Source organism: Acartia tonsa, chromosome 5 (assembly GCF_053477335.1).
Source record: "Acartia tonsa isolate MP-2025a chromosome 5, ASM5347733v1, whole genome shotgun sequence".
Taxonomy (NCBI): domain Eukaryota; kingdom Metazoa; phylum Arthropoda; class Copepoda; order Calanoida; family Acartiidae; genus Acartia; species Acartia tonsa.
The window spans coordinates 52,078,128-52,365,665 of NC_137264.1; the positions used below are offsets into that span (position 1 = coordinate 52,078,128).

Genomic DNA, 287,538 nt, shown 5'->3' on the forward strand with positions numbered 1-287,538 from the left:
GGCTCGTTGCGGGGTCGGGGGGGCTCGTTGCGGGGGTGGGGGGGCTCGTTGCGGGGGTGGGGGGGCTCGTTGCGGGGGCGGGGGGGCTCGTTGCGGGGGTGTTGGGGGTGATGAGGGGGCACAGCATGGTCCAGTCCAGTGTGTAAAGTTTCTCCTTTCTTTAGATGTTTTAAAACCGGAGCATTTGACGTGGAGCCAATTTTCACAGGTGGAGCACTGAACCGAGATGGTTGATACTCTTTTGGAGCAGAGTGGACATAACCATATGTCACTGGGACCAGGATTTTGTTCGATTCCAGCAATAAGTAGAAGTAGCCGAATTAGACAGGCTGGAGTTGTCTTATTCTTTGTCGACCAGTTTAAAAACACAGTTTAGCTGAGGTGGAGTCCTCATTGTCAGAGATGATGAAAAACCTCTGGGAGTTGATGATGTATCTCTCGGAAGGACGGGAGATTGTAGTTGTTGGTTCTTGGCTCTGCTCCTGCTGCTGATGGTGTTGCTGCTGTAGTAGAGGTGGGTGGGGGGTAATTTTTGTCTATGGACGATTTCTTTTGGGAGGGTGGTGGTACCCTCCCCTAAAATAATTATAAACCTTTTCGGGACCTATGAGAAGCTACCCTGTAAAGAAGAACCCAATCGGTTCAGAGCGGTTAGCGAGATCCTTTGGTACAGACAGACATCCTGTTACTTATAATTATAAGGATTGACATCCCTAGCTCCCTGCTATAACATAAATTCATTTTCTACAGACAGACAGATTTCCTGCTACTTTGTTTAAAAGGATATTATTATTAAAGGATTTGTTTGTTAATATATTACCTAGATAATTAGAAATCTGAAGTTTCCGTGGACAATGTCATTAAGCGACGAAGAAGAAAACTTTGTTATGGAGCTAGCTCCTGATGAAGGTTAGTATTGGCGTATTAGTTATTTCTCGCATCTTATTATAAATGGCTTTCCGCGGATATAGAATGTACAACTATTAGATTAAATCTAGTTTTTTAGCCCCGGGGTGCCGAAGTCACCGGCTAAAAAAACTGGTTTCAATCTTATGATTGTACATTTTTATATTCGTAGAAAGCTGGATATAATACGATGCTAGACATAGTTTTATCCGTATTGATGAGAACCGGTTCCTATCCACCGGATTCGAATGAATACGAGAAATTATATAAAAATACTTCAATTATGTCAGACGCGTGACATTCGGTGTTATTCTTCACCAAACTGCACATATCCCACAAGACAAGATCTTGTAAAGTATTTGAAAGTAGTAGTTTCACGAAATGCAAACTTCCATTATTTTTTCCCTTTTTATTACACAGAATATAATTGAAAGAATTTAAATCTTACATCTTGAAGTTTTTAAAATATCAAAACATTAGGTAAACTTTTGTTAATATAGACTGTGTCAGATTTTCATCAAATCAACATAGCAACAATCGCAGTACGTGCTGCATATCTCTTTTTATGATTGTCGTATTATAAATTATAAATTTATGTTTTATGGTATTCTTGTATTTTATGCATAAAAAAGGTTTCTCATTGTTTATCAAGAAAAGCAATATTAAATTCCTATAAATTAATATGATTGATTAATACTTGTTTAAAAAATTAGAATTAGATTACGAGGATGAAAGCTACGAGTATCCCTCCCCAGAACCAGATCCTGCACCTGTCAAAGTAGCAGCAGCAGCCGCCAAACAAAGAATATCTTTCAGAGAAAATTTATATCAATCGTCTTCAAGAGGGACTGGTAATTTGAAGCCTGTTATGAAAACCAGTCAAACTACTCCTAGTGGTCTACCAGTTAATTCTATAAGAAATACTGATATTCCAACTAGAAAGGTATTGAAATATTTTATTTACTAGCGGTTTCGCCCCTAGCCTCTAGGGGCTTTGCCCCAAGAGGTTTGATCAACCTAATTTTTCGTATTTTAGATTTAAAAAGGAAAAAGTAAAAAAAAAATTTTTTTTTTGGGGGGGGGTATTTTTCATTTTTTGGGGGGAGTTGGGGGTGTCCCACCCCACAAGAAAATAACTTAAAACCATTACAGGACCAGTAGGTATATTCCCTGAAGAGTAGAGCCCAATCGGTCCAGTGGTTACTGAGATCTTAAGCTTCAGACGGACAGACATCGTTCTACTTTGTTTTATAGATAACAGATGCAACTACGTTACGTATCAATCAGATTAAATTTTGTTATTAAAAACTTAACTTTTCTACTTTTAAACATTTGGAAAAATATCGTTAATTTTGCGGTGTCAGAATTGATTTCAAACCTGGCATGAGAGTTAGTGTAACCAGTTAATTATAGTTTACCTACGTAGGATTATTTCTTATCTACGACATTCCCCCCCCCCCCCCCCCCCCCCGATTCATGTCGGTTTTTCTTTCAAGGATGCTTTAAGAACTCTAGCTGCCCCTAACAAGGAGATTGTTAAGAAAATCAGTGATAATATTACGAAGGAAGGTAAAGGAATAACAGGGGTGTATATACTGCACGGAATCCCCGGCTAAGAGGGGGTGGGGGGGTGTATTAAAAATAAAATGTATGTAAAACATCAGCTGATTCTATTATCCCTAAAAATTAGACTAAAACTACTTACCGAAAATCTGGGAAAATATTTTTTGCAGCAGGGTAAGAAAATTAATCTTTTACAGAATATACACCCCTAAGTAAAAAAATAGTGGTCGGTCTGTCAATCCGTGACGTTAATCTAGGCTTGTTAGAATCTTCCTATCCATTTCAAACTTAACAGCACGATGTTTTCAGTTATAGATTGAGAGCGTAGCAGCTCTATACTCATAACCAGGAGATAACAAATTTTTATGCACTGATGACACTATTTTTGTTAATGTTCGTTTGTTTGACTGCTGTCTAATTTGTTTAACTTTGCTTTTATGGATTTTGTCATCCTCAATGTATTAAATTTAGAAAAGCGCAGACTCGAGATTCAAAAGATGTTGGAAATTAAAAAGGAGTTTGACAAAAATACCAAGGTAAGTGATCTATAATACGAAGTAGAACGATGTTTGTCTGTTTGTTTGTCTGTACCGAAGTATCTCGCTAACCGCTGAACCAATACGGTTCTCCTTAACAGGGTATCTTCTTATAGGTCCCGGAAGGTTTATAACTCTGTTGGGGGAGGGTACTACCACCCTCCCGTCCCAAGAGAAATCATAAAAAATCAAAATTTTTATTATATTTTTAGAGACTTCAACGCAACATAGTAAAAATCTGTCAAAATTTGTAAACATGTATAATTATATAATATCATTTGAAATAAAAAAAAACATTTAAAGTGCCACTATCTTGGGGCATAGCTCCTAGAGGCTAGGGGCGAAGTCGCTAGTAAGATACAAAGGAATGATTTTTTATAAAGATACCTTTAGTATTTCAACTTGTTGCAAACTGCGTAAATACAGGATTCTGTTTAAAGAAATACTTATAGTTTTATGACTTGATTATAGATGCACTTCGCTTAAAATATTGTACCTTGTTGTCCAAGACAAGCGCCAAGACAATTCTTACATGCCTAGTTTAAGAGGAAAAGCGGACGGACGTAAAGACCCTAACTACAGAAAAGCTTCGCCTTCAGAAATTTAACATCTTATTTACGAAATCTTTATTTATGAGGGTTTTTTATTTGTAGGAGATAACGTCGATAAACTCACTAAGAGGTAAGAATAACGAGACTAAAAGGAATAGTTAAATTTTTTCTCCATTGTTCTATCTTTTATCAAGAAATCGTTGAATAACATTGTAAACTAGCAACTTCGCCCGAAAAATAGCCTAAAACAATACCGAAACTCGATATTTCTAAGATTCAAAGTAGCTTTCAAAACTTATTAATATCTTCCGTATTAAAGCCTGTTCTGCGTCATTCTGAAAAATTATAAAACCAGTTTTGTTAATTTTTCATTTTACTATCCGGGGAAATGCAGTCGGTAATACGATGCGATACATAACTATTCAACTATATAATAGATTTTTTTAAATAGAAAAGATAAAAAAGAATGAGACGATTATTGAACTAAAAGACAAGATTATCATTCAACTAAAGGCGCAAATCGAAAAGCAGGTAAGGCAACCTTGTATATCCTTATACTAAAGTAACAGGATGGTTGTCTGTCTGTCTGTCTGTCTGTGTGTACCGAAGGATCTCGCTAACCGCTGAACCGATTGGGTTCTCCTTAACAGGGTAGATTCTCATATGTCCCGGGAAGGTTTATAACTATTTTGGGGGAGGGTACCACCAACCTCCCTAGAGAAATTAAATTTTTTAAAAATTTACCAATTTTAGAAAGAGAGTTCAACGAAAAATAAGCGTCAAACGTAAATTTTTTTTTAACTTTTTCTTTTAAAATCTAAAATAAGAAATTGAATTATCAAATTCGACTCTCTCCTCCTCAAGTGCCCCTAGAGGCCTCTAGGGGCGTAGCCGCTAGTAACCACTATTGTAATAAACAACTTACAAAAACTAGAAAGAAAGTATTAGTGATTACGACAGGGGTGTATATTCTGCACACGATTCATTTTTTTCTTTTATTTTTTTCCTCCTGGTTTTTTTTCAACAAGGATGACAACATCCATAAGTAGCGAAGCTCAAAAATTATGAATATATATCGGGAAAAGTGACTATAAAGCAGTGTCATACGCTAAACATTAATCTTGATAATATAGGAAAATCAGAAAACCTAAAAAATCACGCAACCTTAAAATTTAAAATCTAGGAATCGATCTAGCACCGCAATTTATAGACAAATCTTACTGAAGCTTGATAAAGATGTGTAGAATATGAGCATATTCAATCCCTGATAATTTCAGCCGTAAAACCTGAATAGGAATCGAGAAAACCTAAAAATCTAGGAATCGATCTAGCACCCCAATTAATGGAAAAATCGTAATAAAACTTAAGGAAAATATGTAGAATGTAAAGTTAAGCAATCCCTGAAAATTTCAGGCCATTATTTTAGAAAGGAATTGAGAAAATCACGATAACATGAAAATGTAGGAATCGATCTAGCACCTCAAATAATAGACAGATGGACAAAACAATGTATAGATTAGATGGGCATAAGTTACAAGAATCTTCACTAAAAATTTCAGCTGTCTATCTTTTATAGGAGCCGAAAAAATCACGTTTCCCCCACTTTGTCACGGACGGACATTTCGAATTATAGAGCAGTTTCGCTACTAAAAATATTTATAAAACCCCCCTCTTTCATATTCTTTTAGTTTTTTACACCAAGGAGGAGATAAAAATCGAAAACATGTTTTCAGTTCTAATAATTTTTACATTTTTCCCCCGACCACATATATTTTATTTTTTTACCCCCCCCCCCCCCCCCCCTCCCCCCTTTAGCAAGTCAATTTTGCAGAATATACACCCCTGGATTACGATGAAGATTAGGTTTTAAGCAATGTTAGAACAAAAAAGTTCTTGGGGTTTATTACTTAATTCTGAGACACATTGAAATGCACCGAACTGCATTATTTAACAATGCTTTAAATATTATTATTCATTTTGCTATTTTAGAATGGGACAATTAAACAACTAGAAACGGAAAATAAGGTTAGTTGGAACTAAGCAAAGTATTTGATAATATTTTAATAATAAATCTAAATTTATTTTAAATAAATTCTGGATAAAATAAAACCTATTGTCATACATGCAGTACTTCAGACCTTTAGTTGCGCTATCCTCATTTTTAGTGGGTGGCCTCAAAAACCCAACTAATGCATGTATGCCTATTTCTTAATCGTGTTAGTCTGAAATAGAATAACTATTAACAAAACTGTAAGGCCATTTGCATTTAATACACAAAATTTATGTATGCTACTTTAGAATGCTAGATTATTTAACAAAAAGATATTTGCTTTTGAGTTCATTTAAATTCACAGCCAAAAACTATGTTATTTTTGAAAAAGCAATAAATTATTGTACTTTTAAAGTACTTTAGGGACATGAATTTTATTGGTTGTTTCATTAAGTTGACTATCCAAACGTTTCAACCACTAATTGTAATCTACAGAAGGGTTAATTTTGTACATCATGAAATACATCAATTTTTCGGAAATTGTCTGAAGAAAATTGTTCAAACTTTCTAATAGATTATTTTTGTTTTTAGATAATCCCTGATCTGAGAAAGCAGATTGAAATTCTAGAATCTCACGTAGATTCACTAAAAGAAATCCAAAAGCTGCAGAACCTCAGTAGTTCCAAAGAACAGGTCGGTAAATACTAAATAGGTATTTTAGAAATTTTTCGCTCTCTTGCCTTAATTGTTCTTGTCATTTGGCAGATATAAAGATCGTGTAAGAGGGGACTAATCCCAGGACCTATGACAAGATACATGATAAAGGAGAACCATATCGGTCCAGCGGTTAGCAACCAAATGGGTAATAAATTGGTATACATTCATAATGATGGTGAACTAAATTACCCCTTCTGCTGATTTAAGTTATTGGTTGAAATTTTGAACACTACATATTTGGAACAAATTAATCAAACCTACATAAAAGTGCCTAAAGTTTTTTACCCGAGGAGTAAAACAATGTGTGATACCAGTGATAATTTACAGACCTGCTTAAGATTTAACTAATAAGGTTTCTGCCAAGATGAGGCTTCAGACAACATCAGCTGTTCTCTCAGTGAGAACATCGTCAGCAGAGTCAAGAATCATGTCACCACCGTCGGTCAACACACAGAGGAACAGGTACAAGTCATTTGGAGATAAAAAGTTTTTGAAGAAAAGGATGCTTTTTATATTTTGTTTGATATTTGTAGGGAGGGAGGGAACAAAAACTTACAGGAAAGCATAATAATCTGATCAGGCATCTATAATACAAAGTAGCTTAATGTTTGTCCGTCTGTCTGTCCGTCCGTCCGTCCGTCCCTCCCTTAAGATCTCAGTAACCACAAAACCGATCGGATTCAACTCTTTAGGGGTTACCCCCCCCCCCCCCACAAAAAAAAAATTTAAAAAAAATGTTTTCTGGGGAAACTAGGTACTTCACAAAAAAATGGCAGCACCAGAAATACTTAATCTTTTTTAATTACCTCTTGGGGCAAAGCCCCTAGAGGCTAGGGGTGAAGCCGCTAGTTATTATATAAGACATTTGATTTCTTGAGTTTTAATGTTTAATCAGTTTTTTAGTAACTTGTAGATTTTAGTTTCAGGGAAGGTAAAACATCTTTCAAAAGATAAAACCTAAACTTGTCTCTGTTATATCTTAGGACAGAAAAATCAACGGGCATAACTGGACTAAAAATATCTGCAAAATCAAGAATTGGATTTGGACGGGGAGGTGGAAGCAAATCATCCATTTCTTCAAGGTTTGTTAGTTCCATCCTATAGGCGAAGCCAAAATTATGCTAACATTAAATAGGGGAGAGAGGAGTGAGAAAAAAATAGTCGAAAATAGGAACAGAATTGGGGTGGGGGGGGGGGGGGGGTGGAACAAAAGAGACAGGAAAGGTGAGATGACAGTGTTACAGGAGAGAGAACTAAATAGAGAGCAGCATCACCTAAGGGATGGACTGACACTGTCTTTGTAAAGTAACTTTGTCTCTAAAAATTAAATTATGTTTTTTTTAAGGCTCGGAAAGAGTGGTTCAACCAGGTCATTGACAATGAAGGAGAGAACTCAGACAACATGGGATGATGACTGTGAAGATGAGAACAATTTCGACTTTGACACCATGGAGGAAGGAGAGGTGCTTATAATATAGTTTAATACATTAAATGTTTTTTTAAGGAGTTCAGCTGAGTAGAATATTGATTTCTTGTAATGGGGGAGGTGGATGAGATTTGAGAGAAAAAGCACAAACAAAATTAGTCGGGAAACAGCAGTTTCAACATAGGTCTTTGAACTATGGCAAAAAAAGATTTCCGTGGGTTTTAAAGGATTTTTGTTGGATTGCGGCCCTGTTTAGAGGGGGGAGGGGAATAAATAAATTGTATAAAGATTAAAGGTTCTCTAATAAAAAGTAATCAAACCAGTGTGGTTTCCAACATGTTGTGTTTAGGAATTGGACGAGGTAGAGTTGGAGAGAGAGTATCTTGGTCTCAGATGCAGTGATGCTGAACAAGATGATCAGGAAGAGTTTCAACCACTTCCTCGTGGTAAACAAAGGGGGGGCCGGGGTAATGAAACCATCTCGTAATCAAAGAAAAAAAAGGGGGGGGGGGTAAGTTGTGCTAAAATTCCGTAAAGTTGTGAGTTTTAAGGATTAAAAACAGTAGTAGAACGATAATATTCACTAAATATGTGTATTCCTTATTGAAAAGAACTAGGTATACCTAGACAAAAATTCTACTACTGTTTTAAGCCTTAAAACTCACACCATTACGGAATTTTAGCACAACCTAGCTCCCCCTTTGTCTTAGTAATATGATAGAATACAAAACAACATCTTTTTACGAGTTTAAAAATTGGTTTTATTGTTTGTTTAATTATGACAAAAGCCCATAAACTCTTTTTCTTATATTTCTTATTTAAAATGTCCATTTATATGGTAAAGTATTCTTAACTCCTATTTAAGACGACACATAAAGTTTTTTTGTGAAGGTTTCTCTGACTAATGGGTATATTCCAATCTATAATTTTATATCAGTCAGTCTGATGGTAATGCTGTTTAGGATAACTATAAAATTTCAGTAGGAAAAATTTTATTTCATTGCCTGTTATCTTAGATTTTTTTGTGATATTTCTGCTACTGAAGACAATAATTTTTAATGAAATTGTGTTTATCTCAGTAGTTACTAAAGAAAAATAGCCTGTTTTTTTTGTCTGCAAGCATCTGCTCCACTACTCTCTTAGGCCGTCAGTTTGTCTGTTATGTTCAGGTTTTCCATGAACACCAACCTTATCTACATAAAACTAACTTTCAATGTTTGTCTGTCTTATTGTTAGTAGCGAAGCTACTCTATAATTCTAAATGTCTGTCCGTCTGTCAAATACAGAATGGGAAAATGTGATTTTCTTAGCTACTATCAACTTTTCAACGTCAATTCGTCAATTTATTAAGTTTTCTTGATTTTCTCAACTCCTATTCAAGATAAACGGCTGAAATTTTCAAGGGTTGATTACTTTCATATTCTGCATACTCTTATTAAGTTTTATTGAGATTCGCTTATTGGTTGGGGTGCTCGTACGATTCCTAGATTTTAAGTTTTTATGATTTTCTTTACTCCTATTCGAGATAAACAGCTGATATTTTTAGGGATTAAATAAGTTTGCAATTTACATATCCCCACAAAGTTTCATTAAGATTTGCTTATTGGTTGAGGTGCTAGATCGATTCCTAGATGTTCACATTATCAATCTTGCAAGGTTTCGTGATTTTTTAGTTGATTGTTATTTTTATGAAACTGCTCTATAGTTTATTTTTTCCGAATACCCAACCCATCCATAATTTTTGGGCTTCGCTACTTACGGATGATGTCATCCTTGTTTTTTGCTACACTTCCTATGGTTGGTAACTTATCATTCAACCTTTCGCATTTATGTATTATTTTTAGATCTGGTGTTGACTGAATTGACTGAAGATGGTCCCAGACCAGTGAAGAGGAAGAGAATCAGTGCTCCATAAATCAAATTTACCTGATCTGCAGGGGTGTAATATTCTGTTTGGGAGCCCCGGCTCAGGGGGGGGGGGATGAAAAATAAGAATGTGGGGGGGAAAATGAAAAATAAAGTGTAGTGAAACCAGATAAAATTTAGGTTACAGGAAAATTTTTAAAAATCAAAAAAAAGTTACTTGTCCTTTCATCTACAATCACTAAAGTCCCTTAGAATGATGGGATATTTGATTTAAAAAGGGGGGGAGGGAATAAAATTTTTTCAGCTTGGGGGAAAAATTAAATTTGCAGAATATACACCCCTGCTGACCTGTTCTTTTATTAAACCTATATTATCAACAGTTCCCATAGTTTGTGTACATAAAAAGTTTCAGTTATATTAAGATAATCCTTGTATTCATCAGAATATAAAAGAATTACCCTCTTGATAACTGATATTGTAAAGGAGGGAAAAGTATCCTTTTAGTGTTTCTACGCTTTAAAAAAAAATGGGGTATAGTCCCTATTGTAACATCGCACCTTACGGGGCGATTCTTCGTATTCTTCACAGTAGCTTTTCTCCTATTTCTAGCCCCTGCGGGGGGGCTCTAACCCTGCGGGGCCAATTACCTAACCCTGTGGGGCAATCACCTAACCCAATATAACCTAAAATACCCTATAAAAGCCATTTTAAAAATACGACGAATCGCCCCTTATGGGGCGATGTTATGAAAGGGACTATTCCCAAAAAATGTTAATTTCATTTAGCATGTTTTGTGGCTTGCGACATGCATTGAAAGGAGCTTAAAACAAATAGTGGAACTAGTTATAGGATCTATTACGTTAGACCCATAAATGTAACGTAGTAAATGCTCTTCAATCAAAATGACCTTTTTTGTGTTAACAACTTTCGCCATTAAATCCACGAACATTTGCAAATTATTTTGCTTCTAGTTTTTTTTACTACCTAATGATATTAAGGGAGGGTTGGGTTTTAATGCAACCATCTCGTAATCCTTGGTAGGTCTTTTATTCCTAAATCGAACAAAGTTGGAAAAGTTACGGCTAACGGCTGGCGGCTCAGCCGTTTTGCCATTTTTTTGATATCTATTTTGCAAATTAGTCACGAAACCTATCTCCACATAATATTCTTTTTCACTCCAAAACGCTTTCAAACGGTTCTAGACGGTAGCTGTTGGTACTAGAAGTTTTAAAAATGGGTATTGCTATCATTTAACATGAATTAAACCAAAAATATGTTTTAAAAAGTTGATTATTACGTAATTGATGATGGATTTACCCTGAAAATAGGCAAAAAAACGGCTAAACGGCTGAGCCGCCAGCCGTTACTTTTCCAACTATTTGTTTGATTTAGGGAAAATAGACCTACCAAGGATTACTCATGCAAAAGTCCAGATTGAAATTCGAATTCTAACTGCCATTTGCTCACTGATTACGAGATGGTTGCATTAACCCCCCCCCCCCCCCCCCTTTTAAAAATGTATTATTTTGTCACAATGTTAACGTCAACTTTATAAAGAAAGATATTATATTTGACTTGTTTTCTTATGATAACCTTTATTTATGATTTTTAATTTAAAGAATAGTTTCATGATGTGCATTTGAAATGTAAAGATAGTTACTACTCAAATAAGTGATGATTAAAATTTTCTTTTAGATTATATAAGGATAATCATAAAATATAAAAAGAAAAGTTGAGTTTGTGAGTTTTATAAAAATGCAAAATTTGTTAAGGTAATAAGAAAATTGATTTTTAGTTTAAATTTGATGCCATTTTATTGTTGCCCAGTTGAAAATAAGAAACACTTTTTATTTGCACACATTACAAGAGAATGCTTTTAAACTTAAAAAGTCATGATATTTTGTATATAATAGTGTGTTTTTTATTAATTTAAGTTGTAGATTAACTAGACTAGGAAAATTACTTGGATCACTAATTTTCATTTTGAAATGCATTTCGTGGAACTTCCCCTTTCTACACTGTAATTCCTTTTATTTGGTATTGAGAAATTATACCTACCTAATAGCTTTGGCAATTTATTAAAAAATTTGTTTTTTACTTGTGAAAATTATAAATATGTATAGGCGATAGGTAATACGATTAATTTATGTAAATATGAAAACTTTCCAGTGTTATTTTTTTTGTGTTTTTTTTTCAATAAAAATAAAAAGACATTAAATAGACTAGAATGTTGTACGGTAATAAGTAATGTGCTACAGTTTTTTTGTATGTTCGTTATGATCTCGATAACCACTCAGCCTATTGAGTTTCATTTTATATGTATATTAGTATAACAAGGATGACAACATCCATAAAGTGTTAATGTTGGACAAACCAACATTAACACTTGTAGAATGTCAGAACTGAACAATCAGTGTACAATTATAAGTAATATAACATAAAAATTTGCTGTTGTATTATAAATGGACGTACGGACATTCTGGTTACAATTATTTACAGTAAAAATTCAGTTTGTCATAAATACATCCATTGCACTGGCGAAAACACATCCACTGTAAATTTGCTGGATGTGTAAATGACAGTCCCCCGTATAGATGTATAACTAAGAGACAACCATATGGATCCAGTGGTGTGGACCTTTTTCGTCTGCTAACAAATTTGTTTCCGCTCTTGCAGCGACTTGGTTGCGTTAATATTTGCGACGCTATTATTATTACGTAGAATATTCAAAGACTTAATTAAAAGACGGCACAGGAACGAGTTGGGGACATAAAGTTTTTTGGACCTACTGCAGTTCACGGTAAAATATTGCTGGTAACGAATATTGCCAAAAATCTACGAATTTTATAGGCAGCTAGCTGCCAAACGGCTGAACGTACAGATCATGCCCGCACACTGTTTTAGGCGGCATTAGAAGGCCTACAAATAATCTGGAATAGCCATAAATCAATAATGCATAATTATCTCGCAGTGTAGAGAAATGCGCGGAAAATGCCTATTTTACGCGTTTTTTCTTAAGTGAAGCTTTCCCTGTGCATCATTGGATCTTGGCTATTCCAGATTATTTGTAGGCCTTCTTATACCGCTTAAATTGGTGTGCGGGTATGATCTGTACGTTCAGCCGTTTGGCAGCTAGCTGCCTTTAAAATTCGTAGATTTTTGGCAATATTCGTTACCAGCAATATTTTACCGTGAACTGCAGTAGATCCGTTTTTTTTTTAATACTTTCCCCCTTAATGCTTTACTTTAATGTGATATTGTTTTAAATGAGAAAGGTATTTTGAAAGACCTTATTTTATATTTATTAAATGGTTGAAAGAAAAAAATCATTAAAAGCGTCTTAAAATAATTCTGCTATACAAGCGATTACAAGAATATTTTATACTATTTAATTAACAAGGATTGAAACTGCCATGCACAGCAGATTGCTGAAACATTGTAAGGTAAGTCTAGGACTTACGTACATCATGAGTTGTAGAGTAGCTGTGCTAGTAAATCCTTTACATTTTTTTTCAGTGAAATACCTTTTTAAAAAATTCCTAAATTAATAGCAAAAATGAAATTTCTTTTCAAGTTTAGTTTACATAATTTGTAAATTACAAAAACATGTTTTAAATGAAAAAGGTAAATTACAGGCTAAATTTTTAACAGATTATAAAAACTAAGCTTTTCTACATTTTAGGTAGATTTATAAATATTTATATATGAAAAAGCTTCGCTTTTAAAAACGTTTATATAAATCTGTTTTTACTTTAATCTACAGGTGGCGACCCTAGTTTCAACGGGATGGCAACGTATGTATCTTTTGAATCCACCATAAGATATTTTCTCGTATTCATTCGAATCCGGTGGATAGGAACCGGTTCTCATCTATACGAAAAAACTATGTCTTTGATCGAATTATATCCAGCTTTCTACGAATATAAAAATGCACAATCATAAGACTAATACCACTTTTTTAGCCTGTGCCTTCGGCCCCTCGGGGCTAAAAAAACTTTTAATCTTATAATTGTACATTCTATATCCGCGGAAAGCTGTTTATAATACGATGCGAGCAATAACTATTCTAAAGCAATTTCTGTGATCTTAAGCTTCAGACAAAAAACTAAAAGCCTGAAACCACCCAAAAACTAATTAAAAATTAACTGGCGGCTACGCCCCCAGAAGCCTCTAGTCCACATCCCCATTTTCAATTTTAGTTTAAAAAAGAAAGAGTTGAAGAAAAAAAACCTGGACCTATAAGAAGCTTCACTGTAAAGAAGTACCATAACGGTTCAGCAGTTAGCAAGATCTTTTGCTACAGAAAATAACGCTTACTACTTTATATAACAGGAAAGAGTTTCTTCGCCCCTAGCCTCTAGGGAAGTACAGAAAATAACCTAGAATTACCCCAATATATTTTTTTATCAACCAAAACATACCAGCAATTTCCGAGATCTACAGCTTCAGACAAAAAACAAAAAACCTTACTACCTTATATAATACTAGCGGCTACGCCCCTAGAGGCCTCTAGTGGCACTTTCAATGTTTTTTTTTTTTTAAATATCTAATTACAGAAATAATTGGTTTATGTTTCGTTGGAGTCTCTTTTTCGGGAGGGGTAATTTTTTTCTAGGGGCGATTTTTCCTGGTAGGGTGGTGGTACCCTCCCCCAAAATAGTTATAAACCTTCCCGGGACATATGAGAAGCTACCCTGTTAAGGAGAACCCGATCGGTTCAGCGGTTAGCGAGATCCTTCGGTACAGACACACACACAGACATCCTGTTACTTTAGTATAAGGATGATATTCAGGAAAAAAGTTTTTCTTTAGGTGCAATATCACTGATAATCATTAAAACTCTTTAATTATTAGAGCATAGCAAAATGAAATAATCCAAACGACAGACAGATAATTAAAATTAGAAAGCTTGTCATAAAACTTGTTTTAGAAACTAGATGCAAAACTCTATTAAAAATATCCGTCTGTCTTTCGCAAGACCTTATTATTAGCGAAGACCTTATTATTAGCGAAGCTACTCTATAATTTGAAATGTCCGTCGGTCCGAAACGTTTCGGGGGAAACTTGATTTTCTTGGCTCCTATAAAAGATAGAAGTCTTAAACTTTTTGACAACATTTCCATCATTAAGGAGCATAATTAATTATAAAACATCCAATTCGATTGGACTCATTTTTAGCGGGTTTTTGGCTATTTTTATATTTTTCACATTTTCCCCATGTCTTTGGTGTCTATGGTCAGATTTTAAAAATTTTGTAGTTAAGAATATTAAAATTAAATTTCGTTTTAAGAAAACATCAATAACGGTCGGACTGCCTTTCAGCAGGTTCTTGGCTATATTTTTTACTTTTTTCCCCATATCTTTGGTGTATTTGGTCTGATTTCAAAAAAATTTCCTATTGTTCTGAGCATCCAGTGTGTAATTTACTTTGACCGTCGGTCTATCGGTCATCATAGAAGTAAAAATGAGGTTTTTTGTTTGTTTTCTCCAATAAATTTATTCTAGATTTTAACAAATAATCTTATCTACTTATACGTATTTTCAAACACGATTTTTTTTTGCTTCGCTACATATGGATAATTATTCATAACTTAATAAAAGCGAAGCTTTTCTATAATTAGGGTCGGTCCGTCCATCCGTAACGGATAGTCTTTTTCGTTAATTTAGGCATGTTAGAATTGTCTTATCGATAACAAACTTTGTATGATGAATACTACAGTAGTTAGTTACGATTTAGAAAGCGTAGCAACTCTATAATTGTTGCCAGAATTTTATTACGTCAATTTTAAACATGTTGGTTTTAACTTTTTTTATGTTATATAATCATCCGAGTAATCTGATTTTTGGATTACTGATTCCTATTATAATAAGGTACAATATTATAAGCGAAGCATCTCTATATTCAAGTCCTAAAAGTGCCAGTATGTCCTAAATAGTATTCTGTATTTAAGAAGTTTTGCAACAAATTTACTTACAATTTTGTCAAAACTTATTGAAATATATTTTGTATATTCAGTTCTGACACTCTTCTATAGTTAATGTTTGTCTGTCAAACCGTTTCAGAGCTTCGCTTTTATGGATGTTGTCATCCTTGTTATACAGAGGCTTTGCTCTTTACATTTTACATACTGGTTACAGGGATCCATATTCCAAGAATCAAACATGAAATACCATGTATATAATGTACTTGACTGTTAAAGGAACCACAATGCAAAGTTTCAAGTGATTGAACTATTCTATCATACATTTTACTTAGATTAGCAATAAGAGCTATCTGTAACGGACAGACGCACGCACAAACGGACTGATCCTAACTGTAGAAAAAACTTGCCTTAGTTAACAGACACACATCCAGTTACTTTTATAAAAGGATTCCATTAAAAAACAGCAAACTATGATAAAAATGACAATTTAAATTTTTAATCTTATTTTATTTTAACACAACAAACATAACATTAATTAATATACATAGAATTTTATATAGGTATAAATTTGATGAAAACATTACATAAAAGAATATAATTTATGCTTCTGAAAATCTGACAATAACACACAAACGTGAAAAGCTACCATATTTTTATCCCTATAAAAAATAGGGATATAGTTGCTTAATCTAATTCAGGATAGATGTGCTGGAAGCAATCTTCAGCTTCCTGGTTCATATTCTCCAACCAGATCTCTTCAAGCAGCTTCTCAGCTGTTGGTGTCATTATCAGGTCATCTTCCAGGCTGTTCTTGTCATCAGTAAGCTCGTTAAGTTGTTGTTGTGCTACAATAAGAAGATTATTGTTCTTGTCATCTACTGCTGTTGAATCAAGGGCAACGGTTGAAGGGGCGATCTTAAGTTCCGCTTCTTCAGTGGCACCAACAGGTTGTTGTTTGCTGTTGGCGGCGGCTTCCCAGGTTGGGTTGTTGATGAGGTCTTCGGTGAACACATTGATTCCTTGCAGATACTGGAACTCTGGGTCTTCTTGGCCTTCTCCAAGGAAGGAAAGGTTTGCTTGGTAAGAGGAGGAGGAGGAGGTAGGAGTAAACAGCTGATTGCTGCCGTCAGCAGCAGCAACAGCTTTGGTTGTGTTGTTGATATGATTGTGGGTGATGCTTCCACATCCATCTCCTTCTTGACACAGTTCGGCGACAAGGTCGTCAAGTCGTGGGACGACAACGCTGTGCACGCCGGTGGCAATGTCTTGAAGGTCGAGGTCACAGGCAACATCTTCTGGTTGGCATGACAGGACGGTGGATCCCTTCTGGTCTCCTGCGGCAGAGGAGTCATGAGCGCGGCAGGCTCAGGTAGGTCAGAAGAGTCCTCCAGACTGTCATCCATCATAATGATGTTGTTGGACATGTTGGATGTGAAGGTTGTGGCGGTTGGGGATAGCAACTGCTGGTCAGCTGTGGAACAGCTTGACAGGTAGCTGCCAGCAGGGGAAGGACTGCGGGCTGGTAGGGATTCTGGTGACATGGGTAGGACATAACTACTATCAATGTTGGGCAAAATATGGCTGGGAGTTTTGGAGGTTAAGGTGTCAAGACCGAGTCTTTTCTCTAATGCAAGATTACGTTCAATAAGCTGGGTGTTGTCAGCCTTCAGACGATCACGTTCTTGTTCAACTTTGCGCAGCATCTCCTTGATGTTAGCAAGATCGAGCTCTAGTTCATCGATGTATGCTTTCTTCTTATCTCTAAAATAAAAAACAAAGAAAATTAGTAAAATTAAATACAAAAAAACTATTTTACAAAGAAATCTAGGTAGATCTTTAGGAATTTCTTATAAAATATTTTGTCTAATGTATTACCTTGCTGTTTGTGCAGCAACTCTGTTCTTCAATTTTCTTCTCTGTAGCTTCTCTTCTGCGGATAAGTGATCCAGATTGGCGCGTTTTCTGGCGGGTGTGTAGTTCTCCTCATTTTCTTCCGAGTCATTACTGGTCACAGAACAGGTGGGGGATAGGGATCTCTTTATCTTCAGCTGGTGCTGTGGGGAGCTGAAAATCAACTGTTGTTGTTGAACAGTTTGTGTTGTGATTGGGCTGGTAGTTGCGGTTGTAAAGGTGGTCATCACTGGGGACACGCTCATGACCGGGGCAACTGTGGCCATAGGCCTGTATTGGGTGCTTTGAGGCAATATTAGTTTGGAGGCATTGCTGGGCAATACCTGCCTCTGTTTTAAAATGTTTATGCTCTGCTTTGACAGCAGATTTTGGGGTATCACTATAATCTGTGCTGGTTTTGACATTTTGTTGCTTGTTAATTTATATATTTTCACAGATAAATAGTATTTTAGACTTTATGTTCTTTTAATTATCAGTTTAGGATATCTTAGTTCATTTCTTCTTGGGGTCTAATGTAATATTGAGCCTTTACAGCTTGTTTGACGGCTTTTAATCGTTTCTAGGGTTTTCTGTGACTGATGAAATTTGCCCTGTTGGCTCAGTAATATTCTATTCTGTGTGGCGTCCTCTGATTGGTTGGGCTAAGACACTAGACGCGCTCTCATTGGTCAGACTTTCCCTTCTCTGACGTCACACTCTCACTAACAGGAATGAGTGTGTGTGTGTGTTGGTGTGTGTGAGAGGGACAGTGAAGGCTTAAAACAAGGGAGGCCTACTTTCAACAAAGTGTAAACACACACACACACAGAATACACAACTATACACACACACACACAAAACACTCCTCTAAATCTGTTTAGACAATACGGTAAAATACGGTAAAAGAAATTAAATGAAAATTTTTTAATCAGACAATAAAACCTCATCATCTATAAAACAAAGTTATGTCTGTCTGTCTGTTTGTACCAAAGGATCTCGCTAACCGCTGAGCCGATCGGGTTCTCCTTTACAGGGTAGTTTCTCATAGGTCCTGGGAAGTTATCACTATTTTCTTGGGAGAAATAAAAATACAAAAAATAAAAATACCTACCCCAAAAACTTATTTTTTCTTTTTAAAACTAAAATTAAAATAGAAGGGTCGACTAACTTTTAATTTTTGTTCTAAAATTAGTTTGATCAAACCTCTTGAGGTAAAGCCCCTAGAGGCTAGGGGCGAATCCGCTAGCTATATATAAAGAAATAGTGTATTTACCCCCAGCAACTATAGGGACTTCAATTGAGGGAAGAGCTACCAGAAAAACAGCCAAAACCATCCCAAGACTTCAAAAAGTTTGAAATAAAATAGCCTAAAACCATCTTAGGAACTTTGCAAAGGTGAATTAAAAGAAAGAACTCAATCGGTTCAGTGGTTGGTTAGCCAGATCTAAACGGACAATTAAAGCAAATTAATACTTTACATAATAGGATAACCATGAAATTAAACCAAATTATCTTTTTAGTATCTAGGTGTTATTAATTTGCTAAATTTTATCCTTAATTTTTACTTGTAGTATTGTCTAAACACCCTAGAAGGTTCCTCCTTCAACAATTGTCAATATTGCCTGGATAAAAAATTTAAGGATCGGTTAAATGCAAAATAAAACATCTTTTAAAAATTGACATCAAAGCTTTCCTACATTTAGGATCGGTCCGTCCGTAATGAATGGCTATGATATCGATAATTTTGGCATGTTTGAATGGTCCTATCAATTTTAAGCCATTTTAATTCTTACGATGATATTAATTTTAAAGTAGTTGAAGAAGTTATTTTTGTATGGAATGCATTTTCCGTATGGCTTCGAAATTGATTTTAATATCCGAGGGATTAGAACCAGTTCTCAGCCAGACTGAAAAATTATGAATACCATCGTATTACAGACAATTTTGCACGAACACTAAAATAAAAATAATAAAATTTAAACCAGTTTTGTTAGACCGGACTTTCGGCCCTTCGGGGCTCACAAAACTGGTTTTAATGTTACAATTTTTCATTTAAGTATCCGCGAAAAGCTGTCGGTAATATGATGCCATAAGAAACTTTTCTACACTTTGGGAGTTGTGTCCTTATACATCCGTCCATTAGAAACAACGCAACCTTGGATCATAAATTTTGGCAAGGCAAGTTAGAATAGTTCTATCGATTCTAAACCATAGAGCATGGTATGGTAAACATCGTATATTGTATATGTTATATTTAATCTATGATTTTCCATATAAATGTTATACTAAACACATTTGAAACTATTCTAGTTTCATAAAGCTGGAAATTTCATCATGAACAGAAAGTTAAGAAGTAAAGGCTACATTGACCTTATTAAAAGCGAAGCTTTTCTATAATTAGGGTCGGTCCGTACGTACGTCCGTCACAAACGGATAGCTTTTTTCGTTAATTTAGGCATGTTAGAGTTGTCCTATCGATTTCAAACTTTGCATGGCGATTCCTTTAGTAGTTAGGTACGATTTAGAAAGCGTAGCAACTCTATAATCATAATAAGAATTCCGTACGTCCATTTTAAACATGTTGATTTTTTTACTTCTTTAACAACAAATTTTTATGTGATCTAATCATCTGATTTTTGGTATGTTGATACCTGGGACAACAAAGTATAATGTTATAAGCAAAGCCACTCTATAATCAAGTCCTAAAAATGTAAGTATGTCCATAAACATTATCCTGTATCAAGCAGTTTTTCAACAAATTTACTTACAATTTTGCTCCGATTCAAATACACTTATATTCTGATTATTCAGTTCTGACACTATACAAGTGTTAGTGTCCGTTTGTCCTACCGTTTCAGTGCTTCGCTTTTATGGATGTTGTAATCCTTGTTAGAGGTTGTATTGTACCATGTAGAATATCATCATAATATTCTGATACTTTAATTATACAATAAAAAAGCCCACATATTAGCGGCATCTCTTCTATCTAGTCTAACTTGGGGTTAACACAGACCTCCAATGTTTTTGTGATTTGGTTATTGCGCCAGTATTTAACCTCCCCTACCAATGGATTTATTAATACTTGGATCTTACACCAAATTTTCGTGTTCTATGAAAAAGTGACCCCTCTGTAGCGGGCTAAATAACTATCTTCTCCATCCCCCTCCTTTACCCGATCCCCTCACCTCCTAATGGATAAACGACCCGACCAATAAATGTGAGGGGATATTGCAACCTAAAGTGACAACAATTTCGTATACATATATATATGTATAATATCAACGTATATTCTACATCTATATCCTGCCCCCTTTCTCGCACAAAACAAGGATGGCAACATCCATAAAAGCGAAGCAATGAAGCGGTAGGACAAAAGGACATTAACACTTGTACTGTGTCAGAACTTTTGTTGAAAAACTGCTTGATACAGGATAATGTTTATGGACATACTTACATTTTTATGACTTGATTATAGAGTTGCTTCGCTTATAATATTGTACTTTGTTGTCTCAGGAATCAATATACCAAAAACCAGATAAATCGGAAAATTAGATCACATAAAAATTTGTTGTTAAAAAAGTAGGAAAATCAACATATTTAAAATGGACGTACGGACATTCTGGTAATGATTATAGAGTTGCTACGCTTTCTAAATTGTACCTAACTACTACAGGAATCATCATGCAAAGTTTGAAATCGATAGGACAATTCTAACATGCCTTTTAACGAAAAAAGCTATCTGTCTCGGACGGACGGAATTTTGACAAGATTTATACTGTTTATTCTAGACAACCTAACAAATACAAGGCAAAGCATTCCCGTCACTTAAGACCTATACATTAAGATATATAAGTTGGAAAGAGTTTTAATGTTAGAGGGAGATTTGAAATCTGCATCAAATTTTAAGGATTTTTTTTATAAAATATCTCAAAGCGGAAATACAATATAAGTTAATAAATTTTGACCAATAATTAATTTTGACATCTGTGATTGGTGGATTGAAAATCATCTGCGCTCTGATTGGAGAAGCTTAAGTGTCACACATTATTCAACAAATTAGAGCGCAGGTAGTTTCCAATCCACCTATCCTATTGGTCAAAATTTATTAACTTAAATTGTATTTCCGCTTTTAGATAAGAATTATACAAAAAACGAATTTTATAAAAAAAATCCTTAAAATTTGATGCAGATTTCAAATCTCCCTCTAACATTAAAATTCCTTCCAAAACTTATATAATATATCCTACTATACATTGGTTATTTAATTGTGGATTCCAAGATATTACAAAATGCGACATCCAGCGATTTACGAAAAATGAAATACTGATGATAATCGCCTGAATACCATTTACTCTCTTATTTTGAAAATATCTGGTTTCTCGAAACTCCCTCCTAATTACTATTTCAAAATTGGGATTTTGATTGCATCCAAAAAGCGAGACTCCATAAATCATAATATTGTAAAAGCAACAAGGTTTTTTTAAGCAGCGTTGTGGACAGTGGCGTGCGAAGCACTTTGTCTAGGGGGGGGGGCATTTTGAAGATTTTGTAAAATTTTGCCCCCCCCCCTTAATCAAAGTGCCCCGGGGGGGCACTTTGCTTTAGGGGGGGGCATTTTGATTATATATACTAATTTTAAATAAGGGTGTTTTAGGGGTGGGATTATTTGATTATGGGCCTTCTAGTCCTTATCCCTTCTTCCCCATCCCTATTTCCCGTTTATGGTTGTTGACAAAGGAGTGCCAAACTAACCCACGCGGTAGGGGCGTGATTTAAATATATATAGTACACAATTTATCTAAACTTAATTTAGGGGGTTACATATTATTACAACGTAGTTATAAGACTTGGGTAGCAATAAAATGAGACGTTGGGTATCCCTCTAACTGAACCGATTTTTGATTAGTCAACGGATCTAAATTTATCTCATCCAGGATATAATTAAAAGCCTAAATCAGCCAAGGATTAGCTGAGTACAATAGTTTTAAACTAAAAAAATTAAAAATAAACAGCTAAATGAGGAATTGCGTCTTTCTCTTTTTATCGACAGACGCACTTGGATATATTATTTTCATAATTAATTATATGTATTTCCCATGTTAACGTCACCTTATGTGTAAATTTGGTGAGCTACATTTTTGAGTAGCGTTGTTAAGTTAGGATGGAAGAATTTTGTAATGAAAATGAAAGTGGGGTAGAGAATAAGGGATGGGTAAAACGGGTTATCAAAAAACCAAAATTTCTTGCCAGTGGAACAAATTCAACCCCGTTTATATCCCCTATCTCTCCCCCACCCACCCCCCCATCTCTTCTCCCCCATCCCTTCTCCCCACCCTGCAATGACTGAAGGGAAGGGAGCTAGAAAGCATCTTCGAAAAAAAAGTACAGAATATAATTTAACCTCCCCCCCCCCCCCACCACAAAACATTTTTTATGGGTGGAAAAGGATGTTATAAAATCTCAGCAGGAAGGATGAATAACCCCATTAAAAAAAATTTTGAGGGGGGAGGAGATAAAAACACTCATTTTGGAAATAATTTACCAAAAATTAACCTAAAATGTAAAACTGATTTTAAATATTTCTTTATTGTATGACAACAAGAATGACAACATCTTTAAGTAGCAAAGCACAAAAACTCATTAAGAAGAATACAGACAAGTAGAGTTAAAGAGCATCTGTTGAAATAAATATATATTTTAGGTAGAAAAAGTCACAAATCCTTTTTCCTGCAAATCCTGTAAATTACATACTGTATGCTCGAAACAGCAAGAAATTTTATTTTTTTTAATATTATAATCCACAAAAAAATTTATCGTACCATAAAAACCAAAGATATAAAGAACTATGTAAAAAATAAAAAAAATTACTTGTCCTTTCATCTACAGATATAAAAATCTCTTAGAAATATGGAAAACTTTGGGTTATAGTCTCTTTTGTGGCAACGCCTCTTAAGGGGCATTTTGTCGTATTTTCATAGTAGCTTTTAATAGGTTATTCTAGGTTAAATTAGGTCAGGTGATTTCCCTGCAGGGTTAGGCAATTGGCCCCGCAGGAGCTATAAATATGGGAATAGCTACTGTGAAAATACGACGAAATGCACCTTAAGAGGCAATGTCACAAAAGGGACTATACCCGAAATTTAAAAGATACAAAAATAGCCAAAAACGTCCTGAAAAGCAGTCCGACATCCATGAATTTTTGATAGTTAATTATACTCCATAATGATGGGAATGTTAACATTAAGTTTTAGCCTTCTATCTTTAATTGCAGTTGAAAAAATCACATTCCCCCCTTAGCATTACATACTGACAGCCATAGTGAATTATAGAGAAGCTAAAAAGTTATATCAACATATCCTACCCTCTTTAAATGGCACTTTAAAACTCTGTTAATTTTTCATTAAGTGGTGTTTCCAAGGATTTATAAGGGCGGTGTGTGAAGCGCACCTAAAAATATTTTCTCCCCCTTTGAACTAAAATCAATTAAAGACAACAAGAGTGGCGTATTTTATCAAGTTAGGCATATAGAGTGTAGTTAGTTTTAAGGGTTTTTAATGAAAATTGCCATAAAAAACATGTCTTTTTGTAAGGGTATGTAAACAAAAAAATGATAAACTTATCCTGAAAATAATATGACATCATATATAGTTATTCATTTAGACAGACATACAGTGTTGAGAAAAAGGCTTAGATAAATATCAATGCTGTTTCTTTTTTTATACATATAAAATAATTTTTGATTAAATATTTGTTGTTTACAAATGTTTTTATAGAAATAAAAACAAAATATACAATGCATGTGATAAAAAGCAGAAACTATTTGGAAGTGGGCGAAGCACAATTTTTTTTCTTCAAATATGCAGGGAAGGAGGGGTTTTTGGGCTATTTATTACACTAATCCCAAATAATTCATATAAAATTTTCTTATTCGTTGGCTCAATAACTTTGGGTACTTTAATGGAATTTTGATTGGTTGGTTAATTAAGTCGAGTTTCCATACATTTCATCCACTAATTGTAATCTATGTATGGGGTAATTTTGTGTATCATCATTGGGTATGTACAAAATTTCTTTGGTAAAAAGTTTATATTATACCAAATAAAATACTTCCTATTACCTACCTGGTTTGTTATGTTCAGTGAAAAAAGATTATAACCTAATTTCTACACTAATTTAAAAATTTGGTAAGGTTAAATGAATAGTAACTGTCTGTTTGGCGCCAAATTTTTTTTTTCGAGTATTTCTTGATCTTTTTTTTGGAAACTAGGATAGTTTTGCTTTTTGTAGGGTAGGGGGCAAAAAGGGGCATTTTTGTTGACCAGGGGGGGGCAAAATGGGGCATTTTTCAACATTTAGGGGGGGGCAGGGGGGGGGGCGTTTTGGTCGCTAGGGGGGGGGGGGGCGATTACCCCAAATGCCCCCTTCGGTTCGCACGCCACTGGTTGTGAAGCCGTTTGATTTTGGTGCGGCTCCGGCTCCGACCTAAAATCAAGAAAAACTTATCATATTTTTTTTGCCAGTTCTATTTTTGACCTTTGAAGGTTTTAAAAATTAAATTTTTTATAAAAATGGACTTGAAAAACTTAAAAGTTGCTCACGACACAACAGAGTTGCCAAATTATAATTAATAATAATAAAAAAATCTCTTATTTCAGCTAACCCGGAGCCGTTTTTTTTTACGAAAATAACGGCTCCAGCTTCGGCAAAAATATGGCGGCTCCAGGACTCCAATTCCACAACGCTGTTTTTAAGATATCGCTTATATTTTTTTTCGTTTCAAAAAGGTACATAGCGTCAATTCAAGTTTTCGGCTATTTTTTTCCTAAAATTTATAGACTGGCCCTAGTAGAGGATATGGACGCAACCGATAGAAATGCTATACTTTTGATATTTAATCAAACTAAGAATCACCAAATTAGACCGAATTATCCCATGCATTAATCAACATGCCTACTTGATACAGAAATCTCCAAGCTAGGTTTATAATCGATGGGACGATTCTAACATTATTTACATACACAAGGTTAAAACTTTGGAACCCAACCTAGATAAAGAAAGCCTTGTCCAATGAATTGGGAATTTACATGCTTACATTTTATGCCGTCAATTCTGCATAACGCCCACTTTTAATAATTGGTTTCATAAAACACTCCCAGAAAATACAGAAAAGAATTTATGAACAATTTTAATTGTCCCTTTTATATAAAAGGCATGTTAAATTAACCTATTTTTAAGAGCGAAGCTTTTCTATAATTAGGGTCGGTCCGTCCGTCCGTCCGTAACGGATTGCTTTTTTAGGCATGTTAGAATTGTCCTATTGATTTCAAACTTTGCATGGCGATTCCTTTAGTAGTTAGGTACGATTTAGAAAGCGTAGCAACTCTATAATCATTACCAGAATGTCCGTACGTCCATTTTAAACATGTTGATTTTTTTACTTTTTTAACAACAAATTTTTATGTGATCTAATAATCCGATGGATCTGTATTTTGGTATACTGATTCCTGGGACAACAAAGTACAATATTATAAGCGAAGCAACTTTATAATAAAGTCCTAAAAATGTAAGTATGTCCATAAACATTATTCTGTATCAAGCAGTTTTTCAACAATTTTACTTACAATTTTGCTTCGACATTTATACATTTATATTCTGATTATTCAGTTCTGACACTATACAAATGTTAGTGTCCGTTTGTCCTACCGTTTCAGTGCTTCGCTTTTATGGATGTTGTCATCCTTGTTATAATAAAATAGCATTTTCTAAAAAATACAAGGATGACAACTTTTAAAAAATATAGAAATTAGGGTTGGCAATCCGTCTAATTTTTTGACCGGATTCGGATTCTTACAAGAACCCGTCCAAAAATAAAACGGATTCTCCACAAATTTCAGAAATTCAGATTCTTACCTATTTTTTGACGGATTCCGGATACTGACAATATTTAAAAGGCTTTTTAAAAAATAAATTAAGTAATTACATATTACCGGGTACTGGGAAGAATCTAAAAGCTGCTTTTTTTAAAATTTTCACAATAACTTTTCTCCTATTTCTAGACCCTACAGCGGCCAAAATGACTTTATATATTCGAAACAAAAAAACTCAAGACGCTAATTTCAGCCAAAGAATTAAGAATCCGAATCCGCTAATAAAAAACGGATTCCGGATTCCAAAATTGGGCGGATACCAGCGGATTGCCAACCCTAATAGAAAAACAAGAGCAAGGTGCATTTAACCGATCCTTTAACCTTTTAGACGCTTATCAATTGTATAATATGCCACAGCTCAATATATTAATCTGAAAAAAATAGATTACTATTAATAATATAATTAGGCAAGGCTTGTCACCAAAATTTTATAGGTTTCGTGATTAATATGCATTTGTCAAGGCTTGGTTGGTCCATTAGAGTAAAACACTAGAGGGGGGAAGGATTAAATAACTGTATCTTCCCATCGCACTTTCCTAGGTGCCGATTCTTAATTGGACCATTGAAAATCAACGTGGCCAAGAAACAGAAAACAATTTGGTAGCAGATGGAAAAGGTCATTGAAAACGGGAGGAAGGTAGTTATCTGTATATACATCATATCATAGATCTGTTGTTAGTCCCATTTATTAATTAAGAACATTTTTATCTGAAAATATAATATTGAATCAAATAATGTATCAGAATATATAGGCATTTTAAAAAAACAAACTTAACAATTTGATTTTATTATTTATTACCTAAATATAAAAATTTGTTGAACAATATTAATGGTAGACATACAAAGACATCTGATCACAAACAAGTAAAACATTCATCCTCAGTAGCGAAGCAAATCTAACCAAAATAATTTACTTGTTAGGTTATTTTGTTCATTTGAATATATTCAGTGTGGCCACAACCAAAAAAATACTGATACTGAAGAAAAAAAGGGAAATACTGAAAATACTGAATCCCAAAACAAGAAAAAATACTGAAAATACTGGAGAAAAAAAAGGAAATACTGAAAATACTGAATCCTAAAATAAGAAAAAATACTGAAATACTGAACAAAAAATACAAATACTGAATAAGTATTTTTTTTATATGATTCCTCATTTCAAAATTTCATATCATCATAGCTTTATTATTAGGGGGATATTTTAAAGATCTTTTAATTTTGCCTCTTAGATTTTCTTGCACCAATTAAGCAGAAAATGACTGATAAATATTTTAAATGATTACAAAACTTAAATACTTTTTAGTTGAGTTAAGAGCCTAGACGTCCAACCTTTTTTTTTTTGGGGGGTGGGGGGTAAAATATTTTTAAAGGGGGGGGTAAAATGGCGCGCGAAGCGCGCCGCAAATTTTTTTCCCCCCCCAAAAAAATTTTTTTTTACCCCGGGGGTAAAATTTGTTTGGGGGGGGGGGGTAAATCCCCCCCATGAAATCTGTTGGCAGGGGTAAATTTTTTTTACCCCCCCCCAAAATTTACCCCCGGGGAAAATTTTTGGGGGGGGTAATTAAAATTTTTTAGTATTAAAAATTCGCGCGAAGCGCGCAAAATTTTTTTTAGTTAGAGATTTTTTATTTTAGGGGGGGGGTATTTAACCCCCCAAAATTGTTCATATAAATACCCCCTCCTAAACGGTTGGGGGTGCCTACGGCACCCCCAGGGTAGGGTAAAATTTTGAATGGGGGGGATAAAATTTTTAAAAAATTTGGGGGTGCCTACGGCACCCAAAATTCGTTTGGGGGGGAGTAATCGCCACTTTAACCCCCCCCCCCTTGGACGTCTATGGTTAAGAGCATGCTAAAAAACTTATATTTGAGATGAAATTGAAAAAAAATGTATATTACCTTAAAAAAAGCAAAATTAATGTACAAAGTTATAGGGTAATTTATAGGAAAGTAAAGTGAGGCGCGAAGCGCCGAAAAAAATCTGACATTAACTACTTGAAAAAACATCTTATTTATGCAATTTTTTTTTGAATTTAAGAAATAATGAAAATACTGAATCATGAAAATTTCCAAAAACTGAAAAATACTGAATAAAATTTTCAAATACTGAATATTCAGTATTTACTGAAAATACTGAAGCCCCAATTTCCAAATACTGAAGAATACTGAAGATTTTCAGTATACTGAAGAATGTGGCCACGCTGTATATTTTAACAAAATTATTATTTTAATTAACAAATAAAAAATTTAGCTTCCAAGATTCAATTAATCTTGAGCTGGATCTTTAAATCATTTTAGTGGTGAGCCAGATCGGGGTGCGCCGAATTTCAGCCAATCACGGCGCGGGATTTCATGAAATGCTGTGCTCTCATTGGTGAAAAGTTGGCTCACCCCGATCTGGCTCACCACTAAAATGATTTAAAGATCCAGCTTTGGAATCAATAACTGTGAAATATGGACGAAGTTAGTATAAGAGTAGCAGTGCCTTTATTGGAGACACATATACATAGCAAGAACTATAAGATCACAAAGTCATGAAAATAATATAATGAATGAAATACGCTAGACATGAGAAAATCAAGCAAAATACATTCATACATATAATACATTCATCATTTAGGAGGTGTCTTGATAAAAACTAAAGTAAGGACGGTTTTATTACAACCCTCCTTACTTTGGTTTTGAGTACTATAAAGGACCTTAGGATTTGGCCATGATGCAAAACCTTTTCAAATGTAATGGTCTGGTTTCTGTACTGTATCATGATTCAATCCTAAGATCCTCAAATGTAAACACCCCTAAAAGTCACTAGAACAAAATATTTGGTAAAAGAGCAATAAGCCAAAGTCGATCACTGGTATAATGTTGATTGATCGATTGCAATGTAAAAATGTTTAACGCTGCATGTTAAATCAATTTGCGCAATTAGTAGCTTAAAAATCGATCAAATTTAGACTTAATTAATATCTTAAATTTACAATTATATGTAATTTTCAAACATACAATTTATCATATTTCTATAAATTAAATGATTAAAAACATAATAAAATATTGCCTTTTAAAATCTTATTAAAAATTAATTTTAAAAAATGCATAAAAAAACTATTCTAAAACAATCTCCAGTTAAAAAAAAGATTAAAATTATTAACAAAATGATTAAATAAATAAGGCATTTAATATGTAGATAATGTATGTGTATTTTAAAGGTAAAAATATTATTTAAAAAGGTTATTGCTCATTATGTGATACAATAGGTAATGTTGGTAACAAAAAAATAGTAAATCTAAATAATCTTAAATCATTGAAATTAGAGTATTTATATATTTATTGTAAAGAAATGCTTTTTAGTAAGAATGGACAAAGTGTAAATTAATTCAGAGCTGGATCTTTAAATCATTTTAGTGGTGAGCCAGATCGGGGTGAGCCGAATTTCAGCCAATCACAGCGCGGCATTTTATAAAATGCTATGCTCTCATTGGTGGAAAGTTGGCTCACCACTAAAATGATTTAAAGATCCAGCTCAGATAAAAAAAATAAAATATAAATTATCTTTTTTAATAGTATTAAATGTTTATAAAAACCCGTTGTTTAAAAAATTACACCTATGCTTAATACATTACTGTAGAATAATTGGATCATGAAAAGAAAACAAAGTAGCAGGTTTCGTCGTTTTATCACAGTAGCTTTTAAAAGGTTATTTTAGGTTAGGAAAATGTTAATGATTGCCCCGCAGGGTTAGGATATAGGCCACACAGTGTTAGAGCCACAAGGGCTTGAAATAGGAAAAAAGCGAAAAAGTGAAAAAACGACGATATCCGCTACTTCGTTTTCTTTCCATGATCCCAATAATTTGAGCCGTAAGGACGTTATACTTAGGCAGAACACTAACAGTAGTAGCATTATATTAATCTTATTTTTTTGTGAAATTTTTATCATCAGAAAATGTCTCTGGGGCTTAGACGACACAGCAATCATTGAAACACTTGATAAGTTCAGAAACACGGTTGTCAAATCACAATTATTTGATAATCTAAAGGTTTAGCTTGTGGAATTGTATTGTTCTTGTTCTCTAATTTGGCATGCCGCCGCGGCGCTTCATGTAGCCAAGTATCCGCCCAATCGCCTCCAGCCGCCGTTTCAACTTGGTTTGACTCAAAATTTGTTGCTGAAATTAAAAAAAAAAATTTAAGCTAAGCTTTTTTACCTACATGCATATAAAACTTTATGGACACATAATTCTTTCTATTTACGATTCCTCCAAAATCTCGGAGCTGAGTATTGAAAGGCTTTTCTTATCAATCGATTAACTTTTAAAGAACTTAAAAAGCCATATAAATTGTTACATTTAAACACGTCGTATTAAGTAAAATTGACCTATTACAAAATTAAGATCTTGAAGCAATCATACAAGTTTCAATAATAAAGTTAAGTAGGAGAATTAAAGTTTATACATATTTCTTACTGGAAGTAATGTTCATGTTTATAAAATGGGCTTTTAATGAACGGTTGCTACCTCGAAGGGCTTCAAAAATATTATTTTTTGAAGGTAGCTACATCCATCAAAGAGAAATAGCTTCTAGAAAAACAAGGATGACCACATCCATAAGTAGCGAAGCGCAAATCTATAATGAAATAGACCAACTGACTGAGTGAGTTATAGAGCAGATTAACTGTTATCATAACAAATAAATGAATGAGAAATATAATATATGCAAAGACTTAAAATCACGAAACCTTAAAAAATTAATGATTATATCTGAAAGTTTTAAAAAGAAAAGCAGCTTAAAAGCATTCAAACTACCATAGATTTTTCATACCTAATTATGGAAAAAAGTTGCAAAAAGTAGAAGCGACTGAAAAGCTGTTTAAAAGCAGTCCGGCTGCTATTGATGCTTCATCATGCTCTATATTTCAGCTTTCTATCTTTTATAGGAACTGAGTAAAAAATAACATTTTAAAAAAAGCCTTTTTAACGCCCAAGTGCCTTCCGATCCAATAAGAAGTAACGAATTCCGTATATATTAGCTTTTACTTTATTTTTAATACAAAGAATAATATACATATATATGAAAAATAAAGATTTTTTAAGTATCATAATCCTTATAATAAAGTAACATAATGTGTGTCTGTATATCTGTCTGTTTGTACCGAATAATCTCGGTGACCGCTGAACCGATCGGGTTCTCCTTAACAGGGTAGTTTCTCATAGGTCCTGGGATGGTTTAAAACTATTTTGGGGGAGGGTACAACTACCCTCCTAAGAGAAATCACAACAAAAAAAAATTTTCGCGCAAGAGAGATTTAAACGCAACAAAGCAAGGTATCTTAAGAGACTTGAAAGTAGATAGGTATCGTAGAGACTTAAACAAAAAAAAAACATTTAAAGTGCCACTAGATGCCTCTAGGGGCGTAGCCGCTAGTATTCCTACAGAAAGCGGATGCTAATCTCTCTTTTCTCTCTCTGTCTGAGATAAAAATATTATACAAGGTCTCGTGTTCATATTATTACATATCAAAAATTTATCTTAGGAAATAAAATAATAGTTAATTAAGTTAATTAAGAATAATCAACTTTCGGAAGAAAACAGTTTGGTAATTTGTGTTTTAGTAGCGAAGCTACTATTTAGCTAAAAGAGACGTCATATTTCCATTATGCACTTTATGTAAAAGTAGCGGCTACGCCCCAAGAGGCCTCTAGGGGTATTTGAGGAGGGGAGAGTCGAATTTGATAACTCAATATATTATTTTTTGGGGGGGAGGGGTGAGGTTGCCCCCCCCCCCTCCCATTTTGATTTTTAATTTATGTAATATGTTATTTATATTTAGACTAATGTAGCTTGTTGTTACTGCGCTAAAATGGGCAATATTGTCTTTGTTAAAATATCAAAAATCGATAAAAAAAATGTGATCTAGTTAAGTCAAACTAAATGTAAAAAACTTAAGCACACCTGTTATATAAACAAAATTACTCAAGTTTCTTTTGTAAAGTATGAAAGTGAAATAGTACATCACTTACAAATGTTTTTAAAGCCTTAAAAGGACTCTCCACAGAAAAATCAACTTTAGATTTTTGAAAATCTAACCTGAAATTATTATTCTCTGTTCAATTTTAGGCATTTTTTGTTTTTGTGGCATCGCGATCGAAGCCCTTTGAAATTTTTTACCTCCTTTAAGTGAATCCTCCCGCCATTTAATTTGTGCTGCTTTAGTGATTTTTAGCTTCTATTTTTGCCGCCGTTGCCGCATTCATCGCCCTTCTCCGCCGCTACTCCGCTGTACGTCGCTTTTTAATACATGCTCCCCTCTCCCTTGTTCAGAAATTTAATGGAGGCTGGGGGTGTTGTGTATAGCTACGTACGCAATGTATAGCGGAGTAGCGGCGGAGAAGGGCGATGAATGCGGCAACTGCGGCAAAATATGGTTATATTTGGCGGAGGCGAACACAAAATGGAGGCGGCAGGATTGTCCAGTCAAGGAAGAGGATAAATCGTAGAGCGGCCGGTTGCAATGGAGCAAATGTTCTTTAGCGGCGAACACATATTGAGTGGAGGAAAGTGTAGTATATATTGTTATAGCGGCAGTACAAATAGGCGGCGGACAAAATTTTCAAAGGGCTTCGATCGCGATGCCACAAAAACAAAAAATGCCTAAAATTGAACAGAGAATAATAGTTTCAGGTTAGATTTTCAAAAATCCAAAGTTGATTTTTCTGTGGAGAGTCCTTTTAATTATAAAAGTAAATGCAATAGGTAAAGTGATTGCGCGAAGGTGCTTGTATTGTATTGGGCTGCACCTTTCCTTATATTGAATTATTGATATTAGGGGTGTAGTTTCAGAAAATAGGATTAAATAAATTCTATTATCTTAAAGATAAACGCCTGTTTTGCGCTACGGCTTTCCCTCTACGGCCTTAAAACCATAAGCGTAATGGCGGGAGGGGGGTGAATCACTGTACACGCAATTGCTTAGAATAATCATTTATGTCTGCTGAGAGCTAAGTGTGAACCGGCATCGAACTTAACACCTCAGGGCAATACGTAGTTCTCTACAAATACAAAAAAGCCGCTTGACTAACACCATCATTTTTTGGACTGATATAGCACACAAAATTAAATAATAAATACACTTGTGTATACATTTGTATAGTACTATTTGAAAACTAAGTATTTATGTAAGTTAATATTCTTATCTAAGGAATTTAGTCAAAGCAATTATTTACATTTTTGATAAATAAATTTATGAAATTGTTTCACAAAATCTCGTTTAATTTTTAATAGCGTAGCCACTACTTTTTAATGCAAATTCTTTAGTTGGAAAAGTAAAGGGTTCTTTTTAGGTGTTAACTTTTTCAATATTTTTTTTCTCTCAAAATATAAACGTTTTTTTAATATAGGAACCATAAGATAAATGTTATGGAAGCAAAACTCCCACTCAATCAATAAACCAATATCCTCCCCACAGGCTTTTGTTACAATTTCAGTTGAAAACGTTTGAGTATTAAAGTGAATGTATGTGTAGAGAATGTTGGTAATTGTGTTGTTATCATGCTTTCACTCACTGTTGGCTAAGGCATAACAAATTCACGTGCCACGCAGAAAACGTGAGAATGAGAGAGAGAGTGGGAGAGGTTGCGAGTTTTCGTTACAAGTCATTTACAAACAAAAGTTAGTGTACACTGTACACTTCATATTTTATGGGGAACAATATTATGACATATAAAAGATAAAGGACATGAAAAGTTTTAATAATTTTGAAGTGAAGCTTCTTTAATGCATATATTATACTCTATATCCAGCGAACCCAAAAAACGGACTTATTTAGCAAATAAATAAAAAATATGTGGTTGGGGGGGGAAAATATGTAAAAATTAAGAGAACTGAAAGCATTTTTTTCTCCATTTTTCTCACCTTTTTGGTGAAAAAAAAACTAAAATATGTGGGAGGGGGGATAATATGAATAAAATAAAGAGTTTTGAAAATATTTTTCCATTTTATTTACTTCCTTGCTGGAAAAAACTAGGTGGGGAAAAAAATTAAAAATTTTGCAGCAAGGGAAAAAAATGAATCTTGTGCAGAATATACACCCCTGAATATATATGAGAATATAATACACCCCTGAATGTATATGAGAAAGAAAACTTAGCAACCAGGATGTCTAATTCACTTTTTTGTAGTTTCCCAATATTGTATCTGGACCATAAACAAACTTTAAAAAAATATATTTTTAATGTTAAAGTAATGGTAAAGTAGAGTAAGGCCCCGCAAGGTGATGACTTCCAGAGTGGATAGAAATTACTATTTAATTCAAAATAAAAACTTGTGAAAGGGTAATTTGACGGGGAGTAAAACGTGTGAAAGTTGTAAAATAAATCTTTACACAATTTTTCAAACTTACAACATTCTGTCTTAAATATGTTGAAAGCGGGGGGGGGGGAAGAGGGGGGTGGAGAATAACAGAAAAAATACGTAGAGAAAAATAAAGAAAGAGATAGATCAAGTTAATTAGAATAAGAAAGAAAGAGAGAAATGAGTAATATATCTTAGAAAATTGTATTTTATTATAAAATTCTTGATTAATTAAATTTCTTTATAAAAGTTTTCTATAACTTATACGTAAGAATTCTTATTAACTTTTGTTTGATAATTTTTTATCCAAAGAAGTTCAATACGTCAGTATTTCAAGCCCATCTACTCTTTAATTAGGGTATGAAAGAAAAAGTGGTAGTTTTTATGCCTATCTCATGCAGCGGGACACTAACCCTATCCTGATCTGACTTAAAACAAAACACAAATATAAGAACAACTACACCCTCCCACCATGTGATATTTTCAATTTATTTAAAACAAGAGGGAGGGTTTTGGCTCAACCATACTTCCGAGATCCCATATTGTTTATGAAGCTGCTGTGCTCCAAGAAGACAAAAATCCCTACCTGTGCAAGGGTATCTAGGGGTAGGATGGCCAGGACCCACCAGGCCCAGGCCGGACCAGAGGCAAGCTTCCAGTATTCTGTCTCCACCCGGGGCATGGGGCCGTAGTGGGACGTCACGTTGATCTGCACGGCCCGGTCCATGTCGCCGAACCAGCCAACGGCCAACGTCCTTGTGCGGTCATGGATTGCTCGTAGGTCTGAAATGGAAAATAAATTTTAAAATATTAGTGATTGAGGCATATGCAGCATTTCAGAAAGGGTATAAACTCAAACAATTTCAATTAATTGTGGTCAATGGTCTTGGAGATAGGACAAGCAATTGCTGTCCACACCACTTATGATAAACAAAAATCCCTTTGTGTTGATCAATTGTCCAATTTGAATTCCTCGCAGTCGAAAGCGAGCATGTTTCGAAAGTTAGGCAAAATTAAAAGGTTTCATTTAAATCTTCTTTGGCAAAATCAATTAAAATTCACAGAAACTTAATAGTAGGAAAATATTTGAAATATTCATTGTTAGTTAATTATTATTCAAATTTAAGTTCTTTGTGTACAAAATTATCAGTAGGTAAATAATTTGCATTTTTGGATTATTTATTAGATAAATAGTTTTAATATATCGAAAAATATGAAAATAATGCCTTTGAAAGGAAAAAGTGTCATGAGTGGTTGTTTAAAAAGTCTTTTTTGAGTTTTAGGTAGACCACTATCCCTGAAAGTTTAATTAGTACATATTTACGTAAATTTTCCCGGTACTTAATCCAAATTATATAATGTTATCAGAAAACATGTTTTATATTATCAAAATAAATTGTATAATGCATATAATTTGAAGAAAATACAAAAGATTTTTTGCTTAGACAAACGGTAAAATAACATTTTTAGATAAAAGTAACAAAATGTCTGTAGCTTAAAATCTCGCTAACCACTCGACCGATATGATTCTGTTTTGCAGTGAAGCTTCTAAAGGTTTATAACTATTTTGTGAGAAATGACACCTGGAAAAAAATAATTCTATCAACCACAAAATAGTTTTTACTTTTCATTTAAAAACTAGAAAGATAAATCTTTTTAAAATTACTTAAATTTACTAAGAGTTTTTTTTTAGAGAGCATTTAATAAGATTGTATTTTATTATCAAATTCGCTTCTTTGAATATTAACCATTGTTTTAGGCAAGAAAACATACTTTTTAAACTAAATGCATTATAAATTTTATGTATTATATAACTTGCAAAATTTTAATACGCAGGTATTTTTGCACGCAATTGCAAATATAAAATTAAAGAGGCCATTTTATACTAAGCCTTTTCCTTATAGTTTTTGCATTATTAAGAATTGCTTATTATAAATATTCTATTGTTTATACACATCACATGGTTATTTGTTAATTTATCATAAATTACAATAGCTATAGAGTGATTAGAAAAATAGCCTTAAACCACCCCAGAATAATTGTAAAGCTTCATTAAAAAGTACAAACCATTTCCGAGATCTTTAGCGTCAGACAAAAAAAACAACTCACATCTTTATATAATAGAAAGTCTTTTTCTTATCAATTGTTTATTTCCCGATTAAAGTTGTAAAACAGATACAATCTAAATGTTAATTTAACTTTTTATCCTCTTAAAGTTCCGCTTATTATAAATGTTATCATCCTTGCTTATTTACATATGAATAAAGAGAAAATTTCAGATTATATATTAAGAATTTATACAACGAAATATCTTGTTTACTATATTTTATCTTACATATATTATGTTTGTTGAATAATATTCTATATTATAAAGTGGTAAGGTTTTTTGTATGAAACTTAAGATCTCGGAATTAAAACGTTCGAATAAGCTGTGCTTTTCTGGAAAGCCTTCTAAATATCTTGAGGTGGTTTTAGGCTTTTATTTCTGACATCCAACGCCCTCCTCTAGAGGCTAAGGGCGAAGTAACTAGTTGTCAAGAAAGGGACAAAAAAATAATTAACTTTAAAACTTTAATGATAAAACCATCAAATAAGAAAGATTTAATCTATTATAACTGTATTAATGGACTGTCCTCTTAGCAGTTTTCAGTGTATTATGGACAAACTATAATTCTTTATTTATAGAGTAGGTTCATTAAGGGATCTAAAGGGATAAGACAATGTCAGATAAATTTATATACATCCCCAATGATGATACATAAAATTACCCTTTTCTGTAGATTGTTTGAAATATTTGAACACTTAACTTAATGAATCAACCAATCATAAATTACTATAGTTCCAAAAGTTGTTAAGCAAACGAATGAGAAAACTTTATTATAAACCTTTGGGGACTAGTGTAATAAACAGCCAAGCAAATATTACAAGTTTAAACGGGTGAAAATGTTATCGTGTAACTCTAATGAAAGTGTACTCTAAAATATATTTATGAAACAAGATAATTGCGTAAATAAAACCACAGACACACACACACACACACACACAAAAGCAATCCAAACGAATGAGAAAACTTTATTATAAACCTTTGGGGACTAGTGTAATAAACAGCCAAGCAAATATTACAAGTTTAAACGGGTGAAAATGTTATCGTGTAACTCTAATGAAAGTGTACTCTAAAATATATTTATGAAACAAGATAATTGCGTAAATAAAACCACAGACACACACACACACACACACACACACACACACAAAAGCAATACATACAAAATACTCTAAGTTGTTTTCTTTTTGAATAAGACCTCTAATGTAGAGTTTTTAGATTATCTATAACTATTTTGCCCGATATAACTAGGGAATGAAGGGATTTTTTGGTTTTAACTATTAGTGCCTGAACTTTTAAATAATAATCTTAATCCTCTGAAGGGATATTTTTGTTTATCATTAGGGATTTACATTCTTCAATAGGCAATTGTCTTATCCCTAAATATACCTGGATTTAAATTAAAAACAAAATTAAACTTTAATTTTAATTGTTTTTAATTTTGCAATATTTTAGTCTACTCATTTTTCTTTGCAAATAAGCACACTTTTAGCAACATACCCATATAGTTCTCATATTGTAGAGAAGCTTCACATAGGTGCCAGGATCAAGGATGTCCAAGCTTTTTTGTGGGGGGTTATGTTAGGGGTTTCAAAAGGGTTATTCTAATTTATCGAGGAGGGTAAATGGAGGGTTTCCAAGTTTGAGGGGGGTATTAAATACCCCATTGCCATTACCCCTGGACGTCTAGGCCAAGATTCTTGTTCACATGTGATTATCCTACCTGTTAGTTCCTCTCCCTCGATGGTATCATCCTTGAGAAACTCTACCACGGCAGTGTTGTACCCGTCTCGAGTACCACGCTCGATTACATGGAAGCGTCTAAATATAAACAAAATATCAAAATCATATTTTCGCCAATAAAAAGGAACTTTTGCATGTGTTCAAAGCCTTGGTTTATTGTAATATATTATCAGCTTACCTTGAGCCCATAGTATCAACCACACTCCTTCCATCAGCAAAATACTGAATATCTCGGATTTCTAACATTGTTCCGTACTCAGCAAACCTAGATAGAAGGATAGCTAGACACAAACAATCAACTAGATAGCTAGCTAGTTAGAGATTAAGATAGTTAATTAGACAGCTAGGTAGAAAAAAAAAAAAAAAATATATGAAAAGTAAGTAATCTATTATATAAAGTAGAAAGTTTTTTTGTCTGTAGCGAAGGTTCTCCATTAAATTAAAACTCTTACTATTTTTATCACTACCCTCCCAACTGACTTACCCCTTAACCATATCCCTAAAATGTCACTAGAGGCCTCTAGTGACGTGGCTGCTAGTAAACATACAATGAAATGCACAATTATCTATGTAGAAAACATTTAGCTTTGATAACAGATGGATGAATGTACAGAAAACTTTTCAAATAAACTTACACTTTGGAAGAATCATTAACCGACATTCCAAACTCTCTTGCCCCACTTTCCATGGCTCTAAAACAAGACATATTCAAGTAAACTGTAAATATTAAATAGAATTTGTTTTCTATTGTGTCTTTTCCTGTGTTACTTCGAAACCGATTAATATCCGCAGGATTAGAACCGGTTCTCAGACGTACTCAAAAATCATATATAGGTATTAGACAATTTACTTCGAATACTAAAATAAAAATCATATTATTAATGCCAGTTTTGTTAAGCCCGGACTTCGGCCCATCATGGATAAATCACTGGTTTTAAGTGTTCATTTTAATATCCGCGGAAAGCTGTCTATAATACGATGCGATAAATAAATATGGTCCCTCGAGCAAGTTTAGGGGGAACACAACTAGATATTTGAACTCGATAACTTGGTATATGAATAATTGCAGTTACCAGAAATGTACCAAAATAATACAAAATATTTTTTAAAAAGTGTAACGGACAAAGACAAACTTTTAGGAGACCCAATGTTTTCAAGATCCTTGAGGCCACAAAAAAATAACGAAAACGATTTTTCTCGTATTCATTCGAATCCGGTGGATAGGAACCGGTTCTCATCCATACGAAAAAACTATGTCTAGCATCGTATTATATCCAGCTTTCTACGAATATAAAAATGTATAATCATAAGATTAAAACCAGTTTTTTTAGTTCGTGCCTTCGGCACCTCAGGCCAAAAAAACTGGTTTTAATCTTAAAATTGAACATTCTATATCCGCGGAAAGCTGTTTATAATACGATGAAAGAAATAACTTTTCCTCCTTCAAAAATAAAACTAACAAAAAGTATTATTTTTGGTTATAAAAAGGCAAATTAAACTTGTGACAACTAACCTTCTAATCATAAGCCTGTATCTTGGTTCAAAGACGTGTAGCGGACACGGAATATTTGGAAAGCTCATCGTACACACAAATACTGGTATCTGAAATAGGAAAGTAGTAAGCTTTTTTCTCGTATTCATTCGAATCCGGTGGATAGGAACCGGTTCTCATCCATACGACAAAAACTATGTCTAGCATCGAATTATATCCAGCTTTCTACAAATATACATAAAAATGTACAATCATAAGATTAAAACCAGTTTTTTTAGCCGGTGCCTTTGGCACCTCGGGGCTAAAAAAAAACTGGTTTTAATCTCATAATTGTACATTCTATATCCGCGGAAAGCCGTTTATAATACGATGCGATAAATAACTATTTTATCCGTGGCGAAGGATCTCACTATCCGCTGAACTGATAAAACAGGAAAAATCGCCCAAGAATAAAAAATACAATAAAATTAAAAATGGGTGGGTTGACTTCCCCACACCTAAGTGCCCCTAGAGGCTTCCAGGGGGCGCAGCCGCTAGTCTGAAAAATTCAATCAGGGTTAATCTATCTTAACAAATTTTGATCTGATCAATGCCTTTATTGGACCAAAGTAGCTCAGTGTATTTTTCATTTCCATAAATAATTCTGCGGTAAACAGTTGAATTTCTTATTTTTAATTGAATCAAATGTGACTAATTCCAAACAAAAAATCTTTGTCTGATAGAAATTCCTTTTCAGTTAAATGAATATTTTTTTCTGATTGACTATCTATGGTAATATTTATATCATTATCTACTTAAAAATCAAAATATAAATTTGTAAAGATTTTACTTTCACAACATAAAAGCCTTATCAAGAGTAATAAATTTCAACATATTTAGAAAACTAAATATCTTACAAAAATTAAAATTTTATAATCCAAAATTATTTATAAGTTAGGATCAAAATGCGTGTTAAGTTCAAAGCCGCCCACTACAATTTTTAGTAGCAAAACTACTCTTGTAATTAGGTCTGTCAGTAAGTCTGCCCAACGGTTATTCGTAAAGAATCTACCTACGCAGTTTCTGTCTCCTGTAAGATTTCTTTATTTAAATTGAAATTCTTAATTATAATATTTTGAAATTGCTGCGCAACTTTTGGATATAATTGTTTTTGCTTATTGCAAAAAACATAGTATTTTTAAAAGCGAAGCTTTTCTATAATTAGGGTCGGTCCGTCCGTCCGTCCGTCCGTCCGTCCGTCCGTCCGAGATAGATAGCTTTTATTCGTTAATTTAGGCATGTTAGAATTGTCCTATCGATTTCAAACTTTGCATGATGATTCCTGTAGTAGTTGGGTACGATTTAGAAAGCGTAGCAACTCTATAATCATTACCAGAATGTCCGTACGTCCATTTTAAACATGTTGATTTTTCTACTTTTTTAACAACAAATTTTCAAGTGTTTTAATTATCCGTTTGATCTGATTTTTTGTATATTGATTCCTGGGACAACAAAGAACAATATTATAAGCGAAGCAACTCTATAATCAAGTCCAAAAATGTAAGTATGTCCATAAACATTATCCTGTTTTTAAGCAGTTTTTCAACAAATTTACCTACAATTTTGATTCGACATTATACATTTATGTTCCGATTTTTCAGTTCAGATACTATACAAGTGTTAATGTCCGTTTGTCCTACCGTTTCAGTGCTTCGCTTTTATGGATGTTGTCATCCTTGTTCTTTATAAACTTTGTCATGGGATTTATCATGAAAAAATAGAGAATTAGAGAGAACGGCTGGCGGCTCAGCCGTTTAGCCGTTTTTTGCCTATTTTCAGGGCAAATTAATCATTAATTACGTAGGAATCAACTTTTAAAAACATATTTTTGGTTTAATTCATGTTAAATGATAGCAATAACCATTTTTGAAATCTATAGTACCAACAGCAACCGGCTAGAACCGTTTGATAGGGTTTTTGAGCGAAAAAAAGTATTTGGTGGAGATAGGTTTCGTGACTAATTTGCTCTTAAGATAGCCCAAAAATGGCAAAACGGCTGTTCGATTTAGGGAAAATAGACCTACCAAGGATTATTCATGCAAAATTTCAGATCAAAATTCGAATTCTAAGTGCCATTTTATCATGGATTACGAGATGGTTGCATTAAAAAAAAACCTTAATCAAAATGATATTAAAAAAACAACGTTAATATTTATATTAGATCACGTCTAGAAGTGTGGCAACTATAAATTACAGGCGGCTTACCTCAACTCTGCCGTCTTTTCTGGCACCGCCAAGGTCGGCGATTTCCTCCTCATACAGCCGTTGCCGTTCCAGGTACTCTTTGGGCAGCATTCGGCGGATAGTCTGGTCCACAAAATCATTGACACCCTAGATTAGAGTTCTGTCATTACCATGCTACTCGTTACAACATGACAATAACTTAACCAATCAACTTTAAAGCTAGCTATCTTATGATTGATTTAATTATCCGAATTACCCCCATAAAGAATAATATAAGCTTGTTTTTTTATTTTTATAATCTAAATTAACATTTTTCGATATCTCCTTTTAACTTAGTAGCTAAACTAATTAAAATGGAAGAATAATCTCAAAATTAATTTAAACTTTCTTTAAGTGTTATACTTAAGTTCATGAACTCTTGTAGATTTATATTTATTTAAGTAAATTAAATAAAAAACTTATTGACTAGTACTACTCTAAATGCTTCACTAATGAACTCACCAGCTGTTCATTAAGAGTCTCAATTTTGGTCTTGCAGAGCGGGCACTCGTTCCTGTGGTCCAGTGACCGATCAAGGCAGGCTTTGCAGTATGTGTGACCGCAGCCAGTGGTCACAGGTTGCCATAACAACCTAGAAATAAAATATACCGGTCACATAATTATTCATTTTTTACAGAGAGGAAATAGAAATTAAGACATATTTCATTATATGGCCATTTTAACCGGTCAAAAATTTGAGCAAGAGGTACCTTTTAAAATAATTACTCTTGACAGCATCTAACTGTGGCCGTTTCATAACTTGTTATAGCCACTTGTTATTTTCATGGATCTAAGGAACTAGGGTCTGTATTAATACTGGTTTATCCCAGGGATGCAGGGGTATCACATTTGATGAATAATCATTCCAGTTCCTTACAATATGTCTTAAGATCAGTGTTTAGGATTGTATGCGGATCCGGATCCTCCAAATTTGGTCAGTGCGGATCCGGATTCGGATCCTTGACAATAAAAATAAAATCACCAAATTTTTCAAAAAATATTTATTCTTTAATTCGAAGTCTGAACCTAAACCTTAAAGATTGGCTCTCATCAAGAGAATGTCTGAGATTTTATATAAATTTAGGTAGATTTTTCCATTTTTTCCGAATTTTTTTCCGGATCCGGATCCTTATACTCAAAATAATGCGGATCCGGATCCGAAACTCTGCTTAAGATATATGCAAGTAAATTGATAATCCCCCCCCATAGAATTTTTAAAAAAATTTAAAAGGAGGGAAACACATTCAAGTACCTAACCTTTTTAAAAAGGCAGAGATATATCACAAGGAAAAATTCTATTACCTGAAGCAGAGAGAGCAATCAAAATCGTTGGGATCAACAGACTTTGGATCAATGTCTCGGTTAGCAGGCTTAAACTTCATGTTGATAAGCTTCTCCATGTGCACTTCGATGTCGTCTAACAACCTGATAGAATTAACATACAGTCCTTTGGGATTCAATATAAAGTTACTTCAAATATAATTGGCTTATCCTATTATAATAAGTAGTAAGCTTTTTTTGTCTGAAGCGAAGGATCTCGCTAACCGCTGAACCAAAATGGTCCTCCTTTAAATGGAAGCTTCTTATAGGTCCTAGGATGGTTTCAGGCTATTACATTTTTATAAAAAGTCTGGGTAGGATGGTTTTAGGCTATATTTGTGCCTTTCCATATTCTTTCGCATACATAGTACCTAGCTAGCCAGGGGTGCAGCTGATAGTATCAATACAAGATGGAAGAATATGTTTTTGTATTTAATTTATATTTAACTAGCGGCTACGCCCCTAGAGGCCTCTAGTGGCATTTAAATGTTTTTTTTTATATTTTAATATCTGATTTGAGAAATAATTTGTCTATGTTATCAGCTGTTAAATTCATGCTTCTATGCAGCGCGACTACGCTGGTGAGACTACGCTAGCGACACTATGCGGCGGAAATATTTAAATTTTTTTCGATTTTATTGTGATTTCTCTTGGGAGGGTGGTGGTACCCTCCCCCAAAATAGTTAAAAACCTTCCCGGGACATATGAGAATCTACCCTGTTAAGGAGAACCCAATCGGTTCAGCGGTTAGCGAGATCCTTCGGTACAGACACACAGATACACAGACACACAGACATCCTGTTACTTTAGTTTAAGGATATCAATAGAATGATTTTAACATGAAATCTGCTAATAATTACCTGGATACCGATTTGTTTCTAGGTACAAGTAGCTTTTCCCTCCCGTCTGAGCCACGCCGTTTTCTGATGACCTGCTCTCCCGCCGCCATTGCCTTCTTACTGCTTTCAGCGGATGCAGTAATAACGGATGGCGACTCGCAGCCGTCTGGCGGGCATCTTCCAGAAACGTTATACCTAAAAAAGTAATAATGTTCTAAAATTGAGAATTTAATTATTTAGGTATTCCATTTTAGTATTGCACTTAAATATATATCTAGTAACTACACTTTTATTCTAGATAATTAAAATTACTCTACCTTTGATCAAAAACGGATGGAATGACGGGTCTAATAACACCAGATCCGCAGTGCTCTACACTGCTGGCCCGACTGCTAGCTGCCGAAGAAGCCGCCGTTACAGCCGGCTGCATATTTAAACCGTCTTCAGCCAGTGATGTTGTAATGATGTTACTCAACATTGTCTGCAAATTGCTGCCGGATATCGACAACGGGGCCTCGATCTTGCCACCCGATGGGACCAAATCGGCTGTCACTAGTGATTCTTCCTCGATGATGTGATTGATGTAGCTGGCCAGCGTGGCGTAGATGTCAGATTTCAACGGCTTGGAAATGGTTTCCTCGAACAGAAGGCACTCGAAAAACGCAATCAGTGCTTGCCCGTATTTCCCTGAGAAAAGTTTAATTTCATTGCAATTGTGAAACTTTTAGACATTAGGGGGTAATGAAGGATTTTGGTTTATAGAACTGCTAAATAATTTTGAAAATTGGGGGTTGTACTAGTTTCAAAGCCAGAAAAAAAAGAACACTTACCCATAGCTTTAAGTGCCATGCCTTTCCGGAAATATCCCTTGCCCCAGTCCGGCCGCAATTCAATAGTTTTTTGCGCATCCTCCAAAGCCGCCACAAAATCGCCTTTCTTGAAATATGCATGTGACCGATTACTGGTCAACAGATGGTCGTTCTCCGCCATTTTGTATGCCTCTGAGTAGCGCTGAATCGAGGCTTCAACCTCACCGCGCTGGAACAGTTTGTTTCCCTCGTTTCTTAGCTCAACCGCGGCCAGTTCTTTGCTCCAGAATTTTCGCACCAGTTCGCTAACGATTATGGATTGCTGAAAAGGTAAAAAGGTAAAATTATTAACATTGAGGTTACATACACTATGACTTATTATTAGGTTCAAGATTAATTTAATTAGGACATTTAACATACTCAACAGAGTGTTAGCTAAGTGAGCTCCGGATAATTATACGGGTCTCACATCTAACGATGAATTAATATTTAATAATGCAATAACAAAACATTGTAGTTTGAAAAATAATACAATTATATGACTCCCTAGGTAGATTAAGAATAAAGAATTCCTAAGCAATTTTTAATTGTCTAATATGTAGCTAAATATTGTATGTGGACAAAAAATTAGCGTAGCAACTTATCAATTGAAAAATCTGTACGTTAGACAGTTGCTCACCTTAATATATTCTGTATCATTGACTGGATCGTCTTCTCTTGCCCGGTATTTTACTCCACATTTCTTGCATAACTCTTTCAAATCCTTAAAAATTATTTAGTGTTATTGACAAATACTAGGGGCGCAGCTGCTCTTATACAACAAGATAATCCTTCTTGATTATTGGTGTAGTTTTAGAATGTAGTGAATTGCTTAAATTAAGGGAGGGGGGCCCGGGGGGGGGGGGGCTCAGTTTTAATGAATAAAAACAAACGGCAAACTTATATAAACAAATTACCTATTACTTTTTAATTGTATGTATATATTTAATACCTATCTAAAATGTTTACTTTAGGTATTTTTAAAAATTGCCCAAATGGCAACCAACCTTTTTATTTCACAATATATGCCTAAAAAATCGTAGTAACGTAATTTGAATAAGAAGAACACATTTATTAAGATACAAGGCATTCTCCTTAATAAAAAAAAAACTACTAATGTCAAACACAGAAGTGAGTAATAGAACAAAGGTTCAATTTTAAACGTCTCTAATTTGACACAGTGTTATCTAGACTCGAAACTGACACCTCTCGATGCCAGAAAGCCTCCACTATATCGCATTTTATAAAGTAGTAAGCTTTATAGTTTGTAGCAAAGGTTCTCGCTAACTGCTGAACCGATATGGTTCTATTTAACAGTGAAGCTTCTTATAGGTCCAATGAAGGTTTTTCACTATTTTGGGAAAGAGTATCTCCACCCTCCTAATAAAAAAATTATCTGCCCCCACAAAAAAAATCAAACTAAAATGTTGGGGGGGGGGGGGGGGTGTCAAACACTCTCCCCCACCCAGTGTGCCCCTAGAGACTAATATTGGCGTAACCGCTAGTATCATAATAAAATATAGGTTATAATGTTCATCATTATAATAAAACACAAAGAGAAAATACAAGTGTACATTCAAACCTACCTTTAAAATACACTTTTTACAAGAGGAATGACCACAGTTGAGGGTGATAGGTTCTACAAGGATGCCAGCACAGGCAGCGCAGGACCACGGGTCTGTAGACATTCCCCGGCGGTGCTTCCGCAGGCTCGACAAATACTGATTGATCATTATCTCTCCAACGTCACTGAAAAAGTTTAGTTTAGATAATTTCAATAATTAGTTTGGTATGCAGTTAATATACCATTGTCTTTTCTTTGTATGATATCACACTACTTGAATAAAAGAAAAGACTACCTAGTACAAAATTGAATAATTTACAATGAAAAAGTTTTAATATGTGTGTGTTACTGATAAACTATCCTAAACTTGGGAAAGTTCAAAATTTCTATCTTTGTATGTAAGTAGATAATATTTCTTACACTAAAATATCAACTAAACAAGGATGACAACATCCATAAAAGCGAAGCTCTGAAACGGTAAGACAAACAGACATTAACACTTGTAAAATGTCAGAACTGAAAAATCAGAATGTAATGTAAGAGTCAAAGCAAAATTGTAAGTAAATTTGTTGAAAAACTGCTTGATACAGGATAATGTTTATGGACATACTTACATTTTTAGGACTTGATTATAGAGTTGCTTGACTTACAATATTGTACTTTGTTGTCCCAGGAATCAATATACCAAAAATCAGACAATTCGGATAATTTAGGTCACATACAAAACAAACAAAACATAGCTTAAGAATGATAGTGTATCAAAGAATAGAGATTAACCTATCTACCATTTTCAATTATACCTACATTTACATATTCTTGTATAAAAGTAACAGGATCTCTGTATGTCTCTATATCTGTACCAAAGAATCATACTAACCGCCGAACCGATATGGTTCTCATTTAAAGGGGTGCTTCTCATAGATCCTGGCAAGAACTATTGCAATTTTAGAGGAGGGTACTACCACCCTCCACAGAGAAATAGCAAAACAATATAATATATAATCCAATCTAGCGGCCAAAATTTGTTTTGGTAATCATTTGATCTTAAATTAAATTGAAAAAAGGATTATTTTACGTGACACTAGAGGCCTCTAGGGGCATAGCCGCTAGTGATGAAAATGTTCTCACCTTAGTATCTGTTTATTCGGACCATGTTGCTTGGCACTCAGTGTGTACAGGCTCAGGGCTTCTGCAAATTTTCCCTCAGCTGCCAAATTACGGGCATGGTCTAAATAATAATTTGAATTATTGATTTATTTTTCACTAAAAGCTAAATGGATTTAATGGGTTTGTATGGGAGGGGGGGGGGGGGCGTGTTCTGACACTTTTTCGTTAACAGGGAGTTACGCTTTGTTTTAGGAGGATCGAGAGAGGGTAGGTTTAATTTTAGGCAAAAAATTTTCTAATCAGGTGTAGGTTTCTTTAATTTAAAAATATTTGGATAAGGCCTCCAAGTTCAGGTGCTTAAGGCCTTAAATCTTGTTTTTGAAGAGATATGAGATCAACTTATTAGGGTTGGCAATCCGCCCAATTTTTGGCCAATTTGGAATCCGGATCCGAAATCCGTTTTTTAATAGCGGATTCCGGATTCTTATTTGGTAGGCTAAAATTAGCGTCTTGAGTTTTTTCTTTCAACTCCTCCTCTTTGAAGGCAAAGATTTTCATTATTATATATAATATCTTTTAAAATCTGTTCGATTCTCGAAAGTGAATTATAGAGAACACCAAGAACATTGATTTTTGGGACATATGCAGCACTTTACTTTTTAATTTTTTTTAAATGCTTTTAAAATATTGCTAGAATCCGGAATCCGAATCCGGAATCCGCCAAAAGTAAGAATCCGGAATCCGCGGAAATCCGCCACTTCTTTTGACGGATTCTTTAAGAATCCGAATCCGGCCCAAAAATTCGACGGATTGCCATCACCTACTTATAATACAAATTATGCATCTTTTATCTCTAAATAAGTGAATAACATTAAAAAAATTGCATATTTATATTAATAAGATGACCTCCAACTCAAAATTTTATTTATTTATACCAGTTATAGACCATCTGGAGGCCTGCAGCACCTGAACCTGGAAGCCAGATTCAAATCTAAATTAAATATAATAATAATATCCATACCTTGAAAAATTTTGGCAGTATCGAGCTTGATGTAATTAGATTCTTCATCTGTTGTAGAAACTCGCGTTGAATCCATTGTAAAAATTTTAGAAATTTATCACCAGTCTTTTAACTCTTTTTAGCACTAATAATATACCACTAATCAAAAGAATAACTATAATTATTATTTGCTATGATAACTTAAAGTTAACATGATAATAAGTGGTATGAAACACTACTAACTTTATAACTAATATTATTTTACCAGCTGAAGATATATTATTCTGGCTTCACGTTTTTCAGCAGCGGACTTTATTATGGTAATATTATGACTATGTTTCTTTTGCTTACAGATTTTTCAATGTTATGAAAGATATTTCTTAGCCCCGCCCCCCTTTTTTCTCTTCTCCATCGCCCCCACTCCCCCCAAAAAAGAGAAAGAGAAAAGGGAGAAGAGCAGAAAGAAAGGAGAGGTGGGTAGGAGAGGGATCCTCTCATTGGTCCTTTCTCATTTCTCTGTCTGCTAAATCTAAGCAAAATTTATTACAACCGTCAAAATAAAAACTTTTTGTCAAAAAACCATAAAAATAAAAATTCATTATTGACATAACATGTATTTTTTATTTTATCATATAATAAATTTAAATGCATGTTAAGTAAATGTGATATGATTTATAAATTGTCTTTTTGCCGTCAGCCACACAGAATATAAATTTGATTAGCTGAAGTAATCAATTCTTCGTTCCTATTGGCCAAATTTATTATTTTTGTTATTACGAAAATGTAAACATTATATGTAAGTCAAGGTTTTATCATAATTTTGTTACAAAATTTTATAGAACATTTAAAAATTTATCAAATAGAGATTTTTTCTTTTTAAAATCTCATGTAATATTAATTATTTTTATGTAAAAATGGCGTTTTTGACAAATTACTTTTTTTTGAGAGAGGAGGTTGCGTGATAAAACGTACTAGGCCGCTATAAAAGTTTACGTAAGTTTTGTGACTTACGTAATTTTCATACATTACATAATTACACATGAGCGGTTTATAACCGAAGCGTGTTGATGATATTTTTGTAGCGAAGCTCTGAAACGGTTGGACAAACGACAAATTAACACTTGTATAGTGTCAGAACTGGAACCCAGCTAGAAACGTCGTAAGGAAACTCGCATCCGATATGTAGTATATTATCGCCAAAATCTTATTTAAGATTTTATAGCAAAAATCGAAAAAAATCGCTAGGGATTAATTCGATTTTGTAGTAAAAATCGCGGCAACCACGATTTCCCCAAGAAATCGTAAACAATAGCATTTTATGTGTGTCAACACACACTTACAAACAGACACACAACCAACATATAATCAACATCATTCTGTGAGAAATATAGTTTATAAATTGGCCGCTAGAATTTCACATTATTTTTAAAAAAATATTGCATTTTTTCTGTTGTCAAACAAAATAAATATAAAACTGATAACTAAAATTGTGTTTAATTGTGTTTATGTTTAATATTACAAATAAAAGTATTTTTAAAAAGTTTTTTTTTCTAAATGGCAACATTTTTAAATGTGTGTCTTAATATTCCTTAAATCATTGCCATACAGTATTATAAACATTAAAATACTCTATCAAAATTCATTGAAAAATATTGAGAGAATACATTATGTAGTAGGGCACAGATAATGGTTTCTCTTTACACCATGTCTCTCTCTGTCTCTCACTCTCTTTCTCTGTCTGCATGCACAGTGTGAAATGGATTCTTTATGCAACCTCATACTTACATACAATTTTTACAAACAAAACTACATGATGTTAAATATTTTTTAAATGTACTTTTTATTCACGATTTTGGCACGATATCGCTTACGAGCCTTACGATTTCATGCGGTGTATCGCGCAGCTCTAAGTACCTTTTCGACCATTTATCGTAACATATCGTCGATGTGCATTGGACGACTTTTAGCGATATCGTAAGAACTCGTGCTCGATTGCTACACGATATCGTGCGCTATAGTAGCGCGATAGTGACGCTACTTTCTGGCTGGGAATAATCAGAATATTAATATTAATAAATCAGAGAAAGGGCAAAATTTGTAAGTAAATTTGTTAAAAAACTTCTTGATACAGACCCTAAATATAGAAAAGCTTCGCTTTAAAAAAAAAAGGATTGGTATGATAAAAAGGGTGAAACTTCTATAAATCAAAAATAAAATTGCAATGTCAATTTAAGTCAGATCAACGAAAATTTTAAAAAGTAAGCTTTATTAGGTCTTTATCGCATCGATCGGTAATATAAACAGCTTTCCGAGGATTAGAATTTACAATTTCAAGATTAAATCCTCATGTCCATCCTTAGCACCTTAAAAGGTACTAGCGGCTTCGCCCCTAGCCTCTAGGGGCTTTGTCCCAAGAGGTTTGATCAAACCAATTTTTCGTATTTTATATTTAAAAGAAAATTTTTTTTTGGGGGGGGGGGGCGGAAGTCGACCCCACTATTTTAATTTTAGTTTTAAAAAGAAAAAGAAATTTTTTTTTTTGGGGGGGGGGGTTGGGGGTGTCCTTCCCGGGACTTATGAGAAGCTACCCTGTAAAGGAGAACCCGATCGGTTCAGCGGTTAGCGAGATCCTTCGCTACAAACAGACAGACAGATTAGCGGCTACACCCCCTAGAGGCCTCTAGGGGCACTTAAGGTAGGAGGGGGGAAAGTCGATCTCATTCCATTTTTATTCTCGTGGGTTTTTAAAAAATCGATTTTTTCAATAATTACTCAACAGAATTAAAAAAGTAAGGTGACAAATTAAAGATCTTGTTTTTGTTCATAATGGCAATTTTCTTTTTTTTGTTGCATTCTAGTACCTTAAAACCCACTTAATTACTTTTTTTTTTAAATCTTAAATTTCTTAAAAAATAAGAGGTCTACAAAAAAAAAACGATTGCATATCTAAATTCTATGGAAAATTTTACATCTACTACTTACTAAAAACACCGACTAGCTATTTAAAATAAAAGTTTAAAAAGTTCAGACGCCTTCTTTTCTTAGAAAACTGAATATAATATGATGCTGAATTTTCAAGTATTGCTGAAAACAGGTTGTTATCCGCTGGATATTAATCGGTTTCGAAGCCATTCACTCATGAGTAGCTGCACTATTTGAATATTCTTGGACAAAGTGTCTGGGAAATAAGCATTTCTTACTCCCGATAACTTTCGAAAGGTTTTCACTCTTAACAAATCTTCAAATTTACATAAACACACAAGCTTATGAATGTCTAGCATGTCTTTATATTCTTAATAATAGAGTATCCAGCCCAGGGCAGGTTTAAGCCTATTCGACTAAGGGGGGGCCCCTACTAGGAAACGGACTACAGCACTATTTTATGTACTAGCGGCTTCACCCCTAGCCTCTAGGGACTGTGCCCCACGAGGTAATTTTAAACAAGGATGACAACATCCATAAAAGCGAAGCACTGAAACGGTAGGACAAACGGACATTAATACTTGTATAGTGTCTGAACTGAATAATCAGAATATATAAGTATAAGATTCGAAGCAAAATTGTAAGTAAATTTGTTGAAAAACTGCCTCATACAGGATAATGTTTATGGACATACTTACATCTTTAGGGCTTGATTATAGAGTTGCTTCGCTTAAAATATTGTTCTTTGTTGTCCCAGGAATCAATATACCAAATATCAGATCAAACGGATAATTAGATCATATAAAAATTTGTTGTTAAAAAAGTAGAAAAATCAACATGTTTAAAATGGACGTACGGACATTCTGGTAATGATTATAGAGTTGCTACGCTTTCTAAATCGTACCTAACTATTACAGGAATTACCATGCAAAATTTGAAATCGATAGGACAATTCTAACATGCCTAAATTAACGAAAAAAGCTATTTAAAAAATTTTAAAAATCAACATGTTTAAAATGGACGTACGGACATTTTGGTAATGATTATAGAGTTGCTACGCTTTCTAAATCGTACCTAACTACTACAGAAATCACCATGCAAAGTTTGAAATCGATAGGACAATTCTAACATACTTAAATTAACGAATAAAAGCTAACTATCTCGGACGGACGGACGGACGTACGGACGGACGGACGGACGGACCGACCCTAATTATAGAAAAGCTTCGCTTTTAAAAATAAGTATTTCGATGATGCTGCCATTTACAGTGTGGCCACAACCAAAAAAATACTGATACTGAAGAAAAAAAAGGAAATACTGAATCCTAAAATAAGAAACAATGTGGTATTCGGCAGCTCTGGACCATGCAGAAACCAAGACATTATAGTGATGCTACGCACCTAGTTAAATCCTGTTATTCTACAATTATGAAGCCACCTGAAAAGATGTCAGATAACGGTACTGATTTTATCCCTCAGTTGTCCTGCAAATGGAGGGAGGGGTGTTAACCCTCCCTCTCCCATCTTAAGCACCGGAACCTTCCCCTTCAACCACCAAGTTATCAGCACCACCTCAACCCTGAGGATAAAGGATCTAAACCTGCCCCCACACAGACTGTTGTTGTCACAAGTAATCATCAAACCTTCCCTCTTTAGTACCCAGACCTACCACTCAACCCCTCTATGCTTATCTACCTATTGTGCTGCTCCATGGGCTATCCTGCCTGCCCCAGACAGGGATAGCCATCTACCTAACCATTGCAATTATCTATGTTTTACTGTATGATTTATCTTTAACCATCTTTATTCCTAATCCATATGTATTTATATTATGGTTAACTGTATTCTTAATCCCCCCCACCCTTTCCAGGGATGGGGAATCATGATTGCCCAGACTGACTATTGTATATGTAATATAATGCTTTTATGTTATGATCATTTATTCCTATCCATGTAGTTATTGTTTGTTGTATATAACTTCAGTATCTTACAACCCTTCAATAAAGTGACAACTGAAATAGATGTTGATCATTATCTAGTGAAAGCTAGAGAAGCGTAGCTTCTCTATAGTAAGGTGTCCACGTCTGTCACACTGCCGTAGTCTTTATACGAACTCTGGTGTCTGCCATTTACCCTAGGCGGATACCACAATTTTGGTGACAGCTGTGTGAGATTACGGCGAACCACAAGTGTAGAGCAGACGCGCATCTGAGGCGAAGGTACTCCCAGCAGTGAATCTGGCAAAACTGACGCAAGCAACCTGAATTACCCACCCTGGATAGCAAAGTTTAACTCTGCATCCGGCAGTTGTGGAAGCAAGACAGCGAAATTTGATGAATAACCGCGAGCAGCGCTGATATCTAACGGAGAATTGAGCGCCAAAAGGGCTGAAACAGGCCTGCGGACCGGCTGAAACAAGCCAAAGAAGTGTAAACGGCTGAAAATAGGCCAATTTTACTGCAAGAAATAGCAGGATCCGAACCAGTGGCGCTAGTAGGACGGGACATTCCCTGCCGCCATCAGCTGGATTTGGATAAGCGGCGCTAGCAGGACGGGACATTCCCTGCCGCCGATAGGCTGAAACATGCCACATAGCTGCAAGCTGCGAGCCAACATACGAGTGTAGTGCACCAGAACAGAGAAAAACTACGTCAACTCTAAGTGTCCTGAGAGGCTACAACGCAGCCACCCATCTAGAAAAACAGATATTATATTACAGTGCAAGGATTACCACCCTGGTGTTATGGCCAAACAATAGATTTATGAGCAAAGCTTGGCAAACAAATTGTTGTGTTGTGATAAATCTAAGAATAGAACAGGCTTGGATTATTGGGTATTGTGATAACAACTAAAAATAGGACAGAGTTGGTAAACAAATTTGTTATGCAATTGTGATAAGGACAATAATAAAAGCTAGATGCAATATAAACAAGGACCCTGATACACAATCAAAATATCTCAAGCCCACAGCACAATAACAATACACCCCTTATTCCAAGGGAAGGGGAGAAGCCCCCTCTCCATTGAAGGCAAATACAATCAGGGTGATATAATAGATAAACCTAGGATTAAGAAGAAAAGGCAATATTACACCAGCCCACAGTTACCCCCCTCTCTCACAGGGGGAACGGACGGAGTTACCCCCGTCCCCTTACGCGCTTCCCCCTTCCTACCCACACTAGATTAAGTCCGTCTGTAGTGTGGGACTAGCGATCGGACACACAGAGCGCCATTCACGGGTAGCGCAACAGAGTGCGGAAAATATCATAAATCCAACGGACGAAGCTGACCAATGAGAGAGCGAGTTGAGGGGTGAGAGCGCGTTTTCCCCGTGTGCGCGGATTTGACGGTGCGGATGCGCGTTGCAAGGACAGGAGATTTCACGCACACACACACACACACACCCACACAGGAGAGGGGCCATTCTATAGCATACATCAGAGATATTTTTTAGGAGAAAAACTTGCAAGCTCCTCCCTCCCTGTCTACAGTGTGATAAGGAAAACTAAACCAGTTCCTTAAACCCGCTCAGACCCTCAACATCTTCCTAGCCTGCCAACCCTACTTCAAAGCTGAATGGTTAGTGAAACAAAATATATGTATATATAAATACCCAAGTGATAAATGAGGTTGTTTTTTTTGTATCCTGGGTACAAGTAAGTGAATACTAACCTCACCAAACAACACTGGAAACTGATATGGTAACTGAACAAAAGTACGCCCACCCTGTGGACATAGCCTGACTTGCTGCCCCACACTGGGCAGTGGTGGTGTGTACCTGGACCATCGACCTTCATAGTTGTGAACTATATACAGAGGAAGCGTGATTTTTTTGAAGCAAGGAGGAAAAGCTAGCTAGCTCTGGGGATATTCCTACACACGTATATATATATATATGGGCGTGTAGCCATGTATATATATAGGTAACCTACCTATCCATATATCCACTAGCGGATACGCTCCTAGAGACATCTGTGATACCTAACATATTCCCTGTTACCTTAAGCTAAGATCCGCTGGTTACCACAGAAATCAAGAGCTATACTGGAAAGGAGAACAACTCAGGCTCAACAGTTAAACAAGACGCTGGCACCAACAAACCAACCCCCTACTACTTATCATGGGGGCGCGCCAGCCACAGAAACTCTTGAGCCAGGAGGACCGAGCCTACGGCTACATGGACTACCACCCTAATTACACAGCTATAGTATTTATACTAGGGGTGAGCCGGCTCGAACCTCCTTGCGGTGCGGCTACTCTACTCTGCTCCTATATCTACAAGATACTGCTTCTGTTATTACTTTGGCCTACTGTGTTGAGTACAGTGAACATCAAACACATGCCAGGTCACAGACCCCTGGTCCCTGAGATGCCCTTGTCTGGAAGGGCGACTGAATGTCCGCTGCACAGCTCCTGTTCAGTTGGTGCTCAACGTACGAGAAATAGCAATACTGGACTGGGGGTTGCTGAACCTGTAGGCGTCCTCCTGGGGGTGTTGAACGATGCAACTGAGCCTAATGAGAAGGTGACAAGCTTCAGAGACTTAGTGGCCAGCCCCAAGATGGACACTACTCCCAGAACTGAGATTTCAAAGGGGCCCAGCCCTAGGGCCAGTACCACCTGTTTCTGGGGTGGAAAGGTCCTCCCTGGCACTGGCCTCACCAATCTGGAGGATGGGGAGCTGTCCCAGGGGAATAGGCTCTTCACCCAGATGCCCGACGCGTACCTGGGGGTGGGGGAGCCGCCACCCAAGCCTCCCTGGGAGCCCCCAGGCATGGAACGACTGGGGACCGGCCTAAGGATGGGGACTGGTGACCTGCTGCAGTGGAAGACTTTACCCAGCACGGAGGGAGCAGGGTTGACCAGCAGCAGTGAGGCTGTTCCCCCACACTCCAAGACCAGATGCCGCTACTCTGTTGAACCACTGCACATGTCCCAGCCAAGTTCCCCCATGCTGCTGAAGATGGAGGCCCACCAGGATGCAGAGCTCCAACTAGGAAAGTCAATAAGAAGGCCACCCCTTGCCAAGACCAGAACCACCGCAGGGGCTCCCCACCAGCAGCTGACGGAGCCTGGCAGGGACGCAATACTAGCTGGCAACTCTGGCCCAACTCAGGTGGCTACCAACAGTCTGCTGACAGTCCGGAATACAGTTCAGGCTACCATCAGTATGGCATCTTCTGGGCCTTACTGGTCCACCTGTGGGTACCTGTCCACACACTGGCCACAGGTACCCCCCCGAGATCATAGCCCCCTTTCCGACTGGCACCATCAACAGCCTTTGCTACCAACCACCTGGCATACCCAGAGGCAGGATCCCTCATGTGGAGAAGCACCTGCAGAAGCTAAGGCCGAGGCTGGCCTCGCCACCCAGGGGAGGAGAGCCGCTGTTGGATGGAAGGAACCTGTGTGTATGGGGAGGAGGCTGAATGTAACCAAGGAGCCACCACAAGCAGCCCAGCACCGCCTGACCCCTAGTAGGGGAGACCCTGTTTGTCAGCTGGTGCCCCAACTGGAGGAGGAGAGACCTGGCAGGTTGATACACCCTGGGGAAGCCGGCCTGATGGGACCCAGCTGGACGAAGGGGCGCTGCCGCTTCAACGGCCACACAGCCGCCCAGTGTAGAACCGGTTGGGACCGGGCAATGAAGAAACACCAGGCCGCCCAACAACCTGCAGGCGACCAGCCTGCCACCCAGGTCCACCTGGAGGGAGATGCCCAGCCGTCACCCCAACTAGCTGCCGCCGCTGGGGCCGCGGCTACCCAGGAGTCTGTGTCTCAGATTGGGACCATGGTGGCCAGGATCAACGTGCTGGGAGGAGCGGCTGAACCCAACCGGGTTGGCCTGGACCTCAGCCGCAACCACAGGGGACCGGTGTCCGTAACCCCTGTCACCCCCAGCAAGAGCCGAGGGGCGCTACCCAGCGCCACCGGGACGGTGTACGGGGAGGCCCTGGCGGCCGCCGAGTGGGAGAGGCAAGAGGCGCTAGCCAGCGAGTCTGAGTCGATGTATGGGACGCCAACCGGCGTCGCCACCTGGAAGGAACGAGAGGTGCTTCCCTGCACCACCAAGCTGATGTCTGGGGCGACAACCGTCGCCGCCACCTGTGAAGACTGGGGGGTGCTATCCAGCGCCCCACGCTGGTGCCTGGGGCGACAACCGTCGCCGCCACCGAGAGACCTGGACCCCTGTGAAGACTGGGGGGTGCTATCCAGCGCCCCCACACTGGTGCCTGGGGCGACAACCGTCGCCGCCACCGAGATACCTGGACCCCGGAATGAACCCGCAGCCCCAGAGGAAGGGGTGACACCCGTCACCCCCAGCCAGCCAGAGCCCCCAGCCAGCAGGGAGAGTCCAGCTGTCCCTCACCCTCAACTGCATCCAGCTGTCTACCTCCCTCAACCAAGCCAGGGTAATTGTATTGCACTGGTGTACCAGGACGGTTGGGCTGGGCCAAACTTGCCTGCGCCCCCTGCATCTGCCCCAGGAGCCAGGGTATCAGCCATTACCAGCCAAACTGAAGAAGCTTTGACCGCTGCCTGGGGAGTAACACAACTAGAGGCGCCAAGTGCCGAGCCTAACCATAGAAGTAGAGGATCCCCAACAATTATGTCTACCCAAGATGGAGACAATGTGCCTGGACCCCTTCAGGCTAGGGGAGGAAATCCGGAGCCTTGTGCCTCCAGTCCACTAGCAGTAGTGTCCGTGGATGGGCCTGTCTCCCAGCCAACTAGAGCGGAGCCACCCTTGCAGATCCAAGACAGCCTCCGGCATCAAGGGTGGACTGTTACCTTTCCCTACCCCGCAGGTCGGATTGCCAGGCACCACCCTGCCAATGTCCAGAATGAGCCTGAAGGAGGCAACGCTCCTACAGTATGGCAACCACCACCTGCCCGCATTGACAGAGACCCTGGAAGCCAAATGAACCTGACCAGCCCCGAGGGCGAAGAAACTGCGCCTGCATCCAGTAGCCAGCCTGCCAGCAGCAAGGTGACCAACACGATGGAGACCACCAGCCCAGTGGAGAAACCTGCAGAGGTGTCTACCAGGCGGCTGTTGGTCCAAGCCCCCTCAGGTGCTGTGCCACCCCTGGAGGTTGCCAGGGTGGCCTCAGAGGTACACATCCAACGGCCAGAAGATCCAACAGGACCAGCTACTCCAGCAGATATAGCCGATTCCGTTAGACCTGGGGAGGGCTGGAGTCCACCACCGTCCAGCAACTGGTATCCTGGCGGACCCATTCCACAAGGACAACAAACTGAAGGCCGCAACCACTGTCGGAAGTCTGGCGGTGCAGACAACCCCTCCAGCCTTCCGAGGGGAGAGTTGTGGTATTCGGCAGCTCTGGACCATGCAGAAACCAAGACATTATAGTGATGCTACGCACCTAGTTAAATCCTGTTATTCTACAATTATGAAGCCACCTGAAAAGATGTCAGATAACGGTACTGATTTTATCCCTCAGTTGTCCTGCAAATGGAGGGAGGGGTGTTAACCCTCCCTCTCCCATCTTAAGCACCGGAACCTTCCCCTTCAACCACCAAGTTATCAGCACCACCTCAACCCTGAGGATAAAGGATCTAAACCTGCCCCCACACAGACTGTTGTTGTCACAAGTAATCATCAAACCTTCCCTCTTTAGTACCCAGACCTACCACTCAACCCCTCTATGCTTATCTACCTATTGTGCTGCTCCATGGGCTATCCTGCCTGCCCCAGACAGGGATAGCCATCTACCTAACCATTGCAATTATCTATGTTTTACTGTATGATTTATCTTTAACCATCTTTATTCCTAATCCATATGTATTTATATTATGGTTAACTGTATTCTTAATCCCCCCCACCCTTTCCAGGGATGGGGAATCATGATTGCCCAGACTGACTATTGTATATGTAATATAATGCTTTTATGTTATGATCATTTATTCCTATCCATGTAGTTATTGTTTGTTGTATATAACTTCAGTATCTTACAACCCTTCAATAAAGTGACAACTGAAATAGATGTTGATCATTATCTAGTGAAAGCTAGAGAAGCGTAGCTTCTCTATAGTAAGGTGTCCACGTCTGTCACACTGCCGTAGTCTTTATACGAACTCTGGTGTCTGCCATTTACCCTAGGCGGATACCACAACAATACTAAAATACTAAACAAAAAAATACAAATACTGAATAAGTATTTTTTTATATGATTCCTCATTTCAAAATTTGGATCTACTGCAGTTTACGGTAAAATATTGCTGGTAACGAATATTGCTTAAAATTTATGAATTTTAAAGGCTGCTAGCTGCCAAACGGCTGAACGTACAGATCATACCCGCACAACATTTTAAGCGGCATAAGAAGGCCTACAAAAAATCTGGAATAGCCAAGATCCAATTATGCACAGGGAAAGCTTCAATGAAGAAAAAACGCGTAAATTAGGTCTTTTTCGCGCATTTCTCTGCACTGCGAGATAATTATGCATTATTGATTTAAGGCTATTCCAGATTATTTGTAGGCCTTCTTATGCCGCATAAAACAGTGTGCGGGCATGATCTGTACGTTCAGCCGTTTGGCAGCTAGCTGCTTTTAAAATTCATAAATTTTTAGCAATATTCGTTACCAGCAATATTTTACCGTGAACTGCAGTAGATCCCAAAATTTCATATCATCATAGCTTTGTTATTAGTGGGATATTTTAAAGATCTTTTAATTTTGCCTCTTAGATTTTGTTGCACCAATTAAGCAGAAAATGACTGATAAATATTTTAAATGATTACAAAACTTAAATACTTTTTAGTTGAGTTAAGAGCATAGAGCATTGGGGGGGGGGGGGGAAATTTTTTTAAGGGGGGGATAATTCGCTTTTGGAGGGGGTAAAATGGCCGCAAATTTTTTTTACCCCCCCCCCCCCCAAAAAAAAATTTTTACCCCGGGGGTAAAATTTGTTGGGGGGGGGGGGGGTAATTACCCCCCATGAAATCTGTTGGCAGTGGTAAATTTTTGTTTACCCCCCCCCCAAATTTACCCCCGGGGTAAAATTTTTGGAGGGGTAATTTAAATTTTATTAAATATTTAGTATTAAAAATGCGCGCGAAGTGCGCAAAAATTTTCTTTGTTAAGAGATTTTTATTTTGGGGGGGGGGGGTATTTACCCCCCCAAAATTGTTTAGGGGGATGTAAATACCCCCTCCTAAATGGTTGGGGGTGCCGTAGGCACCCCTCAGGGTAGGGGTAAATGGGGGGGGGGGGTAAAATGAAAAAAATTTCACCCCCCAATTCGTTTGGGGGGGGTAATCGCCACTTTACCCCCCCCCCCCTTGGACGTCTATGGTTAAGAGCATGCTAAAAAACTTTACCTTCAATAATCATGCAAAGTACTCACCTTATAAAAAAATACTGTATAAAAGCATCTCAAATATCTAAAAAATTTATATTTGAGATGAAATTGAAAAAAAAAATGTATATTACCATAACAAAAACAAAATTAATGTACAAAGTTATAGGGTAATTCAAAGGAAAGTAAAGTGAGGCGCGAAGCGCCGAAAAAAATCTGACATCAACTACTTAAATAAACATCTTATTTAAGCAAATTTTTTTGGAATTTAAGAAATAATGAAAATACTGAATCATGAAAATTTCCAAAAACTGAAAAATACTGAATAAAATTTTCAAATACTGAATATTCAGTATTTACTGAAAATACTGAAGCCCCAATTTCCAAATACTGAAGAATACTGAAGATTTTCAATATACTGAAGAATATGGCCACGCTGCATTTATTTTAAAATAACTGCCTAAAAAATATTAAAATAGTGGGGGGATTTTTTAAATTTTTTTTTTGGTGGGGGGGGGGGGGTTGTGGGTGTCCCAACCCCAAAGAAAATAGCTTAAAACCATCACAGTACCAGTAGGTATTTTCCCTGAAGAGTAGAGCCCAATCGATTCAGTGGTTACTGAGATCTTAAGCTTCATACAGACATTATAGATAGGAACTTCCGTTCATTCACTGTCGGAATACACAAACCCCAAGTAATAATATAAGTTAGACTAAAAGGTTAGGTTAAAATGTGTACCGGAAAGCCAAATGTTCCACGAAAACAATGAACAATATTTACAATGCCTTGTCTTAGAAACTTTGCGTCAATTTCCCTCATTTAGCATTTGGACCTAGAACAAACATTTTTAAGAAAACACGGATTTTGATGCTTATTGTAGGTTTGGTTATAAGGTTACAAGAACCCCGCAGGGATAGGGCCTGCATAGCCCTCCCCCCTCCCCGCAAGGTATCTAAATATGTTTTTTAAAGAATGCTGAAGGACGTGGGGTTCAATGATCAACATATAGGTTTGAAGGAAAGCACAAACTCGCCTTCTAATCAATCATATTTTAACAAACAAACATGAATTTGTCTAGCAGTATGAATTTATTACTTATTTCCACTATAAACATTAACATTAGCTGGGTTGTAATTACAAAATATTACAATTTTTAGTTTCAACTTAAATTTTGTGATTTTTATAACATTGATTGTATAATTATTTATATAAGGAAATTTTTTACATATTTTCTCATTAGTTTGAATTTAAAAGATAAAAAAGAATACTTGTTATGTTAAATATAATATACCTACATTATAGAAAAAAATACAAGGACAAAAACAAATAAAATTACATTTACTTTTTACAAATATTAAAACTGGAATTTCAAAGGGATTATTATTATGCACTAAAAAATAAAATAAAAAGTTAGAAGATTTTCTTTCTTATTAGGGTTAGGTTTTATTATTTGGAATGATACACGCTTTATTGAAACCATGCGGGAGCTTGAAAAATGCATTCTAAACAAGGCAGCTGCGTGCCCTGGAAGGGGAGTTGTTCTCGCTCGCCCCCCCCCCTTGAGCACGCTATTACATCAGGGAATTAAATTTTGCAACTTTTAATAATTGCGAAATAACTTGATGTTATGAAAATTACACTAATACACATCTAACACAAGATAAGGAGAGTAACAAAATATTAAGTACGTTATTTTGACAAGGAGTAAATAAAACAAAGATTCATAGCTATTAGAAGTTAGTGTTTCATATGAATTAATATAAACGAGGTATAATGAGACTTAAAATGAGTCCAATAAATAGATATTTACAGCTAGAAAAAAAGCAAAAATACTGCAAACGAGGTTTTAATTAAATAAATTGTAAATTCATAAATAGGACCTAGTAGAGTCTAACTTTCAAAACAGATCTAACCCTCTAAATAAATTGAACGTCACTGGAAAATATACGAATAAATGTTAACTAAACTTGCATAAGTTATTTTATTAATAATTAAATTGAGCTACAAAAATAACAAAAACAATTTAACTGAATAAGTATACTAACAAAAAAATACAATTTTTACAATTAAAAACTTAAGGTTATTCAATGCTGATACAATATTTATGTTTAAAAATACAAAGAAACCTTAAATAATAATTACTTAGATTGATAAATAGAATAACAAAAACAAATTTAAGATACTTGACTTGTAGAAAAAAACTGTAAAACAGAGAAGTGTTGTAAAATATACTCGGCAATACTAGCGCTACACCCCTAAAATGGAGATGTGTATACTTTACAAAACTCCCCCTCGGTTATAAATTAGAATAAAGAGCCGCCAGAGTTTTGTTGGGCGGGTTGTCCGGCGCCTGCAGACCTGCCAGCCTTGCCTCCACCCTGTTTCTTGTTCTGGTGGGCAAATTTCTTGATATAGCCGGATACAAGACGGTTGATCTTTGACGGATTTATCTCTCCACTCTTACAGATCTGCAAATAATAACAAAGTGTAAAGTAATGGGATGAGTATGTGTGACAGTTTTTTTGCGGCTATTTAGCGCAAAATCATAAAACATCCACTTCCTTTCCCCCTAAAAGTGAAATATGGGCAGACATTCAAATGTACGGGCGGTGGATGTTCGTAGTAGTATTCTAGATTCTATAAGCTAAGTTAATCGATTCTTAAACTGTAAGAGTCATTCTTCTATTTACACTGTAGCTAAAACTAGAACTAGTATGATATACAAAAAGTGTTAAATTGAATGGCTGAAAACTGTTTAAAAGCTACTCTTTTAGAGTTCCTAAGGCATAAAAAACTTCATATAAACAGCTCATTATCTATTCGAAGTAAAAAAAAATCAATTGGTTCAGTGGTTAGTGAAATCTAAACGGACAAACGTAAAGCTTTTATACTTTATATGACAGGATTAAGGAAGAATGCTTCACCTTAGGAACAGCTTTTCTGAGAATCTCCTTGTATTGGTCCTTGGTTATTTTCTTTCTGTTGAATGCTGGCTTCATCACAAGTTTAACCTCCTCTACAACTCTCTCTTGTCTCTGCACTTTCTTCAAAAACTGAAAAAGAGCAAGATTAGTTCTCATGAAACTTAGGCCTTTAAAAATGAAGCTAACTTACCCTTTAAATTCAGTTGTACATACCCAATAAAAAGAACGTATATTATGTTAAAATCTAACACATAAGTAATTTTTGTTTTCTTATTCTTGGGCTTAACAACTTTGGGGACTTTAATTCAATTTTGATTGGTTTGTTCACTAAGGTGTGTCCAAATGTTTCAATCAATAAATTATATGCAGTACAGAAGGGGTAATTTTGTGTTTCATCATTGGCCATTGTCTTATCCCTTTACATCCCTGAATAACAACTTACTTTTTCTTTAACTGTCATTTCAACAGCAGAGCTGGGCACATCATCAATAATTTTGAGACGGTCATCCACAACTTTTGTGCTCACAGTTTTCTTGGGCTTGGCAACTAGAAATAAAAATAAAATTTAGTTCCATAATATATGTCATAAAATACGTTTAAATCAGCTTTAATAATTGCTTATCTAAAAGACTGTTAGGTATCTCAAGTAAAACATGTGTAAAAGAAAAGTGTAACAATGATATTACCTTTACCGCTACGCTGAGTTTTTCCGTGTGCACCACGCGATCTCTTCGACTTTTGACCGCCGCTGCTTCTGTGCTGATGCTCATTTCCTCCGCCGCCAGAACCGCCGATAATCTTTGCCCACTGAGAACTCTCCCATGGCTTCTTACCATGCACCGCCGGCGATGATTTATTGTTGTTGGCAGTTGAAGCATTGAGGAATGAACCGCCGCCGGTTGACGGCGTACCCGCCTGACCAGGCGGCTCAAACATATCGGACAAGTCGCTGCCGGATCCGGGTGAAAACGGCGAGTCTAGATCCATGTCGACGGGTGAACCACCACCGCCGCCGGAATGTTGCTGGCGTTGTTTGGATGATGAAGGCGGCAAGGGTGGCTGTTGGGAGGGCGGTGGGATTTGTTGCAGCATCGCCGATACATTGGCAGGTAAAGTGTTATACAGCGGCTTTCTACAAAATAATATATTTGTAAAATAAACAATAAGTATGAATTGATTTGCTTAAAAAATATACAGGTGTGTATATTCTTCACAAGATTAATTTTTCCCCCCTACTGCAATTTTTTTCTTCCTCTTCTAGTTTTTTTTCCAATAGGAAGGGGAAAAAATGGAAAAATATTTTAAACAATTTATTTTTTCTATATTATCCAACACCCCCCCCCCCCCTTTCATATACTCTTCTATTTTTTTTACAAAGGGGGGAAAACTGAAAAAAAAAGTTTTCAGTTATCTTAATTTTTACATCCCCCCCCCAAAAAAAATATTTTTTTATTCCCCATACCCCCTTTAGCAGGGTCACCATGCAGAATATACAATATACATCCCTGAAAATATGTTAAATACTAAACCCAAATCCCATTGACACCTAATTAAATAAAGTATTAGCACGTCATTCTTACCTTTTAAACCTTTTTTTTTTATTTAATATTGCTGCTACTCAATAACAATAGTTCGTCGCTTGGTTAACGTTGTTTACAAACATATTACAATTTTATTATCAACATTAACTAATGTTTCTTGTAGATATTTGTCAGACGAAAACAAATATTTTTCTTGTATATTCTGTAATAATATTACATAAGAGAAATAAAAAGTATTTTAGTTACCTGGTATAGGGTTGTATCACAGGATTATCATCAAGATGTCCATTACCATTTAGACCTCCACCATTCAGGACAGAGGAGTCACTCAAGAACGGGGCCAATAGGTTATTCAATGTCTTAGCGGCATTGATGCTTGATTGTTGGCGAGATGACGGGCGATTATTGCCGTTTTGTGGCGGTGTAACCGGCGCCAGTGGCGTTTTTGGTGACATAGGAGGTGAATCGGTTGGTTCGAATGGATCATAGCCTTGTGGCTCATCAGGCGGCGTTTGAGGACCTTTGCCGCCAAGGGCAACGACCGGAGTCGGTTCAGGATCTGCCATAACGGCGGCAGCAGTACTGCTGCCAGTACTAGAATTCAATTGTGACATTGGCCGACGATCGTCCTCATGTTCTGTTTCTGGTTCGTTTGGTGGTGTTTTAGGTCCGCCAGAAACGCCGATTTCAGTTGGTCGGGAGTCGGCTCTAGGCGGCTCCTGTCCACCTTCTTCGCCCTCCGGTTCAGGCGTACGCGGCGCCAACATTTCCTCCTCATTTTCGCCCTCTGGGTCACTGGCTATGTCAACCAACTCTTTGGGCTGTTCAATAACCTTGTAGGGTCCCTCCTCATCTAAGATATCAATAATCACAGACGGCTTAATGTTAGCAGCTGCGGCAATCGCCTTCTCCTTCGCCGAGGTCTTGTCGGCGCCAAAGTTGACAGTAACCATAACCTTGTCGCCAGATGAGTACACAGACTTTTCTCCCACTTGATTTTCAAACAGTTTCCCATAATCTCTGCTACCATGATCAGACGCGGAGCGAGAGGAAAAATTTCGGCGACGTAGCGCGGTCCCGCTTGATCGTGATCTAGAAGATCGCGATCTGGACCGTGAATCGTCAGATCTGCGGTTACGTCCACGTGATTTGCGGCGACTTTTGTTTTCTCTGGAATTTCTACGCTTATCTTTGTCACGTTTTCCGCCGGATACTGATCTTTTTCTCTTTCCAAGGCCGCCTGACGATTTTCTAGGCGATGGTGAGCGGCCACGTTTGCGGTTGCCCCTCTCCGTAACTTCTGAACGTCTTTTCCTACTTCTAGATCTTGATCTAGAGGGGCTGCGCTGTTTCTTTTTCTTTCTGTCTTTTGATCTAGACCTGTTTCTTTTCTTTGATTTGTCTACAGCTAGTGACTGTTTTTTCTTTGAGTCTGGACGCTTTTTCTTATTTTTACTTTTCCTTTTTCGGGACCTTAAAAAAAAGAAATATCATACCTAATATTTAATTCCTTATAATTTTCAAATTTATCATTTCGAATTTGCTTTTTTAAGAGTTTATTTCTCTAAATTTCACATCACCAGTTGAAACTAACCGTACATCTTAACTTTGACGTACAAATCTTACCCATAGAAATGGTATATTTTCAATGTCATAATCTTTGTTTCAAATTAATAAAACTGGTTACCTTGATCTACTGGAGTCTGATGAATCGCTGCTGCCACTCGACGAACTGGATGAACTTGACGACAAACTCGGTGTCGACGACCTTTTCCTTTTCCGTCCCCTGGATCTAGACCTGGACTTTCTCTTGTTGTGTCGACCCTTCTTGGCCTCTTTATCACGACCAAACTTATCTTTGTCCTTATCTTTATATGTATCTAATTCATCATCGGATTTTCGATCATTTTTGCTGCGTTTTTTGGAGGATTTCTTGTTGCTGACACTCCCGTCCTTTTTGGCTTCCAGCACGCGGCGGACATTGTATCGTTCCATCTCTGGTTTCTTAGATTTGTCTTTCTTTGACTTATCCTAAAAAAAATAAGTTTAATATAAATATTGAGCACTGTTTTAACATTAAGTTCTAAGTAAAATAAATCAAACTTACTTAAAGAATGCTGATTTGATAGATTTTTGTATGGACTTGATTCTTTACTTAATTTACCCAAGCTTTAATATAAGATTCAATATAAACAGGACACATGCAAAATTAAATAGTCTTAAGTTAAGCCTGTGATTACCATCTTTTGATTGAATATTAATGATTTATATGCCAACTTAAGAAAACACCAGAGGTGAATTCTTAAAAAGACTTTTGCCCCACTAAAATCAGTTTGCCCCACTAAAATCAGTTTGCCTCACTAAAATTTTAGTGAGGCAAAATTATTCCCTTTAAATTTTTAGTTTTCCTCACTAATTTTAGTGGGGCAAACTGATTTTAGTGAGGCAAAAGTTTTTTTATGAATTCACCTCAGTTTTGTAATATTGGTAATTTTACTTACTTCATTTTCCTTATTGTCCTCTCTCTCTTCTCCCTCCTCCCTGTCATCATCCCTGTCCCCTCCCTCGTCCTCTGACTCCTGCGGGGCCTCGTCCTGTAGTGGTGTGCTACTACGGGCTCGGTAACTACGCCCCTTGAACACCTGCAATTTCATTTATTTTATTGTTTACATAGAAAATGACAGATTTTTATTTATCCTTCAATGACATGATATTTTTCTTTCATGATTTCAGCTATGTAACTTGGTTGAAGTCACAGAGAAAAGGGAAAAATAAATTATTAAACATAAAAATAAACAATAACATTCCTTGTTTTTATTTGGATCTTCTGTTTCCTTGTCCATTTCTGTTTCTTCTTCTCCGACAGGTTCCTGTAATATACAGTGTGTTTTTTTTATGAGAACTTTTTTGAAAGCAATTTTACCCTACTTATAGTTATCAGAATTTAATGATTAATGGCTTATTTTCTTCGTTTTTATAACCATTTATAGAACATCAAAAAATATTTAAGTTATTATTAAAAAAGTACAATAAAATCAAAAATTTAAAACTTAGGTGTCTTCTACCCTTTGCAAGAAAAAAATTGAATTTTCAGTAGTCCACTTTGGGGGGCCAGTACTCCCTCACTGGTTGAGATATGGCCTTCAAACTTTGATATGTTCTAGTACATGTCCCCAAAAGTATCTGTATCAAATTTTAATTCTTTATCTCAATTCTAAAGCGTTTTGCAGCCATTCTTGCAAAGGGTAGAAGATTTGAGCATGAGAAAATTGCGCTAAAACCATTTTTAGATGTTGACACCTAGGTTTTGAATTTTTTATTTTACTGTACTTTTTTAATAAAAACTGAAATATTTTTTTGATTGTCTATAAATGGTTATAAAAACCGAAGAAAATAAGCCATTATTCATTAAATTCTGATAACTATGAGTGGGGTAAAATTGCTTTCAAAAAAGTTCTCATAAAAAAAACACACTGTACATTTATATAGAGCGTGGGTAACTATTTTCTCTTAATGCTATTTTTTTTATACTGAATCAAAGAAAATAAACATGATACATTTTTAAAACATTTTCATGTTTATTTCCATAGAACCCCTGAAACATGAATTATTAGAGCCTTCTAGAATGTTACTAAATGTGCTTAAACGATACTAGCTACTTGTTTAACGAGATCATGACGATTGCTTAAATCAAAAGTAAAAAAAATGAAAAATCAAATATTTACATTAGTATCTGTAAAAGTAAAAAAAACCATACCTTTTCGCTTTCAGCAGTCAGTCCATCCTGACCACCTTCTTTCTCCTCTTCACCTCCTTCCTTCTGGATGGCAGCACCGTCAGCAGAAACAGCTGCATTGTTAGCCGCGGCAGCTTTATCTATTTCCCCGTCGTCCTCATGTTTAGAATCATCTTCGGAATGGTCAGAATCCTAAGGTTCATGGCATTGCAAAATTTTCATAGATTTTATGCTGAGAATTATTTTTTATAAAGGTAACTCCATCTATGAAATTATTATAATAGATTATAATGAAAAAGGTTTACAGCAAATCTATAATTAAACATTCCCAGTATGGCTTAGAAAACAATTAATATCCGCTGGATTAGAACCGATTTTCTGAAAACGTATGTACGGAATCTTATTATACACAATTTTTCACGAATAATAAAATCAAAATCATAAAATTAATACCAGTTTCCGCGCATTTGGCCTCTCGGGGCTAAGAAAACTGGTTTTAATTTTATAATTTTTATTTTAATATTCGTGTCTATAATACGATGCAATACACAACTATTCATTTCTTTTGCAATGATTGCCTTTGTATCTTCATCTTTGCCGCTGCCCTGCTTTTTCTTATCCTTGCTCAGCTTCTTTTCAAGTTTCTTTCTTAACTTTGCCTAAAATAAAATATTAAAAAATAACATAACAACTAGTATCATCGATATTTTCACCCCCCCCCCCCAACATATTTTTAAGTCATCCCCTACCCCCTTAGCCAGAGATCCAATGCAGAATTTTTATACATCCCTTAAAAACATAAAATCTTCCCCCTAAAATAAGTATAGAATATAAATATTTAAAGTTGTCATTTCGGATTAGGATGAGTTATGCATTGCAAAAATTAGATTTTTGAAGAAAGTTATTAAATGGGAAAATGATCGAAGTTATATACCTTTAATTTTTTCTTTCTTTTTCTCGCCTCCTCTCTAATTTCTCCCTCTTCAATCATTGCGTTTAAAGCTTCTAAAGTTTCACCGTCAGGAGATATTTCAATAACCTGCAATGTTTTCAGATTTACTTGGCAAAAGAAAGAGCTTATTTCTTAAAATATAATTCATGAATAAAAATTCTTAGTGTTTTAAAGTAGTTTCTTTAATAATAAATATTTTATATTACATTGTTTAAACAAGAACTATTCGGTGCATAAGTAGGTAGAGCAGTAATATCTAGTCAATACATATCGCGTTTAGAAAATGCTGCTTATAATCTTAATTACATAAATATTCTGACAAGTTCAACTAAAACCAGTGTTTCAGAGCCGTTTGATTTTGGTGCGGCTCCGGCCTAAAAATCAAGAAAACTCGACATATTTTTCCCCCACGTCTATTTTCGACTTTAGAAGGTTTTATAAGTTTAATTTTTGATAAAACTGGACTTGAAAAACTTAAAAAGGGCATTTGCACATGACAAAACTGAGTTACCAAATTATAATTTATAAAAAATCTCTTTATTTATCTAGTCCGGAGCCGTTTTTAACGAAAATTACGGCTTTGGCTCCAGCAAAATATGACGGCTCCCTGCTCCGAAACACTGACTAAAACTAACATAAAATCTGACCTGTCTTTCTAATTCTCTGACTTTTCTTTGCAATTCTTTCTTCTTTTTGTTCAACTTTTTCCTTTTTTCATAATTCTTAATCTCTCCCTCTTCCTCCTCACTAAGGGAGGTAAAATCCTCTTCAGGAGAAATAGCTTCAGGATTCAATCCTTCCAAGGTTGCTGCCTAAATAAGTATATCAAAGGGGTAGTTTCACGAAATGCATTTGAACTTAATTTAGTGAACCACATATTTTTTCCTAGTTAATGAGTTAAACTACATTTATATAGCATATATTTAAAATAAATTCAATTTTCTACCACGTAGTTTAAAAGGACGATTTTCAAGTCTTGATATTCTAAAAACTACGAGGTTGAAAATTGAAATTCTTTCAAATAAATGCCATATAAATGTAGTTTAACCATTTAACCAAGATTAAATATGCGGTTCACTAAATTAAGTTTAAATGCATTTCGTGAAACTATCCCTTTTAATTAAAGACATATAATCCTAATAAATAGTTATATGTTAGTCTTAGTGAAACTATAAATTAAATATATTTTTTTTAAACGTCCCTACATGACCAAAGGAGTCATAAATACAATAATACCCCCCCCCCCCCCACCTCCTTCTATTTAATATATTTTTCTTAAAAAATTAATATCTATAGGTAAGCAATTGAAGTTAAAAAGTTAAGATTTTTAATGAAACAGACATCAGAGAGAGAAAAAAGTCTGCATAATAGTATTATATCTAAACAAATTATGAAATTCACTTTTTTGTCATTTTAAAAATAAACAACAAAAATTAATAATGAAATACCTAATCTAAAAGTTGATAAACATTTTTTAAAGATTCTAAATGATAAATAAAAAAAATGCTGAAAAAGTTTGCTTGCGGCTTTAATATCTCACTCACACTCAGTCACAGGTTGATGAAAACATTAGAGCATCAATAACAAATATAAACCTGTGACCGGGAAAAAATCGCGCGGCAAATTCGCTCAACTATTTCTTAAATGTCGTCTTTGCTTCATAGAGGTACAAACATTAAATTAGGATAGAGGACGAGGTAATGAGAGCACCCATTTTTTAAAATAAAAATAGCAATGAAATCGAACAAAATAACTCAAGCCGTTTTGTAGATCTTGCTGGACAGAAAAACAAATAGCAGTTTTAATATTTAATATTAAAATCTTACCTTATTATAGCTGTCACTTGCGTCCGAATCTATGGGAGACATGGACGGATCTTTCATTCTAACCTCTCTCGTCTCACCACCCTCCTCCATATCCTTCTCGCTCACTTCGCTCAGCTCGACGTCGCTACCCTCGTTGTTTGCGTCCTTGTTAGCGGCGCTGGCCCCTGCCTTACCGGCTTTGCCTAAAAAAATGGCATCCTATTAAAATTCGTGGATTTTTCATTAAATTATTCGGAGATTTAAAAAAAGTTTTGGTAATAAAGAAAAGTAAACTATTAGAATATATGTAGAAAATCTTAAGACATATTCAGTAAAAGGAATGCTATAAAGACATCTATAAACAAAGCTCTGTTAGCAAATCTTACAATCGTTAAGGCTATTGAGCAGGATTGAAAATATGTTTAAAAATAGAATAAGTAGATATTTAGACGGATTTGCTTGAATTATAATATACTAGGCAGTTGTTGCACCTCTAGATATAGGCAATCTGTATTTAGAGATTGAAAAACAGCCTAAAACCACCCCAAAACTTCAACATACAAACAATTTAGCTTAAAACCTTCACTAAACCTATGTGAAGTTTTCCTGAAATATAGAAATAAATAGGCTCATAGCTGTTGAAATCTTAAGCTTTTTGTAACAGGGTTGGTAAAAACCCGTGTTTTTTTTTAAAAATAACCCAATTTTATTAATAAAATCCGGGTTTTTTTGGGTTTCATTGTTTTCTAAAAAATATTACCTAGGAATTTTAGATAAAAGGTTAAATCATTTTTATAAAGTAACAGGATGTTTGTCTGTACCATAGGATCTCGCTAACCGCTGAATCGGTATGGCTCTCCTGTACAGGGTAGCTTTTCATAAATCTGCCCCCCCCCCCAAGTTAAAAATCTTCAATAGACCCGTTAGAAGCTAATTGTAATTGAGAACCATATCGGTTCAGTGGTTAGGGAGTTATTTTGGTACATATAGACAAACATTCCGTTACTAATATATAAAAATAAGCAGGTAAAATAAAATATTTTTTATAATTTATATTATTTGTTTGAAAATAGTACTCCTTATGCGTCAAAATAGAGTTAACATTATCGACAAAAGGTATATTTTAAAAAAAACCACGGTTTTTTTTGAGTTAAAAAACCCAATAAAACCCAACTTGGGTTTTTTACTTGGTTATTTTTATGCCAACCCTGTTTTGTAATAGGAAAAGGATAATTACCTTTGAGTTTTAGCTTTCCTTTCCCCTTCCTCTTCTTCTCCTTCACCTTCTTAACAATCTTTTTCTTGGCTCCTTTTCCTTTCTTTCCTTTCTTATCCGCATCTGCCGCACTCTCATCCTTATGAGTTTCATTCTCACTCTCTTTAGCTTTGGCCTTCACTTTCTCCTTCTTATCTTTGGCTTTCACGGCTGACTTTCCGTCCTTGTCCTTCGAGACGGGACTCGAACTTTTGCCCCGGTGCCTGTCTTTGCTGTCCTTGCGACGTCGGCCCGACGGCGAACGGCTGTCAGATCTAAAAAAAATTGCTATTTTAGAATTATAATTAAATTTTGAAAAAAAAGGTATAATCGACAAATCTAAATCTATAATGTATTTCTCTTACAGAGCTAAAATGTTCACAAGGCCATACCTCTATACTCTTCCCAGAAAAATATTTTTAATTGTGTTACCTTGATTTCCTTCTAGCACCAACACTTGACCTCTTCTCATCCTTTTTCTTACCGCCACTCCTACTACGCCCACCTCTCCTACTATCCTCCCGACTTCTACTCCGACTGTCATTTCGAGCTCCCTCATTCCGCTTTTTCGCCTTCAACTCACGGACAACATCCTTAAGATCACGCTCGCTGCTCCGCCTGCGCCGCGATTCCCTGTCTCGTGAGCGTGACCGTCCACCGCGTCCTCCACGTGACCGGCTGCGGGAGCGCGAGCAAGAACGGCGGCCGCCGCCGCGTGACCGTGATCGACTCTTTGATTTTCGCTTTGACCTGCGCTCCTCGTCATGACTGTTTGACCGCTTTTTGTCATGCGATTTTTTCTTGGGTGACTTTTCAACGTCTTTATGTTTGTCGCCTTCAGATGAACGGCGTTTGTCTGTGTTTTTGGCTTGTTTGTCATTCTTTTTGTCGTCTTTAGGTGGCGTTTCGTCATCATCACTGATAACTAAGGGTTCAGTCTAAAAATAAAAAAATGTTCATAGGCTTTGCTAACACCTTTTTATCATAAGTTATTATTACTAGTTTATTATGAACATCTAGAAGGGGTCTCTGACTTAAAATAACCTAAAGCCTGTCATTGACCAAAGCTAAGCTTCCCGGAAAAATTGTTGAATGATTAGTAACCATTTTGAGACAGGGAGGAAGGACACATTGGGCTGTTTATTACATTAGTCCCCAAAATATCCTAACATTTTCTTATTCGTTAAATTAACAACTTTGGAGACTTATATTGTATTTTTATTGGCTGTTTCTTTTAAATTGAGTGTCCAAACGTTTCAACCACTAATTGAAATCTACAGAAGGGTTAATTATGTGTATCATCAATGGGGATGTACATCAATTTGTAGGCCATAATCTTATCCCTTTAGATCCCTGTATTTGAGATCAAACTAAACATATAGAAAGACAAACATAGACATAACTAAATACAAATTATCTTACCAAATCAGCCAATGGATTTGTGGTGGGTGGTTTATCTGCAGTATTTTCATTGTTGCTGGTGCCAGCATCGTCCTGTTGTCCTGCGGGTGTTTCTGTGCTTGGTCCACCAGTTTCCTCACTCTTCTCATTATCAGTGCTAAAAAAGCATTTTTTTTGCAACAACATAAAACCTTTCCAGTATGGCCTCGAAACCGCTGGATTAGAACCGGTTCTAAGCCATACTGAAAAATCGTGTATCATATCGTATTATATCCAGTTTTTACGAATATACCTAAATAATTATGCGTTATCCTTTTAGATTTTTTTTCAATTTTGAGAATTTTTGTCAAACCCCCCTTCCCCCCCGACTTAACTATGAAACCTGGCCTAGGTAGGCTAAGGGGATGATTCAAGCAATTTCTACCTGACAGGTTTCAAGGTGGTGGCTTCTTCTGCCTCATCCTCCCCGAATATATCCGCCAATAAAGCTTTCTTCTTACTCAAATTTTTCTAAAGGAAATAATTTTAAACATTATAAGCTATTTATATTAAAATGTATGTATAACTTTTTAAAAAGGAGGAAAAAAGAAGAATTTACTGTAATCAAGTGAAATTAAAAGCGTCCCTGCTGTACATATTTCAAAACTGCTTATATACAAAATGATATGTTATTGACTCTCAAATAAACATACTGACATGTCCTTATTATAATGTAACAAAAGCAAAACAAACTACCTGTACAGTAGAAGAACCTTGTAAAACAGTCTTGTTGTTAGTTTTTATTTGTAGTTTGATTTTATGGGGTGCACTTCCTTCGGGGAGAGGGATAGCGTCAATGGGTGAGGCTCCTCCATCCTTAAAAAAAATATGTGATATTCAGTCCATTTTTTTTGTGTGTGAAGGGCAGAGTTGAAGATTTTGATAAGTTTTTTTTATAAAATGCTATTAATAAATTTATTTAAAAATGTTATTAAAATCATTTTGAAAGATTTTTGGGAAAGTCAAACATTCGTTTATTTATTTTAGAATTAAAATAAATTAATTTAATTACTAAAGGATATGATAAACTCAAAAATACTGTGTAATATTATGTTGTTAGTAAATAGTAAACTTTAAGAAAAGAACAAATCATAGGTGAATAACCAAATTAGTTATTAGGTACCTTTTCTTGATCAGGTTGGGGTTCTGGGGGTAGAGGAACATCATCTATTACAAGACTCTGTCTGTCAGCCTCTATTTCTGGTCTGTCAGGCTCAATTTCTTCATCGTCATCAGACTGAAGGTAAGATGAGTTAAAGTTTGAGAAAAAATGGGCTGGGTATCTTTTTTGGAGTAGATGTATTTCGTTAAGATAAAAGGAATATTTGCTAAAATTCCTAGAACAGATGATTGAAAAGCTTATTTTAAAGTTTTATTTTGAATTTAAAAGTACAAATATACCCTAAAGATGAGTAGTAATAAAATATATTTTCATTTCTTAGACAAATTTCTATAATACCAAAAGGCATCTTAGAAACCGCTTGTAAAGGAAAAGTATGCTGAGAAGGGAAAAAAGTAAAAAATAAATTTTCAGGGAATTTTGTTTTTAACTTACCCCCGGATCAGCAGGATCATACAATTCATCTCCCTTCTCCTCCTCCTTCTGTTTTTCCTGCGACTTTCTAGCATTCTCTCCCCCATAATGTGAAGAGTCCATGTGGCCGCCAAAACCGCTGCCGGCCGCTCCGTCATTCTCGTCTAGACCCGCGTATAATGAAGTTGCAGCGGCTGAATTGGCTGAAGAACCGCCGAAGCTGTTGTTAGCTGATCCAAAGGCGCTACTGGCGTTAAACCCTGAAAAATGTTTGACTTATTGTATGTCATAAAAAAGTTTTTATTTTCCTTTCAAATAATTTACTATAGCTGTATTACTAGAAATCAGACTAAATTTATATTGTACCTAACAGTTTGTCAGTATGTCCAGTAAGACAACTGCTGGTCCGATTACTTGAAAATTTTATTTTTAGTCTAAAGCTATCTGCCCCACTCCCCCCCTCCCCAAAAAAAAGAAAATTAAAAACTATTGAAAACATACCTGCTCGATTAGAAAAATTTAGATTTATAGAAATGCCACGGCCCCCACTTCCAGTCTGACCGCCACCGCCAACCGGCCGACTGTTCACTGGTACAGCCGTTGTCGGCGGTAGTCTACCGCCATTAGCTGGTAACCGCCTTTGATCATTATTAGTTGGTAATCTATTGTTACTTCTGGGTGTATTATTTGTATTGTTAATTGAACTATTAGACAAAGGTCTGGAGTTTATTCTGTTATTATCATTAGTTCTCATAATTTCACTATTGGTTGTGTTACACACATTCTCATTCTCATCCTTTTTAGACTTGTCCACCACAGGTTTCAGAATAGAACTGGTAGACAGGATAGATCCTAGCAGGTCTGCAGGTCCGCTGGCCACCTGACCACTAGAAACCTGGATGCCATGCTTGGCCCTGCGCCGTCTGGCAGCCTGGATACGCTCTAGGGCCACGCTATGAGGCAAGGCCTGAACTCCAACACCTAAAATATAAATAAGCATATTTAGATTGAATAGCTATTGATAATGCATCTGAAAAAAATACATTATATACTTAGTTGATATGGTAATATTTCATTGGAGTCAGGGACAAGGGAAGGCTATTCTGGCAAACAATGCTTTAGAGCTGATTTCATAGATTTCCAGTTAAAACTAGATGATGAGATTATGCAACTTTTGGCAGAATTTGATAAGAATCTCAAGCATTATTTTATTAGTTTTTGCTCACTTTACTACAAGCCATGCAAAAATGATAGTCAGAGATTAGTTCCATGTTCAGTTTTGAGATGAACGAGTTGAATAATGCTTTTTACTTATTTTATATATTTTATCTAAATCATAGACTACTCGTAAATTATATGTTTAATAGTGAATAAAATTTATTGAAAATCCCAAAGAGTGGATAGCTGTAATATTTTCAAAAATATTTAAGATTGTTTAGATATTTATCTCAACTAAAAATTTTACATAAAAAAAGTTTTTACGACACCTATCAATAAAATTCTGAACTACATAACTATTCTTTTCCAAATCCTAAATTTTATAATATATGTTGTGGTTTAATTTGGTATTTCTTGACAACTTCTTGCCTCTAATTGTGAAACAAGTTGGAGGGAAGTGGCGAAATGGGTAATGTAAATTAGAAGCTTCCCTGAAATCATGATTTATTATGTACTGCAATACTAAATACAACTAATCTTCTCCGAATATTAACATTTACATACTTTTAACAGAATTTAAAATATGGGGAATTTCCCCCATAGTGCCTTGTAGAGCACAGAATCCCCACTTTCCCGACAATTAATTTAAAACAAATTGTAAACGACCAAAGGAGAGGGAGTCTTGGTATAGCATTAAAGAAACCAAAAGATATAATTCAAATAAGGAGGGGGATCAGTGCTTGATAGACAACTTTGTGGTAAGGCACCAATATATGTTTTTTATGATTATTTTAAATTAAGTTGATCGTCAAATAGAATTTAGTTCTTTATGTTTCTAGGTCATTTATTTTTTAAAAGCGAAGCTTTTCTATAATTAGGGTCGGTCCGTGAGTCCGTCCGTACGTCCATCCGTTACAGTTAGCTTTTCTCGTTAATCTAAAAAGGTTAGGATTGTCCTTTCGATTTCTAACTTTATATGCTAATTCCTATAGCAGTTAGGTACAAATTCGAAAGCGCAGCAACTCTATAATCATTACTAGAAAGTCCGTACGTCTATTTAAAAGAAGCTTTTCTATAATTAGGGTCGGTCCGTAAGTCCGTCCATACGTCCATCTGTTACAGTTAGCTTTTTTCGTTAATCTAAAAAAGTTAGGATTGTCCTTTCGATTTTAAACTTCACATGCTAATTCCTATAGCAGTTAGGTACAAAATGATAAGCGCAGCAACTCTATAATTATTACTAGAAAGTCTGTACGTCTATTTAAAACAAGCTGATTTTTTACTTTTTTTACAACAAATTTTTATATATTCAAATTATCCTAGTCATCTGATTTTTTAATACTGATTCCTATTACAACGAGGTATAGTGTTATAAGCGAAGCTTCTCTATAACTAGTCTTAAAAACGTTAGTATGTCCTTAAACAGTAACATGTATTTAATAAGTTTTGCAACAAATTTACTTACAATTTTGCATAGACATATGTTCAGTTTATTCAGTTCTGTCACTCTATGAGTGTTAATGTTCGATTTCCTTCCAATTAAGAGCTTCGCTTTTATAGATGTTGTCATCCTTGTTTTAATAAGTAATGAGCAAAGGATTTTATTTTTGAGCTTTAAAGTAAGATGTTTTTGAGTTATTGAATCAATTTGAAACTTTTACTTTAACTTGCTCTAAAGGGTTAATTAGGAAGTGTTTGAAAATGAGCCGAAGTAAAAATTTGTCAAAATATTTTGTTTTTCGTCTTTAAACAGTTACAAATTTTATGGGTAGGAAAAATATTTAAAGATTTTATTTTTAGGAAGTATTTAAAAATGTTTTTTAATCTCCCTACTGTGTTATTTTTTTTAAATCGGTCTGCTAATAACATAAATAATCAGGGTTCGGCAGCCGCGCCTCAGCCTCACTTTTAAACCTGCTTGTGAGCAGAAAAAAAAATTTCAGAAAGAAGGATTGTCTGCTAAAGAGCAGTTTTATACATCCAGCTGAATATTATAGTAATAAAATGACGATATCACTGAGGCTTACACGCGGCTTACGTGCGGCTGCCGATCCCTGTTAATAATCTACAAACTTTTGATGAGGTTTAGTGAATTTAGATTAGCGAATTTATACTCAGACATAATTACTACAAGCCCCTTTTAATAATAGTTGAATCATCGATAATATTACACACTCATAAAGGTTTCGTGATTAGATTGAATGATTTTAATAGACTTTTTGGTCAGAGAAACCTTCCCTTGTCCCTGCATTGGAGTGCTTTAACTCTGCGACTTCATAAAGCGTGGACAAAAAGGGATTGTGATTAAACTACTAAAATGATAGGTAGAAGGTAGATTTTTTACCTGAAGAAAAATTAGGCATCGCGGGTTCCTCATTCTCGTCGTCAGAAAAATAATCAAACGCGTACGGATTTCCGAACAGGCTCAGACCACCCTGACCGCTGGCTGCTTCGCGTACGCGCTGCGACCAGTGTGGCTCAGGTTCAGGTAAGCCAAGCGCCTGGCGGACCGATTCCATGACCGCGATATCTTGGCGCCGTTGCCGGTAGCTTACGCCACTGCCGTTACGTGTTCCACTACAACGTTTGCGTGTTGTTTTACGCTTTCGGCGGGTTTTACGCCGCTTTTTGGTTGGTGTTGTTTTGCTGGTACTTGTTTTTGAGGTGGTTGTCCTTTTTCTGGTGGTTTTTCGTTTGGTTTTGGTGGTTCGTCGCTTTTTTGTCTTGCGTTTGACTACTCCAGATCTTCGACCTTAAAGAATAATAATTCTAAATTTAGCTGCAAGCATTTAAGATCATTGTAAAATCTATACTTACACCAGTCCTTACTAACAACAAAATAGGGCAATACGAGTTATCTCAACGACGTTTGCTTTTACATATTGTATAATTTAATTGTACTCCTTAATAGATAAGTCAATAAAACTCCTCTGACAATTCTAATGACTAAGAAAATAAAATTAAAAGCGTACCAATTCTATACTCCAACTCTATTCTTGCGTGTTCCACAGCTGTTCTAATCCTTTCGAGTTGTGACGTTCTTGGTATAACACCACGCCTTCCTCGTCGTACACCGGCGGTTCGTCTTCTTGCTGGCGTGCGCCGAGTCCTTCAAAAATAATTTGTTTTAAAAAAGTAGTTACAAATACAATTTAAATGCCTGTTATTTTTAATACTTACATAACATAAATTACATAAGTCAGTATGAATAAAATAATTTTTTTTAACCATGATATAGATGCTATTCTTCAATTTAAAGGCCTTCGATTAATAAAAATAAATAATACAACAACCCGCTCCATATTTAAAATCGCAAATTTGTCCCCTTAGAATATTATCTATCTATCTTTCATTTTCCTATTCAATTTCCCTGATTAATATAATATCATAGATTCATGGTAAATACCTGTTAGTACCAGGCAACGCTGGAAATGGTCTATTTTCCTCTTCAGTGGGCTGCCTCTCCCCGACGCCTACGCCGGAGCAGACGGGGCAGTACCACGCCCCCTGCGGCACTTCACGGAGGGGCGGGTTCAGGCAGGTGGTGTGGTAGCCCAGGTCACAGCCGTCACACAGCATCAGCAGGTGCTCGTTCGTGCCTAGTTGACAGTGTTCACAGAAGATATCCGGAAGTTCCTCCTCCTAAAAAGATTTAATAATAACTACAAAATTCTCATCTTTACTTACCTATCTATGATATGCCTAATTAATAATAAAAATACTAGATAGGTACATATAAATACGATAATTCATAATATGCCAAAAAACAGCATCTTTCATTTAAATCAAGAACTGGGGAATAGATCCTTATTATAGAGTAGCTGTGCTACTAATATCTAATTGTTCAATACCTCTGGAATATCAGGTTCTTGCGCCTTGCCGCGTTTCAGTTTAACAGATTCTGTGCCAGTTTCAATTTCCCCGCCGTTTTCGCGGATCGCTATGCTAGAAAACTCTACTCTGTCAATGGGACAGGATGGTGTCACCTAAAAAATATATACAAAGTAGTAGGTAAACTTGGAACAGAAAAAGAAAAGAAAAAAAATTCCCTGAAAAAGTATGTCTGTCTGGCTTAAAAAGAACTTTAAATAACAACCGACCAAATCTCTTAATGAAACTGTTAATTCTTATTGCTTAGGGTAAAGCGGGGCGAACTCGGTGTTTTTTTCGTTTTTTTGAACCTGCAAATCGTAAAAATTATTTTTTTAAAATGGGACCAAGACCAGTAGAAAGATCTCGGAAAAGTCGATCAGGTCCTAAAAGGACGTAAACCTAGGACTTTGGGAAGTTTGTCAAAATTGATCTCTAAAACGGCACCGACTTCGCCCCGCCTTGAGGCGAAGTCGGTAGGGCATTTTCAAGCTTCGAAAAATCGATGACGTATTGATTTTATTACAGCATGCCCAAAAGGTAAAAGTTGCTAAATGTAAAAAAGAGTATGCACAAAAAATTTTATTAAGATAGGTCAATTTTTTCTACCAAAAAATAATTTTTCCTAAGTACGCGAAATTTGACTTTTTTTCGAAAATTTTTTTGATAAAAAACATAAAAATACTACTAGAAAAAATAACTTTTTATGACTTTAAAGGCCTGATCCTTAAAATTCAGGCAATTTTGAATAGATTTGGCCAAAAAAAAAATTAGTTCTATTAGCAAAATTTCCTAAAAAAATCAAGTTGAAAAAAAGAGAAAAGTTTGGCAAAATCTGTGGTCGATTTTCCAGCTTCAAAAAACCTATGACATATTGATTTAATTACAGCATGCCCTAAAGGTTAAAGTTGCTAAATGTAATAAAGAGCATTCACAAAAAAAATTATGAAGATCGGACAATTTTTTCTACAAAAAAAAAAAAAATTTTTTTTAAGTACGAGAAATTTGACTTTTTTCTCTCGAAAATTTCACTTTTTTATATAAAATTGAAAAAGTTAGTATAAAAAGTGAAAAAACCGAATTCGCCCCGCTTCACTTTTAGTCGATTTAAGAAAAAACTATACAAGCTTTTTTAAAGTTTTAAACGGAAATGGATAGCCTATTAGATTCTTAATAAGTCCCCTGAAGACGTCTAAGCTCTAGCTCTTACCAGTTTTTGTCCAACTTACCGTTTTTCCGACCGAAGCAAAAAAATCGAAAAAAAAAATTTTTGTCGTCCGACTTTAAGACCCAATAAGTACCCTAAAAATTCATCTCACAAAAATTTTGTCAGTCGATTAGAACATGGAGAAAAATGTCATTTAATGAAGGTGGTAAAAAAAATACCGACTTCACCTCAAAACCGAGATCGCCCCGCTTTACCCTATGTTTAGATATTGGTCGGGTTAAACATTGATCAAATACAGTGAAAAAAGTAGTGTAACAGAAAAGTATTAATGAATCAACAATCCAAGTAAGTGAATAAGGCTCACCTTAGCCCACTCTCTGATACAAGTCAAGCAGAAAATATGTTGACAAGGTTCGGGACGACCAAGGTTTTGTGACCGCAATTTCAGCAGACAAATCGGGCAGGTTTCAGCACCCTCATCCCCTGAGCTGCTGCCACTTTCGTCGGCGACAGTTGAAGCCTGCAGATGGTTTGGGCTGCTAGTTTTGCTACTGCTTGGTACTCCTTCTAAATAAAATCATAATTACAGACCTTTACCTATAACATTTATAGTTTCTACGGTTCTATTAATATTGAGAATGATATAAAACTAAATGTTTATGAATTTTTAAAAATCGACACGCACAATTCCTGTATCATTGCTTAGTTAAATTCTTAAATCATTTAAACGTACAAAAGTGTCCAGTTCCTTATCCTTTTTTTGCATCTTTTCAATAAAGTATACTTAAATTATCAATACACAAATTCTTCGCCTTTAGGGATTTGTATTGGTGGAAAGAAGGTGGGGGGGGGGGGGGGGGTGATGGTTAGAACGTAAAAAACAGCATAAAACCTCAAGACAATTATATAGCTTCTATGAAGATTCGAATCCCAATCGATCAAGCAATTTTTCATATTTTAAGCCTAAAAAAAGACACAATACTACTTTTTATTATCGGTTGAAAGGGTTTGAAGGGTCAACAGAATAAAAGGATGCACATATAAAACGAAAAAAAAAAGAACCTTTATCTTCATTTTCTTCTTGTTCCTCTTCTCCACTGCTACTTTGTCCAGGCCCTTCCTCATCAGAAAATTCTGATCCAGATTCCTCACTTTCAGAACCTGCAGTCATTACTTAAATAATAAATCAATTCTTCACAATTTTTTTTTGTATTAAAAGTAAATCAATCTCAATCTGTTTCAATAAGTGTATCCAATTATATAAGTAGTAAGCTTTTTTGTCTGTCGCGAAGAAACTTAGTAACCGCTGAACCGATATGGTTCCCCTTAACAGTAAAGATTCCTATAGGCCCAGGGAAGGTTTTTAGCTACTTTGTTAGAAAATTTTTCTTCCCCCTTGCAAGAAAAATATCCCACAAAAAAACGAAAGGCTTTAAAAATATGTGAAAAATAACTTTTACTAAATAGTATTTGAACGCCAACTTCAAATATAAATATTATTTAAGTATTTTCCTGAACCAGTTTCAGATCCTTCTTCCGAGAGATCGTCCTCCGAATTTCCGGCGTCCATTGCCGCGAAATCCTCGCTCATTTTTTGTCCTTGTTATATTTGCATGAACAAAAATCTTGAAAAAGAGTGGACATAATATTATTAATAATAATAATTTAAATAATAAAACTTTTCGGTGGCGCATTTGTTTGCATTTTAAATTATACTTCCGAACATTAAAGGAGCACTAAATGATATTTTGTGAATTTTTTTAATGGGACTTCAAAATTATTAGGGTAAAGCGGGGCGATCTCGGTTTTGAGGTGAAGTCGGTATTTTTTTGACCACCTTCATTAAATGACATTTTTCTCCATGTTGTAATCGACTGACAGAAAAAAACATAAAATCAAATTTGTTCCTTATTAAATTGCCTACAAAAAAGTATAAAATGAAATTTTTGTGAGATGAATTTTTAGGGTACTTATTGGGTCTTAAAGTCGGACGACAAAAAAAAATTTTTTCGATTTTTTTGCTTCGGTCGGAAAAACGGTAAGTTGGACAAAAACTGGTAAGAGCTAGAGCTTAGACGTCTTCAGGGGACTTATTAAGAATCTAATAGGCTATCCATTTCCGTTTAAAACTTTAAAAAAGCTTGTATAGTTTTTTCTTAAATCGACTAAAAGTGAAGCGGGGCGAATTCGGTTTTTTCACTTTTTATACTAACTTTTTCAATTTTATATAAAAACTGAAATTTTCGAGAAAAAAAGTCAAATTTCTCGTACTTAGAAAAAAAAAAAATTTTTTGTAGAAAAAATTGTCCAATCTTCATAATTTTTTTTGTGAATGCTCTTTATTACATTTAGCAACTTTAACCTTTAGGGCATGCTGTAATTAAATCAATATGTCATAGGTTTTTTGAAGCTGGAAAATCAACCACAGATTTTGCCAAACTTTTCTCTTTTTTTCAACTTGATTTTTTTAGGAAATTTTGCTAATAGAACTAATTTTTTTTTGGCCAAATCTATTCAAAATTGCCTGAATTTTAAGGATCAGGCCTTTAAAGTCATAAAAAGTTATTTTTTCTAGTAGTATTTTTATGTTTTTTATCAAAAAAATTTTCGAAAAAAAAGTCAAATTTCGCGTACTTCGGAAAAATTATTTTTTTTTGTAGAAAAAATTGACCTATCTTAATAAAATTTTTTGTGCATACTCTTTATTACATTTAGCAACTTTTACCTTTTGGGCATGCTGTAATAAAATCAATACGTCATCGATTTTTCGAAGCTTGAAAATGCCCTACCGACTTCGCCTCAAGGCGGGGCGAAGTCGGTGCCGTTTTAGAGATCAAATTTGACAAACTTCCCAAAGTCCTAGGTTTACGTCCTTTTAGGACCTGATCGACTTTTCCGAGATCTTTCTACTGGTCTTGGTCCCATTTAAAAAAAATAATTTTTACGATTTGCAGGTTCAAAAAACCGAAAAAAAGACCGAGTTCGCCCCGCTTTACCCTAGAGAAAAATTAGGAATATCTAAAAAATGATATGAAAAAAATGGCACTCCTTTAATAGTTGTTCAGTTAATATTTGAACACTAATAACATTCATAATATTATTCTAATTTAAATCATAAGTTATTGAACCTTATATTTGTAAATTTTGATAAAATACCTTATTTTTTATATTAGTAATATTGCAAAGCGAAATAGAAAATTTTATTTTTGGATTTTTTCAAAGTTTTATTTTTATGAAAGTAAAACTTGTACCTAAATGTTTTTTTTAAAAAGTTGAAAATTTTTATATAATAAATTAAAGAAATAATTTCAATAAAAACATTTTTCTACACTTTTTATAATCCGAGGGCCAGGGATTAGATTAGGAAAACTATTTTATCTTTCATATTCTAATTCCTGCTCCTATTTTACTGGTTCTTTTAATTACATTATCAAAATAATCTTATATACTATTACTAATATAAATAAAACTATGAACAATAATTATTTTTGGCTAAGATAAATCAAGATAAAAATAAAACTGAAAGAAAAGCTGAATTCCGTATGTCCCAGCGAGGTAACTAAATCTTGTTCTATAAAAAAGCGGGATAGAATTCAACTTTTCTTTCAAAGTATTTTTAACAATTACTTTTAATATTTACTTTATAGGCAAAAATAGGGTCATCAAACTGACAAAAACATAAAAGGTAAAGATTACCAAACAATTTTAGTCTATTTGTCTGACACGAAGAATTATTCAAAATTATTCAATAAAACAAATATGCCAAAATTGTTAAGCAACCCTTTGAGTCTTATAACTAATAATTAAAACAACTATCCCTACAATATTAACTTAAAACACTTTTTAATATTAATAATAAGATAACCGGTTGTTGGATTTGATTTCATACATTTTTTTGGTAATAATAAATTTGAAATGAAGAAGACTAATTCTGAAAGTATTATAAAATAGAGATCCGACTCTTTTTATATCTTACAATATTTCAAAACTTTGAAACCAACTTTTTTCAAACTTTATAAAGCTCGGAATGGGAAAGTAAGTAGTAAACGATTAGTTTAAATATAGCTATAGCTTTGAATTAAGGTTTTTATTAGTTTTTTTCCTTGTTTAGTTAGGAATTTTAACATAGGTAAACTTTTAGGAATATTCAATTTTAAACAAAATCATTGAAACTGGTTTAATGTTTAAAAATCACCAAGCACATTCTATGTGCACTTAAAATAACATTAACTTAACAAACTCCCATCTGAATAGGCGAGTGGGTATTTTCAACCAATTATGCCAGATTAGTACTATGTGTTGCAAAATACTCCTCGCCTAATTTCAGGGGTGTATATTCTGCATGGGATCCCCGGCTCAGGGGGGGGGGGGGGAAATAAAAAATAAGTGGTTGGAGGGAAAAAAAATGTAAAAATTAAGGAAACTGAAAACATTTTTTCCATTTCCCCCCCTCCTTGGAGAAAAAAACTAAAAAAATGTGTGGTAGGAGGGATAAAATAAATAAAATATAGAGTTCTTTAAATATTTTTTCATTTTCCCCCCTACTTGGAGAGAATAAACTAGGGGGGGAAAAAAAATAAAAAAAATTGTAGCCGGGGAAAAAAAATAAATCTTGTGCAGAATATACACCCCTGCCTAATTTTAATACTTTAACAATAACGAACATGGATTATGTATTATTATCTCTAGAGGAATTTAAATATTAAGGAAAATAATCCTTTATCTAATGAGTATTTTGCTTTGGACTAAAGGAAACATTTGTTATATAAAGCAGGAACTTTTGTCCGGAAGAATTTGTCCGTTTATTTTGGGAAATTTTGACTGGTGTTGGTTTATAAAAGTTTGAATCTATTCTTTTTATAAAATCTAGATGTATACTTTGGCCATTGCGTCAGCTCCTAAAAAAATATCAAAATTAACAAGGATAATAACACGCATTAGTAGCATTATATCTTATAAATAAAAAATACACAAAAAATAGAATAAGACCTTTTATGATGGGTTTTCTTATATAAAAGTAACAGGATGTCTATGTCTAAAGGCCATTAGAAATGCAGTCGGTAGTAGAAAAAAATCAGTAAACACTTCTTGTACTACACAACTTTTGAACCTTTATTTATAAATTTTGTATAACTTTAACTTGTAAAATTAGTCCCTAAACAATTGTTCAGTTATTAATACAAAACTAAATATGACGGACTGACAGTTATATCTTGTCATAAAGCGGAGCTACTCTACAAGTGATACTTAATATATCTACCTGCACTGGCAATATAAGGTCTGGAAGGATGGAAGGCGACATCCAGAATACTTTCATCAAACTTTTTCCTGTGAGCCGTCATCTCCTGCACACATGTCTTGCTTTCCAAATTCCAAACTCTGAAAATTATTTTTATTTCAATATTATATTTGAATTTTTATTTTAATTTATATGTTTACAAAAAAAAGTATATTTTAAGGTTATTACATAACTTCTAATTATTTTGGTTTCTGTTGAAATCTGCTTGAAATATGTATCATGTATATGTACCAACCTTATGCTACAATCATGGCTGCCAGAAATAAGGTAGAGACCATGTTGATCCACAGCTAAACTTGTGACAGAGTCCAAGTGGGCAACCATGCTGTGTAACAGCTGACCAGAACTATTCTCATAAAATCTAAAAAATAAAACATTTTTATTATTTAAAAAAAATAACTATAGGTAATGGTGTATTACAAAAAAACAGGCGCCAATCTTTCATTTATTGAGGAATGATGTAATATTGAATGTTTAAATCTAGGAAGCTAACTTAACAATCTAATAATAAGCTTTTCATCGTCATTAAAACATTTTTCTATGGGTAAGACTTTTAGGGTATTTACTTTGTTAAAGACTAGGACATTTTTTACTTTTAAATGTACCAATAAAATAAGGTCTTGCCATATATGGCTTAAATCACATCATAACACTTCAGCATTAAGATTGAGAGCTATATAGATAAGTTTGTAAACTTTTGTCCCATCTAACCCGAGGTGGATTCTTAAAAAAATTTGTTCCACTAATCGCTTAGTAGGGTAAAATTGTTTTCGTGAAAAATCCACCAAAATCACATTAAAAATCTACAAAAATTAAACAAAATCATATATTAATAACCCTTCTATCATTTTGTTTAATTTTTGTAGATTTTTTAATGTTATTTTGGTGGATTTTTCACGAAAACAATTTTGCCCCACTAAGCGATTTGTGAGGCAAATTTTTTTTAAGAATCCACCTCAGGTTAGAACTAAGTACCTTGAATATTAATGTTACCTGATGTGCCTATCTTCATGAGCTGTGATGGTTAGAGCCAGGGTGGGGTGCGAGAGAACTTTATTAATTGGTCCTACAGCCTATACAAACAAAAGAAAATTAAATCCTGAAGCAGCGCTGCAATAACAACCTAAATATTTCTATAAGATTAAGTAAACAAAAAACTTTAGGCATTAAATGGTTCTCAGTAGACTAGCGGCTGTTCCACTATAATTAAAAAAAGGAAGGAAGGAGGTACAAAGTAGCCTAAAACCATCCTATATTAACCTTTTTGAAGCTTACCGAAAATGTGTAACTCAATAGGTTTTGCTGTTAGCGAGATCTTGACAAACAAAAAACCCTAATACTTAAAAAGGCTAAAACTAGTTTTTCATATTTTGAAGTATTGCATTTTCCCTTATAACAGAGCGACCTACGTCACTACTTAAAATATCAAAATCTTTTTTTTTGCCTGTAAATTATTTTATTTTAAATAAACAACAAAAAAAATGCGGTCACTTTGCATACTGTAGGGGAATAAAAATTCTTTTAATTTGTAAAACAAAAATCCGATATGCATGTTTGTATTTTTTTACTTTGATTTTTATTTAAATACCTAAAATAAAGAAAATAGTACTAGTAAATATTCGTCTTTAAAAATCGATACCATTAATAGAATTTTATATTGGATAGTCGACTTTTACAATTTTCATGAATAACTTTCATTTTCAAAAGATTCTACACCTTTTTCTGTATTCTAAATTGTAAAAATTTGGGGAAGTTTATTATGGTTAATAGTGTCAACAATTGATAATATATCTGTATTATTAACTAATAGATTTTTTTTTTTTTTAAGTGTTTATCTATTGATTGTAGCATAGCTACTCTATAACTATAAAAGTTACCTGTCCCGACACCGGATCATGGGCAGTGTCCAGCTTGATAACAAGGTTGCCTGTCTCAGTGTCCACAATGGTGCACACAGCGCTGGCATAACCAACTAAAGTCAGAGGATATGATCATTGGGTGGTAAGAAAACAAGACGAGTATGTTCACATGTAGCACATAAAACAAGGGAGGGGGGGGGGGGGGGGGTTAATGCAACCATCTCGTAATCAATGCGCAAATGGCAATTAGAATCCGAAATTCGTTATGAAACTTGGCATTAGTAACCATTGGTAGGTATATTTTCCCTAAGTCGAATAAAAAGTTGGAAAAGTAACGGCTAAAGGCTCAGCCGTTTAGCCGCTTTTTTGGGGCTATTTTCAGGGCAAATCTAACATTAATTACGTCGGGATCAACTTTTTGAAACATATTTTTGCTTTAATTCATTGTAATGATACCCAAAATAATTATAAACCTTCCCGGGACCTATCAGAAGCTACCCAGTTAAGGAAAACCCGATCGGTTAAGTGGTTAGCCAGATCATACAGTACAAAAAACAGACAAACATCCTGTTACTTCATTATAAGGATTATGCATGAAAATGATCGTATTTCATCCCTATACAATGTCCAGACTCTCCGACGACCCAGCAGACACTGCTTGGCTGTCCCGCGTCCTCAATAACTGGCAGGGTAGTCACCAACTTCTTGTCTGCGATTCCCCAGACCCTAAAAAAATTAGTTTTAAATGACTATCATATCAAATTACTCTTAATGATATTGATATTAGACAGGATACAGGTTGCTGCCTGGACACCTTATGTGACAAGTCCAGCCTATCTATCTATCTATCTATATATGAACTTACTTGACAGCCCTATCTCCAGAACAGGATACAAGTTACTGCATGGACACATTATATAATAAGTCTATCTATCTATCTGTTCTCTCCCATTACCTCCAAACATTCCCTGTCTACTGTCTATCTCTCCACGTTTTGGCTATACAATTTATGCCTGTCTATCTTTCTTTCTATCTATGTATAAACTTACTTGACAGCCCCATCTCCAGAACAGGATACAAGTTGCTGCCTGGACACATTATATGACAAGTCCCACACGGAGTCAGTATGTCCCTATATTCCAGGATTTTAATACAAGTTGTTGCCATTTTAAAGATTATTGAATGGTCATTGGTTATCAATGATATAACAATTTATTTCTGATTTAGGAGTATCAGCATAATGATATTAAACTCTGCACAACCCGGAGATAAGGTCGTTAAAATAAGACTTGCATAAAACAAGTACCTAAGCAACAAGCCTTGTATAAATAATCCTTTCCTCAAGAACGCAGTACATAACACTAGCATCGTATGTATCATACGGATCAATAGACGGCGGCGGGATGTTCCAGCACCGCACAGTTCCGTCCAGCCCGCCAGAGAAACAATAATCGCCGGCGGACGAAACCTCCAGGCACAGAACGGGACCTGTGTGGCCACGGAATGTGTAAACAGGTTCTACGTCCAGCGCTGTGGATTTTTTACATGTTGTCGCCTTCTGTAGATTCCACATCTGTTAAGATTAGACTTTCTTAAATTTATATTCATAAACAAAAAAAATATTCTCAAAAACAATAAATAAACTATATGCCTAGTGTTCATTGTGTTTTTTCTTCTTAAAAATAATGATTATTATTATCAGAATCGAAGAAAGTTCCTTTAATGTTTGATCTTCGCTAGCAGTGATAAGAACTGGTTCAGTTGGATGAAAGGCCAGGGATCGAATCCCGTCAAAATGACTGCGCAATGTGTATTTGGCCGACCAGGTCTTACGGAATGCCTCCTGTTTTAAGATGGATCCTTAAAATTTCGTCAAGAAAGTGTTTTGCATTTGTTGACAAAATCTACCAAGTGAGCAAAAAAAGAAGTTATGGAGAACTTTGTTAAGCAAATAAGTTTGAATTTTGTCTACTTTCAGGAATAACGTTGGCTATGACATTTGTAAGGATCCATCCCTTAGGCGCGGTCAGTTGATCATAATTCAAATCATTATCATTGCTAATAGTCAGCTGTTCAAGCTCGCCCAGCTCCAAATTATTTCTCACCACCTCGCCCTTGTCTCCTGCAGCGGCCTGACCGCCGGCCACAGCGGCTCCTGGACCGCCGGCAGTGCCCCATTCGGACCTGCCACCTTCGCCACTGCCCCAGGATTCGCCCTTGTCAACGACATCAGCGTCAGCCTATAAACACCGAAAAATAAGTTTAGTAAAATGGGTATATTTTCACTTTATGTACAATTTCAGCATTAAATTACAACTCTGTTTAAAAAAGTATTTTTTGGGATAATGACAGTTTAAAATTAAAGTGGTGTAAAACATCCAAAATACCACATAGGATATTTGTAAAAAGTAGTGGCAACATATAAAAAAATGCGCCAACCTGTGTTAAAAATTTGAATTCATTGAGAACTTGTTCACTGTTGTCAATACTAATGCTCAGTTTATCCATTTCCTCTTTCTTGGCTGCCTTCATTGCGTCAGGGTTGAAGCCATCATCATTGTCCTCAGCCATTACCTAGGGTATTTGATAGTCAAACCTTCGTCTTTGTGTCAATAAAATATAGACAATGACATGATAAAATAAGATTATTGTATTAATCTTTTAGTTAAGATGTCTTGTATTGAATAAATAAGAATTTTCTGTTATAAAAAATATAGTTTAAAATATGAATTCCTATCCAGAGACTGATGTCTGTAAAATATTCTTAACCACTAACACCAAACTTTAGCATATCAAATAAGAAGAAAGATTCAGAGGTCAATGAAATGTCATGAAGAGTTGATTTCTACTGTTTTGGTTCTTTATGTTAGGAGAAATGACGATACTAGGTTCCATAGAAGTAGATAGTAATATTTTTCTTAAATCTCCAAAAACAGTCCCTCGCTCCATTATCATAGTTACAAATTATATAGAAAGATGTCAAACAGATGGCTAGATATAAATTAGATAGAAAGATGTCAAACAGATAGCAAGATATAGATTAGATAGAAAGATATCAAACAGATAGCTAGATATAAATAAGATAGAAAGATGTCAAACAGATAGCAAGATATAGATTAGATAGAAAGATATCAAACAGATAGCAAGATATAGATTAGATAGAAAGATGTCAAACAGATAGCAAGATATAGATTAGATAGAAAGATATCAAACAAATTGCAAGATATAGATAAGATAGAAAGATGTCAAACAGAAAGCAAGATATAGATAAGAAAGAAATATATCAAACAGATAGCAAGATATAAATTAGATAGAAAGATGTCAAACAGATAGCAAGATATACATAGATTAGATAGAAAGAAATCAAACAGATAGCAAGATATAGATTAGATAGAAAGATGTCAAATAGATAGCAAGATATAAATTACCTCATCTTCGTCCTCGATATCGTCTTCTCTGGATAGAAAATCAAAGTTTGCCATAACACTTTCCTCCGTGCTTATCAACATATCATCTCCTCCCTGTTTTCCTTCCCATCTAAATAACCAGAGCTGGATCTTTAAATCATTTCAATGGTGCGCCAAATCGGGATGAGCCAACTTTCCACCAATGAGAGCACAGCATTTTACGAAATGCCGCGCTGTGATTGGCTGAAATTCGGCGCACCCCGATTTGGCGCACCATTGAAATGATTTAAAGATCCAGCTCAGGACAATTTTGTCAATGAGTAGCAACGCAATAATGGACCAATTTTTTACTTCCACTTTTAAGAAAGGACTGAATAAAATATTTTACTTCAATCTTTTTTTCCATTTTTACTTTCAAAATCTTTTCATATTTAAGTAAGCTACTTTCAATTTTGCTCTACAAATCGAAAGTCAAACGGACATGCTAAAATTATAGATTAGCTGTAATTACTTATATTTTATGTAGTAAAGAGCAGACAGAAAGGTTACAAAGTTCGTAATAAAAAACAAGAGTCAAAAAACCATAGGTATATGATGTTTGTTACCTTCTCCTATTATCTGGAACTCTTCTCGTAGTTTCAGCTCCAACACCCAGATTTTGATTTGTTTCTCCTTCCTCCTAGAAACAAAACTGAGCTGGATCTTTAAATCATTTTAGTTATGAGCCAGATCGGGGTTAGCCGAATTTCAGCAAATCACAGCGCGGCATTTCATAAAATGCTGTGCTCTCATTAGTGAAAAGTTGGCTCACCCCGATCTGGCTCACCACTAAAATGATTTAAAGATCCAGCTCTGTTTAGTTTCAATTGTTTCACTTAGCAAAGCATTTGATGATAGAAATACAATAAATAGTGGTCGGTTTTTGGCGGTCGAGAATAAACACTTTGTAATACCTAATTCCCAACTAATCCTTCCCTAATATTGTACATAAAAAGAACTATAAATATTCATTATTATTGATACTTATTTCCTTAAGTTGACAAAGAATTGAATACCTGTTGTAGACCAAGTAGCGATCTGACTCTATTGCTTCTGACATCAATAATAGTGTCTGTATAACCAATCTCTTGCAAGTATTGACGAAGTAAAGCTCGACCCTTAAAAAATATTTTGCTATTAAGGAATTGGGCTTGTATGTTGATGAGTAGGTAAAAGCTTTTCTTTAGTTTAGAATCTTCCTATTACTTTAAAACTGCAATATTTTGTTTCTGAGGAAATCTGTAATTTGTGTAACAACCAAAAAAACTGGTTGTTAGAACATTAAAATAGCTTATTAAAGTAGTTTACGAATTTTTTGTTCTTTACGTATTCAATTTATAAATACCTGTTTCCAATTTGAATTTGTGACTGCGATAATGTTATCACTGGGCTCAATGGGGGGCAACTCCACCCCATCCTCGTCAGTGGGCGGGGGCCCTATATCACCCCCATCTCCACCATACTACAAATATGAAGAATTTGTAAAAATTGTTGTGTTTACTAATGACTCAATAGGCATTTATTTTAACAGATCTTTAGTATATTTCTCCTTGAACAAAGATTTTTTGTACATTTAACAGGGGTGTATAATTTCAAATTTAACCCTGCTGAGGGGGGGGGGGGGATAAAAAATATGTGGTTGGGGGAAAAAATATAAAAATTGAGAAAACTGAAAGTATTTTTTTCCATTTTTCTTACCTTTTTGGTGAAAAAAAAACTAAAAGAATATGTGGGAGGGGAGATAATATGAATAAAATAAAGAGTTTTGAAAATATTTTTCCATTTAATTTATTTCCTTCCTTGCTGAGAAAAACTAGGAGGGGAAAACAAATTTTAAAAAAATTGCAGCAGGGGAAAAAAATTAATCTTGTGCAGAATATACACCCCTGACATTTAACTAAGGTACCTATGCTTTTCGATCAGTATTTTTGCAAATTTTAAAAACATAAATAGATCAAAAATAAATTAACTATGAAACACGAAAACGGCATATGATTATGCAATGATAAATTGGCAAAAACTGCCAAAAGACGGTCACTACTGAACACTTTCAAAACGACCTTTTGTGAATACATATAACATAATACTTCGCTGTTATTTTCAATCAAAGATGTTGAAAGCTGATTATTGATACACATTATAAACATAATTGTTTTATTTATTTATATGACTTAATTTAACCAAAGTTACCTTTAACGCCGAATATTTAGCTCTTTCTTGTTTGAGAGCATATTCCAACATTTTGATTCTTCGCACCAAATCATTCTTTAGATTTTCTTGTCCTTTTCTTTCACCCTAGAATTGAAAACTTATATTACTGTTGGTTTTTAATTTGTAACTAAAATGTAAGTCTTATTAAGACTTCTATTTTGACCAAGAATGGCAATCCGATGCTTGAATGAATCTGGAATTTTAATCCAGTCCATATTTATTTGCCAATATTTAGATAAAATATTACTAACTCTTGTAAAATATAGAATTGTAATCGTTGAAGCTAAGTTTTATATTAACAGATTTATTAACAATACCTGTAAGAAAGCTATCCTGGCCTGCAACTCCGCCTTTTCCACCTCCCACTGGGACCTCTCCATTTCAAACCTGGCCCACTCATGCTGGATGAAATGGAGGATGCCAGGAATGCTGTACTGGTTCCTGGGATTGTTCTCATCCTTTTGCTGCATATTCTGTTGGTTGTTAGAGCCTTGTCCTACGTTCACAAATATTAGGATAATACAAACATAATTAATTTTGTGAATATTTCATCAATAAAACATCCTTAAAAATCTTTCTTTAGCCTATTTTAATATCCAAATATTTGCCTTGGGTAGAGTTGTTGATTTGATGGTTGGGTGTGTTGTTGGCTCCCAGTTGAAGGTTGTTGGTTGTGTTTGTTGCTCCCGTCACTGGTTGCATCGGCCCCTCCATACACTGAAATTCATTGATTGATTATTGATTGTTATCAAAAGGTTACAGTATGACAGATGTTCCATAGTCGATCGCTGAAATCAATGACAGTTTACGTAAAGAAGCAGGTTATTTAGACCCTTTAGTTCCAATTCTTGCACAGGGTAAGATGCATAAAATGATTTCTTTTGGCGTGTTAACAACTAGGTAACTTCAATCTTGTTCACTCAACACTCATTGATGCCTTTTCCTCACTTAACAAAATTAGGAATAACCTGAAACTTTGTCTCTTTATAATAGAAATAGAAAATATAATCTGCTCATAGCAGGGCAGGTGGTGGGATCAAATCTCATAACCGCGTCGTAAATATGACTATGTATTGAAATTCAACCTACTGCTGCTATATAAGATGTCATTGTGTACGTCATTGATCGTCAAGCAGTGTTAATAAGTCATTACTATAAACAAGGATGACAACATCCATAAAAGCGAAGCACTGAAACGGTAGGACAAACGAACGTTAACACTTGTATAGTTTCAGAACTGAATAATCCTAATATAAATCATAATGTATAAGAGTCAAAGCAAAATTGTGAGTAAATTTGTTAAATAACTGCTTGATACAGGATAATGTTTATGGACATACTTACATTTTTAGGACTTGATTATAGAGTTGATTCGTTTATTACATTATACTTTGTTGTCCCAGGAATCCATATACCAAAAATCAGATCAATCGGATAATGATCACATAAAAATTTGATGTTAAAAAACTAAAAAAAATCATCATGTTTAAAATGGACGTACGGACATTTTGGTAATAATTATAGAGTTGCTACGCTTTCTAAATCGTACCTAACTGCTAAAGGAATCACCATGCAAAATTTGAAATCGATAGGACAATTCTAATATGCATAAATTAACGAAAAAAGCTAACCGTTACGGACGGACGTACGGACCCTAATTATAAAAAAACGCTTTTAATTACTATAAACCTGTTAATGCACCAGAGAAAAACTTGCAGCCGGACCCTGACACCAGTTACACGGCCATATTTATATCTGAAATATTACACAAATATTTACATTTTTATTTTATTCAGTACAAAATATGAATTTTGGGCAAAATTACCTACCATATACAGGGTGGGCCACATAAATCTGGACTTTTTTCAAACGGCCATAGCACCAAAACTACTTGACCAATCAGGACGTTTGACCACACTATAAAAAGCTTAGGTAATTACCTTTTGGCCCATAAAAATTTTTGGAGGATGGAGGATGTGTACTCCGTGCTGGCAGTGCTTATGTTCAACATGGCAGATTCGAAATGAGCGCTAGTTTACCCTAGATTATCAATATGGGCCCACTAAATCTGATCTCAGCCCATCTGTAGCTGAGATAGACTTATAAAACTTGCTGGATACTGTTAGATACTTAATGAAGGCACTAGAAAAAAACTAAAGCTCTCTATCACATCTGGTTTGTCCGTAGTACTCCGGCAAAGTGAAACGTGGCAGATTTTAAGGTGTCAAAAATGTCAATAATCTTGAAAATTTCTTGGTTCTCGACTACATGGGCCCATTTGGAACCTTAAAAATCGTATTAGACTATGTGTTGCGATAATAACAATAGCTTAATCTTCATGCCATTTCCAAAAAGGTATAAAACGTTGTTCTAGCTTAACTGTGGCCAAAATAAGAGCCGCCGTGTCGAATGGTAGCTTGAAAGATGGGTATATTTGGATCCTGCGGTTACTCACGTCCCTAAGGAGATGTGGCCTCCCAGCAGCCCTGATCTTCATACAATTGACTTATTGGCCTGGAGCGCCATTAAAGCACGAACTAATAGACGCGCCTATACCATAAAGACCTCTCTCATTGCCACTATCAAGGAGAACTTCGCCCTCTTGGACAGGGACATGGTGACCAGGATCGGGGGCCGGTTTAGGGGGCGGGTAAAGGCGGTGATTGAGGCTAGCGGCAATTTTATTGAATAATCTAATAGTCATATACCTAGTTTACTTCCCAGTTTTTAAAATTCAATAAAATCTTTAAAATTGACGATTTTATGTTCATTTGTTTAAAAATAAGAAAAAGTCCGGATTTATCTGGCCCACCCTGTATATTAGTCGTATTAACCACTCAATATATTAGCTAAATCAAAGGAAATAAACTCATTAGGTAATCATTTTTCATTACTCATTTAAGAAGATATATTAGATTAATTACAGGCATTAACTAACTAAAACAAAGTTCCAAATCCTAAATAGCTATATAATAATTCACAAATTAATGTTTCGTTATAACAGGTGGAAGCACAATGTTAGAATTAAAAGATTGATATCGAAATTAAATCATAATTCATAACACATGAGGATTCATTTTAATACAGTTAAGAAGATAACCAATATGTTCATATTTTTAACATTGAAACGAGATGTAACGATAATAAGTAGTATTTTATTAGCAAAGAATTGGACCTTCAAATAATACCTATATATGTCTATTGAAAGCTGTATAAGAACTTGCCAAGTTTGAAATTAATAGTACTATATACTAACATTCTCTAGACAAAAGCTATACAGTTTAGGACGGACAGACCGACCATTAAAAGTAGATAACCTTTGCAATAACAGCTTAACCTGGCTGTCAAATTAATTAATTTTGCGTTTGACAATTATAAGATCATAAATTAAAATTTCACATCCGTAATTGAAAGATAACAATTTTATTAATAAAACACGACAGAAAATCACTGAAATTTAAATTAATAAAATACATTTTTGAGGTAATAAGATAGTTTTTACATAAATTACGTACAAATAACGTAAATAAATATATTTCATTTATATACTAAAATAGACAGAAAAATTTCTCCCTTTTGCTCCAACTCTACTAGGCTGTGGGGAAATTTTGTGCCGACTCCCTGCCAGGGCGGCCAACTTTCTTAGTACCTTTTCCCCAATATAATTTGTCGAGGGCATTCAGAATTTACTTAATACAAAAGAACCTCAGTTATATACATTTTCTTGGTCTAAAATTATTGATATAGTCTAAATAGACACAAAGAACACCTTAGAAGTAAAATTTAAAAATTTCTAAGGGCATCTTTTTGAAATATTGAACTTGAGGGAGAATTTTTCAACACTTGGCATCCCCATTATCCTAGGATATAGACAGGGCTTGTACTAAACTATAAGACATAAAACTAGTTTTCATTCATTTTTATTAATTGCATACACAAAATTCATGATACAAAATACTAAAAAAAAAATTACAAAAATACAAGGAAAAAATAAATATTTCTAAAAAGCACAGTTTTTAATAATATTTAACTTTTTTAATTGTTAATGAATATTATGTTATATTCAAAGTTTATTTTTACTAAAAGCCAGAAACTATACTTTCTCAAATGTAAGACGACCTCACCATTGCTAATACAGAAGGGAATAAATTAAAATGGATTTGCATAAATATTCATAATCCAATTTGCATTTATTACAAACAATGTCAGGCAACGTTTAGGACAGAGAGGGAGGAGATAATGGCTATTAAATAAAGAAATCTACAACACTTTCTTTTCCCACTAATTGAATTGCAGAATTTCATGCAAATAAATTCGGTTTCATATTTTTTTTATACTTGTCATCATATAAACATTTTTTCTCGTATTCATTCGAATCCGGTGGTTAGGAACCGGTTCTCATTCATACGAAAAAACTATGTCTAGCATCGTATTATAACCAGCTTTCTACGAATATAAAAATGTACAATCATAAGATTAAAACCAGTTTTTTAGCCCCTATATCCGCGGAAAGCCGTTTATAATACGATGCGAGAAATAACTATCATTAAAATTTTCCAGCATTGAAGTTTGTAACTCTTGGTTGAATTGTATGATTCACGTCATAACAGTCTTGAGATCTTAACACCTAAAATTAATAATTCTTATCAAATTATTATACCGAAAGGTTCTTAACGAGTGCGGCACTACCAATAAAAAGTAACCCTTCTATCTTTCTTAAATTGATGCAGCTATATGGGATAGTGGACAAAATAATGCCATCTCCCGGTCATACGCCATCATGCGTCAGGTTGGAAGGGTGACGCAAATTTCAGATACCAGATTTCGCGTTTTGAAAAAAAGATATCTTAATATTAGGTATAGCGAATTAAATAATCTTGCAAGCATCGCTTTTATCTTAAAGAGAAAAATAGTAAATCAAATAGCGAAAACAGATATCTGAAATTTGCATCACCCTTTTAATATGACGCATGACCTCTTCGACCGCGAGACATGGCATTACTCGTTCCCCTATCGCTGAATGGAAGGCCCCTTCCTTGTAATTTCAGATGAGATTCAGGGAAAGGTAAAAAGCAGATTATTCTATCTTACATAAAATTTAGATATTACTCAGTAATAAATATCAAAATTTAAGTGACCAGGAGTCGGACGGACGTATGTAAATTTTCTAGAATAGAGTAGCTACGCTAATAAAAAAAACTAAATACATTAATATTACCTTTGCTACATAAGTAAGTTGAATGGCACAGTCGGGACTTACATTTGGGGGTAACAGGTTACATTCTCTCTCACATATCTGTGCTACACCCTCCAATAATTCATAAAACCTAGTAGTACAAATTAAATAAGAAACATTTTTTTTCCAAGATTTTTTATGAACAAAATTACATAAATGTAAACAATCATAAAATAAACTCACCCAAGACACACTGCCGCCCTTTTTAGCCTATTAAGCTCTTTGTAGAATTGTGGAGTTTTATCTGGCAACTTTCTAGCATGGCGCAACACCTATTAAATAAAATAAAACATTAAGACTGATACAACTTTTATTTATAAATCAACCTATCACATTGAGAAAAAAAGTTTATCTACTTTTTTAAGTACAAGGATTCAATTTCAGCCTTTAATACTAATCCTTTACTTATCCTATAATATTGAACCCTGAGCAAAGTGGGATTTTAATTTACCTTTTGTATATCAGTTTGGATTCCAGATTGCTTGATCCAAACCACAGGACTGCTACTGTAGCTTGGTTTCCTAAAAAAATAACATAGTTTGGTAGAATACTTTCAAAATTAATAATCATAATAAAATGCAATACCTATTACCTAAGCGCTAATACAATTAAGACCATTAAATCTTACAATCTTAAGAAATTTGAAATAAAAGTGTTTTATAGACGAGATTCAGAGGATATTGCTAATCATATTTTCACCAAAATGATGATAATAACACTAAAATATTCACCTGTCTGATTTAACAGGGAACGGCGAATTAAGAGTTTCATTGAGATCTGTTAGTGGGCCAAGTCTGTTCAAACTTCCTAAATAATTTTTCTTAATTTTTACAAACTATTGAATAAATTTTTTATTGTGAAATTATGATTTTGGTAGCTTGAACATTTGTAAATAATGGAATAATGATTGATTAGTTTACCATTGAACGCAAAATTTACTAAAAAACTCATTATGAATAAAACTTAACTGTGCTACAGAGCATAAACTGGTAAAAGCAGAAGCTGGGTAAAAGCTCTTACCTAACCAGGGAACCATTTCAGTTCCAGGTTCAAAAATGGAGAGGATGAGAGAAGATTTCTTCTTGTTATCACTCCATGGATAAATAAATCCATACCAATCCTCTCCAACTTCTACCAGAGCACACATATTCTCTACCTGGACAAAAACAACAACATAGTCTCTGAACTATACCATAAACTTAAGTAGATGGATGTAAGTATGTGTGTTTGGTAATACTTTAGGAATCACTAAACCAAAAACTCTTCAATGGTCAATGTCATATGCAAGTTTTATGCTATAAAATATTATTATGACTAGTGATGGGAATCCGGATCCGGAATCCGAATCCGGAATCCGGAATCCGCCTAATTTTCGGCCAATTTTGGAATCCGAATCCGGATCCGGAATCCGTTTTTTATAGCGGATTCCGGATTCAAAATTGGTAGGCTAAAATTACCGTCTTTTTTCTTACAACTCCCTCTGTTTGAAGGCAAAGATCAAAAAAAAAATTCTACATAACTTTTAATAGTTACTAATGTGATGAAAATGTTTTAGTTATGCTGGAAGTCAACACTTTAAGCAAATCAAGGCTTCAACCAAGTAACATAGTGATAAATTAACGAAAAAAGCTATCCCTCTGTGACGGACGGCCCTTTAAAATACTGCTAGAATCCGGAATCCGAATCCGGAATCCGCCAAAAATAAGAATCCGGAATCCGCAAGAATCCGTCACTTTTTTTGACGGATTCCTTCAGAATCCGGAATCCGAATCCGGCCCAAAAATTCGACGGATTCCCATCCCTAATTATAACAGTTACCTATTCAGTGAAACTAGTCTAAGTGTAAAAATAGCACTAATCTCCTTCCCCTTCAAAATTATTTTCTATCTTTAAAATTCTTAAAATAAAAAAAAATTAATAGTGAAGTTAAGCAAACAGGGCATTGCTTCTGAAATACAAAACATAGTTTCCCAAGTCTCCCTAATTTAATATACAAACATTTTACTTGCAATGCTAAACATGTTTAATTCTTTTACCTTGAGTCCTCCATGAAGAAACAGACAGGAATTTGGCGTTCTAGCATCTTCCTCCTAATAAATGTTTGCAATAAATAAAAAAAAAACCTTCGAAAACCGATTACTATCAGGTGGATAAGAACAGGTTCTCAGCCACACTGAAAAATCATACATCGTATCGTTTTAAATCAAGTTTTCTACGAATATAAAAATGTATAATCATAAGATTAAGACTAGTTTTGTTAGCCCTTGACTTCGGCATCTCTGGACAAGCAAATCTGGTTTTAATCTTATAATAATATTTTTTTTATATTTGCGGAAAGCTGTTTATAATACGATGCAATGCGATAAATAACTATTACCTTATTTTCTCTGCCATTAGAAGCTGGCAGAATAAGATGTCTGGAGTGAACTGGTGGACTCGAAACATCTGCTTGAGATATAAACCCCTTAATTTGAAAATATTGTTTGTAAATAAAGAAATTTTAGTAAAGGATGGTTTTATTAATATATATGTTCAAATTCATGGAATACTATCCCAACCCCAAGTAAATTGAAAGGCCAGATGATGGAGAACCAATGTAATGATCAATACATTATGATTTTTATGTAACCTTACATCTTAGGGAAAAAAGATTAAAAACAAAAATAAACAAGTAAATATTCTTCCACTGACAACTTTAAAAGATTCAGATAAAATGAAATATCTGAAGAAAATGTCATATATGGTACCTAGTTTATTTAGTTGCTTTGATTATGATTTGTTTTGCCTTGAAATTCAATAAAAGATGTTTTACACCCCTAACTTTTAAATTATTATTGTTGTGTATTTTATGGGCCTCATATTAATTTCATAGTAAAGTCAATCCTTAAAAATGTTACCTTTACAGAAAATGTATTAGACAGCTCTCTGTTGACCATTTCAAAATCAGCAGCTCTGCTGTAGGCTTTTGGTGGAGGACACACCTTAAAAATATTTTATTTCAAAACACATTTTCTACTACCTAGTAGTTTTTAGTTTCATATTCATAAATCATAAATTGAAATTGTTTTTATCCAATGAAAATTAATTGTACCTGAATTTTACAGTTCATTTTGTCCCCAACTAGAAGATCACCAACCCATTGATTGAAATGCAGATTACTAATGTCCTAAAACAAGAAAAAATTATAATTGATGAATCCATAATATACCTTCTCTTAAGATCCTCATAAATAGTATGTCTAAAATTTGATGCTTTATTGGAAGATTGTATAAAACTTTTGGATCTACTGCAGTACACGGTAAAATATTGCTGGTAACGAATATTGCCAAAAATCTATGAATTTTAAAGGCTGCTAGCAGCCAAACGGCTGAACGTACAGAGCATACCCGCACACTATTTTTAGCGGTATAAGAAGGCCTATAAATAATCTGGAATAGCCAAGATCCAATGATGCACAGGGAAAGCTTCACTGAAGAAAAAACGCGTAAAATAGGCCTTTTTCGCGCATTTCTCTGCACTGCGAGATAATTATGCATTGTTAATTTATGGCTATTCCAGATTATTTGTAGGCCTTCTTATGCCAGTTAAAACAGTGTGCGGGCATTATCTGTACGTTCAGCCGTTTGGCAGCTAGCAGCCTTTAAAACTCATAGATTTTTGGCAATATTCGTTACCAGCAATATTTTACCATGAACTGCAGTAGATCCAAACTTTTAAATATTCATAGAAAGTATAATGGTTTTAAAATCTAATAAATCAAGGGCCACTTTTTTTACCTCAACAAAGCCCTTTTACTACGTTTTATTCGTCGCACTAAAAGAAAAAAATTATTTTTAAAAATAAAAATCTTACCATAAACATGTTTTCAGTTGCCTCAAGACTTAAAGGTCCATCTATTTTGTGAAAGGATGTCTGCTTGTCATTCAGACCTAAACAATTTTAATTAAACAAAGACAACAGCAATGGATATATTATTACTTGGATCTTACACAAGATTTTCATGTTCTTTTAATAAAGTGAAACTTACAGCTGGCCTTATAAACGATTCCCTACTTCCACCCTCTCTCCTCCTACTGGATAAACAAACACTGACCAATAAATGTGTTCCATGTTAGCAACCTAAATTGACGACAATTTTCCCCTGTCATAATATCCATTACATTACAGCAGAATTGTGTATAAGTAGCTCATCAATGAATACAGTAACAGTAAAATATAGAAGTCTTACAGTGACGAAAAATTCATATATAATAAAGTATAGAAAAGCTGCTCTATTTAAGATGCTAAAGAGTGAATGGTTTAAGTGAATAGTACTTGAAATTTGTAAAAATAATTGCATATGAAAATTTAAAAAAAGGTAAGGAATAGTTATTTCTCGCATCGTATTATAAACGGCTTTCTTTCCGCGGATGTAGAATGTACAATTATAAGATTAAAACTAGTTTTTTTTAGCCCCGAGGTGCCGAAGGCACCGACTAAAAAAACTGGTTTTAATCTTATGATTGTACATTTTTATATTCGTAGAAAGCTGGATACAATTCGGCGCTAGACATAGTTTTTTCGTATGGACGAGAACCGGTTCCTATCCACCGGATTCAAATGAATACGAGAAAAATCTTTAAATTTAGAAAGCAAATAACTAACCTAATTTAGAGAAAAGATTCTTGTAAGCATCTTCAATCTTGCCCATACTTTCAGGATTATCTTCTAAAACAAATAATGTTAAAAGAACTGAGAAATGAAATGAAACAAGTAAAAAAATATAATATTTACAGAAAAAAAACACATTTCCCTTTAGACAAAAAAAACCACTAGGCATGTTATTGTTTGTATCATAAAGAGAATGTTAACAAAAATTTCAAATTTATACTCTAAAACTATATGAATTAAGTCCCCAAGGGCATAAGAATGATGAGAAAGCATTGAATCGGTGGAAGCACTGGACAATAGATGTTTTTTAAATTACTTATTACAACTTATTATTAGATACAAATAATTTTAGGCAGGTACTTTTCATGATGCTTTCATCCTGAGCTGGATCTTTAGTTGATTTCAATGGTGCGCCAAATCGGGGTGAGCCAACTTTCCACTAATGAAAGCACAGCATTTTACGAAATGCCGCGCTGTGATTGGCTGAAATTCGGCGCACCCCGATTTGGCGCACTATTGAAATGATTTAAAGATTCAGCTCTGGACAAAAATTGAAATAAACCTAGTACCTGAGTCAGGATTGATACAGGCTACAGAAATATTAACTGGTATTGACAAGGGTAACCTAAAATATAGTATAAGTAAAATAATGCTCATCGAATAATCAAAGATTTAAGATATAAATTAAAATCATTAGAGTAATATAAGTGGCCAGAAATTAAAAGAGACTATGTACGAACGAGAGCAAGTGATTTTAAGCACCATCCACTAGTAATGTAAGGCATTTTTTTGTTTCATATATGCTTGGTGTCTTTTATATAAGCCTAAAAAATATTTTTTTTAAAGTTAAAGTCTACCATAGTCTTGACAAAAAATTAATAAAATGTAGGTATGTATAATATGTTAAGATTATAACGATGTATATAATACTTGCCAAAAGGGTGATAAATTGTGAACAGTTTGATAAATACACTTTTGCATTTTACATTATGTGATGATGTTTTGCCGTTTTTTTATTTTGCATAATTGAACTTGCCAAACTTTTCGTTAATAATCGCTTAACATTACAAAGTGTTTTTTCATATGAAACCTTGGTGGAAATTATTTTTTCATTCATATAAATATACTAAACAAAAACCTAGGTAGTATATTACCCCCCCCCCAAAAAAAAAAAATCACTGCTGGAAGGTGCTTAATATCACTTGCTCTCGTTCGTACATAGTCACCTTTTAAAAAGCGAAGCTTTTCTATAATTAGGGTCGGTCCATCCGTCCGTCCGTGTTTTAGAGAATTTTGTGATGAATTGAATTCTATTTTTTTATTGCATACTAGCCTATATCTATTTTGTCTAATGTCTAATTTTTATTAAAAAATCGTTTTTTTCACTAAAATAATCAGAAAAACGTGTATGTTACAAGAAAAGTAAAATTAAATTTTTAAGTATCTTAAAGCATTTTTGTACTCAAACTGGTTTTTCGTCATTAAAGGGTTATAAAAAGAGGTAAAAAACAAACAAGAAGTCAGTAAGATTCTGTACTCCTCCAGAGAAGGCCTATTGAGATAATTGTTAGTGATGGCATATAAATTTGGCAATGATCCTCAGTGGACTAAGTATTTACATCAAAACCCTGATTTTTCAACAAATTGGTAAGTTTTTTCTTTTATAAATTCTTATACATTTTTCTAAAGAGTTTTTTTTTTATTTCATTGATTTTTTTGAGTTTCTAGTTTGTTTAATATTTCTTAAGTGTTCTATAAACCCTATACAATACAAGTCTAAGAAAATATTAAAATCAAAATAGGTAGTTATTAGTTAAAAGCTATCAGTAAAAAAAAATCAATCTAATGTTATTGAATCTATGAAGGTGTTTTAAAAGAGTGTATTTTTTTAGTTCAACACTGTTGACAGAGATAAATCAGAGAATTTCCTTATTACCTACCAATACCTACCTCAATCTACTTATATTTTGATATATTTCTTAAATATTTTGTTTAAATCTGTTTAACTAATGTTAATTGTCAATAAATTAATTCTTTAGAAGATATTGTTTTATTTTGTTTAAATTCATGTATATGTTCAAAGGTGATAACATCGGCTAATTAGGGTTTTTATCCAAAACAGTCCGTACGTAACGGATAGCTCATTTCGTTAACTTAGGCATGTTAGAATTGTCCTATCGATTTAAAACTTTGCATGATGATTCCTTTAGGAGTAAGGTACGAGTTAGAAAGCAAAGCAACTAATCGTTACCAGAAAATTCGTACGTCCATTGTAAACATGTTGATTTTAATTTTTTTAACATCAAATTTTTATGTGATAAAATTATCCGATTGGACTGATTTTTGTACATTGTTTTAAGCGAATCATCTCTAAAATCAAGTTCTAAAATGTAAGTATGCCCTTAAACAATATCCTGTATTTAAGCAGTTTTTCATCAGATTTACTTACAATTTTGTTTCGTTTGACTTTTATACATTTATATTCTGATTATTCAGTTTCGCACTATACAAGTGTTTGTCCTAACGATTCAGAGCTTCGCTTTTAAGGATGTTGTCATCCTTGTTAAAGTTTGAATCGAATAATAATAAATCCTCTAAATATTCTTGAATAAAATTGAAAGATAGGACACAAGAGCAAAGTTTACCTTAATTCTGTTGGGCTGTTATAAGCCAGATTGTGTAGACTATAGGCTCCATAACCAAGTCCTCCATCAGTTACTATCAACAAGGTCATTGGGATTCCACTTCCCCATTCCTCCTAATATTATATCACACATAGGGCAATTGATGGTATCGTCTATTTCAATCAAAACATCTATCAGACGCGTTTACGATAATAGTTATTTATCGTTTCTTTTTATAGACAGCTTTCCGCGGAAATTAAAATGAAAAAAACTATAAGATTAAAACAAGTTTTGCTAGCCCAGAGTGGCCTAAATACTGGTATTAATCTTTTATTTTATTTCACTATTCGTAGAAAATTGTCTACAATAAGATAAGACACATGATTTATCAGCACGACTGAGAACAATTTCTAATCCAGCGGATATTAATCGGTTTTAAAGCCATACTGGAGAGTTCTTACCTGCACCAAACCAAGAAATCCTTTGATGCCAACTTCAAGACTAGACTTGTCCAAACAGCTGATTGATAACAGCTTTGATCTCAACTAAGGGGGGGGGAAGTTTTGCCACTTTCGCGTAATCCGTGATTATTAGGCTAGGTATTGATGTGAGACTATAGGTTATTTGGGATAAAAGTTTACTTTTGGGTAGTACTTCACGTATATTTAATCATTTTTTGGATATTTCTCCAGGTTCAGGTGCTGCAGGCTGGAAGGTGGTTTCTGGACAGGTAAAAAAAATTTATAATTTTTGTTTGAAGAGTTAGAGATCAAATTATTAAACAAAATATGCATCTTTATGGATATTATTGAAATACCAGAAGAAAAAATTAAAATCGGCCTCCAGGTTCAAGTGCTGCAGGCCTCCAGGTCCACTCTGGACAGGTAAAAAAACAAGTTTTTTATTTGAAGAGTTAGAGGTCAACTTATAAAACAGAATATGCATATTTTTTAATATTATTGACATATTTGAAGAAAAAATTAAAATCGGCCTCCAGGTTCAGGTGCTGCAGGCCTCCAGGTCCACTCTGGACAGGTAAAAAAAACAAGTTTTTTTTATTTGAAGAGTTAGAGGTCAACTTATTAAACAGAATATGCATCTTTATGGAGATTATTGAAATATCGGAAGAAAAAATTAAAATCGGCCTCCAGGTTCAAGTGCTGCAGGCCTCCAGGTCCACTCTGGACAGGTAAAAAAACAAGTTTTTTATTTGAAGAGTTAGAGGTCAACTTATAAAACAGAATATGCATATTTTTTTATATTATTGACATATTTGAAGAAAAAATTAAAATCGGCCTCCAGGTTCAGGTGCTGCAGGCCTCCAGGTCCACTCTCGACAGGTAAAAAAACAATTTTTTTTTATTTGAAGAGTTAGAGGTCAACTTATTAAACAGAATATGCATATTTTTTTATGTTATTGACATATTTAAAGAAAAAATTAAAATCGGCCTCCAGGTTTAGGTGCTGCAGGCCTCCAGGTCCACTCTGGATAGGTAAAAAAAACAAGTTTTTTATTTGAAGAGTTAGAGGTCAACTTATAAAACAGAATATGCATCATTTTTGATATTATTGACATATAAGAAGAAAAAATTAAAATCGACCTCCAGGTTCAGGTGCTGCAGGCCTCCAGGTCCACTCTGGACAGGTAAAAAAAAAATTTTTTATTTGAAGAGTTAGAGGTCAACTTATAAACAGGGAGTAAGGGAGGGGACAATGGGCAGTTAATTCAATTTTATAGTTGTGACCCTTAAAGGTTGAAAACCCAGATATTTCCAGATAAAACAAGTATTTGCAATATAGCAACCTTTAGTGGAAATTTTTGAATTGTTTTTAATTCGAAATGCACCATCCTTAAACTGATGCTTTACTTCAAGCCTTTGATTCTAGAGATCAAAACCCTTGTTTACAATTCATTTCCATAATTGTTATTATTTAAACTTCGGAAAATTAAGGAAACAGACCATTTTACTTTTACAACTTCTTTTACCCAAATTTTTTTATTGTATTTATTAAAAAGCGTAGACATGAAAAAGCCTTTAAATAAATATATAACAAAACTTACTAAAACAATTACCTTCCTACAGAACTTTTAACTCAAGTTATTTCATTTAACGAAATAAAAATGAGATACCTTGCGTCAAAATTCCATACTACATAAATAAAATAGTTGAGAACATAAGTACATCTTAATTTTAAAGATCTTAAGGTTTAAGTAACATATCTTAGGATAACTGGTAGCTGCGCACCTAGCATCCAGGACAGAAAAATAAAATAACACCATCTTGAGATTTTAATGATAAACAAACCTTGAACAACTCAGGACTTCGTGAATTTTCCCTAAAATTTTGAAATTAATCGGATCATTAATTACAGAAATATTAAGCTAAAGACAAAAAACTTTTGCCTTTACATTAAATCAATAAGAAACATCTAACATGTCTAAAGTAACGAAAAGAGCCAACCGTTACGGACGTACAAATGTGCGGGACCTAATTATAGGAAGGCTTTGCTCATAATAACTAATAATCTTAATGTAATTTCTTTCTACAACGAACTAATCGGAATGAATTAACATTAAACAAGAATTAGATATAAAAATGTAATGATTCAATTTACAAAATAATTTTCAAAATCAAAATATTCTGTCTGCTTGTTAATGTTTATCTTTTTGTTGACGCGCTAGTTTGCCGCGAGATTATGCATGATTTTGCGTGACGTCATTCATAATTGGTCCCCAAGATTGGTTAGAAACTGCTAAATTCTTGCATGTTCCCTTTAAGCCAGTCCCCAAAGTCTAAGACTCCTAAAAATTGAATATTGGATCCATTGTCCCCTCCCTTACTCCCTGACTTATAAAACAGAATATGCATATTTTTTTATATTATGGACTTATTTGAAGAAAAAATTTAAATCGGCTTCCAGGTTCAGGTGCTGCAGGCCTCCAGGTCAATTCAGGACGGGTAAAAAAATAAAAAAATCTATTTGAAGAGTTAGAGGTCAACTTATAAAACAGAATATGCATTTTTTTGTTATTATTGATATATTTGAAGAAAAAATTAAAATTGGCCTCCAGGTTCACGTGCTGCAGGCCTCCAAGTGCACTCTGGGCAGGTAAAACAATCAAATTTTTTATTTGAAGAGTTAGAGGTCAGTTTTTAAAACAACATTAGCATCTTTTTAGATGTTACATGTATATTTGAAGAAAAAAATAAAATTGGCGTCCAGGTTCAGGTGCTGCAGGCTTCCAGGTGAACTTTAGAGACTATTTTCAGGTATATTTCCTATTTATTTGATTTCCCCCCTACTTTTTTTTCTATTCTATATTTATTTAAACCTGGTAGTTATCATATTCATTGAAACTTTTTGATGGATCCCAGTGACCGCTGTTGGCCATTGGCCAGGTAAATATCCAGGTAATTTTTGAATTTAGAGGAAAGGTATGTATTTAAAAAATGGTTAAAATAAGATAATATAGTAAAATTAATCATTTAAGGCTTCAAAATGTGTGTCTAGACAGGCTCCAGGTCCTTTAATTTCACTATATTATTATATTTTAAGTTTTAAACTTATTCTATTTCGAAATCTTTCTTCTAAATTCCAAAATAACCATTTGAGATATTCACCTGGCCGGCAACAACCAGCGTTCACCAGGATCCAGGTAAAAGTGTCACTGTCCATATAAAAAAAGTAAAAATGTATGATACCTACCTACCATGTTTTAAAACAGGAAAAAAAAGCAAAAATACCTGTAAATGAAAGCCTGCAGCACCTAAACTTGAAGGCCGATTTTAATTTTATCTTCAAGTATATTTATTATATCCAAAACAATGCATATTTTGTTTTATAAGTTGACCTGTAACTTTCCAGATAAAAAGACTTAATTTATACCTGTCCAGAGTGGACCTGGAGGCCTGCAGGATCTGAACATGGAGTCCGATTTTAATTTTTTCTTCAAATATGTCAATATAATAAAAGAAGCATATTCTGTTTTATAAGTTGACCTCTAACTCTTCAAATAAATTTATTTTTTATTTTTTACCTTTATAGAGTGGACCTAGAGGCCTACAGCACCTGAACCTTTAGGCCGATTTTAATTTTTTCTTCAAATATGTCAATAACATCAAAAAAGATGCATATTCTGTTTTTTAAGTTGTCCTCTAACTCTTTAAATAAAAATTTTTATTTTTTACATGTCCAGAGTGGACCTAAAGGTCTGCAGCACCTGAACCTGGAGACCGATTTTAATTTTTTCTTCAAATATGTCAATAACATCAAAAAAGATGCATATTCTGTTTTGTAAGTTGTCCTCTAACTCTTCAAATAAAAAAATTGATTTTTTACCTGTCCAGAGTGGACCTGGAGGCCTGCAGCACCTGAACCTGGAGGCCGATTTTAATTTTTTCTTCAAATATGTCAATAACATCAAAAAAGATGCATATTCTGTTTTGTAAGTTGTCCTCTAACTCTTCAAATAAAAAAATTGATTTTTTACCTGTCTAGAGTGGACCTGGAGGCCAGCAGCACCTGAACCTGGAGGCCGATTTTAATGTTTTCTTCAAATATGTCAATAATATAAAAAAATATGCATATTCTGTTTAATAAGTTGACCTCTAACTCTTCAAATAAAAACTTGTTTTTTTACCTGTCCAGAGTGGAACTGGATGCCTGCAGCACCTGAACCTGGAGGCCGATTTTAATTTTTTCTTCAAAAATGTCAATAATATTAAAAAATATGCATATTCTGTTTTATAAGTTGACCTCTAACTCTTTAAATAAAAAACTTGTTTTTTTACCTGTCCAGAGTGGACCTGGAGGCCTGCAGCACTTGGACCTGGAGGCCGATTTCAATTTTTTCTTCAAAACTGTCAATAATATAAAAAAAGATGCATATTCTGTTTTATAAGTTGACCTCTAACTCTTCAAATAAAAAATTTGATTTTTACCTGTCCAGAGTTGACCTGGAGGCCTGCAGCACCTGAACCTGGAGGCCGATTTTAATTTTTTCTTCTTATATGTCAATAATATCCATAAAGATGCATATTTTGTTAATAATTTGATCTCTAACTCTTCAAACAAAAATTTTAAATTTTTTTTATCTGTCCAGAAACCACCTTCCAGCCTGCAGCACCTGAACCTGGAGACCTATCCAAAAAATGATTAAATATACGTGAAGTACTATCCAAAAGTAAACTTTTATCCCAAATAACCTATAGTCTCACATCAATACCTAGCCTAATAATCACGGATTACGCGAAAGTGGCAAAACTTCCCCCCCCCCTTAAAATTCTTGTTACTAACAATAAAGTTATCTTTAATTTGACAAATATAAGAAAGGGGTAGTTGCAAGAAGTGCATTTTAACCGAAATTTAGTGAACTGAATATTGTTTTCAGTTCAATAGTTTAAACTACATCTATAGGACATATACTTGAAAGAATTTCAATTTCTACCAGGTAGCTTTAAAAATATCAAGACTTAAAAATCATATTTTTTGGATGAATGAAACCTAAATGACTGTTCTATTTTCACAAAAACAGCATAATGATTATTTTGGTGGTGCCTAATTGATTGTTATTTATTGTGATACAAAAATAAAAGGATTCTTGTAACTTATGCTTGCAATCAAACTTTTTAAATACACTTCATGCAACTATCCCTTTAGAGATAAGATTAGAGTAAAACACTAGAGGGAGAAAGGGTTAAATAACTGTATCTCCCCATCGCAATCGTCTTGTGCAACCTTCCTATTGGGTCATTGAAAATCAACCAATGGTATCGCTTATATTAACACAGCTAAGAAGCAGAAAATTATTTAGAAGCAGGCGAAAGAGTTCTTTGAAAAATGAAAGGAGGGAGTTGTCTGTATATACATCTATACTATAGATCTGCTGAGTTAAGGACAAATAAAGCTTTATTTTCTTTGATATTGTCCTTCTTATAATAGATAAGACAATGAACGGAAAATTAATATACATCACCTATGAAAAACAAAAACTGACCCATCTGTAGATTTAAAAGTTTTAACATTGCTACTTTAAACCAACAAACCAAGATCTAATAAAAGTTCGCAAAGAGTTTATGCTAACGCATAAGAAAGCGTGTTTATAAAACTTTGGGTACCAGTATAATTTATTTACAGTTGATTGTCCACACCCTGGTTAGAACTAAGGTTGGGCCGGATACTTTTTTGGCCGGATACCGGATATCCGACTGATTTCTAATGCCGGAAATCCGGTTCCGGCCGGATATCTGGCCAACGTTCGATATCCGGCAAATTACCGGATAACCGGATATTCGGCGTAAAAAATCAGCCGGATATCCTGTAACAGGATAGTTTAATTATCCGGTATCCGGTCGAATATTGAAAATGGCCAGATATCCGGCCGGATAACCGGCCAAACCGGATATCCGGCCCAACCCTTGTTAGAACTTACCATGTCCATATCTCTAGAGAAGGATGAGATAAGTTCACAGTGAGATGAAAACTGGAGCAGGGCTACTTGCTCAAGCTTGCAGTTGTTTTCAATCTAAATAAAAAACAAGATTACCTACTCTTTATGAAACCTAATGTCTTTTTTAAATGAAAAAAAAAGATGACTGTCCTTACGTGTTAGGACATGTTAGTAACATTCTTGTGTGTGACGGACACACACACACAAACAAAAGAAAAACGTTATGGAGACTATTGTTTTAAAAGTCCCGAGAGCCATACATGTGACAAGAGATCATTAAAAATAGAAATGGTGGAAGAAGTGAAAACTATAGGCCTTTTTCCCCCAAAAGGCATATTAATTAGGTCCATAAGTAGCGCAGCAATAACAAACTTAAACTTATAAAATATTTCTATTTAGAAAAGGAATATTCAAATGTGAAACATAAAAGTAAAAAATGAAAATAAATCACATTTCACATGGTAAGTCATTTCTGCCAAATGAACGAACAAACACAACTACTTACAATCTAGCTGCTCTATACAAAATTATTTTTAACTAAAATATTACTTGATCTAAGAGATGTTTGATTCCATGAGTAGCCAGGTGCCTGAGCTCTAGTTCTTCCCCACTACTTGAAAGTTCAATGGGTCGGGTTGGATCTGATTTTGGAATAGCAAGCCTAAAACAAAATATTATTGAATAAAAAATATTTCAAAATCAAGAACTTTAAAAGACGGCATTGTGGGCATGCATAATTATATTTTTTTAAAATTAATTAGGGGTGTTATCTGAAAAGACAATTTTCAAAACCTAATCTAAAACATAAAGGGCTTGATCTTTAAATCATTTTAGTGGTGAGCCAGATCGGAGTGAGCCAACTTTCCACCAATGAGAGCACAGCATTTTATGAAATTCCGCGCTGTGATTGGCTGAAATTCGGCTCACCCCGATCTGGCTCACCACTTAAATGATTTAAAGATCCAGCTCTGGTCCACCAAAAATAGCACTAGGATTTGGCATGGTCATAAATATTAATTATCTAACAACTTTAAGGGACATATTCACCCTTGTTTAAGAACTAACCTCGCCATTGACAGGCTGCAATCCAATAATATTGCTGTTGGCATCTTATTACATTTATAAATATCTGAAAACAAGTAACACACAAACTCAAAAATAACTAATTTTAAAACTAATTAAAAATAAATGCTTTGTGAATTAGAATAGTAAATAATTGCGTAGATAAGGGTCTCTTGTATTAAATAAATTAAACCTTTTTAGGTATATTTCAAACCTTTTTAGTACTCTATATTTTCTTTTACTAAACATCAGTGCATCAGTTTGTCTAACTTTCAATACTGTGCTATTTAAGGATAAATATGGCAAATTACAACTAGCTGCATTTTTTCTTTATTGTTTTTCTTTGTTAATGTTTCTTTAAATAGTGAAATATTTATAATTTAAACCTAGCTTTACTTTTTAAAAACTAGCGGCTTCGCCCCTAGCCTCTAGGGGCTTTGCCCCAAGAGGTTTAATCAATCCAATTTATCGTATTTTAGATTTAAAAGAAAGGTGGGGCAATTATTTTTTTGGGGGGGAAGGAGGGTAGTCGACCCCACTATTTTAATTTTAGTTTTAAAAAGAAAAAGAAAAATTTTTTTGGGGGAGGGATGTTTTTCATTTTTGGGGGGGTTGGGGGTGTCCCATCACAGGACCAGTAGATATAATCCCAGAAAAGTAGAGCTAAATCGGTTCAGCGATTACTGAGATCTTAAGCTTCAGACGGACAGACAGACAGACATAGTTCTACTTTGTATTATAGATATACCTAATGAAAATAAAATTCAAATAATTCCATTAGAAATAGTTATAAATAAATTGAAATAGAAAAATATAAGATACAGTATCACATTATGAGACCTTCTTCTTGAATGTAACTTTAGGTTTGTTGTCTGTAGAGAACTGTATTGTGTACAGAATTAGGAGGAAGATTAGAAAATGCGCGCAGCTGTACACACAGATCAGGGTTGGCCACAGGTAGGGGTACCTGAAATAAGGGGGGGGGGGGGTCACATCTGACACTTTTGCGTAAACAGGGAGCATAGGCTTTGTCTTAGAAGTGAAAGGATAGGTTAATTGGGAAAAAAGTTTAGTTTTGGGGTGTATTTTCCTTATATTTAAAAAAAAAATTGATGTGACTCCAGGTCCAGGTGCTGCAGGCTGGAAGGTCACTTATGGACAGGTATAAATGAAAAAAAAAATTGTTTGAAGAGTTAGAGATCAACTTATTAAACCAAATATGCATCTTTTGGGATGATATGAGCATATATGAAGACAAAGCCTATGCTCCCTGTTTACGCAAAAGTGTCAGATTTGACCCACCCCCTTAGTTTTATGCACGGACTGGATTCAGGAAGGGAACGGACATTGGGCTGACTATTACACTAATCCCAAAAGTTTAATAAATCGTTTTCTCGTATTCATTCGAATCCGGTGGATAGGAACCGGTTCTCATCCATACGAAAAAAACTATGTCTAGCGTCGTATTATATCCAGCTTTCTACGAATATAAAAATGTACAATCATAAGATAAAAACCAGTTTTTTAGCCCGTGCCTTCGGCACCTCGGGGCTAAAAGAAACTAGTTTTAATCTCATAATTGTACATTCTATATCCGCGGAAAGCCGTTTATAATACGATGCGTGAAATAACTATTCTCATTCGTTGGCTAAACAATTTTGAAGACTTCTAATGAATTTTGATTGGTTCATTAAGTTTGAGTGTCCAAATGCTTGAACCACATAATTGTAATCAACAGATTACATTGTCTTATCCCTTCCTATACATTTTAGTTCATAACAATTTAATTCTAGTTACATTAACTTGTAACTTTTAGCAAGAACAATTTTTTTATCCAACTAGTTTAATTTTTTTCAATGAAAACTAACCCTTAAAAGGACTCTCCACAGAAAAATCAACTTTAGATTTTTGAAAATCTAACCTGAAATTATTATTCTCTGTTCAATTTTAGGCATTTTTTGTTTTTGTGGCATCGCGATCGAAGCCCTTTGAAATTTTTTACCTCCTTTAAGTGAATCCTCCCGCCATTTAATTTGTGCTGCTTTAGTGATTTTTAGCTTCTATTTTTGCCGCCGTTGCCGCATTCATCGCCCTTCTCCGCCGCTACTCCGCTGTACGTCGCTTTTTAATACATGCTCCCCTCTTTCTTGTTCAGAAATTAAATGGAGGCTGGGGGTGTTGTGTATAGCTACGTACGCAATGTATAGCGGAGTAGCAGCGGAGAAGGGCGATGAATGCGGCAACTGCGGCAAAAGATGGTTATATTTGGCGGAGGCGAACACAAAATGGAGGCGGCAGGATTGTCCAGTCAAGGAAGAGGATAAATCGTAGAGCGGCTGGTTGCAATGGAGCAAATGTTCTTTAGCGGCGAACACATATTGAGTGGAGGAAAGTGTAGTATATATTGTTATAGCGGCAGTACAAATAGGCGGCGGACAAAATTTTCAAAGGGCTTCGATCGCGATGCCACAAAAACAAAAAATGCCTAAAATTGAACAGAGAATAATAGTTTCAGGTTAGATTTTCAAAAATCCAAAGTTGATTTTTCTGTGGAGAGTCCTTTTAACAGACACAGTAATGTTTTAATGATCTGAATTTTCTAATTGACTTACTGTTTAGGGGGTTTAACTAATAACTGCACCAATATCAGAACAGCAGCTCCCACTATAGATACAACATGTGTGACACCTTCACCATTGATTTTATTCAATTATGCTAAACTAGCGACACTTGAGGAGAGAGTCGAATTTAATACCTAATTCAATTTCTTATTTTAGATTTTAAAAGAAAAATTTTAAAAAATATTTTTTTTTTTTTGGGGGGGGGTGGTTCATTTTTAAAGGGGGTTGGGGGTGTCCCACCCCCAAAGAAAATAGTTATAAACCTTCCCAGGACCTAAGAGAAGCTACCCTGTTAAGGAGAACCCGATCGGTTCAGCGGTTAGCGAGATCCTACGGTACAAACATACAAACACACAAACACACAGACAAACACACAAACACACAAACACACAGACAAACACATAAACATCCTGTTACATTATTATAATTATGCTAAATAATTATTGTATTTTGTTTGTTGAATTCTTAAATGTAGGTACTCTTCGAGTAAATAGGTAATATTTTATTAGTCTAACAAAAAACCTTATCATCCCCATTACTATCATACATGTAAGAGCTGTGAGACAAGCCTAATACACAAGAGCACTTGAAGAGGGGCAAGTCGAATTTGATAACCCTATTTATTATTTAGATTTGAAAAGAACACTTAAAAAAATTTTTTTGGGAGGGTTGAAAAATTTCTTTTTTTCAAAGTAAAAAGATTTGGATTTTATTTTGGTTTTTAAAAATTCTTTTTTTCAAAGTTCTTAATATTTTTAACTTGTTTTTTGTTAAACTTATATTAATTTTAACTAGTATGAAGCTTGTTGTTTTCTTAAGAATTTTTGCAAATATGGTTATTATTTTATAGAATTGAGAAGGCTTGAATAAAGCGAAATATATTTTCTACAAAGAAGTGTGTTCTTCCATGTGTAGTTAGCTCTAGCCGCGCGTTTTTAGAGATTTACCATCCATCCATAGAGCTCAAGAAGGTTGTCACAGCCTCCTACACAAGAAGAAGCAGAAGTTAGCGATGCTGTCCACCAGATGCTACGCCCATCTGTTTGAGATGAACATCTACATATCAACATACCCAGCGTCCTTGTGAAGTTATCTTGTGACTCCTTCAGCCATGCAGACTTCTGGTAATGATTATATTTCAAAATTCTTAACGATTCCTGGCTTCAGACTGTTGTATAACCAACACTACAAAATTGTCAAGAAATCCAATAATAAATTTGCTACTTGTGAGTTTTTGCGAAATTGCCTTAACAGTGATGTAATCCCAAACACTTTCAAAATACGAAATAAACCGGCAAATTTTGGCTCAAATGAATTCAAACAATTATGGTATGAAGAATCTAAAGAACAATCAAAACGTTGGATACAAAATTCAATTGATGACATGAATGACTGTTGCTTAAAATTGTACAGGGAACAAGATAAATTGAGAGATAAAATGTTATGTTTAGTGACAACTATTGACAAGCTGAATCTACAAGAATTTTTAGTGAAACAAAACCGAAAACTTTTGTGTCAAGCATTAAAAACCAAAAACAATAAGTTAAAACACATAATATCTCTCTCAGAAACTACAGATACGAGCCAACAAAACGTGGACAACACTAGAGTGGGGACTAACAATGTTAGAGTGACAAAAAAGAAGAATAGACCAGGGGCGAGACAAAGAAAATATAAATCAACAATACTTAAAAGATTACAGAAAAAAACACCAGTCAACATTGTGTTTAATTACTCCAGCATTGATTTAAGTGATGCAGCTATTCGAGCTCTGAACAAAGGTCTAAATTTTTGTATCAAACCTCCAAATATAGATATGACAGAAATTTTATCAGATCATTTAAAATTCAGTCGACGAATGCAATGGGCAGAACAATTCTACACTGATGATGTTGAACCTGAGGACAGTAATTTTATTCCATCAATATTTAAACAGGAGAAAACAAATTTTCCAAATCGTGGTAATGTAGCTAAACCATTACAAACTTTCCTTAATACTGTAGAATCTAATTTACAAAACAGAACTCTGTGGAACAAAAAACACCTCAATCCAAAAATTAGAAATCTACCAGAGGACGAATTTGAGGCCCTCCAGAACCTAGTCAAGCTGCAGAAAGAACGCCAGATCATAGTTAAGCCTGCGGACAAGGGCAGTGGTATAGTTGTGGTTAACTATGATGATTATGTAAACAGCTGCAATCAACACCTTCTTTCTTCTCAACAGCAACCAACTGGGCCGCCGCTACCTTACTACAAACCATCATCTGAAAAGGATTTGGATACAATGAAACACCAAATTGTTTCTGTATTAAAAGATGGGCTAAACAACAAATGGATAACAAAATCCGAATTTAATGCCATGAATCCTAGTGACAAAGGCCCAGGCAGGTTCTACCAGATTTTTAAGGTTCATAAGGAACATGAACCTGGCACTATCCCCCCAGGCCGTCCTATTGTTTCTGGTAATGGATCAATTCATCATCATTGCCTTTTAGTTCTCGGCAGAACGTAGGCCATGCACAATGGTTCTCCAATCTTCCTTTTTTTGGGCACGTTTTGAGGCATTGCTGAAAGATGGAATTTTCTTTTCTTTCAGTTCACTTAAGAGTTCCCTCCTCCAGGTTGTTTTTGGTCTACCTGGTTTCCTCTTTCCTACGTGGGGGTTCCAAGTCAAGGCTTGATTGGTTATATCATCATGCCCTTTCCTTAGAGTGTGCCCCAGCCATCTCCATTTTCTCTGTTTTATTGTCAGTTTAATGTCTGACATATCACTGCGCTCTAGAAGCTCAGCATTTGTGATCTTATTTGGCCAAAAGATCTTGTGGATTCTCCTTAGACATTTATTGACATATGTCTGTAGCTTGGAGACCACTGCTGTGTTTAGGAACCAAGTTTCAGCCCCATACAGCAAAACAGAGAGAACATTTGACTTGAACAGTCTTAACTTGGTCTTTATGGAGATGTTGTTGGAATTCCAAATTTTGTTCAGGCTGGCAAAGGCTGTCCTAGATTTGTTAATTCTAGCTTTAACATCTGTTAAAGTGCCTCCAGCTTCATCAATTTTACTTCCAAGATACTCAAAACAATCTACATCCTCAAGAATTTGGTCTCCAATAGTAATTGGTTCTTGGGAATTTGCATTTAATCTGAGTATTTTGGTTTTAAGAACATTTATTTCTAGTCCAACTTTCTTGGAAGTTTCAGCTATCCTGTTAGTCCTTCTTTGCATTTGACTTCTATTGCTTGTTAACAAAGCGATATCATCAGCAAAGTCCAGATCTCCTAAATATTTGGGATTGCCAAATAGCTCCCAACGAATGCCATCATTACTTTCACAGTTCTTCATGATCCAGTCAATGGCAAGGAGGAAAAGGAAGGGAGAAAGAAGGCATCCTTGTCTGACGCCTGTTACAATCTCAAAAAAGGTTGATAGTTTACCTTTATACATTACATTTCCACCTCCTTTATGATAGATAGCTTTAATGATATTGATTATCTTTTCTGGAATGCCATAGTGTCGGCAGATTTTCCAGAGAGATCTTCTGTCTAAAGAATCAAATGCTTTTTTGTAGTCAATGAAGTTTACAAAAAGCTCAGAGTTCCATTCCTTGGATTGCTCTATGATGATTCTTAGAGAGGTTATCTGATCAATAGTGGAACGGTTTGGTCTAAATCCAGCCTGATTAGGTCTTAGCTTTTCATTAACCTTCTTCTTTATTCTATTAAGAAGAATCTTACTAAGGATACGGCCAGGTACTGAAAGGAGCATTATCCCTCTGTAGTTTCCACATTGGGTCAAGTCTCCTTTTTTGGCTAGTATTGAGATATGTCCATTCTTCCAGTCCTCTGGGCATAACTCATCATTCCATATCTTTGTGATCAGAGGTAGGAATGCCTCAGCAGATGTATCTAGGTCTGCTTTTATGACCTCAGCTGGGATGTTATCAGGTCCAGCGGCCTTGTTATTTTTCAAACTTTTAATGGCCTCCTTGATTTCCAATAGATTTGGCGCTCAACAGTCAATGTCAAGTGCATCTGAGGGTGGAATCTCAGTTTCTTCCTCTGGAACTGGAAGATTCAGCAGTTCAGTGAAGTGCTCTGCCCATCTATTTAGAATATCTTCATCAGTTTTAAGGAGTGAGCCATCCTTGTCCCTGATGTGTGATCCTGATTTGTGTACTTTACCTGCAATGCTCTTAGTAATCTCATAGACATCTTTCATTCTATTTTGATTAAAAGCATTTTCTGCTTGCATAGCAAGGTTTTCCAAGTGTTCTTTTTTGTCAATTCTGACACTTCTTTGGATTTCCCTGCTGAGCATTTTATACAGGTCTTTATCTTCTGGAGAGTTTCTGGAGAGTGTCTTTTGTCTTACCTCTCTTCTTTGATCCATGAGATCAATGGATCTTTGAGTGATCCACGGCTTTTGGTTAGCCTTTTTAAAACCTAATTTTTCTTGGCTAGTATCATTATAAACTTTTTTGATACCTTGCCAAATATCTTCAACTCCATCATCCTCTTGAAGAGTCAACAACTCAAATCTGTTCTTTAGAGTGAGCTTAAACTCTTGTAGCTTTTCAGAGTTTTGAAGGGTTGTTAAATTATACTTTTTCCTGGGGTTAGGCTTTGTGTCCTGCTTTTTAAATCTAAGCCGAACTTTAGAAGATAGAAGATAATGGTCTGAATTAACATCAGGTCCTCTTTCAACCCTGACATCAAGGAGAGAACCTTTAAAACGTCTAGATATACAGATGTGATCTATCTGATTAAAGGTTCTTTGATCTGGTGATCTCCAGGTGGCAGTATGAATCTTCTTGTGTTTAAAGATGGTTCCACCAATGACAAGTTTGTTTTCAGTACAAAAACTTACAAGTCTATCACCATTGTCATTTTCCTTGCCATTACTTAAGCCTAGGCCATATCTGCCCATGACTTCTTCTAAATTCTCATTATTACTCCCCACTTGAGCATTGAAATCACCTAGGAGCATGGTCAGGTCCTTTTCTTTATGACCATTCTTAAATACAGAGTCAAGCTGGTCATAAAATTCGTTTTTGACCTCTGTATCTGCTTGTTCTGTAGGAGCATATGCTACTATTATTCTCAGATTGATGTTTTTATCTGAGGATTTGAAGTAAGCCTCCATGATTCTTGGACCATGGGGTTGCCAACTGATCATGGCCTGCTCTGCTTGCTTGGTCAGCATAAGAGCCACCCCTTGGTTATGTCCTAGATCCTCATTCATATGGCCTGAGTAAAGTATTTTCAAGCCAGAATGATGTTTAAACTCTCCATTATTTGTCCACCTTGATTCGGTGATAGCCAGGATATCAACCTTGGCTTTAAGCATTTCTCGGCAAATGTTTTCTGTCTGGCCTGACTGAAACATTGTCCGAACATTCCAGGTGCAAATTTTTGCTGGTCTGCGGGAATTCAGAATCATCCGCCTGACTGGTCCTTTAGCGGTTTCCCAGCCAAACATCATATTGTTGTTTCCAACCTCTACTTCGTTCCCGAGCCCAAAGTTAAATTGGTCTTTACTTTGTGCAGATTGAACGTGAGCAGGTTTTTTCTAGGGAAGGATTGTTAGCCCCACCCAAACCCCCTGAACTGGGGGAAGTGACCAGAATTCAGTCTGGCATCTACCCTAGGACCTTTCCAGCACAGTAGGACTCTTCTGGTGTAGCTCCTAGGATCATTGATGCACGGTGCAGGATGGACGGCGTGCACATAACTGGTCTCCCATCCCATCCAATGGATCAATTACTGAAAACATATCAAGATTCGTTGATTTTCATGCAAAAAAAGTCATTCATCAAATTCCTGCCTTTATTGAAGATACTCCAGATTTCCTCAGAACACTGAAAGATTTCAATGACTCTGGAAACATTGAAGACACGGACATTCTGGTGACCATGGATGTCTCTGCATTGTATACAAATATTCGCCATGATGATGGAATATCTTGTATGAAATCTGCTCTAGAAAACAGACCAGACAAAACTGTACCAACACTATTTCTAATTCAACTTCTGCAACTAGTCCTCACATGTAATATATTTGAATTTGACAAATCTCTGTTCCTGCAAGCTTGTGGCACAGCCATGGGCACGGCTTGTGCTCCAAACTATGCAACAATAATGATGCATAGTATAGATGTCAAGATAAAAAATCTAGCAAGGCAAGTGGCAGCTGGCAGAAATCCCCTAATTTTACTGAAAAGATTCTTGGATGACCTGTTTATGATCTGGAGAGGCAGTGTGGAGAATCTACAAATGTTTTTAGAATTGGTCAATACACTCCACCCCACAATTAAATTTACAAGTTCGTTCACCTGTCCTTTCCCTTGTACCTATCCTGCTGGATTTGAACATGACTGCTTCTGCCACTCAAGCCGATCCATACCTTTCCTGGACACATTAGTTACCATCAAAAACAAAACCTTGGTCACAGATATCTATAAAAAACCTACAGACCGTTGCCAGTACCTGTTGCCAACATCAGCACATCCTGCACACATTACCAAAAATATTCCCTTCAGCTTATGTTACAGACTAGTAAGAATATGTTCTGAAAAAAACACACTAATCCAACGACTAGATGAACTTAAACAACTGCTTCTTTCTAGAAACTACAACCTACAGATAATCAATGGTGCTATTGCCAAGGCTCTAAATATTGATAGAAATGCAGCCCTGGAAAAGAAAGTTAAAGTATCAACCAAGAGAATACCATTTGTTATTACTTTCCATCCAGCTCTACCTTCAATCAGCACAATCCTAAAACAAGGTTGGAAAATAATGGTAAAGGATGAGAGACTGAAAAAGATATTTCCAGAACCACCTTTAGTTGCATATCGTCAGCCTAAACACAGCTCTCTCCGGGAAATATTGGTGAAATCAAAGCTACCTGAACGTGAAAAAAGAAGTGTCAAAGGTATGAAGAGATGTAACCTACCTAACTGTCCCTCCTGCCCTCATGTCCGTGAAGCCAAAGTTGTCTACAGCTCAGCAAATAATTTTAAGGTACCTATTTCAACACCAGTCAGCTGCTCTACAAAAAATATCGTTTATGTTATAACATGTGATAGGAGGGAATGCAAATACACACAGTATGTAGGAGAAACGGGGAAACAGCTTAAAGAAAGATTCAAACAACATTTAGATTGTGTCAGATCTCAAAATGAAAACTTGAATAAAACTGCAGTTGGGGAACATTTTAATCTTCCTGGACACAGTGTTGCCAACATGAAAGTATCTGTTATAGAAAATTGCAGGCAGGAGTCAGCCATGTACAGAAAATGTCGAGAATCCTTCTTCATCAATAAATTTGAAACAAAGCACCTGGGGCTGAACAGAAAAATTTAAAATTATTGTTATTGTTATATATTTTTGTTAATGAAAGTAAATTTTGCTAATACATGTTGTTTTTTCTTGTAACATAATTTATACCTATTTGACTTGCAAATTGCAATATTTTTTTAAAAAATGCTAACCCAACCAAAATTTTGAATATTTTCTTCCTTGTTGTTGTATAAATTCTTACCACTGTTGAAAAGTTTGACCGCCAATTTTCATCTGCTAACCCTTTCCCCCCCCCCCCCCCCTTCCATTACAATAAATAATTCAGTTGTACATAAACTCTCAAACAATTAGGTACACCATATTTCAAAGTAAAAAGATTTGGATTTTATTTTGGTTTTTAAAAATTCTTTTTTTCAAAGTTCTTAATATTTTTAACTTGTTTTTTGTTAAACTTATATTAATTTTAACTAGTATGAAGCTTGTTGTTTTCTTAAGAATTTTTGCAAATATGGTTATTATTTTATAGAATTGAGAAGGCTTGAATAAAGCGAAATATATTTTCTACAAAGAAGTGTGTTCTTCCATGTGTAGTTAGCTCTAGCCGCGCGTTTTTTGAGATTTTCTTTTTTTTATTGAGGAGGAGGGTGCCCCCCCCCCGTATTGTTATTTTTAGTTTAAAAAATTAACAATTTTTTTTGGGGGGGAGGGGAATTTTTTCTAAGGGCGATTTCTCTTGGGAGGGTGGTAGTACATTCCCCTAAAATAGTTATAAACCTTTCCGAGACCTATGAGAAGCTACCCTGTTAAGGAGAACCCGATCGGTTCAGCGGTTAGCGAGATCCTTCGCTACAAACAGACAAACAAACAGACAGACATCGTTCTACTTTGTATTATAGATAGATAATTGTCCTTGTTCGTTATTGAATTAAATAAATCCCTAGAATTTGAATCCAGATTGAGTTTGGCTGTACTGGCTGCGGCGAAGATATCCTTAAACATAAAAATTCATTATTCTACGTTTTTTTAGTGCAACCGAATCAAAATGAAAGCGAAACTACTTAACAAGTTTTTCTTTTACAATATCAGGTAAAAAAGTTCGTTTATTTATTGAATGTGTTGATTTATGTGTAGGGCTAGGTATAAACTTATTTTTCCCTTGCATTGTAATAACAATTAAACTATCACTCTGGTAATTTACAACACGTGGACACTGTGATAAAGGAATTTTTGTCGTCAATTTAGGTTGTTAATATAGTCTTCATATATTTATCAATACGTTCTTGTTGTTGTTGTTTTGGCTGCTCATAGTCAGTTTCCGGTCCGGGTAGTCATCAGTGGGGTGAGGGGGGGGGGGCGTGGGCTTATGGTGGGGGCTCTGGAGGGGGGCGTTGGTGGGGAGGAAGGCTGGTGAAACTTGGATGGGAGGAGAGGAAGGCAGCTACATGGGTGGGATTTTGCCAGAGGTCCATAGGAGTAAGATTTGTAGGATTATTTGGGCATGAAAAGAGGTGCTGGACTGTTTCTGGGGTAGGATTAACAGGACAGGATGGGCAGTTGGGGGTAAGAGAAGCGTTGATGGAATGGAGGTAGCTTTGGAGTTTAGGACAATAGTTGGGTCTTAATTGGGAGAGGATGGTTCTGTAGTGCCTGGGGAGTTGGATTTCGGAGGGGTTGATGTCAGGGGGAGCTTGATTAAGGACAGGATTAGGGGGGTAAGAATTTATGGCTTGGGTGACAGCTGAGGTGTGGAGTCTGGAGATTGTGGATTTGTAGTTTGTGGGAAGGAGGGTGTTGTCGGGGGAAAGAAAAGGTTGGAGAGTAGGAAGGAACATGGATTGAAGGGTGGATTTTTTGGATCTAGGGCCAGGGGGGGTTGTGACGTTGTGAAAGGATGGGTGGGAGGGGCGGAGGGAGGAGGCCAGGTATTGGGAACAAAGAAGGGAAAGGTGGTTCCGTACTGGTAGGATTTTGGTTTCTTGGTGGAGGTGGCTGATGGGAGATTTTTTAGTGGAACCAGTACAGATGCGGAGGGCTTGGTTTTGGAGGACTTGGAGTTTGTCAATGTTGTTTTTGGAGGTGTTAGGGAACCAAACAGGACAGGCATAGGTGGTGATGGGGCGGAGGAGGGTGTTGTAGGTGGTGAGGAGAGTCTCCTTCTGGTGGCCCCATTTGGTGCCAGCCAGACATTTGAGGATTCTAAGGCGGGAGGAAATTTTTGAGGAAATGGTGGAGACATGGGAACTGAAATTGAAAAAGGTGTCAAAGGTAACTCCAAGGATTTTAGGGGTTTTCTCAAGGGGAAGGGTGGAGCCGTTGATTTGGACTTGAGGATGGAGGTTGGATTGGTGCTTGCGGTCAGAAGTGAAGAGGGTGACAGTGGATTTGTTGGGAGCTATGGAGAGGCCGTTGGTGGAGGCCCAGTCAGCGATTGAGGAGAGGTGGGAGTTGATGGATTCAACTGACTGGGGGATGTTAGGGGAGGAGTGGAAGGAGTTAAGGTCATCGGCATAGGAGGAGGTGTGGGCAGGGGGAATGTGGGGGGCATCTGCTATGTAGAAGTTGAAGAGGACTGGGGAGATAACAGAGCCTTGGGGGACGCCAGTGTGGACAATTTTAGGAGAGGCATTGGTGTTTTGATAGGGTTGGGATGAAGGTTGGAGGAGGAGATTTTTTGGAGAAGGAGGTGGATGGGAATGCAGTCAAATGCTTTGGAAAGGTCGATGGAGGCAACAGTTGTGCGGCTGGGGGGGAGGTTTTGATTGAAGCCATTGGCAATGGTGGTGGAAAGGTTGAGGAGGGAGGAGGTGGTGGAGTGGAGGGGTTTAAAGCCGTGTTGTGAGGGGTGGGTGGAGAGGGATTGTTTAAGGTAGGGGAGGAGTAGGCGTTCAAGGACTTTTGCTGCAGGACAGAGGAGGGAGATTGGGCGGTAGGAGGTGGAAAGGTCAGGGGGTTTACCAGGTTTGAGGAGGGCAATGATTTTGGATAGTTTCCAAATGGCAGGGATGTTGGCAGCGGAGATGGAGAGGTTGAAAAGTTTAGTGAGGTAGGAGATGCCATTTGGACCAAGGTGTTTAAGGTGAAGGATGTTAAGGTTGTCGGGGCCAAGTGCAGAGGAATTGGAGGAATTTTTAATTGCTTCAAGGACAAGGGCAGGGGTAAAAGGTTGGAAGTTTCTGTTGAGGTGGTTGCGGCGGCGGATTTTACGGATAATTTTTCTGGAGAAAGGGTTGGAAGTATGACGGGAGACAGAGGTGAATTGACTGGTGAAGGATTCGGCAATGTGGAGGTGGGAGGTGTGGACTTTGTTGTTGTTGAAGGAAATGGGTTGGTTGGAGGGAGGGGAGTTGTTTTTGCCGGAAAGGGACTTGAGGAGGGACCAGAATTTGGAAGGATTTGTTCTATGGTCGGATTTGGAAAGGGTTTCTTGCCATTTTTTGTTGGAATGTTGGTTTACTATTGAGGAGATTTGGTCATTAAGGATTTGAATTTGAGGATCATGGGGGTTGGTTTCTCTTAAGGAGTCTCTTTGCTGGATAAGGGGTTTAGCAGACTGAGGGAGGGTAGGGTTGGAATTTTTGATGAAGCCAGCAGGAACAGTGTGTTTGGAGGCAGTTTGGAGGATTTGGCGGAAAGTGGCTTCACCTTGGGAGCAGGAGGAAGGGTCAGGAAGGTCTTCAAAAAGGGTTTCAGTTTCTAGGGTAAAGGTGTCCCAGTCTGCTTTATGGAAGTTGTGGAAGGTTTTGACAGGGCGGGGGGTTCTGGTGATTTCGGGAATGGAGAGGAGAATGGGAAGGTGATCAGAACGGAGGGTGGTAAGGGTGTGCCAGGAGAAATCAAGGGCAAGGTGGGCAGAGCATAAGGAAAGGTCAGGGGAGGTAGGTTGGCCATTGGGGGGAAGGCGGGTAGGGGAATCCTCGTTGAGGAGGCAAAGGCTGCTCTCATTGAGAGCTTCCAGCAGAGCCTCCCCACGATTCATGGCAGATTGGTCAAGGGTAATGGAGTTCCAGGCAGGGTTGTGGGCATTGAAGTCACCGACTAGGATAAGGTCATTTGGATTTTCAAAAAGGAGGTTAAAGTCAGGGGTGTATTGTGGGGGGCAGGAGGAGTGTGGGGGGAGGTAAAGGTTGATGATTTGTAGAGGGGAGCCATTGCGGGAAATTTGGATGCCATCAACCTCAAGGGGGCCATTGGAGAGGTGGTTGAGGTTAAGGTGTGTGAAGGGGATGTTTTCGGCAATGAGGAAGGCTATTCCTCCACCAGGTCGGTCAATACGTTCTTCCAGATGGACAATACATATTAGCCAGTTGGAGGAATCTTTCACAACATCAACGTATTCTATATCCAATCTTCTTGTGAATCATCATTGCTGTGTTAGACTAAAATCCTACCTGTCAGTGAAAATATTGACTTTCGTAGGAACCAACTCCTCCAGGTTCCAATACAGGGTCAAGAACAGGACGGACAAGGCCAGGCTGGGAATTAACAACCCGTCCTTTATCAACAAGGGCATCATGGAGAACACGGTGATTGTTAAGAACCACGGCAACCAAAACCTAGATGATATGGATTGCTTATTTTTTCACTACCTGTAATGTTTTTTATTCAAAGTAGGGTCCAATTTGACTTAACTCAAGCTAATGGAATATCCGACAGACAACCCAATTTGATTTGAATAGAAGATCTTACTATGCATGATAATGTGTAGCGCATGTTTCAAGCATAATATTTTTTTTATTATTGCCACATTCGAAAGTGAAACCATAATTTATGTCTTTAGTCGTAACACGATTTGAGCCTCGAACCTATTACCTTTTCGGCAACGATCGGGTGCACTAAACGGATAAGACAATGGCCGATAAATTAATGTACATCACAAATATTACACTTTAAGTAGATTACAATAAAAATTCACTAGAGTCCCCAAAGTTGTAAAGCCAACAAATCAAAAAACCTTATTATAAATCTTTGGGGACTAGTGTAATCAACAGCCCATTGCCCCCCTCTCTTTCTAGGGTTTCTTAATGTTGCGGAACCTTCTACGAGCCAAAATCTAATACAATGCAAGAAAAGTTTACCTGACATATAAAGATTTCCTGTCGAGTTCTTGAGCAGCCAGGATGGCGGGAATAGCTACCAATAAAATTGTCTTCTCGTGAACGTGGAAGGAGAAAAGGAAGAAGGTTAAAGATGTTATCACCTAAACAGATGCAAGTTACATGTTACCTATTAAATGTTTTCATTAGCAGATGCGCCCCTAGGAGCACTTCAGGTGGGGTGTAAGTCGACACCCACTAATTAAGTTTGTTTAAGGAAAAGATTTTTTTGTTTGTGGTGGTGGTCATTTTCCTCTAGGCATAGACGTCCAAGCTTTTTTTTTTTTTTGGGGGGGGGGGGGGGTAAAAAATTTTAAGGGGGGGGGGGGTTAAATTTTAAATGGATGGGTAATCGCCCCATTATCCCCCCCTTGGACGTCTATGCCTCTAGGGACGATTTTTCTCGATATGGTGGGTGGTGGTTCACTCTCCCCAAAATAGTAATCAACCCTCCCAGGAACTATGAGATGCTACATATTAAAGGAGAACCATATCAGTTTATTGATTATGAAGATCCTTCGGTATTGACAGATAGGCATCCTGATACTCATTATATTTTTAATCTAAACCGAATACAAACTAGTTTTGCATTTAGAAATTCATACACCAAATTCCATATTAATTAACATCTATAATGTTTTATTTGATTTTGCATATCCGCTGTCAAATGGTAGTTGATTAAATTGCTAAACATACACTATGAAACATTCATGGTTCGTGACACTGAAATTAAGACTGACTGACACATCATATATAATAAACATCTTTAAATATTAAAATATTTACCTGACTAAGAATAAAGTTTCTACTGGTGGGACGAAATAACAGATGTAGATTGCTTGGAATGCTAAAAACAGTTTTTTGTAATGATTTGACAATAAATGTTTTCAAGTTAAAAACTTATTTCAAAGAAAAAATGGGAAAATATAATCCAAAAATACAAATATAGAAAATAAAAATATAATACAAAAGTCAACATTATAGGATTGAGTACATTTATTTTGCTATTCCTATAAAATTTAAAAAAAAAAAAACAGATCCTATATCTTTTTAAAAGCGAAGCTTTTCTATAATCAGGGTCGGTCCGTCCGTAACGGATAGCTTTTTTCGTTAATTCAGGCATGTTAGAATTGTCCTATCGATTTTAAATTTTGCATGGTGATTCCTTTAGTAGTTAGGTACGATTTAGAAAGCGTAGCAATCATTACCAAAATTTCCGTACGTCCATTTTAAACATGTTGATTTTTTTTTACTTTTTTAACAACAAATTTTGTGATCTAATCATTCGATTGATCTGATTTTTGGTATATTGGTTCCTGGGACAACAAAGTATAATGTTATAAGCGAAGCAACTCTATAATTAAGTCCTAAATATGTAAGTATGTCCATAAACATTATCCTGTATAAAGCAGTTTTTCAACAAATTTACTTACAATTTTGCTTCGACTCTTGAACATTTATATTCTGATTATTCAGTTCTGACACTATATAAGTGTTCATATCCGTTTGTCATACCGTTTCAGTGCTTCGCTTTTATGGATGTTGTCATCCTTGTTTTAGAAGGGGCTACTAGTAAAACAGTAATGAAACAATTCGATTAAATAAATAGAATATGTACACATTTTAGAAGGAAAGAGTAGTTATTTTTTTATTTCATCCATATTATACATATAATAAGGCAGCTATTAACAGTTGGGTTTCTCCGGATAAAGCTAGCTTTGGGAAAATTATATAATCCAAAAATTTCGTCGCTTGTATTATTGGATGATAGGTCATATGTAAATAAATAATATATAAACAAATATCTTTGACGGATTATTGTGATTTATAGTATAGATGTATAAACAGACTACTTTATGTTTCCCAATTGCAAGGACCTAAAATTCTGCAGATGAGAAAGAATTTCATATAATTAAGCTTAGCTGTTTAAAGCTTTCTTTTGCTTTTTGAAAAAAGAAGGAACAATTTATGTGAAAAATTGTCATTTCTCTCCTATCTTAAGTAAATTATTTAAAACTACCATTATCAAGAGGGAGGTCATTTTCTAGTAAATCCCGTAAAGGTGTGTGTTATAAGGCCTAAAAATAGTAGTAGAACGTTAAGGTGCTCTATATATTTGTATTCCCTATTGAATAGAACAAAAGGGAAATTTTTTTTTTTTTTTTGATAACCGTACCTGGAATATCTTTAAAAAATAAGAAATTTCTATCAAACGCTTTGTTTGGCTCAAACTGACAAAAATTAAAAAAAAATATAATTATATTAATAATGTTTTCTATAGGTACAAGGTAAAGGTTAAGAACAATCTATACCATTAAACAAAGGAAGAAGCCATTCTTTACAGGTTGATTTATTCAAGGTGACAAAAATTAGTTTTATGTTTGTGGAATTTCATGTTTGTTTGCTTTGAAGTAGAAGGTTTCAATGTGCATTGTTTCATTTCAATTTCACTACAGCGAACAACTTCCTTCTTATATAGATTGTATATCTGAATGTTTTCAAAATTGTCTGTATGTAACTTGTTGTGTTGGTTTGTTTCACTAAGTCATTGTATTAATGATTTGTTAAAGTTTCATTTTAATGTTCACTGCTCGTACAACCTGTAAAGAATGGCTTCTTCCTTTGTTTAATGGTATAGATTGTTCTTAACCTTTACCTTGTACCTATAGAAAACATATTATAATTATATTTTTTTAAAGTCAGTTTGAGCCAAACAAAGCGTTTGATAGAAATTTCGTATTTTTTAAAGATATTCCAGGTACGGTTATCAAAAAAAAAAAAAATTCCCTATTGTTCTATTCAATAGGGAATACAAATATATGGAGCACCTTATTGTTCTACTACTATTTTTAGGCCTTATAACACACACCTTTACGGGATTTACTAGAAAATGACCTCCCTCTTTCTCACAACTAGGCTCCTGACTATAATATTATATTCATAATCATCTTTTACAATTTACAATACTGCATTTATAAACGTAGTTATTTGTGATTAACAAGGCATTTTTCATATTGATGTATATACTTTGTTGCAAATCACAATTATCAAGTTTTTAGTGACATCTAGCGACAAATATAGAACTAATATATTGCAGATGTTCCCAAATTTATTTTTTGCCTTAATTTTCGTTGTTTTAGATTATTTTTCTGTTACATATATTACTTATCGCTCTATATATATTACTTTAATGTCTAACTGACCATCTGAGGTAATAAATCTATTGAACCAACAAAGAAAGCGTACCTGATAAGTAAAGTTGTAGCAAGACATAACAATCCAATTTGATTTTGATCTAATGTTTGCTTCAGCTTTAACACAATGTCTATCGAACACCAAAAGTTAGCAACCTAAATATAACAATTTTGGTCAAGTGCAGTTCACGGTAAAATGCTCCTGGAAGTGTTTATCTTCAAAAATTTTAAAATTTAAAACAGGCAAACGGTGGAACGCAGAGATCATGCTAGCACAAAATTTTAACCGATAATAGAAGGCCTACAAACAATCGTTAATAGTCAAACATCAATAATGAACAGTTATCTCACAGTGCACATGAATGCGCAAAAAAGACTGTTATACGTGTTTTTTCTTCAGCTTTTCCTATGCATCATTGGATCTTGGCTATTCCAAATTATTTGTAGGCCTTCTCATGCCGCTTAAAACATTGTGCGGTCATGATATATACGTTCAGCTAGCAGCTTTGAAAATTCATAGATTTTTGGAGATACTCGTTACCAGGAATATTTTACCGTGAACTAGATCCAATAATTTAGCTAGAAAGAAGTTCAGCTTACAATGTTTTATTTAAAAAAATAGTAAACTGTTTTGCCATAATCATCATATATAATATTATATATCATATACCTATCATGTAATGATGAAATGACAATTAGTATTAAAAAATTATAGAAATTACATTTATGCTTTTTTGTACAATATATTACTCTCAATTGGCGGAAAATTTTAAAGTAATTAAAATATAAATACCTTGTCTTCATAAAGACCTCTGTCAACTGGAAAAATTCTCTTTAAAACCTAAATGTACCAACAAAATAGCTTTAATTAATAAAATAACTGAGCCCTTTAAAGAATTCTACTTTTGTCTTTTTTTAATGTTTTTTAACCGGTAAAGGAGAATTTCTATAAAACAAAAGTTGGCGAGCGGATTTGACATACCGCTTAACTGTGCAAAAAAATATAAAATATATGAGACATACTTATCTTATAAAAGGATTATTTGTAAATAAATTAAACCTTTCAGTGTAGTTATTTATCGCATCGTATTTTAGACAGTCTTCCCCGGATATTAAAATGAAAAATTAGAAGGTCAAAAACAATTTTGTTAGCCTCGAGAGGCCGACAGCCCGGGCTAACAAAACTGGTATTAATCTTAGATTTTATTTTATTACTAGTATAAAATTGTCTGTAATACGATGCTATGCATGATTTTTCAGTTTGGCTGAAAACCGGTTAGAACCCAGCGAATATTAAACGGTTTAGAGGCCATACTAGAAACAATAATAGTCTTGCCTGCAAGCTGGAGTCTAGCCCTGCCATCATGAATGGCAGCCAGATGGCAACAAAGGTGCTGATAACAGCCACTCCAATCACAATAAGCTTCATAAACTAAAAAAAACATAAATGTTTTGAACAATCATCAAATATTATTAGGTAAAAAAACTGTAGATTTTAGTTGTGGCATTTTTCCCCATTACATAAGTAGAATCTTGCTTTCAAAATCTTCTAAAATTAATGAACCATGCACCCATACGTCAAATATTTGGGAAACTTGTGTCAAACTATGCAACAATTTATAGGCATGTTTACATCATGCATATTAATAAAAAGATCAATAGAAAGAGTAGCTTCGTTCATAAATATTATAATAGTTATTTCTCGCATCGTATTATAAACGGCTTTCCGCGGATATAGAAAGTACAATTATGAGAATAAAATTAGTTTTTTTAGCCCCGAGGTGCCGAAGGCACCGGCTAAAAAAACTGGTTTTCATCTTATGATTGTACATTTCTATATTCTTAGAAAGCTGGATATAATACGATGCTAGACATAGTTTTTTCGTATGGATTAGAACCGGTTCCTATCCACCGGATTCGAATAAATACGAGAAAATAAAATATTACCTTCCTACAGAAGCCCCTCTGATGTAAGCATTTGCCAAGGAGATAAAAGAAGAAAGGAAGAGCATGGTAAAGCTCCATTTGTTTATAATTCAGAGCTGCGGAAAAGCATATTGATCCAACAACATCATAACCACTAGAATTAAATAGTGTTATTTATATTAATTTCTATTGAGATAAATTAATCTATACTTAAGAAATACATGATTGCTCAAACTAAGGGGGGGGGGGGAGTTTGTACAGTTATTGGAGCAAAAGACCCCCCCAAACACTAAAATTTTAAGTTATGAGCTTATTTTTAAAGATATCGAGCTGATTTTTTAAATAGAACCTTTTATTACATAGATGAGTTGACTAGCCACCCCATATTTCATTTTAGTACTTTACTTCTAGGGGCTTTTGGGGTAAAACAACCCCCCCAAATACAAATTTATAAGTTTTGAGCTTTTAAGCCCCTAGAAGTAAAGTGCAAAAATGAAATATGGGATGGCTAATCAACTCATCTATGTAATAAAAGGTTCCATTTAAAAAATCAGCACGATATCTTTAAAAATAAGCTCATAACTTAAAATTTTAGTGTTTGGGGGGTCTTTTGCCCCACTATCCCCTAGAGGGAAAGTCCCAAAATTCAATTTTCAAAATTTTACAGGTAGATCCAATCATATAAGAGAGTTTACAAAAAGAATTAGGTTGATACCTATAAAAACAAGCCCACACGGCCAGGGCAAAATTTGATACTGAATTTTTATTTCCTATAACTGTACAAACTCCCCCCCCCCCCCTTGCAAACTAATATTTTCTATAATATCTAAAATTTATGGCATTTTTAACTAGGTAGGTATTAAAGAACTAAAAAATACATAAAAATAAAAAAAAAACATTTGTTGTGCAACTTTTAGGATGCAATTAAATTATAGAATTCAGATATATAATTTGATCTTAAAGAAAGGGGGAGGTAGGTCTTGCTAAAATTCCGTAAAGTTGTGAGTTTTAAGAATTTAAAATAGAAGTAGAACTTTAAATATTGTATGGCACTTGCTCTAATATAGTACATATCACGTTATACCCCATTAAAGCAACTGCCATGCAAAATTTTAGAGTTCTACTTCTATTTTAAATTCTTAAAACTCGCAACTTTACGGAATTTTAGCACAACCTCCCCCCTACCCCCCTTGTCTCAAAATAAGACTGACTTCCATTCCTCTAAACATGTACTGTTATAAAAAATAATCAAACACTGTACTATATTGAAACTAACAAACCTTGTAGTTAGAGCCACAGCCATGATGAAGAGGCCCATTGATATAGAATTATATTGAAAATAATAAACCTTGTAGTTAGAGCCACAGCCATGATGAAGAGGCCCATTGATATAGAATTATATTGAAAATAATAAACCTTGTAGTTAGAGCCACAGCTATAATGAAGAGGCCCATTGATATAGAATTATATTGAAAATAATAAACCTTGTAGTTAGAGCCACAGCTATAATGAAGAGACCCAGTGATATAGAATTATATTGAAAATAATAAACCATGTAGTTAGAGCCACAGCTATAATGAAGAGACCCAGTGATATAGAATTATATTGAAAATAATAAACCTTGTAGTTAGAGCCACAGCTATAATAAAGAGACCCAGTGATATAGAATTATATTGAAAATAATAAACCTTGTAGTTAGAGCCACAGCTTAATGAAGAAACCCAGTGATATAGAATTATATTGAAAATAATAAACCTTGTAGTTAGAGCCACAGCTATAATAAAGAGACTCAGTGATATAGAATTATATTGAAAATAATAAACCTTGTAGTTAGAGCCACAGCTATAATAAAGAGACCCAGTGATATAGAATTATATTGAAAATAATAAACCTTGTAGTTAGAGCCACAGCTATAATGAAGAGACCCAGTGATATAAAATCATATTGAAAATAATAAACCTTGTAGTTAGAGCCACAGTTATTAGAAAGCGAATTAGTGATATAGAATTATATTGAAAATAATAAACCTTGTAGTTAGAGCCACAGCTATAATGAAGAGACCCAGTGATATAGAATTATATTGAAAATGTCCATGGTCAATCAATATTAGTCCGGGATAGGTAACTAAAATACAAAATGATACATTATATGTGCAGTTGATAGAAAAAGATCCCAAAAACGGTTAGACTTTCAGTTTTACAATTAAAACTTGTTGGGAAAAGTAATAGGAATACTCCTTCAAAAATACTGAGGAGTATTAGAAAAAAATTAAAGCGACTAAAAAGCAACTTAGAATAATTCTGACTGCCTAGGCATGACTGTCATAAAAGCTTCAAATTATACACCATTATAAAATGAATAACACTTGTAGAAAATAAAGTATTATATATTTCATAGAGTGATCACCAGACAAAGTCAAAGCTCAACAAGACAGTTGTTGTTAAGTAACTCTGTAATACAGGCGGACGGACGGATCAAAGCTAAAGAGTCGCTGTTCACATAATACAATCAATTTGAATAATAAAAAATTATTTAAAAAGTTTTCTCGTATTCATTCGAATCCGGTGGATAGGAACCGGTTCTCATCCATACGAAAAAACTATGTCTAGCATCGTTTTATATCCAGCTTTCTACGAATATAAAAATGAACAATTATAAGATTAAAACCAGTTTTTTTAGCCGGTGCCTTCGGCACCTCGGGGCTAAAAAACTAGTTTTAATCTTTTAATTGTACATTCTATATCCGCGGAAAGCCGTTTATAATACGATGCTAGAAATAACTATTACCTAATAACAATGATGATAAAGATACACCTGAGCCACAAAACAATCTTACTGCTGGAAAAAATACTGAAAACAAAACATAATTCTGTACAATATTGAGCTAGAATAGGTGGCGATGAATTGATTTTGATAGTCATTAAATCTAATCACCAACAAGTCTAAAATTTCAAAAATAATTTACCTAAAAGATCAGCAACAATGACACTAAGTCTCATAAACAGTTTATGTTCAGATGACTCTATACCTCGACTAACAGAAAATAAGCATGTATTTTACCTTTCAAAAGATACATTTTTGATATTTTGAATATTTATTATATCATATTTAAAACAGATTCATTTTTATAATTTATAGTAATTTATTTTAACGAGCCGTTAAAAAATACATTGTAAGTATGAGTGATTCAATAAATGCTTTATTCCTTTTATGAAGCAACACAAAAGACGAATTAACTTTTTCAGCTACTTTGCCAACAGCATAACTAGAAGATGGTTTCATTTGATTTATAATATTCTCTTAAATAAATGTAGTGTAACAAGAATGACAACATTATTAAAGCGAAGTCCCAATATCAGATAAGGATTAACGAACAATAACTCTTGTAGAGTATCAAAACTTAATAAGCAAAAATTTTGTACAAAAAATTGTTGCAAAATTGCATAAATACAAGATAACGTATAAGGACAAGCTTTCATTTTAGGATTTGATTATAGAGATGCTTCGCTTATAATATTTTACATTGCTGTCCCAGGAATCAATATTCCAAGCATCAGACAAATAGGATAATTATATCACACAAAATGTTGTCAAAAAAGTTAAAAATCAGCATGTTTTAAATTGGCCTACGGACTTTCTTTTAACTACTATCGAGTTGCTGCGCTTTCTAGGAAGTACCTAACTATTATCGGAATCATTATGTAAAGTTTGAAACCGATATGAAAATTCTAACCTGGATCTTTAAATCATTTTAGTGGTGAGCCAGATCGGGGTGAGCCGAATTTCAGTCAATCTTAGCGCGGCATTTTATAAAATGTTGTGCTCTCATTGGTGGAAAATTGGTTCACCCCGATGTGGCTAACCATTAAAATGATTTATCCAGCTCTGTTTAAATTAACGAATAGAGCTAACCGTTACGGACGGACGTACTTTTGAACAAGCGTTTTAAATATTGGGATTATTAAATCTAATTCCTTAAAGTTGCGAGTAAAATTCCAGTCAAATGCTCTTATTAGGTCAAACTGTTTTTTTTTTAAATATGCGTTTAATTATACTATGCGTATGTATTAATAAGCGCAGTTGAATATTGCTCACAATTTTACGAAATTCACAATTCTGTTTGTACTTCAATCAAAATATTATTTCATCAAAGCTAGGGTTGGGCCGGATATCTGGCCTACGTTCGATATCCGGCAATTTACCAGATATCCGGCATCAAAAATTCAGCCGGATATCATGTAACCGGATAGTTTTAATATCCGGATAACCAGCCAGACCGGATATCCGTCCCAACCCTAATCAAAGCATTTCTATAAATCAAATGATTCCTATGATAAGCAGTCAACGGAGGATAATCTAGTCCCCAATACTGTAAATCATTATCCTAAAATATAACAATTCGGGTTGGGCCGGATTTCCGGTCTGGCCGGCTATCCGGTCTGGCCGGTTATCCGGTCATTTTCAATACCCGGCCAGATACCGGATATTAAATATATCCGGTTACATGATATCCAGCTGATTTTTGACACCGGATATCCGGCTGATTTTTGACGCCGGATATACGTTTATCCGACCGGATATCCGGTAATTTGCCGGATATCGAACGTTGGTAAGATATCCGGCCCAACCCTAATAAAATATTATAATTTAATTGGAATATTCAAATCCCATCATTAGAGAGTAAGGGTTAAGATATATAAGTTGGAAAGAATTTTAATGTTAGGGTTAGATTTGAAATCTGCATCAAATTATAAGGATTTTTATACAATTCTTTTTTTTGTATATTTCTTTTTCTAAAAGTGGAAATAAAATTTAAGTTAATTAATTTTGACATCTGTCTTTGGTTTATTGAAAACTATCTGCGCCCTGATTGGAGAAGCTTAAGTGTCGTACATCATTCAACCAATTAAAGCGCAGGTAGTTTTTAATCCATCTATCACGGATGTCAAAATTAATTAACTTAAACTGTATTTGTGCTTTTAAATAAAGAATTAAACAAAAAAATTTGATGCAGATTTCAAATCTACCTCTAACATTAAAATTCTTTATAAAAACTTAAAAACTTATATAACATAGTAAGGATATATTTTGTCTTACTTTTCTTATTTATGGGTTTTCTCTAGTTAGAAGACAAAAAAACACCAATCCAAACCTTGGAAAAAATGTATTAGGGCTATGTACAGTCTGTTCCTTAGGTGTTACAAAATCCACTGGCTCCTTCCAATGTAACTCCTGCCTCCAATGGATCCACCCTAAATGCTCCCTCCTCCCATCTGCCACCCACTACTCCCCTTTCTGGTTCTGCCCTTCCTGCTCCCCCCCAACCTCACCCCCTCCCTCTCCTAACTTATCTCCCCCTACACCCCTCCCATCACCTAGCTCCCCGTCTACCCCTCCTTCCCCTGCAGCTCCTCCTTCACCCCTGCCCCCTCCTCCACCCACCCCTGCCCCCCGAAAACCTCCTGGTAAACCTTTTGTCCTTCAATTCAATTGTAATGGCCTCCTTACCACCCAAGATGAACTCCACAACCTTATTTCTACCCATAACATCCCCATCACCTGCCTCCAAGAAACCAAACTCTCCAGCAAATCCAATCCCAAACCCCTCCCTGGCTATAACTTTCTCAGGAAGGATCGTCAAGACCGACCTGGTGGAGGAATAGCCTTCCTTATTGCCGATGACATCCCCTTCACCCACCTTGACCTCAATCACCTTTCCAATGGCCCCCTTGAGATCGATGGTATCCAAATTTCCCGCAATGGCTCTCCTACACAAATCATCAACCTTTACCTTCCTCCACATTCTTCCTGTCCCCCCCAATACACCCCTGACTTTAACCTCCTCTTTGACAACCCAAATGACCTTATCCTAGTCGGTGATTTCAATGCCCACAACCCTGCCTGGAACTCCATCACCCTTGACCAATCTGCCATGAATCGTGGGGAGGCTCTGCTGGAAGCTCTCAATGAGAGCAGCCTCTGCCTCCTCAACGAGGACTCCCCCACCCGCCTCCCCCCCAACGGCCAACCCACCTCCCCCGACCTTTCCCTTTGCTCTGCCCACCTTGCCCTTGACTTTTCCTGGCACACCCTCACCACCCTCCGTTCTGATCATCTCCCCATCCTCCTCTCCCTTCCTGAAATCAACAGAAACCCCCGCCCTGTCAAAACTTTCCACAACTTCCGTAAAGCAGATTGGGACACCTTCACCCTTGAAACTGAAACCCTCTTTGAAGATCTTCCTGAACCCTCCTCCTGCTCCCAAGGTGAAGCCACCTTCCGCCAAATCCTCCAAACTGCCTCCAAACACACAGTCCCTGCTGGCTTCATCAAAAACTCCAATCCCTCCCTCCCCCAGTCTGCTAAGCCCCTTATCCAGCAAAGAGACTCCTTAAGAGAAATTAACCCCCATGATCCTCAAATCCAAATCCTCAATGAACAAATTTCCTCAATAGTAAACCAACACTCCAACAAAAAATGGCAAGAAACCCTTTCCAAATCCGACCATAGAACCAACCCTTCCAAATTCTGGTCCCTCCTCAAATCCCTTTCTGGCAAAAACAATTCCCCTCCTTCCAACCAACCCATTTCCTTCAACAACAAAGTTCACACCTCCCACGCCCACATTGCCGAATCCTTCACCAAACAATTCACCTCTGTCTCCCGCCACACCTCCAACCCTTTCTCCAGAAAAATTATCCGCAAAATTAGACACCGCCACCGCCTCAACAGAGATTTCCAACCTTTCACACCTGCCCTTGTCCTTGAAGCTATTAAAAATTCCTCAAATTCATCTGCACTTGGCCCTGATCACCTCAACATCCTCCACCTCAAACACCTTGGTCCAAATGGCATCTCCTACCTTACCAAACTCTTCAACCTCTCCATTTCCGCTGCTAATATCCCTGCCATTTGGAAGCTCTCCAAAATTATTGCCCTCCTCAAACCTGGTAAACCCCCTGACCTTTCCACCTCCTACCGCCCAATCTCCCTCCTCTGTCCTGCAGCTAAAGTCCTTGAACGCCTCCTTCTCCCATACCTTAAACAATCCCTCTCCACCCACCCCTCTCAACATGGCTTCAAACCCCTCCACTCCACCACATCCTCACTCCTTAATCTTTCCACCTCCATTGCTAACGGTTTCAACCAAAACCTCCCCCCCAGCCGCACAACCGTAGCCTCCATTGACCTTTCCAAAGCCTTCGACTGCATCCCAATCCATCTCCTTCTCCAAAAAATCTCCTCTTCAAACCTCCATCCAAACATCATCAGATGGCTGTCCTGCTACCTGCGTGGCAGAATGGCCTTCTGCTCCTACCAAAATACCAACTCCTCCCCCAGAATTGTCCACACTGGTGTCCCCCAAGGCTCTGTTATTTCCCCCGTCCTTTTCAACTTCTACATAGCAGATGCCCCCCACATCCCCCCTGCCACCACCTCCTCCTATGCCGACGACCTCAACTCCTTCCACTCCTCTCCTGATATCCCCCAGTCAGTTGAATCCATCAACTCCCACCTCTCCTCAATCGCTGACTGGGCCTCCACCAATGGCCTCTCCATCGCCCCCAACAAATCCACTGTCACCCTTTTCACTCCTGACCGTAAGCACCAATCCAACCTCCATCCTCAAGTCCAAATTAACGGCTCCATCCTCCCCCTTGAGAAAACCCCTAAGATCCTTGGAGTTACCTTTGACACCTTTTTCAATTTCAGTTCCCATGTCTCCACCATTTCCTCTAAAATTTCCTCCCGCCTCAGAATCCTTAAATGTCTGGCTGGCACCAAATGGGGCCACCAGAAGGAGACCCTCCTCACCACTTACAACACCCTCCTCCGCCCCATCACCACCTATGCCTGTCCTGTCTGGTTTCCTAACACCTCCAAAAACAACATTGACAAACTCCAAGTCCTCCAAAACCAAGCCCTCCGCATCTGTACTGGTTCCACCAAAAAATCCCCCATCAGCCACCTCCACCAAGAAACTAAAATCCTACCAGTACGGAACCACCTCTCCCTTTTATGCTCCCAGTACCTGGCCTCCTCCCTCCGTCCTTCCCACCCATCCTTCCCCAATGTCACAACCCCTCCTGGTCCTAGATCCAAGAAATCCACCCTCCAATCCATGTTCCTCCCGAATCTCCAACCTTTTCTCACCCCTGACAACACTCTCCTCCCTGCAAATTACAAATCCACCATCTCCCGACTCCACACCTCTGCAGTTACCCAAGCCATCAACTCCTACCCCCCTAATCCTGTCCTTAATCATGCCCCTCCCAACATCAACCCCTCTGAGATCCAACTTCCTAGGCACTACAGAACCATCCTCTCCCAATTAAGATCCAATTATTGTCCTAAGCTCCAAAGTTACCTGCATTCCATCAACGCTTCTCTTTCACCCAACTGCCCATCCTGCCCCAACAATCCTACCCCTGAAACAGTCCAACACCTCTTTTCCTGCCCTAATAACCCCACCAACCTAAATCCCATTGACCTCTGGCAAAATCCCACCCTCGTAGCTGCCTTCCTATCATCACACCCCAGTTTCACCAGCCTCCCTCCTCTTCAACGCCCCCCTCCAGAGCCCCCTCCATAAGCCTCCCCTCCCCCACCTACTGATGACAACCTGGACACGAATATGGACTATGAGCAGCCAATACAACAACAAACTTTACTTAACCCGACCTAAGATAAGCATCAAAATATGTAATTTTCCAAAAGTAATAGTTTGTAATCAAAATGGGAAACAGAGTTACCAACCTTTGTTTGATTATACCAGTCTGTCATAGGCAGATTTATTGTGATTTCTTGCCAGTGACGTTGGGCTTCGTAGTCACCATGCATTGGGGGAATGCCTTGGCCTATATTCATTCATATTAACGATATTTGTAACAGGAATCAGTCACAATCATGTTGCAAAATAACAAGTAACAAAATCTCCAAAAAAATCTCTCTAACCGCTGAACCGATAAGGTTCTCCTATGGATGGTAGCTGCTAGTCAATGAATCTTATTCTATCTAATATACCTAAGAAAAATTTAAAAAAATGCAAAAACCCTTTTCTAAAGTTTAATTTCAGATAATATACACCAAATGAATTCAATATGATAGAAGAAAAGGTATCCATGTAAACAATCTTTCCTAAACTTTATTCGAATAATTTCTACCTGAATAAGGCCATAAAGAAGTTCCATACCGTAATATCAATGAGGCACTAAAATTAATCACTTTAATCAATTTAAAGGACAGTAAAATCTTTCAACATAGGACAAGTATTCAAGCCATATAATAGAGCAAGGCCATGATTTTATAGTGATATTCAGGGAAGGAGGGGACATTGGACTGTAAATTACACTGGTACCCAAAGTTTTCTAAAACACACTCTCCTATTAGTTTGCTTTAAAAATTTGGGCACCTATATTATATCTCGTTTGATTGGTTCAAACTAGCAGTGTCGTAATGTTTAAACAAATAATTTTAATCTACAGAATGGGTAATTTTGTAATCGTTATTTATCGTCCATTGTTCTATCCCTTTAAATCCATATCATAGATTTTATATTTGTACACCTGCCACTGAAAATTATCCGATTAAGAATTAGGAAAGACATGTGAAGACCCTGATATATGTAGCTTTATTTTCTCTAATTAATAAATTTTATTTTTCATTTTACCTAAACAAAAACGCATTTTCCAAGCTAAGCATCTGAAAATATTATTTTCAACAATTATTTTAAATAATATACAATATTTATAGCAGGTATATTACATCATGTTAATTTTTATTTTCATGATATTTTGTTTTTAAAATACTAAAAAACAATAAATTGATACCTATAATATGTCATTTAAAAAAGTATCTTATCATTATAAATATATTTTAAGTTTTCTTGCCTATTGATAAAAATTAATAGATAGATGATTATTGATTAATTCGTAAATAAAATAAAGAGTTTTTTATTGGGTCAAAGATCAACCAAATAAAGAATTCTAATTGGACAAAACAAACAGCAGGACATGATTGGCCAACACAAATAAAGCACTGTGATTGGTCCAAAGTTCAACGCCTGTATCTGTATCTCTTGAAATGAAACCACAGCTGGAAGATGTTGTTATGAAACTGGCACTTGAATCCTCTCTTGTACCCGTACTCCCACTCTCTGTTCACTATCTTGAAGGCAATGTCCTCGTAGGGAGGCCCAGCTGTTATCTAAAATAACATTTATATTCAGATTAGAACATAAACAAAAACAAGGATGACAACATCCATAAAAGCGAAGCACTGAAACGGTAGGACAAACGGACATTAACACTTGTATAGTGTTAGAACTTAATTATCATAATATAAATTTATAAGAGTCAAAGCAAAATTGTAAGTAAATTTGTTGTAAAACTGCTTGATACAGGATAATTTTTATGGACATACTTACATTTTTAGGGCTTGATTATAGAGTTGCTTCGCTTATTACATTATACTTTGTTGTCCCAGGAATCAATATACAAAAAATTAGATCAATCCGATGATTTGATCACATAAAAATTTGTTGTTAAAAAAGTAAAAAAGCATTATATTCACGGTACATAAAATTTTATTTTAAAAGTAGTTTAATTTAGAATGCAAAGGTAAATGTATTGAACTTTTACTGTTCAATGTTAAATACTAGCATAGCATAAAATCGAATAATTATTAAAAAATATCAAGTTTTAGAAATATTTTGATTTAAAATCTTTAAATAGTATTTTGGACTTACGTTTATTGTTTGTATGTTTTTCATGAATCTTTTTAATTTGCGATTAAAATCCCAGTAGACAGGGGTGTATATTCTGCATGGGATCCCCGGCTCAGGGGGGGGGGGGGGGGAATAAAAAATAAGTGGTTGGAGGGAAAAAAATGTAAAATTTAAGAAAACTGAAAACATTTTTTCCATTTCGCCCCCCTCCTTGGTTAAAAAAAAACTAAAAAAATGTGTGGTAGGAGGGATAAAATAAATAAAATATAGAGTTCTTTAAATATTTTTCTATTTTCCCCCCTACTTTTTAAGAAAAATCTAGGAAGGGAAAAAAATAAAAAATTTTGTAGCAGGGGAAAAAAAATAAATCTTGTGTAGAACATACACCCCTGCCAGTAGAAGGGGAGGGAATGGGCGAAAGGGGGGATGGAGGAACATTATTTTAGCCGGCTACAAGTTTCATTTTGTTAGTACATGATAATCTAGTGTAAGATAGTTACAATAAATCCTTTGCTCTTGACATCATCTTTTGTCAGAACTTCTACATACCTAGTTCTTTATGAGTTTCTAAATGCATAAAAATTACCTTCAGCAGACAGAAATCTCCATCATCCGTTGGTATAAGCTGGAAGGTTGGAGTGTTGGATTTATCAATCAGATCAGGATAAAATATATTAAATTTGTACCCCTGCGGTGGTAGACAATCAATCAATCAATTAATTATTCTATTTGTAACTGAGCAAAAATGTTAACTTTGTTTCTAAATTAAAGATTTTTTTTTTGTTAAAGACTTTTTAAATTTTAGTTCATTATATCTATTTAATTACCTACTCCTTTCATAATTTAAGAACTACGAATATTCTTTTTGAGCTTTACAAAGAAGCTTTGTATTGTTTAGTTTTTGGTGGAAATATAGACGGCATCTTAAAATATTTGAATGAAAATCTTAACAATAACAAACATAATTTCTCCTAAATCTGAAATTGTATTGTTTTGGCAACTACAGTGATGTATATTCTACATGGTTGACCCTGTTACAGGGGGAGGGGGGGGGGGGTGAGTACTGAAAACATTTTTCTATTTTTTTCTTATACTTTTATTTGGGGGAAAAAACTACAGAATTATGTGGTTGGGTTTTTAAAAATGAATAAAATAATGAGTATTCAAAACAATTTTTGGTATTTTTCTCTTAGAAATTTTTTTTTCAATTTTGAAAATTTGAGTACCCACCCCAACCCCCCCCCCTCTCTCTCTATGAACTCTGGCCGCAGCGCTCGGCTCCCTAGCCTAAAACCTAACCTAAAATAGTTGTTCGTCGTTGTCGGGAGGGGAAGGGGGGGGGGGGATGGGTACTTAAATTTTCAAAATTGAAAAAAAAATTTCTAAGAGGATAACGCCCAATTTTTCACGTTTTCCCCCTCCATGGTTAAAAACTATGAGGAAAAAATGAAAATTTTTTTTAGAGGGAAAAAAATTAATCTTGCGCAGAATATACATCCCTTGGCAACTATGAAAAAAACATCATTTGATTGATTGATTGGCTTTCCTGGACAATCTTTGGCGGAGGATTATCAAAGTCATAATGAGTTTGATTATATTTGTTCCACTCGAAACCAGTGTGGACACGATTGAAATACCTAAAAGAATAACACTAGTTTTCATGGAAACCTTGCCTTTTTTAGAGTGAAAATTAACAAATAGTTTAATCAGAAGTTTCCAGTGAATGTAATCGTTCTTGTCAGAAGCTACAATATTATAACGTCATATCTGCAGTCTAGATTATTCTACATTCAGTTAATATCAATTTAATTAACTTTTATTGATGCTAATTCAAAACAAAATTGCATTACCTTGGTTTCCTAGGTCTATATTTATCACTCCAATCATATGATTGATTAAGAACAGACTCCACACTGAAGACCGCTTCATCCGCCCCCATGCCCTTCTTTGCCTCCTTCTCAAGGGCGCGCTCCTCCCCATTCAATACATTCTCCACCTAAAATTTTGGCAATTTTACAAATATTGAAAAGGGTTTAAATAAAAGAGTTTTCTAAGATATTTTCATGCATATAACCTATATATAATTTTGATTTTCATCTTTGAATCTTTAGAAAACAACATTGTTTATTGATCTAAGCTTTATCATACCTTAGAACCCTTGAGTGCCTTGCTCTGATCAAAGTTCCTACGGGCCATATCCTCCTCCTCCAGGAAGGTGACTGTACCTGGATCCAGGTCTCCAGATCCTATGTACACAGGACTGTATCCACCCCTACAAAAAATATAAAAAATACAAAAAAGTTAATATTCGAAAGATAAGGGTGTTTTTTTTTTAATGGAACAAAAGTGTTGCTTAATATAACCCACTTGCCATTGACAGAAATTAATAATCTATATCTTAATTTCTTCATTGGGTTGGGGAGTTTTGTATAAGAAAAAAATATTTAGCGATTTTCAACAAATTATGCCGTAAAAACCAGTTTTTCAAAAGTACCTATTTTTGGAAGATTTTTAGATCATGACCAATTTAAAGAGTTACAAAAATGCGTACATTTTTAAAAATCAAATTGTGCGGCTTGTGTTAATAGTAGAAAAATGTTACACATACCGTTAAAATTGTCATAAACTCTAGTTTGGAAATATATGTATCATATTCATACTATTTGTAGTATAGAAGCTACGTTGGAAAATGTGAGAAAGGTTGAAAAGATTTAAGTAAGTTGGGACATTTTACCAAGTAGATCCTAAACTATACGTAGCATAGGAATAGTTCTTAAACATCCAAAAACTAGAGTTTATGACGATTCCAATGATATGCATAACATTTTTCTACTATTAACACAAGCCGAGCAATTTGAACTTTAAAAATGTATGTCTTTTTTGCACACTCTTTAAATTAGTCATGATCCAAAAATCTTCCAAAAATATGGACTTTGGAAAAACCGGTTTTTAAGGCATAATTTGTTGAAAATCGACAAGTATTTTTTTCTTATACAAAACTCCCCAACCCAATGAAGAAATTAAGATATAGATTATTAATTTCTGTCAATGGCTAGTGGGTTTTATTAAGCAATACTTTTGTTCCATTAAAAAAAACACCCTGTAAAAAAGTAAAATGCAAAAAAACATAAACTAAAGTAGGGCCAGACATAAAACTTAATTTATATTAATTAAAGTAATAGAATAGTGTGGGCTTGAGCTTTGTGTGACTCCCCAAAAAAAGAACAAAAAGCAATTTGCTAGCTGACAAAAAGTGATTATAAATCATTACTTGTACATTTAATATCGTTTGAACGGACGATTCATTCAGGCAATGTACTGTGGTTTCAGTACCTAACTATCATGCTTAAAAATTTTACCTATGATATTCAACAATACAATCTTGTAACAGATCCTCTCCCTCATTATAATTTTCAGGCACATCATCTCTTTCCTGACTGCTGCGGGAACCAGAGTCCTGTGATCTAGTATCACTGGGGCCAGCCTGCGGCTCCTGGTCGTCTCCAGGTAAGCTGCTGTCATCAGTCTTGCTAAACTGTTCCGCCTTCAGCTGTGCCAGCTTGCTACGGAGCAGCTGTTGATGTCTGTCACGCAACCTTCCTCTGGCTGTATGTGCCTAAAAGGTTTTATAATATTCCGCTGTTTTAAATTTGCTGAGCAATCTTATGAAAGAAATCGCTGTCAAAGAATTTCCAGTATGGTTTCCAAACCGAATATCCGTTGGATTAGAACCGATTCTAAGCCATACTGAAAAATAATTTATCTTATCTTATTATATCCAGTTTTCTACGAAAATAAAAATGTACCATCATTTTTGTAAGTCCATGCCTTCGGCATCTCGGGGCTAACAAAAGTGGTTTAAAATTGTACATTTTTTATCCATGGAAAGCTGTTTATAATACGATGCAATAAATATATATTCTCACCTTGAGTTGTGAAATCAAAGATTCCCAGTAGCCAATATCCAAACCTTCAGCTCTTTCCTCCAATTTCTTTTCAATCTGTTTCTGTAACTGTTCTAGTTGTTCCACACTTTTACCCTGAACATCAAATATTGTAAAGCAAGAATATAAAGGGATAAGACAAAGGCAGATAAATTGATGATTCTCCCCAATGATGGTTACCCCTTCTGCAGATTACAAGTAGTGGTTAAAAATTGTGGACAAAAAAAATTAAATAAGTCCCCCAAGTTGTTAAGAAAACAAATAAGAAAATGTTTTTATGAAAATTTGGGTACTTGTGTAATAAACAGCCAATGTCCCCTTCCTCCCTGATTGTAAAGGGTTGACAATGTATCTAATACACACTTGATAGCCTAAAAAATGTTCTAAAAAGTTGCATTAGTACAGAATCTGGTAGCCTCTAGAGGTCTAATTGACGTGTAACTAAAACAGATCTTGGTTAATGAAAAAAAGTTAATCTATGAATGATAGCAACATACCACAGACAACCTTATGATTGCAAGACCTTTGTCTGGAAGTCCTTACTGAGAATGGTTATAGGTAAACCTGTTTTTTTTGTGTGCAAAGTATTAAAATAAATTTAATTTTGACGACTAATGGTTTGAACCTATTACCAGTTATGTGCAGGTTCTTTTATTTTATGCAAAATACATGTTGTTGGCAGATGCATGTGACAAATCTGTGGAGGCTATTCAATCAATCAATCAAGGTTCTTTTATTTACCCCAACTTTTTTTTGTGATTCATATCCATTGTCTTGGTACTTTGTTACCTTTATGTGTGTGACGTCCTGTGGCTTTATTTCCGCAAAACCTTATCCCAAGATGTCCAGAGGACGACATTTGCTGGCTTTATGTTGAGAATATATGCGGCATTTCCTAGGGACGCTGCGCGTTGTAAATACAAGAGACCATTTTGTTTGTTTTGGTAGCACGGTTTAGATGTGAGACAATGAAAAATAATGTTTCGTATGATTGTATGGTCTGCCGTTGCTAAATTTCATATCCATGATCTCCCGGCTTGATGAGAGAATAGACTAGGCCATTCGTTTTCATAGTATAGTTCAATAAACTTACTATTTGTAAACTGCCTTGTATCTCCATGGGGAGTAGATGTTATTTTGCTTTGTAGCAAAAGATCTCGGAACAGTTTTGGTTTATACTGTCTTCCTCAACATCCATATTGTCATATCCTCACAGATGTATTTACCTTAAATATCTGCTGTACGTCAGTTTGTACGGTTTTATTAATTCCCTCTCTTCTCTCCACAGCAGCTTCGTACATACTTCCTAAATATTAAAATTCGTTGTATAAAAATTTTTTGAATCTAGTCGCAAATCATATATGAAAGAAGTTCAGTATTCTAGTAAAGTTATTTCATTTCTAATTGAATTAGCATAGGAATTGAAACTCAAGTTTTTCTGGTGAGAATGTTACTAGATTGGACTCTAAGTAAAGTTATTGGATCTAGTGCAAATCAAATGTTCCTGGCAACGATTTTCTCTAAAAATCGATGAACTTAAAAAAACGGAACGTATAAATTATGCCTCTTTAAACTGACAAAAAAATCTGAAATTGTCATTACTCAATAATGCATAGTTATCTCGCAGTGCAGTGCACATAAATGCGCGAAAAAGACTTTACGCGTTTTTCCGTGTGCAACATCATTGGATCTTGGCTATTCCAGATTATTTATGTATAGGCCTTCTTATGCTTCTTAACACGGTGTGTGGGCATGAAAAGTACGTTAAGCAGTTTGAAAGCTAGCAGTTTTTAAAGTTCATAGATTTTTTAAGCTAATCGTTACAAGTAACATTTAAAATGAATAGAATAATATCCAAATTATTTATTTGTTTGGTTTCGTTTAACTTGGATAGATATTAATAATGATAGCCTAAGACATACCAATGACTAATTTTGAGCAACTTTCATAATGAAAAAAACAATTCATACCTGTTTGACTGTCTAGTTTTCTTAGTTTATGAAGTTCATCCTTGACAATGACAGTAATATCCTGCCAGTACTCGGCGTTGTTGCCTTTCTCCAATCTTTGATATACCTAAAATTATTTATTATATGTAATCTATATATATTAAAGAAAGACTAATGCGGAAGGATTTTATAGGGACTATTTATCATAGGGTGGTTAACTAACCTCTCGAAAAATAGACTAAAAACTGCCCGAACCGTTACAAAGCAGGGTGCCGGAGCCGTATAATTTTGATGCGGTTCCGGCTCAGGCGAGCCGTATTTGGAAATACGGCTCCGGCTCCAGCTCCGGCTCCGGCTCCTACCTTAAAATTAATATATCAATTTTTTTTCATTATTGAATTTGATAAAATAAAATAAATAATATAAAATATTTTGCTTTTATTTGATTAAAGCTATATAAAAGTAGAAGGATGTGTGTCTATTTGTTAAGTAACAATTGTTTTTCAGTTTATTATATAGAAATAGACCGTTGCCAAATTATAATATTACTTTAAAAAATAATTTTTAGCTAGTCCGGAGCCGGAGCCGTTTTTAAAGAAAAATACGGCTCCGGATCCGGCTCCACCAAAAATGTTGCTGCTCCCGGCTCCGGCTCCAGAACACTGTTACAAAGCATCGCTGAAGATTGTGCAGCTGTTTACGAGATACTATTGGAAGTAACACAAAGAACTTTCTACTATACAAGCGGTTGTGCCCCTAACATCTAGGGGCTCTCTATTTAAAAAGGTAAGTGTGCAAAAAAAATAGCCTAAAACCAACCCTGGACCTTTGTAAAGCTTTCTGAAAAATGAAAACTTGATCAGTTCTGTAGTCTTCAGAGAAAAAACCTTACTACTTAATAAAAACAGTAAAATAAAATAGATAGATAGATAAACTATAACTGGATAATCAAATAATTAAGCTTACTGTAATATCTTCCAATAAATCTTCTAAATCAGTGATAGATAAACCATTGAGGTATGTATAGGGTTCATGCATTTCTACAGTATCAACCTAAACATAATAGTATATAAACTAAAGTAACAGGATGTCTGTGTGTTTGTACCGAAGGATCTCGCTTACCGCTGAACCGATCGGGTTCTCTTTAACAGGGTAGCTTCTCATAAGTCCCGGGAAGGTTTATAACTATTTTGGGGGAGGGTACCACCACCCTCTCAGAAGAAATCGCCCCTAGAAAAGAATTACCCCTCACGAAAAAGAGACTTGAACGAAACATAAACCAATTATTTCTGTAATTAGATATTTGAAATAAAAAAAAACATTCAAAGTGCCACTAGAGGACTCTAGGGGCGTAGCCGCTAGTATATAATAAAATACATGCAGTAATTTTCAGATCCTTTTTAGGGGGCGGCCTCCTTGTGAAGAGGTTGGCCGCTCCTTTTTATAGGGTTGCCCGTCATAAGTGGGAGAAAAGTTGGGTTTCACTTGGGTTGCCCTTCATAAGGTGGTCAAAAGTTGGGTTTCACTTGGGTTGGCCTTCATATGGAGGACAAAAGTTGGGTTTCACTTGAGTTGCAAAAACCCAACTAATGCATGCATGAATTAATAATTATACTAAGTTATTGAGCAATACTACTATACACAATAAAATTCCTTTTTAGAGGAAGATTGTTGTAGGAAGAATTGCATGTTATGTTAAAGTCAAATTGCAAAATATAAAATACAATATTAATATTTATTAACATTTTACAATATTCTGTAAAAAAAATTTTAGTCAAGGCTATATTCAAATATTCTTGTTATGTAAAATTGGGAAAGAAATCATGGAAGTGGAGGAGGGATAGAAATTAAAAATGGTTAGAAAATAAACTCCCCTGTAAAATGGAATTATATGCAGGGATACAAGGACAATAGAAGATTAAAATACATTCTAACAATGATAATAAACAAAACTAGTCATTCTGTAAAGTAAAATTATTGTTTGTAAAGATTTGACACTGCTAGTTTGAAACCAATCAATTGAAATTTTAAAAAAGCATACAAAGTATTTAAATCAATAAGATAACGTGGTTATAAAACTTTGGAAACAGGTGTAATTTACAGTCTAATGTCCTCTCCCTTCTGAATACGTGAAATGCAAGTACAAGTATTTACCTCTCCTTCGGCACTAATATACTTTGCCAACAGATCTATAGGCTTCGCTCTTCCATCACTAAAAAAGAAATAAAATAAAATATATGAGATGGTTTTCGGCTATTTTAATGAAATCTTTCCCCTTGGAGTATAAAGCCCCTAGATGCTAGAGGTGCATCTACTGGTGCTAAAAATAATAGCAAAAATGACTCTACCTGATACGAATGGAGCTTCTGAGTAAAGCCTGTTTCAAATGGAACTGATCCTCATCCTTGGACCACTTTGTAAACTTCTCAGATTCTTTCTGTCTAAATAGAAATGAAACTTATTTAAAAATAACAGAAGTCTAGTAGGATCTAGGACAACGCTAAAAAAATATTATTCCATAATTTCAGCTTTATTGAATTCATGGTAAGGTTTTAGGCTAGACAATCAAGTCACCAAATTAGTTTTTTTATTTCAGTTTCAGTAACAATTCATTTATATCTCTGACAACAGTTATATATTTGTTATGTGTCAGTCAAACTTGATATTTAGCTGTGTACACAATCTAATCTATAATACAAAGTAGAATGATGTCTGTCTGTCTGTCCGTCCGTCCCTTAAGATCTCGGTAACCACTGAACCGATCGGATTCTACTCTTCAGGGTATATACCTATTGGTCCTGTGGTGGTTTTAAGCTATTTTCTTGAGGGGTGGGACACCCCCAACCCCCCAATAAAATAAAAATCCCCCAACCCCCTCCAAAAAAATAAATTTTCTTGGGAACACATTAGACCAAGCCTCAGTAGTACTTTATTATTTTTTTTAATTATCTCTTGGGGCAAAGCCCCTAGAGGCAAGGGGCGAAGCCGCTAGTATACTATAATTTGCTCTTTGTTAAGAGAAAAATAGTTTTAATATAAGCAACTTGTTGTTTAAATACCTTTGTTCAAGTTCCTCCAATTCCAATCTTTCTTGTCTTTCCCTCTCCCTTTCAATCCTGGCAGCCTTCACCTTCTCCAGTTCCATCTTCTGTTCCCGGATTCTGTCTTGTGCTATACGATTCAATTCTTCTTCCTGTGGTTGAAAGAATTAAAATTGAGCCAGTAATTATAACAACTTATTTCAATTACGTGTAGATTTTAGATACTATAAAACTTCAAACAAGTTACAACTAGTAACCACGTCAGTAAAGTGATTCTAAGCACCTTCCAGCAGTGATTACAAATCATAATGTTTTTTGGTTAATGTACTAGGGTTATGTTAAATGTCGTAATAACTATTTTAAAAAATAAGTTTCACCATGGTTTTATATGAAAAAATTTGAAATGTTAGGCATTTTTTTGATAATTTATCATCAAATGTTTTGTTGAGTTCAAACTGCTGTAACACGAAAGTAAACATTTTCAATGAAAAATGATAATTTAGAATTTTGAAATAGGAATGGTTTTATACAGTTTTATTAGTGTACTTTCGTAATTTATAGCATTTGATTATATTTAAGCGTGTTATATTATTTAAACTTTTGAACTCAACAAAACATTTGATTATATTTCATCAAAAAATGCTTAACATTTCTAAGTCTTATTCATAGAAAACCATCCTGAAACTTAATTTTATTAGTTTGTATATCTCTATCAAACATTCTCAAAAAAATATTTAGAATCAATGCTTAAAATCATTTGCTCTCGTTCGTGCATAGTCCCTTTTGAGAGAATTTGCGATATGGTAGCAACACCTTCAAAATATTTATTTTAGAAAATCTTCTAAGACTACAATGAAAATCTTTAAAAATCCCTATAATATTACTTTTCCTATCCTTTATTTCCAAAATTTTATTTGAACTTAACAAGGATTTATTCACATACCTTGATGTTGGTCATGCCCTCCTTCTCAAGTTTTTTCTCCCATCTGAATGGTTGTGTGATAGCATCATCTCCAAAAGGATTATCACCATCCTGGTACTGGCTCAGTTCTGCAGTCCAACCCTCAGTTTGCACTTTCCTGTAAAAAGGTTGCTTTGTTACATCTTTTTAGTATTAACAGCGGCTACGCCCTAGCTTCTAGGGACTCGATGCATTGAAAGGGACAAAGACGGGCAAGAAAAAATAACTTAAAACCATCAGAAGACATAAATATGAAAATAAAATAACATAAAACCATCACAGGGTCTATGTGAAGCTTGCCTAGAAAAAAGAACTCTATTTTTCCTTCATTTTCAATGCATTTAGTGCGGACAGACAAAATGAAAGATAAAACAGGTGTAACGAAAATAGTAGGTAACACACCTGAGTTTTTTCATCTGTTTCTTCATAAGCCTTCTGGCTCTTTTCTCCTCTGGGGTTTCCATACCCTAAAATGTATAATAAGTCCCTAGGTGCAGGGGCGTCCAAGCTTTTTTTATTTTGAGGGGGGGGGTATTTACCCCCCCAAAATTGTTTGGGGGGGGGGGGGGGTAAATACCCCCTCCTAAATGGGTGGGGGGGGGGGGTAAAATGAAAAAAATTTTGGGGGGGGTAATCGCCCCATTACCCCCCCCCCCCTTGGACGTCTATGCCTAGGTGTGTAAAATAACCCAGCCTTAGTGTCAAAAACTAAAGACAAAGTGTTAATCAGTAATGCTCTCTTGTTTCAGATAACTTAGAAGAATAATAAACTGACAATTAAAGGCCTCGAAAAAGTCACAACATACAATAAATGGATACTAATATAATAATAAGTCACGAAACCTTTACAAAGACTCACAAAGCCTATCTGCAAATAAGAGACAAACAAAACCTATATATCAGGATAGCGCTTATTTCTCTTATTTGTCTATAGACTAATGTATTATGGAGAGATCAAATATGTTGCTGCTTTCAGAACAAGATTTTGTAATGACCGGGTAAGTTGAGTTTTTGTCTTATCTATGGAATTTATTTCGCTTGACAGGGTAATCTTTCTTTTAACGTGATAAGTTGAAGCTTATGCGATTGGATTGCCCAATCTTTTCAGTTAATACAGGGATGTAGGGAAAAATCATGTATAGCATTGTAATACAGACAATTTTCCACGAATAGTTAAATAAAAATCATAAGATTAATACCAGTTTTGTTTGCCCTGGCATTTAGCCTGTAAGGTTAACTAAACTGGTTTTAATCTCATATTTTTTCATTTAAATATCAACGGAAAGCTGTCTAAAATACAATGCGAGAAAAAACTATTCTTACCTTTCTTTTTTCCTTCTCCATCTTCCATCTTTCTCTTTCATTTAATTTCTTTAGTTCCATTTTAGCCATCATAACAGCAGAATCATTGGAACTAAAATAAAACATCAACTTATACCAATAAAACAGGGGTGTATATTCTGCACAAGATTCATTTATTTCCACAACTGTATTTAATCCCTCACCCCTTCTTCCTCTAGTTCTTTCCCCCAAGGAGGTGGTAAAATTGGGAAAATAAGTAAGTTTTCAAAACTCTTTAATTTTTCATTTTTCCTCCCTGTCATATTTCTTTCATTTTTCCCCTCACGTTAAAAGTGGAATCCCATGCAGAATATAAAACTATATCGCCTAGGTCAAAAACACAGATGATATAATTTAAAGAAATCACATTGAATTTTGAACATACTGATGTTATCATTTATAATAAATAATTTTTACACGAAGAAAAAACATATCTGTTAAATGCTAGGTAATCAAATGCTTTGCTAACTTCAACGAAGCATTAAGACAGTTGACAGATGATCCTTTTTTTCTTAGTATTTTCTCAAAACTGAAATATAATAAACCAAGGATGACAACATCCATAAAAGCGAAGCACTGAAGCAGTAGGACAAACGGACATTAACACTTATTTAGTGTCAGAACTGAATAATCAGAATATATAATATAAATGTATAAGAGTCGAAGCAAAATTGTGAGTAAATTTGTTGAAAAACTGCTTGATACAGGATAATGTTTATGGACATACTTACATTTTTAGGACTTGACTTAACATTATACTTTGTTGTCCCAGGAATCAACATATCAAAAATCAGATCAAAAAAATTAACATGTTTAAAATGGACGTACGGATATTCTTGTAATGATAAAAGAGTTGCTACGCTTTCTAACTTGTACCTAACTACTACAGGAATCAACATGCAAAGTTTGAAATCGATAGGAAAATTCTAACCTGTTTAAATTAACGAAAAAAGCTCTCCGTTTGTGACGGACGTACGGACCGAGCCTAATTATAGAAAAGCTTCGCTTTTAAAAATACTAAAAAAATAACCTTCCCAATACACAGGAATGCATTCATGCTACTTTAAATATCTCGTTTTTTCTCTCCATTAATATATCCCTACCTGATTGAGTCTGTGTCTGTATGCTCACTTGGTGACCGTTCCTTCCTAGACTTCTTAGACTTCTTATTCTGTTTACTTGATGACCGATCATCCCGTTCGTATGACCGGTCCCGATCCCGCGGGCGGTCACGGTCACTCTTCTTGTGCTTTGACCGCTCATACGAGCGGGATCTGGACCGTTTCTTTCTTGACCGCTCCACCGAATATCTATCCCTTGACCGAGATCTAGATCTATGGCGACCCATTTTGTTCTGAAAAAAAACATTGAAAAAATAACAAGAAATGCAAGATGACATTTGAAAAATGATTTCGTGTGAAATTTTTTTTTTTTAATTGTAGGTTTGAACAGAAGCATTTAAGTTACCAAAAAATGTGACAAGATTAACAAAAAAAAGGTATCACATTAATTTGCAAGTATTTTATAAATTTACATAGATTTTTAACACTCAACATAAATTTTCTTCCAAAATGTGCATAAATTTTCATATTTATACACATCGAATTTTTTTAACAAATATTGGTGAATTAATCCACTAAATGTTTTTATATTTTTGGTGGATTTGGATCAATTTTGCAAAGATTGTCAATGACTATGTTATGAACAGTGCCATCAGAATCCATCTTAACTTCGCATATGTCTTCTTCGTTCATACTTAAAACCTGAACAAAATTGTATGATAAAAAAGATTTGGTGTATTAAAGAAATTTGTCATAAAAATTTGAATAAATCAAAAATAGAGATTTAAAATCGTATACAAAAAAAAAAAAAATATAAAAGTTTTATAGTTTTAATGCATAAAATATCATATCAACAAAAAAAAACTAGTTCAGCCGTCTTTCCTTCTGTCTGAAGTTAAAGGGGTAGTTGCACGAAAAGCATTTAAACTTGAATTTAGATAGAGAACCACGTATTTTTTTCCAGTTCAATTGTGGTCATTTTTTAAAAAATTTAGATTATCTTCATGGCTAACCTATATTTATGTACAAAAACATATTAACTAAATGCACTTTGTTCAACTCTCCCTTTGGAAAAAAAGTCGTGAGTTTCTGATAACATACGTCTTTTATAATTCTGTGTCTTGCGCAAGCGAATATCCACTAAAAAGATTATCAAGAACGATTATAAATTCCTTACAAATATTTAAAGAACATTTACTGCTAATGAAAGACAAACTTAATTTTTAAAATTTGGAAGAATAAAGCAAAGGTTACTAACCTGTCCTGTTTCTTTAGAAGAGTTTGGTATTAAAAACTTCACTTTGTCCCCCTCCTTAAATGTTAAATATTGTCTTTATCATGGACTTCTAGAATAATATAGAAGTACACAGGTAATCAAAATCATAAATTAATATATTTGAAGTCATGCATTTTTCATGCCCTCTGTGAGTAAAGGGTTTTTTTTTTAATGCAACCATCTCATAATCAGTGAGCAAATGGCACTTAGAATTCGAATTTACGGGATGGTTGCATTAACCCCCCCCCCCTTTTAGATTATGTGATTCCGTTTAAGTTTTTTTTTGTAGCGAAGCAACTCTATAATTTAAAATGTGTTAAACGTTTTGGGGGAACGTGATTTTCTCGGCTCCTGTAAAAGATAGAAGACTAAAACTTCTTGTCAACATTCCTATCAATATGGAGCATAATTAAGTACAAACGTTCATAGCGATCGGACTGCTTTTAAGCAGCTTTTTAGCCGCTTTTATTTTTCACAACTGATTTTCTCGGCTCCTGTAAAAGATAGAAAGTGGCTGAAACTTCTTGTCAACATTTCCATTCCAATAAGAAATACAGACCATCCAAGATCTTAAGCTTCAGATAATATATACCCAATTAAACAATTAAAGTATGAATAATGAAATATTTTGTAGATCAAAAACTTAATGCATCCTTAAAGATTTGTTAATTACTAAGCTTCGCTTTCTGGATGTTGCCATGCTACATGTACCTAAACCCTACCTCAGGCATAAATGGTTCCAACTCAGAGGCGTTGACAATCCTCTGACTAAGTCCTTCCAGAAGTACAGTCACCTTAAATAGGAAAATATTAAAATTTCCATTGGTCGTCCAGCTCCATATATGGAATGTCTGTTAGTCTGTGCAGTGTGCAATAAGAGATATAAGTTTTCCGGAATTGTAATGTAGGGAGTAGATTTGAAATCTGCATCAAATTTTAAGGATTTTTTATAAAATTAGTCTTTTGTATAATTCTTTATCTAAAAGCGGAAATACAAATTAAGTTAATTAATTTTGGCATCTGTGATTGGTGGATTTTAAAAATCTGCGCTCTGATTGGATGTCGTACATCATTCAACCAATTAGAGCGCAGGTAGTTTAAAATCCACCTATCCTATTGGTCAAAATTAATTAACTTAAAATGTATTTTCGCTTTTAGATAAAGAATTTTACAAAAAACGAATTTTATAAAAAATCCTTAAAATTTGATGCAGATTTCAAATCTACTCCCTACATTAAAATTCCGGAAAACTTATATCTCTTAGTGTGCAACCTACAATATTTGTAGGCTGCCAAGCTAAGGTTTTTTTTTAATGCAACCATCTTGTAATCAGTGATTAAATGGCACTTAGAATTTGAATTTCGATATGAATTTTTGCATGAGTAATCCTTGGTAGGTTTATTTTCCCTAAATCGAACAAAAAGTTGGAAAAGTAACAGCTGGCGGCTCAGCCGTTTAGCCGTTTAGCCGTTTTTTTGCCTATTTTCAGGGTAAATCCATCATCAATTACGTAGGAATCAACTTTTAAAAACATATTTTTGGTTTAATTCATGTTAAATGATAGCAATAACCCTTCTTAAAACTTCTAGTACCAACAGCTACCGTCTAGAACCGTTTGAGAGCGTTTTGGAGTGGAAAAGAGAATTATGTGGAGATAGGTTTCGTGACTAATTTGCAATATAGATATCTAAAAAATGGCAAAACAGCTAAGCCGCGAGCCGTTAGGTACTTTTCCAACTTTTTGTTCATTGTTCAATTTCGGGAAAATAGACCTACCAAGGATTACTCATGCAAAATTTCAGATGGAAATTCGAATTCTAAGTGCCATTTGCGCACTGATTACGAGATGGTTGCATTAAAAACCCCCCTTTAGTAACCCATTAAACAACATTATTAGGCTATACTCAAAAAACGCCTATATCAGAAAACGCCTATCTCAAAAAACGCCCATCTCAGATACCGCCTATCTCAAAAAACGCCAATCTCAGAAAACGCCTATCTCAAAAAACGCCTTTTTCATAAAATGCCTTTTACATTTTTAAAAATTATCTTGTAGTGAAATATGTAAGTCTAAGAAGGTATTGTGAATATTGTACAATATGTACAATATAAATCTTCTTATTGAAATATCTATCACTAAAGTATAATGTTACTCTTGTACATTCCTTAGGCACTTTTTTATTTTTTTAAAGCATTTTGAGCAACAACATACTAAGTTTCTTTATTTTATATATCTACTGTAAACAACCCAGTTTACTTTTCAGTTATTACAATAAGATGAACAACTATGAGCTCTAATAAAACATACTTCTTATTTATTTTCTTTATTATTTGACCTAATATCTTGAATTAACAGAATATCAGGTTGAAATGTTGTAAATATGACTAAACCTAGTAAATTTGTAAATAGTAAAGAGATATCATAAAGATGTTGAGGAATTTTGGATGGGTAAATTTCAAAATAGGGTTGTGAAATTTGGGTAGGGTGTAAGGAGGGGATAAATAGTTTGGAAAACACAAAATTTTGTTTTAGTTTTTATTATGCTTAAAAGAAATTTTAGATTTATGTTATATAATTATTAGTACAAATAATATACAAAATAGTTTTCTATTTAACAATTTAACTTGAGGGAAAAATAGGGTGAGGTTATTTTATCCCTATATTCCTTCTTTTTTTTATCAGATTAAAAGATCATGTACTTTTGAATGAGCTTCAATAATTAAACCCTCCAATGAGTTCTCCCTACAATAATTTTCTCCCATTTATTTCAACTTTCCCTATTCTCTTAATATAGCAGCTACTCTTTAGGTTACCATTTTATCCATATTTGTACATAGTTTATTAACTGGTTGATTTGGTAACTGTTTATTTGTGTTTAAGAAAGAGATCATGAATGACAAGTATTGTATTATTCTAGGTTACCATTTTATCCATATTTGTACATAGTTTATTAACTGGTTAATTTGGTAACTGTTTATTTGTGTTTAAGTAAGAGATCATGAATGACAAGTATTATATTATTCTAGGTTAACATTTTATCCATATTTGTACATAGTTTATTAACTGGTTAATTTGGTAACTGTTTATTTGTGTTTTTAGGTAAGAGATTATGAATGACAAGTATTATATTATTCTATTGAATACTATTTATAAATTAGGCTTTATTTTTCAAAAATGTAGTGGGCTTTTTATGTAAAAGGCGTTTTTTGAGATAGGCGTTTTCTGAGATGGGCGTTTTTTGAGATAGGCGTTTTCTGAGATAGGCGTTTTTTGAGATGACCCCATTATTACTGTTCTTAATTGTAGCAATATTTTAACAATTTCAAGTGCTATATTAAACTAAAGTTTTGGAAAACAAGAGGGGGGGGGGGGGGGGGGTTATGACACTATTGCGTAAAAAAGAAGTACCTATAGGCTTTGTCTTAGGAGTGAGATCTGTAACCCCTAAGATCAAGTGTCATGAAATAACTTAATCCTTTACTGCAATGCAAAAAAAATGTATAAATACCTTGGCGTTCTTACGGATATTTCTGACAGTACCCGTCCTGCCTGCAGCACTTGGAACCTTGCTGGAGTCAACAACCCTGCGGGGTTAAGTAGGAATATCACAGTTACAGGGAAAAAAATTCTCATCAAATATTGCCTGCAAATCTGCAATTCAGGGAAAGGCCAATGGAAGAAAATAATAAACCCCATTAAATATTTTCCATTGGATCTTTCTTAAAATAGTTTTTTCTACTTCATTTGAATCTTTTTTTTCTAATGAGATATTAATTTCGTTTTTTAAATTAAAATTTCAATTTTTGCATGTGATATTTTTCATTCCTTATGATCATATCTGGTAAAAATCTTAGCTGACTAGAATCTACAGCATTCAAACTTTTATCTGAAAAGAATATATTTCCTAATTAGGTATAGATAAAAAGGTTTAAAACTAAAAGAGAGAACGTAGTAATATCTATAATTTAAAGTCCCTTAAGATCTCGGTAACCGCTAAACCAATTGGATTCTACTCTTCAGGGAATATATCTTCTGGTCCTGTGGTGGTTTTAGGCTATTTTGACACCCCCAACCCCCAAAAAAAAACAAAAAATCCTCCCAATTTTTATCAGTTTGAAATTAGTGGTTGCATTTTTTTTTAAATTACCTCTTGGAGCAAAGCCCCTAGAGGCTAGGGGCGAATCCGCTAGTATGATATATTGTATTAAGCGGGGAGAAAGAAGCAATCTTAAAATGAAGAATGTTACATTCATTATTACAATAATTTTTTTGAGAAATAAATAACTTAACAATACCTGAATCAAGCGATGAGGTTCGTTTAGCTTTAACACTGGCAGCACTTGTTTCAGAATCTTTTGATTTGTCATCATCACTTTGCGGCTCCAGATCATCATTCTGTGATTCATTATCCACATCATCGCTGTTGTTAAGGAAATTAAGGAGTTTATTTTCAACGCTAGTTTTCTTTCCAGGCTCTGGAGTTTCTTTCTCAGTTACACTGCTTTCGTAAGAAGGGATTATTTCAGGAAGAAATTTGACTCTTGTTATGCTATCTACTTTAGCAACTTCTTTTTCTACTAGGCAGTCGTTTAGATCTTCCTTTGCTGTACCTGTATCTTTGACATGACTTTGATCACTGTTACTTAAATCTATGTTAATATTCTTTTCTTGTTGGACATCTTCGTTAACATCATTTGTTTGACTACAATCACCATTTTCAGACAGTTTATCAAGATCGTTATTTTTGGATAGTTCATTGCTGGACTTTGATAGTTCTGTAGCATCACTTGTATTATTATCACAGATCATATTTTCTACTTCTCTGACAGTAGCATTTGTTGTTGTGTTAGTGTTGTCTTTAAAGCTCTCTGTATCTATATGTGTTTCTTTCACAACGTCTAAAATTAGTGATTTTTTTGAGGACACCAAAAAATTCATAAATGTTATTATTTCTTTAAAACAAAAATGATTACATTCACGATTATCAGAGCTTTAAAAATGATAAGCTAAACCAAAGAACACACAGTAAGAGAGAAGGATAATATTAAACTTAGAAGCGAGAACTTAAAAATATTTCTAGCGTTCGTGACGTCAGTACGGGTCCTTGCTTTCTTACACACCACAAAATCCTATATATAGTGCCCTGGCAGACAGACATGATCACTTACAGTGTAGCTTCGCTATCCTTATAATAAAGCAAAGGATGTCTGTGTGTACCGAAGGATCTTGCTAACTGCTGAACCGATATGGTTCTCCTTTTCAGTGCAGCTTCTCATAGGTCCTGGGAAGGTTCAAAGTTATTTTGAGGGAGGGTACCACCAAGAGAAATCGCCAAAAAAAAAATATAATGCGCCGCCAAGCGAATATTTTGGGTTAACAGCTAATTAGATTTACCTGTAATATTTGTAGATGATTCATCTTGATCAATATTCTCTTCAGACGTTTGATCTTCATTTGTGTGAGTAGTGATATCCATATCTTGAGTAAATATTACACCAGCTTCATCGCTGTCTATCTGATCAGCAATATGTTTAGCTGCTAGAGCCAAAGCTTTTGTAACAAGAGTATCAGTCACATTAGACGCTGTTTGATTTTGCTCCATAAAAGAAGCATTTTTAGGTTGTTCTACAAAGGAGGCTGTTTTAGCTGCTTTTTCGGCAGCTGAAACTACTTTATTGGGATCAACTACCGCTGAAGAACCAGCTGCATATTTTTTCTTCATAGCCCTGTAATCATGGATAACTTTAGATAAAGTATTTATTTGGTACCAAAAATATTTCTTGCACTCCCAACAATTTGAGACCTAAATCTCCAAGTTTTTTTTTATTTTAATAAAGAAATGCGATAAAAAGCCAAGTATACATGAACAGAAAATAACTTTATGTATTAATTTGATTTACCAAAATGTTTTGATAAGAAGGTTTGGTACAATACTTGGAGAAAAGTATTAAGTATATCATTTCTAGTTTTATCTTGCTTTCCATAAAAATTAAAGATGCTTATAAAGGAAAAAAATGAACAGAAATAAGTTTTGTATGAATTTGCCATACTAAATTATATAAGTGCTAATAAAGCATTCTATTCTATAATTTTCCATGCCTGTAATGTTGTTGATCTTTAGCATCGACGCTAGGACGGACTTGAGAGAAGGCAAGCTCGAAATGTTCTTGGTTAACACTGATTCTTGGCCTAAAAAATAACAGATTGTAAAATGAAATCTTCATTATCGCTACCTCAGCTGATTAATACTTCTGGGGAAGTAGAGCCAGACATGTAGATCCCAAAGTATTAACATCCTAACTATTACAGACAACCAACCTTTTCATGATTAGTTTTAAAAACTATTTGCGCTGGGTGAGGCCAATTCAGTCCCTTTAATATTACTATTAATGTCGTTCATCTGACAAATTAGCAGTACATCTTTTAACTCCTTTAACTATGAAGCGGGTTAAGCAGAGATTTAAACCAATCATCTATTCCCAATTATTAACTTTATATCCCTTCACCCAAAACCTTTTATTCCCCCCCCCCCCCCAATTAAAGCTGGACGTTTGCTAAATAAAATAACTTACGCATCCTTTGTGTTGATCTTAAGCCTGTCCTTGAGCGCAGCCATGCTGGCCTCCCTGACCAGGGCGGACATGTCTGCTCCTGTGTATCCTGTACACCTGCTGTCCAGACCAAGGGTGTCTAGGTTCACATTCGTGCCTGTTGGAAAAAAAATAGTTTACAGTTCCTCAGGGATACAGGTACTGACCAATGGAGTGGAAGGACAGAGGTATATAAAAAGCTCACCCAAATCTAAGCTAACCTTGACCAATTTTACAAGCTATCGAGAATATTGGTAATAGTTATTTCTCGCATCGTATTATAAACGGCTTTCCGCGGATATAGAATGTACAATTATGAGATTAAAACCAGTTTTTTAGCCGGTGCCTTCGGCACCTCGGGGCTAAAGAAACTAGTTTTAATCTTATGATTGTACATTTTTATATTCGTAGAAAGCTGGATTTAATACGATGCTAGACATAGTTTTTTCGTATGGATGAGAACCGGTTCCTATCCACCGGATTCGAATGAATACGAGAAAATTTATTTATCGCCCTTTGTCATATCACTACAGAAATTCTGTATTTTTTTCTCTCCTACCTTAATATGTATATCTTCAAAAGCGATAAAGGTACAGACATGGATCTAAACTTTAGATTTACTCATGTTTACCTATATGATTGGTTAAAATAACATTGATGTACATATTTCCAAATTACCTATATTGGGTTTTGATCCATTCTTAGTGAGGGCCTTCAGGATTTCACACCTGTCCTGGGGCTCTGGGAATCCAACATACAGGATCTTGTCCAACCTTCCAGGTCGCAGCACGGCAGGATCTGAAAAAAAGGGATGTAAAATGTAAAAAAAAAGTTTGGCCTTATGTTTGTTGGAAGTGCGTTCAGAATACTTTTTTTACAAAAGAATATTTAATTCTATGACAAAATAAGTTTTATATCTCAAAGGCTTACCTAAAATATCTGGACGATTTGTAGCTGCCATCAAAAACACTCCATTTCTTGCCTAAATAATAACAAAGTAAACAACGTAAGTTTATATATGTAACATATGTAACAAAACTAATAGAACAACTTAAAATTTGATTATACTAGTTTTGGATGTAAATATATTTACTTTTTCTTAGGACGGCTCTTTAATGTGTCTCAATTTTGGCAAACAATAAGGGAGACTGGCGAATTGATAAGTTTTAAGACTTGGAAGCAGGAGTAGAATGCTAAAATTAGGCATGGCAGTATCTTTAATTAGTTTGGGGGAACTCTGAAGCAAGTAAAGCAACTGAAGCGTTTTAATTTCATATTTAAGTCTTAGAACAGACAACTTTACATATTCTTAGCAATTGACCTCCCCTAGAATGAGGTATAACTAGCAAGCGAAATAAATCTTAAGTAATATTTGGGTAGCAGATAGAAAGGTCGTCAATTTTATTATGTTTTGCCTGCCAACGACAGCTGAAAATACGTATAGGTTTCGTGACTTTTTTCTTATTAATTTCGTTGTTGGTTCAGTTGGTACTCTCTCCCTTTTTCTAAATTGAATGAATCAAATGTGTTTAAGCTACCTTACCTGTACACCATCCATTTCTGTGAGAAGCTGATTAACAACCCTTGTAGAGGATCCACCATCAGAGCTGTTGCCACTCCTGCAATAATAAGGTATAGAGTTGCTATGCCAGCAATTATGAACATCAAAATTGAATTTTGTCTGTCATGAAAGAAGAAGTCTTTATTTTTATCAGAATATCAAAAATCAAAATTATAATTTATAAAGTTAAAATAATGGGGGGGGGGGGGGTTTAATGCAACCATCTCGTAATCAGTGAGTAAATGACACTTAGAATTCGAATTTCGATCTGAACTTTTGCATGAGTAATCCTTGGTAGGTCTATTTTCCCTAAATCGAACAAAAAGTTGGAAAAGTAACGGCTAGCGGCTCAGCCGTTCAGCCGCTTTTTGCCTATTTTCAGGGTAAATCCATCATCAATTACGTAGGAATCAACTTTTTAAAACATATTTTTGGTTTAATTCATGTTTAATGATAGCAATAACCAATTTTAAAACTTCTAGTACCAACAGCTACCGTCTAGAACCGTTTAATAGCGCTTTGGAGTAGAAAAGAGTATTATGTTGAGAGAGGTTTCGTGACTAATTTGCAATATAGATATCAAACAAATGGCAAAACAGATGAGCCACCAGCCGTTAGCCGTTACTTTTCCAACTTTTTGTTCGATTTAGGGAAAATAGATCTACCAAGAATTACTCATGCAAAATTATAAATGGAAATTCGAATTCTAAGTGCCATTTGCTCACTGATTACGAGATGGTTGCATTAAAAACCCCCCCCTTATGTTTCATATGTTAGAAACTGACCAATTTGTTCTTGTTAAAAAGTAATTGAAAATCATTTTTTTACATGCGGAATAGTTAGTGAGAACATAGTTACTTTTTCTTAGAACATAACCTTAAAGACTGGCTACGCTTCTTACCTTCTGGGACACAGGGAGTCAATTTCATCAAAGAAAATGACACATGGGGCTGAATTACGCGCACGCGCAAAACAGGAACGCACAGCGCGCTCAGACTCACCAACGTACATGTTTAACAATTCGGGACCTAAATGACAAAGGTTTTTAGTTTAGAAAATGAAATTTAAAAAGCTTGGAACATATTTCTCTTAGTGTTGGTTGATTGATAATATTCAATAACTTCAATCTAAAGAAGGCATAAGAGGTATTTTTATTCACCATAATAGGGATGTATGTATATCAATTTACGTCCATTGTCATATATCCCTTAAGATCCCCGATTAAGGAAAGGATTAATTAAAAAGTAAAAATATGCTGACAAACCTTTAACAGAAATAAAGTTGATGCCAGCTTCATTAGCGATAGCTTTAGCCACGAGGGTTTTACCACAACCTTAACAAAAAAATTATGTATAGAAATATTCAAATTAATGATGAAACCCAAATATAAAAGATGTTGTGTGTATTGTAGGCGCACCCCCCCCCCCCCCCCACTTCAGATATGTTATTTAAAAATTCAACATATATGTTTTTCTTGACAGTTCATACGCAGCTGACACCCCCCCCCCTCTAACTTTCTATGAGAAGGTCAATTATTACAGAATTTTTACAAAGCCTTAGTATTGTTAAATGGGGTATTCCATGAGAAGCAGAACCAAATCGGTTCAGTGTTTACTGATATGTTAAACTGCAGACAATTGGTCATCGTTCTTCATACATTGTATCAATATTTTTTTTTACATAAAAATAAGTATACCTGGAGGACCAGCAAGCAGGACACCGCTGGAAGCTGGCAGTCCCAGGCTCTCAAACTCTTCCTGGAACCTGACTGGCGCCAGAATTGATAACTGCAGCTCCTCTCTATGTTACAAAACATATTTAATTTCTTATATTAAACTTATTTTGATTTCACAATACTTTAAGAGAACTGCAATTTTATTCCTTTTAATAGTTATTTATCGCATCGTATGATAGACAGCTTTTCGCGGAAAATAAAATGAAAAATAATAGGTATTTGTGGATAATTATCTGTAACACAATGTTTTTCCTTATATCTAGTCTCGAAGCCTGTTATTTGCGAAATTGCATAAATTGGTCACAGTTAGAATTTGCAAACAAAAAGTTTGGTTGTCCTTACTTTTTATCTTGGTCACATGAGCCGTCACTTAATTAAACAATTAACAGTTAATGATTTTAAACAAAATTAAATGTTTTCCTGATGTTAGTAAGAGCTCCAACATCTGCCCAACTGACTCCAGGAACGGTTGCAAATCCCTCACGCTTAGCGCTCGGCTGAACAACCTTCAGGGCAGCCTATAACATTGTATTATATACGAGCGGCTATTTTCCCTAGAGGCCTCTAGAGGCACTCGAGGAGGGGGGAGTTAAATTTCATAACCCATTTTTTTTTATTTTAGATTTTCTTTTTTTTGTAGGGGGGGGATTACGATTAGGGGCGATTTATCTTGGGAGGGTGGCGGTACCAATCTAAAACCTTCCCGGTACCTATGAGAAGCTACCCAGTAAAGGAGAACCCGATCGGTTCAGCGGTTAGCGAGATCCTTCGGTAAAGACAAACAGTCAGACATCCTGTTGCTTTATTATAAGGATTAGGGAACACATGGATTAAGCATTGTTTTGTTGGAAAAAGTGATCATAGCATAATAATGATTGAAACAAATGTTACTCTAAATCACAGTGAAACTTCACAAAAAGTACCACAGTGGCACAAGGCAAATTTCAATCAGATAAATAGTGATTTAGAAAGTTTTAACTGGGACCTTGAACTACGTGACCTTTCAGCTGAAGAGGCTTGGACACTTTTTACAGTGAAAGTGAATGAAAGTGTGAAAAAAAATGTTCCTTTTAGAATCCGAAGAAAAGCATCTAAACCAGTCTGGATGAGTAATAAATGCCTTCAAGCAGTTAGAAAAAAACGAAGACTCTGGAGAACATATAAACAATCAAAGGCTCAACAAGACTTCTCGGCTTATAAAAAACAAGAAAAACTGGTCCAAAAACTCTGTAAAACAGCGAAAAAAAGCTTTGAAAAGAAACTGGCCTCTGATAAAGGTAACACACGTAAATTTTATGCATATGTAAATTCTAAGAAAAATGTGAAAAGCTCTGTAGGTCCTCTAATCCATGAAGGAGTAAAAACTGACGACCCCAAAGAAATGGCTAACATCTTAAATAAATACTTTGCTAGTGTGTTTGTTGAAGAAGATACTGAGAACCTGCCAACTATCAACGAAGCTGATGTTGAACCACTCGAAGATATCTATTTTGATGAAGGTAAAATCAAGAAAAAAATTGAAAAACTGAAGGATGGATCTGCACCAGGCCCAGATGGAATTTCAGTTATTTTTCCGAAAAAAACTGTAAATATCACCCCTAAAATATTAAAGATTATTTTTGAAAAATCTTTTCAAACCAGCTCTGTACCTAAAGACTGGAAATCTGCAAATATCACTGCAATATTTAAGAACAAAGGGAAAAAAAGTGATCCCTCCAAATATAGACAAGTTTCACTAACAAGTATACCTGGCAAACTCTTTGAATCCTTTGTCAAAGATAGTATTGTAAACCACCTTGAAACTAACAATCTGCTTAATTCCAGTCAACATGGATTTCGTCCTGGCAGGTCCTGCACAACAAATCTCCTGGAATTCTTAGAAACTGTGACCAAAAAGATTGACGAAGGTAAACCAATGGATTTATTGTACTTAGACTTTACCCAAGCCTTTGATAAAGTACCAAGAAAAAGGCTTATTATGGAACTAAAGGCACATGGAATAAAAGGAAAAGCTCTGCAGTGGATTATAGACTGGCTGTCCTGTAGAAAACAAAGAGTGGTTCTAAATGGTGAAGTTTCTGACTGGGAAGACTCAAAGTCTGGTGTGGCACAGGGAAGCCTACTTGGTCCTGTCTGTTTTACTGTCTATAATAATGATATAGACGAAGCTGTAGTCATTATTGACATAGCCAAGAAATTTGCTGATGATTCCAAAGGAGCCCACGCCATCTGTGGCCCTAATGACCAGCTGGTCCTACAGCAAAGTATTGACAATCTTGATGAATGGTGTTTAAAATGGGGTATGTCATTCAACACTTCAAATGTAAAATTATTCATGTTGGCAGAAACAATCCTAATTATGACTACTCCATGAATGGTGAAACTCTTCAGACTAGTGATACTGAAAAAGACATTGGATTCAATATACATTCATCATTGAAACCCTCTATTCATTGCAATATTATTGCCAAAAAAGCTCATACTGTTCTGTCCTTGGTATCGAGAAATTTTCATTACAGAGACAAGAAAACTTTTGTAAATCTGTATTGTCAACATGTCAGGCCAATCTTAGAGTATGCATCCCCAGTTTGGTCTCCTTGGCTGGAATGTGATAAAAAAGTGGTTGAAGATGTCCAAAAAAGAATGGTAAAAATGATATCTGGCTTGAATGGACAAACTTATGAAGAAAAACTGACCGAAATTGGACTTCAAACTTTAGAATACAGACGAGAAAAAGCTGACATGGTTCAAGTCTTTAAAATGCTGAAAGGAATCGACAATGTTGATTATAAAAATTGGTTTGAGATATATGGTGATACAAGTTCAAATATCAGACCCAACACGAGACTAAGCAATGAACCTTTGAATATTATTCAAAAAAGATGTAATGGTGACATTAGAAAATACTTTTTTAGTATGAGAGTTGTTCCAAAATGGAACAGTTTACCAACTGATGTTAAAAATTCTGGAACTGTTGCTGTTTTTAAATCTAATTATGACCGGCTTCATCAGCTAGACTAATTATTGTGAAAATAGTGAAAATGGATTGAAGCAGACTAAAAGACATTCTCCTCGATATTCTCACACGAGAATCCTGAGAATTATTCAATACAATACAATACAACAGAACAGAAACAATCATCAATTTTAAAAAATTACAAATTTCCCCCAAATTTACTACAGAATAAGATCGAAAAGTCGAAGAATGACAACTAATGAAAAGCTTTCAATAATTGACATTTTAATTGAAGAACTTAGAGTTAAAAAAAGTTACTTCAGTGAATTTTTAATGTGTATTCCAACAGAAGAAGGCAAAGAAGACAGCTGTAAATTGTTCAGACAAATAATTACCTCCCAATCAGATTGTTGAATAAATAAGTTTTGTAATTCTTCTTCTGGTAGAGGTGATTCATCTTTTAACCATTCTAAACAGATTAAAAACAGTTATTACACAAAAAAAGTAATGTATTACAATTTCGGAGCCGAAGCCGGGAGCCGTGGAGCCGCCATATTTTGCTGGAGCCTGAGCCGTAAATTTTCGTTAAAAAACGGCTTCGGCTCCGGACTAGATAAATAAAGAGATTTTTTGTAAATTATAATATGGTAACTCTGTTTTGTCATGTGCAAATGCCCTTTTTAAGTTTTTCAAGTCCATTTTTATAAAAAATTTAACTTTTAAAAGTCAAAAACCTTCAAAAGTCAAAAATAAAAAATATTCTTTTATGGGGAAAAAATATATGTCATGTTTTTCTAAGATTTTAGGTTGGAGCCGGAGCCGCACCAAAATCAAACGGCTCCGAAACCTTGACAAAAAGACAAGATATTTTATATCAATTAGTCTCAAGCAGACCAGGGAGGAAGGGGACAATTGCCACATTGGACTGTAAATAATACTAAATCTTATAAATTCTCTAGGGGTGTATGTATATTCTGCAAAATTGACCCTGCTAAAGGGGGGGGGGGGCGGGGATATGTTGTTGTGGGAAAAAAAATGAAAAAATTAAGAGAAATGAAAATTTGTTTTCCCATTTTTCTCCCCTCCTTGGTGAAAAAACTAAAATAATGTGTGGGAGGAGAGATAACATAAATAAAATAAAGAGTTCTGAATTTTTTTTTCCATTTTCCCCCTTCCTTGCTGAAAAAAAAACCAGGAAGAGAAAAAAATGAATCTTGTGCAGGTTATACACCACTGAAATTCTTTCTGTTAACAACTTTAATATTTATGTTGTACAAACGAAACACTGAAACAGTGTTTTACCAATAATTTTTACCAATAATCAGTGAATATTTTGTTCGTCATAATTGGGTGATTTAATCTATTTGTCGTCTATTTTTCTCCCCATCCCTTAAAATTGCTGCATACTAACCTAAGAGATCTGAAAGAGTTTGTTGTTGATTTCCCTGAATATTTTTGAAAACTCTGTTGATAGCTGCTATGGCTGATTCTCTCACCAAAGAACTTAAATCTGCTCCCACATAACCTAAATGGAAAAGCAAAATTATTGATATTTATTGTATTTAATGTAGGGTTGGCAATCCGGATCCGGAATCCAAGATCCGGAATCCGCCAAATTTTTGGGCCAATTTTGGAATCCGGATCCGGAATCATCTAGAGAATCCAGAGCATCATCCACGTATTATGAGATGCGATAATCTAAAACCCAAGGATATTAGGTCAAGTAACATCCATCAGATAACCAACCCTTTGATTGCACGACAAATGTCTTAGAAGTCCTAACTGTGCATAGTAGTGAGTTGCGCCTATTTGGGGGCCAAGGCATTTCCCCTTCTCTTACTATTTATGTCGCGCACCAGACATAGCAGCAGTAGGAACCATTTTTAACGTCAAAATTGTTTTTTTTTGTAAAAATTCTCAAAATAACGTAAAAATTTACAAATATTAAATAAAATCATAGAAGGGTTATAAACATAAGATTTTATTTAATTTTTGTAGATTTTTATGTGATTTTAATAGAATCCACCCTTGTGGAACAAATTACGTGTAGAAATAAGTATGTAAATAGTATTCCATACCAGTTATACCATCATACATACCCGAATTATAAAATAAGACCATGCACTTATTCTAACTTTCTATCATAATTAGGTGTTAATACTGTTTCATAAATTACATGGTATATTTTTACCTGGCGTTAATGCTGCGATATTTTGTAAGGAAACATCCTTGTCAAGTCGTAACTCTCTAAAACAAAAATAGTTTAGCGAATATTTCTCAAATATATATTTTCTGGGGTTATAAATAATAATAAAATATTTATTCTTAAATAAAAGTAACATTATGTCTGTCTGTGTGTTTGTACGAAGGATCTCAAAAGCTGCTGGGCCAATATGGTTTTCCTTCAAAGTGAAGATTCTCTTATGTCCAGGGAAGGTTTACATCTTTTGTTCCAGGGCAGAAAAATCGCCTCTGAATAAAAAATCTCTTCTCCCCAATTTTTTCCTTTTTAAAATTAAGACATCAAGTGTTTGAATTCTTTACCTGCACAAAACCTCCAGGATCTTTTGTCTGGCGGCTCGGTCTGGAATTCCAAGGCCTATTTCGCGGTCAAATCTGCCTGCCCGCCGTAACGCAGGGTCAAGCGAGTCAGGTCGATTTGTGGCTCCGATAACTACAACCTTCGAAAAAAATAAGTTTTACGAACATCTGGCATAGTGTAAATGTAACTTTTAGGGCAGGTTGAAAAAAAAAGTAGGCATTAAACCAATATGAAACCTGCTTGTCAAAGTAAATAAGATACATTTTTTTACTGTTTCCCTCAATTTTATGACTTTCTCTCTCTTTCTCTTTAATTTTTTTCCCAATATTTTCTTTACAAACAAAAGAATATAGGTACCGAATAACTGTACCTAAATAAGATTAATAAACTAAAGCTGGTGGTAAAAATTTAAATATTCGGACTTTTTTACCTTGTAATTTCACACGTATTCAAATATAGAACTCCAATTAACCAAACCTTTAATATTTGAGATTTTGAAAAAAAACCGGGTTTTTACGTTCTCAGTTAGGACGAGGTTTAATATAAGGTTTGAAGCCCTGAACATTAAGACATATAAGTTAGAAATAATTTTAATGTTAGAGGGAGATTTGAAATCTGCATCAAATTTAAGGGATTTTTATAAAAAAATTTTTTTGTATAATTCTTTATCTAAAAGCATAAATACAATTTAAGTTAATCAATTTTGACATCTGTGATTGGTGGACTGAAAACTATCTGCGCTCTGATTGGAGAAGCTTAAGTGCCGTACATAATTCAACCAATTAGAGCGCAGGTAGTTTTCAATCCACCTATCACGGATGTCAAAATTAAGTAACTTAAATTGTATTTCCGCTTTTAGATAAAGAATTATACAAAAAAACGAATTTTATAAAAAATCCCTAAAATTTGATGCAGATTTTAAATCTCCCTCTGACATTAAAATTCTTTCCAACTTATATATCCTACTGAACATAACATTTATGATCTAAATATTCACAAATAGTTTTTACCTGTTTTTCACTTTCTCCTAATTCATCCAGACAAGTCAAAAGTTGGGCCACAATTCTTCTCTCCATTTCTCTTTGTGCATTTTCTCTCTAAAAAGTAAAATGGAGATTTAGTTAGGTAGTTAGTTATCGAATCGTATTATCGACAGCATTTCGTGGATATTAAAATGAAAAATAATAAGATTAAAACCAGTTTAGTTAAGTCCGAGGGGCCAATGGTCTGGGCTAACAAAACTGGTAGGTATTAATTTTAATATTCTTATTTAAAAATTTGTGGAAAATTGTCAAAAATACGATGTTATACATGATTTTTACCGTACGCCTGATAACCCGTTCTGATCCCGTGGATATTAATTGGTTTCAAAGTTATTTTCACATTGAAAAATAAGTTATTTATTTTCAAAAGCAAAATCAAAGAAACTTAAAAAACGGAATTTTATTAATTATTTACCTAGGTAATATTTTATGGTAGGTATAAAAATTACTTTATCTAAAGCTTGCCCAATTAAATCTAACCTTTGGAGTGATGCAGTCAATTTCATCAATGAATAGAACACAAGGCGCATTGTCCATAGCTTGATTAAACAGGTCTCTTATCTTCGACTCAGAGTCACCAGAAACACCACTCACCAACTCTGGTGCTGCCACCTAGTAAGAAATTAATAAACTAAAATATGCCAATAATCTAGTGATTCACATAGTTAGAAATCCTATTGTTTAAAGTATAAAGCTTTTTTTTGTCTGTGGCGAAGGATCTCACTAACCGCTGAACCTATATGGATCTGCTTTACATCAAAGCTTTATATAGGTCTGGGGAAGGTTTGTAACTTTTTTAATGAAGGGTATCTCCCCCTTCCCATAATATATCACCCCTAGAAAAAAAAATTACCCCCCCCCCTCCCTAATTTTTTTACTTTTCTTTTTTTAAACTTAAATTTTAAATTTGAGGAGTCTCCCCCACCCTTAAGTGCCTCTAGGGGCTTCTAGGAACGTATCAGCTAGTTAAATTATGTTTCTAGTGCTAAATTGATTCACAAAAATAAATCCATGTAAACTGATCAGGGTTTCGGATCCGCATTGATTTTTTGCGGATCCGGATCCTCCAAATTTGGTCAGTACGGATCCGGATCCGGTTCCGGATCTTTGACAATAAAAATAAAATCACCAAACTTTTCAAAAAATATTTATTCTTTAATTCGAAGTCAAAAATACTTTTAATTTTCAAGTCTGACCCTTAACCTTAAAGATTGGCTCTCATCATGAGAATGTCTGAGGCAGATAGTTTTTATAAAATAAACTGAAAATAGGACACCTACCTTAAGAAACGGAAGTTCCAGCTCGCCAGCAATAGAATGCGCCAGTAAAGTTTTGCCGCACCCGGCTGGACCGTGCAAAAGAAATCCACGTGGCGGAGACACTCCTAGCTCCTACATACAGACAAGCGAACGTTCATTTTTTGGTTATGCTCGTACTGTTAGATGTAAATAAAATATGAGATTTATTTCTAGCAATGTAATACTGGGGAGGTTTTCTCTCAAAGTGCATTGTAAGGGCTGTTTTTTTTTCAAAAATAGGGGGCAAGCGGGGTGAGTTAAATGACAGATAGGTACTTCAATAGAAAGCACCAATTTATAATAAAAATTAGCTGCTGTACAATTGAGTTAAAAGTGCGTTTTCTCTTCCTGCCTTATATAGTTCTGGATGTTTGAGATGAGCCATCAGTTTACATATGTCACACAGCAGCTCCTCGTTACCACCAAAATCAGAAAACCTAAAAAGATGAATATCAGTTGATTCACTTGCGTAATTATGACAAATAAACTACCCCTTCTATAGATTTAAATGTGTCAATTTAAAATTTCTATGAACTAAAGATATATTCATCGTGATTAAAAATATGTTTTAATAATTGATATTATTTTGTTCAGGTTGAATGAATTTATGAATGAAAATTATCTAAACCTGAAGATTTATTACCTGATTTAAATAGTTTAAATATTTAAACATCCATTTTTGTAATTTCTATTTTAAGTTTATATTTGCTTTTTTTAATTAAAACTCAAACATTTCTAAATTAAAGATTAATTCTATTTTCAGGTTAATCCTCCAATTCATTAGCACACCTATTATTGGAATTGTAAGCTATATATCCAGTAATATAATAGTGTGTGAAGGGGTAAAAATGTACTGTTAAGTGAAATAAATTTAATTAACTTAATAAAAATATACCTCCCCTTTATTCCGTTAATTGCAAGGATAGCATACCAAAAGTATCTTTTATTTGGGACAATCACTACTCGTTAAAGTGAAGTATTTTTAAGTAATTGGGCAATTATTTTTATTAGCTTGTGAATATAAGTTTTAGCCCCCACATTAAATTTATTATTGGTGTGAAAAATTTGTACCAATCAACCAAGATTTATCAAAAGCACTCAATCCTTTTTATTCAAACTAGCGGCTTCGCCCCTAGCCTCAAGACATGATAAAAATGAAGTTAAGGTGAAATTCGGAAAAAAAATCAAGGAAATCTTCTACAAAAAAAAATGAAGGGGGGGATTTTTTTTGTTTTTGGGGGAGTTGGGGGTGTCCCATTCCTCAAGAAAATAGCCTAAAACCACCACAGGACCAGTAGGTATATATTCCCTGACGAGTAGAATACGATCAGTTCAGTGGTTACCGAGATCTTAAGCTTCAGACGGACGGACAGACATCAAGCTACTTTGTATTATAGACTAGCAGCTACGCCCCTAGAGGTCTCTAGGGACACTTGAAGGGACGGGAGATTGATTTTGAAAACTCTCCCCTTTTTTATCTTAGTTTTAAAAAGAAAATAAATGAAAACCATCTCAGGACCAGTAGGTATATTCCCTGAAGAGTAGAGCCCAATCGGTTCAGTTGTCACTGAGATTTTAAGCTTCAGAAACAGACAGACATCGTTCTACTTTATATTAAAGATAGCCAAAGAAAAAAAAGAGTGTGTTTATAAACTTTGGGTACTAGTATAATTTATAGTAACAAATTCCCCCCCTCTCGAAAAAAAAAATATAATTGTAGAATAGGGATATCAATGTTAATTCTCCATGTTTTTAAATTCACTATAAAACAAGTTTCTTCTTTTTAAATAGATGTGCAGTGCACAGTTGTACTACATACAAATTACGTGAAACCATTACCTAGCTAGAAATGCTTTTAGAAGTAAAGTTTTACAGAAAGCATACGATAATTTCTTGACCCCATCCCACGCCAATAACATGCTGAAGGCGAATACTTTATTATATTCAATCAAAATTAGAGAGCGTTCAGTCCAGTCGTTAATGAGATAATAATGGGTAATCACTAGTTTAAACTACCTGTAGTTTGATTCTGTAATCTCGGCCACGAATCCTTTCTGTTTGTGTTTTGTCATAATAGCTTCAGCAATTTCCGCGTCTAAATTATTAGGTATTAGATTCAGAAATATGAAATAAGAAAATCGTAATACAAAATAGTATCAAGGGTTTGAAAAATGTTTTGTATGTAAGATTAAAAATAAATACCTAACAAATTGATTATCAAAATACTGCCAATTTAAGAGAGAAAAGTCAGAATTACAGCAAGAAGTAAAGATAAAACAAAAACCTTTATTAATGAATAGCTACGTTATTTTTTCAAAGAAACTAATAAAACATTACATACCAACATCCTTTCCTTTATTCTTTTTCTTGCTGGAATTTCTACCACAATCATATACGTAACCTTAAAAGTAAAAAAATATAGACTTAAGATTTAGTATTTTTTTCTCGTATCGCTTCGAAACCGATTAATATCCGGTGGATTAGAACCGGTTCTCAGCCATACGAAAAAATATGTATAGCATCGTATTAAATCTACTTTTCTACGAATATTAAGATTTACATTGTACAATCATAAGTATAAATTTATTTTATACCCGCGGAAAGCTGTTTATATTATGATGCGATAAGTAACTACCTAGGTATTATCTTTCACGTTTAAAAAAAAATGTTTTATAGGTAGTATTCTCAGCTTCGACCAACCACTAACTTATTTCAATTCAAAAAAGATTATTTGTGATTTAAACTGTTCTCGATAATTTGCCTTTATGAAAAAAAAAAAAAAAAAAAACAGCTGAAATTACAAATAATTTTTCTGTTGTTAACTTACAGCCGCATTAGTCCTCATTTTTATTATTATGATTTTCACCACCACCTCTCTCACCCCTACTCCAACTTTATGATAAGGGGAGGGGGGGGGGGGGGCGGATGTGCCACTTTTGAAACCAAAAGTGGCACATGCGCCCCCCCCCCCCTTCAAAATATAAGAAAAATCACCTTCTTGCATTTCTTGATTTTTTTTCCCAGCTGATGAACTTTTTCTTATTGGAGTTTTGGCCGGAGTTCTCTTTAAATTATTCTTTCCTACAGTTTGAACTTCATCGTCTATGTCCATTATTTCAATTGGTTCTTTCTGATTCTTATTTACAGAATTTGATTCGATATTTTTGCCGTTAAGCACTCCATTAACATTTTTAGGTGTTCTAGTATTTTCAACAGAAACAACGAGCAGATCATCATTGGCAGCAATGTTCGCTACTGGACTCATATTTGTTTCCAAATCAACTGAAACACGTTTTGTAACGATTTGTTCAGATTTTTGGGGCTCTGATTCTTTGACCGAGTCTTGGGAACCTGAGGTTCGTGGCCTCTTTTTTGCCTTCTTTCCACTACTGTTATTCAAGGATTCTTGCAATTTTTGTGCTTTTAATTTGATCTTTTCAAACTCTGTAAGTTCAATAGTATTGACTTTATCGGCAACCAATTCAGCAATGTTTTTCTCGCGTGGTGGTACAGGCTCAGTAGTATCTTGAACAGCATCATCCTCAATAAATTCAATTTTCCCAGATTTTATCTTTTTCTTTTTGGCGGATTTTGTTTCATTGCTGTCATCGTCATTAATTTCAACGACAGGAGATGAAGAAATGGGCGGAGATGTGGCTGTTGGTTTAGGTGATTTTGCATACAGATCTAGCATGATGGAATTAACCGATTTTTTCACAATCGTTGGATTTGCCTCGGGGATTACTTGTGGTGGTGATACCCTAAAATTACGATTTTTAATAAGTTTCATGCTAATGTCTTCTTAATTTAGGTAGGAAGTTTAGAAAACTTTGTACATCCAAGCCAGGGGTGTATATTCTGCAAAATTGACCCTGCTAAAGGGGGGGGGGGGGGAGTTGAGAACATTTTTTCAATTTCCCCCTTTGTCCTTAGTGAAAGAAAAACTAGAAAAATGTTTTTCCATTCTTCGCCCCTCCTCGGTGAAAAAAAACTATGGGAGGAAAAAAATAAATTTTGTAGCAGGGGAAAAAATACATCTTGTGCAGAATATACACCTCTGGGTGGTAATCTTCAATTTAACAAAAATAAAACTTGCCTTTTTTCGGATGTAAAGTCATTTTTTCTACTATTCATAAGCTCTTCTTGAAGATTTTGGAATGTTTTCTCAGCTGATACCTAATCAAAGAAAAATCAAGTGTTAAAACGTAAAATTGCCTGAATAGTGTAATAAAATTATAATCATATCCTATTATATAAAGAAGTAAGCATTGTTTTGAACCGATATCATATGGTTCTCTTCAAGCTTCTTATAGGTCCTTAGATGGTTTTAGGCTATTTCACTTTAAAAAAAGGCTATTATGATATATTGAGGCTATTTTTCTGCCCTTCCACATCCCTTCGAATATAGAGCCCCTAGATGCTAGGGACATAGCCGTTATTTATTTATAAAACAAATAGGTTCCTTACAAACTTGTTTTTAATTTCATGATTTTTATTTCAATATTCATTAAAAATTGTCTGTAATACGATACTATTCATAATTTTTCAGTATGGCTGAAAAACCGGTTCTAATCCAGCGGATATTAAAAAATTTCGAAGCCATACCTGAAAAGTAATAAAATTATTCTTACCTTAAAAGCTTTGTATTTCTTACGGCCATATTCTGGAAAGTGGTCGTACAAAGTTCTGTACAAATCCTCTGGATCTATGAATCTCTTGTTTTTGTTGTGTTCCAGGTAATCCTGTTTTAATGGTCAAGGTTGCAGTATTTGTAAATAATTATGCAAATATTATTTATAAAGATGCAAATGGGAGGATGATAATTACATGAATCTCGTAATCCAAAGTTTGAAAAAAACCAAAACCTCATTTCTGCTTTTATTACTCAAAAAGCTTTGGATCTATCACAATTTTAAAAACATATCCTGGGGTTTTTTACGCTCAATTTTAGGCATAGATAGGTGCTTTTCCTAAAAAGCTAAGTTAGAATTTATTAGCTTTATATGTTTTTTAATCTACATACATTGATTAAGAGATATTTTTAAACAAACACTGTCACTTCCCTTTAAGAAATAAAGCAATAGAAAGTAAATTTTTTTACCAGGACACCACGTGGTTTCATTTTCGTCAACTAGAATCTTTATTACTGAGCTTCATAATAATTTACTATGTAAGACGTGTGAAGTCCCCAATTAATAGATTACCAACAACGGCTAAGAAATAGAGTAGCTTCGCTACGAATTTAAAAGGTACTGAAACTAAAAATAAAACGTTTGCAACCCTGCCCATTCCTTAATTCTCAGCGCCAATTGCGCAGTGTATGAGTTGAATTTTTTGTCCTTCTCGACCAAATTCTCGCTACTGTCTTCCTATAATAAAATTAACTGAACAATTATCTAACCCCCGATAAGATTCAGTCTGCACAAGATTCATTTATTTCCTCTGCTTCAAAAATATAAAAATTCTCCCCCCCCCCCCCCCCCCAATTAGTTTAAATTGAATTTTTTATCACTAAGAGATTTTACTGTATGTAGATGAGAGGTCAAGTAGCTTTTCATAGATTTTTAAAATATTTCCCAATATCTTTGAGATTTGCAAAATACACACCTCTGCCCCTACTGTAAACCACTAAAATGAATATTGTAATATATTATTATCTTTAACCTATCCTATACTAACCTAAAATAAGCATCAAAACTATGTTATTAAGTTTAATTATGGTCCAAATAAATTTGAATGAATCTGCTCATTATATACAGGGTGCGGCACATAAATCCGGACAAATTCTAATTTTTAAACAAATGAACATAAAATCGTCAATTTTAAAGATTTTATTGAATTTTAAAAACTGGGAAGCAAAATAGGTATATGACTACCAGATTATTCAACAAAATCGCCGCCAGCCTCAATCACCGCCTCTACCGGCCTCCTCAACCGCCGGCAGGTCCAGGTCAAAATGTACCTGTCCAAGCTGGCGTAGTTCTCATTGATAGTGGCAATGAGGGAGGTCTTTGTGGTATGGGCACGTCTATTGGTGCATGCTTCAAAGTAGCTCCAGGCCCAAAAGTCCATTGAATTAAGATGGGGCTGCTGGGAGGCCACATTTCCTTAGGAACATGAAAAACCGCCAAATTGACAAAATCCATGTTTTTGCTCTCATTTGGGCTAGGATTAAGCTACAGTGGACTATAAATACTCAAAATGCGTGTCTCAATGAGCTTAATACACACAAAAAAATTTTGGGTCAAATTTCCAACTCCTTCCCTGTCGGGCCCTACTGTTTGTGATTTCTTAAGGCTCAAAATCTTGAAAAATCGACCTCATTTCGGCTAGTATTGAGCTAAAATGGATTTAAACACGGCAAAATGTGTGTCTCAATGAGCCTAAGACACTCACAAAATTTGGGGTCAAGATTCCAACTCCTTCCCTGTCGGACCCTACGTTTTGTGATTTTGCGCATTAAACCACCGGCGCATTTGGAATCTGCCTTGTTGAACATATGCGCGGCCAGCTCGGTGTACACGTCCATCTTCGTCCAAAGATTTTTTTGTGCTAAAAGGTCATTACCTAAGCTTTCTATAGTGGGGTCAAACGTCCTGATTGGTCAAGTAGTTTTGACGCTATGGCCGTTTAAAAAATGTCCGGATTTATGTGCCGCACCCTGTATACTTTTATACCTCTAATCAATCCTTACAAAAAATTGTTTAACTTACATAGATTATGGGCTAAGAATTTTTTTTTTTAAATGGAGATTCTGTCAAAAAATAGCGTTTGATTTTGTAATACACGGGCTTACTTCTACTCCCCCCCCCCCCCCCTAATATTTATGAACAATTTAAAGTAATATAAATTTATCGCTCATTTTAACACAAAAAATCTGAAAAACAAACCTTCATTCTTTTATTAGGACTAGAGTCTTTCTCAACAGTTTTATGTTTAATATTGTTATTGTCAGCAGCTATCTCAGTTGCTTCATTCACCACTTCAGTGTCAGAGCTGGTTTTCCTTTTTAAGCCGCCACTCATTTCATTATCTACATCTGAAAGGTTATCTTCAATGTTATCATAAAGAAAGGATCTCAAACAAAATTGCATTTATTAATGATCCTTTCAATGGAAAATGCCTTTAGAATTACATTTAAATATGACTAGAAGATATAACAATTATATTATACAAAATGATGGCACAAAATATCACAAATATCAAAATAGAAAGATTTAGTTACAAGTTTGGAATGAACAACAGGGTAACATATTCTGACAAAAATTAAATTACAACTAGGTTTTGTGATGCAGGCTTCGAAATTTTGTACAAGTGACTTTTTTTGCAGTTGTCTTGAACTACATTGCTTTTTTTGTGGACTTAGGCATGACAGCAAGTTGATTTTCTGGCAGGAAAGCGGACATGGCGATCAGATACTGCCCAATTTGATATGTAGACATGATCACAACCTGAAATTGAGGATAGTTACCGTGAGAATATTTTCCGTGCCGTGGAAATTTGTCTTTATTATGATATCATATGTTATTTGTTGATAAAATAACATTAGTAAGTAAACGATATATTGTTTAGAGTTAATCAGAAAGTCGTACGGTAAGTTAATCTTGTTCCATTAAAACTTTTTCAAGATCTGTAGATAGAAAACATTAGTTGGATGGGGGAGATATGGGTAGGAGTAATTTGTTATTCATTGATCATTTCTATTATTTGTTATTTTTATCTTTTGTTACGAAACTGACATAGCAGCAGTCTGAAAATAAGGAAGATGCACTTCCATTTGCAGTCTGTGACGAGAAATATCCAGGAAATGTAACCTGTGCGTAGGGCAAAGAGAAGGCAAACTGGTTGATACCAATACAGCAGTCACTGATCATAAACAGGGCGGATCCAAGGAATATCCTCTCGTCACCCACGACACCAGCTCTCCACACCTGCAAACAAGAAAAATATATTTTCTAAAACGAAGCTTTTCTATATTAGGGGTCTTTTCGTCCGCCTATTGGCTTTTATCGTTAATTCAGGCATGTTAGGACTGTCCTAACGATTTCAATCTTTGTATGATGATTCCTGTAACAGTTAGGCACTATTTAGAAAGAGTATCAACTATCAGATGCTTATTTTTAACACTTTTCGTCATGTATTTATTACATCTATAATACAAAGTAGAATGATGTCTGTCCGTCCGTCTGTCTGAAGCTTAAGATCTCGTTAACCACTGAACTGATTGGATTCTACTTTTCAGGGTATATACCTACTGGTCCTGTGGTGGTTTTAGGCTATTTTCTTGGGGGGTGGGACACCCACAACCCCCCCCCCCCAAAAAAAAACCCAAGAAATTCTCCATTTTTTTTTTGCAGAAGATTTCCTTGGTCCTTTTTTTCTGCAGGAGATTTCCTTGGTCCTTTTACGAATTTCACCTTAATTTTTTTTTTATCACCTCTTGGGGCAAAGCCCCTAGAGGCTAGGGGCGAAGCCGCTAGTATTAAATAAAAGAATGAGATATAATGATAATATCGTAACCAGTACAAATGTGTGAAAATGCAGAACCTAATTGTCTAAGCTTAGAATTAAAACATCAAATAGACTGTAAAAGTTATTTCTTTCATCGTATTATAAACAGCTTTCCGCGGATATAGAATGTACAATTATAAAATTAAAACTAGTTTTTTTAGCCCCGAGTTGCCGAAGGCACGGGTTAATCTTATGATTGTACATTTTTTTATTCGTAGAAAGCTGGATATAATACGATGCTAGATATAGTTTTTTCGTATGGATGAGAACCGGTTCCTATCCACCGGATTTGAATGAATACGAGAAATGAAATTATTATACACTTACAGTAGATGTGAGCCAGGCAATGTAAACAGGAACACCATAACTCAACAATACATCATCCTAGTATAGAATAAGGTAGTGTTATTTGTTAATGGTAAAAAAATCCTTTTATTTCTTTTATTTCAGCAGAAGAGATAGTATATTTAAGGAAAACAAGGATGACAACATCCATAAAAGCGAAGCACTGAAACGGTAGGACAAACGGACATTAACACTTGTATAGCATAAGGACTGAATAATCAGAATATAAATGTTTTTGTTGAAATTTGTTGAAAAACTGCTTGATACTGGATAATGTTTATGGACATACTTACATTTGGACTTGATTAATGATTATAGAGTTGCTTCGCTTATAATATTGTACTTTGTTATCCCAGGAATCAGTATACCAAAAATTAGATCAATCGGATAATTAGATCATATAAAAATTTGTTGTTAAAAAAGTTAAAAAATCAACTTGTTTAAAATGAATTATAGAGTTGCTACGCTTTCTAAATCGTACCTAACTACTACAGGAATCACTATGCAAAATTTGAAATCGATAGGACAATTCTAACATGCCTAAATTAACGAGAAAAGCTATCCGTTACGGACGGACGGACCGACCCTAATTATAGAAAAGCTTCGCTTTTAAAAATAATAAATAAAGTTTTAAGCGGACGGACAACGAATTACATTTTATCATAGATGGTGACACAACGTTATTATTTTACGAAGATGAAAAAAATGTAAACCTGTAAGCCACGTCTGAGCAGAATGTACCAAATAGCGGCAGCTGCGCCGTACAGTACAAATCCAAGTCCAATACTTAAATAAACAGATCATTGAAAAAAAAAACATTGAAAATCATAAATACCTATGTTTTTAAAACGTTTTTGTAAAATTACGTTTCAAAGAAAAAAGATAAATAATAAGTCGATCTATTATATGCAGGCTTAGTCAAAAAAAAGGGGGGGGGGGGGAGTTTGACACACTTGCGTAAACCTGGTGTATATGCTTAATCTTTGGACCGAGAGGATAGGTTAGTAAAGATATATGATATAATATTATGAATTTCCCTCAGATTTAAGATTTTTTGGATAGGCCTCCTGGTTCCGGAGCTCCAGGCCTCCAGGTGGTCTCTGGACAGGTAAAAGTTTAAAAACTTGTTTTTTTTTAAAGAGTTAGAGGTCAGCTTAAGAAACATAATATGAATGTTTTTTTTCTTCAAATATGTGAATAACATTCAAAAAGATGCATATTTTATTTTATGAGTTTACCTCTTAACTCATTAAAAATAAGGGGAGGGGGGGGGGAAGTTTGTACACTAATAGGAAATGAAATTCAGTATCAAATTTTGGGAGGGACGTATGGGCTTATTTTTATAGTTATCGACCTAATTCTTTTTGTAAAATCTCTTATATGACTTGATGTACACGGAAAACTTTGAAAATTGAATTTTGGTACTTTCCTTCTAGGGGCTAGTGGAGCAAAAGACCCCCCCAAACACTAAAAATACCAGTTCTGAGCTTATTTTTAGAGATATCAACCTGATTTTTTTAATGAAAACTTTTAAAATATAATTGAACTTAGTAACCATTACACCTTTCATTTTGGGACTATCCTTCTAGGGTCTTTGTTTGTGATTCATTGTGTCTACATATTTTAGATGGAGAGTTTATTTAATACCTGAAGTGTCAGGAAGCCCAAAGATTTATTGTGTACCTGAAGTGCCAGGAAGGCCAAAGATATCTGTATTAATGTTTGTAAAAGATCAAGTTATATGACCTGGTGTAGTAACAGGAAGGCCAAGTTTTAACTATGTTTGTTGTAATAAAATATTAATACTTAATTATGTTTATCTATATTTCAGAGAGTAAAAACACTCTTGGGGTTTTTACCTTCTGTTTCCATATTGTTTAATCTTCTTGTTTTATTTTCAGAGAGAGTTTGAAAGTATGTTGTGGCTAGGCCATGTGCAGTGGTATTAGATTCTTATGGTGTTAATGTTAAAAAGGTACTTATGGCGTATTTTACAATGGTAGCAGCTTTGCAACGGTTGTAAAACGGTCTACGGCACATCATAAGTTTTTGATATAAAACACACATGGCATAGTAGAACACATAAAATCATCTCTCTTTTTTCTTATTTTTTGGTAAAAGTAGGAATGCACGAAGGTCAAGCAATTTAATAGATTGAATCTTAGCAAAAATTATCGGTCATAATTAAAGGCGTTTAATAGTGACTTCTTGGAAGTCATGAAGTTCAAGTTTTTTTTTATAAGCTTTTGGTTATATATAGCGGCTTCTAAAAGGAAATAAAAACTAACAGAACTTAACACTCTTTTTCTGTAAAGCGGAACGGAAAAAGAAAGATCAAAGAGTAAAAGTGCTTTTATTTTATATATAGTTTAAAGGCGTCAAACGTATATAAATATAATAGCTCTAAAAGAAACCAACAAAGTGTTATTGGTTTAGAGAAGAATTTTTATAGCGTAATAAACAATTATTTTCGTAAAGCGAAACGGAAAGAAATGAAGACCAAGGAATAAGTTCTTCTTATAAAGTCTATTAATAGCGTAATAGCAAGCTAGTAACTTTAAGTTACAAAGATCAAAGCGTACAATAGTATAAGTTTAAATTGCGTTTTAATAAAAATCTAGATAAAAAGAATATAAATTTTCTTCTTCGAAGCGGAACGAGGATAGAAAAAGACCAAATCTATTTCTTTTAACACATAAGCCGGGAAAGTAGTATACTACTAAAGGCAACAAATTTCGCGATAAATGTCGTTTTTAAATGTCGTCTTCTTTGTTAGATAGTAAGGCATTACGTAAGCAAGTTTTTTTTTAATTTCTTTTCTAATTAAATTAATTTACTTAAAATTACGTTTTTTATTTATTTTTTTTTATAAAATCAGTGCATATCCTAAAGTTTTTTTTTATTTAAATATTTTTTTTTAAAATTAATTAAGAAGGTAAAAAGATCAAATAAACCCCAAGACAGGGATCTCAGATAAAAATGTCGGACAAAGAAGAGTCAGATAAAACAACGACCCGGAAGGAACCGGAAAAATCGCAAACCGCAAAAATTGAAAATTCGCAAATTGAAGAAAGGGGAGAATATAAATATTATGAAGGGGGAAGAAACAACATAGAAATTCCAAAATTAGATGATTTCAATGATTATGATGATTTTGAAGAGTGTGTGGAGATGTGGTCCGCAACCACGGATCTTCCACTTCACAAACAAGGACCAGCACTATTCATGGAAATACCTATGAACTCATCTAGATTCAATATTGAAGGATTAAGAACCGAAGTCCAACAAAATGTTAGGCTTAAAAATATTACAAATAATCCAAAAGGAGTTACTTTGATAATGGAATACCTTAAAAAGAGACTTCAGAAAGATCCGATCCTACAAGAAATTAAGACTTTACGAGACTTCACAAGATTTGATAGACCACAAGGACAAGACTTTGGAGAGTACATTCTGGAATTTGACAGAAGAATGAAAAAAGTAAAGGAAATGGGCATGGAGTTTACAGACAGCTGTCTGGCTTTCATGCTTCTCATTGCCGGCAGGATTGAAGATAGAGATCTAAAAGTTATTTATGGCACAGTAGAATTCAAAGAAAACAAGGGCAAACTTTACGAAAGAATGAAGACAAAGCTGAAAGAAATGCTAACAAATTCTCTGTCAGAAATCTCTGTCAAAGAAGAAAGTGCTTTTCTGTCAGAAGAAATGTCTGAACAACAGCATGAAGTATTAGTTGCCAAAGGTTGGAAACCCCCAGCAGGGAGAAACTCATATTCAAAAGGTTATAAAAAGACCAAAAACTATGGCAACAATGATCACAAGAAATCAAACGCAGTTTCTGGATCTTTTGGAGGACGAAAAGCAAACCCAATAGGTAAAGACGGAAAGATTATGGAATGCTTAGCATGCAAAAGCATTCTGCACTTGATAGAAAACTGTCAGCATGCTTTTGAGAATCAAGAAAACAAGAACAAGGAACAAAAGAAGAACATCATCAAGGCAGGAAACAAAAGATTTCAAAAAGTTTTAATGGTTGAAAAGGGCTCAGATGAGAAAAAGGAAGTCTATTTTGAACTGTCAGACAATGATGATGCAAAAAGTGACAAGAATGAATCTGATAGTGAAAGTGCCTTCTGCGTGAATCTGTATACTGCAGATAAGGATGAATTAAGTAGATTTACATCTGAAACAATCAATCATGGTGCGCTTGACACCTGCTGTACCAGCACGGTCGCAGGTGAGAAATGGATGGATATTTATGTCAATTCTCTGCCAAAGCAAATGAAGGAGAAGCTTCAAGGGCCTCTGCCAAGTAAACGGAACTTCATGTTTGGCAATCAAGGCACTTTAAAATCTAAAGGAAGATACAAATTGCCGGTAAGAATAGGAGGGGAATTGAACATCCTAGAAGTAGACACTATTACCTCGGACATTCCATTACTTATTTCAAAGAGTGACATGAAAAAGTTAGGAATAGCTTTAGATCTAGCAGAAGATAAAGGTTTTATAAAAGGTAAACCTTTAATTCTAGAGACAACATCAGCAGGTCATTACATTGTAGATCTGATTCATGATGATGATGTAATACTATCTGAAGCTCATGTTGTTGATCTTGACAATGCAGACGAGAAAGTGCAACTCAAAACATTGAGGAAGATCCATGCTCAATTCGGGCATCAAAGGAAAAGAGCATTTGTTGATTTGTTAAAAGGAGCAGGAAAATGGAAGGATTCATTTTCAAAAATGATTGATGACATTGTAGATAATTGTGAGGGGTGCCTAATGAGGCGAAGAAACCCTGATAGACCAGTCGTTGCAATGCCTTTGGGCAAAGACTTCAATGAAGCAATTGCTATGGATATAAAGGTATGGGATATGAAAAACAATATCTATATCTTATATATTATGGACACTTTCACACGATTCATTACAGCTACTATAATAAGAAGAAAACAACCAGAAGATGTTGTTAATGCGTTGCTTATGAATTGGGTTCAGATTTTTGGTACACCAGGATTAATACTCACAGACAACGGTGGTGAATTTAAGAATGAAGAGATCAAAGCGCTTGCTGCCAAGTTCAACATAAGGACTGATTGTACCGGTGCCGAAAGTCCTTGGCAAAACGGCATGATGGAAAAAGCACATTACACAGTTGACGTCATGACAAGATCAGTCAAAAGAGACCAGCCGCAAATCAAGTTAGAAGTAGCCCTTGCTTGGGCCTGTACGGCTAAGAATTCAATGAACAATGTCATGGGATTCTCATCTCATCAATTGGTTTTTGGCAGAAACATCAAACTACCTGATATTTTGAATGATCCCCCGGCTACTTGGGATAATGATAACCAAGGAAAGAGTTTCAAGGATATCGTTGACGCAATTTATGCTACCCGAGAAGCTTTTACGAAGAAAGATAAATGTGAAAGGTTGAAAAGAGCATTAAAGAGCAAAATTAGGTGTAATCTAACTGTTTTTCATAGGAATGATGTTGTTTATTTCAAGCGTGAAAATGAAGAGTTTTGGAGAGGTCCTGCTCGTGTAGTATACCAGGATGGAAAGGTACTATCTATAGTACAGAATGGTGTAGGATACAAAGCAAGTGTAAACAGAGTGCTGAAAGTTGGACAAGAATTCAACAAAAATGGGGATGATAACCTAGAAAAAGATGACAATGATAAAATCCAGAAAGAAATTCAGCAACAAAGTGATGAGATTAAAGCAGGACAGCAAGAAATTCAGCAACATGGTGAGGAGATGAAAGCAGGACAGAAAAAGAGACTTTTTGATTATGATAATGATGATCATTATGGAAGAAGATTAAGGAGCAAAGGTAATGGAAACCTTATCAAAGACATCAATGGACATAGTGATGGATCAGGAACTGTATCTGCAGATGTGGAGGAAACCTCAAAAACAGCAAACACAATTGATGAAGCTTCTGATACCCTAGAGTCAATAGAACAGAACAATTCAGATTCATCAAATGAACCAACAATAGAAACATCAAATGAACCAACAAATGCACCACCTATATCAGAAAATGATAAAGATAATAATCAAAAGAAGAGAAAAAGAAAGGTATATCTCAAGGATGAATATGGAAATCTTATTAAAGCAGGAATGCAAGTAGTGAGGAGAGACAGAATTGAGATCAAAGAGAATGGAAAATGGGAGCCAGCAACAGTCATTGATAGAGCAGGAAAACGGAAAGGACCTTATGAAGGATGGTTCAATGTGGAGATGGATAATGGATATGTTTTTAATGAGGATCTCAATAGACGTGAAGTAAGGATACTTGATGATGACTCAGACCCGAAACGTACAAGAACAGAGGATGAAGAAGCATTGTGGATTGTAACGCTAGACAATGGCAATACAATAACAGATAATCTCAATAACAGACAGATCAGAATCATGAATGATGCAGATGCTTTAACATGTTGGATTGATGAAGAAGTGTTAGCTGTGATGGTACCGAGGGAGAGAAGGAACTCTCCTGAAGCCATGGAAGCAAAGTTCAAGGAATTAGAGAAACTAAAAGAATTTGATACTTATGAGATAGTTGATGACGTAGGACAGGATAGGATCACCACCACTTGGGTCTTGACAGAAAAAGGGGATGAAGTCAGGGCAAGATTGACAGCTCGTGGTTTCCAAGAGGAAGAAGAATTTCCCAAAGATTCTCCAACCCTTCAGAAACACTCAATGAGAATGATACTTCTGTTAGCAGTATCTTTGAGTTGGATAATAGAGACCACAGATGTAAAATCTGCATTTCTCCAAGGATCACGTTTAGAGAGGATAGTTCATGTGGAACCTCCCAAAGAAGCGAAGATAGCTGATAAAATTTGGAAACTTCTTAAATGTTTATATGGATTAAAAGATGCTTCAAGACAGTGGTATCTAAAAGTCAAGGGAAAGCTTCAAGAATTGGGTTTCAAGAAGTCAAGTCATGATGCAGCTTTGTTTTATCTTGTCAAGGATGGGAGTTTACAAGGATTTATAGGTTTGCATGTGGATGATTTTTTGCATGCTGGTAATACTTTTTTTAATTCAGAAATCATGCCACAGATTCTAAGTCTATTTAAAGTTGGCAAAGCTGAAGTAGGGGAATTTGTGTATACAGGTTTCAGAATGAAACAGACAGCAGAGTGTATCATTCTAGACCAAAAAGACTACGTCAAAGGTATTGATGTTCCTAATCTTGATGCCAAAAGATTACTTAGGAAAGAGGATGAAATGACTCAAGATGAACTAACTATCCTAAGGAAGCTTACAGGTATTTTGAACTGGGCTGTCCGAGCAACAACGCCAGAATTCTCTTTTGATTTAATAGAACAGTCAACTCACTTTAAAGGAGGTAAAGTGAAAGATCTTGCACATGCGCAAAAGACTCTTGCTAAACTTCTACAAGCCAATGCATCTATTAAAATCTCAGCTATTAAAGACCTAGCTAATGCACAGATTTGGCTTTATTGTGATGCTGCATTCAGAAATCTTAACGACAAGACTGACAGTTGTGGAGGTTACATTGTTCTGATAGTAGATACTAAAACAGGTCTGTGTGCCCCCATTGATTGGAAGAGCAACAAGATAAAACGCAAAGTGAACAGCACTTTAGGTGCTGAGACGTTAACTCTGGTATGGGGACTAGATGCTGCTATTGGAATACGCAAGCAGCTAAAAGAGTTGTCCAATGGAAAGTTTGATTTACCAATAAAGGCAATTACAGACAACAGATCAGCCAGAATAGCCGTATATTCTGAATCAGAAGTGACTGAGAGAGAATTAAGAGCTGACATTGCAATGGTGAAAGAAAAGATTGAACAGGGGATGGTCACTGAAATAAAATGGATCCGTGGGAAACACATGATAGCAGATGTATTAACCAAAAAAGGGGTAGATAAACTGCCAATTTTGCAAATCTTACAAGAAGGTAGGATTAGTGCAGAAGATCTTGCACTAATTAATTAAATTAAAGTTTTTTTATCCATATGCCAAAAAGTACGAAATTACAGAAAAATCGCGTCATTTTAGGGCATCTGGGATCACTATATAAATGCCGCAAACTAACAAATTCACAACACACACACGAGCGCATCAAATATGTAAACAAACCGGCATGCGTATCGAATGGAAATAATTTTCTTTCTTACTTAAACAATTTCTTCATTATTAAAAGTTATTTTTTTTGCTAATTTAGCGTGTTTTTTTTAGAAGTGACAATTAGAAACACGAAGATTTTTTTTCATTTGTTAAGTTTAATTCTAGAACGGTTTAAGTGTTTAATTTATTATGATGAAAGTTATTCGTTATAAGAAGTTTTTTTGTCTTTATTTTCCCATACATTTTTTTTTGTATTGGCATATGGAAAGTTCAAGGAATTATTCTTAGCTTGTAAGATTAAAGTATGTTTTGTATATAAATATTTGTTTTGGCACTGCTGCAATTTATACTTTATTATCCCTATTTTATCAAATACCCACAGTCTATTATTATCACTACACATTTAAAATACAGTGATGATTGATTTTTGTTTTGTTTTTATTGCAGAATTTTCAACATGGATAGCGATTTAAATTTAAATATTGAGGAGCATGATATGATTTTTGGAGAAGAAGAGGAACTAGCTGTATTTGAGGAGGATATCAACCAAGAGCCTTTTACTCCTATTGTAGAGGAGAAAACTCATGACACTCCAGACATAGAAATGACAATTGAACCAGAACCTGTGAAAGGTAACTCAAATGAAATTCCTGTAGCCGTGAATGTCAAGCAAAAAGGTAAGCCATGTTTACAGATAATCGTCTCCAACTTAAACATGCCCCCGAGTGACTGGAATGTGAAGGATCTGGGTATAGAATGGAGAACATTGCACTTGCCATCTATTTTTGATACGACCAAAGAGATTTTGAGGATCATAAGAGACACAATTGTTCCTAAAAAAATAATTGTGAGCATATATCAACGTTACGCAGGAGGATTGGCTCGTGAAGTCATTGAAGGGGAATTACGCACAATCTTTGAAGAGAACAGAAAAATTGGAGTTCATCAGTTACAGGTACCTACCATGTATTTTGTCCCGGAACATTGTAATGTTTGGCCGGAGATAGGTGAGCTTAATGTTTTCATAAGGAGAGAAACCCTGCGGGACAACATGGGTCCATTCAATTTGCACAGATTTTTGATGAAACCTTTAGGTAATGGCTACACATTATATTGTAAAGGCCCAATGGCAAAGATCAGAAAATTTACGATTGAACAATTCAAAACTGGTTTTTGTAGCATCAACAGGCCAGCAAGCCGTCAGGGTGTGAGAGAAGTAATCCCGCCGCCGCTACATGTTACACCTGGGTGGAGAACAGATGATTACATGCTTGATATTTTAATCAGTCGCGGTTTAGCCCCTGAGCACTGTAGGGAGCGTCCTGCTTCAGTAAATGAAATAGCTATGAATCAGCTCAGCAGGAGAGGTAGGACACCTGCCGTGAGACTAGTGACCCGACATGATCCAATGATAGTTAGGGTGAGAGCATCTGTGGCACATTGGTTGAATATGGAAGCAGACACTGCAGCTCAAGCAGCATATTCTGGTGCATCTTCAACATCCTCCAGCAGAACTGTATCAAGAGCTTCAACTGATGAAGGGATCAGTTTGCGTACAGAGGACAGAGAAAGAAATTATAATATGATGACTTTAGAGCGTGAAATAGACAACCTTACAGATGACGTAAGCAGGCTAAGGGTTGACAGAGACTATTGGAGAAATAGATGTGAAAGGAAGGAAGACGAAAGTAGAGAGTGGAGGGACAAGGCTGAAGACTATGAGAAGGAAGTATATGATCTGGACAGAGACATTGAGGAAAAGAACAGGATCATAGAAGATTTGGAGAATGATCTTGAAGCGTCTAGGTATGATAACAGAGAACTAGATGACCATGTTGAGCGGCTGAAGGCTGACAAAGATTATCTTAATGATGGCTTCAAGCAAGTAAAAGCTGAGTTGGACAGGATCTCAGAACAATATGATGCTTTGGTTTCTCTGTATGAAGGAGGGAAGAAAAAGAGTCACAAAAAGAAATTGATATAAATGTTTGTGATTCATTGTGTCTACATATTTTAGATGGAGAGTTTATTTAATACCTGAAGTGTCAGGAAGCCCAAAGATTTATTGTGTACCTGAAGTGCCAGGAAGGCCAAAGATATCTGTATTAATGTTTGTAAAAGATCAAGTTATATGACCTGGTGTAGTAACAGGAAGGCCAAGTTTTAACTATGTTTGTTGTAATAAAATATTAATACTTAATTATGTTTATCTATATTTCAGAGAGTAAAAACACTCTTGGGGTTTTTACCTTCTGTTTCCATATTGTTTAATCTTCTTGTTTTATTTTCAGAGAGAGTTTGAAAGTATGTTGTGGCTAGGCCATGTGCAGTGGTATTAGATTCTTATGGTGTTAATGTTAAAAAGGTACTTATGGCGTATTTTACAGTCTTGTGGAGCAAGAGACCCCCCAAAACTAAGAATATAAGTTCTGAGCTTATTTTTGAAGATATTAACCTGATTTTTTTTAAAGAAAACTTTTAAAAATAACTGAACTAAGTAACTATTGCACATTTCATTTTGGGTTTTTCCTTCTAGGGGCTTGTGGAGCAAGAGATCCCCCAAAACTAAGAACAGGAGTTCTGAGCTTATTTTTAAAGATATCAACCTGATTTTTTTAAAGAAAACCTTTTTTTTAGATATCTGAACTAAGTAACTATTACACATTTCATTTTGGGACTTTCCATCTAGGAGCTTGTGGAGCAAAAGACCCCCCAAAACTATAAAAATATGAGTTCTGAGCTTATTTTGAAAGATATCAACCTCCTGATTTTTTTCAAGGAAAACTTTTTAACGTAATTGAACTAAGTAACCATTACACATTTCATTTTGGGACTTTACTTCTGGGGGCTTGTGGAGCAAAAGACCCCCAAAACTAAAAATATTAGTTCTGAGCTTATTTTTAAAGATATCAACCTAATTTTTTTATAGAAAACTTTTTTAAAATAACTAATCTAAGTCACCATCAGGGTTTCGGATCCGCATTGATTTTTTGCGGATCCGGATCCGGATCCTCAAAATTTGGTCAGTGCGGATCCGGATCCGGATCCGGATCCTACTGGATCCGGATCCGGATCTTTGACAATAAAAATAAAATCACCAAATTTTTCAAAAAAATTTATTCTTCAATTCGAAGTCAAAAATACTTTTAATTTTCAAGTCTGAACCTAAACCTTAAAGATTGGCTCTCATCAAGAGAATGTCTGAGATTTTATATAAATTTAGGTAGATTTTTCCATTTTTTCCGCATTTTTTGGAGTCTAAGGATCCGGATCCGGATCCGCATTTTTTTTGCGGATCCGGATCCGGATCCTTGGACTCAAAATATGCGGATCCTTGCGGATCCGGATCCGGATCCGGATCCGGATCCGAAACCCTGGTCACCATAACACAGTTCATTTTGGAACTTTCCTTTTAGGAGCTTGTGGAGCAAGAGACCCCCCAAAACACTAAAAATATGAGTTCTGAGCTTATTTTGAAAGATATCAACCTGATTTTTTTTCAAGGAAAACTTTTCAACGTAATTGAACTAAGTAACCATTACACATTTCATTTTGGGACTTTACTTCTGGGGGCTTGTGGAGCAAAAGAACCCTAAAACTAAAAATATTAGTTCTGAGCTTATTTTTAAAAATATCAACTAGATTATTAAAATAACTGATCTAAGTAACCATTACACATTTCATTTTGGGACTTTCCTTCTAGCGGCTTGTGGAGCACAAGACCCCCCTAAACACTAAAAATATGAGTTCTGAGCTTATTTTTAAAGATATCAACCTGATTTTTATAAAATTTGTTGTAGCTACGTACTTCAGTTATGTGAAAAAAGTTTTCCTTAACAAATCAGCTTACCTAATATCTTTAGAATAAGCTCAGAACTAATATTTTTAGTTTTTGGGGGTCTTTTGCCCCACTAGCTCGGTTATTTTTAAAAGATCTTTAAAAAAAATCAGGTTGATATCTTTAAAAATAAGATCAAAACTCCTTTTTATAGTTTTGGGGGTCTTTTGCTCCACAAGCCCCTAGAAGTTAAGTCCCAAAATAAAATGTGTAATGGTCACTTAGATCAGTTACTTCTAAAAATCAGGCTGACATCTTTAAAAAAAAGCTCAGAACGCCTATTCTTAGTTTTGGAGGGTCTCTTGCTCCACAAGCCCCTAGAAGGAAAGTCCCAAATTGAAATGTGTTATGGTCACTTAGATCAGTTATTTAAAAAAAATTTTCTTAGAAAACATCAGGTTGATATCTTCAAAAATAAGCCAAGAACTCCTATTTTTAGTTTTGAGGGTCTTTTGCTCCACAAGCCCCTAGAATGAAAGTCTAAAAATGAAATGTGTAATGGTTACTTAGTTGATATATTTTGAAAAAGTTTTCTTTGAAAAATCAGGTTGATATCTTCAAACATAAGCTCAAAACTCCTATTTTTAGTTTTGGGGGGTCTTTTGCTCCACAAGCCCCTAGAAGGAAAGTCCCAAATGAAATGTGTAATGGTTACTTAGTTTAGTTATTTTTTAAAAGTTTTTTTTTTAAATCAGGTTGGTATCTTTAAAAATAAGCTCAGGACACGTATTTTTAGTTTTGGGGGTCTCTTGCTCCACAAGACCCTAGAAGGATAGTCCCAAAATGAAATGTGTAATGGTTACTAAGTTCATTTATTTTTAAAAAGTTTTCATCAAAAAAACTAGGTTGATATCTCTAAAAATAAGCTCAGAACTCATATTTTTAGTATTTTGGGGGTCTTTTGCTCCACAAGCCCCTAGAAGGAAAGTACCAAAATTCAATTTTCAAAGTTTTCCGTGTACATCAAGTCATATAAGAGATTTTACAAAAAGAATTAGGTTGATAACTATAAAAACAAGCCCACACGTCCCTCCCAAAATTTGATACTGAATTTCATTTCCTATAAGTGTACAAACTTCCCCCCCACCCCTTATTTTTTTATTTTTACTTGTACAGATGCAAAGATAAAGCCTATACACCAAGTTTACGCAAATGTTTCAAAACTCCCCCCCCCCCCCCCCCCTATTGATTTTTAATTGTGTCGATTAACATGAAAATTAAGATGCAAAACTAGATATTATGTAAGGATGGACATACGCTTAGCCATCTATAAAGTATATCTGCTACAAAAACAAAAACATGTACCTGTTAAGACTTTTATATCCAAGGAAAGGTATCTTCTTAGCTTGCAAGGCAGTGATGTAGTAGAAATGTCCACAGGCAAAGGCAACCATCCCGACAACAAACAAGGAATCCCAGACCAAAGCAGCGTCGCCAACAACTGACCATATTTTGAATTTTTAACACGATGTTTAACCAATTTTCGAACATTCTGATCGTGTTCTATAAAACTTAGGATCCCTCACACTGTATCTGTATTTAATACGTTTCATGTATCGCTTAGATGTAAAACTATCTGAAGCTAACACCAAAAATATTACTTCATATCCTATGATTGTTCAGTATCGCATCCTTATACATTAAAACAATTTAGACAACACAACAACATATAACCTAATATAATCAAATAATAGTTATTTCTCGCATCGTATTATAAACGGCTTTCCGCGGATATAGAAAGTACAATTATGAGATTAAAACAAGTTTTTTTAGCCCCGAAGTGCGGAAGGCACCGGCTAAAAACTGGTTTTAATCTTATGATTGTACATTTCTATATTCGTAGAAAGCGGGATATAATACGATGCTAGACATAGTTTTTTCGTATGAATGAGAACCGGTTCCTATCCACCGGATTCGAATGAATACGAGAAAATCTCTTATTGGTAACACTATTCCTTACTAAATATATATACAAATTCCTAAGCTGTCCAAGATGTTGGTAATGGTAATGAAATAACATAAACGACCAAGCACTTTTATTTTACCACCAAGAAGCAGTTCGAACAATTTATGGAAGAAATTTAAATTAACTTTTTTTTATCTTGTATATAATATATAGTATATCAGAAATATGTGCTCTCAAATTGGCAAGTCTTAAAATCCGCCAATAGAAAAGTGACTTTAAAATCCAACTAACATTGATAATAGACTTAGTACATAATATGTGGGCTGGTTTACAATTTACAATGGTAAATATTGTTTGAATGAATTAACAGTTTATCACATAGCATATTTAAATTGAAGACGTTTGCGAAAAATGCAGAATTGTGACTTTTATATAAAAACAAAAGTTGCATTCAGTAAATGGATTTCATACTTAATATAAATATAAATATAAGTTTTCTGAGCTACAATAAACCCCAATATAAGTAAAAATATTTTGCTAGAGTTCTTTTATTATTTATCACAAAGGGTTGATTTAAAAATAGGAGACATATTTTTTTTTCTCACGTTAAACCTCCAACATAACTAATATTACATTAAAATACCTAGAGAAATGAAAACGTTAGCGCAACAAACTGTAAAAGAGGAATATATTGTAACTAAATATATGTGTCTATATAAAAGTAAACCCAAACATTCTGATATTATTAAAATCACTGTTCGATGGCTTTGTTGGCAATTATTGATGGATTGAAAACCTCCTCCCCCAGCTCGTCCAGCACCTCCTTACGGTAGTCGTCGAAGCCGCCGTCAATTTCGCTGATGCCCTGCTCCTCGATGACCCACAGCTGACACTCGGTGTCACGGATGAGACGCTCGTCGTGAGACACGATGATAACACCACCTGAAGATTCATCATTAGTATAAACACTAACAGTTGAATATGAAACATAATCAGGGTTGTCATTTTGGGCGGGCGCTTTTGGGCGGGCAGTTTTGGGCGGGCGGTTTTGGGCCGCCCAATATAAGGTCCTTTTGGGCAGATTTGGGCACCCCCCTTTTAGGGGTAAAGAAAAAGGGGAGGGGGTTAAAAAAAGAGGGGGGGGCCTATTTTTTGGGTGATATCCTTATACTAAAGTAACAGGATGTGTGTCTGTCTGTTTGTGTGTTTGTGCCGAAGGATCTCGCTAACCACTGAACCGATCGGGTTCTCCTTAACAGGGTAGCTTCTCATAGGTTCTGGGAAGGTTTATAACTATTTTTGGGGAGGTTACCACCACTCTCCTAAGAGAAATCGCCCCTAGAAAAAAATTACACTTCCCCAAAAACTTTTTTTAAAACTAAAAATAAAAATGGGGGGAGGAACCCCCCCCCCCCCCCCAAAAAAAAAAAAAAAAAAATTATCCCCCCCCAAAATTTTTTTACTTTTTCTTTTTAAATCTAATTGGATTGTCAAATTTGACTCTCCCCTCCTCAAGTGCCCCTAGAGGCCTCTAGGGCCGTAGTCGCTAGTTAACTATATAAATCAGTAAGCTTTTTTGTATCTAGAGAAGGATTTCGCTAACTGCTGAACCGATATGGTTCTCCTTTCCAGTGGAGCCTTTATAGGTCCTGAGATGGTTTTAGGCTATTTTATTTGTAATAATAAGTCTAGGTATGGTTTTAGGCTATTTTATATCCTTTTTATATGCTTTTTACGACATTTGCCCAAAAAGGGTGCCCAAAACCACTTTGGGCGCCCAAAACCCGCCTAAAACCCTTTTGGGCAATTGGGCCGCCCAATATCAAAAAAAGTGCCCAATTCGACAACCCTGAACATAATAGCAACTTTTTTATGTTATTAAAAGCAATTATAATTGTATCATTAAATTCATTAATAGTATCAAATTTTGGATATCTTTAAACTACCATTATCGAACAGGAAATACAAACAAATATCTTATTACTAATTAACCTTTAGAGGACGCGATACACCATTAAGTGTTATTTTGGTGTATCTCTGAACTAAATCTTGCTACTGAAATGCATGATTACGTGGCCAAACGCTCCACAGACAACCAACCATCTGATTGCACGACCTTTGTCTGAGAATTTCTAACTGTGCATGGTAGTGAGTTTCGCCTATTTTGTGCCAGGGCATTCCGCTTACTCTAACTATTTATGTCGGGCACCTGACATAGCAGTAGTAGGAGCCATTTTTAATGTCTTTAGTTATGACGCGGTGTCGAGCCGAGATTCGAACCTATCTCCTTCCCGCCAACGAGAGAATGCGCTACGTTTTACGACACAGTCGCGGGTTTTTATCTTATTACTAACCTTCATATTCTTTAATAGCCTCGGCCAGAGCGTCAATACTCTCAATATCAAGGTTGTTGGTAGGCTCGTCAAGGATGACAACATCCGGAGCAGAGAGGGTAAGTTCCGCCAGGGCCACTCTGGCCTTCTGACCTCCAGATAAATCCTTCATCATCACTGTGTGCGCATGGGACTAAATACAACAGTAAACTTAAATACAGTAATTTTCTTTAAAAATCATCCTTATAATAAAGTAAAATGATCTCTGTGTGTCTGTCTGTACCGAAGGATCTCGCTAACCGCTGAACCGATATGATTCTCCTTTACAGTGTAGCTTTTCTTATTGCCTGATCTTATATGATTATAAAAATATTAAAGCGAAATTTGTTTAAAACAAGACCAATCCTAACCTGCAATCCAAAGGAGCCGAGCTGCTTTCTTGCTTTCTCAACTGGCAGGTTAAACAATCTCATCAAGTATTCAGCGGCAGATTCTTCAGCAGTTAAATGCTCACCGGAATGCTGGTCAAATCTACCAATCTTCAATCTAAATGTCAATTTATCCGTCATCTTAAGGATTTTGAAATTGTCTAAATAATTTTCAAGTTTTAATTCAGTTACATTTCCAAAGTAGCGCTTGCTTTTGTGACAGACTCCATTCGCATTCGATGTGCGTTCATTTCCGCGTTGTGTGACATATTCGTAGCTAGACACAATATAAGCTAATAAATAACCCAGGGCGTTAAATTTTGAAAGTTTAAATTGTACCAATACAAAGTTTCGAGGTTTTATTTAACACTAATGGTTACCTAATTTGGAAAAGTTGTACAAAGAAAAACCAACAATATTTTTAAGTTCAGCTTTTTTGGGATTTCTTACTAAACAGTCACATGACTTGCTGTTACAGTGCATATTTAACTAACAGCTGCGCCACTGGTATCAAAGGGTTAAAACTGCCTAAATCCATTCCAAAATAAAATATCCTATATCATCTAAAATAAAAACTGAATCAGTTAAGTAACAATGTAAACTAGCTGCCAACAGAAGTATACATGCATTGTATCAGGTACAGAAATCATTTTTATACAGAGACCATAACGCATTTGTTAACATTATAAACAATATGTTCGTTGCCACTTAGAGTATGCCTTCCATGCCTGGAATCCATCTAATTTAGCTGATATTGACAAACTTGAAAATGTACAACAAAAAAAAGGCTGTCAACCTCGTCCAGGTATTAGAAGGATTAACCTTTGAAGAAAAGCTTAAAAGGCTTAACCTCGAAACATTGAAAGTCTGACGAATAAAGGCAGATCTCACCCTTGCATTTAAGATCAGAATAATCAACTTTTGAAACTCTCTAACTCTCAAAAGTGAAAATGTAAAACAATTTAAAGAAAACTTACAATTGATGCATGAATCAGTGAAAATGTCACATTTAAAAGTTAAAAATTTTGTTAATAGACACTTGATTCCTGAGACAATATGATATTCTTTTAATCAGTGTTCTGGAGCCGGAGCCGGGAGCAGCAACATTTTTGGTGGAGCCGGAGCCGGATCCGGAGCCGTATTTTTCGTTAAAAACGGCTCCGGCTCCGGACTAGCTAAAAATGATTTTTTAAAGTAATATTATAATTTGGCAACGGTCTATTTCCATATAATAAACTGAAAAACTATTGTTACTTAACAAATAGACACACATCCTTCTACTTTTATATAGCTTTAATCAAATAAAAGCAAAATATTTTATATTATTTATTTTATTTTATCAAATTCAATAATGAAAAAAAAATTGATATATTAATTTTAAGGTAGGAGCCGGAGCCGGAGCTGGAGCCGGAGCCGCATCAAAATTATACGGCTCCGGCACCCTGCTTTTAATGGACCTCTTGGTCCGCATGGAATTATAACAATCAAATCAAAATAAGTAGATATCAAAATTAAATCTTAAGCTTCAGACAAAAAGAAACTTTTATTTTCATAGGATGCCAAAACGTACCTAAGGTTCTTCCTGACCTCGCCCGAGGTGGGTTGAATGTCGCCCATCAAGAGCTTGAGGAAGGTTGATTTGCCCACACCATTAGGTCCGACTATGGCCACTCTACTATCCATGTCAATACCAAAATCCACCTTAATAAAAAAAAAGGGCTAAAATCTACTGTTCTAAACATTTAGCTCAATTTATTGTAATGTTTATAATTTTTCTTTTAATTTTGTAACATCAAACGACGAAAAGGTACAACAATGGGGGGGGGGGGGGGGGGGGGAGTTCAGACACATTTGCGTAAACCTGGTATATAGGCTTTATCTTTGGAAGGAGAGGATAGGCCTCCAGGTTCCGAAGCTCCAGGCTTCCAGGCGGTCTCTGTACAGGTAAAAATTAAAAATCAAATTTTTTTAAGAGTTAGATGTCAGCTTATGAAAAAATGTATGTTTTTTCTTCAAATATGTGAATAACATTCAAAAAGATGCATATTTTGTTTTATAAGTTGACCTCTAACTCTTCAAAAAAATATTATTTTAAATTTTTAGCTGTACAGAGACCACCTGGAGGCCTGGAGCTCCGGAACCTGGAGGCCTATCCAAAAAATCTTAAAACTTGGGAAAATTCATCATATAAGAATGATTTTATCCTTAATAACCTATCCTCTCAGTCCAAAGATAAAGCCTATATACCAGGTTTACGCAAATGTGTCAGATCCCCTCCCCCCTTTACTAAAATAAATAAACAGCCCTCCATAGAGGTCATCATCATCATCAGGCGCATCTCTCTTTTTGACTGTTAAGTCCAGAGAATACGGACACCTTGTTCCTCCATGAATTCCTTTTTTTGGCAAGTGCTTCAGCTTCTCCCCATGTTAATTCCAACTTAAAGAGGTCCTTTTCAGTGCTCCGCCTCCAGGTCATTTTTGGTTGTCCCCGTTTACGTTTACCAGTGGTGGGGTTCCATTTTAAGCACTTTTTTGGAAACCTATTTTGTTCCATTCTGAGCACATGTCCTAGCCACCTTAGTCTTTTATATTTCACTTCTGCTTCAATACTATTGCACTTGGTCTTAGCATACAGCTCAATGTTTGATATTTTGTTTGGCCAGAATAGAGGTACCTAAGTATTTCTGTAAATATAATTTTGTTTGTAGGACGGAGGATTTACCTTTTTAAACAAAGGAGGTTGATCTTCATAGTTGAAGCTGACATCGTACAGGCCAAGGATGGGGGGCTGGAGGGAGCTAACGTCAGGGAACCTGAACTTCACCACGTACTCCTTCGGCCTCTCCAACAGTTCAGTTGGACCCTAAAAAATATTTAATTAATAGATGTTAAATTATAAGAATCATTTTCACGTCTTAGTAAAATTTGGCCAAGTTTTTAAAGGTGTCTCTAGAACCGTAAGAGGAGGTGTTTGGGAGGGGTGGATATGTCACTCCTTCAATAAATTTAATGTTCTGAAAATAAAAAAGGTAGTTTCTTTTCTTATTAAATCTAAAATAAAAAAATGGGCGAGCGAATTCAACCCCTCAACACCTCTAGGGGCGTAGACGCTAGTAGTCAATAAACCTCTTACCGTATCCTCGTCATCCTTCTTGCTTAGCTTGCTCTGATTCTTCAATTGCTTCCTAGTGAGAGCCTCTTTCTGTTTAGTCTCCGCCTTCTTCTTACTCTGACCAGAGGCCTTCATCTCCTTGATTCTCTTCTCCTGCTTCTCATAATCTTTCATTCTAAGTTTAGGTTTATGTTAGTGGTTTAATTTTTACAGAGCTTGATATTATCCCGGTAAATTTCAGTTTTTGAGTAAAAAAATACATACCTATGCCTTTAAGGAGTTTAATTTCCTTTAATAGTTTGTATATACTGATAAATTAGGTATAAACTTGATTAAATCCATTTTTCAAGAAACCAATATGGACTAGACATGCATATTAATCATTTTACTGTAATAAATTCTAGTGTCTTTACCACGACTTAAAATCTATTTCATCGTCACCCCCCCCCCCCCTATCCTCAAATCATGTTCCGTGTTACTCATATTTTGAGAATCTGACAAAAATAGTAATCCTACTTTCAGTTTTACTGAGAATACAGTTTCTACGCAGTCTATTTTATTATTTCTAATATCAAATTATACAATACTGTAATACTAATATTGCAAGGTTGTTATTGATGCATTACTTGTCAACATGATTGTTCTCGTTTTTGATAAGTTAGTGGTTTCTTACCTTTCTCTTCTCTTTTGAATTTCCATCTTTTTAAACAAAGAATAGTTTCCTTTGTAATACCAAAGCTTACACTGAATATTATCATTATATTTAAATCATATGTTATGATTATGTAATCCCATCCCCAAAAACTTTCCCCACCAGGGTTATATATTTTCCATAATTACCCCTCCCTCTATGGGGATAGAATATTAGGAATTTTTATCGAATAAAGGGGGATTTTTTAATGCAACCATCTCGTAATCAATGTATAAATGGCACTTAAAATTCGAATTTTGATCTGAAATTTTGCATGAGTAATCTTGGTAGTTCTATTTTCCCTAAATCGAAAAAAAAGTTGAAAAAGTAACAGTTAACAGCTCAGCCGTTTAGCCGTTTTTTGTCTTTTTTAGAGCAAATCTGTCATAAATTACGTAGAAATCAACTTTTTGAAACATATTTTTGCTTTAAACAGGGGTGTATATTCTGCACAAGATTAATTTTTTTTCCCCTGCTATAAATTTTTTTTATTTTTCCCCCCCCCCCCTAGATTTTTCATAAAAAGTAGGGGGGAAAATAGAAAAATATTGAAAGAACTCTATATTTTATTTATTTTATCCCTCCTACCACACATTTTTTAAGTTTTTTTTAACCAAGGAGGGGGGCGAAATGGAAAAATGTTTTTAGTTTTCTTAATTTTTACATTTTTTTTCCCTCCAACCACTTATTTTTTATTTCCCCCCCCCCCCCCCCCCCCTGAGCAGGGGATCCCATGCAGAATATACACCCCTGGCTTTAAATCATGTGAAATGATACAAAAAAAAATATTTTTAGATTTATAGTACCAGCAACTACCGGCTAGAACCGTTTGAAAACGTTTTGGATCGGAAAAGAGCATTATGTGGGGAGAGGTTTCGTGATGGATTTCGCTTGAAAATACCCAACAAATGGCTAAACGGATGAGCCGCCAGCCAATAGCCACTACTTTTCCAACTTTTTAATCAATTTAGGGAAAATAGACCTACCAAGGATTACTCATGCAAAATTTCAGATAAAAATTCGAATTCTAAGTGCCATTTATACATTGATTACGAGATGGTGCATTAAACAACCCCCCCCCCCCTTATGAAAAAGAAATAGAGGGGTGGTGGAGGAGGTTAGAGAAAGTAAACTAAATTAAAAAATATACACCTAGACACCAAGAGGGATAATAGTTATTTCTCGCATCGTATTATAAACAGCTTTCCGCGGATATAGAATGTACAATTATAAGATTAAAACCAGTTTTTTAGCCCCGAGGTGCCGAAGGCGCGGGATAAAATAACTGGTTTTAATCTTACGATTATACATTTTTGAATCGTAGAAAGCTGAATATAATACGATGCTAGACATAGTTTTTTTCGTATGGATGAGAACCGGTTCCTATCCACCGGATTCGAATAAATACGAGAAAAACTTTTTACACATTTCATTTTGATTTCAAGTGTTGATATTAAGTATAAATGCCTGATCTAAATGTATGATATCAGTGCAAACGTTGTCTAAGAAACTCTGGTCGTGAGACACTATCAACAAGGTCTTCTTGTACATCTAGAAGATACATAATTTTTAAGATAATCAGATAGCAAGAATAAGATAGATAAACAATAAGATAATAAGGTATACAGATAGAAAGTATTCTGCCATCAACAAGCTTTTATTGTAATGTATATCTTGATAGTAAGAAAGTCAGATAGAAAGTAAGATTAAAAGATAGATAGAAAGTAAACAGAGACTTTCGGTGGAAAGACAGCGCAAAAGCTCTTTTTGGGGTAATAAACCATAGTTAATATTCAATTCATAGATTAGCTGCGCTAAGAACAAGAACAAACCTGTAAGTAGTTATCCAACCAGATGACAGCATTAAGATCCAAGTGATTGGTAGGTTCGTCAAGCATCAGTAGAGTTGGCTCAATAAACAGGGCCCTGGCCAAACTCACACGCATACGCCAACCTCCAGAAAATTTGTTGGTTGCTCTGAAAAAAAATGCTCATATTTTAACTCGAAAAGGATATTTCCTTGAAGAATAATAATCAACCTAAGCATTATAATTCTAATATGTTGCGAAATGAATAATACAATGAAGACAGATTTCTTCAGGAATCTAGATTGATAAGACAATGAACGATAAATTGATGTGCATCCCCATTGATGATACACAAATTATCCCTTCTGTGGATAACAATTAATGGTTGAAACGTTTTAAAACTTAAGTTAATATATCAAACATTTAAATAAAAGTCCCAAAAATTGTTAAGCCAACAAATAGGAACACGTTATTATAAAACTTTGGGGACTGGTGTGATAAATAGCCCAATGTCCCGTGCTCCCTTCGTGGATTTCTTAAACCTTACTATTTTGTTACCTGTTTTGCATGCCTTTATCAAATCCCAAACCAGCCAGGATTCTCCTAGCCCTGGGTTCAGCCTGATCTGCACCAATAGCTCGTAGCTCGTCATACACATCGTTCAATTCCTCTACTACATCTTTACCCTTCTCCTAATTGAAAAAAAAATAATGTTAGATAACGAGTTTAATACACCTCTAATTTGTGGAGTGTTTTACAATCATAGATAGTAATAGTATATGTGATATTTTTTAACAAAACTTAAACCGATTTGAAATAATTCTTATCTAATCTTTTTAGCGTTTTAGTTATAATACGATTTTAGCTTAAATTCAAATACTTCGACACACAATTCTAATAGATTTAAATCCAACAAAACAAAAAAAAATAACTTACTTGAGCTTTTTCTAAATCTTCCGCCTTCTTCAAAAGTTCCATTCTCTGAACATCAGCTTCCAAAACTGTTTGCAGAGCTGATCTCTCATCTGCGCCAACCTAAAAAAGGGTATGTATTAGTGAAGGGAAAAAAGTTTGAAAAATATTAATAACCAATTTACCAAGGTAAAATAAATTTTTTTTGCTTCTGATTACGCTTTATGTCTTCATCCTTTAATCAAAACAAGGATGTCGACACCAATAAAAGCGAAGCTCTAAAACGGTAGGACAAACGTACATTGACATTTATAGTGTCAAAACTGAATAAGCAGAATATAAAAGTATAAGTCTAAAAAGTCTGAACTACAAGAATCACAATGCAAAGTTTTAAATTGAAAGGACAATTCTAACATGTCTAAATTAACGATAAGAGCTATCTGTTTCGAAAGGACGATTCGACCCAAATCATAGAAAAGCCTTCGCTTTTAAAAAGTGTTTTAAATTTACCTCTTGTTCACAATAGAGTACATCAATGTTAGCCGGAATCTGCAGGGCTCTGTTACCAATATGTCTCAACAGGGTTGTTTTACCGTGGCCGTTCGGACCAACCAAACCGTATTTACGACCCTGAAAAAAGAACAAAACATTTCAATCCTAATTAATAAGACATAAAAACATCACAACTATCTATAGTAAGTAAAATACTTACCGCTGCAATCAGCAAACTAGCATTTGTAAAAAGATCTTTGCCCTTTGCAGCAATGCTAAACTTCTCAATTTTAATATCCACGGCGTTCTCCATATTTGTGAGGGCGGCACCAGTTTTCAAGGCCTGGGCGACGGTAAAGTTTGCGTCGAGTTGGGAGTGGCCATCCCCGCCCTTCTTGTTGATTCTGTCAAGCTCCGCCTCCAGTTTCTTCTTCTTCTCAAGGGCTTTCTTCTCTTTGTGCGTCAGTTTCTTCACCTGTAAAAAAGAATTTTTTTATACTAAATATTAATAATCTAATAAACTTGAAAATTGTTTTATTATATAAAAAAAAATAAGTAGGTATAGGGGTAGAAAGATCACAATTTCTTGAGGTGTAAAAACATATTATATTTAATATTTTTTATAACGCAATTATTGTCTCAAAGTAAGTTGTATAGAATTACTGTATTTGCCAATGACATAGATATACCTATGATATTTAAGATAACTTTTTTCTATCATTTTAAAAGATTTTCATAGCTTTTCTTTAATAATAAAGCACTTTGCTATATCATTTTAACTAAAAATTAGGATCGGGCCGGATATCCGGACTTTTGCAATATTCGACAATATAATCTTTTATATCAAATAACAAAAATCCCTGCTTTACAAATTTTAAATGGATGGAATTTTCTTATTTTTGAAGTTGTAAAAACAGTTCTTTCAGAAAATGTTTATTTTTATGCAAGATTTATATGAGAAATCTCAAAGCATAAACTTTAGCGGCGGAAGCTGAACTTGGCAGCTTCCAGCCGCCCCGGCTGGCGGTCGGCAATTAAATGGCGACAGATTTTAATAAAATCATATTTTGTCATGAAAGAAAATTCTCTTTTTTGCTACTTCAATATCCGGCCCAATCCTACTAAAAAAGCTTAAGATATAAGTAGGTAGCTTTTCTTTATTATTACTACATAATAAATTTGGCTCATATTTTTTCCTATATTTCATAAGGTAACTTTTTATTGATGCGCTTCTTAAAAACACAACTGTACTTGTCAGAAAGAAAATTTACCTCCTCCTTCTTTTCTTCCTTACTTCTCTCAACCTCGTCTCCAGACTCATTCTCTGATTCCTTATCACTCTCAGGCTCAGGCGTAGCCTCTTTCTTTTTGGAGGATTTTTTGTCAGACTTTTTGGCGGGTTTTACCTCCGTATCCTCGTCACTTTTTTCAGGTTCCTCGGTACTTTCTTTGCTATTCTCTTCCTCCTTTAAAACAACAAGCGTTAACATGTGAACATTTACATAAAAAATTATACAATTTCGAACATATATCAAATATAAATAATATAAAAACTTTTTTATAAGGAATCTATTTAATCTTGATGAATTACCTACCTTTAATAACTTTTCAGCCATTTTCAGGGCTTTTTCCTTCTTGGATAACTTTTTGCTCGCTGGCTTCTCTGCCTGTTTAAAGATTGTCAAATCATAACAATTAAATTGCATGGATGTTAAAAAAAAGGAAACATGGCATATATATAGACCAAGGTCAGGTTAATATGATTAAGAATTGACGTTATATATAATGTTTATCTAAATGTGAATCAAATACTATCAAATGTGAATAAGTCATGATTTTAAAAAATATTTGATATTTTAATCTATGCATTCCAATATCTGATTATGTACCTTCTTAGAGACCTCTTCTTCATCGGAGTTATCGCTGTCCGAGTCTTGCGCAGCCTGGGCGGCCACAGGCGCAGGTTTCTTGTTTTTCTTATCGCCTCCTAAATAAATAATTTATTAAAAATTAAAAACGTTAAAACATTGATTATTTATTAGGATTTTTGACTGCAATTGTATAACTCTTTTATAACAAACTTCATCTAAATAAAAACATTACTTAATATGTTCTTAAAATATACAGAATCTATCCTTTTCTATCTAACTTATATAGGGCCTTACCTTTTTTCTTGGCTTTGCCTCCTTTGGGGGCCTCATCCGTATCGCTGCCAGCAACCATCAAATCCTTCATTTTCGCCTCTAACTTGGCGTCGTTGTCTGAGTCCCAATCATCATCCTTTCCCTTTCCCTTCTTTCCTTTCTTGGGACCCATTTTTTTATTGTGTTTAAATGCCTTTGTTGGACTAGTCTACTTCTGATCTGAAACACATTACTATGGTAGGTTTTCAAGAGACGGCCGTGTCTAACTGTAAATCCACTAAAACCTCGTAAACGGCAAGATTATCAGACCACTTTAAATCTTCAGATAAGCTGAGTTTATAGCAAAAGCCCTGAATGGTTGAAGCTTATAGTTTATGTGTAATAAACTAAAACAATATCGAATTTTGCCGATCTTGATTTCTTAGGCAAATATTGAAGGAAAAAAAATACAAGTTTATAGGAAATTGTCCTATAACTTAAAAGTATTACACCTATTGTCAAAAATTAATATAAGTTATTGGTGATAGTATATATTTTGAAAAAACCGGTGTAAAAATTTACATTTAATTGAATATATTTTTAAGAGCACTTATAAAATGCAAAAATCACATACTTTTAACCAAGAAAGGGGCAATTATAAATTTAGGGTTGGCAATCCTTCTAATTTTTGGACCTGATTCGGATTCTTACAAGATCCGTCCAAAAATAAAACAGATTCTCCGCGGATTCCGGATATTTTTTATGGATTAAGGATTTTGGTTTGTAGCAATATTTCAAAAGGTTTTTTAAAAAATAAATTAAGAGATTAAATTATACCGGGTACTTCGTTTATGCAATATTTTCACGTACAGTAGATTTTCTCCTATTTTTCTTGGTGGTGTAGGTGAGATGGGGGGTGGTGATCTTTGCCTTCAAAGAGGGGGGGGGGGGGGGTGACAAAAAAACTCAAGACGCTAATTTAAGCCTAACAATTTAAATTAATTAAGAATCCGAATCCGCTAAAAAAAACGGATTCCGGATTAGGATTGCCAACCCTAATTATAATATAATTTTACTAAATCATAGTAATGTAAAAGATTGAACTGCCAACTTTACATAATAACATTTGTCTATATAAAGTCCTAAATTGCAAAAAAAATACAATTTCCTCGCATTTCACACAGGATTCACAAATAATACTTGAATGACATCATAAAATAATTCATGAAAATGATAATAAAATGCATTTTTATGCATTAAAATATAGATAATCACGGAATTCAACTTTTCTAAACAAAATATTTCACATTCACATTTCGCCACTCCACATATTCAAAACTTAAATATTGTGCAATTCATTTATTATTAACCAATCACAATCAAGGATTAAAATCTATTGACCAATCAGAAGGAAGAATAAAATGTATCAGCCTATGAGAGGAAAGTAATGGGTTATAAGCAAATGCGGAGCGCTTTTGCCGCGTTTAATTTTGTATCTTTTACTTATACAAAAAGGGAATTGTAAATAATTATAGGATTTCTTGAAATAAAATAATATACTCATTTCAAAGTAATATATCAAACCCATTGCTTCAACTGTTTTAAAAGAAGGTTAAAGTTGAAATTTAAAATTCACGAATGATTTAAATTTTATCATTTTTGTACTTGTATTTTTTATCAACAGCTAGAGACAACACCGCTCACGCGACATCTTATAAGCTGCCAATGTAACTGCAGAAGCAACACAAATATGAAATTATATAATTATAAATATACTTATGCTTATTTTATCGTGTATTATTTCATTGTCTTTTTTTAGATTGGAAAATAAATCTACTACTACTTTTTCGATTGTCAGTTGTATTTTATTGAATGTATTAAAAATAAGAATAAAATAATATTAGTCATGTTCGTAAACAAATATGTTTACATCCATAACGCTTCACACCATAAAATAATTTTTTTTTTGCACGGGAAATAAATCATTAAATGCAATCTCGTGTTAAAAATTCAAAATTCCTGATGCTAAAATTCCATTTGAGATGTACGTCTGGTACACTTTTCTAAAAATAGCAAAACAAACCTTTACAAAGCATACATACACTTAAAAATCAATTAATGTAAAACTATAATTAAAAATTAATAAAGGATTAAAGGGTTTTCTTTTGACATAAATTTTTAAGATACTGACAATTTAAATATTATACCTGCTTGAATGTTTCTCTTTGAAACCTTGTTGAATGCCAATGTACAATGAAATAGTTGGAGCTACCTGAATATGAAAGGAATCAGAAAGGAATAAATTGTTTCAAATTTGTAAAAGTTATGTTAAAATTTATAATGACCTTTAAAATTTTACTACAAACCTGCGGCTACGCCCCTTGAGGCCTCTAGAGGCACTTGAGATAGAGGGGTGGGATTATTTTTTCTATGGAAGGGTGCTGGTACACTCCCCCAAAATAGTAATAAATTTTCCCAGGACCCATGAGAAGCTGCCTTGTAAATAAGAACCATATCGGTTCAGTGGTTAGTGAGATCCTTCGGTACACACAAACATACAGACAAAGAGATACTGTTACTTTATTATAAAGATTTAAATTTTACCTTTAAAAGAAGGGCTGGGATGCCTAGAAATATTCACTGTATTAATGGCTATTTGGTATAGAATTTATTGCATACATAATTCTGTCTGATTTTATAAATAAGTTATTCTTTATCTAAATCCCTTCTACTTTCTTTTTAGTAGCGAAGCTACTCTATAATTCACTTTGTCCGTCCGTCCGTCAGTCAGTCAGTCCGTCAGTCCGTAACTCTATGGGGGAAATGGGATTTACTCAGCTCCTATAAAAGATAGAATGCTGAAATTTTTTGACAACATTCCCATAATTAAGGAGCACAATTGACTAAAAAACATCATTTGCGGTCGGACCGATTTTTAGCAGGTTTTAGGGTATTTTTATATTTTTCACATTTTTCTCCATGTCTTCAGTGTTTATGGTCCGATTTTCAAAATTTTTTCAGTTACAGATATCAAAATTAAATGTCCTGTCGTTTAAAGAAACAATCATGAAGGCCAGACTGCCTTTTTAGCAGGTTTTAGGCTATTTTTATATTTTTCACATTTTTCTCCATATCTTCAGTGTATGGTCCGATTTTCAAAATTTTTTCAGTTATAGATATCAAAATTAAATTTCCCGTCTTTTAAAGAAGACAACCATGACGGCCAGACTGCCTTTTCAGCAGGTTTTAGGCTGTTTTTTTTATATTTTTAACATTTTTCTCCATATCTTCAGTGTTTATAGTCCGATTTTCAAAAATTTTTCAGTTGTAGATATCAAAATTAAATTTCCTGTCTTTAAAGGAAATAACAATGACGGCCAGACTGCCTTTTAGGCAGGTTTTAGGCTATTTATAAATATATTTAACACTTTTTTCCATATCTTCAGTGTATATGGTCCGATTTTCCAAATTTTTAAAGTTTTTAAGGATTTAAAAATCAAATTTTTTGTCGTTTTAAGAAAACAACCATGGCGGCCAGACTGCCTTTTATCAGGTTTTTGGCTATTTTTATATGTTTTACATATTTCCCAAGATCTTTGTTTATTTTGATCCAATTTACAAACTTTTATGGGATATCAGTATCAAAATAATTTTTCCCATTGTTATGAGCATCTTTAATATAATTTACTTTGACCATCGTCATCATACAAAATAAAACAAGGTTTCATATTTATTTTATCCAATAAATCTATTCTTGATTTTAGTAAAAACCTTTTAAATCTACCTGTACGTATTCCCATCTACGATTTTTTGTGCTTCGCTACTTATGGATGTTGTCATCCTTGTTCTTTTTATTAGTCAAATATTCTTTATATTAGTCTGTCAGTCCGACCATCTGTAATTATCAGAGACAAAAGATCTCAGCTATGACTATTTAGGGATTGAAGATATTATAGGTTCCATAATGGTTTACTTTTAAGAAATTATATGAAGAGTGGCATTTCATACAATTTCATACAATTCATACAATTTCATACCTACCAAAGCAAAGATTCTAGTCAGGTTAATTGTATAAAACCAATGATTTTGATTGGTTGGTTCATTTAGTTGAATGTTCAAACGTTTCTACCACTAATGTAATCTACAGTAGGGGTAATTTAGTGTATCATCATTGGGGATGCACATCTATTTATCGGTCATTGTCTTATCCCTTTAGATCCCTGGCATAAAACCTTATGTACCTGGTTGTGTGTTTGGGATGTACCAAATCCAGTACATGGCAAAAGTAACATAGAATGGTATCATTTTACTCTGGTAAAGCTCGGATATCTTCATTTTAGGTCTTTTGTGTCTATAACATAATGAAAGGTGTATTGACAATTTGAAAGTTTTAATTATTTTTTTTATGAACCTTTAATTGAATATAATTATTTTATGCAGAAATAGATGTTTTATATTATATCTTACTAGCTGCTTTGCCCCTAGCCTTAGGGGCTTCGTCACAAGAGGTAATGGGAATTCCCCCTCACTTTTTCAAATTAGTTTTTGGCAAATTTTTTGTGGGATGGGGCATTTTTCTATTTTTTTGGGGGGAGGGGGAGGTTAGGGGTGTCCCCCAAGAAAATTGAATAAAACAATCACAGAAACACTAGGTATATTTCCTGAAGAGTAGAGTCCAATCGGTTTAGTGGTTACTGAGATCTTAAGCTTAAGACAGACAGACATCGTTCTACTTTGTATTATAGAGCAAACTAAATAACACTGTGATGTTTTTTTTGTCCGATATCAACTTTTAGCCTCTTATCTTAACCTTGCAGTTTCAAGACTTTAATTTCTTGCAACTTTTGAAATTCTTCTGAAAAAATAAAATTGTGATTCGTTCCTACTTAAATCTATATTTGATAACAAGGATGACATTACTATTAAGGAGCGACGATCATAGATATAAAACAATGCATTAGAGTGAAAAGAATAACCAAATAGATTAGATTATAACTACCTGGCCGACGGTCCAAGTGTGTTATAGAGTTGATGATCATTAAGTAGCAGAATATTTGTAGAAGAATTAGCTGTCTATTTCTAATAGCAGCCGAGTTAATCAAATTTCTTTCCTTATGACAGACGAATGTATATACGTACGGATGAACATACTAAATGATTTCTACCGAATTGCTTTGCTATACTAAAAATCATAGATAGTTAATTATTATTTTTTCAATTCTTATCTTAAGATAACTGTTTCTAAGCTAGTTAAATACAAGTATATTGAAGGCCAGTAACTAATATATATTTCAAAAGGCGAGGCTATACAGGAATCAAAAGGGATAAGACATTGGCTGATGATTAAATTAATATCCCTAAATGATGACACACAAAATTACCCCTTCAATAGACTCAAATTTGTGGTTGAAACGTTTGGACACTCGACTAAATAACCAACCAATCAAAATTCAGTAAAAGTCCCCAAGGTTGTAAAGCTAACGAATAAGAAAACATTATTCTAAGACTTTGGGGATTAGTGTAATAAACTGCCCAATACCTCCTCCCTCCCTGGAACCTTTATAACATGCAGAGCCGTTCGGTTAGATGACATTACTACTGATCAGTATAAGGCAACTTTACAAAACAAGGATGACAACACCATAAAAGCGAAGCACTGAAACGGTAGGACAAACGGACATTAAAACTTGTATAGTGTCATAACTGAATAATCAGAGTCGAAGAAAAATTTTAATTAAATTTGTTGAAAAACTGTTTGAAAAACAGGATAATATTTATGGACATACTTACATTTTTAGGACTTGATTATAGAGTTGCTTCGCTTATAAAATTGTACTTTGTTGTCCCATGAATCAATTTACCAAAAATCAGATAAATCAGATAATAAGATCACATAAAAAAATTTTGTTAAAAAAAGTAGAAAAATCAACATGTTTAAAATGGACGCACGGACATTCAAGTAATGATTATAGAGTTGTTACGCTTTCTAAATCGTACCTAACTACTAAAGGAATCACCATGCAAAATTTGAAATCGATATGACAATTCTAACATGTCTAAATTAACGAAAAAAGCTATTCGTGACGGACGGACGGACGTACGGACGGACCGACCCTAATTATAGAAAAGCTTCGCTTTTAAAAATATACTCACAACCATATTTCATCATAAGGGAAATGTGGAAATGATACCTACTGCTGCTATGTCAGGCACATGACACCAGTAGAAAGAATATTGCGAATGCTTTGGCACATAAAAAAAGCAACTTATCAACACCCAATAATAGAACTTCCAGACAAATGAAGTTTAATCAAAGGCTTGGTTGCCTGTTTTACTCTACATTATATCCAGGTTGCTTAGGCTGAAATAATTACATTACTCCCCGTTAATTATCCTTGGTTGTTGGACCTGACGTTACAGTGTGATGAACAGCAGCCTCGCATATATTCTTCGATTATAGAGACCCTAGATGCTAGGGGCTCAGACACTATTGTTATTATATAGTGCAAAATTTATTTATTTATTATGTACTAGCGGCTGCGCACCTAGCATCTAGGGGCTCTACATTAGAAGGGATATAGAAAAATAGCTTAAAACCATACCAACACTTATTTATAAAAATAAAATAGCCTGAAACCATCTCAGGGCCAATACAAAAATTCCCTCTAAAGTAGAATCATATCAGTTCAGTGGTTAGCGAGATCCTTCGCTACAAACAAAAAAGCCTAGTACTTTATATAAAACTAGCGGCTTCGCCCCTAGCCTCTAGGGTTTTTGCCCCAAGAGGTTTGATCAACCTATTTTTGTTTTTATCTAAATCTAAAAAGAAAAAGAAAAAAAAGAAATATTTTGTGGGAGAAAATTTTTTTTTTTTTGAGGGGGGGGGTAGTCGACTTCCCTTTTTAATTTTTAGTTTTAAAAAGAAAAAAATTTTTTTTGGGGGGGGTATTTTCAGTTTTTTTTTTGGGGGGGGGGTTTGAGTTGTCCCACCCCCCAAGAAAATAGCTTAAAACCATCACAGGACCAGTAGATATATTCCCTGAAGAGTAGAGCCCAATCGGTTCAGTGGTTACTGAGATCTTAAGCTTCAGACAGACAGACAGACGAATAGACAGACAGACATCGTACTACTTTGTATTATAGATATATAAAAAGATTATTCTGGCCGCATTGTTTTGCTCTCCTTTTTTTCCTTTTTTTAAAGCTTTGAAATATTTAAGTGAAACTCATTCATTCAAAGTGCATAGTGTTAATTTTAGCACAATCTCAATACCCTTCATATGTCTGGTGTACCCCCTTCAAATAACTTTTTCCCTTCAAAGGGAAAGAGAGTTAATTATTCCTAGAGGAGCTATGTTTATAAAAATTTTGCCTTTATGACCCCCCCCCCCCCCCACCCACCATCAACCCCTTTCAAACCCAAAGAAAATGTCTGATGGAGCCTGTGAAGGGTTGGTTAATCCTAGTAAAGTATAAAATATTCAAGAAGCCACCCTCCAAACCCCCGCCCCCCCCCCATTTAGCCCCAAACAATATCGTGTGCAAGCTCTGTATACCCATAATACGTCATATTGACGTGTAATAATAGTAAGAACAAACAGCTAAATATTCTAATAAAGTGTATTAATTCAAGACAGATTAAACATACAATTATAATATTAAATATAATAGCAAGGATTCACTTTTAGGTTCGTGCCGAGTCGCAGAGCAAAGACTTGCTCCGAGACGGGTGACACAAGAACTAAAAGCTAATATACAAAATACATACAATGCTCTCAAGACAGGAAGAAAGGGACTATACATCACATTTCTCCCCGGCTTTAACATGAACATAAATTTCGAAACTGTAACATTACAGATTGAATATAACAATATGTTTATTACATGTTAATTATCAAATATATTATAAATAGCATTGAATGCTTATTAAATAGATAATAATTGATCTGGTATGACACCTGCCATAATTTTTATTTTTTTTTTTATATTTTTATTTCCAGATCTTTAAACACTTCATATACATTTTTTTCTTTTTGTTTTGGTTCCTTAGAACTCTTTTATGTTTTTTATATGTTCCTTTTTTTCTCTTTATGTGTTTTTTTTTCTTTTTTTTATATTTTTTTTATAAAAAAACATTGATTAACATATAATCATTGAAAAATGCATTGATTAACATATAATGCATTGATTAACATATAAACATTGGAAATGCATTGATTAACATAGTTATTATAAATGCATGATAAATAAAAACACTGATTAACATATAACCATCAGAAATGCATTGATTTAAAAACATGTCATTAGAGATGCATTGTTATAAAAGCATTGATATTAATCGAGACTACTACTGCCTCCACAAATACTTAAACATTAATACATAAAAATAAAATAAAATATGAATTAATACACAGTAAACTATAATTATTACTTTCTTTTTCCAGCTGCTCTTCCTTTCTTGCCAGATTCTTCAATATCCATAGGAATGGTAGCTTCATTATCATTCACTTCAAGTTTTGCGGTCTCATCACACAAGCCGTCTTGAGGCATCCTTGCCTCAGTATCACCAAGCATATGTAAACATCTTTCAAATCCGCTATTAACCGCAACTGAAATCGAGGTCGCAACGCTATCAACCTCCTCTTGAGTATCCAAAATCTTTTGATGCTTACGACTAACTTCCTCCCCGAATTTATCAAGCACCGTCAATATTCCAGGCGTGTGTTCCATCCTCATTTCCTCCATCGCTTGTTCATCAACACGCCATTGCTGACCTGACAATTCAAGGTCTAGACAAATAGGAATGTTCTGATCCAAAGGCTGATCCTGCTGGACACAAACAGGACCCCCAAACCGAGTAACCAACTTAAAATCACCCTCAAACCACTCATTTATTTTGTGTTCAGGATTAAACTTCCATTCGAGATTGGTTGCCAGCAAACTTGTATGAACTTTTCCATCCAACTCCAATCTAAGTTCCTTTGCCACATCCTCTAAAGTAGTACCTGGCTCACAAAGCAACGTCTGCTTGGCTAGAGTCGGACGCAGACGTTTGCAGCGCATCTGCATTTCCCAAGTCAAAACTCTTCCGTCTACTTTATTGTTCACCAAACTACCTGTATATGTAGCACTCACAAGATTTTCAATTATTTCTCTTTGTCCATCCAATCTAACATAACGTATCTCAGCTGGCATCTCTCCACTGGTAATTAAGCTGATCGAATTCACGTTAAAGATGCGTGGTATAAAAACTGATAAGTTCATGTATTCATTCACATGAATAGCGTCAATAAACACTTTAGCACTCAAATCCTGTTCAGACTTTCCTTCAAGCCACTCTTTTTGTAACTCGAACAAAGTTGTGGATGGCATCTGTTTCAGAATAAAGGAAATCTTATTCACGACGTCTCTCCAATGTGCCAGGAGCCGGATAGCTGATACAACCTGCGTCTTCAAACGCGCATCAATGCTATTGCCCACCGTTCTCAGCACCGACTGAAGACTCATTCGACCATCTGCAGGTATGACGTCAACTCTGGAAAGTTGGTGCCAGTCATCCAGTTCCCCCATGTGCTTGATTATAGGCAACAATTCTCCCAACGTTTGGCAGCTTTTTCTCTCATCTCCATCCAGGTACTCAATCTTGGCAAGCAACACCAAACTTGGTAACATTTCACAAACAAGCTTGGAGAGAAACATAGTTGCACTCAATTTATTCAAATTGTTTGTCTCGTTCCAGTACAGCTTTCTGTTTATAGCTTTAGAATGCTCACCAGCCGCTACCAGGTTCAAGTGTCTTGAGTTCTGGCTGGTAAAGATAGGGATCCTGTCCAAAGCCCAGTCGAATGAGTTGATACATCTCCCCATCTCTAACTGCAACGAAAGCATGTTTACTAAGTTCAATTTGAACCTTGGTTCATTATCAATAAGACGAATTAAATCTGCAAGTGGCATGTCTTCACTGTTCATAAACACATTCCTCGACGATCTGCCCACACTCAACGTTGGCAGCTCGACGCGCGACATTATCAACACCAGCCGGGATTCAGAGTTGCTGACCAACGCGCTTACAGGTAGACCAGGTTTGACTTGATTTCCTTCATCCGCAGATTGTTTGTGGCGACCATTTTCTTCGTTGCTCAATAACTGTTGATTCATTGTTGCCGCCGTAACCAACCTGCAAAAATACAATATAATTAAATTTCAGCATAAGAATTTAAAACCTAGCATTAAATTCTTCTTCGGTAAATCTTTTTTTATAACACCATGAACAACAACAATACAAAACTACCAACATGGGAATTATACCTAACAACAACATCAAAACAATCAATACAAACTTAGCAAACAATGGTAGTATATCTTTAAACAAATGTTCTAAACCAAACCAAGAACCTGTAACTTGTTCGAAAAATGACAACTTATGATCAACAAAATCCAATTTAGAAGCCTGTCCATTAAAATCCTCAAAATCCTCTAAGCCCTGATATCTAATAGTCTTATTAAAATCAGCAATAAACACCTTTTCATCATTCAGAAAAATCTTTTGTCCCACATGTTCAGATTTCTCATTGGCAATGTGAAGAATTTCGAGTCCCTGCCCCTGATTCCCAAGAAACAAATTAGCTGTCAACTTCAGAAATACCGGACTTTGCGAACAATTCAGCAATTTTATGTCCTCTACTGTAACAATCATTCTACTATATTCTTGTATCCCAACTGTCTCACCTTTATATTCCACCAACAAATGTCCTACAGCACATCCATAATCCACACCTAAATTTACTGGAATCTCAACCGCTGTACATTTTTCATACTTAGCAATCTCTCCCAGGTATATAATTCTGAACCCATGATGCAACTGTACATTTGATCTAACTTCTGTTTGAGCACATCTAGAAATACTAAAAAGTTCCATCATCCTCTCATTCCTCTCTCTACTAGCCAAAAACATAGCATTTAAATCAAACCTGGCTTCTTGTTTTAACAAATCCCCAAAATAACTTCTAACAGCCGCCTTCGGTTCCTCTAAAAACTTGATACCCTCCAATTCTGTTACAAAAATCTTAAAATCCAGATGCTGCAAAACAAGTTTCTCTGTTCCCATAACTTTAACTAAAATATTCCTTTCCGAGTTAGAAACAAAAAGTTGATCATTCCATGTAGTTAAATTGAATTTGTCTTGAAAAACTACCTTAAAATTACTGGCCGGTTTTCGTACTACATACGGAAAATAGCGTGAAGTTGATGTTGCCCACAAATGATTTTCTTCAAAGTTCGCCACAATCGTTTTTTTATCATAATCCATAACAACATTTCCCTTGATCAAAACTGGAGTATTTTTTACTAAAATATGCAAAGTCCCAATAGCAAAACCTAAGTTGAACCACATGTTGTGCGCATATACTCCCAGTGTCTTGCATTGAATGTTTTCACCACCAACATCACCGAAAGGTGACAATGTTCCATTAACCGTAAAGCTGTGAACAGTTGGCAAATCTATGTTCACTTTAAAACTGATACCATCATGCTGATACTTGCCAGAATGGAAAACCCTTCTACATTCATCCATACTTAACTCTACCTGTGTTTCATGTGGCACGTCTAACATGTGCACATGACTCGCAGTGCCGCAAAACCAGCGCTCCAACTTTAGCCTAACCTCACAACTAATAGCCTCCGACAATATAAAATCAGTTTCTGCTAGACCCAGTAATTCCACAGATCTGACCGGTTCCATCCTATCATGCAAACAGGCAGCTGATCTAAGCTCAACAGCACTTATTTGAGAACAATCATAAGCCGCTAACCGTGGATCCTGTGACGCATACATACCACCAACAATAATAAAACAATAGGTCTGCATCACAACAACAAATAGCAAAATATCCAAGTACCTGACTCCTCTATCATCCTTGGATTTTTTCACAGGTATTGGTCCAGAACGTCCACTCTTTGAACTACAGGCGTCGGGTGACCTTTTTCGCATACCACGATCTCCCTCTCGTCTGTTCCGGTCATGTCTGTCACCACCGCCGCCTCCTCGCTTGTCGTCACGCTCCCGACGATTGTCATGGTAATCTCTTCTCCTGCAAATATTATACAAATTATTACAAATATTATTTTTTAATCAATTTTGCGAGGTTCCTAGTTACTACATCTGCTACAGAATAACGTTCTAATCTATCTTTATCTCTATTTTGTCTATCCTCATCCAATTTTTGTAATTGTACTTCATTTGTAGAACCTTTAGGACGACCTTTCACAGGAATAGTTTCGGACATTTTTTGCAATTTTGCATTATCTAACGATCTATCTAATTCATCCTCCTCAACATCCCTACCCCGTTTAACACTTCCCCTTCTTTGTTCCAAGTTTACAATTTTACTCTGAAGTTTTGGAAAAGTGTCTTCTAAAATACTCATTCGAGACTCTAATTCTCTAGCAGATTCCATGTTAATATCCTCTACACCCAGACTGTTGTCTATTAAACTATTATCATTCGCATAATCTCCATGAAAAACACTATCTTTACTAATAGTAGAATATGTAGAATCTAACTTAGTTTTGTCATTCGTATCTACACTTTCAGAAATATGAGTACTTTCCAAAGTATCACTAAGATCCTCAACTAAATCATTTAAATTTTCATTATCCTTAGATACATTTGATCTTTGCTGTGACAAGCCCACACCCAAAAAAGAATCCTCCAAAAAATCTGGTGTTACCTGTCCATCCTTCCGCCTTCTAACCACCTCTGGACTAGCGCCACAACTATTCTCCTCTTCGGTAACGCCTGAACAAGATAAATTTCTTAAAATATTGGGAAAATCATAGTTTATTTTCAAGTCATTGTCCACAGAGAAGAACTCATCTGTAACCACTAAGTCAATCTTTTCATCTGGAGTCAAATCTAGAGTACTCTCTATAACATATATTTTATCCCTTGGCACAATTCTAACCCCTTTGTCTTTCAATCTACACTTTTCCAGGGGTTGAACCTCAAACAAACTGTCAGAAATTACTTTTGTCACTAGACACGGACCCACCCATAAAGAACAGAGTTTACGAGCTACACCAATCGTTGTGACGTCATAATAAATATAACAATAGGAATTTATAGCTATCGGCCTACCTATCCTTTCTGTATTTTCTACCTGTAAATACTTCTCAGTCCTCTCTTGTCCAGTTCTCCAATTTCTGTCAAGGCAATCCAATAACTCTGAAAAATTCATATATTTAATCTTTGTGCGTGTTAAAGGATCAAATGCGTCCAATGGAAGCTTAGGGTTACGTAGGAAAAACTTGAAAAACGGGGAACATCCTAACCTCCGATTAAAAGAAGTGTTCATACAAAATTGTGTAGCTTTAAGTTTATGAGCCCAATCTCCATCTTGAAATCGTAAATCAGTCTTAAGAAACGAATACACCGATTGGTTGTATCTTTCACTAAAATTCGAATTAGCTGAGCGGGGAGGGATAAAAATTTGTTCAATACCCAACCTTAAACAAACTTCTCTAAAAACTTTCGATTTAAAACTTTGTGCATTGTCAGTCCTGATTCTCTCGCACAATCCCCAAACAGAAAATAAATTAAACTTCAAACATTCAATAATTGTTTCAGCTTTAACATCCTCAATAGCAAACAACCACACATATCTAGTACAACTGTCAACTACTATTAAAATATGCTTACAAATGACTCCATTATATTCACACTCATTCAAAGGACCTATCGCATCTATGGCCAACTCTGCCATAGCCTCCCCAGCCAAAGGTGAAAATTCTATATTATGATTATGTTTCGGTTTTTTACGCCTATTCAAACAAATAACACAATTTGCAACTGCCGCAGCTACATATTTAGACACATAGGGAAAAATAAAGTGTCTGTTAATCCTACTCAACGTCTCCAGGTAACCCCTATGTCCCGCTGTAACATCTGCATGAGCCAACAAAAAAACTTTATTGTACATTCCAATAGGTACCACTACCCGTTCTATAAATTGAAATTCCTTCTGGAGCCGCATGGGTGAAGTCAAAATAATTAAACCATCTCTAAAACTCAAGTGTTCGAAAAACCTTAATATTTGTTTACCACGATAAGGCATTTGAGACAATTCCCTGGACGTGGGTTTGACATTATTTACAATAAATTTCCTCACCTCCACTAAAACAGGATCCTTCTCCAGACTACGACTGAATTCTCTCGCCTTCAATCTTGACGCTATTTGACTGGCCGTCTCTGCTCCAATACCTGCAATAAGACATAATTTAGGATCTTCTAATTGATATACAGTATCCAATATTAATTCTCCTTGTTCGTCCGTCGATAATTTAGATATCCTATCTTTACTATCCACTAACGTAGTACGTGACAATATATCAACATTAGTATGCATCTTGCCCTGCCTATGTACAACCTCATAACTGAAGGTGGATAAAAAATTTATCCACCTTATGGTGAGGCCAACAAAATATCCGTTCTGTCTCCAAGTAGATAGATGTTTCAGTGCAGCTGAATCAGTTCGAACAATAAATTTCTTGTGTCTCAAATAACATTCAAATCTTTCAACAGCATTTACTAATGCACATAATTCTCCTTTATGCGCTGCATAATTGGCTTCATGAGTTGAACAAACACGTGACCAACACGATATCATTTTCTCTTGACCATTTTGTTTTTGACTTAACACTGCAGACATAGCTGTAGATGACCAATCTGTATCCAACACAAATGGTTCAGCCTCCATCCTCCAATCTGGGAATGATTTGCTTATTTCTTCACAGAACAATTCTCTAGTCTTTGTAAAAGCTTCCATACTTTTTTCATCCCATTCTATTTTACTACTGTTTCTGAATTTGTTCAATGGTGCCGTAATATCAGAAAAATTCTTGAAATATGAACCATAATAATTTATGAAACCAGTAAATCTTTGAATATCTTTACCTGTTTCAGGTACTGGCCAATTCTTAATTTTTTCAATGTATGCTTTATCCATGAATATGCCTTCTGCATTTATGATATGACCCAGAAATTTCCCTTCCTCTGCAAACAATGTACATTTTCCAAGATTAATCTTGAGTCCTGCTTCACAGAAGGTTCGTAGAAGTGTATTCAGATGCTCCAGATGTTCCTCCACATTCATGCTATACACGAGAACATCGTCTAAATAAACTAAACAAAATGCTCTTAATTCAGGACTCAAATCCATTACTCTATCCATCAATTTTACAAACGCACTTGGAGCATTGGTCAATCCGAACGGTAGCCTCTTGAAGCAATACTGCCGTCCATTAGAACAAAATGCTGTATATTTCCTGACAGATTCCTTCAAATGCATTGAATTATACGCCGAAGTAAGGTCAATAGACGTAAAAATCTTCTTTCCTCCAAGTTTGTCAAATAACTCACCAATGTTAGGCAAAGGATAACATATCTTCTCAGTTATTTCATTTAACGAGCGATAGTCCAGGACAAACCTGACTTTCACCTCGTTAGTATTTCCCACTTTCTTCTTAACAGCAAAGATTCCAGAATTAAACGGTGAATTACATTCTTCTATCACATCTGTCTCCAACCATAAATCAATCTGTTCCTTTAATTTCTCTGCATGATGAGGATTAAGTCTAATCATTCTATTTTTGAAAGGTTGAGCTCCAGGAACTAACTGAATATCATACTCCTCCAAAGTACAAGATCCAATATCCGTAGGGTCAATCGATAACGCCTTAAAATTCTTTAAGAACAAACCAACTATTCTACCTTTCAAAGAGACGTTATCTTTTAAAAACGGAACTTTATCCAACTTCAATTTATCTTTAATAAAACGAATCTTCTTTAATGTTGTTGACACATCTTCTTTAACCCTATTTTCTTGCAACATCGCTATCTTCTCCGCCAAAAACAAATTTCCAACCAAAGTACCAGCAGGAACAGATTTCTTAAAAGTTTCAAAATTCGTAATTTTAGTCATAATTTTACCGTTTTTGCCCACCTCCGTAATTCCTTCATTTATCAACAGGTTATTCCGGCTACAGTAACCTCGTCTAGGAGCTATATAACACAACTGTCCTTCAGGCATATTTCCCTTAGTTGAAACTTCTACCACAACTGTACTTAACGCTGGAATTTCTACTCGATCTTTCAATGAACAAATCCATTTTTGGTCTTGTAATTCAGCTACATTAATCTCAGGTTTCTTAGTTCTTGCCTTCTCCATTTTCTCCAGAACCGTATGAACCAAATTCTTCACTACAATCTTTCGTTTAGCTACCAGATTCACACTGGTTCCATGCATCTCAATCCTGTTACCATCTTTCCCAAATATCGTCTTCACGTGATTTCTGTTAAGCCAATGACTGCCTAGATTCATAGGTACAGTCATGCCAGAAATCACATAGCAATCTTCTTTAAAACTGTGGCCTCCAATCTGAAATTCAACATTCCGAACAACACCATCAATCTTGATGCTGGAACCCTGCACGCCTGTTGCTTTCGAATCCGTCTCTTCAATTGTACATTCAAGTTTTCCAGCTAACACTTGAGAGATCAGGCAGCCACGGGCATTACCGCTGTCAACTAAGGCCAGGATTTCCATGCCACCAATCTTCGTTGGAACGTAGACTTCAGCCGCTCCAGCCGCCATCTCAGAATCTTCATGAAAATTAGAAAACAGCTATCTAACCAACACCAACAGTTATGAGGTTGTAACTATTTTCCTATCAAATAACCATCTATCTATTTGCAACAAATAACAGAATAACAGAATAAAACAAATCACTCACCGACAATATTTCCTCCTCCAACAGAAATGTCCAAAATATCTCTCAATCCACAATCAACAAAACTTCTCTCCAGCCAATCTAAAATATTACAAACATTTTAGATGCCAATTAGTAAATAAATCACTTTAAATAAGAATTAATATCGGTATTAATATATATAACTGATTGTTTTACAAGACTGATTTTCGAACAGCAATATATATAATAGTAATCAAATATTGAACAGCATAAAATAAAATCTTAACAACTCACCATCAAATGAATAGTATATCTCAACCACTACAACTACTCTTCCCGACCAATCTAAAATAGAATACAATTATTTTAGATGCCATACTTAAATGTTATCACTGAACAAATAAACTTGCAACACATTTAATAAAAGAGATTGTATTAAGAAATATAATATTAATCAAATATTATCGATCACCAAGCAACTAAATAATTCTTTCTGAATGCCATAAAATTTTTCTAATTCAATAAAATATTACCTAATAATACTATTATTATCAGATTAATAACTGATCTCCTGCACACTACTTTTATGTATTAAATTTTTGAAAGTCGAAACTCAACTAACTATATTTCTCCATACCTGAGAGCACCTTCTTGCGCAGCTCAACTTTCTGGCGCAGCTCAACTTCTGTGTGCAGCTCAACTTTCTGCGCATGGAACGCCCCACTCCTGTTAATCATTGCAGCTACCTCTCTACACCACCCCATTTTGCGCATACCAGCTCTGAGAGATAGTGCAAACTTCTTTGCAAATAAGTTCACTCCCCCTTTCTCCTCAAAAGAGAGACAGCTCCACCATTCTTGCGCATACCAACTCCGAGAGACAGCGCAAAATATTTGCCAACCCCTCCCTTCCTCTATAAAGAGGGGCTACTCCACAATGATATCTAATGCATTATAACAATTTTGCTTCATGAAATTCTAAGCTTCATAAAAATTTTGCTGAATCAACATTACTAAATCGCAATATAATTGTTTTAAAATCAAATACTTAAAACCACAATAACTGACTCAACTTTTAAAACAATTTTTCACATTTTCATCAAAAGAACCACGTACATCTTAGTTTTGAAATATATATTTTCCCTAACAGGCATAGAAGAGTCGAGTATAGAGGGTTATCCGTACTTATTTTTCGTGTAGATTTAATATCTGAAGCCAGATTTTACAAAGGAGTTGCTGTTTTCGAGATATAAGGGGTAGTAAATAGCCCCTAAGTAAAAAAATAATGATACCGAGAAAAAGCCTTTTCATTTTCACAAGAATAAACGCTTAGTGTAAAAATAATAAAATCAATTTTATTGATTAAAAAAATATTATTATATTTTGGGTATTTTACAAAAAACCTTTTAATAATATTGCCAAGGAATATAGAGAGATATTTGTTTACATTATGCAAACAGCTGTTTTATGTTTGTTTATATTATGCAAAACATATGTTTCATATCTAATATGAAATACCTGGACAATGTAATACTTAATATGAAGGGGTATAATAGAAGAAAAATATACACTGTATATCTTATATGATTGGCTACGATTAAAGAGGCTTTTAAGGACACTTGACAGAAGGGGTGGAGTCAACCCTAAACTTTACATTAGTTTTAAAAGAAACGGTTGTAAGAGTTAGTTTTTAAGGGACAATTTCTCTTTGGGAGGTTGAGGAATCCTCTCTCAAAAGTTCTTAACCTACAATTTATCTACAAGAAGCTTTATTATGACCATATTGGTCCAATGGTTAACACGATCATTCGGTTCACACAGACAGACTAACAATCAATCATTCTGTTAGATAGCAAATGAGTTCGATATACACAAGATCTTATTTAGGTTAATCTCTGAGCCAAATCTTGCTTAATTTCTGTGCATGATTATATTTTCACTAGCCCTTTAGACAACCAACTCTGTGATTGCACAACTTTTGTCTGGAAGTCCTTACTTTACATGGTAATGAGTTGCAGCTGTTTTGGGCCAAGGCATTCCCCTGTTCTAACTATTCATATCACGCACTTCACAGAGCAGCAGTAGGAACCTTGTAACATCTTTGGCAAGATTACTTTTTGGTTTGTTATAGGAAATCTCGAATGAGCTCTTTATTTTAACAAAGCTAAGTCCTAGGATAGCATATGACTTGTTTACTTAAACATTAAAAACTTGAAGTTAAAAAAAGTAAAGTTTATTGAGAGGGTAATTTTATTTTTGGGACGATTTCTCTTGAGGTGATGGTACCCTGCCCAAATTGTTTTAAACCTTCCCAGGTCCCGTCTGAAGCTACACTGTATAGAACCATATCGGTTCAGCGATTAGCAAGATCCTTAGTTACATACAGACACACACAAAGACATAGATCCTTCTACTTTATTTTTAGGATTAGATGTTTAAAAATTTCTAAGAAGTAGGTACATAAAACTGAAGAAAAAAGACTGAATTTAAAAATACCCTTTGAAAGATGAACCCATCTTGGTTACAAATTAATTCACTAACATGTAAAGATAAAAAATAATCCATTAGAAAAAAAATACTTTATTTAGTATCTATTTATTAAAATAAAGTTAACATGACAAATTATATAACATGGCCTGAAATGATATTACAAGGATAACAAAAAAATGTGAATTTGTGTATTTAATTCAAATACATAAAATTTCTTTTTATTAGAACTGAAATGATAACAATGTTAATTTTAATGAAGAGGGAGGGAAAAGAACATCTCACTAACTTAATTTTATAAGAAACAGTAAACTTTCCCGTCTTCTTAGTTCCATCCTAAAAAAATACATTAAAGTTTACAAAGAACAGGTTTCGAAGGTTTACTTTGTAAAGGGCCTTTAAAAAAAATTGCATAACTTAGGTTATTTCTCTGCTATTTTTGGCAGATTCGCAAAACGCTTAAAAGCACATCTTAAATCTCCCACAAGTGCAGAAAAAAATGTGTCGAATCACCAGTTGATTTTGAGTGAGAATAAAAACATTAAAAAAATATAGGGACAGGTAGCTTTATTGCTGAATTAAATTTCTTTTCAATTATCTAAGTTTAATCCTCTTATTTACAAGCATCTACTTCTTGTTATTCGTGGATTTCTTTTGTATAATTGTTTGAGCTTTATACTAATGGGTGTTGTCATCCTTGTTATTACTATTCCTCATATTTTCATTCATTTATCGTTGCAATATAGGTTAAAATTGAATGTTAAAATAGTTTAAAGTATTAACGAATACGCGTTTTCAACATTACCACTATTATTTTCTTTTTTTATCGGATAGGTAATTATCAAGTACTTAAGAAGCATATAAAGATTAAATTTATTACCTGAAAATTACTTTACTTCTCATATTCTTTGTAACTTCAAATGTGCAGGACCAGGTAGATAATTTTGATTCTAAAAAATTATTTATTTCATTATTTTATCTCTTATTTTCGGAGTAGGTAATTTCAAAGTGGACTACTTAATATATTTCAAAGTTTCTCCCCCTGTATTGTCATTCCCCTTAAAAGGGGGAGGGGATTAATGCAACCATCTTGTAATCAATGAGTAAATGGCACTTAGAATTCGAATTTCCATCTGAAATTTTGCATGAGTAATCCTTGGTAGGTCTATTTTCCCTAAATCGAACAAAAAGTTGGAAAAGTACGGCTAACGTTTTTATGGCTTTCTTCGGTTCAAATTAGTCACGAAACCTATCTCCACATAATACTCTATGCAGCTCAAAAACGTTATCATACGGTTATAGCCGGTAGCTGTTGTTACTAGAAATTTAAAAAATAGTTTTTGGTAGGTATCATTTAAAATGAATTAAACCAAAAATATATATAATATATAAATTCGAATTTTAAGTGCCATTTACTCATTGATTACGGGATGGTTGCATTAACCCCCCTTCCCTTATCCCTGCTTAAATTGCCTACAATCTTAACCCACAACCGTGGCTTAGCACAACCGCTCGTGAATGGTTTTAACTGAAGACGTTAAAAATGGTTCTTTACTGCTTCTATATCAGAGTAGGGGGAATGCCCTGGCCCAAAACGGTCAAAACTCATTACTATGCACAGTTAGAACTTCTCAGAGGTTGTGCAATCAAAGAGTAGGTTGTCTGATGGGTATTACTTAACCTAATACCCAGGTGTTTGGACAGAAAACGAGAGATTTCATGTGATAGTAGGGCAGTATTATCTATCATTGAATGGTGAATATCTATCTAATGAAAAAATAATTAAATCCTCCATTTTTATATCCTACTAACCAAAGCTTGCTAATTAACAACCAAAGCTTACCTAATAATGTAATGTGGATAGTTAGTAAAACTCTTGCTTGGATTTCTTCTCAAGACTGGATTTTTGCAACTAAAAAACATAAGTGTAATGGTTTAAGTTTTTATATTGCATCGTATTTTAGACAGCTTTCTGTGGATATCAAAATGAAAATATTATTATGTCCGCTGGACTGGTTATGAGTAATACAGAAGTCATGTTTTGTTTCGTATTAAAGATAATTTTTTAAGAATTAAAAAAGTGATCAAAAATTATTGTCAGTTTTGATTGCCAGGAAAAACAAAGCAGCTGGAATTAATCTTTTCATTTTAATATATGTAGAAAGCTGTCAATATGGCACCCCTAAATTCGCCCACCCCCCACATGGACGTACCTTTCCTGATTTTTTTCCCAAACAAATGCTCTATAAATCTTTATGTGGGTAATCTTATCCTTGATTTTTTAACTTTTCTACTTATGGATGTTGTATCCTTGTTTACAATACATTGATAACATAAAGATCATCTAAAATGTGGGTTTCACCACCCCCTCCCCCTAAAAAAATGAAAAAATAACCCAGTTCCATGTTAATTTTACCCAGACGTCATTAAGTTTGGAGGAGGGGAGGGGGTAATAAAGAAATAAATTACTGTTTCTTAGGTTAAAAAAAACAATGTTAATAAGGCCAAGAAAATAAAACATAGACATATCTTCCTGATTTTGGTGCCTAGTGAGCAGAGAACCTAACTCCCACCAGCCAAGAAATATCTATTCTCTTATTTATTAGAAACCAATATCAACCGGTGAATTAAAACCGGTTATCATCCACACGAAAAACTATATCTAGCATCGTATTAAATCGAGTTTTTACGAATATATATAAAAATGTACAATCACAAGATTAAGAGATGCCGAAGGCATGAGCTAAATAACTGTTTATAATATATAAATGTACATTTCTTCAGAAAACTGTTTATAATACGACGTGAGAAATAAATATTTTTTTTTCTCTACCCCTTCCAATACATTAGAAGCTTGTGGCGCAACAGCTAGTATTATTTATACCTTACCTGTAATCCATCCATATGTAGAAGTATGAAATATTCAATGGAATTCTATTTTCCCTGAATCGAACAAAAAGTTTTGGCTATTTTTAGGGCAAATCTGTCATAAATTATGTAGGCATCAACTTTTTGAAACATAGTTTTGCTTTAAATCGTGTGAAATGATACCTACAAAAAAAACATTTTTAGATTTCTAGTACCAGCAGCAAATAGTATTATTAGTTTCGTGATGATTTGCATTAGATATTGCCCAAAAAATGGCTAAACGGCTGAGCCGCCAGCTGTTAGTCGTTATTTTTCCATCTTTTTGTTCAATTTAGGGAAAATAGACCTACCAAGGATTACTCATGATGCAAAATTTCAGATCGAAATGCGAATTCTAAGTGCCATTTATGTATTGATTACGAGATGGTTGCCTTAAAAAAACCCTTTAGTAGAAAAATCTATAAGCTTTTTTTCGATTTATCTATTTTAATTTAAAAATCAAGGCTGTAATATACTTTTTAGAGAACCCCTTAGTATATTGTTCTTACCTGGTTATATTAGTCAAGAACTTCTTGCATTGACCTCTCTCTGGCCTTATTGTATTTTATTCTAAATAAGGATAATAGTTAACAATAACATTCACATTGTCGTATTACAAACAGCTATCAGTGAATAGTAAAATGGAAAGTTGCAAGATTAACACCAGTTTTTTTAGTCCCGAGAGCCAGGCTAAAAAATGTTATTTTCATATGATTTATATCTTATTTTATGCGTAGAAAAATTGTCTGTAATAAGATACGATAAATATTTTTTTAGAACCGGAATAATCATTTCTTCCTTTTTAAAAGCAAATATAAAATTCAATTATTGTATGTATATTTTTCTTAACTAGTGCAAAGAAAGTGGGGGGGGGGGGGGGGGTAAAATGTGGTGACTTGTGCCACGCCATACCAGCAACTTTATTTTGGGCGCTACTGCCTTAGTTTTAGAGATAATTGTGTAAAATCTTTTGAGTTGTGTCACTAATTACCCCAAGTTTTGGTATCTTTAAAAAAAAACGGCTGCGGGACCGCCGCTCCCGCCGTTCGCCGCCATTTCCCACCACCGTTAAAAAGACCATGTTATTTTTTCAAAAAATTTTTCCCTATTAACCAAAAATAGGTTTTGGAATTCAACTCCCCCCTCCTAAAGTGCCCCTAGAGTCCTCTAAGGACGAAGCCGCTAGTTTTTAATTAAAAAGTAACAGGATCTATGTATGTTAGTACCGAAAGAGCTTGCTAAACGCTCTCGTGCCCCTAGAGGCATCTAGGGGAGTTGCAGATAGTGAATTAAAGTTGTTGGGATTTATTGTCTGAAGCTTAAGACATTAATAACACTAAAAGATTGAGTTTTGTATTAAGGAAGCCTCAAAATGATTTAAGGCTTTATATTGCCAGATATAAAGTTATTTCTCTCCCCCACCCTTCAGAAACAGAGCCTCTATATGCTAGGGGCACAACCGGTAGTATTAAAAAACGAATTATGTGCGTGTGCACGAATGGATCTCGCTTACAGCTGAACTGGTATGGTAGGTCATGGGAAAGTTTAAACAGACCCCCCCCCCCTCTCCGGATAAACATTTTTCCTGTGAAGCCAATATATTTTAACAGATAGCTTTAAATAAATAATACACTTTTAAGTAAACAGTACTGAGTATGCTTTAAAATAAAGATCGCGGGCTAATTATATTAAATAATGAGTTCGCAGATTGGAACTGCTTGATTTAAAGAATTAGATAGCTAATTTTAAACCCCTGCTCAATGTTATGGAATATAATAGTTTACCTATTCTGTTAAGCTCTGACGTAAATCCTGCTGCAAACATTTAATGTGGAGATTACTTGCCATTTTAATGAAATCTGAAACATATACGTATTAAAACAAATATTTTCCTTAATAACATGACAAATATAAATAAAGAAAAAGTGTTTGTTGATACACTTAAATAAGCATAAATGGGCGGGTACATGATGGGAATAACAATTAAAACTGATATTTTATTTCATTAAAACAAAATTACGGAACTGAAGTCCAATTGTACTTTCTTGTTGATCCCCGTTTTTATTTTTCGTTTTATGTCTAGATCCTACCTCGACGCGTGGATGAACAATAAGAAGGCTGTGCTTGACCGTTACAACGCCGAGATCAAGAGGTTCAATCCCAGGAACAACGCGTCACCGGTCCCGTTCTTCCCCAATAGGTTAGTCCAGGCGAAGCAAGATATGTCCGACCTCAACAGGAAGACCATGACCTTTGTATATGCCACAAACCAGATTTCGAGGGCCAAAGTCGCTGGCCAACATGTCCAATTTCAGCTCAAGAACGGCAGCCGCTGGATACGCTGCCTTAACCCGTTTGGCAAAGACCTGAAGGAAATGGCCCAACCCATACCTGGAAGCGAGGATTTTTTTCTGTCAGAGGCACCGCCTATCCTTTGTTTCAACAAGCTAGCGCCTGAGGAAAGGAAAACATTCTTCTCTAATCAGGCTGACTTAACAGAGGATGACTTCCCAAGACAGTTTAGTACGACGATCACAGCCCACCCTTCCAGCACGATTCAACATAATTTAACGTCTGCCCCTGCCCCAGCTCTTGGGGACCTAGCTGTGTTTCCTCCCATAGACTCTGCCGCAACCGTCGCAACCGCCGCACATACAGCCGTTGCACCAGCCGCACAGCCCACACAGTCAGTACCTGCCGCCGTCGCATCCGCAGCCGCCGCTACCGCTGATTTCACTGCCGCACCTGCCGCCGCGCTCACCGCCGCACCTGCCGCCGTGACCGCCGCCGCATCTGCCGCCACGTCTGCCGCACTTGCCGCCGTGTCTGTCGCCGTACCTGCGGCATCTATTGCCGTACCTACCGCCACACACACCGCCGCACTTGCCGCCACGTCTGCCGCATCTGCCGCATCTACACCTGTCGTTGACTCAGCACCTTCTGATCCTGTTGCCCCTGTCGTTGACTCAGCACCTTCTGATCCTGTGGCCACGAGGGCCAAAGCTAGAGACACCGCCAACAAAGCTAAGCAAAGCAAAGCTACAAAGGCGGTAATCACATCATGAGGTTAAGTATCTTATACGACGGAAAAAAAGGTACCTAACAAAAAATTATTATCATCATTTTTAAATTCATTTCCAAAGTGATTTATTTCGAAAAACTGAATGTTTTATATCCACGTAAACTCTATATTATTATAATATTATTATTATATATTACCTAACTTGTTAGAACGCCCATATTAATTTCAATCTATTTTTCTTATTTTTCTTTTCTGCTGATTAGCATATAAAATACTTGGAACTTGTATGAAAATGAGTAGGGGGAACTAAACTAGCTTGAAATGTGTTGCCACCCCCAACACACACATAAACTAAACGCTATCGGAATAACCATAGTAAATATGGTAATTTTTTTCGCTTTAACGATAATATATTGTATATTACCTATTTTTATTTGTCCACTAATATCTACTGTGTTTCAGATGTCCATACTTGATGTTAAGACGATTCCTCCTGCGGTGCTCCTGGACCAGCTCTGCTATGACAAACCTCCCTAATGATCAGATTAACCAGGATTATGGTAACTTAAACGATAACATTGGTCTAAATCTTATGAATCCGATTTACGGCGACTACTTTAACGATTTTGAGAATGAATTCGGAATAAATTGCGTTTTTTCAAGTGAACAAGGTATCGTACAGAAACTGAAAACATTCAATGAAAACCTTCTCAATATTTTTAGTATTAATTGTCAGTCATTACATTCTAAATACAATGATATTGTCTCCACTGTAGACTTCTTTAGGCAACATGATATCCACTTAAATGTTCTGTGTTTTCAAGAATTATGGCTAAATAAGGATGTAAATATGGATTGCTATGGAATTAATAATTACGATTGGCATGTTAAACTCCGCACAAAAAGTAGGGGGGGAGGGGTGGGTATTCTAGTAAGCAAATACTATAAAGTAGATAAACTATTTGATAAATTTTCATTTAAAGAAAATATTCTTGAATCTATTTGCTTAAAAATTTCACACAATGGACTAAAGTTTTGCTTACTAAACTGTTATCGGCCACCCAATCAGAGTAGTGCTGAAATAGAAGAATTTTTTGAACTTTTTTTGGACCTGATTGATAGAATAGCAGCTTTAAGCATACCATACTTCATTGTGGGAGATTTCAATTTTGATCTTTTCAAAATAAATAATATAAATAGCAACTCCATGAGAATTATTGAGTCTTTTTCTTTTAACGGTATCATAAATACCGTTACCAGAGCTACTAGAGTAACTAGAACCACAGCAACCCTTCTTGATTTATTCGGGGTAGGTAACTTTATTCAAAACCTAATGTCTTCCTTTGTTTTAACTTCAAAAATCTCCGATCACTTGCCAATTATTAATTCATTCCGAATAGACAGAGTAAATAAACCCAAACCTCCAGATTTCTTTGAAAAAAGAGAATTGAATGATGAAAACTTTGATGCCTTAAACTATGCACTCTACCACACTAACTGGAATCACGTTTTAAGTCAAGACAACACAAACATTGCTTACGATAACTTTATTTCAACCTTTTTGAGACTTTATAATGAAAAGTGTCCAGTTAGGAAAAAACGAAAAAACAAACGTACCCAGCCTCAGCAGCCTTTCATGTCAGACTTTTTATTGCGTTGTAGATTGCATAGAGATATTTTGTACAGCAACTTTTTAAAAGACAAAACAATTGAAAATGAAAGTATTTACAATGTCTATAGGAATAATTACAATAGGCAAGTGAGAAGAGCAAAGATTGAATATTACAGAAAACAAATAAGAGATGCAAACGGGGATGGGAAAAAACTCTGGAAAACCCTAAAGGAAGTCATTGGGTTTAGTAAATCTTCCCCTGAGTGCACATACCTTCAAGTAGGCCCAAACAAAATTGAAAATGACCAAGAAATAGCTAATGAATTTAATCGTTATTTTAGTCAGATTGGGTCTTCCCTAAGGCCTGAAATTCCTTCCACCCCCAAAAATTTTTTTGAATATTTACCACCCCCATGTCAAGATTCCCTCTTCTTTGAGCCATTGTACCCCTTCAAGGTTATTAATATCATTCGTAGTATTAAACCTAAGCGTTCCACAGACATAAATGATGTCTCGATGTATGTTCTGTCTCGCTGTGCTGATACCATTGCCACTCCCCTAACACATGTTTATAATTTATCACTTCAAAATGGCACTTTTCCTGAAAAAATGAAAACTTCCAAAATAGTTGTCCTTCACAAATCAGGTTCACTCAGCGAGGCAGATAATCATCGAGGAATTTCACTCATTGATAACTTTTCCAAACCCATTGAAAAATATGTCTGTGAAACGCTGGTTAAGTTCTTGGAAGATCGGTCTTTTTTTAGCAACCGCCAGTTTGGCTTCATGAAAGGGATCTCAACCTTTCACAATGTACTGAACTTAAGCACATTAATCACCCAAGCACTCAGTCGAGACACTTCCTGTATGGCCATATTTTTGGACATAAGGAAGTGTTTCGACATGATAAATAGGGACATCCTTTTTAGCAAACTGGAGAATTCAGGGATAAGGGGGGTTGCACTTGATTGGTTCCGTAGTTATTATGCAAATAGAAAACAGCGTGTATTTTTTAAGGGCCTTTTCTCCTCCACAATTGAATTCATTATCATTGGCGTACTTCAGGGGTCAGTCCTGGGACCAATTCTTTTTTTGATTTTTATCAATGACCTTGTTTCATGCAGTGAAGAGATCCTAATCAATCTCTTTGCTGATGACGCAGTGGGCTTCATTGAAAAGCAGAATATTATACAATTGATCAACCTTGCAAAGGAGCTTGTCCCCAGACTGACCCAATGGTACAATGCCAATAAACTTCTTATTCACCCCCGCAAGACCAAATGTATGGTCTTTTCCTCCCCCCGTGAGATACTCACCCCCGCTGAGCTCGCCGCTAAGACCAACTTCGAAGTCTATGTAAACATGAATAATCATAATGAAAATGATGAGTCAAAAATCACTAAGTTGGATCTTGTGAGCGGTACCAATGAGGGTAGTATCAAACACTTGGGAATTCAATTGGACGAGAAAATGAAGTTTTCTTATCATCTTGAAAAAGTCTATAGCAAAGTCTCTAAAATAATTTATAGTATGAAAGTAATGCGTCATTTGTTGGACAAGAAACACTTAAAGCTACTCTATTCTTCTTATATTAAGTCGAATATCGAATATTGTTGTCTCCTGTTCACTGCCTGTCCTATGTATCTGTTAGCACCAATCATTAAGTTGCAGAAGCAGGCCATTAGAATAATCGAAAATTTACCTAGCAGAGCTCACACAGCTGAATTCTTTAAATCTAATGGCATACTTCCATTTAACCTGTTAATTGAATTCAATGTTTGTAAATTTATGCACGCCTATAAATTAGGCAATTTTCCCAAAATCTTTGAAAACACCTGGAATTTTGTTCAAGACAGACATACGTATGGCACTAGGAACAGGAACAACTTTGCTTACGAACCGGGCACCAATAGAAACTTTCTCCTGCACGCCCCTCTTAACTCTTTCCCAACTATATTCAACAACCTTCCACTTGAAATTAAACTAATTGATAATAAAAATACTTTTAAGAAAAAATGTTTTACTTATTACCTAAACAAGATTGAGTTTTAAAAAAAGCAAATATTTTATTTTTGAAATTAAACTGATTGATAATAAAAATATTTTCAAGAAAGATATTTTACTTATTACTTACTATCTTAAAAAAAGCAAACACTTTATTTTTTCTCTTCCTTTATTTAACAATTTTTTTTGTTCTAACTAAGTTTCTATACGTATCTTTAGCCCTCGACTTTTTGTAAGCACTTAATTTCTATATCAAAAAAATAATAAAACAGCATTTCTTTAACCTCAAATCTCAACGAGTAGGTTCCGTAGGAACCGACATACATACCTATGTATAGAGTAGCTTTAGCATAGTTTGTTTCTTATCCATTTTATTCATTTTACATTTTATATTTTGACTTTAACTTCTTCCATTATATTATATATTTTTTATCAAGCAGCTAACGAATCGCGCAACCTCTACCTCTATTTTATCTAATAAAAAAAAATAACAAAGTTTTTTCATAATTTTGACCAAAAATATATTTATTTATTCAAATTTAGATATCAAAAATTTTGTTTAATATATGACTATCGCTGACTGGTTAAGCTCATGTAGTGGGCATAGCCATCTACTCGTCGTAGTCGCTGGAGTCGCCGATGTCGTCGGGTTCCTGTTGGAGGAGCTCCTCCACAAGGTCCTGCTGGACGGTGACCAGGCGGTCCATGGCGGCGATGGAATCCATGTTGGCCTGGAAGGAGCGGGCGTACGTGGGCATTACTGATATTAACCTCACGACTAACCCATAGTTGGAATACATCATGCGGAGGATCTCCTCATCGATGGCGTCGTTGCGGAATCTCCTCCACATCAACATGTCGCCCTCGTGCACAACGCCCAACAACCTCCTCTTGACCATAAACCAGAGGTCCAGACAGCGCCTGTCTACCCCCGGAAATGGGAGTAGATCAGGCACTGCCGCGAGGTTCAGCAGCTGCTGGACGCCGTGCACGGGTACAGGATCATCGACTTCATCGCTAGAATTTAACATAGCGATGAGCTCCTGCACCTGGTCATGGAGGGGAACATTTTCCTCACCTCCAGCCTCCTCCGGAACTTCCGGCGCCCCGTCTGGTAGAGCACCTTGGCCTTGTCCTACTTCCTCTTCTTGATCTGACATCTTGGAGACAATTGAAATTTGACCTTACCTACCCCATATTTATACCCCCCTTGTGTTTTAATACCATGCATTATGCAATCTTAATTTAACTTATTAATTAGTAAATAACTTTCCCCACTTCCGATTTCCCGCGTATTTCCCCTATGCTTTACAACCAATTGTCTCCCTCCCGCCCCTTTTTCCTTTATTCTACTGTGCTTTACCGGAAAACCACTCATCCCCCCACCCCCTACTTTTTCTCCCCTTCTAGCATATACCAAACAATAAGCGCCGCTCTGTCTGTCTGGCTGGTAGCCACGACCGCGCACAAACCATTCACCACGCCCCATCTTATCCCCCCCATTTTCCTCCCCTCCTCCCCCATACCTGTTCAATTCCTCGACCCATCTCCCTTATTCTATCTAGCCTCTCACTTCATCAACTTACATTTCTTATCCTTACTTTTTTTATGCTAAAATTAAATTAATCCATAGCAAAATATTAATTAACAGACATCCTATTACTTTGTACATCTTTCAAATAAAAAAAAACAAAAGTTCATAGCAAGATATCTAGGATTTATTAAAAAAACAAATCAATGAATTTATGGTAAATTATTTTTTAAAAAAAATTATATTTAGCTACTTTTTTCAAAAAACTAAACTGTATTATTTATTTCTCACTTTGCAGATTTTTTTTTCTGTTGCCTCACTGTTGTTTTTTGTGAACGTCTTGCGGATAATTCCGCGGTTGTTTTTGCGGATATTTTGCGGATATCTTGTATATAAAGTCGTAGAGAACTTGACCATAACTGGTCCAGACCAGAAATGGCCAACTTCTGGAGCTATAGTTGGAGACAAGCCCCCTCTTGTGCAGTTATCCGCCCAGCAATTTCACCTAATTTAGTTTCATGATACTCCATATCCTTGTTTGGGTTGTATAGTGTGAGTGCCAACTCGGTTTCTAAATAACCCTGATGGTATAGCAGACGGGCTACCTCACGACGTACTTCCTCACTGACATTGTCACCATTAACTATATTGAGAAGTCGTTGATATGTTATTGTCAGTCTATTGCGTAGCGGCTGCCACATTTGTTGGTACTCTTCCTCTCCGAACATTTTCGTGCCTAAACAACAGAAAGATTTAAACTCCACTAAAGCAAAGCTATAACAAATTGTGCGCGCAATAGCACGCCACAGCCTTTTTTTTTTAACATGACCCACTTTCACCCTTTACTTTCAAAAAGAATGAGATCAATGGATTAATGTAAACGTTTTCTAGCACAAACCACTCTCCTCTCACCTTCCCTCACCTCACCCTCCCCCATATTGTTGCCCCATTCACAGCCATGCTGTGACCAGTTCTCAAAACACAAAAATCAGATTCCGGAGGAATCGAACCTTACATATTTAGGGACACACTCCCATTATCAAAAAACCAAAATCAGATTCCGTAGGAATCGCACATGACCTATTCTTTATTCTGTACAATTATACAATTGTACATCATAGGATTATTATATCCATTCTCAAGAAATAAAAATCAGATTCCGTAGGAATCGAAACCAACCATTACACCTTGTTCACTTAGTACATGATACGATTATATATTAGGATATCTTATTCATTTTTTGGATTTTGGATTTTTGGATTGGACCAAGTGTTATCGCGAGATTTGCCGTCATCCTGTAATTATTGGTGTGGAGATGTCCTTAGACCCGGACAAAACTCCACTCTATAATGAAAATAATTTGTTATAAAGGAAACTGTCTATGTAGAGCTGAAAAGGGATCACAACGGGAATAGCGACTCCTGGTGGAGGTTTTGGTTCCTTAATTGTTCCGAATTTACGCTTGGAGAAGTTGCAACTGATAGTAGGAGGATGTCTGAAATACACAGCAAGATATTTTTGTTCTTTCATTGTTAAGATTATTATTTATTTGCACATATAACATTGTACCGGCTTAGCAAGCGTCAAAGTACACCAGTGGCTCCACAACCCTTAAAGGGTTATGCTAACTATCTGGTACAATGTTGCATGGAATTTTTTCTGTAAAATGTTATCTTCATCTTATTCGAACTGGCCTGGTAACTAGGTGGAGACGAAGTTCGGCCAATTCCATGCTAGGTACTTAATAATAGTTATTATGTATATTATTATATTACCAAACCTGCATCAAACAAACCAGAAGAATCAAACAGATCAAAGCATAGTAACATAATGTATGATATATATCTAATAAAATATGTTGTACCTTTGAGGAAAATAAATCTTATCTTATCTTATCTTAATCTTATATTAATTAATAATATTTACTGAAAGGTAAAAGTGCGTCCTAATATAATACACATTACACAATGCTAACATGTATTTATACGTTTGTGTGTTAATGTTTTGAGTGTATGCGCTTATGAATATGGTGATTATCAAAAAGACACCGGTCTAGAAAACCCCTTTCCCTTTCTCTATTTCTTTTTCTTCCGCACCCTTATCCTTCCTCCCTTCATTGTAAAGGACTAGGAGGCACAAAAGATTACAAAAAAATTTTAATTCCTGGAAGCAGCGTTGTGCTGCGGGTGTGTGTGTGTGTGTTTCGATATAAAGTAAACAATTAATTAGAAAGAGAATCTTTTATTTACAGCTATTAAGAATGCGGGAGTGTGGGTGTGATGACATTGCCGAGCACCTTGAATGTTGTGTGTGTGTGTGTGTGTATGTGTGTGTATAGGCAACTTGGTTGGCGTGTGTGTAAGATCGTGTTAATTGCCATATGTTTTTTGAATAAATTAAAAATAACTGCAATGAAGGCTTTTAGTTAAATGACCCAATACTAAATCTGTAAAATATTTATTCTGTTGTATGTATTTTATTTTTTTTTACATAAAGCCGCCTTATTCCTGTGAAAATTATAGACCTCTTTCTTGGGTTTCTAATTTTTTAACTTAGGGGCTTTTTATTACCCCTGATATCTCTAAAACGGCAACTCCTATGTTAAATCTGGCTTCAAATATCGAATCTACGCTAAAAATAAGTACACTAATATTAAATAATCTATGCTTATAAGGGTAAATACATATTCCAAAATTAAGATGTACGTGGTTCTTTAATACTTTTCAAATATCTAATTTCACATTTTTATCCAATTTGATTCAATTTAAAATTAAAATTAATTTTCTTTCATTAACAATTTTACAAAATTGTATTCCTATTTCGTTATTCCATTTCAATTCTTTATTATTCTTATCTCTGTTAGACTCCCCAACAGTCTGAAACAAAAATGAATTTTTCTAATTACAACAAAACATAATCGAAAACTAACTTAATTATTTTGATTTCTATTATAACATAATCTCATAACTTCATATACGGTAATAAACAATATGTTATCTTTTCATAATTCAAAATAAACCATCAAAATAAACTATCACAGTATTAGAGTTGCTTCGTTCACTCTTTATCATTAATTTTGTTTTGTTGTTGTTTATTTACAACGCGCATAAATCAAAACAATGCCGCGTAACATGTAGAAAATGGAATAAGGTTTTAGTGGTCATAATACATACAAAATATTAATACCATAAAATGTCATCTATAATAGCACTATTCCATGCCTCAACCTCCGCTACAAGATCATCTTCATAATCGCGTACCCCTAAACCATCGACATACGCCACTTCCTTCGTATCTGCTTCATCCTTCACCCCTCCTTCAATTTCACCAACCAATTTCTTTTTATCAATGCCATTTTCATCCTTCTTAAAACTCTTTTGCCCCGTTTTATAAGGAACAAAAGGCTTGTTTCCCCACCGCAAATAGTATTTTCCTTTAGGATTAGGTAACTTTTTATCTCTAATATCAAAGCAATCCCTCATCATGTGTCCTTTTCTATTGCAATAATAACAAATAAAACCACCTTGAATTGCGCCTATTAAAGGAATAATTTCAGCTGGTCCGCCAAATTCATCAGCTAAATCAATTTCACATTGATTTATTTCATATGAAAAATTATCTTCATCACTAACCTGATCAATAGTTACAGGATTTGACTTGGAACCAGCGCCGCCAACCATCGTTTTAGCCAAAGCCATCTGGTTTGTTGTACATCCTCTAGCCATTGATCCTGAAATTTGATTAAATTGTAGCCCTTTAACAATCAGCTGTGCTTTAACTATTAACTCTGTCCGAAACTTCGTTATCATTCGCACTTGTCCGTCACGCTCCATATCTAACGAAAATTGACGCATCTGGTTAGCCAAAAGTGGCGATAAAATCACATTACACACTTGAGAATAGAAATCCATAAACATATCATCGGTTGGTTTCGGATAAGCACGTTTCCAGAATGATAATATCTTATCAAAAAATGCATCAATCTTATCATTTTCATACTGCTTAACACACAAATACGCATCTTTACACACATTTTTCATGTCGGGTGGTAAAAATGTCTCTCGCATCTTACACAAGTACCCCTTTAATGTTAATCGTCTATTCTCCATATCTGCAGGTTTTAGCGTATAACCACAAGCGGTTCTTACACCCACACACTTGTCAAACAGAATTTCCTTGCACACTTGATGATTAGTCATATGATACCGTCTAGTAGTCATCCAAAATCTCTCTAAATAATCATCAAAGAAAATCACATCATCGTCTACTAAAAATTCAGGCGCATTCTTTCTGAACTGATCATCAAGCTTAGCACACGTTTCATTGTACCTATGAACATTCTCATCCCCCTGCGATACGTACAAAGATCTATCTGGTACATAAACAAGAGATTTACACCAACTAACCTGTGACTCACTCAGCCCAGCCTCAAAGAAATTGAGCGTATTAAAATCCTCCGCTTTAACCTCAGAAATGGCTGGCCACCACATGAGAACTCCATTGTAGATATTATCCACAGCATCAACCTTAAACAGCTCCCAAAGTTTTATGATCTTATCTTCATGATCTTGCATTCCACCAAAAATAGCTCGAGAACCACTAGCAAACAATTTAGGCTTCTCCTCTGGTACAGATCCTCCAGCCGTCCTCTGCCAAGGCATAGAGTTATTCAAACTATTCTGCTGGGCAATTCTATCCAAAATTCGTTGCTGGCCAGTCATAAACTCATCAACAACCGTCACATTCTCGGTTTTGATATCACTTTCAACACCAGGCACCACCATTTTAGTAAGGCGATCTTCTAAATCGTCCATACGAGTAGCTAATCCAGTAACCGCAGCACTGTTGGTATCAACATTATCCGTCAACTCCTGCATTTTCTCCTCCAGCGGCGCTATATGCCCACCTAGCTCCGCCACCACATTATCAATACGTCCACCCAGCTCCGCCGCCACATTATCAATTCTAGTCCCAAGAGCATGAACCTCATTAATCAAATACATGTCCTTCTCATCCTGAGACAACTTCCTCCACTCATCAATGGTCAAGCCCATTGTTCCAACACAAAAAATACCTGAACAAACTAAAAAGAAAAGAAATAATACAATTAAAAGAAAATCTGAGCCGTAGATTCGTACTACACTACTGCGCCAAAATGACGTGTAATAATAGTAAGAACAAACAGCTAAATATTCTAATAAAGTGTATTAATTCAAGACAGATTAAACATACAATTATAATATTAAATATAATAGCAAGGATTCACTTTTAGGTTCGTGCCGAGTCGCAGAGCAAAGACTTGCTCCGAGACGGGTGACACAAGAACTAAAAGCTAATATACAAAATACATACAATGCTCTCAAGACAGGAAGAAAGGGACTATACATCACAATATCAAGCAAATTTTTCTGCTTCAGAAACCAATAGTCTTTTTATCAACAGCTAGAGACAACACTGCTCACTCACGCGACATCCTAGCTGCCAGTGTTAATACAGATGCATCACAAATATGAAATTATGTAATTATAAATATACTTAATTATATCTAATTATACATTTTATCATATTAATTTATTGTTTACCTTATAATTGGAAAATAAATCTACTACTACCCTTAAAATAGTATTATCTAGGAAATAATATACATAAGTAGAAAATAAAATTCATTAATCGTCTCGATCATCGCACCTCGGGGCTAAATAACTGGTTCTAATCTCATAATTGTACATTCTATATCCGCGGAAAGCCGTTTATAATACGATGCGAGAAATAACTATTATCACATAAGTATTATAATCTTTTTTTTCGGTTTTGAAAAAAGACAGAGCCCTCTTCTGCTATGGTGTCTAAGTAGGCAACTAATAAATAGAATATCTGATGTAAATTTTGTGTCTGCTAGAATAACAGACATATATATTTAGATGTATAATCTATATGGGAAATGGAATAATGTTTGGCCCAATATCAAGCCCAGAAATAATGGCTTGATAATCTACAAGATAAGATCAATAGTATATATGTTACAATCGGATATATCTTCAAATTATATAACTTTTTAAAAGCGAAGCTTTTCTATAATTAGGGTCGGTCCGTCCGTCCGTCCGTACGTCCGTCCGTCCGTACGTCCGTCCGTCCGATATAGATAGATAGCGTTTATTCGTTAATTTAGGCATGTTAGAATTGTCCTATCGATTTCAAACTTTGCATGATGATTCCTGTAGTAGTTGGGCACGATTTAGAAAGCGTAGCAACTCTATAATCATTACCAGAATGTCCGTACGTCCATTTTAAAAATGTTGATTTACTACTTTTTTTAACAACAAATTTTCAAGTGTTCTAATTATCCGTTTGATCTGATTTTTGGTATATTGATTCCTGGGACAACAACGAACAATATTATAAGCGAAGCAACTCTATAATCAAGTCCAAAAATGTAAGTATGTCCATAAACATTATCCTGCTTCAAGCAGTTTTTTCAACAAATTTACTTACAATTTTGCTTCGACTCTAATACTTTTAAATTCTGATTATTCAGTTCAGATACCATACAAGTGTTAATATCCGTTTGTCCTACCGTTTCAGTGCTTCGCTTTTATGGATGTTGTCATCCTTGTTACATAGTAAATATCTTTAATTTGTAATTATGGTTTATGTCATTCTTGTTTAATCGTCATTTTGCATATAAAGTGCCAGGGTGGACATATTCTCAGGACTACATAGTCCAAAATAGAGACTGAACTGGACTGAATTTACATAACATGATAAATTTCACATGAAATGAGTTTTGTCTTGTTGCGAGTAAATAAAAAGTCATATATCATATGTTGATTTTATTATTCATAAATTTTAATGCAATTTAAAAACTTATATTCCCTGAAGTAGTGGGATGTTTGGGAGTCTATGTATTCGTCTGCATGTTGCTAAAGATCTCTAAGAATACTGGACCGACGCGACGGGGCAAAACGTTTTAGGGATTTTTTCCTTCTGGAAAGATATTTGAATTGGGGGGGGGGGGGGTATATACATTAAGGGATATAAGTTTTCCGGAATTTTAATGTAGGGAGTAGATTTGAAATCTGCATCAAATTTTAAGGATTTTTTTTATAAAAATTAGTTTTTTGTAAAAATTCTTTATCTAAAAGCGAAAATACATTTTAAGTTAATTAATTTTGACCAATAGGATAGGTGGATTTTAAACTACCTGCGCTCTAATTGGTTGAATGATGTACGACATCCAATCAGAGCGCAGATTTTTTAAATCCACCAATCACAGATGCCAAAATTAATTAACTTAATTTGTATTTCCGCTTTTAGATAAAGAATTATACAAAAAACGAATTTTATAAAAAATCCTTAAAATTTGATGCAGATTTCAAATCTACTCCCTACATTACAATTCCGGAAAACTTATATCTCTTACTATATACATACCTATACCCCACCATAGGGCAGGATAAATAACAAATTGTGACATAATAACTACATAATTTTTACTATATGCGTACATACATACATAATACACATGTTTTATTTTTATACATGCAACATATTCACATTTTGCGGTTAAATTAAAAACTTTGAAGTATGGACAAAAGGAAATTTCCATGACTAAAAATCAGAATCAATCAAAATTTCTATAGATCTTTTATCAAGTAAAAAACATAAACTAACCCTTTAAAAATATAATATTAGGGATGTAAACTATAACTCTCATAACAAATTCAAAAGCAGATTATTTCAATGGTTTATTTTTGACGGTTAAGCTTAGGTGAGGTCAAATTTTGAACTGGGAAGCCCAAGGGGTTAGGCGGGAAGGAGATGTTGTCGTTAACTATTTTCAAAAGTATTATTGTTCATCAATAAAATAAATTCTAGTGGCTTCGACCCTCTGCCAGTCATTTACGAGAACTTACTGGACAAACACATACTACTAGTATCGTCAAATAAAATAAAAATGCTAGTTGCCCGTAATCACTGAAAATTGAAACTGGAGAAAATAATTGTGAATGGAGCTGCGTACAAAAATGTAATTACTGTATGCGAGCAATGGAGATACAATAAAGTAGTTGAATACATAATGCATTCATTAAAAAAAATATAACGACAACATCTATAAAAGCTAAGCTCTGAAACAGTAAGACAAATTAATTTTAACACTTGTAGAGTGTCAGAACTGAAAATCAGATTATAAATACATATGTAAGTCTGAACATATTTGTAAGTAAATTTGTTGCATAAGTGCTTAAATACAGTATACTGTTTAAGGACATACCTACATTTTTGGACTTGATTATAAGGATGCTTTACTCATAAAATTGTACCTTGTTGTAATAGGAATCAGTACTCTAAAATCAGATAAATAGGATAATCATATCATATTAAAAATTGTTGTTAAAAAGGTTAAAAAGCAACATGTTTTAACTGGACGTATGGACTTTCTTGTAACAATTAAAGAGTTGCTACGGAAGTTAGGTAAGTTTAAGAAAGCGTAGCAACTCAATAACGTTACAAGTTAGTCCAGATTTTTAACTTATTTGGCAAATTATTAAATTGTACATGATTACCCTATTCATCTGATTTTTGGAATAATGATTCTTAGAAAAACAAGGTACAATATTATAAGCAATGCATTTCTATAATTTAATCCTAAAAATGAAAGTATGTCATTTACTGTATCCTGTAGTTTAGCAATTATACAATACACTTCAAGTACAATTTCGTTTAGACTTAGAAATTAATGTTCTACTTATTAAGTACTGACACTCTATAAATGTTATTGTTAGTTTGTCCTTCTGGTTTTAGAGCTTTACTTTTGTGGATGTTGTCATCCTTGTTAATTCAAATATCTCACTTTAGAAGTGTGGGCTCACGATTAATAACACCACTTTATTGTAATAAATTTGTTCTAAATGCTTGAACATATAATAAGTAAAGAGATTAGAAACATAATCTTGCTATCACCAGGCAATATGTAGAAATTCAGGGAGGAAGGGGACATTTGGTTGTTTATTACACCAGTCTTCAAAGTTTAATAATAACGTTTTCTTATTCGTCGAATTAACAACTTTGGGGACTCTTGTTGAATTTAATTGGTTGGTTCATTAAGTTTAGTGTCCATCGTTTTAACCATTGATTAAAATCTACAGTAGGGGTAATTTTGTGTATAAACTATAGATTATCGGCCATTGTTTTATCCCTTTAGATTCCTGGTACAAATAAAACAATCAGTTATAAGACAAACGTTTTTTTGTGAATGAAAAAATTAACAAGAATATTAAGTTCTCTTGTGGCGAAAGAGTAGCGCAGCAAAAATAAGCTCAAAAACGTTTCAGATTGAAATAATGATCCGTTGCACAGTATTCAATTCATATATACTGTAAATATTTTGGTTTGTTAAGTAAATGAATTGTTAGTAGCAAAGCTACTCTATAATTTGAAATGTCCGTCTGTCCGTATGTCTTAGTTTGGGGGAAACGTGATTTTCTCGGCTCCTAAAAAAGGTAAAAGTCTGAAATGTTTTGACAACATTTCTATTATAAAGGAGCACAATTAACTATAAAATATCAATAGCAATAGGACCACTTTTTAGCAGGTTTTAGGTTATTTTTGTATTTTTCACATTTTTCTCCATATCTTTTTTTTTCAGTTATAAAATTTAATTTCTTGTCGTTTAAAAAAAACTATAACGGTCAGACTGCCTTTAAGCAGGTTTTAGGCTATTTTTGTATTTTTCACATTTTTCTCCATAACTTTGGTGTTTATGGTCCGATTTTTAAAATTTTTGTAGGTAAAAATATCAAAATTAAATTTCCCGTTGTTTTAAGCATCCAGTATTTAATTTACTTCGACCGTCAGTCTGTTAGTTATAGTACCTAAATATAAATATTAAGAAATTAAAAACTAATGTTGAAAAGATTTTTTTTTCTTTCTAATATACATGCTTTTGACAACTAATCTTTAAATTCTTATACATATTTTTTGTGCTTTGCTACTTATGGATGTTGTCATCCTTGTTTAAATAGTAATTAGTCAGTAAATAGAAAATATTTAAATATATATCAAATTCAAATTCAAATATCTATTGGGACAAAACAACATATACATATAATATCAACATTTATAAATGATAATTACATTGCACTTAAAAATTTATTAATAAAGTATTTTTAGTAGGTTTAACACAGTATAATTCAAGTATCCAAGGACTGAAAAACGCCTAGGGGCGGTGTTGACAGCTTTTTAAGTATCCAACCACAGACACCAAATTTTAATTCAGCTACCCCTTTGCCGCGCGACTTTCTAAGCCACCAAATACGTCTCAGTCGAGTGGCTGATTCAGGCATCAACTCTCAGTAACGCAGGTTCTTAAAAGCTGGAGACGAAGCCTGGAGGCCTGGATGAAGAATCAGCCCATCAAAGATGTAGCCAACCTTAGTCAATCTAAAATACAAACTCTAATTTATTTTCAGCCACCCAACTTTATGCAGCATCCAGCCGCAGCCGCACGGCTGAAGGTCAAATTATGCAAATATGTTCCTATTAGTGGGTATGCTCCTAGAAGTCTCTAGGTGCACTTAAGTTGGGAGGGTGGAAAAGTCGACCCCCACCCAATTGTAAATTTGAGTTTTACAAAGTAAAGGTAATAACTATATTTTTTTTAGGGGGGGGGGGGAAAGGGTAATTTTTATTGCGGAGGTTGAGATACGCTCCCCCAAAATAGTTAAAAACCTTCCCTGGACCCATAAGAAGCTTTCAGTGGTTAGCGAGATCCTTTGCTACAGACAAAAAAGCTTGCTACTTTATATAAAAGGATAAATCTTTAAAAATCAAAGTAAATTCTTTTATTGCTGTAAGAAGGAGCTCGCTAAACCGATCGGGATCTCCTTAACAGAATAGCTTTTCATAGGCCCCGGTAAAATTTATAACTATTTTGGGGGAGGGTACCACCAAAATTAGAAAAAAAATTACCTCCCTTCCCATAAAAAAATCTTTTTTTTAACTAAAATTAAAAATTGGGGAACACCTCCCCCCCCCCCAAAAAAAAAAAAAATTAACCCCCTCCATTTTTTTACTTTTTCTTTTAAAATCTAAAATAAGAAATTGGGTTATCAAATTCGCCTGCCCCCTCCTCAAGTGCCCCTAGAGGCCTCTAGGGACGTATCCGCTAGTATGATAAAATGTAAAAGGGTAAAACTAGTATAGGATGGAAAAGTTTTTAAAAATATGATATTTAACAAATCAGTGTTTGACATTTACACACAGATAATCGTGGCTGCCAAGTTTTAGAAGCCCTTGCCCTTTATTCAATCCTTATAATAAAGTAAAACAATATCTGCCTGTCTGTTTGTACTGAAGAATCTCGCTAAGTGTTGAACCCATATGGTTCTCCACGAAATCTAAAATAAAAGATTTGGATATCGAATTCAACTCCCCCCTCCTCAAGTGCTTTTTCTACTGTTTCGTTTAATCGTTTATCTGTCTGTCTGTTTGTACTGAATAATCTCGCTAACTGTTGAACCCATATGGTTCTCCACGAAATCTAAAATAAAAGATTTGGATATCGAATTCAATTCCCCCCTCCTCAAGTGCCCCTAGAGGCCTCTAGGGGGTGTAGAATTATATAAAGTACTATGGCTTTTTATGTCTGAAGCTTAAGATTGAAATAACTACTGAACCTATTAACTTCTCCAAAGTCCAAAAATGTAAGTATGTCCTTAAACAGTATCCTGTAATTAAACAGTTTTTATCCTGTATTTAAGCAGTTTTGCACAAAATTTACATACAATTTTGTTTAGAATTAGATTAAAAAAAACGAAATTTGTATTTTATCTTGTTAATAGAACTTTTTCGAGGTTTAAATATAAAAATCAATATTTTTGAGAGAATTATTTTTTAGATTTCATCCTCGAATTAATAATATTACTGTTCCTTATAACCAGCAACAGAAGAGTGTATTAAATCTACAAGATGTATCGGTTTAAAGTAAACACAACTGTAGAAAACTTTACTTTAGTTTGTTTTTTGATCGTTAGGTGTTACAAAGAAAAAATATTATAAATAAACTATGAATAGAAGTCACGATGTTATAAATGTTATTACAAATAATAAACAGCTAATAAGAAACGTCTATAAATTGTTAAATGTATGGCTTTAATAATTTTATAAACACTGTAAAATATATTTACATAAAGACTGTCTTGTTGAAAATATATTTTGTTTGTAGGGTATCTCATTAAAGCTAATTTTCTATAATTAAATAATATAACAATATATGTAAACATGCACAGCGTGTAATATCCAGCTTAGTATCTACCAATCTGTAATATTAAAGTGCAGTCTTACAAAAAGATATACATTGATATTTTTAAAAGCGAAGCTTTTCTATAATTAGGGTCGGTTCGTACGTCCGTCCGAGATAGTTAGCTTTTATTCGTTAATTTAGGCATGTTAGAATTGTCCTATCGATTTCAAACTTTGCATTTTGATTCCTGTAGTAGTTAGGTATGATTTAGAAAGCGTAGCAACTCTATAATCGTTACCAGAATGTCCGTACGTCCATTTTAAACATGTTGATTTTTTTACTTTTTAATAACAATTTTTATGTGATAAAATCATTCGATCGATCTGATTTTTTGATTACTAATTCCTATTACAATAAGGCACAATATTATGAGCGAAGCATCTCTATAATCAAGTATTAAAAATGTCAGTATGTCCTTAAACAGAATTCTGTATTTAAGAAGTTTTGCAAAAAATTTACGTATAATTTTGTCAAACCTTATATTTTTATATTTTGTATATTCAGTTCTGACACTCAACAAAAGTTAATGTTTGTCTGTCATATCGTTTCAGAGCTTCGCTTTTATGGATGTTGTCATCCTTGTTTTGTATGTTAGTTCTATGTTTGATTGAGGCCTGGCAGCATACAAGACAATTTGTTTTTAACACTATTCACAGTGCGTTTGAAGGTGCTTTGACTTTTGTGTCAGAACCTAAATTGGGACATAGTGCATTTCATTACCCTAGGTTAGGTAACTTCATTTCACTTTTCAATAAAATCTAAAAAGCAGCCGTTTTTGAGAAAATTAGATTTGAAAATTTCAAGTTCAATTTCAATAAATTCAAATTTCAATTACTTTAGGGTAGCCCAGCTGGGTTATGGCTGCCCACAGTGCCCACAGTAGTCAGGCATAGGAAAACAAAACTTGTCTATATTTTTGAAAGAAGTTTATTACTGGTCAAGGGGTCATCCAAAGTCTTGAAAATATTTTAACATAAACATATTTATTTGGGAATAAATATTTAAACAGTCATAAAATCAAGAAAAATATATAATACAAATACAATTATAATAATTATAACAAGCATACACGTCCAAGCTTTCTTTTTTGAGGGGGGGTAATTCGTTTTTTTGGGGGAAGGAAATGGCGCGCGAAGCGCGCCGCAAGTTTTTTTACCCCCCCCCTAAAATTTTTACCCCGGGGGTTAAATTTGCTTAGGGGGGGTAATTGGACGTCTATGATAACAAGAACAAACCTAAATCCTAACCAGTACTGCCCGGGTAACCATTAATAGGTCACTATGGATCTGTCTACTTTGCCCAAAATATATTCAACAAAGGTATCCTGGATCCCTTTAAACTTATAGAACCTAGGTAGTATCATCAAAACAAAAACAAAATAAAAAATTGCAAAAATTTATAGAGCTGGAGATTTAGATTCTTTGATAAAAATAGCTATTGGAACTTGGAAGGCATTAATTAGTTTAGACTTGATAGATTTAGCAAAAATGTTTATATTTTAATGTTTGGTAACCGTATTTACACAGGATATGTTATGAAAACTACTATTTTCATTCTGTAAAGGTCATAACATTTCAAAGCATTTTTTTTCATTGTGTATTCCTTTTAACATTTTTAACATGAGGTCCTTTTTTTTCAAATAATAAGCTTTCCTTGTTTACAAGAAATATGTTTTTTTTTTGTTAGGCAATTTTACATTTAGTATGCAAAAATAAATAATACTTATCAGGAGTCTGCAGTTGCAGTCGATCACAGTGCCTGCAGCTAAGCAGAAAACGAAACCGCATAGTTTAGTTTAAGCCGCATAGTTGCTTTGAGCCGCAGACGTGCGGCTGAAAACAAAGGATCTCGTTAACCGCTCAACTGATATTGTTCTCCCTTACAGTGATTCTTATAGATCCAGGGAAGGGTTTTAAACTATTTTGGGAGAGGGTATCTCCATCCTTCCAACAAAATGACCTCCAACAAAATATTTTTGCCTTTCTTTTTAAATTTCTTTTAAATTGAAAATGGGGGGAGGAGTCGACTTTTCCCCCTCCCACAATAAGTGCCCCTAGAGATGAGACATCTAGGGGAGTAGCCTCTAGTAATTATAGAAAAAGATTATTTAATTTTAATATGTTACAATTCATTGCTTTAATTTTAAGCAATGTAAACAGTAAAAATATTTGAGGAACTCATTTTTTGAGATCATAGAGGGCTATACTTCAAACCTAAGACTTGCAAAGCCATGGCCAATTTTAAGCTTCCCTGAAATAATAATCAGTCTAGCCCGTTTTAGGCGTTATTATGATCCAAATAAACACAAAGAGGTGTTTTATTTGTTTAGGAAATGATTAAAAAGGAAAGTCTCGAACTTGGGAAGGACTTTTCTGTGAGGCAATACAAAATGCAATAAAACACCCATGCATTGTAGTCTTTTTATATCTTTTAAGGAAAAAATATTTTTCTGGAACGTTTTTCATACAAAATGCAATTTTAAAAACAAATACATTATTTTAAGTAATAGTATTTTTTTCTTTGCATGTAAAAGTAGATCTTAGGGAAAGGGCAACGGAGGAGAAACAGAAAATATTAAAGGGCGAAGAAAAGAAGGCATTTTGGGTGGAAAGCTAATTAACTCACACACCCACCAACACACACAGACACACACACACACATGCACACACACACTCACACACACACAAATCTACGAAGAAATTCGTGGCGCGAGGGTGAAATGAACAACACAGAGCTTAGTTAAATATCTAGACTTGAGACTGAAGCAATACTGTGACATTTTTTTTATGAATTGTTATCCAAAATTTAGTTTTGTTTGGTATTGTACATTACATTGATATTATGAAATATGTTAGCAGCGCAGCTTCTTTATATAAGGCTATGTTCGTCTGTCTGTATTGTATATAAGTACTTGTGGCCTCGCCAGTAACCTCTAGAGGCTTTGCACCAAGAGATTTTTTAGAGTGTCTGACTTCACATTAAAATAGCACAGGACCAGTGGGTATATTCCCTAAAGAGCATTGTATTATGTACTAGCGGCTACGCCTCTAGGGACACTTAAAATTTTAAATTTGATTTTCAAAAGAGTAAAAAAATATTTTTTTTGGGGGGGGGGATGGGGGTGAAGACACCCTCCCCAAATAGTTTAAAACCTTCCCAGGACCTATAAGAAGCTTCACTGTAAATTAGAACAATATCGGTTCAGCGGTTAGCGAGATCCTTCGGGACAGACAAAAAACGCTTACTACTTTATATAATAGGATTGCCTCATCCCATTCTTATTCTCCTTTTCCCTAAGGCCTTATAATGTAAATTTAGGTCCCTAAACTTCCTTTTCAAAAGCGAAGCTTTTCTATAATTAGTGTCGGTCCGTCCGTCCGAGACGGATAGCTTTTATTCGTTAATTTAGGCATGTTAGAATAGTTCCATCGATTCTAAACTTTGCATGGTGATTCCTGTAGTAGTTAGGTACGATTTAGAAAGCGTAGCAACTCTATAATCATTACCAGAATGTTCGTATGTCCATTTTAAACATGTTGATTTTTCTACTTTTTAACAACAAATTTTTATGTGATCTAATTATCCGTTTGATCTGATTTTTTGTATATTGATTCCTGGGACAACAAAGAACAATATTATAAGCGAAGCAACTCTATAATCAAGTCCTAAGATGTAAGCATGTCCATAAACATTATCCGGGTATAGTCCTTTCCATGACATCGCTCCATATGGGGCGATGATTTTAATTGATCGCCTCTTATGACAAGGGGCGATGTATTGGCTCCTTGAAAGGGGCGATTTAATAGCCCCATATAACAAGAGGCGATGTTATGACTCCTTGAAAGGAGCGATTTAATAGCCCCTTGCCCTAAGAGGCGATTAAATGATCCTTTATCGCTCCTTTATCGCCCCTTCTAAAGAGGAGATGATATGTCCTCTTATCCCAAGGGGCTATTTAATTAAATATCGCCTCTTCATGGCCCCTTCACTATTATATATATCTTAGTCCCTTGATGGCCCCTACATCGCTCCTACATCGCCCCTTCATCGCTCCTCCATCGCTCCTTCTCCAAATTTATATTACATTGTACTTTGATGGCCCCTACATCGCCCCTCCATCGCTCCTACATCACCCCTTCATCGCTCCTTCTTCAAATTTATATTACATTGTACTTTGATGGCCCCTACATCGCCCCTCCATCGCTCCTACATCGCCCCTTCATCGCTCCTTCTTCAAATTTATATTACATTGTACTGTGATGGCCCCTACATCGCTCCTACATCGCTCCTTCATCGCTCCTACATCGCCCCTTCATCGCTCCTTCTCCAAATTTATATTACATTGCAACTTGATGGCCCCTACATCGCTCCTACATCGCTCCTCCATCGCCCCTTCATCGCTCCTTCTCCAAATTTATATAACATTGCAACTTGATGGCCCCTACATCGCTGCTACATCGCTCCTCCATCGCTCCTACATCGCCCCTTCATCGCTCCTTCCACAAATTTATATTACATTGTACTTTGATGGCCCCTACATCTCTCCTCCATCGCTCCTCCATCGCCCCATCGCCCCTTAATAGCCCCTTACCTTAATTTATATAAAAAAGCCCCTACATAGCCTCTCCATCGCCCCTTAATAGCTCCTTACCTTAATTTTTATAACATAGCCCCTACATAGCCTCTCCATCGCCCCTTAATAGCCCCTTATCTTAATTTATATAACAAAGCCCCTACATAGCCTCTCCATCGCCCCTAATAGCCCCTTACCTTTATTTATATAACAAAGCTCCTACATAGCCTCTCCATTGCCCCTTAATAGTCCCTTACCTTAATTTATATAACATAGCTCCTACATAGCCTCTCCATCGCCCCTTAAAAGCCCATTACCTTAATTTATATAACATAGCCCCTACATAGCCTCTCCATCGCCCCTTACCTTAATTTATATAACATAGCCCCTACATAGCCTCTCCATCGCCCCTTAATAGCTCCTTACCTTAATTTATATAACATAGCCCCTACATAGCCTCTCCATCGCCCCTTAATAGCCCCTTACCTTAATTTATATAACATAGCCTCTACATAGCCTCTCCATCGCCCCTTAATAGCCCCTTACCTTAATTTATATAACATAGCCCTACATAGCCTCTCCATCGCCCCTTAATAGCCCCTTACCTTAATTTATATAGCATAGCCCCTACATAGCCTCTCCATCGCCCCTTAATAGCCTCTTACCTTAATTTATATAATCCTTACCTTAATATATATAACATAGCCCCTACATAGCCTCTCCATCGCCCCTAAATAGCCCCTTACCCTAATTTATATAACATAGCCCCTACATAGCCTCTCCATCGCCCCTTAATAGCTCCTTACCTTAATTTATATAACATAGCCCCTACATAGCCTCTCCATCGCCCCTTAATAGCCCCTTACCTTAATTTATATAACATAGCCCTACATAGCCTCTCCATCGCCCCTTAATAGCCCCTTACCTTAATTTATATAGCATAGCCCCTACATAGCCTCTCCATCGCCCCTTAATAGCCTCTTACCTTAATTTATATAATCCTTACCTTAATATATATAACATAGCCCCTACATAGCCTCTCCATCGCCCCTAAATAGCCCCTTACCCTAATTTATATAACATAGCCCCTACATAGCCTCTCCATCGCCCCTTAATAGCCCCTTACCTTAATTTATATAACATAGCCTCTACATAGCCTCTCCATCGCCCCTTAATAGCCCCTTACCTTAATTTATATAACATAGCCCTACATAGCCTCTCCATCGCCCCTTAATAGCCCCTTACCTTAATTTATATAGCATAGCCCCTACATAGCCTCTCCATCGCCCCTTAATAGCCTCTTACCTTAATTTATATAATCCTTACCTTAATATATATAACATAGCCCCTACATAGCCTCTCCATCGCCCCTGAACAGCCCCTTACCCTAATTTATATAACATAGCCCCTACATAGCCTCTCCATCGCCCCTTAATAGCTCCTTACCTTAATTTATATAACATAGCCCCTACATAGCCTCTCCATCGCCCCTTAATAGCCCCTTACCTTAATTTATATAACATAGCCTCTACATAGCCTCTCCATCGCCCCTTAATAGCCCCTTACCTTAATTTATATAACATAGCCCTACATAGCCTCTCCATCGCCCCTTAATAGCCCCTTACCTTAATTTATATAGCATAGCCCCTACATAGCCTCTCCATCGCCCCTTAATAGCCTCTTACCTTAATTTATATAATCCTTACCTTAATATATATAACATAGCCCTACATAGCCTCTCCATCGCCCCTTAATAGCCCCTTACCTTAATTTATATAGCATAGCCCCTACATAGCCTCTCCATCGCCCCTTAATAGCCTCTTACCTTAATTTATATAATCCTTACCTTAATTTATATAGCATAGCCCCTACATAGCCTCTCCATCGCCCCTTAATAGCCTCTTACCTTAATTTATATAATCCTTACCTTAATATATATAACATAGCCCTACATAGCCTCTCCATCGCCCCTTAATAGCCCCTTACCTTAATTTATATAGCATAGCCCCTACATAGCCTCTCCATCGCCCCTTAATAGCCTCTTACCTTAATTTATATAATCCTTACCTTAATATATATAACATAGCCCCTACATAGCCTCTCCATCGCCCCTAAATAGCCCCTTACCCTAATTTATATAACATAGCCCCTACATAGCCTCTCCATCGCCCCTTAATAGCCCCTTACCTTAATTTATATAACATAGCCTCTACATAGCCTCTCCATCGCCCCTTAATAGCCCCTTACCTTAATTTATATAACATAGCCCTACATAGCCTCTCCATCGCCCCTTAATAGCCCCTTACCTTAATATATATAACATAGCCCCTACATAGCCTCTCCATCGCCCCTAAATAGCCCCTTACCCTAATTTATATAACATAGCCCCTACATAGCCTCTCCATCGCCCCTTAATAGCTCCTTACCTTAATTTATATAACATAGCCCCTAAATAGCCTCTCCATCGCCCCTTAATAGCCCCTTACCTTAATTTATATAACATAGCCCTACATAGCCTCTCCATCGCCCCTTAATAGCCCCTTACCTTAATTTATATAGCATAGCCCCTACATAGCCTCTCCATCGCCCCTTAATAGCCTCTTACCTTAATTTATATAATCCTTACCTTAATATATATAACATAGCCCCTACATAGCCTCTCCATCGCCCCTAAATAGCCCCTTACCCTAATTTATATAACATAGCCCCTACATAGCCTCTCCATCGCCCCTTAATAGCCCCTTACCTTAATTTATATAACATAGCCTCTACATAGCCTCTCCATCGCCCCTTAATAGCCCCTTACCTTAATTTATATAACATAGCCCTACATAGCCTCTCCATCGCCCCTTAATAGCCTCTTACCTTAATTTATATAATCCTTACCTTAATATATATAACATAGCCCCTACATAGCCTCTCCATCGCCCCTGAACAGCCCCTTACCCTAATTTATATAACATAGCCCCTACATAGCCTCTCCATCGCCCCTTAATAGCTCCTTACCTTAATTTATATAACATAGCCCCTACATAGCCTCTCCATCGCCCCTTAATAGCCCCTTACCTTAATTTATATAACATAGCCTCTACATAGCCTCTCCATCGCCCCTTAATAGCCCCTTACCTTAATTTATATAACATAGCCCTACATAGCCTCTCCATCGCCCCTTAATAGCCCCTTATCTTAATTTATATAGCATAGCCCCTACATAGCCTCTCCATCGCCCCTTAATAGCCTCTTACCTTAATTTATATAATCCTTACCTTAATATATATAACATAGCCCCTACATAGCCTCTCCATCGCCCCTAAATAGCCCCTTACCCTAATTTATATAACATAGCCCCTACATAGCCTCTCCATCGCCCCTTAATAGCCTCTTACCTTAATTTATATAACATAGGCCCTACAAAGCATCTCCATCGCCCCTTAATAGCCCCTTACCTTAATTATATAACATAGCCCCTACATAGCCTCTCCATCGCCCCTTAATAGCCTCTTACCTTAATTTATATAACATAGCCCCTTCATAGCCTCTTCATCGCCCCTTACCTTAATTTATATAACATAGGCCCTTTATGGCTCCTGTACAGCCTCTGTAATTGTATTGCCCCTTCATTATAGAAGGTAGGGCATTAAGGTAAGGAAGGAATGTGACCCTCTACAGTTTTAAATTTAAGTTTTAAAAGGATGACAAGGATGACAACATTTATAAAAGCAAAGCTCTGAAACGGTAGAAAAAAGTTTAAAGGAAGCCTGCAAGAAATACCACGCTTTAACTGCTAAAAGACTGCCACAAGTAGACCAAATACCCCAAATTTGAAGCCTTCAGCTTCTATAACAAAAAAGTTCTAGGCATTTTAAAATGACATTTTATGTACAATGGAAATTTTGAAAGAATTGCAATGCTCATGTTGAAAACTTTAAAATTAAACTACGTGGCCTAGAAACAAAATTATAAGCTTATTTTTGTCATAAATTTAGGTTTCCAGTAACTAATTATATTTTTACAATAAAAATACCCATTTTTATAGTCAAAATCATTAAAAAAAAATAAGTTTTACTTGCGTTGTACCGAATGTACTGTAGCCAATCAGAAGGCTGAATCAGCTTAACAACCAATCACAGCTAAGCTTGTATTAGTTTACCCCTTTGTTTCCGCTATGATTTTCGTTTAAAAATGCAATTTAAATCGATTTTTTTTCATAGATTTTGACTATGAAATGTGGTGTTTTTATTGTAAAAATGTAATCAGTTACAGGCAATCTAAGTTTCTGACAAAGATAAGGTTATAATTTTATGTCTAGGCAACGTAATTTAATATTGTTTTTTCTTTTATGAGCATTGGAAATCTTTCAAAAATTCCATTGTACATAAAATGCTATTTTGAAATGCCTAGAACTTTTTTGTTATTGAAGCTAAAGGCTTATAATTTGGGGTATTGGGTCTTCTTGTGGCAGTCTTTTAGCAGTTAAAGCGTGTTATTTCTTGCAGGCGTCCTTTAATGAACATTAATAATGTAGAGTGTCAGAACTGAATAGTCAGAACATAAATTTAAAATTCGAAACAAAATTGTAAGTAAATTTATTGAGAAATTGCTTACATGCAGGAAAATGCTTAAGGACGTACTCACATTTTTTGGACTTGATTATAGATATGATTCGCTTATAACATTCTATTTTGTTGTCCTAGGAATCAGTATCCCAGAAATCAGATTAATCGGATAATTTTGATACATAAAAATTTGTTGTAAGTTAATAATTAGTATGCTTAAAATGGACGTATGGATATTCTGATAATGATTATAGACTTTCTAAATCGTACCTTTCTACTACAGGAATCACATGCCTAAATTAACGAAAATAGCTAACCGTTACGGACGTACGGACTGATCCTTAATATAGAAAAGCTTTGCTTTTAAAAAGTTAAAAAGATTTTTTGAGGGGATGGGGTAATATTTTTCTTGGGGTGAATTTTCTGGGAGGGTGGAGATACCCTCCCTCGAAATAATTATAAACCCTCTATGAACTTAAAAGAAGCTTCACTGTAAAGGAGAACCATATAGGTTCAGCGGTTAGCTTTTCTACAGACAAAAAAAAGATTACTACTTTATATAATAGGTTATGAAAAAGGAAAAAAAAGCAAGATAACAAGGATAACAACATTCACAAAAGCAAAGCTCTAAAATCAGGAGGTCAAACATAAATTTTGTTAAAATTAGCGTAAATCTATAATACAAAGTAGAATGATGTCTGTCCATCCGTCTGTCTGTCTGTCCGTCTGTCTGTCCGTCTGTCTGTCCGTCTGTCAGTCCCTTAAGATCTCGGTAACCACTGGACCGATTATATTCTACTATTCAGGGAATATACCTACTGGTCCTGTGGTGGTTTTAGGCTATTTTCTTGGGGGGTGGGATACCCCCAACCCCCCCAAAAACAAAAAAATCCCCCCCCATTTTTTTTTTGCTGAAGATTTTCTTGGTCCTATTACGAATTTCGCCAAAAAAAAATTTTATCACCTCTTGGGGCAAAGCCCCTGAGGCTAGGGGCGAATCTGCTAGTATAGAATATAGTAAAAGGGCATAATTTATTTTTAGTATTTGATTATAATACTAAACCTTGTTGTCCTAAGAAACATTACTCCAAAACCCAGATGAATGGGACAATGATATTATACAAAAAAATGGACGTACATACTTTCTAGTAATGAATATAGTATTGTACCCAACTGTTATAGAAATCATTCTGCAAAGTTTGAAATCGATAGGATATTTATAACATGTCTAAATTAAAGAAAATGTCGTCTAACCGTTTGGACGTACGGACAAACCAATCCTTACTATAGAAAAGTTTCGCATTTAAAAAGGAAAATTATAATGAAAATATAATGAATTAATAAAATAAATATAAATAATATAATAACATAATGAAATAAAGAAAAAAAATAAACTAAGAGAATGAAATATTTGTCCATAAAAAGCGAAGCAATATCTTAATTTTTGTTGTTGGAACTGTTATTCAGTTGATTATACCAAGGATCTAAAGGAATAAGACAATGGCCGATAAATTTTTATCCATCCCTAATAACGATACACAAAATTGCAACACTACAACCAAAATATGACAAAAGTCCCCAAAGTTTTGAGCCAACGAATAAGAAAACTTCATTATAAAACTTTGGAGACTATTGTAAAAATTGCCTAATGTTTCCTTTATCCCTGAGATTATACAGACTATCCTTAAACTAATATTTACATTAAAGTAACAGGATGTTTATCAGTATCAACTGAACCGATATGCTTCTCCTTTACATTGAAGCTTATTTTACTCGCAGGAAAAGTTTTCATTTTGGGGAGGGGACTAACACTTTCAGCCCCCGGAAGGTATCACTTCCCTTAAATTCTTAACCTTCCCCCTCCCCCCCCCTCTCCACCACATCTATTCATTAAAGTACTCCTAGGGTCATCTATGGGATTAGCCGTTAGTGACTTAAAAATAATTCAAGTGCAATGATATATTTACCAAATTAATACGATAATTTTGTATACATTTTTTATGAAAAAAAATTATTTTGCCAAAGGCAGCCAAAAAATAAGCAGCAAATATTTCAAAAATGCTCTGATAATCAGAGATCTACAGGGATAAGACGATTGTCGATAAAATGATATATATACATATATACAGTGTGTTTTTTTATGAGAACTTTTTTGAAAGCAATTTTACCTTACTTATAGTTATTAGAATTTAATGATTAATGGCTTATTCTCTTCTTTTTTATAACCTTTAATAGAAAAGCAAAAAATATTTCAGTTTTTATTCAAAAAGTACAGTAAATTAAAAAATTTAAAACATAGGTGTCAACATCTAAAAATGGTTTTAGTGCATTTTTCTTATAATCTACCTTTGCAAGAATGGCTGCAAAACGCTTCAAAGTTGAGATATTGAGCTAAAAATTTATATAGATACTACTTGTGACATGTACTAGAACATTTTGAAATTTGAAGGCCATATCTCAACCAGGGAGGGAATACTGGCCCCCCAATGTACTCCCTCCATTCTTGGAAAGGGTAGAAGATTTGAGCATAAGAAAAATGCGCTAAAACCATTTCTCGTATTCATTTGAATCCGGTGGATAGGAACCGGTTCTCATCCATACGAAAAAACTATGTCTAGCATCGTATTATATCCAGCTTTCTACGAATATAGATATGTACAATCATAAGATTAAACCCAGTTTTTTTAGCCGGTGCCTTCTGCACCTCGGGGCTAAAAAAAACTAGTTTTAATCTCATAATTGTACTTTCTATATCCGCGGAAAGCCGTTTATAATACGATGCGAGAAATAACTATTTTAGATGTTGACACCCATGTTTTGAAATTTTGAATTTACTGTACTTTTTAAATAAAAACTGAAATATTTTTTTGCTTTTCTGTTAATGGTTATAAAAAACGAAGAGAATAAGCCATTAATCATTAAATTCTGATAACTATAAGTAGGGTAAAATTGCTTTCAAAAATGTTCTCATAAAAAAAACACTGTATATATATGTATGTTTATATATTAATTATTCCCATTGATGATTCACAAAATTACCCCTTCTTTAGTTTAGAATTAGTGGTTGAAACATTTAGACACTCAACTTAATGAACTAAACAATCACAAAACAATAAAAAGTCCCCAAGGTTGTTAATCTAACGAATAAGAAAACGGTATTATAAAACTTTGGAGACTAGACAGCACTCTTGGATAAGCCAACTTATAACACTTTGGGAACTATCCTAATCCTCCCTGGCGAAATGACAATGAGATTTTTTGGTAAATTTGTGGCAAACTTTATTCTTAATAAATTAGCACTTGGCAAAATTATACTGGAGAGATATTTCATTGAAGAATAAATTTTTTTTTTGCCCAAACTTTTCGTCAGCCAATAATAACAGATAAGTTAAACATTGTAAAAATAATATAGTAACTTAACTCGAGTTGTCAACGGCAGAAATTAGGTCCTGAGATGGTTTTAGGCCTGGAAAGGTTTATAACAATTTTATCTGTATTTCTTAAAATAAATTAACAGAATCTTTGTCTGTATGTATGAATGTCTGTCTGTACCGAAGGATCTTGCTAACCGCTGAACCAATATGGTTCTCCTTTACAGTGAAGATTCCTATAGGTCCTGAGATCGTTCTCCTTAATAGGGTAGCTTCTCATAGGTCCTGGGGAGGTTAATAACTATTTTATTTTAATCCTTATAATAAAGTAACAGGATCTTTGTCTGTATGTATGTCTGTCTGTACCTTGCTAACCACTAAACCGACATGGTTCTCCTTTACAGTGAAGCTTCCTATGGGTAATGAGATGGCTTTAGGCCATTTTATTTTTAATCCTTATAAAAAGTAACAGGATCATTGTCTGTATGTATCAAAGAAGATCGCTAACTGCAGAACCAATATGGTTCTCCTTTATAGGGTAGCTTCCAATAAAGGTGTATAACTGTTTTGAAGGAGGATATAAGGGGCTATTAAGGGGCGATGGAGAGGCTATGTAGAGGCTATGTTATATAAATTAAGGTAAGGGGCTTTTAAGTGGCGATGGAGGGCTATTAAGGGGCGATGGAGAGGCTATGTTATATAAATTAAGGTAAGGAGCTATTAAGGGGCGATGGAGAGGCTATGTAGCGGCTATGTTATATAAATTGGCTATTAAGGGGCGATGGAGAGGCTATATAGGGGCTATTTTATATAAATTAAGGTAAAGGACTATTAAGGGGCGATGGAGAGGCTATGTAGGGGCTATGTTATATAAATTAAGGTAAGGGGCTATTAAGGGGCGATGGAGAGGCTATTTAGGGGCTATGTTATATAAAATCGGGTAAGGGGCTATTAAGGGGCGATGGGGAGGCTATGTAGGAGCTATGTTATATAATTAAGGTAAGGGGATATTAAGGGGCGATGGAGAGGCTATGTAGGGGCTATGTTACATAATTAAGGTAAGAGGCTATTATGGGGCGATGTAGAGGCTATGTAGGAGCTTTGTTATATAGATTAAGGTAAGGGGCTATTAAGGGGCGATGGAGAGGCTTTGTAGGGGCTATGTTATATAGATTAGGGTAAGGGGCTATTAAGGGGCGATGGAGAGGCTATATAGGGGCTATGTTATATAAATTAAGGTAAGAGGCTATTAAGGGGCGATTGAGAGGCTATGTAGGGGCTATGTTACATAATTAAGGTAAGGGGCTATTAAGGGGCGATGGAGAGGCTATATAGGAGCTTTGTTATATAAATTTAGGTAAGGGGCTATTAAGGGGCGATGGAGAGGCTATGTAGGGGCAATGTTATATAATTAAATTAAGTGGCTATTAAGGGGCGATAGAGAGGCCATATAGGAGCTTTGTTATATAAATTAAGGTAAGGGGCTATTAAGGGGCGATGGAGGAGCGATGTAGGGGCCATCAAGTTGCAATGTAATATAAATTTGGAGAAGGAGCGATGAAGGGGCGATGTAGGAGCGATGAAGGAGCGATGGAGGAGCGATGGAGGAGCTATGTAGGAGCGATGTAGGGGCCATCAAGTTGCAATGTAATATAAATTTGGAGAAGGAGCGATGAAGGGGCGATGTAGGAGCAATGAAGGAGCGATGTAGGAGCGATGTAGGGGCCATCACAGTACAATTTAATATAAATTTGGAGAAGGAGCGATGAAGGAGCGATGTAGGAGCGATGGAGGGGCGATGTAGGGGCCATCAAAGTACAATGTAATATAAATTTGGAGAAGGAGCGATGAAGGGGCGATGTAGGAGCGATGAAGGAGCGATGTAGGAGCGATGTAGGAGTGATGTAGGAGCGATGTAGGGGCCATCACAGTACAATTTAATATAAATTTGGAGAAGGAGCGATGTAGGAGCGATGGAGGGGCGATGTAGGAGCCATCAAAGTACAATGTAATATAAATTTGGAGAAGGAGCGATGAAGGAGCAATGGAGGGGCGATGTAGGAGCGATGGAGGGGCAATGGAGGGGCGATGTAGGGGCCATCAAAGTACAATGTAATATAAATTTGGAGAAGGAGCGATGAAGGGGCGATGTAGGAGCGATGAAGGAGCGATGTAGGAGCGATGTAGGGGCCATCACAGTACAATTTAATATAAATTTGGAGAAGGAGCGATGTAGGAGCGATGGAGGGGCGATGTAGGAGCGATGAAGGAGCGATGTAGCAGCGATGTAGGGGCCATCAAGTTGCAATGTAATATAAATTTGGAGAAGGAGCGATGAAGGGGCGATGTAGGAGCGATGAAGGAGCGATGTAGGAGCGATGTAGGGGCCATCACAGTACAATTTAATATAAATTTGGAGAAGGAGCGATGTAGGAGCGATGTAGGGGCCATCACAGTACAATTTAATATAAATTTGGAGAAGGAGCGATGAAGGAGCGATGTAGGAGCGATGAAGGGGCGATGTAGGAGCGATGTAAGGGCCATCAAAGTACAATGTAATATAAATTTGGAGAAGGGGCGATGGAGGAGCGATGTAGGGGCCATCAAGTGGGTTGTTATATAAATTAAGGTAAGGGACTACGGAGGGGCGATGGAGAGGCTATGAAGGAGCCATCATGGGGCTGTAGTATAGCCTCTTATCATAAGAGGCGATATTAACGCCCCTTCAAAGGAGCTATTAAGAGGCCATGAAGGAGCTATAGCATAGCCTCTTATCATAAGAGGCGATATGAACGCTCCTTAAAAGGGGCTATCACATCGCTCCATATGATAAGAGGCTATGCTATAGCTCCTTGAAGGAGCTATAGAAAATCATCGCCCCATATGGAGCGATGTCATGGAAAGGACTATACCCCATTATCCTTTATGAAGCAGTTTTTCAACAAATTTACTTACAAATTTGCTTCGACTCTTATACTTTTATATTCTGATTATTCAGTTTAGACTCTATACAAGTGTTAAAGTCTGTTTGTCCTACCGTGTCAGTGCTTTGCTTTTATGGATGTTGTCATCTTTGTTGTATTTTCTTTAAAGGATTTCTCCTATCCTTTTTTCTACGATGATTATGGACAATACTGTCCTGCCGCCGTATAAATATGTAATGTTTATAATAACTAATAATATATCTCATATTCATTCGAAACCGATTAATATCCGGTGAATTAGAACCGGTTGTCATCCATACATAAAAACTATGTTTAGCATCGTTTTATATCCAGTTTTCTACGAATATTAAAATGTACAATCATAATTTTCAAACCAGTTTTAATCTTATAATCTTAAATCTTATAATTGTACATTTTATATCCGGGGAATGCTGTTTATAATACGATGCGAGAAATAACTATTATTAAATGTTCAGGGTAATTTTACCCCAATATAAGTAAATCCTTAAAGATCGCAATTCGAATAAACATAACTAAAAATATTTAACATTAATAAAACAAGGATGACAACATCCATAAAAGCAAAGCTCTGAAACGGAAGGACAAACGAACATTAACACTTGTAGATTGTCAGAACTGAATTAGCAGAATATTAATGCATCAGTACAAACAATATTTTAAGAAAATTTGTTGCAAAACTGCATAAATAGATGATACTGTTTAAGGACATATTTACATTTTTGGGACTTGTTTATAGAGATGCTTCGCTTATAACATTGTACCTTGTTGTAATAGGAATCAGTTTTCAAAAAATCAGAAGAATCGGATAATTTTAACATATAAAATTTTGTTATCAAAAAAGTAAAAAATCGACATGTTTAAAATGGACGTACGGACATTCTGGTATTGTTTATAGAGTTGCTACGCTTTCTTAATTGTACCTAACTACTATAGGAATCATCATGCAAAGTTTGGAATCGATAGGACAATTCTAACCTGTTTAAATTAACAAAAAGAGCTAACTCTCTGTGACGGACGTACGGACGGACGGACGGACCGACCCTAATTATAGAAAAGCTTCGCTTTTAAAAATATTTTTTTCAACAAAATTTAATAAACTATACATGGTTTAAATCAATTCATCTATTGAACAATGACAATATATCCCCTAAAGTTTTTTTCTCCTTACACTAAAATTATATTTATAGAGTAGCTGTGCTATAAACATAAAAACGCATTGATTTTGCTTTTCTTTTAATCATTTATACTAATATACATACCACCGGTAAGTCATTAATTAATTACAAAATATGATTTCAATAAATTATTATTTTAGGTAAAATGTTCTGATACTTTTCTAACATTTTTTGATTTATTATAATTATCCTATTCTACTGTTTTTTGACATAATGATACTTAGGACAACATGGTACAATGTTATAAACGAAGAATTTCTATAATCAAGTTCTGAAAATGCAAGTATGTCCTTTCATTTTCTGTATTTAAGCAAGTGAATAAAGAGCTCCGCTTTTATGGATGTTGCTATCCTTGTTATTATAAATACTCAAAAGCAATACTTCCCAAAACCAAAATTTCATTTAAGGGTGGATAGGTATCAAACGCTGTTTTGTAGTCAAAGTGTATTTAATTAAATAAAAACAAAGTAATATTGAAAATGGTTCTTAATAAAGATAGGGGTAGGTTTCTGGTAAAATCCGTAAAGGTTATGTGTTATAAGTTAAAAACAGTAGTAGAACGATAAAAATTGATGTTAACTTAAATCTTTTTTTGTCTATAGTTCTTTTCAATAATAAATACACATATTTAGTGAATATTATCGTTCTACTACTAGTTTTAAGCCTTAAAACACACACCTTTACGGATTCTACCAGAAACCTAACCCTCTCTTAGTTAATTTAACATTTATCTTTTACTACTCTGTATGTATGTCTGAAGGGAAGTTATAGATTTTAAAATCTGTTTATTTATGGATGATATACCATATAATTTACTGCAAAGCTAGTCATTAAAGTGTGTATTTTATCAGGAAACTAAATTTTATAAGACAATGGCCAATGAATTGATGTATATCCCCAATTATGATACACAAATTACTCCTTCTGTAGATTAAAATAAGTGGTTGGAACTTTTGAGCACTCATCTTAATGAATTAACTCATCAAAAGTCCTCAAAGTTGTTAAGCCAACGAATAATAAATCGTTATTTGGGGACTAGTGTAATAAATATCCCATTGTCCCCTCTCTCTGGAATTTTATAGTGAAAATTTTAGCTACCTTCAACTGTAACAATTCATGAAGAATTTTTTCTTCATTAAAATATACTGATCAACTAAATATAAATCCTCTAAACAATTTAAAAGTAAGAAGGGTTGCTTTTGTTTAAGTGAAATTTGTATTTAAAATATTTTGCATGAATGTTCGCGAAGCGTACTCTCTCTCTAATCAAGGACATTTAATTACTATAGAGTAAGGAAATAAGTTTTAAATTTTTTTGTTTTATCTATAATACAAAGTAGAATGATGTCTGTCTGTTTGTCTGTGTGTCTGTTTTTCTGTTTGTTTGTAGCGAAGGATCTCGCTAACCGCTGAACCGATCGGGTTCTCCTTTACAGGGTAGCTTCTCATAGGTCCCGGTAAGGTTTATAACTATTTTCTTGGGGGTGGGACACCCCTAACCCCCCCCCCCCCACCAAAAATTTTTTTTTCTTTTTAAAACTAAAATTAAAATAGTGGGGACAACTACCCCCCCCATAAAAAAAAATTTCCCCCCCCCCCCCAAGGGAAAATTTTTTTTTAAAATTTATTTTTAAAAATCTAAATTACAAAAAAATGGTTTGATCAAACCTCTTGGGGCAAAGCCCCTAGAGGCTAGGGGCGAAGCCGCTAGTATGTAATTTAATAACAAAACGCTTGTAACATGAAAAATTCGTAAAAAGACGGATATATCTGAGCTTGTTGAAGGAAGCCATGTTTATGGTGCCTATAAAGAAAGGACTTCATACTATACAATAACCAATGATAGGCCAATACACAGACTAAAATACCCAATAACAGGCCATTATATACAATTTAATTGACCAATGGTGGACCAGTATGACGTTATTTTTTATGGGCACTATAAAAAGCTTCTAATTTTAGAAGACAATCAACCATTTAATAATACGATATTTGTCTGAAAGTCCTTAGTTTGCTAAGAAAAGATTTGCCCCTAGGCAATCCTTTTAAAAAGCAATGCTTTTCTATAATTAGGGTCGTTCCGTCCGTCCGTAACGGTTATCTCTAAAAAAGGTTATCCTTAGATCGTTAATTTAAACATGTTAGAATTGTCCTATCGATTTCAAACTTTGCATGAACAGTCAGGTACGAATTAGACAACATAGCAACTCTATTATTGTTACCAGAAAGTCCATATTTCCATTTTAAATATGCTGATTTTTTAACATTTTGACATCTTGTTTTTTTATGCTATGATAATCCGATTCATCTGATATTTTGAATAATGATTCCTAGGACAACAAGATAAAGTATTAAAAGCGCGGCAACTTTGTAATCAAATCCTGAAAACGAAAGTATGTATCTACTTCTCGACAACAGGGCGAAGTATCATAAATGAGACTCTATCTACATATTTTTTAAATGCAAGCTATTTAACAAAAAATTGACAAGAACATCTAATTGAAATTCATTAAATTTTAACTTATTTCAAATCTTAATTTTCATATCTTTTTCTTTGACAAAAATGCTATCTACCCCAAGGAAATTAAAGAGGCTGTTTACTACTCTAAATTGATCTCTCTTGTAGAGTAAGATGATCATGTTTCCTCTAGTTTTCTCTTTAATAAAACAGGAGAAAAAATCTACTTTGAAAATGCTGTTGTTAATTCATTTGACTTTATCTTTTTTTACTCAGAAAAAAAGTTAATACTATAAGATTGTTTTTAAAAGCAAAGCTTTTCTATAATTAGGATCTGTCCGTCCGTCCGTAACTGTTAGCTTTTTCAGTTGTATAGGCATGTTAGAATTGTCCTATCGATTTCAAACTTTGCATGGTGCTTCCTGTAGTAGTTAGGTACGATTTAAAAAGCCTAAAAACTCCTTAAACAACAAGATACAATATAAGTGAAGCTTTTCCAGAATATTTTTTTCACTGTTAAATTTAGAAGTACTCTTTAGTTATTTCATCTGTTTTTGGCAATAACTAAAGGTCTATTTTACGAAAAATGGTTGATTGTAGAGTAATAAATGGTTTAATTTAATAATTGTGCTTTTTAAAGCAAAAAACATAAGATTTTTATTGAATTTCTGAAAAATTATTTATTTTCAGAAAAAAATATTCTCAAAATTACTAACTAAATTTAGTTTAGTTGTATTTCACGCGCCTGACATATTCCATGTAAATGTACCTGAAAGCATTTTCTTTCACCAGAGTGTTTATGTTTGAATATGAATATGTCATGAATTCTCCGCAAAGATTTTTTGCACATTAAGCTATTTTACAAATATATACATTGGATTTGGGTTAAAGGGATCAGTAGAAATATTTGAGTATAACACTAGAGGGAGAAAGGGTTAAATAACTGTATTCCCCCATCGCAACCGCCTTGTGCAACCTTTCTATTGGTTAATTGAAAATCAACCAATAGTGTCGCTTATAATAACACAACCAAGTAGCAGAAAATAATTTAGAAGCAGACGAAAGAGGTCTTTGAAAATGGAAGGGATATAGTTGTCTGTACATACATCTATACTATAGATCTGTTGTAGAAATCATGAACAAAATGTATGATTCTAATATCATTTATTTTAGACATAATTTCTGGTGCTTTCCCTCAAAGTGCCTATCAAGCACTAAACCCTTTCCTATTTCAGAAGTAAATTAAACCTTACAGGATTGCTAATGCATGCCTAATCCATGCGGTGGCTCTGTCCCTGCCTGGCAACCCAGTACCTAATTCAACCAAAGCTGATTTGACCTAACGTAAAAAAGGAAACAAACAAAAAACTCCCCCTCCCCCCATAAAATTTTTAAAAATATCCATAATCTCTTTCATCCCAGTCACTAATAAACAACCTTAAAATTAGTGTTTAGAAGTGGTCATTATCTTCGCAGTTACCTCCAGCATTTACTCATTAACCAAGAAATATTAATATAAACCTTCCAAAATAAGTGGTAATAAAGTAACAGTATGTCTGTTTGTACCGAAGGATCTCGCTAACCGCTGAACCGATCGGGTTCTCAATAACAGGGTAGCTTCTCATAGGTCCTGGGAAGGTCTTAACCCAAGATAAATCGCTCTAGAAATTTTTTTTTACTTTTTTTTTATAAAATCTAATTTGAAAAAAAAATGGTTTTGGGATTCAACTCATCTCTCAAGTGCCCCTAGAGGCCTATAGGGGGCGTAGCCGCGAGTTTATAAATAATACATTTATATAATCCTTTACCTCTGACAAGTGTGTTTATGTATATTTTGTCCCTTTTTTTGTGGTAAAATATGAAGCCGCAACTGTTAAAAACAAATAATTAAAAAAATGTGAAAAACTGCAAACATATAACTGTCATATAAAGTCAAATATTATGTCAGAAAAATTAGCACTTTGTATTTAATTTGTATTTAAGGAATTTTAGAATTGAAAATTTATTCTTTTTTTATATTTCTGTATTAAAAAGTAGTTCCTTCTGTTTGTTTATTTGTATGTTGATAAAACTCATTTTAAGGACAGGTTGAACAAAAATTTAACCCTCCAAATTTTTTTTCAAAACTGTGTTTTGTGCTAATTGCAATGGTAGGAATAACTGCAAAAATCCAGCGCAAAAATCATGAAAAGTAAAATACTTTTTGATAATAAATTTTTAACAGTGTAAAAAGATATTATTTTTCTGTTGGCTCGTTTTTGACAGCATATAAATAGAAGTGTTAAAATGTTTAAAACAGAAAATGAATTGTTTTTCGTTAGCAAAAAAGGACAAATGCAATCCATCAAAATTCAAAAGAAACATTCCAAAATAAAGGAACATTTAAATGCAAAAAAATAATAAACTTTTTCTTTAATTCTGTTTCTTAAAGATGAATATTTAATTTAATTTTGCGCGCAAAGCAATGTGACATTACACATAAATAAATGACCAACACAATATTTTTAAAGCCAGCTTTTTTATCAACTAGTAATTATTAATTTATAAAAGTTGCCTTTTGTCAGAATAAAAATACATTTATTACCATGCATAATTAGTTATAGAGTAGCTATTATATCTAAAAACTATGCATTACATCAGTGGATATAAATTAATTTTTAGATTTCCTAATGTACAAGTAACATATTGTCTGTCTGTCTGTGTGTGTCTGTTATACCTTTAGATATCGGTAACCGCTAAACATGTAGCTCCTTTATAGCGAAGCTTCTTATAGGTCCATGAAAGGTTTTTAACTATTTTTGGGGAGAGAGCCTTAATCATCTCCTAAGAAAAAGCCACATGACATTGTTTTACATGATCTTTTAAAAACTAATATGGTAAAGGAAGTTAAGCTTAAGTGTCTCTAGAGGCCTCTAGGGGCGTAGCAAACTATCAGCGATTTTTGGTTTAAATAATCGTTTATTTTTCTATCCCTGTATTCCTACTAAAAAGAGGTAATGTAAATAGAATGGAATGTAAAGAAATTGACAGCTAAAAATTACAAAAACTTATTCGTCAAAAATTCTGATGATGACATCAGTGCAGGTTTAGAATTTTCTATGATTATGATTTTATATTTAATCATATGTGGGTATTGATTAAAGGAATTCCTATAAAAATAGCCTAAAACTAATCCTATACTTATGCATATAATGCTTTTCTGAAAGCGCAAACCATTAAAGTCCATATTATGAGAAAACAAGTTTTAGAAGAAAAAATTATTCAACATATTATCTGAGACCAGCGGTTGCCCCCTAGGATATAGGTTGTCTGTATTCAAAGGGGTAGGGAATATAAGCAGAAAAATTTAAATAACATAATACCATCCCGAGACCTATATGAAGCTTTCATAAAATAGAGAATTCAATAGCGTCGAAATCTGAAGAGGCTTTAACTTACAACCAATGTAATAGGATTGTTTATTTAATATTTACTTTAAGGTTGGGCCGGATACTTTCTTGGCCGGATACCGGATATCCGGCTGATTCCTAATGCCGGATATCCGGTTCCGGCCTGATATCTGGCCAACGTTCGATATCCGGCAAATTACCGGATATCCGGCCGGATAACCGGATATCCGGTGGCAAAAATCTGCCGGATATCATGTAACCGGATAGTTTTAATATCAGGTATCCGGCCGGATATTGAAAATGACCGGATAACCGGCCCAACCCTAATTTACTTCTACACTTATTATCACTTAATCAATTTTATTCTAAATATTCAGAAAAAAAAACAATTTTCAATGTTTAATTAACTTATTTTTTAAAAGTAAAAATTGTTACAGTGCAAATTGTGTGAAAAAAGCACATTCAGTTGTACTTTTAAAAATAGCATTTCATTTTTTTTTATGTTAATTGTAACACAAAATTAAAGAAAAACAAAGAAAAATAAATGAAAAGTAAAACAACTTGACATTTCAACTTTGAAAAAGCGCAGCGGTCAATTGGGGGCACCTGGGGGACAGGGGAGAGGGAGTGGGGGAAGAGTCAGCTGTCAACTTTACTTTTTAATCATGACAGCACCGCCGCTCTCTCTCTCTCTCTCTATCTCTCTCTCTCTCCATTGTTTTGGAAGAAAACATATCTGAGTGAATAAGGGACAGATCAATCAAACAGTATGCTTGCTACAACAACAAAAAATTAAGAAAAGAAAAATATTGAAAGAATTAGTATTTTGAATATTATAACTTTTTCAAACTTTGCTAAATAAGGGGAAAATACAATACATGAAATTATATTGAAAATAAAAATAATATATGAAGAAACTGATAACTGAAAACTGATAAAAACTTTATCATAGAAAAGCCATGCTTTTTAATATGTTCAGTACGTCCTTCTCACTAACTTACTTATGTAAGTTAAACGTCTCATCTTCTGTATTGGCGAATTTTAAATATTTTTCAAAACATTTTAAATTCGTAATAACAAAATCCATTGATTAATTCTCATTATGTGCATAAAATACTAATTATGCTGTCGTTATCAAAATATCTAACTAATGCTACGCTAATAAATGATATTTTTTGTCCTTGTTCAATAAAAATTGTATTATTTTCTTAGAAATAATATTTCCAGTATGGCTTCGAAACCGATTAATATCTGCTGGTTTAGATCCGGTTCTCAGCATGTAGAGCATCGTATTACAGACAACTTTCCACGAATATAAAAAAAAGATTATAACATAAAAACCAATTTTGTTAACACAGGCCTTTTGGCTTCTCGGGGCTAACAAAACTGGTTTTAATGATATAAACTTTCGGGTATAGTCCCTTTCGTTGCAACGCCTTTTAAGGGGCGTTTCGTCGTATTTTCATTGTTTTTCACAGTAGCTTTTCTCATATTTCTAGGCTCTAACCCTGCTGGGCCAATTGCCTAACCCTGCGGGTCAATCACCCAACCTAAACTAAAATAATCTATCAAACGTCATTTGTGAAAATACGACGAAACGTCCCTTAAGAGGCATTGACACGAAAGTGACTATAAACAAATTTTCAATTTGATTAACACGGAAAGTTGTCTAATACGATGCGATGAACAACTATTACATAACTAAAAATAATAATTTTAAAATATTTCCACCCCTCAAATTCCTTACACGCAATGAGTAATTTGTGTTCTAAATCATTAAGAAATAGTAAAATTACCAGGGAGTAAGGGAGGGGACAATGGGCAATTAATTCAATTTAAGAGTTTTTGCTGAAAAGCTATGAAATCCAGATTTATCCAGAAAATTTGAAGAAAATTGTAAAGGTTGTGTTAATTAAATTTACAAAACTCTAAAATAAGAAAAAAGTTCAAAGAAAAAAACATTCATTTGAAAATTAGATTACCAGTACATCAGACTGGCATAACCATTCTGTAATTAATAACTAGATAAATCTTCCTGAAACTCGTTCACCCCATATTCCTAAAATTTAAAATGCCACTATATACAGGATTTAAATTTAAGGGTTCTTAAATTATTTATTACTCAAATATCACAATAAAGTTTTTATCTATGAAATGATATTTTTTGGAGAAAAAATGTTAAAACCAGCCATCTCATAACAAATTTTACTGTCTGCTATATTCAAAACTAACTCAGCGAGTTAGCAGTAATAATGCGCTAGTACTCAAAGTCAGTCAGAACCTGCTAAATTCTTGCACATTCCCTTTAAGCCAGTACCCAAAGTCTGAGACTTCTAAAAATTGAATATTCGATCCATTGTCCCCTCCCTTACTCCCTGAAAATTATTCACTTAGTTCAGACAAAGGTACTTCTGTTTCAATTTTCAGGTAAAAAGGAAAAATTATTGTTACTTTCATATAAACTAGCGGCTTCGCCCCTAGCCTCTAGGGGCTTTGCCCTAAGAGGTTTAATCAAACAAATTTTTCGTATTTTAGTTTTAAAAGAAAAAGAAAAGAAAAAAAAATTATTTTTTTGGGGGGGGGGAATTATTTTATTTTTAGTTTTAAAAAGAATTTTTTTTTTTTTTGGGGGGGGGGGTATTTTTCATTTTGGGGGGGTTTGGGTTGTCCTACCCCCCAAGAAAATAGTTATAAACCTTCCCGGGAACTATGAGAAGCTACCCTGTGAAAGAAAACCCAATCGGTTCAGCGGTTAGCGAGATCCTTCGCTACAAACAGACAAACAAACACACAAACAAACAGACAGACATCGTTCTACTTTGTATTATAGATAGTTCTTTTTGTTTATTGATCGTTTTTTAAAGTTAGAAGAGAAGTCCACATAGAGATAGGGGACAATGGGGTAATTATTACACTAGTCTTTTCTTATTTATTAGCCAAACAACTTTGGGGACTTGTTTGGCTCATTAAGTTGAGTGTTCAAACGTTTCAACCACTAGTTTTAATCTCCAGAAGGGGTAATTTTGTGTATCGTCATTGGGGATGTACATAAATTTATCGGCCATTGTCTTATCCCTTTAAATCTCTGGAAATCTAAAAGCAAATGATATTAATTGTATTAGCTTTAAGCTGTAGGGGAACCTATTTTAAATAAAATTATACTTTTTACTTTACGTTTAAAGTTTTTTTTTTATAAAATTGTATCTTTATTAAACAAAAAAGTTTTATGATTTATCCTCCTAAAGTTCAAAATTACGAATTATTTTTTCAATATTTGCTTATCCCTTTCTTTCTCAATTTTCACATATTTTCTTTTCCTCCCTCAATACTTTTTGGTTTGTTTATTTATACATCAATCTTATATTCCTCTAAAAAATCATTAAAAATGTATAAATTATGAATTTTCATTTTTTACTCATTGGTTCATTGACTTATCCACCAAATATAGCATTATAGACAATCTATTCTTTGATTGCAGTACCTTTGTTTATAAATCCTATCTATGATTGGCAAGTTATAGACTTATTATACAGCTCTCTACCCTATAGCAGTGGTAGAACTTTTTTTTAACTACTTTATTGTCTTAGATTCGTACCTTTTACCTTATTTTACCTATTTTATAGCAGTATTGGTTAATTGTTTTGAGATTATGTTATATAGCATTTAGCCCATTTAATTATTTAATGTGAAGGGTGGAGGTAGTAGAAATAGCCCAAAACCATTATCATACATCCATGAAACTTCGGGTATAGTCCCTTTCGTGATAAAGCATCTTAAGGGGCATTTCTTCGCATTTTCACAGTAGCTTTTCTTCTATTTCTAGCCCCTGCGGGGGGCTAGAACCCTGCGGGGCAATCACCTAACCCAATATAACCTAACCTAACCTAAAATAACCTATCATAAGCCATTTTGAAAATACGACGAATCGCCCCCTTAAGGGGCGTTGTCACGAAAGGGACTATACCTGAAACTTCTATGAAAAGAACACAAAAATCGGATCAGTAATTTTGCATCTGAAAAAAAATTTAATATATTATAAAATTTATATATAGAAAAAATTTAAAGCATTTAAATTCCCATAAATGCCTAAAAAAATAAATGAACAAAAAAACTATGCGAAAAAACATAAATCAAAGCCTAGAGTCAATTATGAGTTTTAACAATCATTTTACAAGATAACAAAAACCCGCCTAGAATTTTAATTTTCCCCATTTTCCTTTAAGAAAGTATAACTTTTTCCAGAGATCAGTGGGGATAAGACAATGAACGATAAATTATTATACATCATCAATGATGATAAACAATATTACCCCAACTGTTTAATACAATTATTGGTTGAAAATTTGGACACTAAATTTAGAACTAATCCATCAAAATTCATTAACATTTATGAGTGGGGGGGGGGGGGGGGTGAATTAACACCCCAACCCTTCTAAACCTTACCCAGGAACAATACCCAACTCCCTGATAATTGTGGAAAGTTCGGTCCAGCCGTATCAGAGATCATATCGAGCATACAAACATATATACATAAAGCTTTTTATAATTCTTTTCCAAAAGTGTTTTATTTTGTGTTTTACTCAACAATACATGAAAAAATAAGGATGACAAAATCCATAAAACGAAGCTCTAAAATGGTATGACATAAGAACATTAACACTTGTTGAGTGTCAGAACTACAAACCTAAACAAAATTGTAAGCAAATTTGCTACAGAACTACTATATGATACTATTTAAGGACTATTTTTAGGACTTAATTGTATAGATGCTTCGCTTATAACATTGTACCTTGTTGTAATAGGAATTAGAATACCAAAAATCAGATGAATTGGATAATTTCTGACGTTCTTGTAACGATTATACAATTGCTGCGCTTTCTAAGTCGTTCCTATCCGTTATAGGAATCATCAAGCAAAGTTTTAAATCGATTGGACAATTATAACCTTTTTAAATTGACGAAAAGAGCTAACCGTAACGGACTGACCAACCCTAATTATTGAAAAGCTTCGCTTTAAAAATCAAGTTAAAGCATACATGGACTTGACTGTTATTTTTCGTTTGGATGTTATGGCTGCGCTACATAGCTACATATGTTCATAGTTGTACTTGTTAACATATTATACTTACTTGATTTCACTTTCCCTTTCCAGCTTGAGTAAAGAATTTTGTGAAAAGAATCATTAACATTCATACGGGTCATTTTCGTAGAATGTATATCTCCATGAGAGGTATCTATAGTGTGTAGACTGCGGCGGTTTCTTTTAAAGTGCCCTATCGAAAACAGAAAACCAACCTATAATTTTGAAATAAATTGAAAAAAGGGTGAGGGGAAGTTGTTGGTTGTTTATTACTTTAGATAAGTTTAGGTTAGATTAATTTGGGCTCTGGTGGCCTCGCAAGTATAAGACCTGCAGGACTAGGAAAAAAACATAGATGAAAATTTTTATTTTATTTTTTTATTTGTTTAAAGCAACATAAAGACGTTTATAGCTATGATCCTTTAAATGCTTAAGTTTGATTTTTTGAGATGCGAAGCTAAAAAATACGTCTAAAATATAGTTATTGCTGGGCTTCATATGAACCTAATTGCTTTTATATTCTCCCATTGAACTATCCCTGTATTTCTTATGTGAAGACAAAAATTGTAAATTAAGATTTAAGCTGTGAAGTTTATAGCCAAAGAAATTAAATTAGAAAAGGTTAATTTATATTACACACCAATTTTTATGGAGGAAAACTACAGGACAATTTTGTCCATAAGCGGAGCACCAATAACAAGCTTTCAATAATGAAAAAGTTATATAAAGGGATGCTTTAAAAATTTTATTTATCATTTGGGGTAAAGTCCCTTTCATGACAACGCCTCTTAAGGGGCGTTTTGTCGTATTGCCACAGTAACTTTTCTCCTAATTTTAGCCACTTCGGGGGGCTCTAACCCTGTGGGGCCAATTGCCTAAACCATGAGGGACAATCAGCTAACCCAATTTAATCTAATCTAACCTAAAATAACCTAAAAGCTACTGTAAAAATACGACGAAACGCCCCTTAAGAGGCGTTGTCACGAAAGGGACTATACCCATCATTTGTTAGTTTGTTTCTCATACAATTTTTATTTTAGTACATTTTACTTTACAAATTTAGTTCATTTAACAACTTTAGTTTAACTTTAAAAATCTTTGACATGCTAAATCATTTTTCTTTTAAGAAAACTAATTTTAAATGATGAATTACTGCTAAGCTATGCTTTAGTACAATTTTAATCTCTCATTTGACTTTAGAGTTAAGCTAGATTAGACTGAATTAAACAGTGAAACAAGTAATAGGATGTCTATCTGTGGGTAGCGAAGGATCTTGCTAACCACAATAGAAGGGTTTTTAACTATATTGAGAAAAGTACCTTCACCCTTACAAAAACAAGGATGACAATATCCATAAAACGGTAGGACAAACGGACATTAACACTTGTATAGTGTCAGAACTGAATAAGCAGAATGTAAATGTATAAGAGTCGAAGCAAAATTGTATGCAAATTTGTTGAAAAACTTCTTGAAACAGATAATGTTTATGGACATACTATAATATTGTACTTTATTGTCCCAGGAATCAATATACCAAAAATAAGATCAAACGGATATTTAGATTACATAAATTTTTTTTTGTTCAAAAAGTAAAAAAATGAACATGTTTAAAATGGACGTATGGACATTCTGGTAATGACTATAGAGGTGCTACGATTTCTAAATCGTACCTAACTACTACAGGAATCAACATGCATAGTCTGAAATCGATAGGACAATTTTATCATGCCTAAATTAACGAAAAAAAGCTATCCGTTCCGGACGGACGGACCGACACTGATTATAAAAAAATCGCATCTAAAAAAAATAACCTTCTAAGATGTTCTTCTTTTGTAAACTAAAATTTAAATGAGGGAGATGAGAGGAGAAGTGGGAAAGAAAATCCCTAAAAATGAAATATATAATCTCTTATTTTTATGACGTCACATGGCTGATTTTTGAGACACTTTGTCCCACTACAGAGAAAAGTTCTTATAGACTTAAAATAGATTTACAAAAGACAAAATCAATATCAAATGTCTTGTTAATATCAAACTGTGTTTAAATATCTAAAATAAAGGTTAAACTAAATGTTTTTCCAGTATGGCTTTGAAACCGATAAATATCCGTTGGATTAGAACGAGTTCACAGCCATACTGAAAAAAAATATATCAAGCATCGAATTACAGACAATTCTCCACGAATATTAAAAAAAAATCATAAATTAGCTCGGAACATTCGGCTCCTGAGGTCTAACAAAACTGGTTTTTAATTTTACAATTTTTCATTTTAAGATCCGCGGAAAGGTGTCTATAATACGAAGCCATAAACAACCCTTTTATTTAACATTAATTATTTAAAAATTCCACCTATTGGATAACATTTTCTAGGACAACAAGGTAGAATATTTTAAGCCTTTATAAAAGCATTTTTACTTTCAAGTTCTAAAGATGTAAGTATGTCCCAAATCAAAATCCTACCTTTCCGCTATTTTGCATCATACCAGTTCATAATGATTTTTAAAATACTTTCAAATTAGGTTATATTCTGCTTTTGAATTTTTGACACTCTACATAGTACAACTGTTCTTTATTTTTACCGTTTGATTTATGAGCTTCGCTTTTATAGATGTTGTCATCTTTGTTTGTTTAAATCATTGAAAATTATTCGGATGAGTATTTTTTCAGAGCAACAACCCTTGTAGGGTTGACCGTCACCGGATCCATATTTACTTCTACGGAAATTTTTCCAGTTGTGTATAAGATCTTATACGAGAAGATTTGTATTGTTTTTTGAAATTTTATACTTCCCCCCCCTCAAAAAAATTGATAATATATTGCTTGTGTTTATTTTTGTGTGGCTAATTAGACCCTCTGTTAAACATAATTTGATGCTTCACTGCCAGGTATTGTGTGTGTGTGTGTGTGTGTGTGTGTGTAGTTGAGGGGGGGGGGGGGGAGGTAGTGGGTGAGTTCGTGTATTTAAGATGGACATAATGTAAAAGGACAAAAAAATATATTGAAATATATGAATTGCTTAATATTTTATTTTTAAAACCATTGAAGTTTATGCATTTAAAAAAATACTATTGTAACTTGCACCTATTTATTAAATTCATGGATAAATTTAAAGTTTTGACATTTCCTAGATTTTTAGATTTAGAGGGATAATAACATAGAAAAGATCGCTTATAAGGCTCTCTACTACATACTTATTTAACACTGTTTAGAACCTAGATTTACAAGTCACATCTTGCCTTACGGACAGTCTTATTGATTGATTGATTAATTAGACATAGTCTCTTAGGGTTTGGACCTAAGTCGTCATGGAGTAGGCTGTGACACTTTTGTATTGCCACTAGGGCTATCAAGCTCCACGTTCAAGCACATTATGACTTGACCCGCTATTTCATTATTACCTCACCCTCGCCGAGTATGGCAGGTGTCCCAAATTAAGTCACCGTAATAAATGACGCTATCCGCAGAGGAGCTTGGGATAAGGGTAGTACTGATATAATGTACGCGACTATTAAGTATCCAAACTTACTCAATAATCATCTTCTTACACAACCAGGGGAAGTTGCGTGAATTTATTCAATTGAGAAATTCTAGTTGCCACATGGGGACTAGAACTCGAACCCTCATTACCGTAACTTAGTGCGTTACCACTGAGCTACGACGCCCCTTGGACAGTCTTATAGAGTAGCTCTGATGCTAATAAATCAAAATTGTTGTGTTCATAGTTTAATTATCCATTAAATGTATCTAGCTAATAACACATAAATAAATTCACATTCGTAACATTTTTCCATTATCAACATTTTAAATATTTCCAATAACACATACTACATGCAAAAATATCAGGGAGGGAGAGGTCATTGGCGCTTAAATTTCTTTTCCCTCAAAATTTTAAGATCCTAATGTTAAGTATTATGATTTGTATTGATACTCTGTATCCTTGTGTTATGTATTATGATCTGTATTGATACTCTGTATTCCTGTATCCTTGTGTTATGTATTATGATTTGTATTGATACTCTGTATTCCTGTATCCTTGTGTTATGTATTATGATCTGTATTGATACTCTGTATTCCTGTATCCTTGTGTTATGTATTATGATCTGTATTGATACTCTGTATTCCTGTATCCTTGTATTATGTATTATGATTTGTATTGATACTCTGTATTCCTGTATCCTTGTGTTATGTATTATGATCTGTATTGATACTCTGTATTCCTCAGACATATGTCTACTAGAAATCTATTCAATAGATCTTAGACGATGGAAATTTGAAACTGTCGGGTCAATATTTCTTTAATATTCCCCCTAGTTTCTAACTGTCCAAAGACGTTTATAACAATTAGGGAAAGGGTTGAATTTGGACAGGAAACCTAAATATTAAAATCTTTTCTAAATTTATACGATCCTGAAAGTTAATATTTACTGATATTTTCCAATAAATTTTTTCGTTTCGTCAAAATTTGGAAAAATAGCCAATATGGCTGTCTAGAAAAAACACGAAACCTCTACACCTAATATTTTCTCAGTGTTTTTTTTACTTTTTATACAATTTTTTTAAAAAATTAAATATTGATGAGTTTTTTATTTTTATAGAATGAATTATAAAAAAAATAATATTGGTTGATTGGTTTTTGCGATATCAGAACTCAGAACCATATCAGTTTTACTTTTAAACAATTCAATAAATATGAAAACTTTAAAAATTAAATATTGATGAGTTTTTTTTATTTTTTTAGAATGAATTATAAAAAAATAATATTGGTTGATTGGTTTTTGCGATATCAGAACCATATCAGTTTTACTTGTAAACAATTCAATAAATATGAAAACTTAGATATAAAATTTGTATAATAGATAAGACTTTTAAATAATTTATTCTCCCCTTTCTTTATTCCAAAAATCTCGATTTTTCTTTCATTGTCATATCCTAGTATTTATTATGTGTATTTGTATTGTCGTGTGAGTATGTGAGAGGGTTGTAAAGGATAGATAAATTACCACCCCCCCCCCCCTCTCCCTCACATAGCTGTTAAGACTTAAGATTTTTTGTTTCAGGCTTTCAGCGTATCTACTCTATAATAATCCACCTTCCAAAGATCCAACACCCTACATTATCCAACCCTCCACCCTGCTTACTGTCTTCTACATTTCAACTCAACCATATATCAAACTTGCTAATATCATAAAGTGAAAGAAAAGTTAAA

General features: G+C 34.9%; 11 protein-coding genes and 3 long non-coding RNA genes across 18 annotated transcripts; 2 read left to right on the plus strand and 12 right to left on the minus strand.

Moving 5' to 3' along the window:
• The first annotated feature begins 758 nt into the window (after positions 1-758).
• Positions 759-10,047, plus strand: LOC145319802 (uncharacterized). The gene is made up of 14 exons (XM_080162161.1): positions 759-909; positions 1,620-1,849; positions 2,403-2,475; positions 2,941-3,005; positions 3,659-3,686; positions 4,008-4,087; positions 5,546-5,581; positions 6,138-6,239; positions 6,616-6,725; positions 7,247-7,345; positions 7,609-7,726; positions 8,039-8,135; positions 9,534-9,623; positions 9,933-10,047. Exons 1-13 carry the CDS (start codon positions 855-857, stop codon positions 9,602-9,604), a joined length of 1,164 nt encoding a protein of 387 aa, XP_080018287.1. The 5' UTR covers positions 759-854; the 3' UTR covers positions 9,605-9,623; positions 9,933-10,047.
• A 5,918-nt stretch (positions 10,048-15,965) lies between these two features.
• Xbp1 (X box binding protein 1) lies at positions 15,966-26,664 on the minus strand. Its single transcript, XM_080162164.1, has 4 exons — positions 26,618-26,664; positions 18,955-18,991; positions 17,355-18,242; positions 15,966-17,240 (listed from the first exon to the last, which is right to left on the minus strand). The coding sequence occupies exons 3-4, from the start codon at positions 17,792-17,794 to the stop codon at positions 16,355-16,357; spliced, it is 1,326 nt and encodes a 441-aa protein (XP_080018290.1). The 5' UTR covers positions 17,795-18,242; positions 18,955-18,991; positions 26,618-26,664; the 3' UTR covers positions 15,966-16,354.
• A 1,837-nt stretch (positions 26,665-28,501) lies between these two features.
• On the minus strand, positions 28,502-28,837 carry LOC145319806 (uncharacterized). Its single transcript, XR_013880038.1, has 2 exons — positions 28,702-28,837; positions 28,502-28,577 (listed from the first exon to the last, which is right to left on the minus strand). It is a non-coding gene; the product is annotated as an uncharacterized LOC145319806 (long non-coding RNA).
• Positions 28,838-30,189: 1,352 nt separating this feature from the next.
• LOC145319805 (LON peptidase N-terminal domain and RING finger protein 3) lies at positions 30,190-49,367 on the minus strand. Its single transcript, XM_080162165.1, has 16 exons — positions 48,941-49,367; positions 47,941-48,040; positions 46,835-46,997; positions 45,889-45,972; positions 45,231-45,531; positions 44,718-45,087; positions 44,422-44,595; positions 43,544-43,666; positions 42,704-42,833; positions 42,224-42,349; positions 40,001-40,089; positions 39,123-39,179; positions 38,666-38,752; positions 38,468-38,565; positions 35,227-35,423; positions 30,190-30,460 (listed from the first exon to the last, which is right to left on the minus strand). The coding sequence occupies exons 1-16, from the start codon at positions 49,014-49,016 to the stop codon at positions 30,365-30,367; spliced, it is 2,271 nt and encodes a 756-aa protein (XP_080018291.1). The 5' UTR covers positions 49,017-49,367; the 3' UTR covers positions 30,190-30,364.
• A 12,866-nt stretch (positions 49,368-62,233) lies between these two features.
• Positions 62,234-84,188, minus strand: LOC145319808 (uncharacterized). Of its 3 annotated transcripts, XR_013880039.1 has the most exons (29): positions 84,059-84,188; positions 83,610-83,707; positions 82,912-83,114; positions 81,361-81,495; positions 80,916-81,151; positions 80,482-80,618; positions 79,854-80,261; positions 76,853-77,332; positions 76,373-76,611; positions 75,941-76,054; positions 75,514-75,633; positions 75,203-75,288; positions 74,800-74,935; positions 73,810-74,315; positions 73,360-73,652; positions 72,144-72,325; positions 70,965-71,129; positions 70,300-70,404; positions 69,944-70,024; positions 69,387-69,557; positions 68,436-68,499; positions 68,131-68,270; positions 67,317-67,660; positions 65,876-67,102; positions 64,775-65,220; positions 64,531-64,634; positions 64,089-64,217; positions 63,078-63,632; positions 62,234-62,554 (listed from the first exon to the last, which is right to left on the minus strand). XR_013880039.1 is itself a non-coding variant. In XM_080162166.1 (28 exons), the coding sequence occupies exons 1-28, from the start codon at positions 84,136-84,138 to the stop codon at positions 63,468-63,470; spliced, it is 6,594 nt and encodes a 2,197-aa protein (XP_080018292.1). In that variant the 5' UTR covers positions 84,139-84,188; the 3' UTR covers positions 62,234-63,467. The 3 variants fall into 3 exon arrangements, 2 of the variants coding, with proteins under 2 accessions (XP_080018292.1, XP_080018293.1); XM_080162166.1 differs by having other exon boundaries at positions 62,234-63,632; XM_080162167.1 differs by lacking the exon at positions 70,300-70,404 and having other exon boundaries at positions 62,234-63,632.
• Positions 84,189-86,437: 2,249 nt separating this feature from the next.
• On the minus strand, positions 86,438-97,136 carry Cka (Connector of kinase to AP-1). The gene is made up of 20 exons (XM_080162640.1): positions 97,052-97,136; positions 95,971-96,079; positions 95,680-95,858; positions 95,342-95,446; positions 94,497-94,613; positions 94,168-94,269; positions 93,718-93,791; positions 93,134-93,242; positions 92,145-92,279; positions 91,703-91,945; positions 91,425-91,548; positions 91,044-91,280; positions 90,755-90,836; positions 90,299-90,431; positions 89,724-89,834; positions 88,840-88,919; positions 88,082-88,207; positions 87,808-87,926; positions 87,183-87,445; positions 86,438-86,864 (listed from the first exon to the last, which is right to left on the minus strand). The coding sequence occupies exons 2-19, from the start codon at positions 96,074-96,076 to the stop codon at positions 87,414-87,416; spliced, it is 2,214 nt and encodes a 737-aa protein (XP_080018766.1). The 5' UTR covers positions 96,077-96,079; positions 97,052-97,136; the 3' UTR covers positions 86,438-86,864; positions 87,183-87,413.
• Positions 97,137-99,907: 2,771 nt separating this feature from the next.
• Positions 99,908-115,778, minus strand: IntS14 (integrator complex subunit 14). Of its 2 annotated transcripts, none has more exons than XM_080162172.1 (18): positions 115,389-115,778; positions 114,873-114,984; positions 114,306-114,398; positions 108,334-108,417; positions 107,894-108,006; positions 105,818-105,873; positions 105,243-105,302; positions 104,451-104,527; positions 103,690-103,764; positions 103,496-103,579; positions 102,976-103,062; positions 102,635-102,688; positions 101,619-101,754; positions 101,330-101,405; positions 101,050-101,119; positions 100,782-100,870; positions 100,581-100,689; positions 99,908-99,989 (listed from the first exon to the last, which is right to left on the minus strand). In XM_080162172.1, exons 1-18 carry the CDS (start codon positions 115,430-115,432, stop codon positions 99,909-99,911), a joined length of 1,500 nt encoding a protein of 499 aa, XP_080018298.1. In that variant the 5' UTR covers positions 115,433-115,778; the 3' UTR covers position 99,908. The 2 variants fall into 2 exon arrangements, with proteins under 2 accessions (XP_080018298.1, XP_080018297.1); XM_080162171.1 differs by having other exon boundaries at positions 105,243-105,305; positions 115,389-115,777.
• LOC145320381 (uncharacterized) lies at positions 106,769-107,289 on the plus strand. The gene is made up of 2 exons (XR_013880179.1): positions 106,769-106,895; positions 107,141-107,289. It is a non-coding gene; the product is annotated as an uncharacterized LOC145320381 (long non-coding RNA).
• Positions 115,779-115,997: 219 nt separating the features above from the next.
• On the minus strand, positions 115,998-145,259 carry gny (ALG6 alpha-1,3-glucosyltransferase garnysstan). The gene is made up of 18 exons (XM_080162641.1): positions 145,194-145,259; positions 144,688-144,734; positions 144,281-144,381; positions 139,818-139,907; positions 138,729-138,820; positions 138,489-138,556; positions 138,311-138,373; positions 137,551-137,647; positions 135,545-135,677; positions 134,934-135,029; positions 134,391-134,438; positions 133,650-133,753; positions 131,190-131,250; positions 130,386-130,507; positions 129,699-129,863; positions 126,247-126,300; positions 117,998-118,072; positions 115,998-116,352 (listed from the first exon to the last, which is right to left on the minus strand). Exons 1-18 carry the CDS (start codon positions 145,223-145,225, stop codon positions 116,217-116,219), a joined length of 1,584 nt encoding a protein of 527 aa, XP_080018767.1. The 5' UTR covers positions 145,226-145,259; the 3' UTR covers positions 115,998-116,216.
• cactin (cactin, spliceosome C complex subunit) lies at positions 145,225-158,836 on the minus strand. The gene is made up of 17 exons (XM_080162170.1): positions 158,589-158,836; positions 157,468-157,558; positions 156,547-156,611; positions 156,127-156,262; positions 155,202-155,335; positions 154,491-154,583; positions 154,297-154,354; positions 153,109-153,195; positions 152,164-152,269; positions 151,420-151,499; positions 150,176-150,289; positions 149,609-149,865; positions 148,398-148,521; positions 148,100-148,245; positions 147,795-147,886; positions 146,836-146,936; positions 145,225-145,729 (listed from the first exon to the last, which is right to left on the minus strand). The coding sequence occupies exons 1-17, from the start codon at positions 158,831-158,833 to the stop codon at positions 145,580-145,582; spliced, it is 2,079 nt and encodes a 692-aa protein (XP_080018296.1). The 5' UTR covers positions 158,834-158,836; the 3' UTR covers positions 145,225-145,579.
• A 292-nt stretch (positions 158,837-159,128) lies between these two features.
• LOC145319809 (uncharacterized) lies at positions 159,129-184,613 on the minus strand. The gene is made up of 31 exons (XM_080162168.1): positions 184,439-184,613; positions 182,838-182,917; positions 182,180-182,288; positions 181,645-181,724; positions 180,543-181,309; positions 179,890-179,949; positions 179,565-179,643; positions 177,901-177,985; positions 177,531-177,641; positions 176,731-176,862; positions 176,218-176,304; positions 175,210-175,346; positions 174,857-174,912; positions 174,077-174,190; positions 173,061-173,134; positions 170,130-170,227; positions 169,671-169,774; positions 169,239-169,307; positions 168,876-169,002; positions 167,957-168,032; positions 167,344-167,395; positions 167,092-167,211; positions 166,396-166,531; positions 165,923-166,012; positions 165,218-165,549; positions 164,119-164,721; positions 163,648-163,709; positions 163,332-163,406; positions 160,545-160,616; positions 159,805-159,858; positions 159,129-159,248 (listed from the first exon to the last, which is right to left on the minus strand). The coding sequence occupies exons 1-31, from the start codon at positions 184,571-184,573 to the stop codon at positions 159,132-159,134; spliced, it is 4,293 nt and encodes a 1,430-aa protein (XP_080018294.1). The 5' UTR covers positions 184,574-184,613; the 3' UTR covers positions 159,129-159,131.
• A 149-nt stretch (positions 184,614-184,762) lies between these two features.
• LOC145319814 (lysoplasmalogenase TMEM86B) lies at positions 184,763-216,506 on the minus strand. The gene is made up of 9 exons (XM_080162173.1): positions 216,400-216,506; positions 214,763-214,785; positions 214,366-214,430; positions 214,178-214,221; positions 199,657-199,792; positions 187,118-187,190; positions 186,387-186,443; positions 185,363-185,479; positions 184,763-184,999 (listed from the first exon to the last, which is right to left on the minus strand). The coding sequence occupies exons 1-9, from the start codon at positions 216,491-216,493 to the stop codon at positions 184,889-184,891; spliced, it is 720 nt and encodes a 239-aa protein (XP_080018299.1). The 5' UTR covers positions 216,494-216,506; the 3' UTR covers positions 184,763-184,888.
• On the minus strand, positions 200,373-212,433 carry LOC145319810 (ATP-binding cassette sub-family F member 1). Its single transcript, XM_080162169.1, has 17 exons — positions 212,201-212,433; positions 211,925-212,022; positions 211,631-211,702; positions 211,307-211,501; positions 210,256-210,510; positions 210,054-210,173; positions 209,568-209,666; positions 209,190-209,323; positions 208,656-208,800; positions 208,291-208,374; positions 206,806-206,876; positions 206,154-206,307; positions 205,743-205,883; positions 204,589-204,719; positions 203,001-203,136; positions 202,612-202,783; positions 200,373-201,199 (listed from the first exon to the last, which is right to left on the minus strand). The coding sequence occupies exons 1-17, from the start codon at positions 212,349-212,351 to the stop codon at positions 201,009-201,011; spliced, it is 2,349 nt and encodes a 782-aa protein (XP_080018295.1). The 5' UTR covers positions 212,352-212,433; the 3' UTR covers positions 200,373-201,008.
• A 14,976-nt stretch (positions 216,507-231,482) lies between the features above and the next one.
• On the minus strand, positions 231,483-236,322 carry LOC145319815 (uncharacterized). 2 transcript variants are annotated; one of them, XR_013880042.1, is made up of 4 exons: positions 236,082-236,322; positions 233,234-233,302; positions 232,271-232,340; positions 231,483-231,726 (listed from the first exon to the last, which is right to left on the minus strand). It is a non-coding gene; the product is annotated as an uncharacterized LOC145319815 (long non-coding RNA). The 2 variants fall into 2 exon arrangements; XR_013880041.1 differs by lacking the exon at positions 236,082-236,322 and adding an exon at positions 234,280-234,323.
• Between the last annotated feature and the right edge of the window lie 51,216 nt (positions 236,323-287,538).

What these genes read in the sequence shown, in the direction of transcription:
- LOC145319802 (XM_080162161.1), top strand. Translation starts at nt 855, where the DNA reads ATGTCATTAAGCGACGAAGAAGAAAACTTTGTTATGGAGCTAGCTCCT. An exon ending in AACTAGAAACGGAAAATAAG is followed by an intron (nt 5,582 to 6,137) that starts GTTAGTTGGAAC and finishes TTTTGTTTTTAG; the next exon opens with ATAATCCCTGATCTGAGAAA. An exon ending in GTCAACACACAGAGGAACAG is followed by an intron (nt 6,726 to 7,246) that starts GTACAAGTCATT and finishes GTTATATCTTAG; the next exon opens with GACAGAAAAATCAACGGGCA.
- Xbp1 (XM_080162164.1), bottom strand. Translation starts at nt 17,794, where the DNA reads ATGTCAAAACCAGCACAGATTATAGTGATACCCCAAAATCTGCTGTCA. An exon ending in GTTGCTGCACAAACAGCAAG is followed by an intron (nt 17,241 to 17,354) that starts GTAATACATTAG and finishes TTTTTATTTTAG; the next exon opens with AGATAAGAAGAAAGCATACA.
- LOC145319805 (XM_080162165.1), bottom strand. Translation starts at nt 49,016, where the DNA reads ATGGATTCAACGCGAGTTTCTACAACAGATGAAGAATCTAATTACATC. An exon ending in GAAAAGACGGCAGAGTTGAG is followed by an intron (nt 40,090 to 42,223) that starts GTAAGCCGCCTG and finishes TTCCTATTTCAG; the next exon opens with ATACCAGTATTTGTGTGTAC. An exon ending in TACAGGCTTATGATTAGAAG is followed by an intron (nt 39,180 to 40,000) that starts GTTAGTTGTCAC and finishes GTCTTGTTTTAG; the next exon opens with AGCCATGGAAAGTGGGGCAA.
- LOC145319808 (XM_080162166.1), bottom strand. Translation starts at nt 84,138, where the DNA reads ATGAGCGAGGATTTCGCGGCAATGGACGCCGGAAATTCGGAGGACGAT. An exon ending in GATGCCTAATTTTTCTTCAG is followed by an intron (nt 77,333 to 79,853) that starts GTAAAAAATCTA and finishes TTTATATTTTAG; the next exon opens with GTGTTGGAGTTCAGGCCTTG. An exon ending in ATGATCCTGCTGATCCGGGG is followed by an intron (nt 76,055 to 76,372) that starts GTAAGTTAAAAA and finishes TCTTACCTTCAG; the next exon opens with TCTGATGACGATGAAGAAAT.
- Cka (XM_080162640.1), bottom strand. Translation starts at nt 96,076, where the DNA reads ATGGAGGGGCCGATGCAACCAGTGACGGGAGCAACAAACACAACCAAC. An exon ending in ATGATCCGGTGTCGGGACAG is followed by an intron (nt 88,920 to 89,723) that starts GTAACTTTTATA and finishes TTGTTTGTATAG; the next exon opens with GCTGTAGGACCAATTAATAA. An exon ending in ACCTTATATTGCCAGTGCAG is followed by an intron (nt 87,446 to 87,807) that starts GTAGATATATTA and finishes ATATTTTTTTAG; the next exon opens with GAGCTGACGCAATGGCCAAA.
- IntS14 (XM_080162171.1), bottom strand. Translation starts at nt 115,432, where the DNA reads ATGCCAACAGCAATATTATTGGATTGCAGCCTGTCAATGGCGAG. An exon ending in CAACTGAAAACATGTTTATG is followed by an intron (nt 103,765 to 104,450) that starts GTAAGATTTTTA and finishes TTCTTGTTTTAG; the next exon opens with GACATTAGTAATCTGCATTT. An exon ending in CTAATACATTTTCTGTAAAG is followed by an intron (nt 103,063 to 103,495) that starts GTAACATTTTTA and finishes TTTCAAATTAAG; the next exon opens with GGGTTTATATCTCAAGCAGA.
- gny (XM_080162641.1), bottom strand. Translation starts at nt 145,225, where the DNA reads ATGCTTAGCTTGGAAAATGCGTTTTTGTTTAG. An exon ending in ATAGAAATGCTTTGATTAGG is followed by an intron (nt 138,821 to 139,817) that starts GTTGGGACGGAT and finishes TTTATTTAAGAG; the next exon opens with AATATTATAAATCAAATGAA. An exon ending in AGGAAATCTTTATATGTCAG is followed by an intron (nt 129,864 to 130,385) that starts GTAAACTTTTCT and finishes CATATCATCTAG; the next exon opens with GTTTTGGTTGCCGTGGTTCT.
- cactin (XM_080162170.1), bottom strand. Translation starts at nt 158,833, where the DNA reads ATGGGTCGCCATAGATCTAGATCTCGGTCAAGGGATAGATATTCGGTG. An exon ending in AAACAGATGAAAAAACTCAG is followed by an intron (nt 156,263 to 156,546) that starts GTGTGTTACCTA and finishes ACCTTTTTACAG; the next exon opens with GAAAGTGCAAACTGAGGGTT. An exon ending in ACGTACAGCAGATATTTAAG is followed by an intron (nt 150,290 to 151,419) that starts GTAAATACATCT and finishes TTTGATGTTCAG; the next exon opens with GGTAAAAGTGTGGAACAACT.
- LOC145319809 (XM_080162168.1), bottom strand. Translation starts at nt 184,573, where the DNA reads ATGAGTGGCGGCTTAAAAAGGAAAACCAGCTCTGACACTGAAGTGGTG. An exon ending in AGAAATACAAAGCTTTTAAG is followed by an intron (nt 181,725 to 182,179) that starts GTAAGAATAATT and finishes TTCTTTGATTAG; the next exon opens with GTATCAGCTGAGAAAACATT. An exon ending in ATCATCTACAAATATTACAG is followed by an intron (nt 164,722 to 165,217) that starts GTAAATCTAATT and finishes CACTAATTTTAG; the next exon opens with ACGTTGTGAAAGAAACACAT.
- LOC145319810 (XM_080162169.1), bottom strand. Translation starts at nt 212,351, where the DNA reads ATGGGTCCCAAGAAAGGAAAGAAGGGAAAGGGAAAGGATGATGATTGG. An exon ending in AGGAAGAAAAGAAGGAGGAG is followed by an intron (nt 210,511 to 211,306) that starts GTAAATTTTCTT and finishes TCTTTTTTACAG; the next exon opens with GTGAAGAAACTGACGCACAA. An exon ending in GGTTGGATAACTACTTACAG is followed by an intron (nt 208,375 to 208,655) that starts GTTTGTTCTTGT and finishes TGTATCTTCTAG; the next exon opens with ATGTACAAGAAGACCTTGTT.
- LOC145319814 (XM_080162173.1), bottom strand. Translation starts at nt 216,493, where the DNA reads ATGAAGATATCCGAGCTTTACCAGAGTAAAATGATACCATTCTATGTT. An exon ending in AAAGAGAAACATTCAAGCAG is followed by an intron (nt 214,222 to 214,365) that starts GTATAATATTTA and finishes TGCTATTTTTAG; the next exon opens with AAAAGTGTACCAGACGTACA. An exon ending in TTGCCTGGCTCACATCTACT is followed by an intron (nt 185,480 to 186,386) that starts GTAAGTGTATAA and finishes TCTTGTTTGCAG; the next exon opens with GTGTGGAGAGCTGGTGTCGT.